The 288,358-nt window shown below is 34.0% G+C and overlaps 1 protein-coding gene across 3 annotated transcripts; it reads left to right on the plus strand.

Annotated features, from left to right (window-relative positions):
- The first annotated feature begins 58,809 nt into the window (after nt 1-58,809).
- LOC129224702 (serine/threonine-protein phosphatase 1 regulatory subunit 10-like) lies at nt 58,810-189,815 on the plus strand. Of its 3 annotated transcripts, none has more exons than XM_054859249.1 (19): nt 58,810-59,074; nt 108,341-108,390; nt 113,649-113,750; nt 123,068-123,165; nt 159,728-159,814; nt 160,518-160,702; nt 164,798-164,878; nt 166,052-166,423; nt 167,969-168,190; nt 168,281-168,423; nt 171,266-171,485; nt 172,875-173,027; nt 175,111-175,229; nt 177,040-177,170; nt 179,450-179,525; nt 179,697-179,834; nt 181,537-181,636; nt 184,938-185,222; nt 189,187-189,815. In XM_054859249.1, the coding sequence occupies exons 2-19, from the start codon at nt 108,388-108,390 to the stop codon at nt 189,294-189,296; spliced, it is 2,625 nt and encodes an 874-aa protein (XP_054715224.1). In that variant the 5' UTR covers nt 58,810-59,074; nt 108,341-108,387; the 3' UTR covers nt 189,297-189,815. The 3 variants fall into 3 exon arrangements, with proteins under 3 accessions (XP_054715224.1, XP_054715225.1, XP_054715226.1); XM_054859250.1 differs by having other exon boundaries at nt 168,284-168,423; XM_054859251.1 differs by lacking the exon at nt 113,649-113,750.
- The last annotated feature ends 98,543 nt before the right edge of the window (nt 189,816-288,358 follow it).

A 288,358-nucleotide genomic window follows, 5' to 3' on the forward strand; every position in this document is an offset into this window, starting at 1 on the left:
AATCCATAGGATGTTGGGACCGGGGATTATTTGGCTTCTGGTCTGGACAAAAAAAAAAAAAAAAAAAAAAAAAAAACAGTTTTCTTCAAGGCCCTATCCAACCTCAAGGGGTCTAAGGACCTTTAACCTTCAAATTTTTCGATTTTCAGGAAAAAATATATGTTATGCATAGTTGAATTCTGAACAATTTGATACCTTATTTATCACCATACGCCAAAAACTTTTCGAGTTGTCGTAAAAATGTGTAACCTTTCCCCATAGAGATTTATGTTAACAGCAGGTGCTTAAGCCTCTTTTTCTCAGGTGCCGGTTTCTTCGGTTTTCTCGTTTTGCGTGCATGATATCTCAGAAATTTTCTTATATATTTCCGTAAAACTTTTAATGTATGTTTATCTGATTTATATTAATGACCTGAACCTAAATTTATTTATTTTTTTAAATTATTTATTTATTTTTTTGAAATTTTATAAGTTAATATTGAAAATGTCCAAAATTTTGGACAAAAATATATATTTTTTTAAATATTAACTTTCATTTTTAGTTGAAATTTATGTTGAGATCATAAAAATATACCAGACAAATATGCCTGAAACGTTTTACGGAAATATATAAGAAACTTTCTGAGATATCATGCGCGCAAAACGAGAAAAACGAAGAAATCAGCACCTAAGAAAAAGAAGCTTAAACAGCTGCAGTTAACATAAATCTCTATGGGGAAAGTTTACGCATTTTTACGATAACTTGAAAAGTTTTTGGCGTATGGTAATAAATAAGGTGTCAAAGTGTTCAAAATTAAATTATGCATAACATATATTTTTTTCAGAAAATCGAAAATTTTGAAGGTTAAGGGTCCTTAGACCCTTAAAGCGGCTGATTCAATTCACCTGCGTCCACTGTATCACCAAATCAAGGTCAAGTTGCGTAATCTATTAGACGAATTTTTTTAAAAAGAAATGTAGACAAAAAACTAACTCGAACTTGATGAAAATTAAGAGATAGAACAACATCGTGATCCGTTTCAATACCAGACAGCCAATCGGGCAGCCATGTGTAACATTAACCAGTTAAAAACTTTCTCCTGTCGTCTTCCGAACGTCTTTTCACCTCATTTATCATCGAAAGTGAGCGGGCTTTTTTGGCCCGGAAAAACAAACAAGAGTTTTTGTTCCGGACGATTTGGCGGATTTCAAAACAACGGTTCAGCGATTAAGCAGGGCGGCCTTCGTACCTCGCCTTCGTCCTTAAGGGTTCTTAGACCCCTTAAACCACAAAGGTAAGTGCGGGGACCCTGGTGAGTGATATGATATGACAACCGTATGAATTCATTTGCATATCAAGTTGTTGAGGGTATTCTTCGTATAGTAGCTTTTTAAGAATTTTTTTAAAAAACGCCTTTTTACGCTTTACGGGTAGATTATCACTTTTAAATATTTTTTTCAGTGAAGAAGATGAGGAAGGTTTCGTAAAACAACTATCTCCTTGTTGCTTTTGTTTTGTGTAAGTGTTCCTAACATTAAGAATCTCTTCTCCTAGGGAAAATTCGAGTAGAACACTTACAGAAAGAATTATTTCAAAATATGTTAAATTTCGCATACGATTTCCGCAATTACATTTCAAAAAACATCCAATTTATCGAAAATTCGTCCATTTCGGCGGATATTTTCAATTTCTGTTTAAGAGCTATCGCATGTGTAATACACTCCATCTCACAAAATAAACAAAGAGCCGTAAAATTAGTTGAACTCGAGAAAAAGAAGGGGAACTAACAAAATTTGCATGTGCAAATACCTTGCAGGGAAGTGCGAAAGCCGTTCCGCAGTAAAACCTATCCAAAACTACACGTGTGGGCCCGATCGGTAGAGTGTCGGATTCGGGGCCGGAGGGTCCTGAGTTCGAACCTCGATGATCGAAGACCCACCGTCGTCATTAAAGGGGACTGGGCGACGTTAAATATGCTCGTGGTCTCAATGTCCTCCAAGTGAAACGATACCTCTGGGGGTGCTAGCACCAGGTAGCTATTAGCTCCTGGCCTAGTTCTAAATTCTCATTAACTGTTCGATCCGGTGATGGTGCTGCCATCTATCGGTATAAAAAAATAATGGAGGCAAGGCCTTTAGTATGCAGTCCTCGACATAAATACAGTTGTAGTCAGTTGTGACTCGGAATCGGAATCGGAATCGGAAATACCTTGCAGGGAAGTGCGAAAGCCGTTCTGCAGTAAAACCTATCCAGAACTACACGTGGCTACGTAATGCAGTAGAGACAAAAACAGGCTCATTTCAGCTCAAACTATTTTTACTTCCTTTTACAAAAAAGGAAGTATTGTATTCGCGAAAAAAATTTTCACTCAAAAATCGGCATTAATTTCCTTTTTGCTCACCCCCGAATGAATGTTGGGTTTTTTTTTTGACTCGACCACACGTGGATATATGCCTAGGAACGTACAGACACCCGAAATATCCATTTTGACGATCCCCGAGTTAATTACAACGAGTTTTTTTTCTCGTGAAGTCTGTATGTACGTATGTATGTGCGTATGTGTGTATGTATCTCGCATAACTCAAAAACGGTATGTCCTAGAAAGTTGAAATTTGGTACGTGGACTCCTAGTTGTGCATCTTCCCTTTTGGTTGCATTCGGATGTTCCTAAGGGGGCCTTTTTCCTTTTTGGAGGGAAATCATTGTTAATTTCGATGTAAACTCAAGTGGTGTTAAAATTTGGCGGACACTTGGCGATATATCGCCAGTCTTTTGGTCGCCAAGTTTTGTTATCAACTTGGCGACAAAGTTGGCTATTTTTTTTTTTTAATCTGGTTTCGATTTGGCCACTGTTGGTGATATTTAGAGAGGGAACTATTGATTCACATTAAAATTGCCAATAATGGGAAAATGGCATTAAATTGGAGTAAAAGGAAGCCATGTGATGCACACATCAGCTCGTGTATTTGCGCTTAGATGTATTACGTTTGTGTGGAACTCATTTCATTTGTTGTTCCTAATTTCTGAATGGGATTGTTTCCTTCAGTATGGGGTTCTAAATGGGGTTGTTTCCTTCAGTCAAAAGTACTACTTTTAGGCACTGAAATTGGTAGTATAAGCAAAATAATAATAATAATAATAATAATAATAATAATAATCTATATACATAACTGGCTACTTCTGTATGTGTGTAAGTATGTCTGGGGTAAGCTTCAAAACTACTGGACGGATTTTAACCATTTTTTCACCATAGATAGCTACATTATCAGGAAGCAACTTAGGCTATAATTTATTCCTAAAAAAACTTTGTTTGATAAAGTTATGATGGAAAACAGTAAATTTCATATAATTTCCCCATTAAATGATTAAGTATAGAACCTATTTTCAGTAAATTACCGCCCATTAGCCAGGGCTAAAGCAAAAATACGTGAAATACACCGCCAGCTCAGTCATTTCCAGTCGAGGACTGCAATTTCGTGCTTATTAGCACTCATCAGCCCGGTATAAGAAAGTGACTGAGCTGGAGATGGAAAAATGATGGACCTGGTCTGTTCTAATTCTATATTAGCTACCAGTTTGTTTGGCTTTCTTGGCTTCCTTAAGAGGTTTTCCTTAGAGGTTCCTGGAAATGATTGAGCTGGCGGTCACATAAAACCTATTGTTAACAAAAATTCGTTGCCTAAAATCAGCAATATTAAAAGTAATCATAATGAAAATTTTGAATCAAGGCTTCTCTGGAGCAAGCATGAAATTTATTGCTTTCTTAGGATTTTTATCCTCATCTATGCCAATAATCGATAACGGTGCTAAGTAAAAAGAGATTTGATTGTTTAAAATTACACAGGCCTGCAAAATTCGGGTCATGAAAAAGTGATTGTACGCTAATGAGTGACTTTTATTCTATTGGATGCGCTGATTTCAAATATGACATCCATTTTTCTCAATCACATAAGAGATTTTGACCGATTGGGCTTTAACATATAGGCAGAAAAGCCTATTTTTTCCTATTCTGAGAGAAAGCGTCTTTTCAAAATATCCGTAAGTTTATTATTTACAAACGAGTTTATGCATCCAACATACAATTGGAAATCACTTACTTCTTTACTAATAACTAGTGGTACCCGCACGGCTTCGCCCGTAATAGAAAAATTAAAAGGTCTTTTGGTTCGCCTGTATTTACAAATAATGTATTGTGAATTTTCTCGTCAATTGGCTTGTACTCATGTTACGGTTACACGTTATGATAATTTCGTATCTCGCCAATTGGCTTGTGCCCATGTTACGGTTACACGTTATGATAATTTCGTAATTTATGATAGTTTTTTTTTCTTAAAATTGGAATAAAAAAAGAACCACATCGAATTTTCGAGAAATCGCTTCGAGGTGCACACCCCCATGCTACATACTAACTTTGTGCCAAATTTCATGAAAATCGGCCGAACGGTTTAGGCGCTATGCGCGTCACAGACATCCTACAGACATCCTACAGATATCCTACAGACATCCTACAGACATCCAGACATCCTCCGGACAGAGAGACATTCAGCTTTATTATTAGTAAAGATAAAGCAGAAAGTCTCTCTGTCCGGAGGATGTCTGGATGTCCTGTGACGCGCATAGCGCCTAAACCGTTCGGCCGATTTTCATGAAATTTGGCACAAAGTTAGTATGTAGCATGGGGGTGTGCACCTTGAAACGATTTTTCAAATATTCGATGTGGTTCTTTTTTTATTCCAATTTTAAGAAAAAAAAACTATCATAAATTACGAAATTATCATAACGTGGAACCGTAACATGGGCACAAGCCAATTGGCGAGATACGAAATTATCATAACGTGGAACTGTAACGTCGGTACAAGCCAATTGGCGAGAAAATTCACCATACATTATTTGTAAATATACAAGCAAATCAAAAGACCTTTAATTTCTCTATTACGGGCGAAGCCGTGCGGATGCCACCACTAGTAATATATAAATTTCATATAAATAGGAATATAGTAATAATGAATCATAACGATTCAATTATAACGTAAGGCAATCTTTTCAACCGGCGCTGTTTTTGCAGCCAAAGACTACGTAATAATGTTTCTCGGCTTTCATTTCACCATATAACCAAAACATCGCAATTGAAGCAATCTTTAAAACTTTTGTTGAAATGTAAAATAATCCGCTAACTTAATTAGACAAATTTATAAACATCACAAAAACTTTCATCAGTTTGTCTTTGTGCGCAATTTCAAACACTGACCAAGTTTTACTACTTATTTCGGAAGCAAATATTTAGCATCATTTTATGGTGACCAAAAATATCTCAGTATTTGGCGACAATATCTCTTTGACGAAAATTAGTAGCAGACAGTTTAAAAAGTAGGGAGGGGGAGCATTATCCGAGGTATCCCAAAACAATAGGGAAGTTGCAACCTATTAAATGTTCATATTTTGGCTATTGGATATTGTTAATTGAACCTCAAAACTAAAAAATTCACCATCGCCGAATTTTAAAACACCGTGGTTGATTTTTAATGAATTTTTAAAAATCCACGCGCAAAAGTGCGCGCTACTGAAACGTCACGATCCTACGTCACAGGGCGCGAATGGGCAGCCTTCCGCCGAAGATCCCTTGTTTTCGCTAGGAACATTTTGAGCGCGCTGATATTTTTATTTTTTAGAAATTCAATAATCCTTTTGAACACACTATGGAGGCCGGATTCGTTAAAGCACAATCTAAATAATCTTCCTCAAGTAACACCAATGAGATATTCGAATATTTTCGAGAGGATGAGAGGTTTAATGTTCCAGAAACGCGAGGAGTTAAATGCGAGGAGAAAGCTTTTTACGTTTCGTCTTCGAAGTCGAATGCGTGACCTTCGCTTCTCCCCTATCGGAAGAGGGGATGACGTCACTTCCTATGCCATTTGACGTCACAAGAGCTTGAACTTTAAAAATTAATTTAAAAAAAAATACTTATCGTATCGCAAAAATTTTTTCACCTATGATGTTCATACATGTTACTCTATCATATAAAAATAAAATTGAAAAATCGAAAACTTCCCTATTACCGTAAATTTGGTAATGCCTAATTTGGCTTCGCCTTCAATCTTTGAGTTGAACTGCACCATTGCTGCGGTCACTCGTCTGGTGTGCTAATTCTACATTAGCTACCAGTTTGTTTGGCTCTCTCGGCTCCTTTAAGAGGTTTTCCGCCTCCAGCTCAGTTACTTCCTATTCCGGGCTGATGAGTGCTAAAACGCACGAAACTACAGTCCTCGGATGGAATGACTGAATATTTTATGTATTTCTGCCTTTTAGCCAGGGCTGTGGAGTCGGAGTCGGAGTCGGAGTCGAAGAGTCGGAGTCGGACTGATTTTTGAATAAAGGAGTCGGAGTCGGAGTCGTTGGAAAACATGCCGACTCCGACTCCGGGCTTCTTTTTTTCTTTCCTTTTCACTGACTCTCCTTGCATTTTTTAAAAATTGATTACCAATTGGTTCGATTACATGTATAAAAAGATACTAATGAGAAAATAACTGCCATTATGACAATCAGCTAGCTTGAATGCTTACCGAACTTTCTGTAGCCGTCCCCTATTTTGCTTGCTTTTTAACTTAACTAATAGCAACTGTCAGCAAACGGTTTTGTTGAATAACATTTTCAAGTAATCACTTTCAAATAAAAATAGAAATATAGTGTTTTGTTCTATCTCAGTTTAAAATAGTAAAAGAAACGTAACAAATTAGTAAGTCGACGCCTGTAGCTAAGGTTGAAACGTTTAAGTGTGATCGGCAAATTCAAAGAAGTTCTGGCTCGAAAGCACGAATCCAAACGATTCGATGAAATAATCTAATGTTTTTTTCTTTATTAAGACTATTTCTGTAAGCTTGGTTCTCACTAAAAAGTATGTAACAAAATAAGTGTAAAAAATTTCTTGATTACAACACTCAAGAATTGCAGTTAATCTTAAAATCTTCATATTTAGGTTAATTTTAAAGCAGCCAATAAAATTTAAATTAAAAATTTAGCGAAGAAGAAATATAGGTATAGTAAAAGCTATTCGTACAAATTTGTATACCGCCGCGTTTTGTGCAAAATTAGCTCCTGACGCATATGTGCCCTATTTTCGTTGAAATTTTATTGATGAAATATAATTTAAAATATGTTCGTGAAAATTTTCAGAATTAAAGTATTTATATTTTTTATAAACTCTGAAATTAACTTTGGGTGTCATCTACTAGATGGATGTCACCAGGGGCAAACCAGCCCCTCTCAAGAACTTGGATTTAGAAAAAAAGTTTTTTTTCTCTCAAGTTACAGCTTTCAAAAATTGAAAGCACACGATTTGATCAATATATATTTGTTAAACATTAAAGGGGGGCAAATTACAGATAATCATTTTCAAAATTTTTAAAAGGGATTTTTAAGTCAATTCACTTTTTAACTCGTAACTATTGGAAAGTTTGATTTTTAAATTGAATTTCTAACGTTGTATGACGTCTTGGGTTTACAATAAAAAACAAAATGCTAAATTTTCATAAAAAGGAATTAATATTTCAATCTCTGTTAAGAGGTTTTTCCCCTTCCCTTGAATGGAGAGAGGGAGCTTAAAAAATACAATTAAAATTTTTTTTAAAAAATCCGGAGTCGGAGTCAGAGTTGGAGTCGGATTCGGGCGTTTCAAAATCCAGGAGTCGGAGTCGGGGTCGGAGTCGGCCATTTTCCTTCCGACTCCGCAGCCCTGCTTTTAGCCCTGGCTTAGGACGGTAACTTACTACAAAATACAAGCAGTTTCCAAAAATTGATGTTCAAATGTTTTTTTGTAATATCATTTTGTTATTATAAAATGATGAAGTTCTTGTTATTAACATTTAAAATATTAATTGAGACCTACTAATATTCGACGCAGTATTTATTTATTCAATATCAAGCTTACTTTTACTTTAAATTTGTGGTACAATTAATTAAGTGCATGCGTAGCAAACAGTAGGAGTTTATTTAGTTTACTTTTTCCATCATTTAATAAATCACTAACGTAATAATTTTTAAATGATTTATTTTCATTACATTATTTACTAACTCACATATTTATTCATTAAGTCACTTATTTTCTTATTCAATAACTATACTCATTTATTTTATCACAAGTATTAATTAATTTATTTATTTATTTAGTCGCTTTCTGTTTCATTAATTATACTTTCTTTCATTTACTCATTCGTTGATCAAAAAAAAAAATTGATAACGAAACACAAAATATTTCATTAGAAAAATATTTTATTTTTCACTTCGCCCCATCAAAAAAAGAGAAAAAGTGAAAAATGCTCACTTTTTAACACGCTCTTATTAGCTTCACCTGTATGTATGTATGTATGTATGTATGTGTGTATGTATCTTGTAACAGAATCTTGCAGCTCAAATTTCGCCCACTTCCTGCTATCGGATTCTTTTGAAATTCGGCACGCGATCTCAGACCCGATGACAATGCAATATTCTATAATCAAATTAATTAATTTACTCTTTTAATTGTTAGTTTCCTCCAATCTTAATCAATATTTTGGCATAAATCCAACAATGTAAAAAAGGAAAAATTTAAAAAAATACATTAAAAAATGCTCGCAAAAATTATTTAAAAAATGTCTACAAAAACCTTTAATTTTTCTGCATCAGACAAAATTTGTTCCAATGTTCCAAGGTAATTAGAACATGAAATATAATTGTTTTTAACTCATTTCATGCCAAAATTTAGGTGAGTCTTCAGTTGGAAGTTCATCGCTGATCAGATCATTGCTGAACAAAACTTTCATTCAAATGCATCTCAAATTTTCAAAGTAATACTAGCTGCGTGGCCCGGCTTTGCACGGTGTACCTCGAAAATAATAATTATGTCTAGTGACGCGTGTTCAACAATCAGGCTTGTGTGTGTGTGTGTGTGAACAAAAAAAAAAATCAGAAATTTTGGGGCAGATTGCGGGAAATTAACCAAAAAGTAAATATTTTAACCCCCCCCCCCCCCCCCGATTGCAGGAAAAGCCTCAAAACAAAAACCAATTTTTTTTTTTTTTTTTTGGTTTATAATTCGAGAAAAAAATGGCAACAGATCTTTCATTTAACGATTTTCTTCACGCTACAACTACAAATTTTAATAAAAGCATTGTTACGGAAAGTTGAAATGAAGCACTGAATAAAATTTTGAATGGAGGAAAGCCTTCGAAAATTAGGGATTTTCTGTCGAAATCCAAGCTTCATAATTAATAGTTTTTAATTGATATCTCCGCTAATTATTATCGGAGGATTATGTTAAATAGCCAAACATGAAGACGGGAAGATTAGGAATCCATCGATACCTGGTTCGATGGCCAGTTCACTGTCGTTCGGGAGAAGAAGCTTGGACATACATACATACGCTCAGTTTTTAATTATATAAGAGATAAATATGATTTCCGCAAACATACATCGATGACTCACAGTAGCTTCCCATCGGAGTGCCCTTGTCTTAACTTTAAGATATTACCTCGCACTCGTTTTATAAATAATTTCGTCAATTCTGGATAAATATTTCATCATATTCTGTATATAAAACTTTGTCAAACTTAATGAAAGTAAAAAATATTGCAGTACTAAGACTTTTACGAAAAGAAGTGATTGCAATTTTGCCGGATAATTCTCCAACATAAGACTAAAAAACAGAAAAATAAAATAATAGTTTAAAAAGCTAAAAAAACACGCTTTCGAAGCAAAATGAACTAAAAAGTGAAAAATAATCTTTGGATGATAGTAATTGACCAATCACTTAATTTTAATGTGATACAAAAAAGCGTGGGGGGCTTCTTATCAGTTGTCTTGAATTTCTTCCATTTGTTGTCCGAGCAAAAATGTAAACAGACAGCATCCCACGCTTTTTTGTATTACATTAAAATTAAGTGATTGGTCAACTACTATCATCTAAAGATTATTTTTCACTTTTTAGTTCATTTTGCTACGAAGCGTGTTTTTTTTTTTTTTTTAGTTTTTTAAACTATTATTTTATTTTAGGTGCAAATTTAATGCCAAAAACAAAAAGTAAAGTTTCAATGTAAGTTTCAGTATAAAATTCATTGTGCTTTCTTCATTTAATGTAAAATCCAGTTTGTTCATTTTGAAAAAGGTAAGTTATCTAAACTATTTCCCTTTGCCCCACATTCCCCTATGTATTTCAATTTGAAGACCCATCATCTCACGATACTTAGGCGTAACTGAAAAGTTACGTATTTATTTTTTCATCTATGAGATGTTAGGTTGTTTAATTCTGTAATGCTTTGTATTATTTTTCTTCCTTGTTGCTAATGCTATTTTTCCCCTAGTAAGCCGAAAGTGCCTAAATCCAGCCAACTGCGTGTGGAAAACTCCAAAGAGAAAAAAGAAGCGAGTTTGGTAAGACAGTTTTCTGAAACTATCAACCTTAATTACATAGAAACAAACAGTAAAAATATTTTATATCTGTCGAAAGAAGAAAATATGAGTTTAAATCCAGCATGGCTCAGTCGAAACAAGCAGTTCTATCGAATTTCAACCCAAATTATTAGAACTTTCTAAAATTGAAATCTTTATCTTTACTAATAATAAAGCTGAAAGTCTCTCTGTCTGTCAGGATCTCTGTGACGCGCATTGCGCCTCGACCGTTCGGCCGATTTTCATGAAATTTGGCACAAAGTTAGCTTGTAGCATGGGGGTGTGCACCTCGAAGCGATTTTTCGAAAATTCGATGTGGTTCTTTTTCTATTCCAATTTTAAGAACAAAATTTTCATAAGATGGACGAGTAAATTGCGAAATTATCATAACGTGGAATCGTAACATGGGCACAAGCCAATTGGCGAGAAAATTCACCATACATTATTTGTAAATATACAGGCGAATCAAAAGACTTTTCAATTTTCTATTACGGGCAAAGCCGTGCGGGTACCACTAGTGTTAAATATTGCAGGAAACATAACAATGGTAAATAATGTAGTCAATCCACTAAACGCAAAACTTATTTTTATAATATTGAAAAAATATGCATATTACAATCAAACTCGTTTATAGCGAGCACGAAGGATCGCGACATTTGCTCGTTTTAACCGAGTGCTCGTAGCAAACGAGTTTGTGGAAAAAAAACATAAAAGTTCATACTTTGTTATTATTATTATTATTATTATTTCTGGTTAATTTGCTTTGAACTGCCTCTGTCTCATCTTATGCTATTTTGTTCGAGGATTTTTCTTCCCCCCACCCTTTTTTTTAATTTTTAACTTGAATTTGAGCTACAACATTCTCGAAAGTAAAAACATTGGCGTCAGTAAATTCAAAATTTTCTAATGCTTCTTTACTTATTAAAAAAAAAATTAATTTGAATTTTGACCACTTGAATTCAAATTGTTTTTCGCAATTACGAGTGTGTGTGTTGTTTATCTAGGCGTGTGTGTTTATGCATGTGTGGGTTTTTTTGTAGGTCGTATGGGTATGTGTGTGTAGGCATGTGTGTTTGTGTCTGTGTGCAGGTATGAGTGTGTGAGTAGTTGTGTGTATGAGTGTTTATTTGTGGGGGGGGGGGGAATGTGTATGTGTGTGTAGGCATATGTGTTTGTGTATGTGTGCAGGCATGAGTGTGTGGGTAGTTGCGTGTAGGTGTCTGTATGTATGCGTGTGTATGTGTTTGAGTGTGTTTATGTGTTTGTGTGTGTGTATGTGTGCGTGTGTGTGTGTAGTTGTGTATGTATGCGCGTGTGTGTAGGACATGGATGCAACCTGGAGACGGCTTTCGCTATAGGAGCAGCATCGTGAGGAGCCGATCGACGGAGGTGCTGCGGAGGGTGCTGGCGGGAAAATAAAATGATAGCACATCAAAACAGTCAAATGAAAGCAATAAGCAATCGTGATTGCTCAAAAAAAATAATAATAATAATCTGACTTTCGCTTGTCTTTAGAGCATTCAAGGAATTTTTCCAAGAAAGATTAAGCTGAGCTAGAAGTCAATAGAAAATTGATGAAGCACAAAAACTTTGTTCGTTTTAAGAGGGTTTGCTCGTAAAAATCGAGTTATGCTCCCACAGACTTAACATTATCCCAACCAAATATTTCTGATTTCTTCGCTAAATCCAGGTTCTCGTAAAATCAGGGCTCGTTACGGGCAAGTTTGACTGTATTCGCTTCTAAAATGTATGAGAAGCTGTAAACGTCAAAAATAAAAAACAGAAAAATTGTTAAAAATTTCTATCAATTAAATTGTTCTATATATTTTTTTAACAATTAGTAATTAAATCGAACGTGAAAGATACGCTTCGATATCCTGATCAGTTCTGCACCTCGAAGACCGACTATAACATAAGTCCAAAAATAGCAATTTTCTGGTTATTACGGCTTTATATGTGGAATCTTATCCCGCATCGAGTCATCATAACATAATTCAGTAGAAGAAATTCCTTTATAATTATTTACCAGCATAGAAGAGAGTGGGCCCATTCCTTGGTATGCACCAGATGAAAGTTTTTTCGCTCTCCTGCAAAATAGCAGTATTGTGACTTGCGCTAGTCTGGCTTTGAGGCACAGAGTTTGAGGGGTCACAGTACCTTTCAAACATTTTTTTTAATTTAAGTAAATTTTACATTTCTTTGAAACCATAACATGCATACTTATTTCTTAATCAATTATTTATTTTCAAAATTTAAAAATAATGCCTACTTTTCTTTAAATTTCAAAAAATTGAAAAAAAAAATTCTTTTTTTTTTTGAAATCCCTAATGCTTTTTTATTTTTGCACTACTTAAAAAATTTTTTTGCTAAACGTTCACTATAATCACCTCTAAAAATCTGTGCATTCATTTGCTTATGAATTTATTAGAAAATTTTCTGTGATTATGTATTATTATGTAAAAAATCAAAGTTTTTTTTAAAATTGGTTTTTAAAGGTTTAACATGCTCTAAACATTTGAGTAATTAATAAAATGCTTATCCAATGCACAGTTTTGTCAAATATGTTATCCGAATTTCAAAAAGTATTACTTTAAAGCTGTATCTTTAATAGAAAAAAAATCCTTAGGGATTCTAATGACATGAAAACACAAAAATACCGTCATCGAGAAAAAGCAATTCAAAGTTTTTCTTTTGCATAAGAATACATAGGGAGCATGGCCTAAAACCACTCATAACTTTTTAAATATTTGAACTAAAGCAATGAAACTTTTTCCTTGTGTTCAGAATAGTGTTTAGTTTTGAAATAAGCAATAAAACTTTTTTTGATCATTTCATCATTTTTGAGGTACTGTAACCCCTTAAAATGCAGCTGTTCAAGAAAGTTGCGAGTTCGATAATAAACCGAGTAATTGAAAATTCAATTTTTCGTGAAAGAGGAATTTTATTGATAGATCTGGATGGGTTACAGGTGAAGCACAAGAAGTCATTGTCGCATTTTCACCCTTTCTTGGCAACAAAACTTGAGATATTCCTACTGCCTAAACCCCCTAAGTCATATTTTTATTTAATTTTTATTTATAAGTTTTTTTTTTTTCAAAAGGTTCAGTAATTATAGTCCTAACCAGAGAACCAGTAATAAATCAAACTAGTATGTTGTGGCCATCACGAAACTTTCTTCTATATTTTTCTTTTCTTTTTTTTTTCTGATCCCTCCCCATGCTTGACGAGGAAGCAATATTCCCAACAAAAACAAAATTACACATGCAAAAACTTGACGACCATCCCAATGTCTGAATTACTGCAAAAGCAAAGCAAAGAGCGAAAATTGAAAGTTACTTTAAAAGCCTTGCTTGAATTAATTACAAATATTTTATTTGTTAACACATAAGATGGCAACAGTTAAAAATTTTAAATCATTGAGATAATATTTCCGATCATTTCCATACAATTAAAATCACGAGAAATACGCAGACGATAATCTTATTACGATTTACCTTTCTAATTGTTGCATTAATAAAGCTATTTTATTCGCAAAAAAAAAAAAAAAAATCAACACCTCTTGGAGCGATTGGCGTCAAATTGAACCAAAGCCTGTTTACATATGGATTCACATATATTCCAAATTTCAACCAGAACGTAGCATTACTTCTTGAGATAGGGCATTCACAATGGAAAAAAAGAACGGGCGATTGCGCTACCCCCCCTTTTTAGCTGTTGACACCAAAATAAAATCAGCTCTTATACCCACTAAGGGCTACTTGCCGATAAATTTTTCTTTCATTCCGTTCGTTATTTCTTGAGATACAGCAGTTACAACTGACGACAAAAAAGTTCTATAGCTCAACCCCCGTTTGAGTTATTGACACCAAAATTGAATCAGCACCTGTTCCTGTTAATGACAACATATGAACCAAATTTTGTTTGATTCCGCCAGTTACTTCCTGAGGAATAGCAAGCACGCGTAACTCAAAAAACGTCCCATTGCTCCACCCCCCTTAGAGGAATGGGCACAAGTTCACATAGGGGCACATATGTTTACCAAATTTCGTTCGATTTCATGCGGTAGTTTTTGCTGTATAGCGGCCACAAAAAACCGGTCACACACAGACGTGACACACACACATACACACATACACACACATACACACATACACACACATACACACATACACACACATACACACATACACACACACAGACAGACAGACATTTTCCAAAAATAGTCGAAATGGACTCAGCACACCTCAAAACGTTCGAATCCGTCAAAATTTGAAATTCGAAAATTTTTCACGAATCCAATACTTTCTTCTATATATTAGATATAGAAGAAAGTAAAAATGTTAATTGTTAGCAATCGAAAGAGCTTATTGAGACATTTTTATCTATTTATTTATTTTTCTATTTTTAACCCTCGACACACAAAGGAAGGGGATTATAAATTTGACGTGTCTGTGTATTTGTGTCTGTCTGTTACACTCTAGCGCCTAAACGGATGGACGATTTGAAATGATTTTGAAAAAAAAAAGTTTGTTCGAAAGGAGAGTGATCGATAGTGTTTTTAGCTAGGTTGCATCTTTGGATGACATTCATTAACGAAGATATTAATTAAAAACCTCTAACAGGTTTTTCGCGTTTTTTGCAGTGAAAACATTGTTAAGAATTTTAAAATTTAATACCAAAATAAAGAGAATTCTTTTCCGCGTCTGATAGAATGGGTTTGGAACTTCCATGTTTTATGGAATTCGAATTATAACAATTTTTTAAAGCAGATTTTAATAATGGCTAAGCCTATATTCACGCAATTGATAACCGAATTCATTGTTGGCCGACAAGAAAATAAAGCGCAATGATTTAAAATATTTATCTGTTGCCAGTTTCTATTTAATAGCACATAAAATACGTGACTTTGATTTTTACTTTCTTCTATATGTAATATATAGAAGAAAGTATTGGATTCGTGCAAATTTTCGAATTTCGAATTTTGACGGGTTCGAACGTTTTGAGGTGTGCTGAGTCCATTTCAACTATTTTTGGAAAATGTCTGTCTGTCTGTGTGTATGTGTGAGTGTGTGTATGTGTGTGTGTGTATGTGTGTGTGTGTGTATGTGTGTGGGTGTGTATGTGTGTGTGTCGCGTCTGTGTGTGACCAGTTTTTTGTGGCCGCTCTACAGCAAAAACTGCCACATGAAATCGAACGAAATATGTGCCCCTATGTGAACTTGTGCCCATTGGTTTTTGGCGCGAATTCCTCCAAGGGGGGTGGAGCAATGGGACGTTTTTTGAGTTACGCGTGCTTGCTATTCCTCAGGAAGTAACTGGCGGAATCAAACTAAATTTGGTCCATATGTTGCCATTAACAGGAACAGGTGCTGATTCAATTTTGGTGTCAATAACTCAAACGGGGGTTGAGCTATAGAACGTTTTTTGTCGTCAATTGTGACTGCTGTATCTCAAGAAATAATGAACGGAATGAAAGAAAAATTTATCGGCAAGTAGCTTTTAGTGGGTATAAAAGCTGATTTTATTTTGGTGTCAACAGCTAAAAAGGGGGGTAGCGCAATCGCCCGTTCTTTTTTTCCATTGTGAGTCCCCTATCTCAAGAAGTAATGCTACGTTCTGGTTGAAATTTGGAATATATGTGAATCCGCATATGTAAACAAGCTTTGGTTCAATTTTGGCGCCAATCGCGCCAAGAGGTGCTGATTTATTTTTATTATCATTATTTTTTAGCGAATAAAAATAGCTTTATTAATGCAACAATAAGAAAGATAAATCGTAATAGATTATCGTCTGCTTATTTCTCGTGATTTTAATTGTATGGAAATGATCGGAAATATTATCTCAATGATTTAAAATTTTGAACTGTTGCCATCTTATGTTTGCTAACAAATAAAATATTTGTAATTAATTCAAGCAAGGCTTTTAAAATAACTTTCAATTTTCGCTCTTTGCTTTGCTTTTGCAATAATTCAGACATTGGGATGGTCGTCAAGTTTTTGCATGTGTCATTTTGTGTTTGTTGTTAATATTGCTTCCCCGTCAAGCATGGGAGGGATCATAAAAAAAAAGAAAAATATAGAAGAAAGTTTCGTGATGGCCACAACATACTATTTAATTTTATCGTTGTTTGTTTAATTATTTTTTTCTTTCATTAATTTATGAATTAATTTATTTTGACGCAAAAAATAATTGACCCCCCCCCCCCCCCCGTTACAGAGATATAAGATCTAAAGACTGCCGACATTTTTTTTTTTTTTAAACGCGAAATTTGAAGACTTGGCGAGAAATTGTAGCGATTTCACCATCTGCATGTGTGAATTTACAATGAAAGTTTATTGTGAATAAATATAAAATGAAGGAACGAGTGTTATAATTGGAAAAAAAAATCTCTTATTTACAATAACAGTAGATGTCTCATATGTCAAATTGAAAACGCTTTAATAAAAAAACTATTTTATCATTTGCAGCAAATACCGGTATTACGAAATTACAAAACAGTTCGAAATACCAGTATTCGGTGTACCGGTATTGCGTTCACTGATGACAAAGTTTTGTCTGAATTACGTGGGTTTTTCTCAAGTTTGCGACTGGCACATCATTTACAATACTAATAGTGTTAATAATGATTTTCGGTAGTTTAAGCTACCAAGTTTTAGCATTCAGTTGAAAAAAATGTCTAAGTTCTACACGATTTTGTAACATTTTGCATTAGATACCTACCTTCGTTCTAACATTTATTTATCATAATTTCAGACTGCAGTTAAAACAGAGAACGTTAAAAATTCAGAATTGCAAAGTTCAAGTATTTCTGAAGCATCCGATGTAAGTAATTATGTTATTATTATTTTATTTTCTTTATCTATTTCTCTGTTATACAGAGTGATTCAGTAAACTGTTCCAGAACTCCTAAAAGGTGTAGTGTGCATCGTGACGACTTGATATCATATCAAGTATCGGAAATGATTTCTTGACCCAAGAAATTTTTGATATGCCGGGAGTATTCCAGACTGTTCGGAGTTTTACGCGCTGAAGGTGTGAGACATGCATCGTAGCCGGCAGAAAAAACTTCGAACGCTTACTTTGACTCATGTACCTTTTGCTTTTTTACATGCAAAATTTTAAAACGATTTTTCACTTACGATCTCTTACTTTATGCTGCTTCTGTGTTCATCACCGCTTCAGGAAAACATTTCTAAACAGTTAATTGAAACACCCTGTATATAACAGTTCGAGTTAGTACAGTAAACTAACCGATTATCCGCGGAATTCAGTGGCACAGGTTCCGCGGATAATGAAAATCGCGGATAAACCGCAAAAAGGGTAAAATGAGGGAGGGACTCATAAGGAAAAACTTGTTATTCCTCAAAAACTTGTCTGTATTTATGCATAATATCTACTTTCTACAAACAGTGAAAATACATGTAGTACAGTAAAAATGTTTTGCATTTTTGCCCAACAGAACTTAACACCATTGAAGAAAAAGTGTATGTATACGATGAAGAAAGGGCAATACATAAATAAATAAATAAGTAAATCTATATATATAAAGGTGACGGTGTTTCTTTGTTTGTACCCGATGGCCAGAAGACCCCATAGCACCTACAGCCCTGAAACTTGGCACAAAAATTCGAACGTACCCCGGGCGCCGTGCACCTCGAAGCCGAAATTCTAAATTTCGGATTAGTTTTTTCTAATTAACTAATTAAGCTAAATTTCGGCTGATTAGGGGGTAAAAAATCCCCCTACCCCCAAACATTATATATCGTTGGAAAGGGTTTTCCTTCCCAAACAAGATGATGTTTGTTCCATTTTTCTCAATTAATTAGAACAGGAAATATAAGCGATTCTAACTGAGCCAATTTTCAAGGCTTTTCTTTCGAGAAATTGCTGTACACTTATAGGTCCATTTTCCAGACAATTTTTCAATTTACTTTCTTTTTAAAACATTTTGGAGGAAGTTGCCTTTGTTGCTTATGAATATTTTACTGTTATTATTTATTTTAAATTCATTCTGCGTATGTTAATTGATTTTCTTTTTAATTAGATGAGTTTAATTAGATGAATTATGGAGTTTTTTACGTTTGAAAACTACTGCAAATGTAATTTTGATGTAGTAATTTGTTTTTCTTTAATTCAACGGATTTTCTTTAAATTTTTAGCACAGGCATCGCTGTGCGGGTACTGCTAGTAAATAAATAAAACAAAAACAACTGAGTTTAAATTACAATTTTTCGACCGAAAAAAAAATACAGAGCCATTGGTGTTTGCTTTTTGCGACGAAAATACATGTTCCTGATTGTTGATTGACTCGCGGATAATCCGCCCCGCGGATAATCGGGAGTTAACTTGTTCCATAAAGAACCCTCCTTTTCATAATACTTCCAGCAGATTCACAGTGAATTTTTGCGGCACAACACACATACACGTTCTTTTTTTCATTCCTTTAAAAGTGCTTTTTACTTTCTTCTATATCTAAGATATAGAAGAAAGTATTGGATTCGTGCAAATTTTCGAATTTCGAATTTTGACGGATTCGAACGTTTTGAGGTGTGCTGAGTCCATTTCGACTATTTTTGGAAAATGTCTGTCTGTCTGTGTGTGTGTGTATGTGTGTGTGTGTGTGTGTGTGTGTGTGTGTGTGTGTGTGTGTGTGTGTGTGTGTGTGTGTGTCACGTCTGTGTGTGACCAGTTTTTTGTGGCCGCTCTACAGCAAAAACCACCGCATGAAATCGAACGAAATTTGGTAAACATATGTGCCCCTATGTAAACTTGTGCCCATTGGTTTTTGGCGCGAATTCCTCTGAAGGGGGTGGAGCAATGGGACGTTTTTTGAGTTACGCGTGCTTGCTATTCCTCAGGAAGTAACTGGCGGAATCAAACAAAATTTGGTTCATATGTTGCCATTTACAGGAACAGGTGCTGATTCAATTTTGGTGACAATAATTCAAACGGGGGTTGAGCTATAGAACGTTTTTTTGTCGTCCATTGTAACTGCTGTATCTCAAGACATAATGAACGGAATAAAAGAAAAATTTATCGGCAAGTAGCCCTTAGTGGGTATAAGAGCTGATTCTATTTTGGTGTCAACAGCTAAAAAGGGGGTAGCGCAATCGCCCGTTCTTTTTTTCCATTGTGAGTGCCCTATCTCAAGAAGTAATGCTACGTTCTGGATGAAATTTGGAATAAATATGAATCCATATGTAAACAGGCGTTGGTTTAATTTTGGCGCCAATCGCTCCATGGGGGGCTGATTTTTTTTTTATTTGTGTGAATAAAAATAGCTTTTTAATTGCAACAATAAGAAAGATAAATCGTAACAGACTGTCGTCTGCGTTCAGCTCGTGCTTTTAATTGCATGGAAATGATCCGAAATATTATCTCAATGATTTAAAATTTTTAACTGTTGCCATCTTGTGTCTGTTAACAGATAAATGTTTGTAATTATTTTAAGCAAGGCTTCTAAAATAATTTTCAATTTTCATTCTTTGCTTTGCTTTTGAGATAAATCAGGAATTGGGATGGTCATCAAGTTTTGGCATGTGTAATTTTGTTTTCGTTGGGAATATTGCTTCCTCGTTAAGCATGGGGAGGGATCAGAATTATAAGAAAGATATAGAAGAAAGTTTCGTGATGGCCACAACATACTAGTAATTGTATGGAAATGATCGGAAATATTATCCATAGACTAATAATAAGAGTAGACCGAGCTTTCTCATTCTTGCTGATGAAGAAAATTGGTTCATAGATGTATCATGTGACTAGTGGTAGGGCTTGGCGAAGACTTTGGCAGCATGGTTGCTAGATGGCTGCATTATCTGTAGTTTGGCACTCGGTATGTATTTTAAGACAATGTGTTTTCATTAAAAAAAACTTCCAGGTGCAGAGATTGAACTGTTTTTCTTTTAGTTATGCATTATTTTGACATTAGTAATAGTTTTTGATCAGTTTTCGGTAACTTTTATTTCATTTGGAGCTGTCAGCGTTGACGTGAACGAAATGGCGTAAACGTTTTGCGTTAACGCAAAAATGTACTAATCGGTATCTTAAATTGAAACTGTAGGTAAAAATCTTACCGTTTGCTGATTCTTCTTGGTCGCTTGCATCTTTTATTGCTTAGAGAGTTATTGAAATGGACTAAAGAAAATGCACAATACTATCTAAACGAAAAACTCACTATATTAACAAAATATTTACAACTTAGAATAACAAATTTACAAATCGGACTCCATAAAAGATCATTCTTCCGTGTTCCATTAATTCTATTTATTTTATTTCGCGCTGGCGTTGATCGTCTGCTACGTTTAACGCCCGCTGTTGCTAGGATATCCTCCAGTCACATGGTTTGGTTTATGAGCAGCAAAAGGGTTGCCATAGCTCGGTCTACTCTTATTATTAGTCTATGATATTATCTCAATGATTTAAAATTTTTAACTGTTGCCATCTTATGTTTGTTAACAAATAAAATATTTGTAATTAATTCAAGCAAGGCTTTTAAAATAACTTTCAATTTCAGCTCTTTGCTTTGCTTTTGCAATAATTCAGACATTGGGATTGTCGTCAAGTTTTTGCATGTGTCATTTTGTTTTTGTTGGGAATATTGCTTCCTCGTCAAGCATGGGGAGGGATCAGAAAAAAATATATATATATATATATAGAAGAAAGTTTCGTGATGGCCACAACATACTAGTTTTTATTTCTTTGTAAAAATACTTTTTACATATTTGCTTGTTTTAATATTGAGAATTTACATAAAAGGGTGACAAAAGTGATTGCCAAGTTTACGGCTTAGTGACAACTTTTTAAATTAATGCCGTAATATACAGGGTGTTCTCGTTTAACCCGCAAGATCTCGCTTTTCGCAACCTTTAGTCCTTGATGCATGCTTCCAATTGCCAAAATGTTCAAATAAAGTTTTAAGTATTAAAACAAAACAAAAAAAGTCAAAAAATACAAAATTTAACTTTTTGATTTTAAAGTTAACTTGCGCCCTTTCCTTGAGGGGGGTCTGAATAAGCTTTATTTCGAAATTGAAGTCCTAAAAATGCAATTGTAGGTCATCTTTGATGATTTTAGGAGAAAGAATAGAGTTCGGGACAGAAAGTTTTTGTTTAGACTACCTTTGGTGACGTAAAAATAGAGAAATAGGATCAGGACCTCCCCCTTTATTGGCAGAACCTCTGTTTTATTTGTGTTTAATAAAAATGCTGTGTAAGCCCTCCTTTCACACATGGTTAAATGAGACAAGTAGTAAGAAGAAAGAAATAAAAACCGATCACCCCTCCTTGAACACTTTCTGAACCCACACCTGTGGTTGAAGGAACTATTACTTTAAGTGGGCTCCGAACCACTAGGACGTGACCGGAGGAAGTACCGTTCATGACACTGAGCTATAGACTAGAAATAACTCCTAGGCTAGAGTTCCAACTCGATTTAAAATTGGAGAAACTACCAAGGGCGTCCATATAGGGGGGCAAGTGGGGCTTAAGCCTCCCCCTTAGAATTTAGAACTCCCTTGCTTTCAGTACGTTTTTCTTTACAAAAATGTAAAAACATTTCTTCTCCAACTATTAATGAATAATTTATTAAAAATGTCAAACTTAAATAACTCTAATCTGTACTGAAATCGGTTTCTGTGGGGGAAAATATACGGCTAAACCTAGGGGAAAATATCTGAGCACCCCTTAAAATTTTGCATATGGGCGCCCATGGAAACAGCGTTGACGTTTTTATGTTCAGTTGCCAACCTTTTTTCTTGAATTTTCATATTGCAGGTTCAGATTGATGCAGCCAGGTACTTGGTCAATTCAGTGTTTCGCAAAGCAAAAGAAACCGTAAAATATGACGTAAGTTCTGTTTGTCATTGTTAGTAGAGCCGCTATATAGACAGGCCGACGCATCAGCTTAAGTTTAGCCATTTTGGATCGGAATTTTCATTGTTGCACTGTTAGAGTTACTACAGCAAAGTTTCGGATTTCGCCAAATTTGCCGAAAATAATATTTTATTTTATAAACAATTCACGTGCCGCTAATAATTGCTCACAGTGAACAACCACCAAACGCGATAACTCGCCAGAAAGGAAGCCACTCAAACACGCGCTCCGATCCAAAATGGCTAATCTTAAAAGCTGATGCGTCGCACAGTGGGGCGAAAACGCCAAAAAGCGCTTAAAAGTGTTTTTAAACCTCTCTCGCTTGTTTGTTTACTCAGGCATGTTATAATGGATTTTTCTCGATTTGTTTGGGCTCAAAGTCCAAAGTTCGCAGGTTTACGCAGCTAATTCCTTTTCAGGGTATTTCTACAGACCATTGATGACTAATTAATATTAATTTCTAAGAGGACATAAGAGGACATTTTTTTTTTGTAGAGCGTTTTGAAAAAAATAACTTTGAATTCCCCAGTTTTCGGTGCCGATCAAAACCAATTATCTGCTTGAATATTCTATTATTCGTTTTTTTTTTTTTTTTTTTTTTTTTTTTTTTTTTTTTGTTCTTTTACTATTGTCGGACAGGAGAGAAATTAAATATACCCGCCATTAATAAGAAAAAATATATAGATTGCTTCAAAGCAATTTGTTTAAATCTCCTTGATTCATGGTTCTTCACCTTCTAAAGGCTATCTTTAGCTTTGTAGTGGACGAAGGGCTCTAAAATTCCAGTTCTGATTGCCTAAGATATAGGCCTGTGCAAATATATTAATCCGCAATTGGTTGAATATAGGGAAAAAAAATACACTTTTAAGCGGTTTTTGTCTTTTCCGCCCCATTGTGCGTCGGCTCGTATATATATAGGGGCCTTAATTGTTAGTAGTTGATATCTCTAGAAATTGAAAAAAAAAAAATGTTTCTTTGTTATTTGTTTCCACTCATCCTCATGTAACACTGTTAAAAATGGGTATTCAAAAATAATGAAAATTTACTTATTTTTGAATACTTTCATTACTCAATATAGCTCCGAATCAATAAGGTTCAATTTTGAGAAACACATGTACTCATTTCATGACTCGTATTTCTCGTATGTTTGTATTTGATGCCACATTTACTCATTTTTGAATCAATTGTATTCAAAAAAAAAAATGAATACATTCAGAGTTTCATTTTTGAATACATTTTTTTTAACAGTGAATGAAAACGTTTTTAAAGATAAGTCGAGCAAAATGAGATTCTGAATAAAAAGTTTGACTAAATTTCTAACTAAGGTAAATAGTGCAGGATGTGAAAGTTAAAGTTATTACTCCTGAATTGAAACATCTTTTCTAGTTATTATTTTGTGAAAAACCTCTCAAAAAGTGTATGTTTAGTTTTGTATAAAAATAGTTTTCAGGTTTAAGAACTTTTTTATGCTCCGATCATTCTGTTAAAAACGCTTTATTTCATGAAAATAAATATAATTTGACTTCTCCTGTCTGAAAATATCTCATCCTTTCTTTTAGAAACAGTATGATTATTCTGAACTAAAAAATTTCCATGTTGCCTTTTGTTTGACAGACGGGTATGAGGTAACTATTTCATTCGCTACATCATTATAGAATAATGTACTGATTTCTGTGTATCTTATTTTTAAAATAAGGTGTAGAGTATCCTTTCTTTTTTAATTTTTCTCTTTATTACTTTCTTCTATATCTAATATTAGAAGAAAGTATTGGATTCGTGCAAATTTTCGAATTTCGAATTTTGACGGATTCGAACGTTTTGAGGTGTGCTGAGTCCATTTCGACTATTTTTGGAAAATGTCTGTCTGTCTCTGTGTGTGTGTGTATGTGTGTGAGTATGTATGTGTGTCACGTCTGTGTGTGACCAGTTTTTTGTGGCCGCTCTACAGCAAAAACTACCGCATGAAATTGAACGAAATTCGGTACACATATGTGCCCCTATGTGAACTTGTGCCCATTGGTTTTTGGCGCGAATTCCTCCAAGGGGGGTGGAGCAATGGGACGTTTTTTGAGTTACGCGTGCTTGCTATTCCTCAGGAAGTAACTGGCGGAATCAAACAAAATTTGGTCCATATGTTGCCCCTAACAGGAGCAGGTGCTGATTCAATTTTGGTGTCAATAGCTCAAACGGGGGTTGAGTTATAGAACGTTTTTTGTCGTCAATTGTGACTGCTGTATCTCAAGAAATAACGAACGGAACCAAACAAAAATTTTTTGACAAGTAGCCCTTAATGGGTATAAGAGCTGATTTTATTTTGGTGTCAACAGCTAAGAAGGGGGTAGCGCAATCGCCCGTTCTTTTTTTCCATTGTGAGTGCCCTATCTCAAGAAGTAATGCTACGTTCTGGTTGAAATTTGGAATAAATGTGAATCCATACGTAAACAGGCTTTGGTTCAATTTTGACTTCAATCGCTCCAAGAGGTGTTGATATTTTTTTTTTTTTTTTTTGCGAATAAAAATAGTTTTATTAATGCAACAATAAGAAAGATAAATCGTAATAGATTGTCGTCTGCGTATTTCTCGTGATTTTAATTGTATGGAAATGATCGGAAATATTATCTCAATGATTTAAAATTTTTAACTGTTGCCATCTTATGTTTGTTAATAAATAAAATATTTGTAATTAATTCAAGTAAGGCTTTTAAAGTAACTTTCAATTTTCGCTCTTTGTTTTGTTTTTACAATAATTCAGACACTGGGATGGTCGTCAAGTTTTTGCATGTGTCATTTTGTTTTTGTTGGGAATATTGCTTCCTCGTCAAGCATGGGGAGGGACCAGAAAAAGGAAAAATATAGAAAAAAGTTTCGTGATGGCCACAACATACTAGTTAGCTAAGTGATTGGTAGATAGTGAGTCACTTGAGTCATTGCTTGATTTATTTCCTTTGCTTGAAATATTTTCCAGTGTGCTTGCTAAACTTTTTTCTTTTCTTTTGTTTTGCGTTTCAGCTTCAAATGACGAGTATTTTTGTTTTTTGTTTCCGTTGATGAAAACTTAAAGGCAATGTTAGTCCTATAATGAAACTCAATTCAGCCGTTTGGTTTTTAAAAACGCAAGTGATTAAGTTAAATTTATTTCTCTTTTTTGCCCCCGACACACAAAGGAAGGGGGTTATAAGTTTGACGTGTCTAAGTATCTGTGTATCTGTCTGTGGCACTTGACGTTAAATCCCGGTTATCACAAATTTGCCATTTCAACTGCGCTTGCGCGCGGACTTAGCTTTTTGGGCTTTCTGTTTTAAGATTTCGTGTTGCTTGTTTATATTTAAGCTGAGCGAGAGTCCCACCAAACTAATGAATGCGATTAGAATATTTTCACAGCGACTTCGTGATATATTATATGAAACTACGGATATGAATAACTGATAATCTTAAGAGAAAAATGACACTTCAGTATTTATTAGTTTGGAAATATTTATTTAACATAAATGTAAAACACGTTGTGTACTTCAAAAATGATTGCAATATTAGTACAGAAATCCGTCTTTTGCGGATATTTTACGTTAGGCGTAAACAGCTTAGTATTATACATTTTTATTTAGGTTGAGGGTTCGGCTTTGTATTAGAAGTGATGCTGAAATTCTAGTACGCTCTTCCGAGATTAAAAATTTGGTCCTGAAAAAGGACAGACGATTCAGACACCGAATCCATTAATAATTAAGACGCAAAATTCAATCTTTACCGAGGCCTAAAAACTAAATCAGAAAAAACTTTGTGATTTCTCATTTTTATCTCTTGCCATCTCATATTTATTACCAAATTTAAAATGTTTGTAATTAATTTAGCAAGAGTTTTGAAATCAGCAAAGTCCGCGCGCAAGCGCAGTTGAAATGGCAAATTTGTGATAACCGGGATTTAACGTCGAGTGTCTGTGGCACTCTAGCGCCTAAACGGATGGACCGATTTTGGAAGAAAAAAAATGTTCGAAAGGAGAGTTGATCGAGAGTGTTCTTATCTAGGTTGCGTCTTCGGATGACATTAATTAACGAAGATATTAATTAAAAACCTCTAAAAGTTTTCGCGATTTTTGCAGTGAAAACATAATTAAAAATTTAAAATTTAGTACCAAAATAAAGAGTATTTTGTTCTGCGTCTGATAGAATGTGTTTGAAACGTCCATGTTAAATAGAATTCGGATTACAACGCTTTTTTAAAGCAGATTTTAAATACGGCTAAGCCTTCATTCAAGCGATTGGTAACCGAATTCATTGTTGGCCGACAAGGAAATGAAAAGCAATGATTTAAAATTTTTATCTGTTGCCAGTTTCTATTTGTTAACAAATAAAATCTACTTGTAATTGATTTTTAATAGTATAAGGCTTTTAAAAGGATTTTCAATTATCCCTCTTGATTCTACATTTGCGACTCAGTCGTTTTTTTTTTTAATTTTGAATTCAAGACGATCATTATTGTAAAGTGTGTAAACTTTCTAATTCATTTCTAGCCAATACTTCCAGTATATAAGCTTACGGAAGGAAGCCATAGCCTGAGCATGGAACCTACTAACTACGGTTTGTTTTCTTTCGAACAAATGGAAGCTCTTTTCAAAGAAAGGGAAAAAAATAAAGTTGTTCCCCAGCAGTGTCAAGACACTTCCTCAAGCGAAATATCTTCAAATGCGAATGAATCCAGTGTGGTCGATTCCATTGAAGCGGCAAAATTGGAAAACCATCTTGGGCTATCATCCGGACATAACCCTTCAAGTGATGATACGGTTTCAAACGAGGTATCCTGTGCTATCTTTATTTTTATTTTTATTAATAGCAAAAGGACTGTTTTATTCCTATTCCTATTCAGAGTCACAACTGACTACAACTGTATTTATGTCGAGGACTGCATACTAAGTGCCTTGCCTCCATTATTTTATATACCGATAGATGGCAGCACCATCACCGGATCGAACAGTTAATGAGAATTTAGAACTAGTCCAGGAGCTAATAGTTACCTGGTCCTAGCACCCCCAGAGGTATTGTTTCACTTGGAGGACATTGAGACCACGAGCATATTTAACGTCGCCCAGTCCCCTTTAATGACGACGGTGGGTCTTCGAGCATCGAGGTTCGAACCCAGGACCCTCCGGCCCCGAATCCGACACTCTACCGATCGGGCTACCACGGCCCAAAACCGGTTTTATGTGCTTACTATCAGGGGTGCCCCAATGGGCGGTCACTGGACATTTTTTTGTCGACTCGTCTAAATTTGGAATTCCATTTGAGAAATCGAGAATTTCCGCGAAACAGCGTGACATGTGACAAAGGGTGAGGTGAGGTTTAACCCTTAGTGACACAGGGGGGGGGGCGGAGGGAGATCAAATTTGTTGAAAAAAAAAGTGTGACATCAATTATATATACATGAACTGCCTGTAAATGAAAAGATTAACGTTCTTGACAATTTTATGTGATAAAAATTTCATCCTCTCTACCACTCTATTATCAGTTGATAAACTATCTAGTATAAATGCCTACTACGTATCAAAACTAATGCAACAAACACATAACGTAATTCCTGTAAAAAAATTTAAAAAATATATTAATAAAGCGGTCAATACGGAAAGATGGTTTGTTGGATATTAGACTATGTACACGAAAGAATAAGTACGACATTCTCCCACTCAGCTTTTTCTTATATTTTTAAAGATTTAAAGGTATATGTATACTTATATATACTACTAGTGTTACCCGCACGGCTTTGCCCGTAATAGAAACATTAAAAGGTCTTTTGGTTCGCCTGTATATTTACAAATAATGTATGGTGAATGTTCTCGCCAATTGGCTTGTACCCATGTTGCGGTTCCGCGTTATGATAATTTCGCATCTCGCCAATTGGCTTGTGCCCATGTTACGGTTCCACGTTATGATAATTTCGCAATTTTCCATCTTATATTTTTGTTCTTAAAATTGGAATAGAAAGAGAACCACATCGAATTTTCGGAAAATAGCTTCGAGGTGTACACCCCCATGCTACATACTAACTTTGTGCTAAATTTCATGAAAATCGGCCGAACGGTTTAGGCGCTATGCGCGTCGCAGACATCCTACAGACATCCTACAGATATCCAGACATCCAGACATCCTCCGGACAGAGAGACTTTCAGCTTTATTATTAGTAAAGATAAAGATAGAAATTTCCCTGTATTCATCTTGATACGACTGAAAAACGCGAATTATAAAACAGTCCTTAGTGATCTTTTGATGTTGGTGCGAAGAAACACTTATTAATATATAACATATTATTTTTTATGCATAGTATGATAATATCAAATATTTGTGTGTATTTTAGGCAAAAGAGAAAAAATCTCGGAAAAGCAAAGGTATGACATTTTATGACATAGTTTTTGAGTTATGTATTGTATTTTTTCCTTCTTTTTAACCAATCAACGAATTGCTTGTTACACTTAACCGCCGTTGATGTTCCTCTGATCATGGTCCCACTAGATGGCGGTGACTCTAAACGGGCCTTGACGATTTATGACTTTTTTGTGTCAAACCGATGCAGCTCATGCATCCACCAATCAATGTCAACGTTTCAAAGTTTATTTATTTTTAATTGGACGTCACCCATTTTGACCGCAAGAAGCGCTGATTGGTGGATGCGGAACCCTTGCATCCACCAATCAATGGCAACGTAATGAAAAGAGGTTCCCTGTAGCGCCCTCTTTGTTGCCATGAGTTTCAGCCATTGTCACGGCCTAAGAATTAAAGTCCAGGGAACAGGAGCCATTTTGTGGAAACTAGAAGCCCAACGAGTAGTGTCCTATCGCAACTCGTGATTGCGAAAAACATAATTTGAATTTCAGATGTCAAAGCTCAAATTATTCATTTTATTGAGCAATCACGATTGCTTATTGCTTTCATTTGACTGTTTTTGGCGTGCTATCATTTCATTTTCCCACCGCCACCCTCCGCACCATCACCGTGGACCGGCTCCTCACGATGCTGCTCCTCTAGCGAAAGCCGTCTCCAGGTTGCATCCATGTCCTACACACACGCGCATACATACACAACTACACACACGCACACATACACATAAACTTACATACAACTACACACACACAAAAACATACACACACACACAAAAACATACACACACACACAAAAACATACACACACACACACAAAAACATACACACACACACAAAAACATACACACACACAAAAACATACACACACACAAAAACATGCACACACACATACACACAACCACCCAAACATTCATGCCTGCACACAGACACAAACACATATGCCTACACACACATACACATACCCCCCCCCCACTCATTCATACACACAACTACCCACACACTTATGCCTGCACACAGACACAAACACACATGCCTACACACACATACACTACCCCTACACACACATACACTACCCCTACACACAAACACACACGCCTACATACACACACTCGTGATTGCTAAAAACATAAATTGAATTCAAGAGGTCAAAATTCAAATTTTTTTTTTTTTTTTTTTATTATTACAAGCTAGAGTAAGGGCACCAGTAACAGACAAGGGTCCAGTAACAGACAGTCGTAAGTTTGAATTTAAATAATAAGAATTTTAGGCGGGTAAAACCGATGTTGCTGCTACCTATGAATACGGTGCAACCATCTAGTGTTACCAGAGTGAATTTCAAGAGCCAGTTGGTATTTACAAGGCAGAGGTGGAAGGTTATGAACAGCTACCACGAGATCTGCCGGTGTTTCACGTTCATTTGAATATATTAAGGTTTTAGATCTAGAAATAGAGAACTTTTACACATTTTGAAGAGAAAAAGGGAGTTCTGTCTGTCCTCAGCCTATCTGTTACTGGATAGCATCAGACTTATTACTGTATGTTACAAAGTCTTAAATACATTAAAAAGCTCAGAAAATTGAGTTAACCTGAAAGCGATGTCTTAAGCATATTTGTTACTGGTACCGTTACTCTATACCCACACGGTCTTGCCCGTTTTAGAAAATTAAAAAGTCATTTGGTTCGCTTGTATATTTACAGGTAGGTAACTTTTGTTATGTGTTCAGTAACTCCCCCCCCCCCCCCGAAGATCTCTACGTATATTCGGCAGGTTTGAAAATTTGGCACCTATGACTACCAGTCAATTAGCCACTATTTCGTCAACGACTATATTTTTTGGCGAGAAAAATGCAAAAAAAAAAAAAAAACATGACTGCATATCGTAGGTTTAGAGGAAAAACTCACTTCGTGCACTTTAATTAATTTCTGGAAATGTGGAACAAATGTAAAAAATAGTTTGTACAAACTTGCAGTTAGTGATTTTTTCCTCTCTTTATTATTGACTACGACTGCAGGCTGCATTTAGTCAGTGGCTTTTAGCAACCAAATTTGCCAATACTTCAAAATCTACTTAAAATGCACTTATTGAGTTTTTCCTCTAAACCGACTATAATATTAATGAACTCTTGTCACTCAATTTGTGGCGTCATTTTCGACTTCAAATATTTCGAAATAACTCTAAGCATGACCTCACTAAATTTCGCTTACGCTAAAAGGTCGTGACAATCGCTGTAACTCATGGCAACAACGAGGGCGCTACAAGGAACCCCTGTTTCCATTACGTTGCCATTGATTGGTGGATGCAGGGGCTCCGTTCAGCGCCTCTTGCGGTCAAAATGGGCGACGTCCAATCAAAAATAAGCAAACTTTGAAACGTTGACATTGATTGGTGGATGCAGGGGTTCCGTTCAGCGCCTCTTGCGGTCAAAATTGGCGACGTCCAATCAAAAATAAGCAAATTTTGAAACGTTGACATTGATTGGTGGATGCATGAGAGATCATAGTTGCATTGGTTTAACACAGAAAAGTCATAAATGGTCAAGGCCCGTTAAGTAAGGCCCAAGGGTGCCCATAAGGGATGCAAGTGGGGGCTCGAGCCCGCCCCCCTCCCCCTTTGAAATTAGAATTTCCTTGCCTTTAGTACTTTTTTCTTTGTAAAAATGTAAAAACGTTTCTTCTCCAACAAGTAATGAATAAATTATTAAAAATGCCAAATTTTAATAACTCTAATCTGTACTGAAATCGGTTTCTATGGGGAAAATATCCTGCTAAACCATGGGGAAAATATCTCAGCCCCCTTCCCCACACCTTAAAATTTTACATATGGGCGCTCTTGGTGGGGGACATGCTCTAAGTTGTTGTCAAATGCTCACCATTGACGATGTCACTTCCGTCCCATCAATTCCGTGTCTTTACTCCCATTGAAAGTAGAAATTTTACCTTTATCGGGCCAAAATTAGTATAACTTTTGGATTTGTGAATTTCAAAAACTTGTTTTTTTTTGCATTTTGAATTTAAATATATTGGAACTGCTCGGGTATAAGGAAATATATTACAGATATTAATACATTCAGTCAATAATAAATCAAGTACTAAACCGTAAACTGTATAAAATTTTAACGAAAGACAAAGTGCCTATTTCTTCCTGAACTTATTTAAATTAAAAATTGTTTTATTATTTGGGGGAAAAGAAATATGAGTATTCTAAATTAGAATCAGCAACAATAAACCGATACCACACTATGGGGACGTTTCCGAAATTGTAAAAGTATTTTTTATCTGAAAGAGCGTGCTTAAAAACATAGGATATGACCATTTTTTCAATAAGTTGACTAAGTTTAATATTTTTTTTTTTTTTTTTTTGAGCAATCACGATTGCTTATTGTTCTCACTTGACGGTCTCACTTTGCAGTTTTTACTTCCGGGTTTCCCTCCCTATTTTGATAAAATCAGAACAGACCTGACGCATGCGCAAATTGGCGGAAAGTCTCGATTAACGAAAACAGACAGTACATACATACATACAACTAAACACACACACTCACCTACACACATACACACGCATACCTACCCACACGCGCATACATACAGACACCTACACATACACACACACACACATCTACACATACACACAATTACACAAACACTCATGCCTGCACACAGACACAAACACACATGCCTACAAACACATACACATACTCCCCCCACACAAACACACATACACACAACTACCCACACACACACAAACACACATGCCTACACACATACACATACCTCTCCCCCACACACAAACAAACATACCCCCTCCCCACACACACAAACACACACGCCTACATACACACACACACTCGTGATTGTGAAAAACATAATTTGAATTCAAGATGTCAAAGTTCATATTAATTTTTTTTTTTAATTTCATTCGGTGCGCTTTCATTGTTTACGTTTTTGCCGATGACATCCCAGATAATGAAATGCCATTTACTGATGCCATTCAAAGAGTACAATATTTAATTTGCTTCTTTTCTCACACGTACTGGCAACGACAGGGTTGATAGCAAGCGTAAAACGCAATATTAAATTCGCTTTTTGATTATCATAACGTGGAAAAATGGTAGACAGATGCACCAAAGTACATCATTTGTGACGTCATAAAAGACCACGCCCTTTTTTTTCAAAATTGGAAATTTAAAAAAAATAATTAAAAGTTAAGCTTTGAGGAAATAAAAATTTTTCTCGCTCCATGTTTTTTTTTTCTTTTTTTGGTTATTCTATCAATTCCAGTGGCTAAAAGTAGTACCTTTGACTGAAGGAAACAACCCCGAATTTCGAAATAAAGGTATAATTCGACTATATTTCATTAAATGTATAAAAATAAGACAAAAGGAAAATTCAAATTTTGTTTGCTTACAGAACTCAGCGGAAGCCTTCCAAAAGTTTTTTTGCTCAAAAAGCAAAATGATGCATTTTTCCGAATTTTAACATTTTTGAAAGACAATTGCAAATGCGTTTATTCGTCATATTATACTTTGATGATTTACTAAACATAATTCGCAACTCCAGAGCTCGAATACGCTACCTTACAGTGATTAGCAATACTAAAGAAAAAGGTAAAACATTCCATTCCACGTGTTTTCTTTGGGGTAAATTACAGGCTTCAGACAGTTTGTAGAATAGAAAAGAAAGCTTTCTACAAACACGATGAAAAATTACTGTCATTCACTAAGCGTTAAAGCAAGTTATAAGTTACGGCATTTTTTTTTACCTTTTTCATCCGCCATTAGACAGTGGCTGCAGCGTCCCCCATTGTTTATTGGAGTTGCGAATTAAACCATGAAAACTGAGAGAAAAAAAGCAGACGACTTTTATTTTGCAGTGAAAATATTTCAATTTATTCATCTTTATCTTCTTTACTAATAATAAAGCTGAAAGTCTCTTTGTCTGGATGTCAGGATCTGTGTGTGAATGTCGGGATTTCTCTGTGTCTGGATCTCTGTGACGCGCATATCTCCTAGATCGTTCGGGCGATTTTCATGAAATTTGGCACAAAATTAGTTTGTAGCATGAGGGTGTGCGCCTCGAAGCGATTTTTCGAAAATTCGATTTTGTTCTTTTTCTATTCAATTTTAAGAACATTTTACCGAGCAATTTATCATAACATGGACGAGTAAATTACCATAACGTGGGCGAGCAAATTAACATAGCAAATTTCCGAGGAACTCATCATCTATTATTTGTAAATATACAGGAAACCCAATGACCTAAGAAAGAACGAAGGAGCAAAAAGACGTAACCATAGCAAGAAAATCAAATTTTAACTTTAGTTGCAAAAATGAATTCCATTCATCTTTAATTTTCAATTTTGTGCTCGAGCTCAATCATTTAGAATCGTTTGGCTTGCTTGAGGTAAGCCTCAGATTCCAGTTTTCTAAAAACAATCCTCATAGCTCTCCCAATGCTTGTAGAAGCTTCGAACAAACTTCATCTTAAGCAGAAGTTTCCAAGCTTTCGAATGTCCTAAAATTTAAATATGTTCATGAAATATTTCTCCACCATATTATCTAATTTATGTGAAAAATGAGCTTAAAACTGGAATAGAAAAAGAACGAATCGAATTTTCGAAAAATCGCTTCGAGGTGCTCCCCTCCATGCTGCAAACTAAATTTGTGCCAAATTTCATGAAAATCGCCCGAACGGTCTTGGCCCTACGCGCGTAACAGTTAAGCATTGGTTTCCCAGGAGCGAATCGCCGACCTTCGGTGTCGCTTACCGCCGAGAGGAAAAGTTGATTCTTCTGCGCATGCGCGCCCGAGCGAAATCGACGTCGTGAGTGGCCACGCCGGAATCGCTTGACTTTGATTTCAGCGTCACGCCGAGTAGCGACGCCAAAGCTCGGTGATTTCGCTTCTAGGAAACCAGGGCTTAAGGCATCCAGACAAAATTTCTGCTTCATTGCTAGTAGAAATTTTATTTGTTATTTTATATTTTGCTTATTTTATTTATTTATTTCCTTATTTTGTGCATTAGGGATTTTTTTCATTTTTCCTTCTAACTCTATTCTTATCTATTTTTCCTTGGGGGGAAAAAACATTAATGTATATTTTACTGAACAATCAATTTTTTTTTCGAAACATTCTTATACAATTTCCTCCCCTCTTGATATTGCGCCCCTAGCGGGAGCCACTTCCGCCAACCCTTAGGTACGCCACTCGCTTCGAGCCTTTTTCTCAAAAACCATTCTTTTTACTCACACATCTAAATTAATGCAATGATAATTGCTAAATCAATGGAAAAAAAGCCATGGAGCCAGAAAACACTTTTTGTTTCGCAACAGTTATTTTTAATTTAATGTTTTTTTTTTTTTTTTTAAATTTCCGATTTTGGAAACAATGTGTGGTTTTTATGACGTCACAAGTGATGGCCTTTGGCCCGCTACTCCATTGGCGCAATAAATGTCAACCGCATTTCCAGGACATGATAATTTGCACTGTGCGCTAACGGCATCAGTGAATGGCATTTCATCACTTATGATGTCATGTGCAGAAGCGTGAAAAATGAGTTTCAATCAGCGCACCGATTAAAATAATTGTTAAAAAATATTAAACGTTGTCAAATTATTTTAAAAATTGTTAAAACCTACGTTTTTAAACATTTTCTTTCAAAATAAATAAATAAATAAATAAAATTTCGGAAACAATCCAATTTGTTGTAACATTTTTTTACCGTATCGCTTCTTTTTTTGAGCAATCACGATTGCTTATTGTTCTCATTTGACTGTTTTTGGCGTTATGCTGATTTTATTTTCCCACCAGCACCCTCTGCAACATCACCGTCGACCGGCCGCCTCATGATGCTGCTCCTCTTGCGAAAACAGTGTCCAGGTTGCATCCATATCCTACACACGCATACATGCACACACACACACACCTACACATACCCACACTCCTACACACACATACACACACTCATGCCTGCACACAGACACAAACACACGCGCCTACATACACACACACACGAACGCCTACACGCACACGCGCGTACTCGCACAGCACTGCATACACAACACTCACACACATGCATACATACACTCTCACACGCACGCACCCACACACATGTGCCTACGCAAACACACACGCGCATACATACATACACACGCTCGTGATTGCGAAAAACATAATTTGAATTCAAGATATATATATATATATATATATATATATATATATATATATATATATATATATTTTATAACAACTTAAAATTATTGTAAAATAGTAGCAAAGAAAGTCAATTGAAAAAGTTAACATAATAAAAGTAAGTTTCTCAGAATCAGATTATGTCATATATTTTTTTTCTGTTCCAGATCGCGAACACAAAAAGAAGAGACCTGCTGATTTATTGAAAAAGGTTTCTCGAAAACTGAAGAAAGGACTGTCAAATTTTAACCCAAACAGCAAATAGATGACATTGATTGACATGAATTTTGAAAGAAATCACTTTAGCGTTAATTGTTAATTGCTGTCACGTAGCTTCCAGCAGAGTCTTTTAACTCCATTATACTTTTACGTCGAGCATGTTTTCATTTCTATTAAGTATACTAATCTGTATAAAAAGGGCTGTATGTTTGTCTGTGTGTTCTTTTTACAAATCCGCAGTTCTGTACCTCAAAGCCAGAAGGACGTAAGTCCAAAAATTGCGATTTTCTGTTTATTAGTGCACTAGTGGTACCCGCACGGCTTTGCCCGTAGTTGAAAAATTAGAAGGTAATTTGGTTCGCCTGTATATTTACAAATAATGGATGACGAATTTCTCGCCAATTTGCTATGTTCATTTGCTCGCCAATGTCACGGTTCCACGTTATGATAACTTGGTAATTTACTCGTTCATCTTATGATAATTTTGCTCGGGAAAATGTTCTTAAAATTGGAATAGAATAGAACAAAATCGAATTTTAAAAAAATCGCTTCGAGGTGCACACCCCCATGCTACAGACTAACTTTGTGCCAAATTTCATGATAATCGGCCGAACGGGTCTAAGCGCTGTGCGCGACACAGAGATCCAGACAGAGAGACTTTCAGCTTTATTATTAGTAAAGATTGTATGTAGAAGCCTATGAGGTGCCCTTCTCAATTAATAATGTTCCCACGCAGTGGCGGCTCGTGGGAGGGGCCAGAGGGGGCCCGGGCCCCCTCACTTTTTTCAGACAATAATTTATAACTTTTTATTTATTTTCCTTTTTTTTTTTCGTGCGTACGTTCTTGAAATTAAAAAAAAAAAAAAGAAATGACTGTACCGTATTTTCCTCGTATAATCTGCAGATTGCTGGTTAAAAAGTTTAAAATTAATGATGTGCACATTATATGCTGCCGCGTATTATCTGTGAGTGTGTGTTTCTTTTTCTGCTTGTATCTTGTTTATTTTACATAGCTTGAATGTTCTTCCAAAAAGATTCAGGCTATGTAAAATAAACAACATACAGTAAAGGAAGAAGTCTTCATTTGCACAAGATTTGACCGTTTGCTCTTGACTCTTTGTCTTCAAGTAATTAGCGTACTATAATAACAATTTAGAGAAGAAATCTTTAATTTCTTTTAGATTATTTTTATATTAGTTTTGAATATACCTTAAAAGTTATCACTTCTTCATGTTTGTAATTTAGTTGCTAAAATTGTATGTTGAATCAAAACTTAATTTTTTGCATCGTATTTTACGCCAAGGGCGGATTTACAGTCTATTCAAGGGAGTGGTGGTTGAAAACCGTAAAAGCCATTCCTCCCCCTCCCCCGCAAAAAACCCGTTATATCGGGGGCAGGGAGTCGATTGCCCCCCCTCTTTATCCTGACTTTTAAATACTAATCGCCCCCTATCGCCCCTCACGGACTTATCGCCCCCTTGAAATGTCAAAATCTCCCCTTTGGTACATACCAGTATAGTGTAGTCCATTGAAGAAAAATTTTGGAAGACACATATAGAAATACAAAAATTATTAAATTTCAAAAAAGGGGGGAGGAGTGAGCTTAGTTCAAACAAAAAAATGGGTGACGCTGTCCACCCTCGACTACACTAACTGTCTGAACTTAATTTAAAGCAAATTTGTGAAATGTACTTGATTGAAATTAGTAGCGATTGCTAGTACATAATACCTTCAATTCTGTATTATTGGTTTTAGAACATGACGGTCACGGAGGGGGCAGTTGCCCCACCGCCCCCCTAGTAAATCCGCCACTGTTATATGCCGCCGCGGATTATACGAAGATTTTTTTTTTCCTTCAAACCGATTTTAGGACTTCAATTTTGAAAAAAATTCCAAAAGCGAGCTCCAGAACTCCATCTCGTAAAAATCTTCAAAGTTTCTCTACAACTGCGTTTTTGGAAATGCAATTTTGAAAAATTGGAGGGAGGATTAAAAATTAATTTATATTTATTTTAAAAAAAAACGATCGGGGAGAGTCCCGGAGCTCCATCCTTTACCCTAACGTCAATAAATATAGCCCATGACCGCGTTTTAAGACTTCAATTTCTACAAATTTATGCGGAGTCCCCTGTACCGTTCTTTCTCCTAACATCATCAAAGACCGTCTAAAATTGCGTTTTAAAAACTACAAGTTTCAAAATTGAGAAATTTGATGAGCAAATCAAATCAACCAAATTGATGAGATTTTTTTCCTATTGTGCTCTCCCCCCCCCCCCCCTCCCTTTAAAAATTATTTTCTAGTTGCCCTACTGTTGCCTGTTGTTGTTGTTGTTTTAATTCGAAAAATGTCTTCCAATTGTTACACAGAAATTATTACTTGTTTTAAATTACTGCTCATGTTGTTTTAAGAAAAATGTGACAAAATGTTATCAATTATTGGAGGAAAACAAAAATAGTTTGATAATTTTTTCTTTGTCTGCATATAAACTCTGAATCTGGCCAATGTGCGCTGGCACATTTATATGCAGAAGGGCACACCCGCATGTAAATTCAGAATTTTTTTCAACTTGGTTTTTAATTTATTTATTTTAAGTTTTTTAAAAATTTCGTTTGTCTATTTATATTTTATTTATTTTAAAGTGAGATGAATTTTCATCTTTGTTTTAAAGTTGATTAATTTATAATTTTTACAGATTTCTTTGTCATAATATTTTTGCACTTTTGTAAATCTGCCTTGCTTAAAATAAAATTAATTTTACTCATTCAAAATAATTTGTTATAAAAAGATTAGATAATATTACTTTAAAAATATTAGATTAATATTGCTTTTTAAAATGTATTTATTTATTTGAAAAGCCAGGGGGTGAAAGTGCCTCTTTTGCAGTCCTTTTCCGGTGCTGCAAGGGAGGCGTACTGCTGCGCCGGAAAGCGTAGGGTAGACCGACCGGTGAATGAACAGTTAAGCACTATTTCATTTTTTAAAAATCCTAGTAATTTTAAATTCTATACTATACAGATTGTGATAGCTAAAACATTTTAATTGATCTATGTAAATATCTTTAAAAAATCGCGGGAACTTAAATGGTACCGCTTCCGACTTTTTTAGGTGTTTAAAGAAAAAATGGCACAAAGACCCAGTGAATGAACACCTCGAACCAGTAAATGAACACAAATTGGTCCAATGAATGAACATGATAAATTTTGATTCAAAAAGAAACTAAGTTTCTTTGAGATCTATCTATCTATATATATATAACTATTATATCTATTTATCTATCTATATATCTATTTAGATAACTATCTATATCTATCTATCTACTTATCTATCTCTATCTATATATCTATCTATTTATATATCTACCTATTTATATATCGTATCTATCTATCTCTATGTCTATTTACCTATTTATCAATGTACTTATCTATTTTTCTATCTATCTATCTACTTATTTATCTACTTATCTATCTATATAACTACTATATCTATTTATCTGTCTATCTATCTATCTATTTATATAACTATCTATATCTATCTATCTATCTCTCTATCTACTTATCTATCTATCTATATATCTATATATCTATTTATATATCGTATCTATCTATCTCTATGTCTATTTACCTATTTAACAATGTACTTATCTGTTTTTCTGTCTATCTATCTACTTATCTGTATCTAGCTATGTATATCTATCTATCTATCTATCTATCTATCTACTTATCTATTTTTCTATCTATCTATCTACTTATTTATCTACTTATCGATATATCTATCTATATACTTATCTTTCGATCTATCTATCTACTTATTCATCTACTTATCTATCTATCTATATACTTATCTGAAGATCTATCTATCTACCTATCTACTTATCTATCTATCTATCTATATACTTATCTATCGATCTATCTATATACTTATCTTTCGATCTATCTATCTATCTATCTATTTAAATAACTATCTATATCTATCTATCTATATACTTATCTATCGATCTATTTATCTACTTATCTATCTATATACTTATCTATCGATCTATCTACTTATCTATTTTTCTATCCATCTATCTACTTATCTATCTATCTATATACTTATCTATCTATCTACTTATTTATCTACTTTATCTATCTATCTATATACTTATCTATCGATCTATCTACTTATTTATCTACTTATCTATCTATCTATTTATCTATCTACATATCTCTATATATATCTACCTATCTTTCCACTTATCTACTTATCTATCTATGTATGTATCTATATATCTAACTCTATCTACTTATCTATCTATCTACTTATCTATCTATATGTCTACTAATCTATATACTTATATACTTATCTATCTACTTATCGATCGATTTATCTACTTATCTCTCTACCTATCTACTTATCTATATACTTATTTATACATCTATCTACTTATCTATCTGTCTATCTACCTATTTATCTGTCTGTGCATCTAAATATCTACCAATCTATTACCGTTCCTCCTAATCAATCTATTTATCTATCTATCTACCTGCTTTTTTACCTGTCTATCTACCTATCTATCTATCTATCTTATCAGCATATCTACCTATCTATATCTATCCACCAATCTATATCTAAAGGTCTATCTACCTGTCTATATATCTACCTACTATCTATCTCTATATCAGTCTCTCTACCTAGCTATCTATCTCTATATTATTCTCTCTATCTACCTATCTATCTGTTAACCACTACCTATCTATTTATCTATCAATAAATCTATCGATCGATCTATCTATCTACCTACCTATTCTATATCTATATTTATCTACCTATATATCTATTTACCTAATATTTTTTATTTATCTATCTCTTTATCTTCCTCTATCTATTTATCTATCTATATACAAACATACATGCACATCTACCTATCTATTCTCTCTCTTTGTATATATATTTCTATTTCTCTATCTCTCTATCCATCTGTCTATCTATCAAGAGAGATAAAGATATAGAAATATAGATGTATGTAGGTAGGTTAATATACAGATAGAGATATAGATAGACAAAAGATAAAACTCAGTAAAAAGTGCATTGTTTACAAAGACAAAAATAAAGAAATTATAAAATATATAATGAAATCTTTACTAATAATAAAGCTGAAAGTCTCTCTGTCAGGATCTCAGTGACGCGCATAGCGCCTAGACCATTCGGCCGATTTTCATGAAATTTGGCACAAAGTTAGTTTGTAGCATGGGGGTTTGCACCTCGAAGCGATTTTTCGAAAATTCGATGCGGTTCCTTTTCTATTCCAATTTTAAGAACAAAAATATCATAAGATGGACGAGTAAATTACGAAATTATCATAACGTGGAACCGTAACATGGGCACAAGCCAATTGGCGAGATACGAAATTATCGTAACGTGAAACCGTAACATGAGCCAATTGGCGATAAAATTTACCACACATTATTTGTAAATATACAGGCGAACCAAAAGACCTTTTAATTTTTCTATTACGGGCAAAGCCGTGCGGGTACCACTAGTACTTAAATAAATAAGCATATAAAACTATCTGCATTACAAATAAGTAAGAAAATTAAAATATCTCAAAGAAACTTCAAATTTCTTTTTAAATCAAAAGAAATTTTGCCATTGTTCATTCACTGGGTTTTCGCAATTTTTCGAACCCAGTGACTGAACACCCCTCTACCTGAAAATCTACGCATTCTGCATTGACTGAAACAATTTAAATCCATAGCCTAAATATGTATACTTAATTTTTCTTTCGTAAAGTTAAAAAATAAAATTTATCAATAAAAATAATATTCATCAAGATAATTGCTTGCGCGAAACCAGCCTTATTATTTTAAAAGAGAAAAACAACGATTCACGGCAGTAAAACTTTCAAATTTTTTTCAGGAAAAAAATACGGATCCAAAGTAACCAATCAGGTGTCAGATAACTTAGAATATCAATAAAGAACACTTTTGTAGTGAATTTATTTAGAAAAAAAATTTTGGAAGCTTATTTTTTTAAAAAAAAATGAAGGCGCTGTTCATTCACTGGGTGGTGTTCACTCACTGGTCGGTCTACCCTACTAGATATAAACGTGAGATTAATAAATTTCGTCATGTATTTAGTACCTTTTCTCTATCTGATTAAATAAATTTGATTTTTGAAAGTCAGGGGGTGAAAGTGAACCACCCTGCCTGCTATCATAGACATAAACATGATATTAATATCTTTCGTGATTTACTTAGTAGTTTAAGTATTTCGTAGCTTGTCCTGTGCTTAAAATGGGTTTATTTTTCTTTTTAAACGCAAATAATTATTTTGAGAAACATTTTAAACATGTTTACAAAAAAAATTTTTTTTTTTTTTTTTTCAAAAACCATGGGGGGGGGGGGGAGTGCACATATCATCTGGTCCCCTCATTTTTTCAAGGCACGAGCCGCCACTGTTCCCACGTAATGATAATTCTATTCTCTAGTAATATATAAGGAAACACCTCATCCATATTCGTAATGGCTTTCAATTGTTAAATTTATTTATATATTTATTTCATTTGAACACAAACTGCCGAATGGCAACACTTCATTGTTGAAATGTAAAAAACGCACGAGATCGTGTTCGATAAATTTTTAATAAAAATTGAGTGACGGCTTCTTGAGCAGCAACAACGTATGTGTGACGTAAATAAAGTTTGATTGATTTTTATAACATAATGGAGTCAAATTTATATACGAAATTAGGGAGTTGGTTTATACCTTCCCGACTCCCTCACCTATTCCGCAGTGAACGTTAAAAAAATGTTTTTTTTTTTTTTTTTTTTTTTTTTTTTTTACCAGGGTTAAAGAGCGCGCGTTACATATTTTTTGCATGCGCCAGAAAATTCCCCCCCCCCTCTCTACTGTAAAATTATCATAATGTAACTTAAGGTCCTCTGGCTCTGAGGTACAGAGTTTAAGTCGGATCCTTGCCGAATTTGGCACCTTTGATGCTCAGGAATTCTCATAGGGAGTTTCTCGTCCCCCGTATGGGGCGAAACCCCCAGATAGGAGGGTTTTCCTTGTACAAAGTTTCAGCTTTACATCAGATCTTTGCCAAATTTGACACAAGGGACCTTTGATGCCCAGGAGTTCATATGGGAGCGAGGGGGGTGAAAACCACCCGTAGGGAGAATTTTCTTATACAAATGCACAGTTTACGCCGAGTCTTATCCGTCAAATTTTGCACAGTGGTCTTTTGATGCACAGAAATTCACATAGAAGGGTTTTCGCCAGAAAGTCCGTGAAACGGAATGTTTACGGCTATTAATAACTGTTGAGAGCTCAGGACTGAGTGGATTGTAACTTTTGAAACCATAACAAACTTCATTAATGTCTAGGGGCATTGAAAGGATAGGGTTCACTACAAAGGCCAAGCGGCCGTTACATAAACGTGCAGGCAGTGTGGGATCCAGTCGAGCATTTTGGGAGGGGCCATTCGAAGTTTTTAAACAATATTTCTTTGGATGTTTGTCCTGATGATCACCTCTCAAACAGTGCCTCATCATTGATTTATCCGAAAAACCACCACCTCTAACCTTCAAGTTTTTGAAGTGATAACTTCTTAGGGGAGGGTAAACCGATTTGTGACAACGCGCGTAACGACGCAACTCTCGTCTGGCATTCCTTTCGTTCGCGCATCCGACGGAAGCGCGCATGGTCGAGGAAATTTTGTTTCTTTACTCTTTGGGTCAGCTTTAAGCGTTAAGTGATAGTAGAAAATGTAATGAAACTAACAGAAGATGGATGATCGTCGCAACATAACGCAATCTCCTAACAAAAGGTGAGAGTTTAATAATACAATATAATACCAATAACATTGTAAACATTATATATTAGAAGCAGTATTTAATCTTTAAATTTATTTTCAAAACAAAAACATATTTGCGATTAGTTATACCAAAAATATCTCGCTTCATTTAGGGTTTTGAACTGTGATAAGGTGTACATATTTTAAATGAACTTCATCCCCACAGACTCCGCAACGCGGGAGTTGGGACGGCCGAGAAAACAAAAAATAATAAATAAACATTTAATTTGTGCATCACAGAATAAAATCTAAACTGACTTTAACTTTAAAACAATCATTCGTTAAAAAGTGAATTATTTGGGGAAGGAGGGGTCCAATAAAGTGTGCGGTTACGGCTCCTGGTGATTTTTGCAGGGGGGGGGGGCAAAATATAGATCCTAGCCTGGTCGTAATAATACGCCAATTTTATCGTTTCAGATTTAAGCTTAACCTTGTGGTTTGTTTATGGTGATAACATTTATTTACAATTAACATTTTAAAACAGTATTTAATCTTTAAATTTATTTTCAAAACAAAAACATTTTTGCGATTAGTTATACTAAAAATATCTCGCTTCATTTAGGGTTTTGAACTGTGAAAAGGTGTACATAATTAGAACAAACTACCGCATTACCCCGCATTTGCCGGCATGCCGCAAAGTATGAGGATCACCAGATTTTCAACATCCCTTTCCTGGTCCTTTCCGGCATGCCGGAAAAAACAAGGTTAAAAAAAATCCTAACGGAGATTTTAATGTTAATTTTGCTTCTGATCGAGCTAAAAATTTAGTATCGTTTCTACAATTCAAATTACAATTATACAAATGATTAATAAGCCAGGAGAAGCCACTACAAGTCACGGAACTGTACTTGATGCAGTCTTTAAAAGATTTTTAGATAACATACAATGCAAAAATTTCGTTGCTCATTATAGCTACCATAACCCAATTGTTACTTTCATAGGATTAAATAATGATAATAATTTAATCCTATGAAAGTTATCACTTCTACCGAGCGTCCTGTGACGCACATTTTTTGAGCAATCACGATTGCTTATTGCTTTCATTTGACTGTTTTGGTGTCCTATCATTTTATTTTCCCACCGCCACCCTCCGCACCATCACCGTCGACCGGCTCCTCACGATGCTGCTCCTATAGCGAAAGCCGTCTCCAGGTTGCATCCTTGTCCTACACACACGCGCATACATACACAACTACATGCACACACACACATGCACACACACACGCATACACACACACACAAAAACATACACACATACACACAACTACCCACACATTCATGCTTGCACACAGACACAAACACATATGCCTACACACACTTACACATACCCCCCACACACACATTCATACACACAACTACCCACACACTTATGCCAGCACACAGACACAAAACACATACCTACACAAACATACACATACCCCCTACACACAAACACACATACCCCCACACGCACAAACACACACGCCTACATACACACACTCGTGATTGCGAAAAACATAATTTAAATTCAAGATGTCAAAATTCAAATTAATTTTTTTTTAATATTAAGTTTGAATTTTAAAATAACGATAGAAATAAGGTAAATTTATAAAATTTAAGATATGGTTAATGCCCCGAAAAATTCTTTATGCGCAATTTATTGCTTTGTAGAAAAATAGATCAATTTTTACTTATATTCCGTGGCATTTGTGGAGAAACATGTAAAGTAAGGAACTCTCCTCCAGTAAAGTTTCAAAATTAAAACTTAAAAACGCAAATTTAGGCTCCTTTGGTCTTGTGAAAAATAGGTGTATTCAGAGGACAGCATCTTTTATAGATCGTCCAAGTGTCTAAAGTTAGCTTCAAGAAATGATGTAAACGATGGAGCAAAGTTTTAGAAATAAAATAATCTTGTTTTCGAGGGGAGGAATGTAATTTTTCTCCCAATCAACGCCTAAATTTATTTCAAAGCTTACGTTCGACGACCTCGACCGGTCGGTTGATCACGTGACAGCAATGACGTCAGCTAATGCTAAAGCATTGGAGGTGACATCATTATTTTAACCGGTGAGCTACCGGTCGCTCATCGAACACAACCAAAGTCATTGGCGTAAACTAGAGGGGGGGCATAGGGGGGCAAGTGCCCCCCTACTTTTTTTGTGCTATGGGCAAAGTATTATTTTGCCCCCCCCCCCCCCCCCAGCTCTTAAGCAAAGGATTTTTTAAAATTGTTTGTCAAATGATCTATATATTATTTTCAAATGATAATAAAATGTAATTCGCATATTATCAATGCAATTGTCATGAATTATGTGCAAAAGATGTATCCTTGTCTTCCACCACCAATTAGTAATTTCAACCTATAATTAATCTGTTTCTAAATTGCACCAAGGCGGCGCAACTGAAGCCCAGAAGAGGCCCGTGTACCTGATCGCCTAATCCCGAAGTGATGATGAACATTCCCCCCCCCCCCACACACAATGCATATAGGCATGTAATCCTAGTTTACTAAATTCAGGTAGTAAACTAGGATTACATGCCCAAAAAAATGAGTGTTTTCGGGAAAGAGCGGAAATATTGCTTCGAAATTCCGAAGTTTTTTTAAAGCGAAATTTACTTTTAATCCTTTAATTGGAGCTCACATGAATGAACAACCAACCATGTAATGGACGGGTCAAAATAGAACAGTGGTACAACCAGAAAGGAAGCTTAAACCCCGAGTTCCATACAATGTTTGAGTTGAATGTTTTTTAAAACTATTCTTTATTATTGATGAGAAGACGTCTTTCGAAAACAAAGTAATTTTTAGACATTAATAGTAATGTTACGGGAAAATCTTAATTTCTTTTAAATAAATCTTTGAATAAAAAATATTCAAAAGTAACAGCTTATTGATCAGCAATCACCCCCGTCCCACCACTCAGTCCTATTTTTTCTCTCTTTTTTTTTTTTTCCTAGTTTGTCTAAAAATAGGAAAGTTATCAAAATGCTGCTCCTCCGAAGAGCCCCCTCCCCCCTCCCCCACACACCGGAAGCATTATGGAGCATTTCACATTTCATTTTCAGGTTTCAATTTCGCGAATTTTTCAGAGGAAAGCCCCCAATTACCGAACAACATCGAAAATCGCTTAAAATTACGTTTTTGGAGTTTTAATTTCGAAAAATTACTGGCCCTAATATTACAAAATATGGTCTTACAACCGCGTTTTAAGACTTAAGGACTAAGGGTCCCTATGCTGCCATCCTCCAATACCATAAGCAGTTTGGTTTTTTAAACTTTTCTTAAAAAATTTTTTTTAAGTGGAATAGCCCCTGATTATAAAACATTGCTTTAGTTTTTAGCATCATAATTTTGGAAATTTTACCAGGGAAGAGCTTCAGAACCTCCTTCCCGTAAAATCTTCAACGTTTATCTAAAATTGCGTTTTTAAACTTCAATGTCGAAAGCAGGGGGAGGAGGAATTGATTTAAACCTATAAAAAAAATCGATCGGGGACAATCCTTGAGCTCCATCCGTTACCCTAACGTCGATAAAATATGGCCTATAATCGCAGACAGTCGTAGACACAGGGGTGCCAAAACAGCAAGCAATCGCTAAATGACTTGCTGGCGCATGCGCTTCCGTCATACATTCACCATTCAACCACTTCAATATGGCGGACGAATGATAGATTGCACAACGCGTGGCTTCTACGTCTTTCACATTGAATGAAGTTCACTATTGGATTAAATCTCAACTTTTTTAGGATAATTCTTTAAAATAACAAGTAAGTACAGCTTTTGATCACTTTGTAGCTTTTAGGGCTTTCAAACATAGTTAAAAGTACGTTTAATGCTTTTCAGTTACCGTTAGTCCGTTACGATACCGTAGTACCGTTAGTTGTTTATTTTCAGGTTACCGTTACTGTCGTGAAAATTCCATCATTCAAAACGCTACTAAATGTATCTATCATTATTTTCTTGAGTACTCGATAAGCAACATTTAATCACCGAAATAGTAACCGCAATGATATTTTCAATAATCAACAAGTGAGAACCTAAATAAAAATGATTCTTGTGCTTCGTGTAGCGAGCGCAAAAAATAAAAAAGAAATCTCTCTCCGTCTATCTTTTTCTTTTTCGTTCAAGTGTTTGAATCATTTCCTGTTAATATCCCAAAATATTTTTGGCTGTTCATGTAAATAATTCCATAAGTACATCTACACTTTACTTTCGGTGCGGTAATTTCTCACAAATGATCATTAACTTAACTATGATTATTCATATAATTACTCGTCTTTAACTTTAAATATATTTGTGACAACTCTTTGATACCAAATAAAGTCTGTAGATATTTATTGTTTTATTCATTTTTAATATTTGTAAAAAAAAAAAACATCAGTACGCAGAATTTTTTCACAAGTTTTTTACCGCCCCGAAAGTTATTATAATTATTATTATTTATTTTATTTATTTTTAAGAAAAGGATAAAAATTTCACTGGTCCGCAATGTTTTTCATTTGTTTTTACCGACCCGTGGGTCAAAAGAAGTTGAGAAACACTGATATAGAGAACGATCAGATGAATTAAAGCAATGAGCACTTCTTAACTATGTTGAAAACTCTGAAATATGGTCAAATGCTGTAATTACAAGTTTTAATCATTTCTAGTACTGAATTCATGCAATGTGAAAAGTGTGCAAAACGTAGACTATCATGAATCAAAACAAAACTATTAAAAAAAGAAAAATACACAACTGTATTCAAAAACGCACACAATACGGGGGAGGGGGGGAGGATCTACAGTAAGGGTGCCATTTCTCTCTCCGAAGGTTCATTCCTTTCACCCCGGCTGCCTATTTTTTAAAAGGTGCCTGTTTTTCACCCTAGTTAGAGGTGCAATTTCGACTCCGTATTAGGTGCCGCTGGTGAACAAGCGTTTCACCCCTGAAAGGTGCCGAATGCAACCTGTAGTTTTAACAGTGTATACACTGTACAGATTCTTCATTCCTGGTATCCTGGAAAACAACTTCGGAAAGAAAGAAAAATCATTTCCAAAGTACAGAATTCCTTGATTTTCCCAATTAGTCCATGGAATTATTCGAGAATTAAAACCAACGCAACTTAGAAAACGATATCCGTACTTTAGGATTACAAAACTGTTTGGCGCCAGTGATCATATAAACTATAAATACAACAACAAAAGAGTATCAGCATATTTTTGGGGAAAGAGTGATACTTCTCCGGATGTATGTGCGCATACTCTCTGTAGCTCTATTCTGTTTAAACTGAATAACGCACATTGCGTTAAAAGTTATTATGATTTCCTAAATTCATTTATTTTTTGAAAAAGTAAATTTTTTTAGAATTTTAGTTGGATGGCAAAATATGAATCAAATAAATTTCCCTTGAAGAAAAAGTTTGCCCCCCTACTTTACGTGGCCAAGTTACGCCTCTGACCAAAGTAAAACTCATATTTTAAATTTTGTTATCGTCTCCTGATATTTTTGAGCAATCACGATTGCTTATTGTTCTCATTTGACTGTTTTGAATTCTTATCATTTTATTTTCCCACCAGCACCCTCTGCCAGCACCACCGTCGCGTCGACCGACCTCACGGTGCTGCTCCTCTAGCGAAAACCTTATCCAGGTTGCGTCCATATCCTACACACACATGCATACACTCACACACCTACACACACACATACACACACTCATGCCTGCACACAGACACAAACACTTATGCCTACACAGACACAAACACTTATGCCTACACACACACACCACCGCCTACACACACATGCGCGTACACTCACAGCACTGCATACGCAACACGCACACATGCGCCTACACAAACACACACACATGCGCCTACACAAACACACACGCGCATTCAAACACACATACGTTCGTGATTGCGAAAAACATAATTTGAATTCAAGATGCCAAAAATTCAAATTAATGTATTTGTCTGTATAATCTGGATTGTTTTACCATTTTCTTTCTTTTTATTTTCTTCTTGAACAAATTCCTGCACTCACAAGGTTTTGGAAGGTGCTATGCCCCCATGGGCCCCCTCTAGATCCGCCCCCTGCGTACAAGGCCCATTTCCGTACGTTGGAGCCAGAAGGACGTAAGTCACGTTATTAGCAAAACGGCAAAATCATCTCAAATTAAACTTTTTCTCAAAAATTCAAATTTGCTGTAAAAACTTGAATGATACCGCATTTTAAAGGTAAAAGCTTGCAGATTTTGAAGATGTGTTGATAATGCTTATACTTGCAATAGATTTTTGGTTATGAGTTTATGTTTAGGCATCTATCAATTGGTTAGAAACAGCAGTATGCAAAGGTAATAAGTTAGACTGTGTATTTAAAAAGGAAAATATCAAATATCTTTTTTTTCCTTTTCACCTGTCTTATTTGCATAATAGTCAAAGGTTCTGAATAATTCAAAAAACTTTTTTAACAATAGATTTAATATGTCTAAAAATGCTTCGGAATTTTTTTCTGAATTTCGGTTAAAAATGATACTATTAATTTAATTTTTAAGAAGAAAACTCCCAAATCATGGGCTTACTTTTTGTTTCAATTGAATAACGTTTTACTAAAAAATAATTATTATTTGATGGAAATAATTGGGTAAATCAATGGTAACGGACGTACCAGTACGTCCGTTACCAAAATTAGGCTTTTAGATCTTCGACTTTTTAAATGGTTTCAGATTATTTTTACATTCTAAATACATAAAGCTTTTATTTTTTACCAAATTACCAATCATTTTATTTAAAAATGTAAAAAATATATTTAAAAAATCATATTAAAAAGTAGATTTAGATTTTTTTTTTATAGTTTTATATGATTCAAAAAAAAAAAAAAAAAAAGAAGAAGAAGAAGAAGAAGAAAAAGCTAAAAAAGTTGCTGTTTCTTTTTATCTTTTTAATGTTTTTAATGTTCATTTACACATTCTTGCTCTTGAAATGATTTTCAGTTCAAATTACTGAAAAAGCAACTAAACGCATCCTTAGTTCATGTGTATGGTAAACACGGTTTTAAAGTACAGAAAATTTGTAAAGCAAAGTGTATTTGAACAAAGTTGTTTCACAGGTGGATTTCTTAAATTTCATTTAAAAGTCAAAAGAAAATTCAAAGTCCTTACTGGGCTAATTCTTGAAATACTTTATACACTAGATATTCATAGCTGAACTTACGAATCTGACGTGAAGGGATGTTGAGTATGAGGTTCAATATTTAAAGAAAACTGAAAACAGTGAGATATTTATAGACAACGGACCTGAATATTATCATTCCATTATACTACTACTTTATTATGATACTGGTTGATACTATAGATCTATTTAATGTTTCAATTATTGACAACCAAGTTCAACATCATTTTTAAAATCCTGTATTGAAATTTTGATTTAATCATACACACCTTTTTATCAATTTTCTTATTTTCATTCTTGTTATTAATCTTTTGGAAAAGGTACGTCCGTTACCACTGTTGGTACGTCCGTTACCAAAACAAAATATTTTTTTTTCATTATAATAAAAAGAAATTTCTTTAAACCTTGTGATTGTTTTTGAATCCTTGTATATTTAAGTCGGTAAGAAAAATATTTTTTCACTTGTGAGATGTAGTAAATCATAGAATTTTGATCAATACTAGCCTTTTATTGAAAGTCTTGTCCAAAAATAGTACGTCCGTTACCATTCGCAAAAATGTATAGTTCTCAGATTTATTTTATGTATGAGAATGAAAACTTGTGCAGGGTGAAAGGAAATGTTAGGATTGATCTAAACATGCCAAAGTTTTAACCAAGAAAATCAGTAAATGAGCTAGAAAATATCATGAATTGTTGTATTTTTCTTGCAAATGGTACATCCATTACTTTGATTTTGCCCTTATGGTAATTTTATAGGAGAGAGGAAAAAAAATATTCTGGAACATGCAAAGGATGGGATGTGCGCTCTTTTGAACCAGGTAAAAAAATTGAAAAGGATTTTTTTTTTTAAAGAATTACATTCACATGGCTCAATGTGGAATAGACTTTTTTAAAAAAGGTGTTACTTCGTAATTTGTTCTGGTATTTATTTATTTACTACTAGCTGCGTTGCCCGGCTTTGCCCGGTCTACCTTGAAAAAAAAAAAAAACCATCGCGTCAAGTGAAGCCAAACAGTTCAATAACCAGGATTAAATTTTAAAAAAAAAGAACCATCATGTAAAATTTTCTCGCCAAACAATGACGACAGATACTAAAATACTTTAAGAAATTAAAATAAAATGAGAAAGATGGATTTAAAAGCCGTAACCATGGAAACACAAAATAAAATAAGTTGAAGAATTGAAAATGAGAAAGATGGAAATAAACAATGGATTCAAAAAGCGTTACCGTGGAAACGCAAAATAAAATAGTGAAAACCTTGAATAGAGAACAGATTTTTGAACTTTATTTAGTTCGCTTGTAACTTTTTTTCTAATGGAAATAGAGGATTAAACTTTCGACCTTTGGTCGAGTTAGATCTGCAGTAAAAAAAGCAGCTCTTTCCAGTGCTGTCAAAAAGAAAACTGCGGGACAATTCCTTCACTTTTTATTGATGGCTTTAATGAAGAAAGTAGTGCCTAAATTTCAGCTAAGCCTGAAAAAGTTCGAGCTAAAAACGCAAAAAACTCTCGCCGCAATTAAGTTAGAGCATTGGAACAAATTGCGTAGAACGCGGGAAATTCTTCCCTTTCCAACAATGTATAATATTACTATTTGCGAGTAATTTTTCACCCCCATATTCGGGAATTTATGTGAAAATTGGGCCTAAATTGGAATAAAAAAAGAACTATTCATCGAATTGTTTTCAAACTAGTCTGGAAACCTTCTCAGGACTTATAGGAACAAACTGTGAAAATTTCAGCGCAATCGGCCGGGTAGTTCTCGAGTTTTGCGAGTTCAAACACACAGACGCTTTTTGGGGACTTCATTTTATACTATGTAGAGATCTGCGTCGCCCGGTTTTTCATGGTCTCCCTCCAAAATAAAAGTTATGTCAAGTGACACGTATTCCACAATCAGGCTTAAACTAAAAAAAAAACAGTAAAAATTTGGGGCAGATTGCAGAAAAATATCCAAAAAGGAAACATTTTAATCCCCCCGATTTCAGAAAAAGATTCAAAAGAAAAACCAGAATTTTATTTTTCATATTCGAGAGAAAAAATGGCAACAGATCTTTCATTTAATAATTTTCTTCACACTACAAATTTTAATAAAAGTACTAGCTGCGTGCCCGGCGTTGCACGGGCTACCTAAAAAATGTAAGAGCAGTCCAGTTGATGCTTTTGTAGTACACTGACACTAGTTTCTAACGCGTTAAGGAATAAATAAATGCGCGTAAAGCAAGGTTTGCAAAACACCAGTAAAACATATTTTTGCCAAAACACCTCATCAACGTTAATGATCGTTATCAATGATACAAGTTATGAGTACATTTTCAGTCAGCACAAAAGGGGAAAATATATGCATTATCAACTATAATCTTTACTCACGTTAAACTGAATTACATCTGATAGACTATATCGGAAATATTTATGCACAATAACAATCCGCTTTTTACATAAAATAGTCTACTACCCGGCGTTGCCCGGGTGTTTATTAATGCAACATACCACTCAGATAAATATTTGGATGGATTCTATCCACATGGTCGTACAAGAATTACATCAATCCGTTTTCCAGGTACAAACCCTCAAAGAACTCAAATAACTTGTAAATCACTCATTTACTTTACGACGTGCACGGTCCTCCTCGAAAATGAAAGTTATGTCATGTGACGCGAGTTCAACACTCAGGCTTGAACCAAAAAAAAAAAAAAAAGTCAGTGAAATTTTGTGGCAGATTGCGGAAAACCCCCATAAAGTAAACATTTTAAATCCCCTGATTACAGGAAAAGCCTCAAAACAAAAACAAGAATTTTACCTGTTCATATTCGAGAAAAAGAAATGGCAACAGATCTTTCATCTCAATGATTTTCTTCACGCTCACATACATTTTAATAAAAGCATTGTTGCGGAAAGTTGAGATGAAGCACTGAATAATAATTTAAATCGAGGAAAGCCTTCGAAAAATAGGGATTTGATTTTGAAATCTAAGAGTCATAATTAATAGTTTTTAATTGATATCTCCGCTAATTATTATCGGAGGATTATGTTAAATAGCTAAACATGAAGACGGGAGGATTACGAATCCATCGATACCTGGTTCGATGGTCAGTTCACTGTCGTTCGGGAGAAGAAGCTTGGACATAGATAGATAGATAGATAGATACTCAGATTTTATATGTATAAGATTGTTACAGAAAGTTGAGATGAAGCATTGAATAATAATTTGAATGGGGAAAAGCCTTCGAAAAATAGGGATTTTATGTCGAAATCTAAGTGTCATAATGAATATATAAAGTTTTTAATTGATATCTCCGCTAATTATTATCGGAGGATTAGGTTAAATAGCCAAACATGACGACGGGAAGATTACGAATCCATCGATACCTGTTTCGATGGTCAGTTCACTGTCGTTCGGGAGAAATAACTTGGACATACATACATAATTGCATACATAGTTGCATACATAGTTACATACATAGATACATACGCTCAGTTTTTAATTATATAAGATTTATTTTTACGCATCTTTTTCTCCAGATGAGCAAGGCATTTTTTTTATTTCTAAAAATCAGGTTAAAATGTTAAAGAGTTATGTTTAAATTAAAAGAATGTTCGATTTTCGCTATTTTTGAGAATATGGATCAGATATTAGAAAGTCGATATTGGTATACGGGAAAGTAGGCTCGTTTAGTTCTAGACGGAACTTCTTGTTATATTAATGCAAATGTTACTGCCCTCCTTTTTAAGCACTTTTTATTATACTTCGCCTGATTGTCCTGGAAAAATCTGAGGCCTGCTTTTGCTTATATCTCAGCAACTAGACCACTAAGTGATTTGCTTAATCTTAAGGTACAACTTAACGCTAAAAAATTCAATTCTAAAATAAAATTATTATTCCGGTTGGGATGGAAAACAGCAAATTTCATTTAATTTCCCCATTAAAGGTTTAAATATAAAACCCATTGTTACAAATTTTGTTGCCTTACAACAGCAATTTTAATAGTAATCACAATAAAAATCTTGAATCAAGGCCTCTCTGGAGCAACCATGAAATTTATTCACTATCATTGCTTTCTTAGGATTTTTATCCTCATTTATGCCAAAAATCGAAAACGGGGCTAAATAAAGATACATATTAGGATCTTTATCACGAGTAACTTCTATGTTGTGAAATTATGAATTAGTTTCGCAAACCTTTAATATTTAAATGGTTCTAATTAACTTATCACATGAACAAATCCTAGAGGGGAACAAGGGTTAATTTTTAGTGCCAAATGCTTAAAGTTTTAGACACGTATATAGTTTTTTCCCCTTTAATATGAAGCATTTACATGAAAAAAAGAGATGAAATTTCGTGACAGAAACATTATTATATTTCTGAAATACATTTACACAAAAAGAATGAATTAACACAATTTTTAGAAAAATATACTAAGCACTTTTCATAATGCATTCAAAAGAACAAAATAACTTCAAAATAACTTTTCAGAGTCAGAAAGGACAATATTTAAGTATTCCAGTAGTTTTCAATTATTTCAAGAAAATGACTCCACAAACGAGAAAAAGTGCAGCCCAAGTCATTTCAAACCAAACTTTCCCAGAAAAATATGCATATTTCAACACTCAAATTTATGACAGAAAGCTAGATAGTAATAAGAAATTCTTTACCTGACTTGAGCCGCACTTTGCTTCGTTGTGGAGTCATTTTCTTGAAATAATTGAAAACTACAGGAATACTTAAATACTGTCCTTTCTGACTCAGAAAAGTTATTTTGTCTTTTTGAGTGCATTTTGAAAAGTGCTTACTATTTTTCTAAAAAATGTGTTATTAAATATTTTGAATTGAACTTGTTCCAAATTCATTTTAAAATTAACATTTCAAGTTTTCCATATTTTGGAAGTTTTTAAAGTTATCTCCCTCATAACCTGATTTAGTATTTTCATGTGATATTAAATATCTTTAGTGAGAAAAGATTACAGCAGAATAAACATTATTTCACCTAATAGGGGACTCTAATTACACCGGGATTTCTTCATTAGGGCCCAAAATTAATCGTAAACGAAGAGTTAATGTTTTATTTTATTTAAAAATTGCAGTACCCGCACAGCGATGCCCGTGCTAAAAATTTAATGAAGTCCGTTGAAAAAAAAATTGACGCCCCCTCCCCCTCTGATGTAAAATGATCATTTTTCTTTCTATAAAATGCGTACACACCTTTTCAAAGAAAAAAAAACCATCAAAGTTTCTTTGGAATCTAAAACTTTTCGTCAAATCATTAAAGTAGATTTACATTTGCTTTAAAACTCTATTTAGCGAGTGAAGCGGTTTTTACTGCAATTTAAAATATTTCGCTAAATAAACAAAAAAAGACATTAAATAATATCTTTCAAATGTAAAAATAGTTCCGCAACTCTATTGTTTATCGCCAAATGGAACTTGTTATCCGTTGAGATCAGAATCTTGTCGGTGACACCGGCAACCCAGAACCTCATTTCGATCGAACTTGGCTACTTTTCACATTGATATTTTGTTTGGATATCATTAATTTTTGAAAGTAAGTAGTCATAGCAATGTTCTTCTTTAGAATTAAATGTAAAAGCGCGTACAAATACGACTTCCATCCCCCCTGCTTTTACGATGCATTGGTTTCTTTTCATTAGTAATTTCGAAGATATTTCGATAACTGGGGGGTTTGGCGCTATCGTCAATAATGGGCTATAATTGTTTGCTTCTGTCAATATCATCAGGGCCATGTCTGAAGTACATTAGCCCTTGGTCTTTGGCGTCCACAAATTTGGCGACAGTTGGGAAAATTGCTAAGACTCCTAGTTTCAAACTCTTCCCGCAATTTCTACAGTGTCTGGGGGAATTATCATAATGTAGATCGTAAAATACGTAGAATTGCCGAAAACATTTCCCCATTGCTTATAATTCCGTGGCGCCAAGTTTGTGGACCTTTAAGAAATTAAAATGAAGCGAAGCTAAAAGACGTAACCATGGCAATGCAAAACAAAATATCAGTAATTTTAATAGAGATTAGATTTATTCGAACTTTATTTTTAACGGCTTGTAACTTTTTTTCCTTTGGAGATAGAAGGTTATTTTTTCGACCAAAAGTCGAGATATTTCTGGAGTAAAAAATGTCACTTTTTCCAACGGTGTCAAAAAAAAAAAAAACTGTGGGACAATTCCTTCATTTTTTATTGATAGATTTAATGAAGAAAGTATTGCCAAAATTTCAGCTAAGCCTAAAAAAGTTCGAGGTAAAAACGCAAATTGCTTCCCTCGTACTGAAGTTAGAGCATTTAAACGAATTGCTTAAAACGCGGAAAAATCTACCCTTTTCAACGATATAAAATATTAATATGTGCAAGTAATTTTTCACCCCTTTAATAGCCAATAATAGGCAATTTACTTGAAATTTGGGCCTAAATTGGAATAAAAAAAGAACTATTTTTCGGATTTTTTTCGAATTATAGCCTATGTTAATCAGTAAGAAGGCACCTTTCATACAGTGAAAGAATTTTTCAAATAGTTGCAATAGTTCCGGAGATTACCTCGAACCATAGACTAATAATAAGAGTAGACCGAGCTTTCTCATTCTTGCTGATGAAGAAAATTGGTTCATAGATGTATCATGTGACTAGTGGAAGGGATTGGCGAAGACTTTGGCAGCATGGTTGCTAGATGGCAGTATTATCTACAGTTTGGCACTCGACATGTATTTTACGACAATGTGTTTTCATTAAAAAAAACTTCCAGGTGCAGAGATTGAACTGTTTTTCTTTTAGTTATGCATTATTTTGACATTAGTAATAGTTTTTGATCAGTTTTCAGTAACTTTTATTTCATTTGGAGCTGTCAGCGTTGGCGTGAACGAAATGGCGTAAACGTTTTGCGTTAACGCAAAAATGTACTAATCGGTATCCTAAATTGAAACTGTAGGTAAAAATCTTACCGTTTGCCGATTCTTTTTAGGCGCTTGCATCTTTAATTGCTTAGAGAGTTATTGAAATTGACTAAAGAAAATGCACAATACTATCTAAACGAAAAACTCACTATATTAACAAAATATTTACAACTTAGAAAATTACAAATTTACAAATCGGACTCCATAAAAGATCATTCTTCCGTGTTCCATAAATTCTATTTATTTTATTTCGCGCTGGCGTTGATCGTCTGCTACGATTAACGCCCGCTGTTGCTAGGATATCCACCAGTCACATGGTTTGGTTTATGAGCAGCAAAAGGGTTGCCATAGCTCGGTCTACTCTTATTATTAGTCTATGCCTCGAACATATAAACACACAAAAATTCGTCCTCTGTCTTTATAATATTAGTATAGATAAGAATTATACTAATTATTTATACAACTAGCCACCAGGGACGCTCCGAAAAAAATTGTATGATGGCACGTTCAGTTTCTTTTTCTCTTCAGTACTATAAAATGCTTTAAGTTGGTTTTAGTAGAGTCTCAATATAAGAGCATGTAGAGTCCCTATATGAGAACGTCGTTTTCTTACAGGGACTCTAGACACATGTTTCAAACTTGGGTATTTATTCCCCCTACATAAAGTCCCTATATAAAAACTTAGAGTGGGACTCCAGGTATAATATAGCTCATTGTTCATTTGCGGAATGAAGAGATATGAAAAGAAGAATGCAATGACGTCATGAATCAGCCTTGACGCTAAACCGGAAGTGCAGTCTGCTGGATTGTGGAATTTGTACCTTTACGCGCGCAGCGACCTCTTTTCTCTTTCTTTCTCCTTCGACGACGCGTCATTACACGGGGTTCACTTTTTAGATTCACGGTTTGTGTAGATTTGTGATTGTCGTTGCTCCAAAAGTGGGTGAAAATCGAAAGATATTTAAAGCGTTACATAAAATACATGTATAATATAATTTTTAATGTATCTCTTAGAAGATTTCCTTCACTGTTATTTCATTGATTATAAACTTATAAACATCCTGTGTTGTTTACAAACATTTAACTGAATTCGTAAGAACGGATCCAGATTTGATTTTCCTGAAATAAAGAACTAGTTTTCCATTTGCAAAAATATTAAAAAGATTTGTGAACTGAAAGAGGTAGGTTGATTTACAAGAATATCTATATTTTGTCAAAATTATATTTTACAGAATCATAATTAAAAATTAAATTATTTCTTCAAACATATGCCCCCCTCCCTCCTTCTTTAAGTTCGAACTTTCCCGTCGATTTTTCAGGAATTGCCTTCTAGATTTTGATATTTTTTCGAATGGATTGATGTTGCTTTTACAAAATTCTTAGGTGACCTTCTAGATTTAGATTTTTTCCGAATGGGTTACCGTGGTTTTTACAGAATTCTCAGGCGATATATTCTTGACGTGGAGCAATGGCGCAATGGAAATGCAAAGATGCCATCTTTGCACGTTTTGAAAGCGTTGTTCTACTACTGCTCTAACGATCGATCCTATTCAAATTTTTTATTGATTCAAGCGAATGAAGTAGGGACTCGATTTGTTGAATTAAATCAACTTACATCGTATATATAATTTTTAAAAGTAATAAAACTTGGGCAACGGAGGTTGCAAGAATGTAACATATGCCTAAAGTAGCATTTTTTGTTGATCGGGAATAGGAGTATCTTATAGTCCTAAAATTTACTCAAAGTTTTTTTCTATCCCCACTCGACCCCCTGTTGTGTTAATTCTCCTTTCATTAAAAAGATGAAATGCATTATTTTGTCGGATACAGAGGTTAGCAATGGATGGGAGGGTGGGAAATATTCCCCACTCCTCAAAAATGCGGTTTATTTGCTTAAGTTTTTTTTTTTCGGACGAAACTTTATTTTCCTTCTTAAAAATAAATTTTTTGGGAGATCGCAATAAATTGCCCCTCATTAGTCAGAATCCTGTATAACGTTTCTGTTGCAGTTTAATACATTTCTGATAAAATGCTATTGATGAATGATGAATTGTAAAAGCTTGTTTCCCCGTTTTTCATTTAAAATGTGATGCATTTAAAATTACGTTTCTATATGTATTATATGCATAATTTCGTATCAAAAAATTCTCAAAGCATTGCTGATTTTTTCGCGTATTGTACGATCTCAGAATATTTTTCAACTAAAATGTGCACGTTTCATTTTTCTTGTATTCTGATTTGTCTTATGAATATATTTTTCAAACTAAAAATTAAGCCTTTTAGCTCTTCCACCTTCTCCAGAGGAGGGGGGTGTTTAACTTAGCCCCCCCCCTTAATGTTGATTTTTTACCATTTTTTTCCTGACATTCATAATGCTGACCCCGAAGTGGAGAGTTTCAGATCTTATGAAAAATAAATTTTATGAGGCCGCAAATGTATTTCGTATTATTAATTTAATTGTTTTAAATTGTTAAATAAGAGCATACCTAGTGAATAATAAAGAAGCGCGGACGGTTTGAAGTAACATAAGAACACAGGTGGCATACTCCATACGCCAGCATTTTTTAGAGCTTAATTATCAATTTTTAAAAATTTTCCTATTTAATACAATGTCTAGTAATGTAATAGAAAGAGCAAAGATGTAATTGAAGGAACAGACAAACACAATTAAAATGAATACAATCACAATGTAGTAAAAAATGAAAACGTTTAATTTGCAAATTTCACGAATATAAAATATTTTTAAAATGTAAATTTTAATGTTTTAAGTCATTGAGACAACTCGTTGGTATTTGTTGAACAATTATTGCAGCTCTCACAATTGTATTTTGTTATTTGTATATGCTTTTTGCATACAAAATTGGAACATCGACGTGTGGTCTCTATTTAAATAATCAAAAAGAACAAGACAAAAAGGCAACTTTCGTCTTAAAACACAAGTACGTCACTTAAAGGACCTTGGAAAAAGGGTAAATAATGGCCAGGTGTTGGTCTGAAATTCCTAGCTGCTTTCTCACCGAGTGGCATACTCAGTACACCATCCCTGTTCTTAAAGGTTAAAGAGCTTCAGATTGAAAAATACCTTAGTGATGCCAATTACAGAAACTTGTTGCACACAACATTTTTTTGGTATTTCTCACCCAAAAATCATCATTACCATGTTTAGGGTAAAACCCATCCTGGTAGTGTCGTGATATTGTGATTAGGATCTGCATAGCCTTCACAATACCGCCAGGTTAGGTTTGCCCCAACTGTAGATATCAGGCATATTTGGTGTTGGAAATTATATTTATTTTGCAAATCATTATTGCCTTTCAAAATTTACACTTAGTTACATAATACCAACTGCTAATAGTTGGAACATTGATGGTAAATTGTTGACGCAACTTATACATTATTATTATATTTATTTTGCAAATTATTATTGCCTTTCAAAATTTACACTTAGTTACATAATACCAACTGCTAATAGTTGAACATTGATGGTAAATTGTTGACGCAACTTATACATTATTATTATATTTATTTTGCAAATTATTATTGCCTTTCAAAATTTACACTTAGTTACATAATACCAACTGCTAATAGTTGAACATTGATGGTAAATTGTTGACGCAACTTATACATTATTATTATATTTATTTTGCAAATCATTATTGCCTTTCAAAATTTACACTTAGTTACATAATACCAACTGCTAATAGTTGGAACATTGATGGTAAATTGTTGACGCAACTTATACATTATTATTATATTTATTTTGCAAATTATTATTGCCTTTCAAAATTTACACTTAGTTACATAATACCAACTGCTAATAGTTGAACATTGATGGTAAATTGTTGACGCAACTTATACATTACAAATACAAATGTGACGACCAGCCACAGGCTGTAGGCCCAGCTAGGCTGGTCCTAGTCGGTTCATAAGTCCCCAATGAAGATCAATGGCCTTCTTAAAGCTATCCACACCCTTGCTCATTACCGCCTCTTCCAGTAAGCTGTTCCAAGTGCCCACAACCCTACTAAAGAAGTAATTTTTCCTTATTTCCAGGTTAGCCTGAGATTTTTGAATAGCTTAAAACAATGACACCTCGTCCTGCTTTCGGTGCAACAATTTAATCTATTAACATCATTCATTTTGATAAATTTAAACAACTGGATCGTGTCCCCTCTGATCCTCCTTTGCTCCAGACTATACATATTAAGCCTATTAAGGCTGGTATCATAATCTAAATCTGAAAGTCCCCTTACTAGTCTAGTTACCCTTTAAACCCTTTCCAATACAGAAATATCTTTCCTCAGATAAGGCGACCAAAACTGCACAGCATACTCCAAATGAGGTCTAACTAAATCTTTATCTTTATAAATTACGAAATTATCATAACATGGAACCGTAACATGGGCACAAGCCAATTGGCGATATACGAAATTATCTTCTTTACTTACTAATAATAAAGCAGAAAGTCTCTGTCCGGAGGATGTCTGGATGTCTGTGACGCGCATAGCGATTAAACCGTTCGGCCGATTTTCATGAAATTTGGCACAAAGTTAGTATGTAGCATGGGGGTGTGCACCTCCAAGCGATTTTTCGAAAATTTGATGTGGTTCTTTTTTTATTCCAATTTTAAGAAAAAAACTATCATAAATTACGAAATTATCATAACGTGGAATCGTAACATGGGCACAAGCCAATTGGCGAGATACGAAATTATCTTCTTTACTAATAATAAAGCAGAAAGTCTCTCTGTCCGGAGGATGTCTGGATGTCTGTGACGCGCATAGCGCCTAAACCGTTCGGCCGATTTTCATGAAATTTGGCACAAAGTTAGTATGTAGCATGGGGGTATGCACCTCGAAACGATTTTTCGAAAATTCGATGTGGTTCTTTTTTTATTCCAATTTTAAGAAAAAAACTATCATAAATTACGAAATTATCATAACGTGGAACCGTAACATGAGCACAAGCCAATTGGCGAGATACAAAATTATCATAACGTGGAACTGTAACGTCGGTACAAGCCAATTGGCGAGAAAATTCACCATACATTATTTGTAAATATACAAGCGAACCAAAAGACCTTTAATTTTTCTATTACGGGCGAAGCCGTGCGGGTGCCACTAGTTCCTATATAAAAGGCAGAAGAACCTTAGATTTGTTTGAAATAGATTTATTAATAAACCCAAGCATTCTGTTTGCTTTGTTATTTGCAATGCTGCACTGTTGACTAAGCTTGAAGCCCTGATTTATCAAGATACCCAGATCAATAACACTTTCTGCCTGACTAATGACTGAACCCTATGAATAATAACTCTCACGCTTATTTTCATGACCGAAGTGTAATGTAAAATTTCCCTACATTAACTAAACTGCCATACCCCACTTACTGCCCACTGAGTAATATGATCTAAATCCTCTTGCAGCTGTTTTACTTGTTCTTCATTCTCTACAATCCCTATAGCTTTTACATCATCAGCGAAACAGTTAATGTTTCTAGAAATATTTTCATCTATGTCCTTCATAAAAATAATAAACGGAAGAGGCCCTAAAACTAATCCCTGAGAAACCCCGCTTAAAACATCACTCCTTTTGGAATGATTTCCCCTCACAACTATTGATTCCTTCCAGTCAGCCAACTCTTAACTCAAAGTAAAATTATTCCTCCTGTTCAGATGTATTAGCTAGTTTGCCGAGAAGAGCAACATACGGTTCCTTATCAAAAGCTTTTTGAAAATCAATGTAAACTACAGCCACACTTTTTTTTTTAATCTAAAGCCAAGGTAACCTTGTCATAGAAATGCTTTTAAATTAGTAGCACACTATTTACTTTTCCTGAAAATATACTGCAAACTAGTCAACAGACTATTTTGTCTCAAAGAAATTCATAATCGTAATTTTGATCAAAGTTTCAAAACTCATACAAACCACTGAAGTCAGACTTACAGGTCTATAATTCCCTGCATTACCTTTAGACCCTTTTGGTGTTATGTTAGCCTAGCCAGCTTCCAGTCCTCTGGCACTTTCCCCGAGTTATAAGAAGCAGTGAAAATATTTAAAATAACATCTACTAATTCCTCTGCAGATTCCACTAAAATTTTTGGATAAATATTATCAGGTACCGGAGCTTTAGTTGCCTTAATTTTTTTCAAATGAAATAGAACCTCCTCCCTGGAAAACAAAATCCTCAAGCTGTATAATAGCTTGTGTCTTGTTAGTGTCAACTGTTGAGATACATTTATCGTTAAACACCGGAAAAAAAGTTAAGACCATTTTGCAATATCCCTATTATTTTGAATTAAGTTTCCATGCTCATTAACCAATGGCCCAATTTGACTATTTCGAGCCTTCCCAGAATTTGTGTAAGCAAAAAACCTTTAAGGATTCCCGTCAATGTTATTTTCCTTCCTTTGCTCCAATTCCCTTTTCTGAATCTGTACCAAATACTTGAAATTATGCCTTGCTTTACAATACTGAAACATATCAGCACTCTGACCAGTTTCTTTAAACTGAAGAAAAGCAGTTTTCTTATACTTTAGAGCTTCTTTTATCTCCCTGGAGAGCCACCACATGGGCCAATTTTTAGTACTAACACCTTTCCTCCTAAATGGAACGTAATCCCTAACCGTTTTTGCTAGTTTTTCCTTAAATTCCGTCCACTGCTGATCTACGTCGCTATTTTCCAACCCTGACGAAAAAACCTCTTTCAACCTCTGCCTAAGTGCAACAAAATCGGTGTTTCTGAAATTGGGCACAAACCTAAAATTATCATCTTTGCACACTTCAAATTTAACCCGGAACCTAATGCTGTTATGATCACTATCTCCAATATGCTCCCCTACACTCAACCCCTGAACAAAACTACCTATGTCACAAAAAACTAGATCCAAAATGGCCTCCTCTCGAGTTCCCTGAGTTACAACTTGATCTAAGAAAGAGTCACCAATTACTTTTAAAAATTCCTCTTCTTTGCCATTACCAGGATAAAAATTATTCCAATCAATACCCAGAAAATTGAAATCCCCCATTATGATAACGGATCCCTTACTGGACAAGACCCAGAAAATACTTTTATTTTTCCAACAGTTATTTTTTAATTTTTTTAAATGTCCGATTTTTCAAACAAGGCATGGTCTTGATGACGTCACAAATGATGTACTTGGGCGCATATTCCACTGGATAGTGCTGAATGCTTGCTCTTGCTGTCTACTGTGTTTCCATGTTATGGTAATTCAGAAGTGAATTAAATATTGGGCTCTGCGCTAATGGCAACAGTGATGATAATAACTGGCAGTTCATAATTTGTAATGTCATGTGCAGAAGGGTAAAAAATAAAATTGAGTCTGCTCACCGTATAATTTTAAAAAAATAGTTAACTTTGTCAAATTATTTTTTAAAAAAAGGTCAAATCCCATGTTTTTAAGCATACTCTTTCGGAAAAAGATACTTTTAAAATTTTGGAAACGACCCAATTTTACATAAGCTCCAAGCATATTCTTTGAAATCATAAAATCCTGATACAAGGATGACAACTGTCCGTTACAACTCCCTCTTCCAAAGAAAAAAGCATCGAATTTAAATACGCTTAAAATCATTCAAAACCATCTTAATTAAGTGTTAAAAGTTAAATAATAAGATAGTAAGTTGTAAGGTTGGAACTATCCAAATCAAAAGAAATGGCCAATAAGCAAGGAAATAGAAAATACAGTGAAACCTACCTGAGTGGCCACCTCTCCGTTCCGTAATATTTCGACTGTTCAGAAGGGTGGGTCGCTTTAAAGGGTTTTCACTACAGTTGCATTATAATTTTTATAATGCTTAATTCAAGCAAGTCGAACACACAAAATGAAGTTTGAGACCTTTTTAAAGGGGAAATAGTATATTATTTGATTAATTGCCCTGATACCATGGTTGAGTAAACAGTTTTTGATCACACCATCTACGACGTTCCGCTTTCCTGAGCATTAAAAATTTTTTTGACCATACTTTTTGGCATTGTATTGGTGCAACAATCTTTTAGCATCTGTTTCTAGTTAATCCTTCTTTTGGTAATTTATTGATTCGTACACCATGCGAGAACTATTGATCCATAGTATAAGGTTATTTTTCAAACCCCTTATTTTATTCACTCCCCCCCCCCCCATTCAAACCTCAGGCTAACCTGAAAATTAGGAAAAATTACTACTTTAGTAGGTTTGTGGGCACTTAGAACTGCTAACCGCAAGAGGCGGTAATGAAAGGGAAGGGGTGGATAGCTTTAAGAGGGCTATTGATCTTCATTGGGGACTAATAAACTGACTGTTAGGACGGACCAGCCTGGCTGGGCACAGAACCTGTTGCTGGTCGTCACATATGTATTTATAAGCCGCATTCCCCCTCCAAAAAAAGGGGGGGGGGGGGATTTGCAATAGTATTTTTTTGTTTTGCTTGAAATTTGCTGCTTAATAGGTCCCAGTACCTAGCATTTGAGTTTTTTATAAAATGCTTATCCAATGCACGGTTTTTGTTTAATATATTATCCTGACTGCAAAAAGTATTACTTTAAAGCTGTAAGTATCTTTAATAGAAAAAAATCCTTAGGGATTCTAATGACATGAAATCACAAAAAAACGGTCATCGAGAAAAAAGCAAGTTAAAAGTTTTTCTTTAGCGTAGGAAAATGTAGCAAACATGACCTAGAACCACTCATAACTTTTTAAATATTTGAACTAAAGCGATGGAAACTTTCCCCCTGTGTTTAAAATAATTTTTAATTTTGAAATAAGCACTAAAAATGTTTTTTAATGTTTGATCATTTTTGAGGTACAGTCGTCCCTCGCTATTTCGCGCTTCAACTTTCGCGGCTTCACTACATCGCGGTTTTTCTAGTTTTTTTTTTTTTTTTTCAAATATAGTAGTTAGCCTTTTTTATGCGCTCGTGTAACTTTTTTTCTACAAAAGAATAACAAAGTATATGTCTTTTAAGTAAGGTCTGAGGGGCCAGTTGTACTAGTTGAGGGGGTGGAGATATAAAATCTCCGAAAAAAAGTGTAGGGAATCGCTATCTCATTTTAACCGTTAAGCACTAACTGGAAAGTATAAATCACTGTATTATTACTAGGGGAAAATACATTTGTAAATGGTGTTCAACAATGTACTAGCTTTTTAAGTTGTATACGTAAATGTAGAGAAAGAACGGGGGTTCCTACGGTCACTAGCGGGCAATTGATTCAAAGTTGATGTTTTTTCATAGACTAGTAGTAGTGTATAAGAACTGCGTGTGTTTGTAGTTTATTTCCCAATAATTAACAATGTGATATCTTTACGTCTAACATATCTAATTTTCTCATATTTTGTGCAACATATTAAGTAATACAAATGTAACGGTGGCTAAGGGTGCTGTTTTATGTCTAAGGGGCTCTAACTATGTTAGAAACCTATTTAAATTGCCGTAAGCAAGTTTTATGCGCTCTAATTAGAAAAATGTATACAGAATCCTACTCCGCGGAAATTCAGTTATCGCAGTAAAGTCTGGAACAAATTAATCGCGATAAACGAGGGCTGACTGTACTGTCTATCTTTCATGAGAAAAGCTAACGCTGTCAAGTCTGAGCCCATCTACTGCCATAGAAACGGACTTCGTTCATTTTATGCAAGGGTTAGCAGGAAGGCGTTTTGGCGCTATTTTACCACTCGTCTGCTCGCCTTTGTGCAGGTTTTTCCAAAATTAAGCTTCCCTCGGAAAAATGAGACGTGCCTTGTTACTATAGCAGTAGACAGGCGCAGCTATTTCGGAGGAGGCTTTTTTCATGATGGGGGGACAGTACTGTAACCCCTTAAGCATACTTGCCAACTCTACTGTTTTTAACGGGCGACTCCCGTTTTTTGCTTCCATCTCCCAATTTCCCGTTTTTTAAGATTTTCTCCCGTTTTTGCAGTTTTTTCAGTCAATCATTAAAAAGTTTAATTTTCTTATCAATAGATGGCGCCCTTTTCTAATCTACCAGTGTCAGGGAATAAGAATTTTTCCAATTAATAGCTCATTTGGTAAAAATTAATTTTTTGGAAGCTTTCAACATTGCATGTTCAACGAAGCACGTACCTTGTCGAAAATTGCAGCAGATTTCAATCCTTTTGCATCTTGAAAATATTTCAATTATTTTAAAAGTTTGAAGTACTTTTAACATGTGCTACCCTATACCTACTTATTTTATATTTTATTTTCATCATATATTGATTCTTTTTTCGGAATTTAGTAATTAAATTTTTGTAGCAACTTTTTTTGGTAGAGACTGGGGAATGTACACAGGGCCCGATAAAGCCAAACTGGTGCCCAGGTCCGGAGTAGAAGTTGGTGCCCCCGCCCCTCCCCCTCCATGAGAAAATCCGCACAATTTTAAATTCAGTGTGTTATACTAGAAACCTTATATGAATAGAAACTACATTGAAAAGGAAACCTGGGATTTGAATACCAAACACTTGATAGTCTAGTCACCTTACTAATCAGAGTTAAAATTGCCTTACTTTAAGGTGAAAATGAGTTTAAAAACAATTTTAAACTGCAAAAGAAAAAAAAATCTTACTAATTCAGACATTAAGTTTTAAAAAGGCTTCTTTCTCGCTTTAACAGGGGCAAATGTCTCGATCGCATCATCGACACCTAATTTTGGTATTATCCTGAGAAACGCAACTTCTCAAACGATTTTTGATTCTTTTCAAAAATGAAAAGGAACTTCCACTGGAACTGTTGCTGACGCGAATTTTTTTTTAATTTTACGAGTTTTTGAGCTGATTAAAAAAAAATTTTGAGCTTCCTCTCCCTTAAAGTTGAGAAAAAGTAAAGGGAGCAAAAAAAAGGAAGTAAGTTAATTTAGGCTAGGCTCTTTTGGTGCCCCTAAATTTGTGGTGCCCAGGTCCACGGACCCGCTGGACCGTGCGTTAATCAGGCCCTGAATGTACAAAACTTGAAGTAAATTCATTCCTTATTATTTGGTTTTTCCTTTGCAGTATGTCTGTCTTGCAACTTGCTTACATCTGCAAAAAGAAAACCCCAATCACTTTAAATTTTATATTCATGTTACTTAAAAGCATAATTTAATAATTCTGTTATGAAGATATGTCGCTGGTGAATCACCTATATACTTCTAGTGGAATCTCCTGTTTTTGTTTATTCCAAAGTTGGCAAATATGCCCTTAAGTGTCGAATAATATCTTTATCCCTTGTTGTTTGGCATTTGTTTTATTTTGCCATATTTTTGATGACAAACAAGTTATTATGGATTTGTAATGAAGTGCTATATGTCGTATGCCCAATTTACTTTATGCCGCATGTAGGGTGTAAAATTATTTAAAATAGCAGTTCAATTTGAAATTGATCAAGTTTATTGAACATTTCAATTCTTGGGGAAGGGATTGGTATTCTATTCTTCATATTTATATGCACTATAGCGATTACTCTGTTATGGTCCTTGTTATCGTATTTGTACTTGTTGTATATCGTGTATATTAACAAGAATGATTAACGTTAAACTTTTTTATTTACCGTTTTTATACTTTTGATGCCTTCATTTTGAAAAATGCAATTTGTTTATATCCGATATGAGAATCATATTTTTATCATTTTTTCAAGCTAACTTAAGCTTTATTAGGATGCAAATAAATGAAAAGTCTCTATTTCTGTTACAATGAAAATTTCGAGTGTTTAAAACATAACGAAATTCCATATTTCTTTTATGAGTCAAAAATTAAAATGCTGAATCAGTGGTTTAATTTTATTTTTGCTTCCACTGTGTCGATAAATATTAATAATATGTTCATCATTGGCCTCTAAAATGCAATTCTAAAATAGTTGTGCAGAAAATATTTCCTTTACAAGCTGTTTTTATACTTTTGATGCCTTCACTTTGAAATTTGAATTAATCTAGCCAATGCATGAAAATTACTCAGATTAACAGTTTTTTATCATTACTCCTTGTATCTTGAAAGTATTCATCACTTGAAAGATTAAATTATCACAATTCAAAGAAATTTCGTTTCATAGTAAGAAGTCTAATAACATGGGTTACAAAGCAATGTTTTATCTCGAAATAAAAAATAGCAGAACATGGGGGAAGGGGGAGGGCATTTAAAAATTCCCTAGTTGCAAAAAAAAAAAATCCTTTTCAAAAAGCTTCTGACATTATTCTGGCTGATTCATTTGAACCGACCCTCTTAAATCAAAGTATGACCATCATTCTCCCCCCGCACGTCCTACCTTTTGGGAATGGTGCCCTCCAATTTTCTGCAGTTTTTGACAGTTTCATAGCCATTATATTTATTTGAGGGGAAGGGAACGTTATGTTATCAGGGCCCAATACAGGTGAATTTTACTACCGTTTTTCGGTACCTTCACAAAAATCATATTTTAAAATCTGTATTTTCACAGCTATAAAGTAATAAAATCAGCAACTTCACAAATGTTTGTATTGCCACCTTCAACAAAAACGACATTAAAAATTGCTATTTTTAACTGAAATTTTCTCATAAAGTAGAATTCCAAACTGATTTATATGAACATCCAATGAGTAACGACTTTTACAACATTTTTAGTCATTTTTTGCCAATGATGAAAAAACAAAATTTTAGTGCAACCTTTTAGCATCTGTTTAAACGAGTTACCTTTTTTTCTGATAATTTTCTGCTTAGTATACAGTGAAGCCTATTCAACTCAAAATAAAATAATATGCTAATCAAACAGTAAATTAAAAAGTTATGGCAAAAAAGGTTATGTTACGGACTCTACATAAATGTCAAAAATACTGTGGAATGCCCCAGGGGGAAAATATTTTTGAATTGAAATATACCTTTTCCAACCTTAAGATTTTTCGAGAGAAATCAAATGCTGCAGTAAATAATTTACTACTGGTAATAAAAATGAATCTGTTATCAGTTGGAGATTTTATTTTAATTGTTTAATGTATACAGAACATTTTAATACCACAAAATTGATTAAATCACCTTACAGGAAAATTTTGAGAGCCCTTTAACTACTAGTATTTCTCATCGTATTTCCAGGAATAATTTAGCTCTCATTGTCCCTGAAGCATCGTTGCATAACACGTAACATTTCAAACAACTTTTGACCTCATCTAGAGTATTTTGCATCTCTTTCGCATAATGCGGATATGATCCTATCTATGCAGTCCAAATGTTAAGAGCCATGTCTACTGCTGCTGAAAATTGTAACACTCAAAGGGAGGTGCAGTCTCACAGACAGCTTCTAAAGATTGCTATGAAATTTAAACCCGATGCACTTGCCAAAAGCAGGGGTCGATCCAGGTTTTATTTTTTGGGTCCCCATTTTGTGAAAAGGCAAAATATTTTTGTGAAATTCCGTTATTTTTGTGAAAAAGCAAAATATTTTTGTGAATTTTCTTTATTTTTGTAAAAAAGACCTTCTCGTGATTTTTTTCTTGGAAAAGATTATATTAAAGCAGTTTTAGCTGTCGTATCGTTATAGAAAAGCCTTAGACAGGTTTCAGGGGTGATTGCAAGTTCTTGAAGAATACCTGAAAGCTGTCAAGAGAAAATGCGCTGGGGGAGGGGGAAAGTAAGACCCTTAACATTTTATTCGTAATTTGACACATACATTACATTTATTGCTTTTTACAAATATACATATGCAAGGCACACTTTCTTAAGGTGAAAGTCTCACAACAGATTTCCTGTTTGCCCCTCTCAAATACTTTAAGAGCAATGAAAATTGCACATGCTGCTGAACGTAATGATAACTCCTAATAAATACAAAATGAACAGACTCAAAGATATCACATATTTCTTAACACAGAAGTGAAATACTCATTAAAGATTCCATGTATGTGTTTGAAAAACTTAAAAGTAATTAAAACCCAAAATAATACTGCACCAGCATTCAGCGTTTAATTTTTTGAATTTTGACGTTCTTACAGAGTAGGTATTTCGTTTAAAACTTTGCAATTTAATGATGTTAATAAATATATAAGAAATTTTATTTGTTTGCCTCTTAACAAGGTACAGTAAACATCAAAAATGTGAAAAATTCGTTTACCATGGCCGATGTAAGGAAATCAAGATCTTCAAAACAAATAAAAATAACAGCATGTAAAATAATTTTATTTTAAGTAAAGTTATTTTAGAATTGGATTTTGAAACTCAACACAAATTAATACTAAATATATATTGTGTAATCAAAGTAAAATTTAAGATTTTCCTGAAAACAAGCTACCAATCACAAGTGTCCCTCTCCCGTCCCCCCTCTGACGCTCTCAAGCAAAAACACCTCACGCAGCAAGCAAAAAGATAAGATGGGGGAAGGTGGAAGAGGCTCCCGCGTAGATGCGTACACATTTGAGGTTAAAAAATATTGTGAAAAGGCTGCCTTTTTATAAATTTTTGTGAAGGGGCTGCTTTTACGACGCGGAATTTTGTGAATGGGGCAGCTTTTGCGATGGGGAACTTTGTGAACGGGGCCGCTTCTGCGACGCGTAATTTTGTGAATGGTGCCGCTTTTGCCATGCGGAATTTTGTGAAGGGGCCGCAAAGCGGCCCCAATTTGGCGCTGGATCGACCCCTGAAAAGATACTGATAAGCAAGGGTGGTGTTCAAGGTCACAAAATAAAAAGCTATTGGGAAAAATTATTGATTATTTAAAATTTGTTGAGATAGATTATGTACCATTAGTGAATATAAATCTTAACGCTGTAATATTTAAATGACAAGAGACAAAAAAAAAAAAAAAAAAAACCTAAAGAAGTCCAAGAACACTTAGAGTAGGCTTAAAATTTCGCTCATACCTGCACATTTTTTGCATCTCCAATAGACGAGTCAGAGCAGGAAAATAAAATACATAAAATAATGAAAACAAAATATTCATGTAACTCAGTGCTCTTATTTAAAAAGTTTAATGCCAAATTTTTACCTTTCACAGAACGTTTTTGATCCCAATATAACAGGGTGGCGACAGATCAGGGAGATCAGGGAAAAGTCAGGGAACTTTATTAATCAGGGAAAAGTCAGGGAAATATCAGGGAACTTTGAAAAAAAAAAAACAAAAAATCAGGGAAAATTGATTTTATGAAGAAAAAAAATTTTTTTACTTTACAAAAATAAGTAGTCTAATTTCCTACGCATTTTCCGCCAATTATCTGTTCAAAAAAAAGTGAAATTAATTAAGTGCGATTATACACTGCCGCATATTTGTGCGACTTTTTTCCTCAACGTCAAAGTATTGAATCTTACTTATTAACCACAGGATGAACTTCCTAAGATTGCTTCTGTGTCTGTTAGGTTGTTCATTTTACCTAGCTTGAAATTTCCTTTTACACTTTCAATGCTACGTAAAATAAACAATCATACAGGCAAAGAGGAAGCCTTCATTAATGCCTTAGCTCCTTTGCCTTTATTCCATTGTCTCGAAGTAATTAGCGTACTGTAATCACGATTTCAGGAAGAAATCTTTGGTTTTTGAATTAATACTATAAAAGCTTAAATGTTATTACTTCTTCGTGTTTTTAATTAAATTGCTATAATTGAACTTTCAATAAAAAAACTTTGTTTTTTGCCGTTATATTATTTGTTGATATAATGCCGCTATACTATTTGTTGCAGATTATAAAGGTTTTCTTTTCTTCAGACTTATGTGATTCTTTAATGTTATAACCAAGTTGTATTCTTTTATATATTTTGAAATTAACTAATTGCTTTTTTTCCCTTGCATTTCAAAGTTGTTTGTTACAAAAGCAATCTAAGATTTTTTTCGTTACATACTGAAATCATTTGAAATAGAGTTAACTTGTGTACTTAAGTAAATATCTTTATTTTGTTATTGCTAAAATGCTGTATTCATTCATTAAAACCTATGTTCTTGATTAGAGAAAAGCTCCCTATGAATGGATATCAAATAATTTCATCTGTTTTGCATAAATATGTCAATTAGTTACATAAGAATAACTACATTACTTCTATTCTTTCACAATTACTTGTTATTCGTGCAGCAATTATTATACTGTTTGAAAACTTATTTCAAAATAATTTCAATTACTTTTTAGTTCTATCATAAATACACATATGTTTTTAAGAGTAATTTTAATAGTTTCTTAAAATTCTTATGCTAAATGGTTTCTGGAAGTAAAGTATTTTTTTTTTAATTTTCTATAATCTTTCCATTGTAGAAAAATTTAATATACTGTTTTGTAGTTCCCCCCCCCCCCCAAAAAAAATTACTTTTATGTATTTTTTTAAAACTATTTTATTAAAAAAGTAGCATCTTTTTAAAATATATCTTTAGTTCAACAGCTTTACACAACTTAAAACATTTAAAATACTACATTTTATACAAACATACATTGGATTTCAAGTAGAGCAAAGAAAGAAAACCATTATCATTGGCAACGTAAATCAGGGAAATTTGATGAACTTAATCAGGAAAATCAGGGAAAAGTCAGGGAACTTTTTTCCACAGTTTCTGTCGCCACCCTGTATAATAAAAGAAGTCTCAGGTATGAATGGTGGAAGAATCAATGAACAGGGATCGCATTAAGCATTCACCATCGCGCCAAATGCGATAAAATCGTAAGTTTGGCAAAAAAAATTCTGATCTGGCAACAGAACAAAATTTCCATTGAATAAAAAAGCTTCATTGACTTATATCCTTAAAAGATCGTCAAAAGTTAAGTTATACTTCATTCTCTGATTACATATTTCTACAGACAAAAATACATTAAAATCAGTTAAAGTTAGTCTTAAGCTAAGACTTGAAATTTGGCTGACACTTTAAAATTTGGCTAATTTACCGGCTAAATATTTGAAATCCTTAGCGCGGCCCTTAAATAAGCATTTTTTTTTTGTAAGTCTTCATTATTAAAATATGTTAAGAATATTTTCATACTGAGGTCTTGAATAAAAATGATTTTTTTTTCTTTGATAAAATAAAATTGTATTCCTAAATGCATTAAACCAGGAGGAATAATGTCTATGATTGAAAACATAATGATTTTCTTAAAACCTAATTGTCCTATTTCTATAATTGTTGTCACTGATACATTAGGTAAATAAATTACGCAATTTTAAATTTTTTAAAATCTTTAAACACAATGAGGGGGGGGGGGGGTGATCTTCTGATTTTTAAAGTTCTGTAATGTACATCAGACTTGTGGTATATTTGTAGATACTGCAAAATACTTTCCATGTTTAAGAATGCATGGTTTTAATTTTACTTATTTTTTTTATTTATAGTAGATAGCTATGATTATGAAGAAATTAATTTTCAAAAAATTATTTGTAATTAATGTCTGGGCAGGGCAAATAAATGATTTTTTTTTTATTCCTATAAAAATCACAAAGTTAAATTTTCAATCCAAATTCCTTTATGACAGTCTAAAAGTTAAAACCTAAAGCTCTGCCTTAATTTGATTTTTGCTTCAACTATGTCGATTTTTATTAATAATACATTTATTGTAGAGCTCTAAAATGCAATTCTAAAATAATTTACTTAAATTCTTTTATGTGCCGTCCCTTATACTTTAATCGTGTTCACTTTGAAAATCGCAATCTCTTTGCATCCGCCACGGGTATAAGAATTTTTGCATTTATAATGCTTACTATGCCCTCTGAAGAGGCAAATAAATTAAGTTCATTTGAATTTTTATTAAAATCATTAAATTGAAAAGTTTTAAACGAAATTCATGCTCTTTAAGATGGTCGAATGTCAGAAAATTAAGTACAAAATCGCTGGCAGAAATTTATTTTTGTTTCACCTTTAAGTGTTTTAATAAATACACTAGCTGTGTCGCCCGGCTTTGCAGGGTCCACCTCGAAAATAAAAGTCATGTCAAGTGACGCGAATTCAACACTCAAGCTTGAACCAAAAAAAAAAAAGTAATTTTGCGGCAGATTGCGGAAAACCCCCCAAAAGTAAACATCTTAAATCCCCTGATCACAGGAAAAGCCTCAAAACAAAAACAAGAATTTTACCTGTTTATATTCTAGAAAAAAAATGGCAACATATCTTTTATCTCAATGATTTTCTTCACGCTATACATTTTAATAAAAGCATTGTTGCGGAAAGTTGAGATGAAGCACTGAATAATAATTTGAATGGAGTAATAAAGTCTTCGAAAAGTAGGGATTTGATTTTGAAATTTAAGAGTCGTAATTAATAGTTTTTAATTGATATCTCCGCTAATTATTATCAGGGGATTGTTAAATAGTCAAACATGAAGACGGGAAGATTACGAATCCATCGATACCTGGTTCGAGAGAAGAAGCTTGAACATACATAGATACGCTCAGTTTTTTATTATATAAGAGATAACATCTGTAGTTGGCAGGGATTGTAATTTTTTTCATGCAAAAAAAAAGTTGTACTTTTTTTTTAAATTTAAAATCTTTTTTTTTTTAAATTTCTAGATATTAATTACTTAACATGAATAAACATAACATATTTTATACACTAGATGAAAGAGCAACTTAATATCTAAGCAGTGGTACCACTATTTCCTAGAATTATAATTTTCATACTTTTTTTTAGAGATGAAGCACATACTTTTTTTTAGAGGAAAAACTCTTAAAATTTGTCAGTTTTCTATTTATCAGTGCAGAGTCAAACAAAAGCTTTGAAATGGTCTATAAAATTTTGATCTACTTTTTGAAGATTAAAATAATTTGTAATTTTTTCCATAATATTTAAACTGAATTTTCTGTATTTCAATCTCATCTGAGTAACCTTATGTTTCTATGCCAAAATCAATTACAAGCTTTGCCGAAAATTGTTTGTTGTGTTTGAAATTAGTCCTTTTGTATCCTTTAAATATTTCAATTATTTTGATAGTTGGACGTTATTTTGGCCTCTGCTACTTTCGTTCTTAAGTTCTTATTTTAGCAATTACTTAATTTTTTAAAATCTTTCCTTTTTTTTTGGTTAGGATATTGTTAGTACCTGTTTTGTTTTTGAGAAAATACTAATTTTCAATCAATATCACTTAATCACTTATTTTTTATTTATTTTCAAGTAAAACGTATTTCAATATTCCCCCCCCCCCTATTTGATTTGGAGACGGCTCACGTCTAAGAAGCAGTAAATGCATATTTTACTATAAATTAAGTATATTTCTGCATTCAATATATTGTATGAAAGCAAAAATAAGCATTAGAGTTGTACATATTTTTTTCTGAAATAAGTTTTAAAAAATGCATCTTTAAGCAAGAAACTAGTCCTTAAAAAGTAGAATGAACTCCTGCAAAACTCCTTAAAAACTCCTTACTTTTAAATTTCGAAGTAGAATATGAACCCTGTTAAATGCATTCGTTACGATCAAAACTTGTGTTTCTTCTGTTATTAATGTAATGTTCAATGCATAATGTATTAAGTGTGCAAAATGTCAATGAATTGAAGGAATTAACATTATATTAGCATTTTTTTAAAATTAAGCTTACAAGACAGAAGATCATTTATAATAATGAATAAATGGACAGAATTATTGGTGTCTAGATTGTAACGCAATATGGACATGACATCTCACATATATGTTTAAGAAAAATGATTTTGCTTCAAAGATACTGCATAAAAACATATGAAAACACTTTAAAATAATTAACAATTGATTTTGACTGTCGAAAAACACCTTTAAAACATATAAATCGTGTATTTAGTTCTCAAGTAATAGCATTGTCCAGATCGTAGCTTTTGGACATACATCTAACTTCCAACTTCTATTTTTTCTAAAATTGTTTACAAAATAATCTGTCTTTAATTTTTTAATTTGTGGAAAATATTATCAAAATATTATTCAGTTTGAGATTCATACCTTTAAATTTTCTTTGAAACGTATGGAAGTAATTAAAAGAAATTTATTTTCTGATGATACATTTGCTTGGGTAACGTTTTGAATGTTCAAAATTGTGCCTTTTGGCAAAGAAAATATTTTTTAATGGTATTTGAAGAGCATTTTTTTCATAATTTATATCAATTCTTGTCTCTATACAGTATTATAATTTAACTCAAAAATTTTTGAGTTAATTAAAATGAAAGTTATTTGGTGTCAACTTCCAAGTTGAGGTCTGTGTTTGCTCCCACCTTTTTAACTGCCCTTTAAATAAAGTGTGGAGGATATTATGTTCAACCAAATTTGTGTGCACAGACAAAATTACTACTACAAATTTAAATAGGTACAAATAATGTTGGATTTTTTTAAATGGGGGGGGGGTGTAAAAAGGGTTTTGAAAACAAAGCATTTTAAAAATGAGAACAATTTAAATATCACATTTTGTACAGGGTTCGTGATTTTTTTTTTTTAATCAAAAAATTGGATTAAATCTGATTTTTTTTTAAAAATCTTTTAAATTTGTAGAAATAAATCACTTAAACATTGTGTATTTCATACATGAATCCATTCAGCTTACTATTAAAATTAAGATAAGTTTCCTATCTATTCAGTGCATTTTTAAAAATTTATAAATATGTTATGCTTAGATAAGATGTGATTTTGTTTTATACTTTGCTTAAAGATAAGGTTTCTTTCATTATGTAAGTTTTTACTGTAAAATAATATGTGGAACAATTACTTTTCTTAACTTTATTAATCATGGTGTATAAGAAAACCTGCAAATTTTTATTTTGTCCTGAACTGTAATTTTGGAGTAAGAGCAATATTGCAAGAGTGAAAATCTGTTACACACGCAGAAAGAGAGACCTATGTATTTTTGCCCGTTGAAGTTGAGATAGTATAATGCAGTGTAGTTAAATTTAGAGCAATACATTCAAAAAATGCAAAAATAATTTATAAAAATAAAATCAACTAATTTTAATTAATGTTCTTCTTTAAAAAATCACTTGATTCAAATCTATTGATTTAAATCAATTTAAAAAAATCACTTGATTTCAATCAACAAACTCTGATTGTGGGTCATGTTTATTTTATTTATAACTAACTGTACCCGACGCGCGTTGCTACGCCAACAAAAAAATACATCATTATACTGATTTTCATGACAATCGGTTGAACGGGGCAGAAGTTGCTACTCTGCAGTGCCACCTGGTGGCGAATGGCTTCAATGAGCATATTATGCACCTTCTCCGTGGGTCCAGGTATCAAGTGAAGCCGTGACTATACTCAAATTTGAAAAAGTTTTAAATCCCCCCGTTGCATGAAAAGCCATAAAACAATAAAGAAAGAATTTATTTGTTCAAACTCAAGAAAAATGGCAACAGCTAACTTCTTATCAATGAGATCTTTCATGCGAATTAATTTCTGCAGCCGATCATTTTATTCATATTTATCCAATGGATTGTGACTTAAATTGGAATTAAAAAGGAACTATCGATCGGATTTTTTTCGAACTGGTCTATAAACATTCCCAGTACCAAAAATAACAAACGGTGAAAGTTTCAGCCAAATCTTGCCGGGTAGTTTTTGAGTTCATGGATGACATACAGACAAACATTCATTTATATATATATAGATAGATTGAGGTAGATTACAACATACAATAAGTAAGGTAAAATATATCTTCATTTGGTGCTTGCTTTTCTTTTGTACCCTGAAGTAGAAGTTTCCTGTACCCATATCAAATCTTCTCGACCATTTTTAATGATTTGTTGCTATTTCAAGCGACAAATCACCCTCCCCCCTATGAAAAGCCCCCCCTTTCTACAGATGTTCATATTTTTCCGGATTGCCACGCCACAGGGAAACCTGTGAAAGGAAATTCAAAAATCAAATTTTTAAGATTTCCTCTAAAACCTGGTAAATACAAGGACTTTTTAAATTTAACTTACAAAATCAATGCCTAAATGTATAAACTACCAAAATAAATAGTAATTTACTTAAAGTTTTTTTTTCCTTTAGTAAATATTAAAATGTATATCATAACAAAAATTATTTGTTTTTTTTATTGACATGCGTCTTCAATTTTATGCTAGTTTAATTTCGAGAGCATGAAATTAGTCTTTAATATTCATTATTCTACTTCACTTTTATTTTTAAAAGTTCAAGTAATGAATGGTTACAAGAAACCTTTTTTTCTGCTTGTGTAAAAAGTTTAATTTATTCAAATTATCCTTATTTTTATATTTTTATTTGGTATTTTTCCCGCTGTGTGTATTAAAATATTAAGATATTAATGTTCTTTTTTAAATATCAGTGTACATTTGTTTGTAATGTTGCATACAGGGAAAAACACAGGGAATTTTTTTTTCCAAAATTGAATGGCAACCCTGTTTTTGCACTTTTCACTTTTTCAGACCCTTAGAGGAAGTTTTAAGCCACAATAATCCATTTCCACTCCAGCAACTCTTAAAATTATCGAAAAGTGATAAAAATGGAGGGAGGATGTTCCTCCGGAAACGGTGGGTGATGGGGAAAAAATGGGGGTCATATTTGAATTTAGGAGGTCAATTGTACATAAGAATCATCTGGAATGGTATCAGGTCTCGAAACTTTTTTATTTTTTAAAGACCAGTGTGATTATAGTAACCAGCCGACTACTGGAATTCGGTGACTGTAATTATTGCCAACTACGCGAAAAGTGCGTTGATCACTGTATTCGCGAATTTTCTCGATAGTCGCAAATTATTGCTCATTTTTAAAAAAATAACATGTTTCTACCAGCATAAAATTTTATTGCGTTTTTTAGCATAAAAATGTTTTATTATTACATTTCATTTTCCTCCTTTTTATAACATTTAAATTCAAAATTAACGGCATAACGCTCATGGTTTTTTCCGAAAGTATGGCCTTGACTTGTATACGGGTTTTCGATTTTTTTTCCCTAAAAGTAGGGTGGTGCACTTATACATGAGTATATACGGTAATCCAAGTCTTTGATAAGTTTAGTCATGGTAAATCACTTTATTTTGCTATTTCACTAGAGCATTCTTTTTTTTCTGTATTATTTTTGGCTCATCTTTAAAATTAAAGTTTTTGTTATTGTATTAAGACTTTTTTTCAACTTTCATTACATGTTTCCTCTTATTTTTAACTATTTTTAGAATATTATTTTATTATGATTATGACCTTGTTATCTCAAACTCGATATCTCGATTTTTTTCCCCCGTCCCTTCGACTTCATGATGTCGAAAGTATGCTGTATTAGTTAAGCTTCTTTAATTTTACAAAAATAGAGGGTAGTTCCATGTCAAACCAACCACAAAAATGGGATTTTGACACCCACCATCTGGGATTTAGACAAAACTTTTGCCTTCCTTTGTGGTTTTAGCAGCACCTTATTTCTTTTTCTTTCAATATCAATACAGTTACATTTTTTAGACTTCTGAAATTTTGAGTTTTTGAATTTTTTGTCATTTTCAAGACACTTAAACAGAGCTGTTGTTCTTTACAGAAAAAAAAATTGTTTCAATGCAACTGATGTTATAATCTTTTTGAAATGTTTACAGAAAATGTAAAGACTTTAAATATTTGTATGAAAAATGTTATAATAATCATAGTTCATCCTGAAAAATTTAGAAGTAAGATTTTTTTTTAATCAAAACAGGCACTGTTGAAATTCAGAAATTTCAACATCAGAATCAGTTTTAAAAATCATGATTTAAATTTGCAAAATGAATATGTACTCTAACTTAATCCAATGAAAGAAATTATGGGTCTTTTAAGGATTTTGCCCCTCCCATTATGGAAAAATAATGCAGCAAAGCATAAAAAAGAGTTCCCAGCAATTACAAAAATTTAGTTCAAAATTCTTAAAACTGTAGACATTCTGAATATAAGATATCTTGAAAGTTAAAAGTAGTACAAGCGTCCCTTGTATAACATGGCACTTGTATTACACTGTTTCGATAATGTATGATAACTTTAATAAGTGTCTACTTTACTTTTATGAAACGGTTGCAAAAAATTGTCTGTCTTCGGCTTGTAAGTTTGGTTCTCGTTGGCACTAACTTGTAGCTTTTAAATATGTACTTCATTTTTCTCATCAGTAGGGTTGCTAACCTTGGAGAAACAGTTTGAGGAGTATCTGTGGTAATTTTGAGGAGCATTTTGAAATTTTGCAGAGCAGCTTGGTATTTTGCATAAAATTCAATGAAACGACTATAACCATTTATTTAAAATTGTTTTTCTGCTTTGATAGCCTTTTTAAGCACTAGCAGAAAAATTAAAAACAGCTTCAAACTCTTTGTCATGCTTGAAAACTCTTGAAAATTATTTTGTTTCCGATGCATTATAAGAAAATTGCAATAATTTTAGAAAAAAAAAAGATAAAAAATGAAAAGCTTATGCACAAAATATTGGATTTTAGAGACTACCTAGTACTCGGTAACTGCTTGTGCTTGGTACTCGGCCAACAATTTGCCGAGTACTTGATACTCGGCCAAATTTTGATCAGGTACTCGGCCAATGCCGAGTAGTTGTAAAAAATTGAATATTGTTCAAAGCAGATTTTACAATTAATAAAAAAGTGCAAGCATATAATATGCTACTATCATTTACAAATCGTTTCTTAATAAATAAAACGTTAAAAGCACAAATGTGCAGGAACACTGCAGACACATGTTTTGGCATTACAAGGAATGCTTTTTTCAACGCACAAAATGTGAGCTTGGGGGATTCATAGACGTTAAAAAAAAAACAGATTTTTTTACATTCATTAACTCACATTTATGCACTGAAAAAGATGTTCCTTGTAATGCAGAAATACGTGTCTGCAGTGCTCCTGCACATTTGTGCTTTTGACCTTGTTCCATTTGCTTTTAAAAATTATTTACGTTTAGCGAACTAGAAGTATAGATTGATATAATTTGTTTTAATTCCAACTTGATTAATCCTGCCTTTTATGTATTTGTTCAATTTTAGTTTAAAAAATAACTTATTTGTAAAATTATTGACACAAACAAAATCTGTTCAATAATGCGTAATTAAATTTCAGCTGGAATTTTGTTTTAATATCTATTATTTGGACATGGGACTATTATGCACTATTGTGCCGTGGTTCTTCTTAAGACATAATTGAAACTCCGAACTCGGTACTCGGCTGAGTAGTGAAAGGCCGCGTACTCGGTACTCAGCTACTCGGTACGTCTCTATTGGCTTTAGATATTTATTAGATCTACTTTGTCTAGACGCCTTTTGATGCAATGCAGTGGCACCAGCTTTTTTCTTTTTTGCTCATACTAGAAGAAAAAAACAGATTTCGACTTATAGAGTTACATAAACATGGAAAATTTGACGAAATCAGGGAATAAAATTCAGCTCATTGAATATTTCGACTGGACGAAATTCAGTGTGTCGAAAATAATTAAAATGCATTCTCCATTCAGTTGGATGGGAATAAATAATCACTTTGGCTTATCGAAGTTTTCGACTGGTCGAAGTTGGACTTACTGAAGTTTCATTGTACTTTGTCCATCTTTTTTCGTTAAGAAATATATATTGAAATCAGTTGATTCGTCTAAGACTTCCACTCGTCTAACGTAGTGCAAAAAGCTGTTTTTTTTTTCATAAACTTGACTAACACGAAATCATAAAGTCTTATGTTATTAGTAGTTTGAATGGGCGAAAAAAATGTGTGAAAATAGTTTCGCTAATTTATCACTTTTCAAAAAAACAAGCTTATTTGGTAAAAGTAAGCTTATATATAAAAAACAAAGCTTAGAAATGTGCAAAAACACAATCCTTTCTAAATGTATCCATTATTTTATGAAGCATTTGTAAAGATTAAAGAGTATAGCCTAAAATCTAATACGATAAATAAAATCATTAATTTGAAAAAAAAACTCATCACTTTGCAAAAATTTATCTTATTTCGTAAATGAAACCTAAAATATGAGAAAAACCTGACCTAAAATCCTTTGTCATTGAAGGCATACTTTTCAAAATGAATCTAATTGGGTAAATAACATAAAATATGTTATAACTCGTTATTTTTTTTACTCAAAGCTGCAAGGGATTATCGTGGTCATGTGTCCAGTTAGCCCCACCACAAGGTGGCCACTCACTCTGGAAAACTTGGGGAAGTTTGCAATTGAGTCTGGAAATTACGACAGGCAATGTCATTGTCTTTTACCGCTAACCTTGTGTAATTTTCCACCAATTAGGCTTTTGTGGGCTGCACTGGAAAAATTTGTTTTATACTTTAATATACAGTACAATAGACCAGAGGTCTCGGTGCTCGCTCTCGTCTCAAGCGCCCCGTTTTTCACTTTACTTCATACTTTAATATCAGTGTACTCGGGTCAAAGAGAAAAAAAAAATAGATTTGCGGAAGTCCACCCCATGCCTTCAAAAATAAAATTGGAAAATTTTTGTATGTTTTGTACATATATCAGCAGTTGAAATTTATTTAAATTGAAGTAAATTAACGGTTACTTTATTTTTATATCTTTTGATTTAGTGGGAAGGTTATGCCAAACAATGAAAATTAATACCTAAGTTGTATGTTTTAAGTTTTAATTTTCCTGATTCTGTTTCTGCCCCCATTTGGCCCTCCCATTTGCAGGGGTCGAAGTGGTCCTATATATCCTATATTTCCTATATTTTCAAAAAAAGTATGAAAATCTTCCTATATTTCCTATATTTTTGGAAAATGTCCTATATTTCCTATATTCCTGTTTTTTATCCAATTTATTTCTTTAAAACAACAGTAAACAAACTATCTGACTTCGGATTTTTCGTCAGAAGTACGATTCAAACGAATTTCAAATTAAAAAACACAACTCACTAAATCCTGAAACAGACATCTTCTCTCATTGGCCACAGCAATATGACCTCACTGTAGTAGGTGGAGTTTCGAAAACGAATTCTGAAGTTGGTTTTAGAATTTTGCGTTTGGCAACAGCAGTTTCTTTTGTTTTCCAGCGTGTTTTTTTTTTTTTTGGTTTTGTTTTCGTGGGGTTTTTTTTTTTTGGTTTTTGTTTTCGCGGGTATATTTTTACGTTCAGTGCATTTTCTGATCGGAATGTTATAGCCTTTTTGCAATCTTTTCTTTTTGTGGAATTTTATAGAACAAAATATCTGTATGTTTGTGCTACAAGGCATTGGTTATTTCCTGTTAGTTCTCAATACAAAGAAGGTTTTTATTTATTTATATAAGCTATGTTTGTGATACTTCTATCCCTGCAAAAATTGTGAGTTGCTGTGTTAATTATCAATAAATTTCTTTTTTTTTTTTTTTTTTTGTCTACAAAGTACACTTTTTTCAAAAATTATTCTTTCAACTACAGGAAAGTCATTTCCGGTGTAAGTTATAATTTTGTTTGAAGGTTTTTTTCTTAAAACAAAATCATTGATAAGAATAAATAAATAATATGTATGTATTATTTCTTTTTTTATAGCAAAACTATTCATATAATGTGTCCTATATTTGTCCTATATTTTTTGTGGAAAATGTCCTATATGTGACAAGTCGATCACTTCTACCCCTGTATTTGTTTCTTTCAGTCTCTTATTTGTTTAATCTTGAGGTTAGCAGCTATGAATTCATGAATAAAGTAAAATAGAATCTGAGGAAATTTTTATATTAACTTGGCCATATGGCTGTAATGCCATTTGAATAAATCTGAAGAGCAAATTCTAAATGATATTTCAAATTTTACCTTACTAGTGTACAGTGGCGGATCTAGAACTCGTACAAGGGGGAGCTAAGTGGGAAGTCACTGTTTCAGAGTGTCTTTTTTCTCCGTTTTTGCTGGTACTCTCAATTTGCGGGGGGGGGGGGGGGCATCACTCTTAGAGGGACAGACACCCCTGTGTAAACATTATGAAACTTTCTCTAAAAGCGATTTCTCGTCCTCTCGCGAAAAATTTAGGACTTTAAATATAGTTTTTTACTTCAGATAAACTCATATAGAATGTAATCTGAAGAATATAAATACTTACCAAACGTTTTAGCGGTCTGAAAACACTATATACATCTTAATTGGATATATAGCTACCAATTACCACTCCATCCCAGAGCTAAGGCGGAAGTGCAAGCAAACACTGAAAAGGTCAGTTACAGCATCCAGAGATTTCAGCTGCTCTCTAGCTTTATGCTCATGAGTTTGGAGTAGCTAAAACCATGCTCAGGCAAAAACCTCATGTTAAGCTGAGTAGTTTATCACATTGGTAGATAAAAATACATTCGCATAACACAAAGAGGTATGCTAACATGATGGTATGGCTCCGGATCGAAAAAGTGAAGATAAAAGCTTGGGAGAAATATTTTACCGCAGCTATTGCTAGAGAGAGGTAGTAAAAAGAAGCAGATGTATTTGCATAGAAATTTACAAAATTGATGTCAAAAACGCACTTTTTGGGACTTTTGGTGGTAAGGGTTAAGTGAGACGGGGTTGAGGTTCCTTCCCGAATATTTTTCCTAGCTATAGTCAGTTTCAAGCTATCTTTACCGATATTAGGCATTAGGGAATCGAATGCTCTTTCAGAAATTTACATAAATAAAAGTTTAAAAAATGCAGTTTATGCTATGATAACATGAAGGTGATGGAGAAGGTCCAGGGGCTCTCTGAAAGTTTTTCTCGGGGAAAAACACAATTATAGGCTATCATTGGGAACGTTTAGGAGAGGAATTTTTTGGTCATTTACTTTGGAAAATTTTCAGAATATTAGTCTTTAAGGAGTTTTATGCGATTTCTGGAGACATTGAACACGTAAATTAAGGTTATAACTGGTGATGTTTCGGAAATTCGTTCGGAAACCCTCTGGAAAGGTTCCGTCAGTTAAGTCTGAATAAAGCAATTTTAGTCAATGTTTAGTTAGGTTTAGGAAACGGAAAATTTTGAGGCTCTCTATGAAAATATTTTAAGAACTAGGTCTTCCAAAGGCTGTCTTTAGTGGCATTTCATTTGGATAATGGGAAAAGTTCGTGGGCTGTCTCTAGAAGTTTTTTGACCCTAAAGTTCGAAAAAACTCAACTGTATGTCTTCTTCGTCAATGTTAGGGGGTGTCCTTACGTCACAAAAGTGAAGACAGGTCTTTATTCCAGAATTTTTTCAAAATTGAGGTCCTAAAGATGTGACTTAAGGTTTACGTTTTTGAAAGATAGAGGAAAAAGGACCCCGGCCTCCTCTTTATCTTTACCTCCTTCCCTCCCGAAATCTCTTTCAAACAGTCATTTTTAGGTTTTATGTGAAGAAGAAAGGTTCGGGTATTCTCCAACGCAACTTTCTGAAACGAAGTTTAAAGCTATCTGTGCTGATACTAGGGGGGAGGTGCGCGGGGGGACCCTCCGGAAATTTATCAAAGTTGAAAGTCTTAGAGGCGCAATTTTTTGCTGCGTTTAAAGACATTACGCGTGTAGGGAAGAATTTAGGCATCTTCTTCTGCTGAATTCTGAAACTGAAATTTTAAAGACCCAATTTATTCTATTTTTTATTGTAATATTAGAAAGTGTTCGGAGATCTTCTCTGGAACTTTAAAACGCAGTTCTGAAAATACAATTTTATGTTATATTTTAATTAGAGACGTACCGAGTAGCACTTTGGCCGAGTAGCCGAGTACCGAGTACTCGGCCTTTTACTACTCGGCCGAGTACCGAGTTACCGAGTAACTCGGCCTTTCACTACTCGGCCGAGTTTCCCAGTACCAATTATGTTGAAAGAAGGACCACCGACACATATGTGATGAATTTTGAACTTATTGAAATAGTAATATAAACCTCCTTGTCCATTTAATAGTTTTTAAACTAAATTCCTGCTGAAACTTAACTACAAAATTTTGCAAAAATAATATTTTTTAAATTAAAAATTAATAAATAAAAGGTATGACTTATCAAGTTGGAATTAAAACAAATTATACAAATTTATTCATTAAAGGTCTAGTTCTCTAAACATAAATAATTTTTAAAAGCAAAGAAACAAATGTGCAGGAGCACTGGCAGACACGTTTTTCTGTGTTACAAGGATCGTCTTTTCAGTGCATAACATGTGAACTAAAGAATGTAAAGGCATACGACAAAAAATTCGTCTTTTGCCGGATGCCTTTAAATCAACAAGCTCACATTTTGTGCATTGAAAAAGAAATTCCTCGTAACGCCAAAACACGTGTCTGCAGTGATCCTGCACTGTGCTTCTAACGTTGTTTTATTTCCTTTTATTTTTAAAGCTAAGGTATTTTTATATATCTTATAACTAATTTTAGTTTGTAGCAAAAATTCCATACTTGCACAATTTTTAACAAAAAAGTTTTATTAACTTTCGAGACATTTGAACCAAGATTTATTCCATTGAAATATTTCAAACTTCATTATTCTCAAAATTTAAATTTGAATTGTAAATGGTTGCAGAAAATTATATATGCTTGAGCTCTTTTGTAAATTTTAATATATTCAATTTTTTGTCACTACTCGGTATTGGCCGAGTATCTGATTAAAATTTGGCCGAGTACCGAATACTCGGCATATTGGCCGAGTAGGCCGAGTACCGAGTAGTTACCGAGTACTCGGTACGTCTCTAATTTTAATGGAATGGGTTGTCTCTCAAGGAAATTTTTCAAGCTGGAAGGCCTGAAAATGAATCTTTTTTTAGACATGTTAACAGGAAACGGAGAGTGTTTAAGGACTTTCCCTACAAATTTTCGACATTAAAGCTAGTGAAGCAATATTAAGCTTTTTTAATGGTAACGTTTGGGGAAGAAGATAAGCTCTTCTCCGTCTTAAACTCATATTTTAAATCTTACTTAGGAGACGATAAAAATAGATAGGGAAGAGGAGTTTCACACGCTAGAAATAGTTAGGAAGTGAAAAGCCAAATAAAATTTTATTCTATATTTGTGTGTGCGTCCAATGTAGGAGTGAAGATTCGAGTAAATTGGGGAAAAAAAGTTAGAAAATATCCTCTAGAAATAATCGAAAATAGTGCGTTAAAAATGCAATTTTAGATAATCTTTTGATTACATTAGGGAGAAGAAGGGGTTCACCCGTGAAAATGTTCCGAAGTTAGAGGCTTAACAACAGTTTTAGGCTCTCTTTGTAAAAGTATTCCAGTACAGTGACCGCCGCTTATTAAAATCACATTCGTTCTCAGGACATTTGATTTCATAAAACGGCTGATTTTATTAACCGGCATACCTACATTTAAAAAAATGAAAGGTTTTGAAGTTTAAATACTTTAAAAAACGATATGCATTACGTCATTTATTTTTGTTTTAAGTATTTCAAAATACAGTTGTCATATTTATTGAACATAAGGTTTTTTTTTTTCTTTTCTTTCTTTAACACAAGGGTCTTAAATTATTGACGTATTGTAGTTTGATTAACAGAACTGGAGAGTAAAGGTTCAATATCGTTTATGAGTTAACTAATTATTTTGTAACTTTCAACATTATATTTTCTTCTTTGCTCTAAAGTGCATTGTATGTCATCAAGCGCTTTTCTGACATCCATTGAAGAGGCAAATTTGGCACTGAGATTTTCTCATCTTCTGAGACGAATTCCTTCACTTTATGGTTCTTCTTTATCACTTTTTGAGGTACGATGTCCAAAATTTTGATTTTATAAAAAACGGCGATAGTGATTTTATTAAAGGATGGTTTTAACATGTTTTGGTATTGCAATGATTCTCTTCTTCTAGATTTGATTTTAAAAAGCGGCTGATTTTATAATCCATTGGTTTTATTAGTAGCGGGTACTGTATTTAAAATCTTCGAAAATTCAGTTTAATCCAGCGTAAGTTCTGACCTGGGGGGGGGGGGGGGCTTCAGACAAAAAGCAAAATTGGAATAAATTATTACTGTTTAGTATTTATAACTCCAGAGGTCAAATACGCTACCTTGCGGTGATTAATAATACTAAAGAAAAAGGTAAAACAGTCCATTCCACGTGTTTTCTTTGGGGCAAATTACGGGCTTCAGACAGTTTGTGGTGTAATGTATTATCAGAAGAATAGAAAAGAAAGCTTCCCACAAACAATAAAAAATTACTGTCCTTCACAAAGCGTCAAAGCAAGTTATAAGTTACAGCATTTGTTTGTTTTACCTTTTTCATCCACCATTAGATAGTGGCTGCAGCGCCCCCTGTAGTTTATTGGCATTGCAAATTCTGCGTACATATAAAAACTATGTTTCCAGATATGCAGTAAACATGAGTAAGAGTATGGTAAGAGTAATATGGTCGAATTTCGACACACTGGGCGAACACTAATAAATATATAAACTATGATACTGCAACACGTACTATTTAAAAGTTATGACAAATTTAATGGAACTGATGTGATATACCCCACCCTTGGCGACTTTTTCCTCTTGGCGCCAAGAAAGCGTCGCCAAGAAAACGATGTATTACGACATATGTCATACATCGTTCTTAGCGATGCTTTTTTAGCGCCAACAGGGAAAAATCAGATAAAAAAACATGATCAAAGCACTTCAGAACACAATATATATAAAAACAACATAAAAGCACAACAAAAAACATCACGAATATATGCTTCAAAAATGTACAGGGCCGGGGTTTTTTTGTAAACATATTAAAATACAATGGAATAAATTATTGTATTAATTACAAGTCGAAATGAATGCATTAATTTTTTTTTCATCATTTCTCCTGAATACGAGCCCTCGGTCTCATAGTACTTTCGTAATGAGACCTCGGCTCGCCGGCCCTGCCTCGGTCTCATTACGAAAGTACTATGAGACCTCTGGCTCGCCAGTTATCCCTCCCGACTGTTAATATGCATTACAGTCGGAGTATGGTCACAGTTATGTATATTTTCATGGAGACACCCAGGGGTGGCTCCTTCCGTTCAGTGTACAATAATGACACAGTTTTAAGTGTGAAATATGCACCATTATTGTGCAGATTTATTAATAAAATTCAGCATTTTTAAGAGTAGGACTGAGCAACAAATACATTAAGAAGACAATCATTAAAAGAACATAAAACAACAATAAACATCGCGATATATGTAACAAAGATATCAAAAACTAACTATCTAAGAACACAATACTTAAAAGTAAGTGCACTTACCTCTTTTTTAAATTCTTTTCCATCCAACCCCGCATCAGGTCGTGCACATATGTCCCGCTCAACTTAAAAATACTTCAAATTAAAATCCCCCTAAGAGCGGAACATATGTGCACCTACCTCCACGGACACACGTGCGAAAAGAATTAGTTCACATCTGTACTTCCCAGGTATATTCTGCAGGGTTACTAGGGCTACCGGAAAAAGTTTTATCGCCAACGTTGGCGATTTTCGAAATGAGCTAAAATTTCTATCCTCGCCAAGGGAGGGGGGGGGGGGGGGTATATCACATCTGTACCAATTTAATTTCCAAAAATGTTTAGAAACTGAATTTTTTAAATCTAATCTAAACATGTTTATCTATTTAAATTTTGGATCTTAATGCAAATATAGTAATAATATGCACTTATACATACATTGTGAGGAGAAATAGCACCGGTTTTTTATCATTGAGTAGAAAAATAAGCCACATGTTATAAAAGAAAATGATGAAAAATTAACTTTTCCTCTTGAATTAGATGTGAACAATAAGTTCCCAGCATTTTTATATTCCATTTTCCTTGGTAAGGTCCTTCTATGCATTTAATAAAAATGTGTATTTATAAAGTGTACACCTTGCTCATCATTGACTTAGAAATCCTCGAGCTACCTCCTTTAGAGACAACCAAGCCGCTAATTGTTTTTTAGGTGAGATTTTCATAAAGGTCATCATTCTTTATAAGAGTTCTTATTTGTTGGCCGACAAAAATGTCTTTAAATTTAGCATCATTCAATTCGGAAAAAATACTTTTCAAAAACAAGAATCCTTTGCCATTTTTATCCATTGACAAAATTTTCGTCAAACCGAGTTTTATATGTAAAGGTGGAAGAATAATTTTCTTGCAGAATAAGAGGTAAATTAAAAAATTAGGTGTTACTCTTTTCAAAAACTTAACAGCAATTCAAATTGAAATAAAATATTGTATTAAAGAATAACTTGCAAATGATATTTTTCACAATATATACTTGTAGGATGTTTTATAATTATAGTTATTGAAATGTATGTGGAATCAAATTATTTTTATGACATTATAAGCAAGGGTGCATGAAAATGTTAGGAAAGGCTATAACAAAGAAACGTGACGCGTTAGACACCCATATCATTTGGAGTATTCATGTTAGAAAAATCATGTCACACTGTGTTATTGATAATATTTTAAGCATTATTTGGTTCATAAAATAGGTTTACTTACATTAAAAATCTGTTGTATTGGTATTTAATAATGTAAGTTGGCATTCATTAACCTGGAATTTTTTCTAAAAGCATCTGGGAATTTGATTCCCAGTTGCTTTTAGAAAAAGTCAGGGAATTTCATTCTTGAACTTTTGTGGCAACCCTGTAAGAAGTTACTAACAACTGTGAAAAGGTATGCAAAGTTTCACTTGAATCTGAGATGGTGGGTGTTGGAGTGTGGTTGAACTGATCCAAGTAACAATTTATTTAATTTTGTACTTTGGTAGGTACTATTAATAAGATATAATGTTCGTTCGTTCCTTGTATAAAAAAAATGTTTGTTTATCAATTATTATATCAAACATTTCATTCGTTTACTGTTTGGTTGCCAATGCTAATGTATTCTGATGAGCCGGATATTTGATTTGTTTGCCGAATAATGCAATATACCAAATACCACAAGTGCAGAATATGTCCAATCTGGATTGGGGGAAATTTGGATTCGGTTTTTACCATATCTGTACTTGGTGATTAAAAATTTTTCCCGACAATAAAATGATGCACTTACACGAACATACTTGCCAACTTTAAGGATTGCATGCAGAATTAATGCATTTGGCTGTTTTCTAGGCTGCCATCAAGATTTTACACAAAAAATTTGAAATCTAATTGCACCCACTTGCATAAAACTTTCCGACTTCTGTTTTCAATGTATTTCTGTCTTTTGGACATCATTAATTTTGTAGTTACCATTATTTTAAATGTTTATTATATTTTATATCATAACAGCCCACTTGAGCAATCCTCATTTTTCCAGAACCACTTAAAACTTTGAATCTAGTTGCATCCAAGCCTCTCATCGAAATTAATATTTATTTTTAACAATGTTCATCTTAATTTTATGAAGATTTTAGTAATTAAAATTGGTTAAGGAGGATGCTTATAATTTAGCAATCAAATACATACCACAGAAAATTCTAATGCTCTAAAATTGCACAAATATCGAGAATTGGTATGAGTTACTCAGAGTTAAAAATTTCTTTCATTAAATAATTTTAGGCTTTCTAAACATTTTGGAAATCATGTTAGTTAATTTAATTTTGTAGCCTAATCTATACTAATAATATAAAGCTGAAGAGTTTGTTTGTTTGGACACGGTAATCTCTTTTTGTTGAAGCGAAACTTGTGGTTTCTTGTTTTAAATGATTTGATTCACTTTCCTTTTATTTTTTGTATTATTTCACTTTAAGCCACTCCCTATTGTAGTCAGTTGTATGTTTGCTTTGGCTGGAGAGAACATCGTCTGTTCGTTGAGGTGTGTGCCTAACCCTTTTTGTTTTGATATTTTTCGATCTTAATTAACTCTAGACTTCATTAATAAATTTATTTTAATTTTAATGGCTTGACTTCATTGACCATTTGAATCACATTCGTTTTCAATGAGTTGAATGGTCCATTTATTGAGGAAGGCAATAGGCTATTTTTTGTTTTAAATCAAAATGACCGAAATAATTGCAAATTAGATGTTTAATTAATTGTTTAGTTCTATGAATTCCTAGTAGGTGGCGGGGTAAGGCTCAGTCGCTGCTGAGGCTCAGACGCGTGGCACTATTGTGGGATGTTGTGGTCAGCGAACTGATTTTTGAATGCCAGTACAAATTTGATTTTGTGGTATTTTTCTATTGGGTTTTGTTTTCCTTATTTCTTCAACATTTGTTTTTGTTCTTATAGTTACCTAAGTCTAAGTAAATGAATTGATTTGTCATATTATTCAATTGTGATTGTTCTTTATAACGTTTTAATTATAATTGTTCATTTGGCGAAACATTTTAAATTGCAGAAAGAACCACTTAACTCGCTAAAGGGCAGGGTTGCGGTAGCGTGATTGCTTGGCATGTTGAGTGATGAACTATGTAGTTGAAGGATTATTTTGAGCTTTAAAGCTACTGTTAATCGTTTTATGTGTTTTGGCGAATAGTTGAATGAAATTTTTTTATTCAGCAGACTTTAAATTCTTAAAAATCCTTTAAATTCTTAGTACGAGCACTGCCGTGCGAGTACTGTTAGTCAATAATACAATACTAAAATATTTTTGCCAACAACATTTAAGAAAAAATCTTTTGTTTTGTGTGTATGTGTTTTTTGATCGCACTTTTTTTTGCGTGCTTTCCCAGTAAAAGTCGGAGAAAGAAGAAAAAAACATGAAAGAAGGCTGAATGTATCTAACCAGGGGTCGATCCAGCGCCAAATTGGGGCCGCTCTGCGGCCCCTTCACAAAATTCCGCATGGCAAAAGCGGCCCCATTCACAAATTCCACGTCGCAGAAGCGGCCCCATTCACAAAATTAACCATCGCAAAAGCGGCCCATTCACAAAATTCCGCGTCGTAAAAGCAGCCCCTTCACAAAAATTTATAAAAAGGCAGCCTTTTCACAATATTTTTTAACCGCAAATGTACGCATCTACGCGGGAGCCTCTTCCACCATCCCCCATCTTATCTTTTTGCTTGCTGCGTGAGGTGTTTTTGCTTGAGAGCGTCAGAGGGGGGACGGGAGAGGGACACTTGTGATTGGTAGCTTGTTTTCAGGAAAATCTTAAATTTTCTTTGATTACGCAATATATATTTAGTATTAATTTGTGTTGAGTTTCAAAATCCAATTCTGAAATAACTTTACTTAAAATAAAATTATTTTACATGCTGTTTTTATATTTTTATTTGTTTTGAAGATCTTGATTTCCTTACATCGGCCATGGTAAACGAATTTTTCGCATTTTTGATTTTTACTGTACCTTGTTAAGAGGCAAACAAATAAAATTTCTTATATATTTATTAACATCATTAAATTGCAAAGTTTTAAACGAAATACCTACTCTGTAAGAACGTCAAAAGTCAAAAAATTAAACGCTGAATGCTGTTGCAGTATTATTTTGGGTTTTAATTACTTTTAAGTTTTTCAAACACATACATGGAATCTTTAATGAGTATTTCACTTCTGTGTTAAGAAATATGTGATATCTTTGAGTCTGTTCATATTGTATTTATTAGGAGTTATCATTACGTTCAGCAGCATGTGCAATTTTCATTGCTCTTAAAGTATTTGAGAGGGGCAAACAGGAAATCTGTTGTGAGACTTTCACCTTAAGAAAGTGTGCCTTGCATATTTATATTTGTAAAAAGCAATAAATGTAATGTATGTGTCAAATTACGAATAAAATGTTAGGGGTCTTACTTCCCCCCTCCCCCAGCGCATTTTCTCTTGACAGCTTTCAGGTATTCTTCAAGAACTTGCAATCACCCCTGAAACCTGTCTAAGGCTTTTCTATAACGATACGACAGCTAAAAATGCTTTAATATAATCTTTTCCAAGAAAAAAATCACGAGATGGTCTTTTTTTACAAAAATAAAGAAAATTCACAAAAATATTTTGCTTTTTCACAAAAATAACGAAATTTCACAAAAATATTTTGCCTTTTCACAAAATGGGGACCCAAAAAATAAAACCTGGATCGACCCCTGCTAACAAATATCCCTAAAAACAAAAACAAAAAGTCAAATATAAATTAAATATTTGAATTAAAAATTGGAAAGTAGGGTATTGAAATTAGGGAAATGTGTTTGTCTGCTCTGCCTGCCCCCCTCCTCCCATAACTTTTGAATGAATAATCCGATTTGAACAAACTTTTTTTTGTTGGAAAGATCTTGGCAGGGACACCTCATTCCTATGTTTCATTTTTTGATTTGAGCAGTTTTTCATTCAATTTTGAACAGTTAAAAAAACAGCGCATATGGGGAAATTCAAGGCAAACAAAAAACCCAAACTAAGAGGTGAATTTTCTTCAAACAAACTTTGTAGGAAAAAGCTTTTGATAAAGAACATGTATAAAAAATACCTCTTTGATTTGGGCAATTTTCTGTTCAATTTTGAACAGTTCAAATTCCTTAACATTAGCTCTTACAGGGAAAATTAAAGTCAATATAGATCACGAACTTAAAGGCGGATTTACTGCAAACAATTTTGTTGGAAATAGCTCTTGATGTCCACCTTCCGATTACTAGAAATTTAAGACGGTCGATTCGTACTCCGGGCACTCCGAAGGGGAGAGCGAATGAGGCAATTGCCACGAAATTAAGGGGCCGCGGTGCTCCCTCATTTCATGTATCGTAGATGCAGTCATAAAATCACAAACCAGAGAATCGTTTCAATACTATTTTTTTTCTAGGGCACAAAAATATTCCTCTCCCTAAGTCTCCAAAACATTATTTTCCTTTGTATCGTTGCAGAAGCAAATTCTGAGAATATAACTTTTAAAATCAAACAAAAGGTACTTCGCCTTTGTCTGGTTCCCACCAAATTTCTTGGAATTCTGCCCCTGCTTGCATTGACGTAACCAGAAAAAAGTTTTAGAGAGTCACATTGAAAAAAAAAAGAGAGAACAATTTTGATCTGATAGGGAGGGGTGAGGATCCGGTCAAAATTTTGAAACTTTTAGTTTTAAAAATGCAATTTTAAGACATTCTTTGCAGATGCTATGGGGAAAGAAGGTATAGGGGTCTCATCAGAAATTTCTAGAAATTGAAGCCTTAAAAATGCGATTGTAGGCCATGTTTATTGACGTTAAGGTAAGGGATAGAGTTCAGGGACCGTCCCGATCGATTAAAAAAGAAAATTAGATTGAAATCAATTTCTCTTCCCCCCCCCCCTCCCCTGCAAATTTTTGAAATTGAAGTTTCAAATATGCAATGTTGGACAAACTTTTAAGATTTGTGGGATGGAGGATCTGAAGCCCTCCCTGGAAAATTTTAGAAAACTATGGTCCAAAAAACTTAAGCAATGTTTTATATTCAGGGGCTACTCCACCCATTGCTTGTGGTATTAAAGAAATGCGGTATGGGGGACCTTTTGCCCGAATATTTTCTAAAACTCAAGTCTTGAAAATGCAATTGTAAGGCCATGTTTTGTAATATTAGGGCCAGTAATTTTTCAATATTATTGAGTATTTGGGGGGGGGGGGGGGGGGGGGGCTTAACCTGAAATTAACAAAAATTTGTTTCAAAGAATGACATCTTTGTTTATAACTAGGGATGGCAATACCAGAACAAAAATTCAATACAAGTATTAGGTATTTTTAAAACGTGATACCGGTATTAATACCGGTTTTTGAAATTTCTCAAAAAATGCTTTAAAACATTGTTTTGCTTGCCACATTTCATAATTTTGTTCAAAAAGTGTATTATTTTTTGAAAAGGTATGGTGAACAAATATAAAATTCAAGAACAAGTGTAATAATAAAAAATCATCATAAAAAATATTATATCATAATTAAGAATAGGAGAAAAACATAATGGAAAATGGATAAGTGATGCCATCTGATTCGTTCCGAAATCAAGCCGCACACCAGACTTAGATAAAATGAAAAGTTTTCTACAAACACAAATCCTAACTTAAAAATTTTCTGCAAATAATTATTTTGCCTAACTCACCCTTGAATAGAGAATTAAATTTACATTCAAAAATAAAAGAGGCCCAAAAAAAAAGTGCTTTGATTTTTTTTTTATAATAACATGTAGTTTGCTTATTTTTCACCAACTGAAGAAAACTGCCAAAACCATTATTTTTTTCACACATATGCTTTAAAAGACCTCAACAGAAATAAACTGGGATTTGATTTTAAATTCCCTTAAAAAAATAATAACGTTAGCTGTTTGAAAAAAATTTCTGCAGAGCCAAAAGCCAAACATTTTCTGCAAACGCTGTTCGTTCGTTCGTCCAATATTATGCAAGACTGCCGCACACGAGCATCAAGTAGCCAGAAGACACATAAGCATCATTCGGACAGGACGAGCAGCCGCTTCTGACGCAAACGTACGTCATTCGTCCCGAACTGGTTAACACAAAGCCCGGGGTTGGCACTGTTTTGGGCACTATAGTAATAAACCCTGGTTTTTACCATCATGTCCGAAAGTGTCCAAAACTATACTCTTAGAGAAATTCTATTTTGTGAGAAAACATCAAGAACATAATAAAATATATTTTAAAGTAGTGTTTTACATTGAACATTTATTCAGTGTGAACATTCAACTAATGTATGCAGCTGATTTTAATCTAGTTACGTAGAAGTTGAATTCTTGATTAAAATTTCAATTTTTATGCATAAGTTTATTTATTTATTTATTTTTTTAATAATAGAAACTAAATTTCTCTGTGTTTATGCATGTGCAAATGAAAGCAGGGTTGGCATGTTTTTTACCGTCCTGTTCAAAACCCTTGTGTCCAAAATTATTTTTAAGAAACAATATTTTGTGAGAAAATACCAAAAACAGAAAAAAATGCCTCAATTTTTTTATTTTTTTTTTGTCTTATTTAATCTATTTATTCAATGTGAACATTCAGGTATAAATATTATGTAACTTATTTATGCAGCTGATATTAATCTAGTTACGTAGAAATTCTTCCTTAAAAACTTCAATTTGTATCCATGAGTTTTTTTTTTTCCATAAACCAAATTTTTTGAAATTTATGCTTGTGTGCAAAATAATGTGTTCAAAATATAGTGCAATAATTGACTTGCAAATACAATAAATTACTATTTTTGTAGTTACAGAATGTCTTATAATAAAAATATGAACTAAAAAAATAATTTTTGTAAAAACATCACGTAAAACTAATTTGCAAAAACAATTAAAAAATTGAAGCTTTTTTTTCCACCTAAACAATCCAATGGTGCTTATACCTGTACACTTTTTGCAACCTCGATAGAGGATGCAGTCAGAGCAAGAAAAGAAAATGTATAAAATAATACGAAATGGCTTATTGTTTTTCTAGCGTTTTATGCTTATGTTTGATATTGAATGGTCTGTTAGAAAAAAAATCTTTTTCTCCAGTTTTTTTTATGTTACTGGATGTATTAGGTTGTACGCTTTGGTATTTCATAGTGAATTCATGGTATTTTATTTAGAGACGTACCGAGTAGCACTTTGGCCGAGTACCGAGTACTCGGCCTTTCATTACTCGGCCGAGTACCGAGTTACCGAGTACTCGGCCTTTCACTACTCGGCCGAGTTACCAAGTACCAATTATGTTTTAAGAAGAACCACTGATACACATGTGATGAATTTTGAACTTATTGGAATAGTAGTATAGACCTCCTTGTCCATATAATAGTTTTTAAAACTAAATTCCTGCTGAAATGTAACTACGCATTATTTAATCTACGCATTATACATATTACTGTGCTTTTATACAATACAGTTTTGGCCAGCTCTATGGCGGTTATACCCAGTTTTGGTCGGTTTTTGCTAGTGGCATTGCCAAAATAGGTTTTGTCTGGCCAAAACTACAACCCTGCTGCAGACTCGTGTTTCTGCGTTACAAGGAACATCTTTTTCAGTGCATAAAATGTGAGCTAAGGAATGTAAAAACGTTTGGCAAAAAAATCCGACTTTTGTCGGATGCCTTTAAATCCACGAGCTCACATTTTGTGCATTGAAAAAGGAATTCCTTGTAATGCCAAAACACGTGTCTGCACTGTGCTTTTAACGGTGTTTTATTTCCTTTTATTTTTTAAGCAAAGGTATTTTTATATTTCTTATAACTAATTTTTGTATGTAGCAAAAATCCATTTTTAATATAAAAATTCCATATTTTTATATTCCTATACTTCCCTTTTTTGCACAATTTTTAATAAATAAGTTTTATTAACTTAGGGGACATAAAAATAAAGATTTATTCCATTGAAACATTACAAACTTCATTATTCTGACTTGTAAATTTGAATTGTAAATGATTGCAGAACATTATGAACATTATACATGCTTGAGCTTTTTTTATAAATTTTAATATCTGTCTTGGACAAAATTCAATTTTTTGCAACTACTCGGTATTGGCCGAGTATCTGATCAAAGTTTGACCGAGTGCCGAGTAGTTACCGAGTACTCAGTATGTCTCTAAGTTTATTTATTTGCGTCAGTGATGTTTAACTTATGGCCTGCAGACCACATGGGGTTCTCCGTGTAACCCCTTGCATTGAAAAATGATATCTGAAATTTTTATCTCCACTATTATTTGCTCAACCTTTGATGTCATAGCGTCTGTCACATTAGTAGGTATAGGTATACCCGAAATCTATATATAGGGTGCTCGAAAAGTCCTTGACATATCTTAAAAATTTAAAGAAAAGCAACATATTGTTGTATGAATATGAGGTTTGCGCCATAATACTTCACAGTTTCAAGACTTTTTTTATGACATCGTAAAAAAAGAAGAAAAAGAAAAAAAGTAATTGTAAGTAATTAACATTGACGACTGTATCGTCACAGTAGGAAAAAGAAACGTCATGTGGGATTTTAATCATGTTATTAAACATACAGTCGTCCCTCGCTACTTCGCGCTTCGACTTTCGCGGCTTCACTACATCGCGGTTTTTTTTTTTTTTTCAGTTTTTTTTTTTAATATAGTAATTAACCCATTTTAAGCACTTGTGTAAACTTTTTACTACAAAAAAATAACAAAGTATGTCTTTTTAAGGTGAGCTCTTTTGAGGGGTTGTAGTTTGTACTAGTTGAGGGAGTGGAGGTGTAAAATCTTCAAAGAAAGTGAAGGGAATCACTATCTCATTTTAACCGTTAAGCACTAAATGAAAAGTATAAATCACTGCATTATTGCTGGGGGATAAATACATCTGTAATGTAGATGGTGTTCAACAATGTACTAGCTTTTTAAATTGTATACGTAATACCTTTGATGAGGATGGATTGAGTAAACGGGGGTACATACGGTCACTAACTGGGCAATTAATTCATTATCAAACAAGTTGAGCTTTTTTCATGGATTAGTAATAGTGTATAAGAACTACAAGTGTGTGTGTAGTTTATTTCCCAATAATTAAAAAGTGATATATTTTTAGTTTAGTGTATTTTGTGCAATATATTGAATACTACAAATTTAATAGTGGTTAAGGGTGCTGTTAGGTCTAGGGTGCTCTATCTTAAAAACCTATTTAAATAGTCGTAAGTAAGTTTTATGTGCTCTAATAAGAAAAATATTCGGTTTATAAATAAAGAATCCTACTTCGCGGAAATTCAGTTATCGCGGTAAAGTCTGGAGCGAATTAACCGCGATAAATGAGGGTTGACTGTAATGTAATTCCCTTCATTTCCAGAGTCCAATGTGTGTTGCGTATCTTGATCGATCTAACGATTCTCAAGTTCATCTTATGTCACAAACGGTGCACACAATGAGTTCTGTGAAAGGTATTGCTTTACGAATAAAATGGTTAATTATCTCGCATTACATTTCTTTTTCTCGCTGTGGCGATACAGCCCTCAATATAAATTCAATTCTTGACCTATGGAGCATTTTGGAGCGAACTGCATATTCATACTACAATTTGTAACTTTTTTATGAATTTTTAAAATGTGTCAAGGACTTTTTGGTCACTCTGTTTATGAAACAGACGGTGTCTCTTTGTATGTACCCGATGGGCGGAAGACCCGATAGCACTTATAGCCCTGAAACTTGGCACAAAATTTGAACTTACTCAGGGGGGGGGGGGGGGTGTCCTCGAAGGCTAAAATCTAAATTTTTTTTTAGTTTTCTCATAATTGAATGTTTTATGTGATTTTTAGTACTTTTTAGCTCACAGACCCCCCCCCCCCCAACCAATTGTGCCAGACAAACCTTTTTTGTACTGCAGTGTAGGGAATTTAATTTCAAATGCAATGACCAAAAAAATTTTGAAGATACACAAATTTTCTTATTTTTTATAAATTTTTGAAAAAACCTTTAATTTATATTTTTTTCTTGGTTGAATTTTTTTCTAAACTCATCCCACAAAAAAAAAATTATAAAAAGATTACTTTCTGAAAATTAAGTATGTAATAGTTAAAACATTTCACCCTCTTCAGAAGAAAGAAAATTTTGAAAAATACGCTATAGCTTTTTTTTTACAATTTTTTGAATGCAGAGCAACACATCAATCTTCAAGCAACGGTCGATCGATCGATAAAAAACCAACGTCACAACCTAGATTTCTATTCAATATTGAGGAATTGAATCTTAATCGCTACAATGCTTATCATTTTACTTCCTTTTACAAAAAAGGAAGTATTGTATTCGCAAAAAAAAATTCGTCCGAAAATCGGCTTTAATTTCCATTTTGCTCACCCCCGAATGAATGTTGAGCTTTTTTCGACCCTATCACACGTGGAATATATGCCTAGGCACGTACAGACACGCGAAATATCCATTTTGACATTAAGCAAGGAAACATTAGCAAGGAGTAATTACAACAAGTTTTCTCGCCCCTAGAAAGTTGAAATTTGGTACCTAGTCTCCTAGTGGGGTCTAGTTGTGCACCTTCCCTTTTGGTTGCATTCAGATGTTCCTAAGGGGGTCTTTTATGCCGTTTTGGTGGGAAATCATTGTTAATTTCAGTGCTAACTCAAGTGATGTTATAATTTGTCAAACATTTGACGATATATCACCAAGCTTTTTGTCGCCAAATTGGTGAAAAATTCGTCGGTTTTTTATTTTTAAGTCTGGTTTTAATTTGGCCAATGTTGGTGATATTTAAAGAGTTAACCACTGAATCATATTAAAATTGCCAATAATGGGGAAATTAATCTGTGTAAAACGTTTTTTTTTGCTTCGGTTGGTTCGCAAGAAACGAGGGGTCTCCAGCTGGTCTCCGCAGGCGGCTAAAATGTGTGTAAGCATTTTAGTTCAATAAAAATGATAATTTAACAGCAAGGAGGGAAGGGAATTTTTTTGGACAACTGACTTTCTTTAAATTCTTAACACGGGCGCGGGTACTGCTAGTAAATAAATTAAATAAATAAATAAAGGAAAGTAAGGCTGTATATTCCAACTGATATACTCTAGATCAAGAGAGATACACAGTTCCCAATTCAGAATACCCCCAATCAACATACAGAAAAGAAGTGTTAATATTACTTTCTACTTCACATCACAACAAATGCAATTCTGGAGCAAACAAAAGCCACAATTAGTTTTATCAGTAAAAAATTTGGTGTTGACACAATTGATCAACCGCTTCGAAGTCGAATAATGGGTGCGATCTCTCTAAAATATAAATATACATTAATGCATATTATGAGTATACTTAATTTCATTAAAAATCTTAATTATATTTAAATGTAATTTTAATAAATATCAATTGTACGGAAAGTTTCTCTGCGTCAAAAAAACTGGTGTGAATCATATATAATATGCAATGTTTTCAAGTGTTTATTTATTTTAATTTTTTTACAACATAAAATTTTTTACGGGAATGGGGAATGATACTTATATTTTGGTAAGAAGTGAAAAAAATGTAAAATGAACCTTTAACAGAAATAAAGTTTAATGATTTTGAAGACATTTTAGGGGGAATAGCCGTTTGAGAGTCCCAACTTGCTACACATGTTGAAGCTTGTGAACTCTATACTTCTCTAACCCTTCAGAGGAACATTAATGGTGAATTCAGCGCTCTCTTCCCTCATCAGATTTAAATAACGGCTATTTGTCTGTCAAAAACTGAATAAAATTGGTGGGGGGGGGGGGGGAAGGTGGTCTATTTTGATTTAGGGGGTCATTTTACATGAGAATCATCAATAATGGTGTCAAAAGTGTTTTTAAGGTATATTTTTTGAGGCACTGTGTAATGGATACCTGGGTGCCTGGTTATTGAATGTAGGTTTATAAATTTTAATGCTAAAAAACCTCATCCCAAAAATGTTTCTGAAAACATGGTTAAAATCAATTTTGGCAAGACTTTATTAGAAATGATAAAAATTGTGATAAAAAAACGCAAAAGGTATCTGGATCTGGTCATTGACGCTGAAGTTATGACTTCAATTTTGAAAAATTTTCTGAAAAGAGTATTGCTCAACCATTTTCTTCTGACGTCATTTAAAATGGCTTACAATTGCACAGACACGTACATATAGGAAGTAGAGAGGGAGGTCATATGTCTGACAGCCCAATCATATCAAAATAGCATACATAAATAGGTATATAAACATTTGATAGTGAAATATTTTAAAGTGAAAACGAGAAAAATAAAATATGTTTAAGTTTATGTAAGTATGTATGTAAAGCAGGCTTGGAGTAATCACTGATTGCGTAATCTGAGTAATTGATTATGTTTTGTGTAATCATAATCGTAATATGTTGATGGGATGCTCCCGTTATTGTAATCAAAATCATAATCAGGATTTTCATGCGTAATCATAACTGTAATCTAATTAAAATAATCCGTGATTTCCCCTTGTAATCATGTAATCTTGACTTTCTAAAAGTGAAAAAATTTAGGCCGCCCTTTTACTAATGTATGGAACGATAACATTGTTTAGTAATACAGGGATCGCGCTAAGGATTTCGAATCGTTCGCCAGTAAATTCGCCAAATTTTTAAAGTGTTAGCCAAATTTCAAAAGTTTTAGTCAAAGACTAACTTTTACTCATTTTAAATGTATTTTTGTCTGCAGAAATATTTAATCAGAATGTGAAGTATAACTTAATTTTTGACAATTTTTTGAAGATAAGGGCAGGGGTATATCCAGGAATTTTTGTCCGTTTTTAGGAATTTGGTGAGAAAAAAATGCAAATTAAGTAGTTTTTTAAAATCATATGTAATTTTTCAAAGGAAAAAATGGCTAAAAACAACTTCAAGTGATATTTATCATTCTTCAATAAATTTAAGAGTAGAAATAAAAGCTTTTAACGAAGTAAAGACTGCATTCCTATCTTACTCCGATGTTTCAGACATCGAACACAATGAAACAAACGCGCCATTCAACAAGGCATCCGCCCACACTTTCGGTACTCGGTAGCTACTGCGCACTCCATATCCAATCAGCGAGAGGCGCAAGTACAGTGACGCTATGAGACGAGAGGCAAACGTCATCCTTCCTCCGATCCGATGCTAACGCGCGTGCGCGCACCTCAATCTGCTCGGAGTGTTCCGAGGATAAAACAACTTTCAGTGATTGCTAGTCTGGGAGTTTTGTGAAAGGTTCGTTTAGGGGTCGGAATTTTGTGACGGGTCCGTTTTTAGGGGTCCAAATTTTGTGAACGGACTTAATTTTTATCTAGATTGACTGCTGAAGGGAGATTTTTTTTCCTCTGTGTATATTTTAGAGAATTTTTTGTTCGCCAATAAATTCGCCAAATTCGAATTTTGTTTACCGATTTTACGATTTTATCGTATTTGGCGCATTGGCGAATGCTTAACGCGATCCCTGGTAATAACATAGAACACGACTTCTTTCTTTAAATGACAATTCAGTGCTCGTCCCCACTGTCCCTGTTTGTAAACGAGAGTCATAAATCGAGCCCTATCTTAAGTGCTTAGTACAATTAGTACCCTATGGACTTGACAGGAACGTTCCAGGGCTTCTTGGGAACGTTTTCCCAAATCCTTAAATTGGTCATTCATCAGTTTCCCTTTCATCTGTCAATGTTAGGCAATCAAGCAAAACACATTGCCACCTCAAAATCGTATTTTAGCAGAAAAAGTACAATGATATGGGAAGTTCAACTAAGTTTCGCGCAACAAAAAGCTTTTAATACTTTCATGAGAAAGTCGTGAATGACTGAAAAAAGATTTTGTCAAAAGTAAACCGAATTCACATTTGTGTTTCAGTGATTTTTTAAATACTCTTGCCTTTACACGTTTTGCATTTATTTTTTGCTACATGACATCTAATCTAAACCCTGGTGAATAAGATTTTTTTTTGTATGTTTTCAAAATAATTTCTCACATAGTTTCATGTTAAATGTATGTTTATATGTTTACAACTGATATTATCTCTAATTAATGAGTATGTATGAAAGTAAAAAAATTGCATTGGAGAATTTTATAAAATTTGTTTATGTTTTGTATCAGGGAATTAACACAAATTTTGAAATTTAATTACCTTTTTATGCCACATTTTTAAAGTAAGAAAAATTGCACTTCACTGCTGCATTAAAACTGTAATGTATAAATATTATTATGAAATACTCATTTATGCAAAAAAAAAAATGTGTAACTAAAAGGGGGAAATCATAGCAAAACATGTTGTGCCCAATCTTATTTTTTATGAGTGTTAAGTTGAAACCTTTTAGCACTTATAAAAGTGCAATATCTTTAGTAAGTGATTGATTCAAGAATGAAATCAAAGCATATGCAAAGAACTTATCAAATGATCATAAAATTGATCCTGTAGAGTTGTAGGGGCTAACCCTAATATGTGTATCCTTTTGCTAAAAATAATACTACCCAAGTTTTTTTTTATTTTTTTATTTCTGCGTCATCTGCTCCAGTTACACGCTTGTTTAGCATTGCTGGAAATTTTTTCACTTCTCAAAGAATGAGGAAAAAAAAACTAGATATCTTTAAAGTATTAATTACACTTAAATGCATTTAATTCCTTTTTTTTTTTTAAAAATTTTCAATTGTTTAGTTCCGTATATTTTATTTACACTTTCTGCGTATTTTATTACATTGCAGTTTTTCTGCATAAAGAACCATATTTTTTTTTAATAGCTGCATTTTAAATTAACTGATAATGTATTAAATAATTGAGAATAGAATGCTGAAATATACCACACGATTTTCAGAAATTATAAGCTCTAAAATGTTGAGCAGTGCAGCAGTAAGTTATTGCCCTTAAGCCAGGCCAAAGCAGAACTACTGCAATGGCAAAATAATGAGCAGCTGAGTCAAAAACAATATGCACTTATGTATACATTTGAATAAGAGTGTGCCTGTTCCTGTACAGTCGTAGCATTGTGTAATGTACGCAATTCGAATTTCCTAAGTGTTTTTTTATCTTTCATATATTGCTCTTTTCCTGCAACAGGGCAATAATACAAAATAAATAATCTTTAAGGTAATACTACACGGTAGTTGCAATTAGCTCTTTAATATTAAATCAAAAATCATAATTTTCAACTATCACGCCGTTGATGCAAATGAGTGAGATATATATACTTGATAATATAAGTCTGTAATCAAAATCATAATAGGTATATTATAATCGTAATCGATTACATTTTCTACATAATTGGATAGTTGCTGTAATTGTCATTACGTTTTGCCAGAAGATTATAATCGTAATTGTAACCTCCCTTTTTTGTACCCGTAATCATAATCGTAATAGATTACATTCCCTCGTTATTGACTCCAAGCCTGATGTAAAGCAAATGAATATATTACAGTAAAACCCCTCCTAACGGACACCCCTCTTATGCGGACAATTTTTAATTCCCCAGTTCCAATGCACGTATTAGAGGGAGCTTACTGTAATAAGTTATAATTCATTTCGCATTTATAAAAACAAACACATCAAGCAGTTAATTTTAAGATGTTTATTTGTGACATGGGAGTCTCATTGCCCATAATCAATTCATTTATAAAATTAAAAAAGAAATAAAGAGTTTTTGTTTTTGCGTTTAGATTGATTAATTTTTAATTGATAATTAATTACTCTTTAATGTTGATAAATTTACAATGTTAAATGGAAATGCATGATGAACATTGATTAACATTTTCTATTTAATATTGGCATAAAATTCAAATATTACAGTTTTAAATTTTTAAACATGTTTGGCTGAATATTTGGTTTCAATTTTAAATGAATATTTGGTATTCAGCAAAATATGGTATTCAGTGCATCTCTAGTAATGATCCTACCTATGGCTAGATTGCTCATATACAAACTCTTGTAGAATTTAGTTCATTCATGAACAAAATAAACACTTATTATTGAATCCTGAAAAGTTTTATTAGTGGGAATTTTAGTTTCTAAAATAATCAATTCAATTTAAACTTATCTTTCTGAACATATTTGTTTTTATTAAATTGAGGAAATTGTTAATTCTGCATCATTAAATTGAAGTTATACTGTATATTTAAATGTTGGGGTTTTTTATTTTAAAATAGCCACCAAGCAGTTTTTTTTTTAAATTTGGTATTTTTTTCATGAACTCGGCAATCACCTCTGCAATAGTTACATATTTCTGATTTTAAAAATTTTAAAAAAAGTGTAGTATCTGAATTTTTTTTTTTTTTTTTTTTGCATGTATGTCATCTGTTGAACTTAATTTTATTGTAAGCTTGCTGTTGCTCATTTGGTTTCCGTCAAAAATAGAGAAAGCATGAAAAATCCTCAAATTCCATCATTTTGCTATTGTTAGTCGAATCCAAAATGCATTTCTTCAAATATCTCAAAACTTATTTCTGCGGATACTGCACTTAACCTTTCCATGGCAGCTTAGTTTAATTTTCATTAAATTAGTACTTTTTTGAATATGATGTTTCTGTTAAACTTATTATTTTTTCTTTATATTTCAGCTTTTCTTCAAGCTGCGTTATTGTTATTAGATGAACAGTCAACAGTAATGGTAATTACATTTTAAAGTTTTGGCATGGTTCAATACAGTATGAATTAACATGTGCGAATTACCAAATATGCTTCTTCTTTTTTTTAGTTAATAGCATTTAACAATGTTTCACATAAGTAATTTAAGCTTTTTATCGAACACTGCAAATTGTAAATGATGATGATGCAAAGCATGTGTGTGCAGAACATTTCAAAATGTGTTAATTTTTCATTTTGGATCTTGAAGGGATTTTGATAATTATATATTTATTATACTTAGGTTTGGTGAAAGTGTGTGTGTTTGAAAGTGATGGGTTGATCGTTAAAATTATTACCTGATATTAAAATAGCAGCAAGTCATTTGTGATTTTTTTTAATTATTTTTTTTTTTTTTCAACATTGTTAAATATTTTTGAATAGTCATAAAGCTGAATTATAAATGATCTATGTGCTTCTACTTTGGTTTTAATGTAATAGTTTTAAGGTTCATAAAAATATAAATAAGTTTAATCCTAAAATGATATTTTTAAGAGCATGTATAACTTTCGTAATTCGCACATTGTTTATGTTTTTGAAGAGGGTTTTGTAGAAACTAGCTAATATTAGTAGCATCTGTTCTGTTATGAAGTTATCAGCAATTTCCTGTCATTTACCCCTTAAATAATAATTTTTAAAAATATTGTTCAGTTGAAATACATAACGTTACTACAGATTATTTTTCAGTCCAAACCATCCAACACTTTTACTACAATTTTCATGATGATGCCACTATGTTACAAGGTTAATATTCTTTGCACCAGCAGTTTTGCACAGCTTTTCTACTTGTGCTGCACAAATTGTGGCTCAGTTTCACATGCATTTTGTGCTCTTAATTGCTGATTTGTAAGATCACCCTCTCAATAATCGGAAATAAACTTAGTGTTGTATTTCTCAAACAGTTAATCCTGATGAAACTTCTTTGTTAATGCTTATGAAAGTATTCTTAATCTATAATGATATAAATTTTGCAGTTTAACAATATTTATTCATTTATCCTTAAGGAATGAAATTTTAATTATTGAAGTGATACTGGAAATTTTCCTTTTCAGGATTATACTGATGCATAATAATTACAACTTAGATTTGATGGTATGCATTCCAGCCACAATTTTGTAACTGCTGGTCAATGCCGTTGTTTCTAAAAAAAATTCTATGCACTTTCATGGCTCTACTCTTTTGTGCTATATGTTTTGCATTACCATGAGTCGTGTAGAGTTTAGGGTATTATCTGAAAAACAATAAAAAAAAATGGTTCCCTGTTTTTTTTTTTTTTTTTTACATGTTAATGTATTTCAATCATTAGTTGATTGTTACTTTACCCTATTTCTGATACTTTTGCCACAGTAAGTGTTATATATATTTTTTCTGAATAGCACATATCTTGAATATAAAAATATAAACGCTTTTACTTCTGTTTAAACGATGCAGCATACACCTAAGGTAAATAAAACTTGTTTCACAGGATTTATTTTTTAAGGAATTTTTTTAACTTTTTTGACATAATTTTTAAGATTGAGGCATCTTTTTTTATTCTGTGGAAGTTTTGGTGAGATTCGAGTTGTTTCGCTGAATTTACTATTTTATTGCATTTGATGAATACTTTGTGCAAGCCATGTATTTTGAAAGAAAAGGAATATTTCTGAAGTTTGGTGCTACTGAGTATTTGAATTCCATTGTTAGCTGTTTCCCCTTCAAAGCAATTAAGAATGATTTCAAAGACCAAAAGGTGTTGAGAGGTAAACCTAAACAAGTTTAAAAAATAAATAATGCAAATATACATTTTTTCCCCTATGCAATGCTGAAATTTATCAGCATATTTCATAAATTCAGAGTAATAGATATTTTCTAGAATGGTTGCTCAACTCACAATTTGCGAGCCATACTGGGCTGGCAAAACTGAGTCATGTGGCTTTGTTGCTGTTATGTTCAATGTTCTGAATTGAAAACTATGCTTCAGAAGTTTCCGAAACAACCGATCATCTTCATTTGATATTCAAAATGAATGATGCTAGATAGATCCTAATTGTCAGAAATTGGATTCTAAAGAAACCAAATGGAAACTTCATATGAGAAAATAAGCATGTTGTTGTGATGGCAACAATTCTTTAAAATTTCCTTTCCTTTTCTGTGTTTTTCCATCCGGGAAAAAAATATAAATAAACCTTGCTTTTGTTGATGCTTTTAAATGTAGTTGTTTTTAGAAAAGGCTTGAAAACCCTTCTCTACTGCAGTGATATCAAATGGGAGTAGAGAAGCAAATTTTATTTTTGATTTTTGCGTTTTCCCAAGTTTTACTTTTTGTGCTTCAGATAATTCCTGCAATTACTGGAACTGAAACATGACAGTTTCATGATAATTGCAAAACGGTAGTTTCTTCTTCAGTGGTACAACAACCCAGTGTGTGGCTTGACCTTCTGAAGATTTTCTTGACCAAGGTCTTCCACTGTCATTGTGGTAAAATTTTACTGGCATTCGACCCATCTGAGGTTATGCTGAGCCCAAGTTCCATCTCCCGTGGTTTTGTCTAAATTATTTTTTGGTGTTGAAAGTTCAGTTTAATCTCATAACATGGCCAGCCCATTCAAATATTTGAATTTTTATTAATTTGTTCACATCTGGTTCCTTAAAGGCACAATAAAGTTCTAAATTAGAGTTGAGCGTGCCAAAAACTGTCAACTTGATTTCCTCCAAAGATGGCTCTTAGCATTTTTATTGTTTTGTGTCATTGTTTAGGTTACTGAAGAATATGTGAGTATAGATCTAATAAGAGATTTATGAATTAATAGTTTAGTTTATCAGATGAAAGAAATTTCAATTATGAAAGGTTAAAAAAAATGGTTATCAATCTTATACCTATGTCCCGGTAGCATATAAGCAACCTTTACTCTGCTAGAGACCATGTAAAAATTTGGAGACTGCTGATTGGCTACCGTGTGAAAACATCATCCGTCTTCTGTATACCTCGTTTTGCGCGCTCTAATTGTTTCATTTCGAAACAAAACTTATCTTTTAGACATTATGAAAAAAGAGGGTGGGAATTTAAATTGATTGAGTTTTTTGGTGCAAGAGCCTTATTAGGCTATACTAGCGAGAATTTAAAGCATTCAAACGTGAGTTTATAATTTCCAAGGAACGAAATTTGTTTATGGGTGGGGAAAAAACATGGCCAGCACATTTGCGTTGACTGGCCAATCAGGAGTCCCTAATACTTATTATAAGGTCTCTAACTGAGTAAAGGTTGTTTATATGCGTCCCGGTAGCAGAAATGGTGCACCTCTGCTTCTTGAGAAAGTCTGCAGACTATTTCTTAGTTGGGTAAAGCTAAAAGTTTTAAAGGAAGGAAGTCTTGAATTTCAGCAAATAAAAGCTGTTCCATATTTTCTGTCATTAATCCACAGGTACAATGCAGTTATATCAGCATCTTATTTTAAGCACTTCTAGGAGGCTATTTAGATTTAACGAGTAATATAATATTGCTTTATCTTGCAGACTATTTTTTATTTTTCATCTGCTTTGCAGATTGTTCAAAAAAATTCAGCTACTGGTATATATACACATTAGCAGTTTTCAAGGAAAAATCTATTATAAAAAATCTTTTATTCAATGTCCTTGATCATGTCTAACTTGACGTTCTGTTTGTGAATTCTTTCCCTCCATCGTCATGGGTATAAAATTGCTTTGGTTTTTTGTATTATTTCTTAAATTGAATTGCTAGAAAGAAAAGTTAGTCTTGTTTTCATACATTGACTAACATATTTTAACACTTCTTTAAGTCTCCCATTTTTCTTGCTTTCATTCTGCTCTTGTTCATATATTCATGCAAATTACAGTGATAAGCATGCATAAAAATAATAATTTAAGCAGTGTTATTTTCAGGAGAACAGTAGACTCTATTATCTGCAGCCTTTGACACTTAAAAAAAGAAATCAGTGAATGAAAAAAATTTAACTAAAGTGGAAAATATTTCTTAGACATATTTCTTTCTCACCCTCTTGAGCAATGATATCGCATCTGCCAAGATCACCAAAACCTCCTAGTTGAAACCTACTTTTTTTGTTTTGGTTAATTTTTCTAGCTTAAAATACAGAACACATTTTATTTCACTTTCTCCTAATTTTGTCTAAAAATTGTTCATACACTTAATGAAGGAAAATCTTCAAAAAAAAAAAAAAAAAAAATCCAAACTTAATTTCTGTACCTCAGAGCCAGAAGGACGTAAATCACATTATGGTAATTTTACTGTAGAGAGGAAAAACTTTTTTTTATGTTTCGTACAAAGGATGGGATTCATGCTCTTTTAACCCTGGTAAAAAAGCTGAAAAGGATTTAAAAAAAAATAAATAAATAAAAAAGAACCATGTTCACATGGCTTGATGTGGAATAGGTGGAAAATCACAATTGTTGGACTTACGTCAGTATAGTTTTGAGGTACATATTTAAGAAGATGGTTCTAAAAGAAGGTTAATTAAGATTTTTTTGTTAGTTTCCTTTAATTAATTAGTTAATAGAGCTATATATTAAAGTAAACATTATTAAATTCTGCTTTAAGTAACATGCGTGCATTGCTATGCTGAATAATAATAAAAATAAATTTCAACTTTGTGGTGCTATCTTACTGTTTTATTATTACTGGATTTTCCACATTTGTTCAATAAATTTTTTGCAACATTGTCTAAACCATGATCCTTATCTTTAAGTCATACCTTAAATTAGCAAACCTAGCACTAAGTAAGAAGTGGTGGGAAAAAATCATAATAATCCTGTATTGAGTGTGGTTGTACTTTCATTATAATTGAATCGGTAGTTTGAAGAAGAGAACAAGCGCCAAAATATGAAAATTTGAATTTTAGAAGTGAAAAATTGTTTGAAGGTTCAAACAATTTTTTGCCGCTAAAATTCAAATTTTCATATTTTGGCACTTGTTCTCTCCAAACTACCGTTTCAATTGTCAGGCTGTATCGGTTTAAGTGCCAAAAAATAAATAAAAACTTTAACAATATTGAATGGTTATTCACTCAAACTTTTATGTAAGTGCAGATTAATATTTGATTGTTTCATTATTCTGAACCAAATTTTTTTTCCTTCTTAACTTTCTGCTCACTGGCACAACACCAAAAACATCATTTTTGTTTGAGTGCAATGTTCCAAATTAGTTTTTTTGATCATTAAAATGCAACAACATAAATCAACTGATCAGGATTGTCTGTCCATTTTGGATGAATTATCTTTTTTTGATGACAGACTCGATTTTTGAAGCTGGTGCGCCATCAAGATGGCAAATGGAAAGCTTTACCAACAGACACGGATGATTTATCCCAAGTATCTCTAAAAGAAAGAACATATGTAAGTATTTTAAAACAGTGATGGAAAAAAACTTCTGGGGTTTTTGGCAATCTTTAATGCAGTATATAAGAAAGCCTATTTAGCTGCCGCTCTTTGGTTAAGGCCAGCTTGGTTGCAGTTCTCTATGCTAAATGTTTTCCTCCTGCAAATAAAACTTTCTTACTAATATTTCAAGAACATGTCCATGTGCTACATTTATGTAGGTAATACCAGTAATCTTGATGTTTTTGGTGTGGTCTCTTTTTGTCTTAACCAAAGCATGAAAAAAAAGCACCATTTCCAGTTAAACCTTTCTCATTAGATGAAGCGCTTCGTTAAGAATGCATGTAATAAAAATCCATTTTCGGTATACATATGTGGCATCATCCAAATCAAATATATGAGTATAATAATCGTTCCATTACATTCTTGTAAATTCATTCTGTGTATTGGGTAGTATTGAGTGCATTATGATACCTTGCTTTTTCTTCTTTCGGGCAAGAATGTTTTTGACTACACATTTCTGTTTTTGCTTGGAGGGAACAATTCTGTTGCAAATTAAGTTCAAGATGCAAAAAATACATTTTTATTCTGCTCTAGATAAAAAGGTATTTTTGTCTTTTGTACATGCAATACTTTTTTTTTTCCATATTATCAATTTGCATCAAGGCTTAAGAACTTTAAATTAAGTCCTTAGTTTTGGAATTGGTCCCCATTCATTAACAGAAATATTGATTCATTCACAGATTCATTTTCAGATTTTTGAACCTTCTCCAATACTGGCACTAATACTTTATATTTTCAGAAGCAACTTTTTGATTAAATAGTTTCTTTATACAAACTAAGTGTCCAAAATTAAGTTCCTATTTTGTTACTTATGAATTTCAAAAATATTTGTAAATTTTGCATTTGAAATTCTTTTTTTTTATTAACTTACCTTGGACCTCATTGCTACTCTTTTTTCTTCAAAAAAAAAGAAAAAAAGAAAGATACTAAAATAATTAAATAAAATATACAACCAGAAGTGTTGCTTATTCCTGCATATAAAACTTTCTCGAAACTTATTTTGAAATGATTCCCTAAGTATGTTGAGTTTACCAAGCTGTCTAAATAAATTTTTGACATTGCAGACAGATGCCTAAACTGCAGAACAATTCTTTTCAAATGTGAGGGAAATTTTCTGCAGAAATTAAATCTTTCTAACATCACCAAAGTGAGCTTTAAAATCTGTTATTAGGATTTGCTTTTTGAGCTTGAGTCTACAACTCCTTCCTTTACAATCCTCTAAGATAACTTAAGAATTGTCTTTTCAAGAGCCTCAATTCCAAAAAATTCGGTGGAGAGCCCCCTTGAAATCTCTTGCTTTCCCTATCTCCTATAATCACCAAACATGACCTGAAAGTCAGGGGCTCCCACCTTGGGGGGGGGGGGGGGTCATGGTGCAGACTGCACCATTGTAAATTTTAGGGGGTTGTATGAGGGGTATTTCTTACTTTTTTGGGGGTGTCACGATTTTTAGGGGGGTGTGCACCCTCGTAAAAGTGCATTTTTAGGCTTTCCATTTAAAAAAATTTCCAAAAGAACTCATCCAATTCCCTAGCGTCTCAATATAGCCTGAAATTGCGTTTTGAAACTTCAATAACAAAATGAATTCCGAGATCTGCTCTGAACACGCCTGCCTAATTTAAAAAAAAAAATCTGAAGTCTGTGAACCAGTTTTACCATATTTTAGGGCTAAAGGTAGGCTGTCTCTTTAAAATTTCAATTTGGAACCAATTAAAAAATTTTTTTTGTAAGTGCACCCCATTCCCCTTTCCCCAAACATTACCAAAAGTTGCCTAAAATTGCTATTTCTAATGTCTTTTTAAATTTTCCTGAATCCCTTTCACGTATAACTTTTCTTTTCCTAACGACAGGCCCATAATTTGATCATAGACATAATTTGATCATTGGCAATCATGGATTTTAAATGTAATTATGCATTTTGCATGTATTTTGATGGATTTTTTTTTTCAATAACATGCATTGAATATATATTTCCCCCCCTCTTGGAAAATTTTGAAATGACCTACCTGCCTAGCACCACCAAAGATTAACTTCAACTGGGTTTTAAACCTTCAATTTTGAAAAATTTCCAGGGAGCATTGATCGATCTAAAACCCCTTTCTTCCTTCCTCTGATGCCACTAAAGATATCCTTCCTTCAAAGCAATAAATTGCATGTAAAAAAACTTTTCATCTTACCTTTAAAAGTTATTTCCCCCTATTTCTTTTTTTCAGTAATAAATTTCATAAAGCTTGAAGAAAGATGGGCAACGGTGGCAGTTTCAATTTTTAACGATTTTAATCTTTCTACCGAATTTGCCACATACAACACCCCATCATTCTCTTCATCTTTTAATTTTAGTGCTACATATTTGCCTAGGGTTTAGCAGGCCTGTCATTTTAAAGTTTTTTTAGGGGAGTTGGGATGGGAGGGGGGGGGGAGTTACATACTCAATCATATAAAAGAAAGCAACAACATAAAGAGGCAAATGTCTAATGACGGCCTTGGGGCTTAGCGGGACCCCCCCCCCCCCAACTCAGAGGCAACTCTGAGCACAGGGATTTGCATTTTCTGTCAAGAAATGTGTGCCTGAAATTTTAATTTAATTTTCTTTTCTGCAATAAGACTGAGAACTGAATAAATGAATAAAATATCCCTTTTATATTATTCCCCCCCCCCTCCTGCATGAAACGGTTTGATTTTTGGATCATAATTTTTGAAAAAGGTCATGTTTCTATGTGTGCAATTACATTTTTCTGTAAATTAATTTAATCAAAAAGATTCTGAAGATAAATGATTTGTCTGGTAGAACAATTTTTGTTAAATGATTTTACGTTGCAAAACGTTACTGCTTTGGGGACTCTTGCATTCAATCAGTCGAGACACAGTTGTAATTATAAATTTTTTGGCGTTGCTGTAGCTTTAGATCCTGGTTAGAAACCCAAGGCACATAATTAAATCAACATTTGATTTCAAAATGTGGTAAAAATTAAAGGTCAATTATTCTATTAGCCATGAATCTGTAACTTTGAGCAACACCCATAATTATACTTCACATGATCACAGGAACCAATAAGATTCAGGATAGAAAACCAATGAGATCAGAGCAAAGTTGCACAGATTTCTTGAGGTTAAGTGGTCGCTCAACATGAATGGTCTCAAATTGGTAATTTTAAGAGAGTTAGGGGGGGGGGGGCTAAGTCGACTGCTCCGTAAACTTCAAATCAATAACTTGAAAACACTTTTTGCTGTATTTTTGCTCCAAGTGGTTGTCCCAGTTTGTATGCTCATGGGACTAATGATTTGTTTTTCTTAAACAGGGGTTATTTGGATCACACAATTTGCGCTTACGTACCTTTATATAATGTCGTATTATTACACTTACTTTGGTATTTTTGACTTTATAATGAACATAAATCAATGCTATATTTTAATAAGACGGTAATTGGGTGAAGAATCCAAAAAAAATAAAGTAGATTTTTGAATAAAAATTTGAAAATAAATACCTTTATGCTCAAAAGTAAAAAATTAAAACATAAGGTGAAGTAAAGCACAAATTTGTTCTTGCAAACATGTGAGCTTGTGTGTGTGAAGATATTCTTGTGTTTTTTTCTATGGTTCTATTGCACCCATTTCTTGTCTCACTTCATTTTTATCCTCTTTTTGGGGAATACAAGTTTAAAATTATAAATCAACATTAAATGGAAATAGTTTGCCATTCTAAAGTGAACTATTATCAACTATTAAATTTTATTTATTCATTTTTTTTAACTAATATTTTTGAGACTGTTTAATTAAGCAAGTTCAGTTGATTAGACCCCAGAGGTTTCTGACTTGTGTCGAAAACTACACCATATGAAGTATAATTACAGCTGTTGTTCAAAGTTCTGTACCTCAGAGCCAGAACAACGCAGAGTTTTACTGGTTTTTAAAATGAGGACATTGGTTCGAATGTTACTTGACTTGGGGATTACCTACGTCTTCACTAAAACAGGCTTGACTGTATTCCTTCATTGTTTAAACCTGTTATATTGTTGGTTCCTTTTGTGAAATTTAAATTAACATCAAAATTTGCAACCCTTCAGTAATAATAGTTCATGTTTGAGACTTACCGAGTACCAATTATTTTTTAAGAACAACAACCGACTCACACGTAATGAATTTTGAACTCATTGGAATTGTGGTATTGACCTCCCTAACAGTTTTTAAAACAAAATTCCAGCTGAAATTTAATTACACATTATTTAAAAGATTTTGTTGGTGTCAAAATTTTTACAAAACAGTTATTTTTTAAATTAAGTCAACAACCTTTTTCTTACTCTTAAAAAAAAAATGACTTAATTTTACTTCTCTGTATTGTTATCATTTTGCCAAAAGTTTGAATCTGCAAAACCAGTTTTTCACATTTTCCAATCTAAGTTTTCAAATGATTAGGAATACATTGGGATATGATTGAAAGCGTTTTTTTGTTATGAGTCTATGAATATTTATCTTAAGGATCACTTAGACTGTTCCTGACCAAAGGTAAGTTATTCTACTCTAATCTGTGATATAAAAAGTAATTGCACCCAAATAATTGTGAAATCTGTCTTTAATAATATCCAATTTTTTACAACTACTCGGTACTGGCCGAGTATCCGATCAAAATTGGCTGAGTACCGAGTACTCGGTACGTCTCTAAATCATGTTGATAATTATTAATGTCAAACTCTAAGCACTAAGATAATTTTGGATTATTTCCTGTGGTGCTTTTCTAAGTTTTAAGTTTTTTATCTCTTCACAAATAAGGTTTTTTCTTTTGAAAATTTAAAACCAATTAAATTTTTGTGACTTAAGTTTATGCTTCATCTTCTTCTAGTAAAAAAACAAGATTTTAAATAGTGTAAAAATGTATTCTAACTATCTGGGTGAGCATTTATGTAAATGAAAGTTGAATTGCATTTGAGGCATTTCATGGTATTTGCGACATAGGGATGTCCGTAACCAAACTTTAATTAAAAATTTTTATTAATGTATTTAACAAGCACATTCCAAAGGACGGGAATTTTTTTCTTTATTTACTTCATCTTATGTTTGTAATTTTACTCAAAACATGAAAAAAAATACCATTTTTATTGTTTTCAGACTCGACATTGAATTTTTCTTTAATAGCGACTTGATCTGATTTTAAATCCAAAATTGCTACTTGGAGCAAATAAAATGTAGGCGCATCTCTAATACAGCTAATAGTTTTAATAAAAACTGCATTCCTTAAAAAATTGTAGGCGTAGAAAGTGATGACTGTAGAGACCGTAACAATAATTAGCTTATATAATACAGACGCTGTGTGCAGGATGCATTTGCTGCTGTGCAGATACAGGGTGTCCAGCAAAGGACTCCCTGGTTTAAAAATTAAATATCTGGAAAACAAAGGATGATATTGGAATAAAACAAACGGTATGTTTATTGAGAAACCCATAAAAATCATATAGAGGAACTTGGAAATTAGTTTAAAAAATGGCCAACAGGTGGCGCTGCACGCTGTTATTGCAATATAAGTCTCCATAAATAGTGCTTTGAAGAGGTTGGAGGATAAATTCTCGTGTATATGTAAGCATATCCGAGAGGCTAAACTGCTGCTGAAACAACTAACCTTTTCGCAGCACTATTTATGGAGACTTATATTGCAATAACAGCATGCAGTGCCACCTGTTGGCAATTTTTTAAACTAATTTCCAAGTTCCTCTATATGATTTTTATGGGTTTCACAATTAACATACCGTTTGTTTTATTCCACTATCGTCCTTTGTTTTCGAGATATTTAATTTTAAAACCAGGGAGTCCTTTGCTGGATACCCTGTACATTTGCTGTAGATATGTGCATCGCCTGATTTTTTTCTATTAATATCAATATTAAACATCTATTATCTTCAGAATACGTTTTAAAATTAATGAAAAAAGTTCCCTTTTTGCTTTTATGGATACATGATTGAAAGCAAATGACATTCTCTTAACTAAAAATTTTCCCTCCCTGATCTTCATACATGCAGAAACCTTTGAGTTGTGTGGACAGATGCTTCATATCTTTACTTACGCTAAAGATTGAAATGTTAAAAATTTTTGACAGCGAGATCAGGGTCACATTTTCCTTTCTGTGTTGCAATGATAATATCTATCAAGTACTTTTGCTCACTTTTTTAGTCCAGTTTTTAAAACTTCGATTTCTTCTGATGGAGTTCGTTCAAAATTAATAATAGTTGATTTTTCAAAAGCTTTTTCTATAATTAAATAAATGTTCCCCTTTCACATTCTGACTGCTGAAAAGGTTATGAAGCTGGTTAGTGAGTCCGTAGATTAATATTTGGAAGAAGAAAGTTATGGATTTATTATATGAAAAATTTTATACTCGCAATCATCAGTGCTAAAACTGAGTCATTAGTCCAACTTCAAATCTGTAAAAGTCATAAAGTAACTGTACATACGTAAAAAATGTGGCAGATTGGATGAGAAGCGCAGCATGGAACACGAAATGCATCCACCTTCTTGTGGTGGGTTCTGAGTTGATAATGTAATAAAATATAGTTGCACTTCCTACAAAGAGCTGCATGATTCATTTTTTATTTTGGAAAAAAAATGTCTGGGGGAGGCCTGTTAATCCTATAGAGCCTTTTATTTTAGCACATTTTGTGAGTCATATTACAAAGGTGTTCGGGGGGGGGGGGGGGGTCACAGAGTAGACTGGCATTAAAAGTTTTAGAGGGTCCATTTTAGTAGTTTTTTAATGTCATTTTGGAGGAATCTGTCTAATTTGAGGTGAGGGAATGGGGAGTACTATCACCAGTGGGAGGGCATCCCTGCCTAATATGGTATTTTATATACATGTAAGGACTGTTATGCCCCCCCTCCACAACGTGATTCTGATTTAAATTATTATTAAACTTGATAAAATTATGTGCATAATTCTTGTACAGAAATAATTTATTTAGAAAATTTCATTAGTATTTGAAACAGTGGCTGAAAATGATCAAATAAGATTATCATTCATTTGTTTCAGAATTTCTTTCTTTTTTTTTTACTCTTTTTGTGTGTGTATGCGTGTGTGTGTGTAACACTGTTATTTTTTTAACATTCAGTTTTGCAGGCAAGTAATGTTGTGTAATTGCAACAAACCTGCATTAAAATTGATTTTATGCTGGTAGAGACTTAATTTTCATAATTTTGTCAAAGTAATATTGGAAAAATAATGTTAATATCTTTAGTTACTTGCAGGATAAAACATAATTATTTCAGTCGGTAACTGCAGTGCAACCTCATTTATCCGGATAATTCATTTAAAAAAAAACTTGACTTGAATCTCTTAACGCCTAGTGGCGCGTGAGGCCGCCTAACGTGGCATTCCATCTTGACTGGTTTAATGTCACCTCCCATGGCCATCTGATGCCAGGTTAGTTTTGAACGCCCGCACTTCCTCTTGTTATCAGGGGTCCGAGTGAGAGCAGTTCTTGTTGGGTCTATTGCAACGTGTGCTATCCATGATCATGACCAGTTGTGCTTTTTTACCAGTGTGGTTATGGGCTTGCAATTTGTGCGTTCATTTAGGTCTGTATTCGATATTTTATTTGGCCAGTATGTGTTTAATATTTTTCTCAGGTTTTTAGTTTGAACGGCATCAAGCTCTTTTTCTTGCTGCTATGCCTTTGATACGATAACATGCCTTTCATTACGATATCAACATGCCTTTTATTACGATAAAAACGATTTTCTGTAACAAAATTATAACTGAGATATAAAAATGTTTCACAATAATTTCTTAACCGAGAATGGACCCCCGTCTTCTGTTTCGAACATGCGTCGCATTTGAATGAAGCATGGTCATGCAACACTTTCATTCAGGGACTGATGGCCCAAGTACGCCACAATATGTGTAAGATTATCATAATTTACTGTACAACTTATGTAGGAGCTGTGCGTTTAATCAAAATGAAAAGCAAATGTTTGTCATACCTTTACATTCTTGCTACCATAATTTTAAATTATATATGTAAATGGAAAAATTTTTAACTAGTCAATAAATTAGATCCGGATTATTCAGCTAAACGAGGTTCTACTGTAACTCTTTTTTAGTTCCTTATCACTCTTTTATATTTGCAGGTTATTGGTGGTTTGGACTGAAATAATTAAAAGGTTTTTCATTTTTATTTGATATTAATCTTTAATGTAGAGGGTTAAAGGGCAGTGAAACTTGTTGATAATCTCCTTTTGAAGTTATATAATTTAGATTTTAGATTACATAAATGGTAAAAATTGTGTGCTTTTATTTCAAAAATAAAAAGCTTTCTATTTTGGATGATGTCACAGCTTTTCTGGCCATGGCTTTTGCTTGAAATTTTATTTGCATGTCTGTAAATGCATGTCACATTTTGTGTTGCTTTATTATTGTACCATGCTCTTACCTTCTGTACTACTCATTTCAATAGTTTAAAATATTATATGCTGCATTAAATTTATCAAATAACTGGAGATAGATTTTTCTTATCAATCTATGTACTTAAATTGTCATAATTCTGATGCAGTTTTTTGTATTTAATATTTCTGTGTGAGTTATGCAGGGGTGAAAGTTTTCCGTCTTGACATATTTTTGCCTTTTTTAAAAAATTGAAACAAAGTGAGATGGAACCAAGTAGGGGTTGAAAGTAAAAATTACCCAGTGAATGAGTTAATTTTGGAAAGTTAAGGGTTTTTTTTTAAATTTAATTCGTATTTTGTAATCATTTTTAATAGATATTACTATTTATTACCTACTGAAGAAAAATGAACTATTTAATAAAATGAAATAATTTCTCATTTATTTCTTAAACATTATAATTCTTTATTGTGTTGAATATTTTCTGCTTTTGAACTCTTTGTTGGAAATAAGTTTTTATTTTTTAAGTATTTAGTGCTGTATTCAATCCCTTTACTTACTTAAAATCTAAATTTGGGACGTATTTCTATTTTAAAAAATTCCTTTTTGAGAATTTTTGCAGCTTTCACCCTGGTGGTATGGTTAAAAGTATTTTTTTTTAATAGTACTACTTGATTATAGTGTGGATCTAAAATGAAAATATTTAAATGTAAACATGGATTATCAGTTACTAAATTAACGAGCTTTGATATGTTTGTTTACTGCTTGGAATACTGTTAGTTTTTGCAGCTTGAATATAAGCTGTATCTTCCTTTAGTATCTCTAAAGCTTAGCTTTTTTTTCTTTCCATCTTTTTTGTGCATGACAGTATGTTTCATTGTTTTTCACTGGGATTAATGAATATTTCTAGGCTCCTATAGACCCATCGCAGCTTCTGAAAGCTCTAGACTCTCTGCTTTCTCCAGATGGTGGAATTAAGAGTACTGAAGATGTTAAAAAGATAGCTAGGTAATGTATATTTTTAGTTTTAATTGCAATTATATTGTGTCTGATTTCATTTGTAATCTATTTTGCAGCAGGATGTTGTCTGCGTCAGAAGTTTCCCGTAGATTGGTGTTACATATTTATTACCAAATGACTACCTTAATGTTTCAGCTTGTGAATTAATTTCAGAATGGATATCATCGCTTAGTGAAGTGGCCCAAGATGATTCATCATTTTTCATTTAATTTAATATATGTTTTGGAAATACAGTAAAACCTGTTAAGTTGACCGCTTTGTTATATGTATTGACCTCTCTAAGTTGAGCACTAAAGCACTGCCCTGCAAGTGGTCAACTTACACAGGTTTCACTATATTCATAAAAAATGTTTTTATGTGTTTTAACATTTTGTCTTTTCTTGAGATTATGAAGGATCTAATAGTCATCAATCTTGGTCCAACTTTTAAAGCATCTTTTAAGCACTTCAAGATATTAGTTTAATGCAGTAGACATATTTTCAATGTGCAAAATTTCTTAATAAATTGTAAACAATATGAAAGTTGATAAAGGAAAAATTGTCGTATATGTAGGTTTTGTTCATTAAATGTTTTGATAGTATTTCCATCCAATTAGTATTAATGCAGTTAGCTGTAATCCTGTCAAGAAATATCAGAGCTCTACTCATCAGCAGATTTTCCAGGATGGTAATTTATTTTTTTAATTGTTATTAAATTTTAAATTAACTTAAAATTTCTTATGAATTACAGGTTCTAACGGGATATTTAAAATTGCTAATTTTGAATCAATCAGTTAAAACATCAATTTCATGCTGTTCCAAATTTTTATTTCTTTTTTCCTTTTACACCCTCTTTCAAATGTCGTTTTAAGTTCATTGAAAAGGTTTGATTTGTGTGAATCTTTTAAAATTTGTAATTTTTTGATATTTAATAAAGAATATCAGCTGCTGAAGTGTGACTACTTTGTTGTTCACAAGTATACATTTCATGACACACCAAACACTTATAAGAAATTGAAAAAAGTAATTCATTAAAGTAGAACATACATCCTACCTGTATAATAAAAATCCGAACAATTTCCTTGAACAGAAGAATGCTTAGCTATGCAAAAGCATACTTAATTTTTTAAGAAAAATATTCCTTTATGTCAGCATTACAATGCAAAGCTTGCTTTAAAATTATTTTGTTCCCGGGCTTCTAACAGTGACCACTAATACAATTTTTAAGAAAACGTGCACACACACACACATATATATATATATATATTATACACACTATGTAACCAAAGGAAAAGCTGAAGTTTAAGTTATAGAAAGCTTCTTTATTTACTGTAATTAGTCTTATTTCTCAGCTTATTTTTTTACTACTGAGTCGTTCCATAATTATAGAGCCGAAGTAGAAACATGAGTCAAAGATAAAGTAATGGATTTTATTCAGTGATATGTCATCCATCGGTGAAAATGTATTTTATCCAACGAGTTGTGAGCGATAAGAAATAGGCCATGACAGAGCTTAGAATGATATTGGTTGAAGAAATCAAAAATCCCTTTCCGATTCAGACGCTCATTGTCCCTCGCAAACATGTTCACCTTGCAAAAAATGTGGTAATAAACCATAGGCAAGTCTGGAAAACAAGGGTGCTGCAGAAACTAATCCCACAGCGCCTGGATCTTTCATTGGCTACCAGCTGAGACATGGTGACTAATTTTATCTGAAAGGGGAATTTATTTTTCGGGTAAAGCAGTACCAAAGCGCCTTTCTGGCAGAAATTCACTTCTGGTACTAATGATCAGGCTTCTCGAGAGAATAGAGGTTAGGTTTTGGCATTGATGCCCCAGGGATCAGTCACTGTGTACTCGTATAATTATTGTACTACACCCATTTTTCATCACAGTGAGGGTACAATACAAGAATGGTCGCAAACTTCGTATTCCTGTAGAATTACAAGTCTCTAGGCATTGCGCCTCCATAATTGATGCAGTAACCGTGTTATATGCTTTTTAATGTCTATTGCCACCAAATGTTGGGGATATTGTGTTGCTTCAGAGTTTGCTTTGTTTTTTTCCTTCGACTTTAGGCCATAAATGGTCCACACCGCGCAGAACGATTGGCTCCAGGTTTATGCTCTTATCCCCAAACCGCTGTTACGAAACTTGGCAAAAAAAAAATCAAAGAACCATCGTTTATTGTGTTGCCGCACTTCATGCTTTGTTTACGTTAGCACTACCATATGTCGAAATCGTAATTCGTGCAAGATTCTCAACTCTCGTTTTTAAGTGTTTCTAGTGACCCAACGGATGATTTTAAGTGCATGGACTATTCCACTTTGCATCGGAGTATTTGGTTTACTGTTACTGCTCCTGTTGGAACGATCTGTAGAATTTACCTATTATTGCTTCCTATAAATATGGAACGACCCAATAATATTCATTTGCATCGAATAATACGAATTTAATTTTTTTTTTTTAACATAACGGTAAAGGGCTACTTCATTCTAAGCAAAGTGTCAATTCAAGAGGACCACGACTCGGAATAGGCTCTGCAGGATTCCCCCCCCCCCCCCCCATTCACGCTTATTTAAGGTTTAAGAACATTTTGGATCATATAATGTGTGGGTGGTGTTTTTTTTTTTTTTTTTTAATGAATTATTATTATTATTGTATTTCACAATTTAGTTCCAGATACAAATATAGATTTGTCAATTAGAACACGAAAAACATGCTAAATTGGGAATAAACGTTAGCTTTTACTTCCTCTTGCATCTGGAAGTTGATGTGGTATGCTGCATACGGTAGAATAAAAACACACGCAATTTTAAATGCTCATTTAGCTACGAAATTTGATGCTCTAATAACCCAGTCCCAGTTGAAGTCGAAAGCATAAAACGTAATTCGAAGAGCTTGATTTCTGAGATTTTAGGTACACTGAACATTCGTACCATATTTATCACACACACAATTTTGAGGCTTTTATAAGCACATTTCACTCATTGAAAAGTCGGAGAATAACGCCTCGATATTTTTTTTACACTTTGTATTTTAATCGACAGTTTAGCTTGAAAACTAAAATAAGGGGAAAATAACCGTTTGAATGTTTTCTAATGGAAAGTTTTTTTTTTACTTAATTGTTTTGAATACAAAAATTTCAAACATTCCAGATAAAAATAGGACGCATCCCTTCATTCCATGCCATCTATTTTTTTTTTTTTTTTTTATAATATGGAACCCGAGTCTTCACTTACTCTGAAGCAGTGGTTTTCAACATTTTCTCTATGGATGACCACTTGGTACCCTAACGAATCTTACATGCACCATGTGCGATCGAAATATTTTCACAACAATTATATTAGGTGAAATGAGATGAATCCAAAAGTTTTCATTAATAAATTTCATGACGACGTAAAAAATGATATAAAGAATAAGTTTTCACTAGCTGTTCGCGGACCACTGCATAATTCGCCCCCCACCCCCACCCTTCGCGACTCGATACAATCTAATCTCTTTTTAATGAAAACGTCGAGTAACTGATATTGCTACTTTAATCCGAACCGAAAATAAATTACGGCGTATAACCATGCAGTATACCGCTTTATTAACTTGATGCTTAATACGTCGTCGGAGGATTCATTCCTAGTTTTTTTTTTTTTTTTTTAAGGAAAAGATTCCACATTAGATGCCTTCTTGAAACTATTAACGATCCTCTTTTCAAAAATTAGCAGCTCGGAACCCCCCCCCCCCCCCATCCCAAAGGCTCGATTAAGATATCAAGAGGCCCTAGGTCAAATACTTATATTGGGCGTTTTGTATACAAATTGTACAACTTTAGACGTTGGCTTTAACAGCTTTAGCCACAGAAAGTAATATTTCAGCCATTTGGGGACCCTAGGCCATAGCCTAGTTGTTCTATTCAGTAAACAGGCCCTCTCCCTCAAAGGAGAAAACGACTCTCCAATATTTTTTTCCTTGCTACGCCGCTGGCCCGAGGGTAATGCCCTTCAGAAACAAAAGGTTGCTTTGCTCGCTGCTGTGAGAAATTCAATCGTTGGGCGTTTTCGTTGTTTTCTAATGGGGAGGAGGGGGCTCGCATTCAACTTCGCCCGGCGTTTCCTCCTAAGCCGTTACTCAAAATGAAATTCGTAACAAATGCATGGTGTAGCACTTGTGTATAATTTCGATCCTTTTTATTTACTTAATTAAAAAACCCATAAATCTTGATACTTCTGCAAGTGTTTTCGTTAGCGAGAAATACACCGAATCCTTGATGTCTTGTCTTAAAAAACTAAATTCCCCGTATCCTTAATTCAAAGAATACTGTAAGCAGTATTAAAATACATATTGATATAAACTTAATTTGCTTGAGGCAGATATTTTTATAAAAGTGGGTGTCGAGTTTTTACATCTCGTGTAGCGGGGGTCATCTGAGAATTTTAATTTCTCAAAGTACACAAGTGCGTGAGAAATGTTCATTTGATCAGCGCGTGCGTGCCGGGGACGTCTTGTTAATGGAAATTATGAATTGTAAAAAATGAGAGGGGGGGAGTCGTACATGTTCTTAATTACTTTGCAGTTGTAATGTTAAAACAATTTATGAATTTTAAAATTTGCTTAGGCGACGAATGCGCAACTTCACAAACAGCTAGCGAAGTCTTACTTTGGGTTCCTTTGTCTCAAGATCCCCCCCCCCACTCACACAGTTAATTTAATTCAACAAAAGCGCTTTTTTTTGCTAATTGTATGGTTAGTCGCAGAGTCGCTATATATAAAGGCCGGCGCACCAGCTAGCCGTTTTGGATCGTATTTTTCATTGTTGCAGAGCTGAGGTTACCAGAGCAACGTTTCGGTTTTTTCCAAATTGGCCAAAAATGATATTTTATTTAATAAACAATTCACGTGCCGCAAGCAACTGCTCGCAGTGAAAAAATCAGCAAACACGATAACTTGCCAGAAAAGACAACCACTCAAATACATTTGAAAATTAAATTTTTTAATCTTTAATTTTGTTGTATCATTTGAGTGATATGCATTTCTTAGTGTATTGCATTTTTCCAATATGTGAGAAATAACCTTTTTTTGCATCTTGCAGATGAATGAGCTGAAACAGCTGAGGAATCTTGAGTAGCTGTTGCTTCCCTCATGTGATTTTACTTTTAAGATTACTTTTTAGAGCTTAAAAGTAAAGCATGCTCTCCATCTGGATGGTGAAATGGTTTTATTTTCAGTTTACTTTTTAAAAACGTAACGGCCTTTATTAAATATATGAAGCAAGTATTTAATGATTCAAAGCAGACACATTTTTTTTTCTTGAGTTACGTACTGATTAAATAACGAGATGTTCTTCGTTTATTTTTTCGCGATTTTAGACATACTTCTAGATGACCTCCAGTTGTGTCTGCTTTATCTTTAAAATAGTGCCTTGTTTTATTATTGGTTTTCCAGAATACGATCAAAGGCAGGGGTGCCCCCCCCCGCGCCCATTTTTTTTTCCCAAGCCTCTTGTTTATTTTTTATTTTCTTGTTTTATTTAAATATTTTAAAAATACTTTTTATTTATTTTTTTATTATTGTTATCATTATTATTATTTTATTAGAAAAGTTCTGTGCTACGCCAATGACACACACACACACACATATATTTCACACACATTTTCATATAAACTAAATTCATTAATTAAATTAAAAAAAAAATAAAAATAATCCCCTCTTCTCCAATTTGGATGGCGCCAACTTGCGCCATACCCCCCCCCCCCCCCCCCCCCACCTTGTGGGCACCTCTGATCAAAGGCTTAAAACTTCTCTAAAAATACATGCTAAAATAATCCAGTGTTTACAGCTTCTTGTCCCATATCAAGTTTTGCAAGATTCAACCTCTATTTTTGATGATATTGATCTTCAATCTGTGCCAGTAATGTCTCCCAAGTGATCTTCGTCTGGTTTCTTTTTTCGCTTGGAACTCGTCCATGGAATTCAGGCCTGCATATGAAGGAATAATGAGTTTCAACATTGCTCTTCCATTATAAATTTCAAGTATTAATACTCTGAAATTGGATTAAGATTCATCAATACAGAGAGGGAGTCTGGAAGAGTAAACGGAACTTTACAGAAATGGAAGACGGTGCTAAATAGTGGAATGGATCTTGCTGGAAATATTGCCGAATTAATAGGTTATTACAGTTCTCTTCTTGATTTAAGTAAGGCTAATAAAGTCAAAAAAAGTTTTTTTTCTTTCTTGGCCTTCTTAAAAGTTTGGATACCAAAGGTTTGAAAAAATTTTATTTACTTCCATTTATATATACATATATATTAAATACTTCTATTTGCATAGTATTAGGATGTTTAATAAAGAGTTCGAGTTATAAGATACATAAGTTTTTTAATGCTTAGCTGCACGGGGTAAATTCATTTTTCATTTAAAAAAAAATTGCTTAATTTTTTTTTTTTATTATAGTTTTTTTTTTTTCCACTTAAAAGATTATTGTTTATTCACGATATCCACTCAGCTATTTTACTTCAGGGTGCTCATAATAATATCTTTGCATAATAGTATTAAAAGTATGATTAAATTAAAATGATATTTTAATAATTACCCTACTTCCAATTTGAACTTCTTTGTTCAGAACACTATTGATTTATTATTCTCTAACGGTTATCAGCCAGCTGAAACTTTTTAATGCTCATTTTGAAAACTATAATACTTTTATTTTTAGTTATTTTGCATCGTGAAATGATTGGGTTGTCCGAGGCCGTAGGGTTTAAATGGAATTGTTCTTAGAAATGTAGGAAGACAGAAAATGATCTGCACAACTAAACATTTTTATTTAAATAGCATGTGTGACAACTAAAATATTATAGTACAACTAGATACATTCTATAGAGAGAAAATAACATAAGTCAAGAATTATTACATTATGTTCCTAACATCTAGAGGCAAAAGGAGCATTTGACCGCACCTGATCGCCCAAATGATGGACCTGTGCAAAGCCTTATGTGTGTTTTGGTTTAACCTTATGTATATGTTATGTAATAATACCCATGTGGTAATTTATATATACTTGTCTAAAGACTGCTATGTCCCCGCCCCCTTCAGAAGCCCGATTTCCTGCTACACTAGGCTCCGACTGCAGAATATTTTGTTGTATAATTTTTTAAAAAATATGTTTGAGTTGTGCGGCCTCGGACCTAAATCGCCAAGTAATGTGAGTAAGACCTTAAAAATTTTTGGAACATTTTAAAAGATTTAGTTTTTGCAAAATGGTTCGTATGTTTTCTTCTTTCATTAGATGCTGCTTTTTCTTATGGCTTTATTTTTTTTAAAATAAAATTTGCAGTACTCGCAAAATGTTGCCCTTGATATAGATAATAAGGTAAGATAAATTAATGAAATATTAACTACAAAAATAAAGTATATATTGCCAAATTGAAATTAACCCAAACTAATATGATATAGAAAGTACTCTTACTTCATTCCAATAATTATGTTGAATAAATGAAAAGAGTGAATACTTTAAGAAAACTAAATTAGTAATAATTGCAAGAAAATAAACTTAATATTGAAGTTAAGTAAAGCCTCGAATAATAATTAAGAAAGTACTATTCCTATATTCAATGCTAAATTGTATCCCACAATACCATTTACAAACAGGCAGAAAGTTTTAAAAAATCTTGTCCGCCTTTGGTTTTCTACTATCGATGTCATGAGAGAAGTTTATATTCTATCACCTACTCTTCTGTGCTAATGGCATTTACGTCTAATGAGCTTTTAAATGTCTCAGGGGTTCCCAAAATGCGTGTCGCGGCACCCCGGGTACTGCAGGGAGAAGCATGGGGCTCCAGGAAGTACCAATTATAACGTTATATGCATATATAATAGAGATAAGTTTGGGTGTCGTGTGGAAAATTCTTCAAAGGGTGCCGCGAATCGGGAAAGTTGGGGAACCCCTGCTATATTTATAAAAAAAATGCAGGTGGGCATAACCAGTAATGAGCAGGTTTGTCTTAAATTTTAATATCAAGTTTGTAAACGATATTCCAGGAACATCATCAGTAGATTCTCAAAATGGCATCTTTCAAGAACACCCCACCACATTCTTTCCAAGCATAAGTATTTGTCTACTAGTGTGATTTATTCTGTTAATGCTTCTCAGTTATCAACAGTAAACTTTATAAGGACTTGACGTTTCTATTTTTTATCAGATCACCTCCCCATTGCCATCGTGCATAAGGTGATATCTTGACGCCCACCTGCCAAACGTTTGTATCGAAGACCCTGCACTCACCTAATTCGGTCTCGATTATTTTTCTTTTCCTGTAAAACAAATACACTAAAACAGCCACAATGAGTTCTTATACCAACTGCAATTCTCAATTCAAATAAACTATAGGAGGCGCTGTACCCTTTGGCTAATTGCTTTTGAAAGAGGTAAAACCGAGACCGACCCACTTACGTAATGTGTGCTCTGTCCAATGAGACCTGCCTTGTCCGCTCAAAACTGAGATGTTTTACCTTTTTAGCTAATTTCTTAAATCGCCTCAAGGTGGCGTATTCAAGCTCTAAAACTGCAAATGGTTTAGGTTGCTATCGTTTTGGATTCCTTTGGGTTGCTTAATCAGCTGTGCTTGGACCACAATTGTCAACAATTGCAACACTTTCGTTCAATTACTTTCCTAGCTTTGTTCACATTTTGAGTTTTGAAACTGTTCTATTTCATAATAATTATTGTGATTCAAGGAGTGAATACATTTAAATGGGATATTAATAGAACTTTTCTCCAACAAATTTCTGCTTTTTGCTTGAAATTATAGGATTGCTATATAGCGCAGGAGATGAATATTTTTATCCTGCAGAAATTGTGCCTCGGTCGCCTGCGTGAGAGGCAGCGGACTTAACCACTAGACTCTATGCCATTTAGTATTTCATTGCAACTCAACAGCCATGATCCAATAGCTTTTTCTTTAAATGAAATCTCACTATCTACTCTGTGGTGGAAACATTTTTTTTAAATGAAACACGCATCATAATCGCTAATAAAAAATTTTACGCAAATAAATAGATCGTTCATATACAGTAAAACCTGTAAAGTTCATCTGTCTATCTTGAGCACGAATATGCATCAAATTTAGCTGAGAATCATATAACAAACCCGTTGTAAGTTGACCACTGAAGTACTTCACCGCAAGTGGTCAACTTACACAGGTTTCACTGTATAAAACGTTCAGAGCTAAAGTGGATCAAGTGCATGTGAACGTCTTGCTTCACTTATGCTCTGTAGGGTTCGTTCAACATAAGCACTTTGGTCTCATATGAGGCGTTTAGAGCAGAGGGAATCAAATCCTTCGTGCACTTGATCCACTTTAACTCTGAACGCCTCATAGTAATCAAAATAAAACCTTATTTACAATTATCAATTTAAAATGTATTCTTTACTCTTAAAATAAGTGCGTTAAAGACACGTTATTGCACTTAAGGATCTCGTTCATCAATCAGAAAATTGAAATATGTTATCATTAACAACATAATCATTACAATCCATTGTCATTACTATCATTAACAACATAAATCTCGCACTTACAATCCATAGACTTTTCGTAGTTTTGATTTCGTAGTATTTTTCCCAGTGTGGAATAAGTGAGTTCTAAGCAAGCCCTGATCATAATAATATGGGACTTATTTTGTCAGGAGGGGCCAGTTGCCTTTCCTGAATTCGGGAAATTAATGTATTTAAATATTTATGGGCCTGATTTTTGTTTCTCAATGAAATGTGCATTGAGTATATACCCGTTGCCCCTCCCCCTGTAAAAAGTTGTAATAACGGGTTTAATACTGCTCAGGGCATACGACTTCGATCAACCACCATCATGTGGCATCAGTGCGCAGTTGCATCAAAAATAAACTTGTTTATAGATTCCATACAAATTAAGTTCTTAAATTTCGACTATGAATGTTATGTTCTGAAAAACATTGGACGCACAACCAAATACATATACTCTGTGACGATACATTTAGAACATCAAAAATGTACTGAACTCAGTGGTGTAGTCCATGAAAAAAAAGGGGGGGGGGAGACCCCACAGGTACAAGCGTAAGGTGATGAAATCAAGAACAAAGTAGGACATCGTCACGATACCACTGACTTCATACTCGTATTAGTTCATTCATTTTCAATGAGCAGTCAATTTTCAGTCAAATAAAAAGACGTTTTGGGGAGTTGAAAAGAACCACTCCTTTTCAATGCAAATAAAATGAGCTTATGGTGGAAAATGACAAATGAATTAAGATTGTTAGAAGCTATTGGAAAAAAGCGAAAGGCTTCTGTTTCTGGATGAGAACTCAAGCTCTGTCAAGTAATCGTTTTCTGAAGAAGGGAATCTAGTTACAGTGCATGTGATCTCAAGCTACACAACCGGAATAGTATTAACAAAATCCAACTGACAGACGTCATTAACGTTGGGAAGGATTGATGGCAACGGTGTAGTCTGTTAAAAGTAGATTATGTCAGAATGAACTTAAGCATACTTAAACTAGCAGACAACGAAGCACGTTATCGTCGATACATTTTTTAAAAGTTAGACTGTAAGAATATACAAAAGGAGGCAACTGTTTTGTTGCAGTTTGAAACGATGTGTCAATAAATAATGGAATTCAGTGCCATTTATCGCTTTTTTTATTAGAAGAATGTCTTGAAATAATTAACCAATGATAGCCAGTAAGTGAGTTATCGCTCTAAACTAGAGGAACGTGACCAGGAGCGTGCACAGAAATTTTGGGGCTCATCACAAATGACTTTTACGGCCCTCCCTCCACATTGTTTACCCTTACGTCCTACATAGATTTCACTCCTCTTTTTTGAAAATCTATGGCCCCCTTCAGGCTCGGGCCAACAGGTGATAGAGGAAAATTGGCTTATCTTAGCGGAGCTTTTTCTCGGTTCCGAAAATAATTTTTTTTACTGATATAATACTCTCTCTGACATTCACGCGTCAATTGGAATAAAAAGCTATAGAAGCACTTGAAGCCTAAGTCATGTCACAGTTTTGTCATCGAAGTATCCAGCCTTACATAAAGTAATTTACATCGTGTAGCTGAAATATTAAGCCGGGTCAAAATGTGTGAACTATAAATATTTAAGTTAAAATAAAATTTAATCTTCTGTTATTTAATGTTTTCATGTCATATCGGCGATACTGTGTCTCGTTCTAAAAGGCTTCAATCACAAAAAAGAGCTGATAAAACCTCATTCCATTTCGATATTTGATTGGTTGCGGCCAACAGAATTAGTTTAATGCTTCACACTGCTCAACGGGTTACTAAGATTTGTATCGCAGAGGTACACGACACCATTGTATGTAATGTCGAGAAATCTAAAGGTAATTGCCAAAGGACCATCATGTAGCTCGAAGAAATACTTGTACATGGACCAATCGGAGGCTTTTTTTCCCGTTTCGAGTATCCCCCCCCCCCTTATCTTTGTTCTCGAACCGTACTAGCCATTCCGTCGCGCTTCCTCTAGTGGACTGGCATATACGTCTCCTCACGTGACGTTCAACAACGACATAAGAGAGCGTCTGCAATCAAGATGGCCGAACGGACTAAAAAAATTTCCTGTTATTGGAAAACGAGATGCAGCAGATCAGAGTACTTGGAAAAGGCTGAAGAAGACTCCAACGCAGCTGTTGATTTAAGTTTGAATGTGACATTTGTGTATAATGGGCTTGCTTTTTATTGCTACTCCTAAACTTGATAGGTAATTTTGAAGGGAGCTTAAACAATTCTTATTAAGCTCCCTATAATTTAAAAACACAAAAAAATATATATATTATACATCAAAAATAAATATATATATATATATATATTTAAACACATTCATCTGTTTGAAACTTTCGATTCTTTTACTTTAGGGTTTGTTCCATAGCACACTTAACCATGAATTTATTAAGTTTCGAAGGTCGTCTATTTTTTAATTATTTAAAAGAAAGCGTACTATTGTCCTCCCCCTCCTTTACTTACCCCCTTTAAATATAAATGCATACCTTGAACCGCTTGATGTTGAAAAATAAGTTATTAATGTTGCTCCGGCAAATATCTACTTCGTTTGCTGCCGTATTGTGTCAAAAATATAATCAAAACCTACAGTTAAAATTATTTCCTAAATGTTATGATTTCTTGTCAAAGAAAAGGAATTATTTTTTCTTCTGAAATTTGAAATTAAAATCATCCAAAAAAATTATAATTGAAAGTTTAGAATATGCTTGAGTCAGTGAGATCACGCTAAGAGTTACGTACAAATTAAAATCCTCCAAAGATAATTATAATTGAAACTGTAGAATATACTTAAGTCAGTAGGATCAGGCTAATAGTTCCGTACATTACTTAAATGCAATCGCAACAGTTGCGTTTCGAAAACACGTTTCATAGGGTGAAAGAACTGTGCAAGATTCCAAAACTCCCCCCCCCCCCCAACATATCGCTATCACGCGTCCAGTAACGTAATTAGCTTTTCTCTGCTTAATTGTTTTTAAAATACCTAAAATCCAAAGCCATTCTGCAAATTCTTAGTTTCAAGGTTATATTTTTCCTGATGTCATTTTGAAAACCGGTATCTGGACGCCTTATCGCCCGGTTTACCTTTTCTTCATTGAAGGTAGGAGGAAAAATAAAGGAAAATTTCTTTTTAATAAGGAATAACGTAGCGTGAATTGTGTAACTAAAAGAGAAGTGGAAAACAGCTGCTTCTCACTTCCATTAAAAATGATGGGAAATAATTTTAATTTGTTATGTGTAAAGAATTTGCTTTTTCGCCAAATCCTTGAAAACGCCAAATAGAATACGAAATTCATAAAATGTCTCGAATTCATGTTTTTCGTCGTTTTAGCAGCCCTGCTCAAAAGTCTCAAGGTACCTACTAAAACCATCAAGTTATGGTAATTCATTGCCATCTTGTTAGGGACCCAATGAGAACTTCGAGATAAAGGAACAATCGAGGGTTGTCTGTAATTATGTAATTCTGCATAATTAAAAATATATAATATAATATCACCCTCCCCCCCCCTCTCCATACAAAAAGTTAGCGACTACCATGGGTTCTTCCCGTCGCCTTGGTCCGGCAGCAGAATTGCACTATTCTGCGACTCAGATTAAAAGCCCCAAAAATAGTCTGCGATGTATACCGACATTGGATTAATCTGAAACTAGAAATCAGTCCAAAGAAATTGCGATGCTAAATTTGAAAACTACAAGCTCGTGAAACTTGTGGATTATATTCCAGATTATACGGAATAAACTCTTCGTTAATTTACATCAAACATTTTTTTAAAAAAAAAATCGAGTACTTTTTTCACTTCCAGCTAAGAAATAATCTGCGTCGTATGTTGCAGTTTCTCTAACCTAAACATTGCAGCGTCGTCCTAAGGTACTTTTTTCTCACCTCCCCCCCCCACCCCTCTAACAAGGGAGTTAGTTGGTTATAACCATAGGCGGCTGCTGCACTAAAAAAGTAAGGGATCAAAGGAGACACGCACGGGGGGGAGGGCGAAGTTAAGGGTTGCGATGTCCTTACAGTTACCTTTTTATTTTTTAAAATTAAGCAACATCAACGCGTCGTCCGTACGGCTCGTGAGCTCCGCTTTTTTCTCCCTAAAACCAGTTTTTGGTCGGCGTTGCCATGACAGCAAGCCGTATTGCACGGGACCCGTCAACGTGACGAGAAGCTAGATATCTGACGTCCGTAAAGTTGGGAACCGCATTTCATTGGTCTCCACGAGATGAGCGCGCTCTCTCTATTTGGTGAGAAGTGACATGTTCTTTACTCGCGTTCGCATTGCATAGGCGGCTCGTACGAGGGTGCAAGGGGGGCAATTGCCCACTCACTTTCTGCAATAAAGGGTCTTTGCCCCTCCACTTGTTTAAGTTCAAAAGTAAGGGTCGAATGAGAAATGATAGTGATGATCTATTCACATGTTTAAAGAAAGAACTGACTTAATAAGTGCAAGCTTTTTGCTTTTTTTTATGTTATTATTTCGTAAAAATTAAAATGGAACTTTGATTTTGTAGGAGGATTTTCTGTGGCTATCTGGCTATATACTTTGATTAAATTTGAAATTAATTTCGTGCGCATAAAACTATGAAACTATATATTGTGCTATTTACACTTGTTCGAAACGTATTTTAAAAACATTATCATACATGCTTCTCCTATGATGTGACTAACTTTTTGGAACATTCCGTCATTTATTACTTGCATATAGTGTAAAATTAATTGTCTACTTAAATAATGAATAGTGACTGATTATGGGATAGATGTTTCATATTACTTTTAATTATGCACTCATTTATTTTGATTTTAAACTTTATTATTTCTTATATCCACGTCCAATGGCCAAAACTGATTCTATCCAAGCCGGCTTCAACCGGTTCTATCCATGGCTAAAACCACCACTGGCCGAAAATCTTACAACCCTGAAGGGCAGTCGCCCTCCTTACCCCTTTGTACGAGCCGCCAATGGTTATAACATTAGATGAAAATTTACAGGAAGTTCAAATCCCCTAAAATCCGCGAACAATTGCTGTGGGTGTATTATTGAAAAGTACCGATTTTTTTTTGCATTTCAATAATTATTTTTAAGGATACTACTTAAAACCTATGGGTGTCATAAACTGAAACACTAGAAATCAATTTATAAATTACCTACTGTGTGTTATTTTAAAAAAGGAATAATGTTAAAAAAAATTGCAGTAAAAGATCCCTTGATGACCCTAAGGCCTTGCGTAAGGGGAATAAAATGCGGAGAAACGTAATCACTCGTATTTCAAACAGGGTAAAGGCTAATACGAAGCCGGGTTGATTACTTCATGATCCGCGCTCCCCTATGGCTATTCCAGAGCCTAGCCCCCCCCCCTCCTCCCACAAATGTTGACGTATACCAGCCGGACCCTTTTAAAGTGGAATGTGACCTAATCAAGCCTATGATCTGTATTTAGTCGCTATAAGTCCCCCCTCCCAATTATATGTATTTTTAAGATCACGGTAATGTCGTTCATAAATGATGTCACATCTCGCACTATGCAGTCGAATCCTGATTGAATAAAACTGAAATCCCACTCCCCTCCCAAAAAAAAAAACGAGCTGATGTGTGCATCACATGACTTCCTTTTACTCCAATTTAATGTTATTTCCCCATTATTGGCAATTTTAATGTGATTCAATTGTTTACTCTCTAAATATCACCAACAATGGCCAAATTAAAACCAGATTTAGAAAAAAAAAAATCTCCAAGTTGGCGACCAAAAGACTAATGATATATCGCCAAGTGTCCGCCAAATTATAACACCATTTAAGCTTGCATCGAAATTAACAATGATTTTCCCCCAAAAAAGGTGCAAAGGACCCCTTTAGAAACGCCAGAATGCAACCAAAAGGAGAGGTGCACAACTACCCCCCACTAGGAGTCTACGTACCAAATTTCAACTTTCTAGGACATACCACTCTTGAGTTATGCGACGTACATACAGACGTCACGAGAAAACTCGGGAATCGTCAAAATGGATATTTCGGGCGTCTATATGTTCTTTGGTATACATGCACGTGTGGTGGGATCAAAAAAAAAAAAAAAACTCAACATTCTTTCGGGGGGTGAGCAAAATGGAAATTAAAGTCAATTTTTAAAAAAAAAATTTTTCGCGAATACAATACTTTTTTTTTTGTAAAAGGAAGTTTCAAGCAAATTTTCGTTTTTATCGAAATTAAAGTTGCCCAATAGCCGCGTTTGCATGGGCCATTCAACCCCGGAAAAGGCCTACTTTTAACCACATTCTGGTTATTTCCCGGGTAGACGCTGCCTTTGAACGTATTAACACCCGAAATATCCATTTTGACGATCCTCGAATTAATTACCAGGAATTTTCTCGTGACGTATGTGTGTGCGTATGTATCTCGCATAACTCGCAAACAGTATGTCCTAGAAAGTCGAAATATGGTACGTAGACTTCTAATGGGGTTTAGTTGTGCACCTTCCCTTTTGGTTGTATTCGGATGTTCCAAAAGGGGTCTTTTACACCTTTTTGGAGGGAAATCATTGTTAATTTCAATGAAAACTGAAGTGGTGTTCATGATTTGGCAAGCACTTAGCGATGTATCGCCAAGTTTTTTTCGCCAACAAATTTGGCGTTTTTTGTTTGTTTTTTAATCTGGTTTTATTTTAACCAGATTTTTTTTTTTTTCTTTGCTTCAGTTCGCAACAAACTTGGGGTAAAAGTATTTAAAGTTTCTTTGCTTACTCCAAGGCACTATTATCATTAAATTGGCGTAAAAGGAAGTCATTTGATGCATACATCAGGTTGTTTGACTTCTAAATGCCAAAAGATCGCCAACTCGTGCTCTTTAACAAGCGCGGTAATGAATATTTCCTCGCATGCACCGTGCGCGACAATAGAAAGTGGCAGTCTGCAGCGCCACCTCTCATCAGAAATTGTACAACCAAATTCTAACATATTCATTATCCGCAAGAATGAATTCGATATCTGTCTCCGATCTCCTGGAATTCCGTTTTGAAAACCGTCAATACATTTTGCAACAATCTGTAGCTCTGATAAACCCGTCGCGTCGCTGCGGTAGATGAAACAGTCTGAATAGCTCATCAGTGCGCAGAGCCCAACTGAAAGTGAGACCTAAGGCTCATAATGTTTTGGAGCCTCCCCCCCCCCCACCCTCCTTGTATTCCATCACTTTAAGTCAATGCAAAATAATGTTAAAATGTAAAAGAGGCATGTCTTCAATTAATAAATCATTAATTTTAGTTATTTTCACAAAAATACATGATTTTTCAATGCTATATGCATAAGTTTTTGAAAAAATTGGGGCCCCTTAGGAAGATTTGGCCCCAGGCCCAAGCCTGGTTGGCCTATGCGGTAATCAGGCCCTGTCAGTGCGTTGTTATAGTGATGAATGTCTTACAGCTGCAGGTCGCAACTATCTACATCCGCTTAAGACCCTCCGTAAAAAATACAATGCTTGAAATCTCTCTATAATAGTGCACCATTCAGTAACGAATCCCCCCTCCCCCGAAATAAAAATGTTTTCCTATTTCTACCACAGGAAATGACTTTTAACAATCATCTCCTCTCCCCCGAAATATTTTCTGGTCGCCACTGATATCATTATTTGTTACTTGTTTCGTATCTTGCGGTGTTGCTTTGTGTGCATGTGAAAGTCCGCTTTGCGTGTACAATAACGGTTCTTGCTTGTTTGTTAACGTGTTCTCTGTCTCCCCTCCAAGTTTGAAAACAAAGTTCCAAGACACCCTGTGAAAAAAAAGTATAATTTTAAATTAATATAAAAATTACTGAAAATAAGAGTACTTAGGAATGCGAAATAGAAAAGTGAAAAAAGTACAAACAGAACAGTAGAAATGTTTTATTTTATCAAATGCTTTAAAACGGCGCACTTTTTGTCTCCCCTCCCCCCTCCATCTCGACAAAATTTCTCAAGCCTTCTCCTTCCTCCAAAACGTGACATCATTTGTACACGACTCCAGTGCTTGAAAACTCAAGTGATAAAACGTGGGACAGTTTTGAATTATCAAATATATAATACAGCCTGTACAGTCACGGTTTTTGTCATATAACATTAGGAAGGAGATAAAAGTAAAATCTATCTTACAAACGCTTCAACGCAATGCTTGCGGAGAAAGAGTGTTTCATTCAACAAAATTTATTTTAGTACCCGCGAGCATTTAGTTCGCATTCAGGAAACGCCAATAAGCGTGATAGGAATTAAATCGATCCACAAACAACGAGATTTTTGTTCAACTTGATACAATAAGATGAGGTATGATTTATGCCCCTGAAAATTCATAACTTTTAAAGAAACATTAAGAACATGCAATGAAGTATCAAATATAATAAAGGTATTTATTTCTCTCTCCTTTTTTTTTTTTTTTTTTTTTTATATAAGGGCCATTCATTAATTACATAAGGGTCTTTTCTCTACATGCCCTTACTTGGGGGGGGGGGGGGTTCGACCGATTCTTACGTAACATTTTCCAAGCCAATATTTAAAATTAGAAATTACGCGGTCAAATGGCTTGGCAGAGATCGTATTTCATTTGCTTCTGGGAGGTAAAAAACGCATTAGGATGAGTTGTTTTTTACTTTTTTTCAAGAATGAATAGTGTAAAATTTAATAAAAGAATCACGCTGTGTATCTACATGGTATGTCTTATTTTTAATTAGTATCGCATTACATACAAATAATTTTGTCAAAAAACATTGGCTAGATTCTTTTTAGTAAATATTTCTTCACACAAAAAGGTTTTTAAAGAAAATTCAATAATAGTGAATTGAAGAACGGTTCCACTGATGTAAGATTCGTAATTTTAATATATATTTTGAAAAAACGAAATGGACTCTTTTACCTAAGTTAGGGGGGGGGGTCAAAAATCATCCTTACGTTATTAATGAATGGCCCCTAACAGTCGGCATGTTCTGAGGTGCTCATCAGTTAAAATCTCTTCGTTATTGCAGATAGGGCGAAATCTGAGTAATTCATCCGAATTCGGAGTAGGACTCGAGGCAAGGAGGTTTCAATTATCTTGCGATTCAAATTTTATGATTCTGTTGGGTAGGCAAAAATTCTTACACCGATACAAGTTCGTTTTGTCCGTTTTTTATTTTACCCTTTCGTACTGGGACGCGTGTTTGGTACAATAAATAAACTCCCGATTATCCGCGGAATATGGTGGTACGCTAACCGCAGATAATCCGAATAATTGGTAAAAACGGTACTAGTGCATACAGTAGCTAAAAAATATGAATAACACTCAACACATGCATTTAAAATATAGCTAACGACGATAACATAGAATGTAAAAAATATATGTAAAAGCAAAAAACTAGCAATAACACTAAGTTTAAAAAACATTTAATGACTAATAATAGTACATACCGTAAAAAAATAAATAAATGTTAAAAGACACGCTGATAATCTGGTGTTTACTGATCGTCAGTAGCATTAGCAAAAATAATTACCTGCAAAACATGCAATTATTCTGAAGAGAAAAACAATTGTTTCAAGTAAAAACCGAACATATGATTCAATATCTTATTTTAAAAAATGATTAAACCTAATAATAAAAATTTAATTTCAACGACTTGTATATCTTTGCTGTAAAGGCAAAGTAAGTATAAACTATAATAGAAACCTAGTAGGTAATTGATATTTTTAGGATTGAGTACAGACCAAGGGCGCCCATATAAGGGGACAAGAGGGGGCTCAAGCCCCCCCCCCCCCAGAAGTTGGAACCTCCACGCTTTTAGTACTTTTTTTCTCTGAAAAAATGTAAAAACATTTCTTCTCTAGCCATCAATTAAAAATGTCAAACTTTTAAGTCTAATCTGCACTGCAATCGGTTTCTATGAGGAAAATATCTGAGCCCCCCCCCCCCTCCTTAAAATTATGCCTGTGGGCGCCGCTTATTAAAATCACATTCGTTCTGAGGACACTTGATTTTATAAAACTGCTGATTTTATAAACCGCCATACCTACTCTCATTAAAAAAGTGAAAGGTTTTGAAATTTAAAAACGAAATAAATTATTTCATTTATTTTTGTTTGAAGTGTTCCAAAATACAGTTGACATTTTAAATAAACATGAGGTACATATTTTTTTTTTTATTTGCACAAGGGTTTTAATTAAATAACAATACAGCAATACTTTACCATAATGGAAAAGTTAAGATTCAATCTAGTTTGAAAGTATGTTCAAAACGTTTTGTAACTTTCTACGTTATATTTTCCTCTTTGCTTCTATAGTGCATCGGTTAACATCAAACACTTTTTAGACGTCTATTAGAAAGGGCTAGTTCGGCACTGAGATTCCTTCACTTCTTGGTGCTTCTTTATCAATATTTTACGTATGACGTCTAAAAGTTTGATTTTATAAAACGGCGATAGTGATTTTAATTAAAGATGGTTTTAGCATGTTTTGATATTACAATGATTCTGTTCTTCCAGTTTTGATTTTAAAAAGTGGCTGATTTTATAATCCAGTGATTTCATAAGTGGCGTTAACTGTACAAAGTTGTCCCATCTTTGGTGAACGTACAGAACTTCATACCAATTTCAAATCTTTCTTCATTAAACGAACGTCTTAATTATCATAATGGTCATAACCTGTGGGATCGCGGAACTGTTGAAGAACTTGAAGATGACTGTTTTAAAAATCTCGCCTTTTCATCACAATTACGATTCCTATCGTCTTAAAGCAAAATTAGTGATCATAAGCACCCGTCCGAATATATCTCCACAATTCTGTTTCTAATTAGAGATGGGCAATGTCATTCTTTTTAATGATACGTTCATCAGAGGATCGTTTATTCCTTTTGTCCGTTGACTAAACTCGTTCGTTTAAAAATGTTGCAGGTGATCTCTGCAAGACATACTCACGAATATTCGAAGTGTTTCATAAAATCAGTAATATTCTTTTGAGGAAAAACAAGTAAAATTACCCAAAAGTAAGAAAATTTGCCCTTAAAAAAATGAACCAAAAATATTTTGTTTCGTTTCAGATGTATATATTTACTAATAGATCATAGGTAACGAAAAAAGTAACAACAAAAATATCAGTAACTCAGCCGGGTACCGGCAGGGGTGTTTGTGACCGGGAATTTTGTGTTGTCTTTTCCGAAAATTTTGGACTGGCAACACATTCAAAAACTACAAAAACATTTGAAAAAAAAAAGAAAAATTAATTTGAATTTTGACATCTTGCATTCAGATTATGTTTTTCGCAATCATGAGTGTGTGTATGTAGGCGTGTGTGTTTGTGTGTGGGGGGTTGTGTGTTTATGTGTAGAGGTATGTGTATGGGTGTGTAGGCATGTGTGTTTGTGTCTGTGTGCTGGCATAAGTGTGTGGGTAGTTGTGTATATGAATGTGTGTGTGGGGGGGGGGCGGTATGTGAATGTGTGTGTAGGCATATGTGTCTGTGTGCAGGCATGAATGTGTGGGTAGTTGTGTGTGTGTGTGCGTGCGTGTGTGTGTAGGACATGGATGCAACCTGGAGACGACTTTCGCTGTAGGAGCAGCATCGTGAGGACTCGGTCGACGGTGATGCTGCGGAGGGTGGCTGTGGGAAAATAAAAAGATAGGACATCAAAACAGTCAAATGAGAACAATAAACAATCGTGATTGCTCAAAAAAAAACCTTTTGAAATTTTTTTAAAATGAGTTTTGTATGCATGGTTGAAGTGTTTTACGGTGGGGGGGGGGGGGGGGGGGTAGAAAGTCGAGCTGCCTCATAGTTTCCGAAAATTTCACTCTGTCCTCAGAAACTTATACTTGAGTCTATTATCACTCCTGGTTGCCGGATAATTTAATTTATAAATCCGGACTCAACTCAATGTTAGGGAGCTTCGAAATTATCCGATGGGTTAACAAAAAAAAAAAAAAAAAACCTCAGCAAGTATTAAAAGGGGGGGGGGGAATAGACAGTAATAATCCCTATTAAAATTCTCTGAAAACCGAGTGTAAAACTGAGACTTAGAAATCACCTAACTAGTTTAAAAGGACGTTATGTATAAATAGATAGTAGACGAATAGTTTTGGTTGGTGATAGAAAGCGTGGGAAGGATTTTAACAGGTGCGTGGGATAAGAAGTGGTTAAGTCTTAACATTTTGCTAATAGCCTAAACAAGATGTAGAAAATATTGTTGGACTAGTTGAAAAAATGCAAATGAACTACAACGGTTAAAGAAAATTAACAAATAAATCAGTCAGAAGGGGAAAATCATAAAAATAATAATAAATGCAATTTTATCACAAGTGCGTCAATACAATGTTTTCGCTTTTCTAAACGAGCTGATGTGTCCATCACATGACTTCCTTTTACTCCAATTTAATGTCATTTTCTCATTATTGGTAGTTTTAATATGATTCAATAGTTTACTCTCTAAATATCACCAACAGTGGCCAAATTAAAACCAGATTTAATTTTTTTTTTAATCGCCAAGCTGGCGACCAAACGACTGGCGATACATCGCCAAGTGTCCGCCAAATTATAACACCACTTGAGTTCACATCGAAATTAACAATGATTCCCCCCAAAAAAGGGGGCAAAAGGCCCCTTTAGAAACACCGGAATGCAACCAAAAGGGGAGGTGCACAACTAGACCCCACTAGGAGTCTACGTACCAAATTTCAACTTTATAGTACATTCCGTTCTTGAGTTATGCGACATACATACGTACATACAGACGTCACGAGAAAACTCGTTGTAATTAACTCGGGGATCGTCAAAATGGATATTTCGGGTGTCTGTACGTTCCTAGCCATGTATCCACGTGTGGTTGGGTCGAAAAAAAATCTCAACATTCATTCGGGGGTGAGCAGAATGGAAACTAAGGCCGATTTTTGAGTGAAAATTTTTTTGCGAATACAATACTTCCTTTTTTGTAAAAGGAAGTAAAAACGGTAGTTCATTTTTTAAGAGATCGTTTTGACACGTTCCTTTTTAAAAATTCGTTCTTTTAGATCCGCTCGTTCATAATCGACACATCCCTCGTTCAGGGGTACCCATCCCCCCCCCCATTTTCTCAACCCTCTTTCCCTTTTTATATTTTTCAACTATCTTCTCATTTTTTTTAAAACTATTTTTTATTTATTTGTAATAATTATTATTTTATTACAAAAGTTATGTGCTACTCCAATGACATACACACACACAAACAAAATAAATAAATGAAATAAAATATAAACATAATAAAATAAATACTTTAAATTAAAAACAGATCGATAAATAAATAAATTTTATAAATAATTTTTAAAAACTTAAAAAATCTCCGTCTCCCTGTGGGCACCTCTGCCCTCGTTCCTACAGTTCAACTTTTAGGGGGCACTTATATTTATACAGTCGGATCTTCATATATCGAAGTAGCAAATTGCCGGGAAAAATTCGATTTATAGAAACAATCTTATTTTACCATAAAAAATCTCCTAAAACATTAAAATTAAAAAGCTAATTTTCGTGCATGAAGCCTAATTTATACAAGCATCGGATGAAATGAAAGTTAATTATTGAAAAATTAACAGAAATTACATTTTTTGCGCCTTCAATACATCTTCATTCTTCGGAAATTCTACTTGATCCGCAACTTTTGCGGATTTTCGTTTTGACAATGTAATCGAGAGAAAAGTAAAAGATCAATCTACTGAACTTGAATGAATTTCACTCACGCTGAAAAGACTAGGAATGATAATCAACAGACAAAAGAGATAACTTCAATTTGATTTTACAGTGTTACTGGTTACAACTAAGATTTGAATTAAACTTGGGGGGGGGGGAGATGATAATTAAAACAACGACCCATATACACACCCTCAACCCCAGATTCCTTATGAGTTTCGTAGCAAACTTTAAGTGAACATAATTTTCTCCCCTAACCCTCATTTTTCATGAGACAAACAGTCTAAAGTGGAAAAAAAATCTACGAATGTCTTAAATTTTTTTCCAATATATAGGTAGAAGCAATTTTTCTATGTAATGATATGGAAATTTGCTGGGATTTCAATATATAGAAAATTTTGATGTGTGGAAGTTCAATATATGGAGGTTCAACTGTATATGCTGTTGAATGGATATATGAACATCTGACGTTCTTCTGAAGGGCTACAAAGGTCCTTGACATTTGAAATACATAAAAATTTAAGAGTAAACGATTTTTTTTCCTTGTGATATTTATTCAATTATGTGTTATTTTTCGGAGTAAAACCGGAGTATCGATCTCACTCGTACCACACCTAAATATATATTCACATTATAAATTAAAAAAAATAAAATCTTTCAAGCCCTTCACGTTGCGTACGAATCGCATCGCAGATCGTCAGTGACTAAAGTTGCTATATAAAAATTATACTTATTCAGAAGGTATTCAAATTACAGAAGCAAATAAATTTTCATTTAAAAAGCACATTTCTTGTGCAGCAATTCTGCAGGGTATAAAATGCGGCATTTCCAAGATAACTTTTTTTTTTAAACATTTTATTTACGTGAGCATTGTTTCGAATATGGCTCTTGCACCTGTGATGCCGATACTCGGGTTTTTACGGTGAAAAATGGGAGGGAGGAGGAAAGATCGGTACAATTTTATTTATTTATCTATTTTTTTGCCCCCCCCCCCACGCACACCCAGCTTCTCTCCTTGCTACAATTTTTTTTTTGAACGTATTGTCTCAGAATCGTCTATAAGTGGAGAAAAAAAAAAGGAGACGGTGTCTGTAAAAACGGGGCCATATTCGGATTCAGGAGGTCAATTTACACAATGATGAGCTCCAATAGTCTCGGAAACAATTTTCATGCCATTCGGTGTAATTAGCAGGGTAGGGGGGAGGATTTTCAAACGAATATCTAAAATTTCAGTTTAAAATATTTAATGGTTTGTTTCGAAAGGGGATACTTTCAACGAAATTAATAAATATGGGTCCCTCTCTTTTTTCCCCCCGAAAACTTCGATCTGTAAACTACCGTTTTAAAGCAATGATGGTCCCGTTGTGATTGTCTTCCGCTTTAATGATCCGGGGCGATCAAATTTTGGCACTCGATTTCACTTTTCTCAATTCATTTTTGTTTCCAAAATAAAGCACTTCAATCAGAAGTTTAGAAGAAGTGGTCATTTTAATACGAGCACGGTCCCTTATCGAAATTTTATTTTTATAATTTGAAAGAAGACTTCACTCATAGTCAATTTATATCTTACTACTTCTCCTAGTACGGCGCATGATGGCTAAGTAATATAGTAGGCGCGATTTTTCATCTCCCCAGTTTTACACCAGTTTGCTTTCTCTCATTCACGCAGTAGAGCAAATATATATATATATATATATATATATATATATATATATCGTAATTCAATGCATGAAGTTGTTGTCGTCGTTTCCGTAGTTAACACTATGGAAATATTGGGTGCCATTGCCTCCGAGAAGTTGGATTTCTTTATTAATTCACAGATAAGACAGCAGAAGAAAGATTTACAGCACATAGAGGAAATAACACGCATCAGGGTACCAATGGGAATCGAACCCACGACCTCTGGTATGCGGAAGGATGCTTGTGCCACGGAGGCCCCCAATACATGCAGTTAACCTAAGTTAACTTCTTTAATTTAACAGTAGAAGCTAAATTTCAGTCCACACAAATAGTGAAAAGGGGATGCAAATCGAAAGCCAGGCAAAAGGGTAAGAATTCATTTAACTAAAATCATTCTTAATGGTATTTCATTTTTAATATTTATTGGCTAGTATCAATGAGATTGATGTAAAACGGACCTTCTTTAATTATATGCGCTTGCCTGTTCCTGTATCATTTCGGCACGGTTTGAACACTTATTAAGGAAAGGCTTGAATATGTCTGGCAGAGTCATAACATAAAGGTCCAGCCTTGCAGGACACAAATTTGTTGAATTCAAAATAATCTATACAAATTAACCCCCCTCAAATATAAGTAAAAATGAAATACAGTAACCATTTCTCAGACCCATCATTTCGATTTTTTCCCGAGCCCACTTGTACAAAAAAAAAACATTTAATTTTTCGAAGCCAGGCGGGTTTTCCTAAATGACGGGTCTGCCCTTCGTTAGATTGCGCGTTTCCCCCATAATCTTGCCGAAGAGCTAAGACTCGTGTAGGAAATATATTGAATTTATGTCTTGTCTTTTTCTTTTTTTGAATTGGGGAACAAAACTGGAATACTTTACATTCATCTAAATTCGCTGCTTTTAAGCTACACCCTACAAGTTGCATTTCATACAAAAACTACCTGGAATTTTTATTTCTGTAACTTGTAATTTCATGTTGCTATTTTTATCAAGGACATTGTCTTGACATGGAGACATGATGACAAACTGTTTTTTTTTTCAAACGGCTAGTACTTTTTGTTTATCGGATATATTTGTGTGTCTCCCCCCCCCCTTTCAACAAAAACGATGGAAGGAAAGGTTACGTGAATAATATTAAAAGAACGCAGTAGCGTATACAGACTTGGTCAGTCACCCCAGCCCACAATTTTATGAATAATTTTAACAAAGCGATTTTTCCAAAGCGTGCGTCCTCACACCTTGAACGGAATTTCAAGTTTAAGAGAAAAAAATTTAATGCTTCAATTCATAAAATTTCCCCCACTATTTCAAATTATATTTATCAAACGTAGTTACATCAATACGGGGGGGGGGGGGTGCTGCGAAACACCCTCTGGAGGGGACTGATACCAAATTGGATGTAACAGTTTATGAATAATATAGTTATTTCAATTCTTAATTTTCCGTCAACACTTTAAATTCTAATTAATCTAACACGCACTACGAGGGGGAGGGGGTGACGCCCAAAATGTATTTAAAAAATTTTGGAAAAAAAAAAGATGAAATCTTGATATATTTGAAATTATATTTTATCTATGAAACGCAGTCGCATCACTACGGGGGGAAAGGGGGCGGGGACGCCTGTGTAGTGTGACACAACAATCCTTTGGAGGTTTACACCCAAAATTTGGACTGTACTGGAGAAGTCAACTACATTTATAAAGTTGGCGATGCTACTTGTGGGAAAATACTGAAGTTGCGTAACCTAAATTTCTGAAGTTGTACTAAGTAACTTAGTTATGGAGCAATTGCTCTTAGACTAAATAGAGATTGACAGATAATCGTTGTTCGTTAATTTTTTTTTTTTTTTTTTTTTTTTTTGTCACGGCTCTCTCAAGAGTTGTTCTAATTGCGATTTTAGAGCTATTTCGAAAAATTGTCGGTCCTCTAAACATTTTTCTTACAAATGGATTGTTAAGAACTCATTTTTAAAAATTCACGGGGGTGGGCCCTCAAACCTCTGAAATAATTAAGTGGCCATCAATTTCCTACACACCCTTACTTGACACCACTAATTATCTCCCCGGGCCATCCCATGCTAGATACGCCATTGGTTAGGAACAGGGGATGTTCCATGGCCTTCCCCTGGAAATTTTTCGAAATTGAAATCTTAAAAACACGATTGTGTTGGCCATCTTTGTAATGATAGGAAAGGTATGGGTTTCAGGGAAACACTCCGGACTATTTCTCGAAATAGTAGTTCAAAGGAATACAATTTTAGACGTTTTGTGGAGTTAGGCGAAAGTAAGGTTCGGGACTCCATAAGTAATACGAAATTATAGTTAGATAAACCCTAGCTTAGACAATCTTTGGTGTTGTTAGTAGGAAGACATGTTTGAGTGCCGACTCACATTAATTTTTTGAGAATGAGATTTTAAATCCTCTTTTTCAGGCGGTCTTTAGTAATTCATGTCTTGATTTTTAATATCAATAAAATTGAAAATTTTTGAACATCTTAGTCTTTTTGCCGCCCCCTAGAGGTGTTGTCATGCGCGGCAAATGTCCCTCGTGCCCCCCCCCCCGCCCCCCCCAATCTAGCCTCTGAACTATTTTTTTAATGGAGTAAATACCAAAAAATATGATAAATGATTATTTACTTTGGATAATGTTCGAATTTTTCATATGAACTCCCACCCTAAGGGGGAGGTGACCCACCCACCCTTTTTTGCTTACGCCACTGGGGTGACCCACCCCCTTCTTTTGCTTACGCCACTGATTCCGAGCAATATAAAATCTGTTGATCAGTCGGATTTTAGATGAAAGATAGAACGACAGTAAAAGTGACGTCACATAATAGAGTATCTAACCTTGAGGCGATGTCTGTTATCTGCGAAAGCCAGCGTTTCTTTTTCTTTTACTTCGAAATTTCATTTCATGCGATAACACTACGATTAGATTGCATCGAATTCGGTATGCTCGTTTGGCAGGAAATGATGACGGGCTTTTGCTGGAACAATTTCTTATCTGGTAGATTTTATTGAGAAACGTATATTTTATTTCGCATAGAATTATAATTCGCTTTTATGTACATAAGAAAATGTTATCAAAAGCTATTTATCAATGAAGTACTATAGCAAAAAAATGATCTTTATCTTTACTAATAATAAAACTGAAAGTCTGTCTCTGTCTGTCAGGATCTCTATGACACGCATAGCGTCTAGACCGTTCGGCCGATTTTCATGAAATTTGGCACAGAATTAGTTTGTAGCATGGATCTGTGCACCTCGAAGCGATTTTTCAAAAATTCGATTTTGTTCTTTTTCCAATTTTAAGAACATTTTCCAGAGCAAAATTATAAGATGGACGAGTAAATTACCAAGTTATCATAACGTGGAACCGTAACATGGGCAAGCCAATTGGCGAGAAATTCACCATACATTATTTGTACATATACAGGCGAACCAAAAGACCTTTTAATTTTCTACTACGGGCAAAGCCGTGCGGGTGCCACTAGTAATAAAATAAAAACGTCCCACTCTTGAATGTTTGATCATAATTAAAAGTGTGCAGTAAGATTTTGAAGAAAGGAGGTGATTTTTTTTTTTTTTTTTCATTATTTTATTGCTTTACGACTACTGGAAATATCGAATTGGGGGAAAAAAATGACTCTTGGGACATTCGTAAGAACTGAACCGTAAAATGTTTATTTTTAACTGTGAATCATTACTCTCCAAATGTTACTTCGTTTCGGTTCGAGGAGTTCATGAGAACAATATTGTTTTTACGGAATTTTAGGGATTCGCTATCGAAAATTAGGGATGGACTAATCTGCCTCGGGATTTTTACCTCTTGTCCTGCGCATTTTTTTTTCCCTGTGTTTTTTTTTACTTCATAATATTGGTCGCCTAAAATGTTATTACTTCAAATCAATCTTCAAACGAATTAGTTATCGAATAAGGAATAAATAATTAAGAATAATTCTCTTTATATTCCATTCAGTTTTGATTATTTTGTACGCTTAACTTTTTTTTTTTTTTTGAAATAGTACTACCAAACTTTTGAAATAGTACTTACAATAGAACTTCCAAAAGAGAAGAAAAGCCCACAGGGGGTTTAACTTCCGTCTAAAATTCCAAACATTGATTTTCATGATAAAACTTTCAGAAAAGTAATTCCAATCATTTTTTATGTAATTATGCTCTAACGTATTTAGATTAGGAATTGCGGCATCAGTATAATGAAATCTGTAATATTGATGTAATACTGATATTTTATTTTTGAATAAAAACATCAAAGGACTTCATTGTTGTGTATAAATGTCTCGACTTGACGGTTGATTTACGTAAGCACCATTGATAATGATTACCTAAGCAAACCACCAAGGGCGCCTTGTTGGCTTTAACGGCGCTAGTCGACCCGGATATAAGGGTGTTCGATTTAATGACTTGTAAACCTCTGAATTTAGAAAACATATGAAACTTATACTGCAGTGAGCAGGTAAACGGCAGTATCTGCAGAAAAGAGATATTTGAGAGAACGCGTTTTAAATTTAATATAGTAACAATGTAACAATAGGGAAATGTTGGAGACTTTTTTTTGAGCAATCACGATTGCTAATTGTTTTCATTTGACCGTCCTTGATGTCCGGTTTCTTTTTCAACCCCACCGTCCTGAGCAATCTGCTTCACTTGGTCGGTGGCGTCCATGTCCCACACACACACACATACACACACGCCAGCGTACATACACACAGGTCTACGCACAAGCCTACACACACACAACTATCCCAAGAGCAGGGATAGGAACCTTTTCTAGAAACAAGCGAATGGGGTAGTAACCAATGAGTAGGGTCCTGTCGCAACTCGTGATTGCGAAAAACATAATTTGAATTCAAAATTTCAGAATTCAAATTAATTCTGAAAATTCGATTTTTTTTTTTCATCGGAAACCAAGTAAGCAAGCTTGTATAAAATAATTGACACAAAATTGAAAGCAAATTTGAATTTTGACATCTTGAATTCAAATAATGTTTCCCGCAATCACGAATGTGTGTAAAGGGCGTAGACGCCACCGCCCAGGAATGGTCCTGTTCCCGGAGGCCGGTGGACAGTGTAATTCGCTAAGTCCCAGTTCCGTTAAATCTTAAGCGTTGAATAAACGCAAATGATTTGTAACCATGATGACGAAAATTTATCCTTTTTAGCAAATATTAAAACAACGAGATAGGTTTATTCTCGTCGTTGTGGTAATCTGAAAAATCAGAGCAACTTCAACCTCGGTCAACTAAGCTTTAAGCAATTCGTGAATGCAAAAAAGGAAAATGTGCAGTTACTGCCTTTTGCCTGCTCACGACAGTTATATCACACTAACTTTTTCATAACAAACCGAAGTAAATAACTTTAACAATAATTACAATGGTTATCTTCAATTGTATCACATATGTAACAGTAAGGGCCGAAATTGGAAAATGTCGACTTTCGCCGATATCTTAGCTATGTAAATATTAATATTTACCGGATTTTGGATTTTTACAGCAACATGATGCATATATAAATACACATACTAAGGGCGTATTCAGCTTCTAGAGGGGGTCAAAATGCAATATTCGGTACAAATAACTGAGACAAATTTGCTATATTTGTGCACTTAGGGGAGGGGTCTGAACCCCCCCCCCCAGTTCCGAGCTTGACATACTCATTTATACATTAATCACTGAAAGGTAAAGGGCATTATGTTACAAAAGCAAAATTTTATGGATATCTGTTTAAAAAAATATTTCTCGTCATTTTCACTTTTTAAATGAAAAGTTGTTTATTTTAACACTTTGTGGTAACAATTTAAGTTCTTTCAAAATGAACGTAATTCCCTTTATCTCCCAGGTACAAATATATTTACGTACATATCGCTGTTCCAGTGGAACATAGATGCAACTGCAAAAGGTTATTTTACAGAACCAAATATGCAAAATTATTTTATTCATTACCTCATTCAGTGAAACATAGTTGAATTACTGCCCTGGTGGCGCGAAGTTGAAAAACAAAACGTCTAACTGAACTAATGGGGGGGGGGGGGGGAGGATTGCTTCATACACATGACACATCGTTTGTTGTTATATGCTTAGTAATTGTTTAAAAGCCTTAAAAAATAATTCAAAAGAAAAAACAAAAACAAACTTTGAAATAAATGGGTAATAGCGGTGGATTTAAGATCTGCCCGGAAGAAGCGGAAATCGGGGACTGGGTCATGACTCACCTCAGAACAACTGAAGACTTCCTAAAACTGTGTTCTGTGGACTTCAATCTCGAAAAAATTACCGAGAGAATTCCCAAACCTTTTATTTGTGTCCGAATAAACCTCTGAGAAACATTGTGGCATCATTTGATTCCACCTAGGATCTGTCCATAAATGATGTCTCGTTTTGAAGGAGGTTCATGAAATTGACAAGAGGGAGGGAAAGGAATTATGAAGTGTGACATCAAGCATTTTTTTTTAAATAAGAATATGTCTATTAAAAGTAGCGTGACATGCGGCAAAGGGGGAGGGGTCAAAAATGCTGAAAAGAGTTTGAGGTCAGGTATGGACAGCCCCCTAGCCGTTTCTTGTGTGTGTGTGTGTGTGTTTTTTTTTTTTTTTTTTTTTTTTTTTTTTCGCCCAGCTGAAACAGCGGGTCTAACTTTAAAAAAATTATATTCCATGCCTCAAAGGGTTAATGACCTCCTCCAAAACCACAAGTTTGATCCGTCCTTGTATGGTTAAATTCTATACATTTATTGTGCCTTGCATACAACTGAAATATGAAAACATTCAACAGATGACTCATCTTCAATCCCCCCCCCCTTCAATATTACATTGTTCGTAATTTTGGGAGGTCAAATTTTTGTTATCGTATGAATCAGAAGTTCTCAATCTTGAGCAGCGATGCATTCAATATTTCCAGGAGGTACTTAGTCAATTTTAAACATTTCGTTTAAACAAAACATTTTGCTCAGACATTTTTAAATTTGCTCAATGAAAATATTTTAGAAAGTTCATTCTACGGACATTTATTTAAATCATGTTTTTCAAAAATGGTACATAAATAAAACTTTAAGAGGAATAAAGTGAAGAAAAGTTGAAATTTCGAAGCACAATTGCTGATCGCAAAATTGACAGAAACTTCGTGTAGTTGAAAAAGAATTTCAAACTTCCTTTTTTCTTCCTAAATTTAATTTGAGTATAACAAGTAAAAAAATATATTCAACATTATAAATCACTAGATTATGTTGACTCACAATGTAGGAAACATTAGAGATGCTGCATCTTCTCGATTTAATGTTGTTTTTTGAGTTTAAATTGTCATTTTAGAACTTAGTTTCAGCTGCGTATTGTGGAACATCGGAACTATCGCGAGTTTCCGAAACCGAAAAAAAGCATAGCAGTTGAAAAATAGATTTTTAATATATTCCATGTTCAGGGCTTGCCTATTCACCCTCAAAAAAAGAAAGAAATTCCCTTAACCATCACTCCTTTAAAATTTTCAATGCCGCAGTCTGCGCCATGGTCCCCCCCCCCTCGTGGGCTCCCCTGGCCTAGTTCCTATTTATGACATCTATCATACTGTGTATACAGTAAAATTCCGTTACACCGAATACCAATACAGCGATGTATTCGTTGCATCGAAATATATTTTCAGTGCGTTGCTCGAATTCCGTTACAACGAACAAAATTTGTTGCCCCTTGAAGTTCGTTGTAGCGGGATTTCACTAGTTTATATTAGAAGTTAAACCAGAGATTTACCCTGCTTATTTTTAGTGAGAGCAGAACGGTAAACTCTTGATTATCCGTGAAATTGACCAGTTATAGCGGGATTACCTGTTTTTACGACAGTCCATAAAATTAAGAAAATATGGAACAAATATACACAGATAAGCATATGAAAAATTTACACACAATAAGAAAAAAAAAACATACTACTTGAGGATTAATAAAATTATTCACTGCTTTCAAATTTGTACATAAATACTTCAGAAAATCTAACGTTTTTGCATTGAAGCCTTAGGGGCCATTCATTAATTACGTAAGGGTCCCGAGGGGAAGGGAGGGTGGGTTGGAAAAATCTCTACATACCCTTACTTGGAGGGGGGGGGGGGGTCAAACCCATTCTTACGTAATATTTTCCAAGTCGATATTTTATATTGGAAATCACGCGGTCAAGTGGTTCGGCAGGAATTATATTTCATTTGCGTCTGTGGAAGCTAAAAAACGTATTGGGAGGAGCCGTTTTTTATTTGTTTTACAAAGAAAAAATAGTATAAAATACAATAAAAGAATTGCACTATGTTTGGCATCTTTTATTTTAAATTAGTATCGCATATCATATACCAAAAAAAAAAAGCGAAAAAAAAAAAGAATTCAGTCTACATTCCAACTTTTTAGTAAATATTTCTTTGCACAAAAATGTTAGTTTAATAATAGTGAATTCAGTGATGGAAGATTCGTTATTTTATTAGTTTGAAAAACGAAATGGAATCTTGCGTAATAATGGGGGGGGGGGCGGTGATTTGAAAACTCTTACGCACCCTTACATGACACATAGGGTGGGAGGATCAAAAATTACCAAAATCATCCTTACGTATTTAATGAATGGCCCCTCATCTCCTTTTTTGGGATTGACGCTTTTATAGCACTACATACGACCTCGTTTTTCTGTTTAAATATTTTTTGTAATAGTTCTTTACACCAAGTGAAGTTTTATCAATTTATTTATTATTATTGTAGTTTGTAAAAAAAAAAAAAAGCTTAGTCATCTGCAAAAGTTTTTCACGAGTATTTAATGGTCCTGAAATGCAAATATTTTTAAACATTTATTTATTTATTTATATTTTGTGGGAAAAAAAATATATATATAAGAAAGAAAAGAAGGGGGGAAAAAACATCACGGGTCAAAAGAGATTGAGAAACGCTGATTTATAGACAGTTCGCTCCAAGCACGCCATGAATTTTTTAGTTTAGTTTATTGCACATTGCAGAGAATATTTGGCAAGGGTGCCCACTTAGGTTGGGGTGGGGGGAGGGGTCATGCCGCAGATTGCGCCATTGAAATTTTTAGGAAGCAGGTGTTTTGAGGGGTATTTTTCTGATTTGGGGGGGGGGCTTTTCTTTAGAGGAGGTCTTCGCGATATTTAGGCGGGTGCGCCCTTGCTCTTAGGGGGGGGGCACCCCTGTGTTTGGCGTACTTTATAGTTCAGCTCTTGCTTTTATAGCTCAAAATTATCACTTAAATATATTAATTTTCTTGAAAAATCTACAAGTTAAATCCGGATAAACGAGATTCTTCTGTATTTTATCAGTCAATCTGCTCAATAAGAATCTTCATCAACATTTTCTCCACCATTTTCCCTAAATGTGCTAATCGGGAAAGGAAACTTCAATCTTTCTTTTCAGAATCCACCAAAAAAATTTCTGTGTTAACATATTTAAAAAAAAAAAAGCTCGGAAAACATCTTAACATTGCAAAAATGAGTTCCTTCTGGTGGATGCGAATTGAGGGGTGGGGGAAGGGACTTGTGGACAGGAGCGTGCGCAGAAATTTAGGACCCATCACAAATGACTTTTACGGGTCCCCCTCCATAATCCTTACTCTTACGTCTCAACTTATATTTCAGACTTCATTTTAAAAATCGCGGGTCCGGGCCACCAAGTGCCCCCCCCCCCCGGCCCCTTTGTGCACACCCCTGCTTGTGGATCATCAACAGTTAACTGCAGATGCAACCTCCTACTTTTTTTTATCACGGGGTAGCTGAATATGGGAAAATGTACATTGAAACTCATTTCTTTATTCTGGTTTTGATTAATCAAATCAGGCAAAAAACTGGTGCAATCATGTTTCTATCGCCTTCTAGTTACTGTTAAGCTTGAAACTGGAGAATTAATTCAACTCAGTAGCAGGGGCGCCCGGATGGAAGATCACTGGGACCTCCCAAAAATTTCCTTTTTCAACAAATTTTGTCTGACGATTCAGCAAAATTGCAAGTTCCATTCGGCTAACTGGGAGTTTCCTCCCTCCCTTCAGGGCGCCCCTGCTCAGTAGATTCAATCCCAGCAGCAGAACTGCTTACGGCAGTCTGCGACGTACATCAAAATCTTCAAAAATAGCCTGCAAAATAAACAGACATCAGAGTGATGGTAAAATCTAAATCAACACCGAGAATGGGTACATTTAAGCTAAAATTCTCAGCTTTTCGAATTTATTTCTTTACTAATTTTTCTAAGGACGAATTCCTCGAACAATATACGATTAATGTTATTCAGTAGCTGACATGTCTCATGTCTGACTCAAACTGGAAAATTTGTCAAAAAAAAAATTTTTTTTTAAAGGAACTAGAATTACGTCAAATCGGAAATTTAATGGAAGAAGGCTTTGTACGTTTTTACTTTCCGGGAAGGCAGTTCTCCGAACAGGTGTCATACAACACTCGATGTTTAAATGCCTGTCTTTTTATCATGCTTCAGTTGCATAAATAATCACTTCTTTCGTTTTTTGCAATGAAAACTAACTAATATCATAATATATTACATCTTTTGCGCGATTTTCGGTTGGGGGGGGGGGGGCTAATTACGTTTCCAGTTGCGTGTTTTCTAATATTCTTCTACCCTCTCTATATTCAGTGTTGTAGTTGGGGAGAAAATGTTTAGGAACTCACCGAAAGAAAAAATTGTCTGAAACCAATTCACATTTCACTTAAATTACTTTTGCAATGAAAAACCAAATCTTTCCCCCTGCGGCACTGCTCGCCTTCGTTGCGTTGTTTAGAAATGTTCGCTTTACGGACTAGTCTTTTTTTTTGTGGGGGGGGGGGGGCTATCAATTACGGGTCTGTAGCCACACTTCCTTCTGTACAATGTATATCGCTTTCGCATTGTTGCAAAACTTTCTTCGTGAAATTGATTAATTTATTCATTTCGTCTCAACACACAAAATCTTTTCGCGAAGCTCTCTTTTTATGACTTTTCGAAAGATTAATTGATTAACGTATTCTTTTCAGAATTTTTATTAGCCTATTTTCGTGCAAGGGTTGGGGAATGTAATCTTCGCTTCCCCTGAAATTTTTTAAGTTGATATGAACAAATTGTGAACAACTTTTTTCATGTGGCAGGAAATGGAATCGCATAAAAACATGTCAGAGTACTCATCTTTAAGCGAGAAATTTCTGTTGTCAACTTGATTTTCTTTTCTGTTGGACCGACTCCTAATCGTTCTATTGAAGACATTGTTATAGTAATTGCATTCAGTCGGCTTGGTTAAAAAAATTTGCTACGATGATTATTCCTAGAAATGATAAATGTTTTGATGAATTGATTGTTTTTGTTTTAAATTTTATTTTCTATTTGAAAGCAATTAAACACAATTTAAAAAAACAAGCTTGTGTATTTTGCTAATATATTTTTTTTTTCTCTCTCTAGGGTTTAATCATCTTTAGAAATCTTACGGTATTGCTATTATTTATACTTCAATCTTGTACCCTCATATCATATTAATAATTATTTTTCTCCTTTCAGATACACAACTTTTCGTCATGTTTTCTAATACTGTTTTTTGTTTCTCTTAGGTAAAAGCTGCTATTAATTTTTTAAATACATCTTATGTAACATATTTTTACTGCATTTTCAAAACATAGTACCATTTAATAAATTGTTGCATCCACATTGGATTTTTTAAGACTTGATATGTTACTGAAAGACTTCTTTTTTCTTTGCAGTTTGATGAAAAAGTTCTCCAAGAAACTGGTGAGCCGATGCGTGTACTGCAATGTTTTACAAGCAACAAAGCCAGAAATCCTCTCTGAGTAAGTTACTATTTTATTTTTGGATGATTTTCATCTCAAACATTATCGAGGGAAGGGAGTGTGTAAGACGTAAGTTGAATTCTACCTGCCCAACTGGGGGGGAGGGGGGGCTGCTCTTTGGATATTTTTGAAGACTTCTATGATATTCAGAAGTCATAAAAGGAATCTTTTTCTAGTTCCTATTATAAGAAACCAACACCTTAAATAAATAATTTTAATTTGGGAAGGGGGAGATCAGTAATGTTAATATTTTTGGGGGAGGGGTTATTATCGGTAATGGCCCCTCCCCCCGGATTTTAGAAACATAAAGTAAATATGTATTTGGGCAATTTTTTTTTCTAAAATGTGTATTATAAATTTCTTTTTGCACCCCCCCCCCCCTCTGGTTAAATTTTTAAACGATGAACCTACATCATCTCTACAATTACAACAGATCTCTTGCATACATCCCACAAATTATTTTTTCTATCTATTATCATGTGCATTACATGTGCATAAATTAGTTAAATTGATTTTAAATGATGCTTTTCTTGTTGAAATTTAAAAACCTCTTATTAATATAAGATGAAACTGAAATCAAAAAATGTAGTTAGTTTCTAAACGTACAACTTTAATTTTTTGAATTCACGCAATCAATTTATTTGCTAAAATGTTTGCTGCTGGTAACTAACTAAGTCTTCTTTTGCTTCTTTAACAATTACAGTTACTTAGAGGAAGGTGGTTGGGACACCATTAACATTTGGTTGCAGTATGCCAAGTCTTCAGCATCTCACAGTTTTCTATTAGAAATGCTCAAGTTATGTAGACAACTGCCCATGACTGTGACAAGGTTAAAGGAAAACAACACTGCTAAACTTATCAAGTCATTAACAAAGCATGAAAATGCTGGTAAGTTATTATTATTATTATTGTTTGAATTTTGAATTAATTGCTAATGCACTTGATCCTTGTCTTTCTGGATGTACTCAAAATCTCTATTTTTTTTTTCTACTCTATGAAAACAACAACATTAGCAATAATAACTGTGCCAGATCTAGGGGAGCAAGCTGGGGCTCTTGCCCTGGGAGGCAACTTATGCGGGGTGGCAAATTCATCCTGTTTTCTGTGGGTTTTTTTTTTTTGTTGTTGAAACTTGATAAGAAGAAAGATGGGTAAGGACGGCAATTTTTACTTTCTTCTATATCTAATATATAGAAGAAAGTATTGGATTCGTGCAAATTTTCGAATTTCGAATTTTGACGGATTCGAACGTTTTGAGGTGTGCTGAGTCCATTTCGACTATTTTTGGAAAATGTCTGTCTGTCTGTGTGTGTGTATGTGTGTGTGTGTGTCACGTCTGTGTGTGACCAGTTTTTTGTGGCCGCTCTACAGCAAAAACTACCGCATGAAATCGAACGAAATTTGGTACACATATGTGCCCCTATGTGAACTTGTGCCCATTGGTTTTTGGCGCGAATTCCTCTAAGGGGGGTGGAGCAATGGGACGTTTTTTGAGTTACGCGTGATTGCTATTCCTCAGGAAGTAACTGGCGGAATCAAACAAAATTTGGTCCATATGTTGCCAGTAACAGGAACAGGTGCTGATTCAATTTTGGTGTCAATAACTCAAACGGGGGTTGAGCTATAGAACGTTTTTCGTCGTCAATTGTGACTGCTGTATCTCAAGAAATAATGAAAGGAATGAAAGAAAAATTTATCGACAAGTAGCCCTTAGTGGGTATAAGAGCTGATTTTATTTTGGTGTCAACAGCTAAAAAGGGAGTAGCGCAATCGCCCGTTCTTTTTTTCCATTGTGAGTGCCCTATCTCAAGAAGTAATGCTGCGTTCTGGATGAAATTTGGAATATATGTGAATCCATATGTAAACAGGCTTTGGTTCAATTTTGACGCCAATCGCTCCAAGAGATGTTGATTTTTTTTTAAAATAAAAATAGCTTTATTAATGCAACAATAAGAAAGATAAATCGTAATAGATTGTCGTCTGCGTATTTCCCGTGATTTTAATTGTATGGAAATGATCGGAAATATTATCTCAATGATTTAAAATTTTTAACTGTTGCCAACTTATGTTTGTTAACAAATAAAATATTTAATTAATTCAAGCAAGGCTTTTAAAATAACTTTCAATTTTCGCTCTTTGCTGTGCTTTTGCAATAATTCAGACATTGGGGTGGTCGTCAAGTTTTTTCATGTGTAATTTTTTTTTCATTGGGAATATTGCATCCTCGTCAACCATGGGGAGGGATCAGAAAAAAAAAGAAAAATATAGAAGAAAGTTTCGTGATGGCCACAACATACTATTTTAAGTTTAGCCCCGGCTCAGAAAAATCGTACATCCAGCACTGGATAAATAATTAAAAGTCTTCAAAAGTTTTAATTCAACCTTAGCCCTAATTTCAACTTTAACACTAATAATTCCTTTGTTTTCAGTCTTTTCCCCAACAGTTCATACACCAGACACGTTATTTTTCAGTATTTTTACTGAATTCAGTATATTTTGAGAGAGCAAAAAAGAAAGGGGGAAGAAAAAAAGAAGGGGCATTGGAAGTTCAACTCAGCATGTCCCAGTTATTTCGCGCATCCAATTAAAATAATCTGCTATATTGATACAAAAATACAGGGGAGAGCTTTCAGCTGGAGTAACATATACTAACAGTGATGTGTTAGTTCACACAGCCATGCAACAGCAGTAATTTTCATCCTGTTTGGGTCACATGTCTGATAGAATTATTCAGTAAATACAGTAGACTCGAACATTATTCTCTTGTTAATAAAACGTTCAGTGTGCAATCCCAGAGTCTGTTTTTCTCCATGAATCAGAATTCAAGTACAGTCGGACCTCCATATATCGAAGTAGCAAATTGCCGGAAAAAAATTCGATATATAGAAATTTCGATGTGTGGAAACGATTTTCTTTTATCATAAAAGTATCCTAAAACATTAAAATAAAAGCTAATTTTTGTGTATGAAACCCAATTTATAATTTGTGCGAGTATCGGATTAAATGAAAGTTGATGATTGAAAAATTAACAGAAATTACATTTTTACGCCAACCATACATCTTCAAATTCTTCGGCAATTCAACTTGATCGCCACATTAGGGGATTTGCGTTTCACCGATATGATCGAGAAAAAAGTAAAAAATCAATCTACTTAACTAGAATGATTTTTACTGAAGCTAAGAAGACTAGAAATGAAAATCAACAAGCATAAGGGATTGAAACTGATTTTACAGTGTTACTGGTTACAGCTAAGATTTGAAAAAAAACTTGAGGGAATTTTAGAACTTCAAAACGGAACAACGACTTAACTACACACCCTTCAGCCCCAGAGTTGTTCCGTAGCAACCTTTAGTGTGAACGTAATTTTCTCCTCTAAACTTCATTTTTCATGAGACAAACTGCCTAAAGTGGAAAAAAAATCTACGAATATCTCGAAAAAAATTTCGATATATAGAGATTTTTTCGATATATAGAAACAATTTTTCTATATAATGAACCTAGAAATTTGCTGGGATTTCGTTATATAGAAAATTTCGATATGTGGAAGTTCGATATATGGAGGTTCGACTGTATTTCATTACAGTCCTGATGTTAGAAAATTTACAAGGAAGCCTCCTAATTTTTCATAGAATAATTAAAGTAAATCATTGTTCATTGACTCGATATTTTGCATGAAAAAGTGGTAATTGTGTAACAATCTAATAAACTATCATCCACTAGCGCATTCAGAAATACCTTCTGGAGGGGGTTTTTGATGAAAAATAAATTCTCGAGGGGGGGGGGGGGTGATGAAAAATATCTCTTGGAGGGGTTTTCTGATCAAAAATTTCTTCTAAAGGGAATTTTTTGATCAAAAATACATTCTGAATGGGATTTTTTTTGATCAAAACAGCCCTTTCATATGCATAAACTACTGTATTAGAATTTGCATTTATATTAAGACCAATGGCTCTGGGGAGTGATTTCACCCCCCCCCCTCCTTCGCTGCACCACTGCTATCATCTCTTTCAGAGGAGTAGTTAATGTTGCTCTCAAGTTTGAGTCATAATACACTACTTATGATGTAACCTAGACTTCACTAACGAAAAATAAAATTTCAGCATTTTCCCATGATTAACAAAAGAAAATGTTCTCATAGTTAACACATAGTAATTATGTTAGTTTTGCAATTTTGAGTGCTTATTAAGTATCAATCATACTTAAATATTCAATGGTTTCATTGATCCAGTCATACATTTGCTAGTCCAGGGGCGTAGCTAAGGGGGGGGTTTTGGGGACAAACCCCCCCCCCCTCCCGAAAAGTTAGTCTCAAAAAAAAAGAGAAAAAGAAGAGAAAGAAAAAAAAGGAAGAAAAGGAAAAAATTCCAAGCGATTATACATACATACATATATATATATATATATATATATATATATATATATATATATATATATTTATATATATATATATATATATATATATATATATATATTATATATATATATTTATATATTATATATATATATATATATATATATATTTATATATATATATATATTATATATATATATTTATATATTATATATATATATATATATATTTATATATATATATATATTATATATATATATTTATATATTATATATATATATATATATATATATATATATTATATATATATATATATATATATATATATATATATATATATATATTATATATATAAGAAGAAACCCCCCCCCCCCCCCCCGAATGTCGGGTCTAGCTACGCCACTGTGCTAGTCATTTGATACTGTTCACCTATGTTATTTTTAAAAGAATAAATTTTTGCATACATACTGTGGCATAAATTATCATGTAAATTTTTTTTATCAGTGAGTAGACCTAGATCCTAAAAAACTTGATGAATGAATGCACATTCAAAAGATTTATTTGACTTTTGACTGTATTTTATTTTCTTTATTTTTTAAGTATTCTTAACAATTATTTTACTTTGATACAGAAGTCAAGACAATCTCATCAGAACTTGTAAACAAATGGATGATGATCATTAAAGGCAAGAAATCTGCTGAACTTTCTTCTGGTATTTATTTTAACAGTAAACTCTTTTTATACATTCACTAACCTCAAAAATATGTATTAGACATCTCTCATTCAAAGTTATTTACAAACAAGTCTCGTTTTAATGTTTGCTATTTTATGAAATATAAGTATACCTGATTGATTAATTTTAACGATATTAGTATAATAGCCATGTTGGTTTGTTCATAAAATTATCCTTTAAAGAATAAATTGTTTTTGCAGAGATTGAAATTTTTTTCTCTGCTTAAGAAAACTTAAAGTTATTTTGTGATCCATATTTGTTTGAACTGTAACTGAATCTTGTTATATTTTATTGCAAGGGCGCCCATATAGGGGGTTAGAGGGGAGGGGCTCAAGCCCCCCTCCCCCCTTTGAAATGAGAACTTCCTTGTTTTAGTGCTTTTTTCTTTGCAAAAATGTATAACAATTTCTTTTCCAACCATTAATGAATCAGCTATTAAAAATGTCAAATTTTAATATCTCTCATCTGTACTGAAATCGGTTTCCATGGGCAAAATATTCAGCTAAACCATGGGAAATTTTTTTTAGCCCCCCTCTTAAAATTTTGTGTATGAGCGCCCTTGTTTTATTGTCTTCAAGAAAGCTAGCTGTGCATTGCATTGTTTTTCTTTAGGAGAATTTCTTAAATAAATGTTCAAATATGTGTTTTATGAGGCATGAATCTGAATTTAATACTAATATTAGGAGTGCCATGAAAATTTTTCCTTAGTCAGCAAATTTTTTCTCATGATTCAGCAAATTTGAGAACAGCACTGCAAACTTGCCCTTTTTAAAATTGTTAATGTGTTTCGTATGCAGGTGTGTGTGTTTGCTAGTATTTCATTATTCGGTAAACTTCAGGGTTTAATTCGGCAAAATAAGAATTTTGCCCCTCCAAAAAAATTAAGGTTGGAGCAGCCTTGACATGAACTCAAGTTGTCATCTCAACTCCAACAAGATCTTGTATATTTTGTTTTCAATCACTTATTATTCACACAGTTATTTAAAAAAAAAAAAAAAGTTAGTAATTTTTATTAACTACTTAATGAAATCTTAGTATAGAAAGTAAGATTTTAAATTTTTAGTGATCCACCAAACTTCAAAATTTGTGTACTTTTTTTTTTTTTTGCTAGCCAGAAAAAGCATTTAATAGTGATATTCTTTTTCTTTTTAGGTGAGAAAAAGAAAAAGAAAGTAAAACCTTCAAAAGAGGATGACTCAAAAATGGAAGCAAAAGCTTCCCCCAAACGTGCCAATCATAAACTTGTGAAGGAAAAAGTCTCAAATGAAAAACCTGTCAGTGATAAACCTGTAAATGACAAAGACATTAGTGAAAAACCAACAGGAAAGTCTGAAAGTGAATTAATTAGGACTATTTCAAGGTTAAAAGGAACAAAACGTACATCTACTGATAAAGAGCAGAAAAAAACAGAGTATTATGAAGATGTTAAAATTGACATTGATCAATTGTATCCAATTCCTAAAAAACCTCGACCAGACAGACCAAAGACTGCTAAAGTTTATCAAAAGAATTTTCGTTCCACAGGTGAGATATATATATTTTTTCTTTTTTGTGATATTTTTAACTGAAAACCACCATCTTACCCCGCAAAATTCGGGGGTCACCAGATTTTCAATAACACTTGCCTGGTCCTTTCCAGCATGCCGAAAAAGCGAGGTTAGGAAAAAAAATTACTAAATCTTTACTAATAATAAAGCTGAAAGTCTCTCTGTCCGGAGGATGTCTGGATGTCTGTAGGATATCTGTAGGATGTCTGTGACGCGCATAGCGACTAGACCGTTCGGCCCGATTTTCATGAAATTTGGCACAAAGTTAGTATGTGGCATGGGGGTGTACACCTCGAAGCGATTTTTCGAAAATGCGATTTTGTTCTTTTTCTATTCCAATTTTAAGAAAAAAATATCATAAGATGGACGAATAAATGACGAAATTATCATAACGTGGAACCGTAACGTGGGCACAAGCCAATTGGCGAGAAAATTCACTACACATCATTTGTAAATATACAGGCGAACCAAAAGACCTTTTAATTTGCTATTACAGGCGAAGCCGTGCGGCAGACTTAGATAAAATGAAAAGCTTTCTGCAGATACAAATCCTAACTGGAAAATTTTCTGCAAATTATTTTGCATAACTCACCCTTGAATAAAAAATTAAATTTATACTCAAATATGAAAGAGACAAAAAAAAAAAAAGTGACATACAGTTTGCTTATATTTTCACCAACTGAAGAAAACTTCCAAAACCATTATTTTTTTTACACATGTGCTTTAAAAGGCTTCTGGAGAAAGGCTTTAACAGAAATAAACTCTGGGATTTTCTTAAAAATTCCCTTAAAAAAAAAAAAAAAAAAAAAAAAAAAAAACTAAAAATTTTCTGCGAACACCGTTCGTGCGTTCATCTATATTATGCAAGACTGCCGTGCAGGTACAACTAGTTAAAAATATATGTTCAGCTTAAAAATGAATTTAAGTTCTATACGTATCGTATTAGTATTAATAAACAGTTTAATTTTGTAAAAACATTTACTAACAATGTCATTTGTTATTTTGACAAGAAAAATATTGTTTAATAACGTATAATTTTATAAAAATTAAATTAAAATTAAGTATGGAAACATTTAAGCAGTAAGTTACCACTTCTAAACCAGTGCTAAAGAATTAAACATAGCTGTACAATAACTAAAAATTAAACTTACCTCTCTGAAAGGAACCTAAAATATTTTATTTGAAAAAAATTATGATCAAATCGCAGTAACCGATGAATGCTTCTGAATTGATTACTTTATTGGCATATAATTAAATCCATTAATAATGACCTACCATATATAACAAGCACATATTATATGCAATACACTTTTTTTTTTTTGAAAGAAGGTTACTTATGGGATTTATGTATTTTTTTTTTTCCTTACAGTGGTTTGCGGCATGCCGGAAAATTCGAATTTTCCGGAATGCTGGTCTACCTAGTTTTTTTCCGGCATGCCGGATAATGCGGGGTAATACGGTATATTCAATTCATTTCTTGAGTATCCAATTAATAAATTTTCTTTTGGTTACTGTTTTTTAGGTTTGGAAGAAGAAACCCCACTACCAAAAAACATTTCAAAGAAAACTGCAACCGTGGATAAGACTGCAGTTGCAGCTGCAAAAAGTGCCCTCACTAAAATGACTGCTCCTATTGTTCCAGATAGGATACTCGATAAGAAAATAAAGCCAGAAAGTCTGTTAGCTGTCAATGAGAGTGCAAATAGTAACAAGGGCATCAAATTGATTCCAGCTAAGCCTCGTCGTAAGTTCTATGGATTTTTATGCAAAAATTAGTGTGAATAGATTTTTTTTTTTTAAATAAATCATCTAAATACATGCATTTTGTTTTTAGCAGCTGTACTTCAAGAAAGTGCAAGTTTTATGGATGCATTGTGTCCGCAGCCAGGTCCTCCACTAAAAAGAAAAAAGAAAGCTCAACCAAATAAGCCAAATGCTTCGCCAACATCGCCAACCTCAACACCACCAAAACTCCAAGTGAGTTGAATTTCAAATAATTTTTAAGTTGTTTGATTTGGATGGTTATGCTTTTCATTCCAAAAAACTATATAATAAAATTTCAACACTTTTTAACCCCAAACCAACCAAAAAAGTTCAGAAAAATATTTTGAAAGATAGAAATCTTGGGTCAGGAAAGGATTTGTCGACTGCGGTGAACGGAATTTTTTTGAAAATCATTTTGATGTATATTTTAATTATTTGACATTGCTCTCAGTCACTTAATTGAATACATTTAGAAATCAATACCAGACTTGAAATATTTGATAAAATATAATTCATTGATCTCTTTTTAACATTTTAATTGGCTCTTATTTTCTAGCTATAATTTTTTCTCGCCTTTTGTTAATGGTGTGTGCTAGTGCTAAATTTTAAAAATGTATACAGTGAAATCCCGTTACAACGAATATCACTACAAAGAAAAATTCCGACTCAACAAAATGAATTTTAAGTCCCAATATAGGGTAGGTAGTGGCACCAGTAACAGACATGCTTAAGGAATCGCTCTCAGGTTAATTCATTTTTCTGAGCCATTTAATGCATTTATACTTTTAAAACTATTTTTCTATCATGCAATTACATCTCATCTAACGTTTCGCTTCTTCTGGATCCTCTGAATGAGTTATATTTTCTTTTATTTGCTCAATTTCAAAAAAAGGTCCGACCCCCAGTAACAGACACCGAATAATAGATGACACGCAGTAACAGAAAGGATGAGTAACGGACAAAATTCCCTTTTTCTCTTCAAATTGTGCAGAAGTTCTTTATTTTTAGATCTAAAACCTTATTTAATTCAAATAAACATGGTTCATAACCTTCCACCACTGCCTTGTAAATACCAACTGACTCATAAAATTCACTCGATAACATTAGATGGTTGCACCGTATTTATGGGCCGTGTGAACATTAGTTTTACCCACCTAAAATTCTTATTATTTCAATCCAAACTTACCACTGTCTGTTACTGGCAGGGTTGCCAGAATTAGGAACAGTAAATACGGGACAGGCTTTCTATGAGTCAAAAGGGGGGGGGGTATTTTTGAGACGTCTATTCATGATAAATCTGGAAAATTCATTCGCAACAAAGCATTAAACCTCACAAAATGCCGCCTTTTAAAGTATAAAAATCGTTTTCATTGCGATTGACGACGCATACGCAGAGATTTATTTCCAACATTGGTCAATGAGCTAAGAAGAAGCAACCAGTAGCGGATTTTAGGGGGGAGGGGGCAGGCCCCTTCCAAAGTGATCAATTAATTTCACTATTTCAAGCATTATTCTTAGTTGACTTCTCTATAACATAAAGAATTTTTTTACAGTGTTTTAAAAAGAACACAAAGCTCATTTGAATAAAACATTTCTGGTTGCTAAAGGAGTAATATTGGAGTCAGAGGCCAGAGCAAAGCAGAATGCATTTAACTCATTGGTTTCGAACTTAAGGGAATGTAATATCGCAATTCGTTCATTAATTCTTCTTTGATATAATCAATAATTATTAACATTTCAAAAAAAAAAAAGTGTAGACTTACCTAGAAAGTCACTTCAATTCAGGAAGCAATTTGTGAAATAATAGATTTCTTTTTCAGCTTATAAAAAATACAAAATAAAGGAAACCATATGGTAGTTTCTTGGCAAAACCATATTATTAATGGAAGTGTCATGTAGTATCAAAATGTTACCTCAATTTCTTAATTACTTAGTATTTTATAGTTAAAAAATAAATTAAACATATTTTACGTCCGCATTCAAAGTATATTAGTGCATAATGTTTATGTACTTAAAGAGATTACTTAGCCTCAAGGGATCCTAAAAAACATTTAAAAATAAAGTCATGAAAACTTTATTTTGAAACGTTTTATTGGGGGGGGGGGGACTTTGCAATTACCGGGCTCCCTCCAAATATTATTTCTGTACCCTCCCCTGGAAGCAACCATTCGGTTTCTCATAGTCTGCCGCAGGGTTTAAGCTGAGTTTAAAATTTCTTTAGCAAAAAAGCTCAAGCCAGAAAAAAAAGTTTAGCAAAATGCTAAAACATCGACATTTAATGAAACCCAAAAATTCATTTATTAGGAGGTCAGATTGCAAATAAAGACTCAGTACTGGGTGTTGAACTTAATAGTAATTGAAACATTTTCTGAACTAAGAATGATTAAGTTGAGTATCGCTGTTCTTGTTTAATAGTCTCTCGGATCATGCTTCATGCATAGTTTTTTTTTTTTTTTAATTCTTTATTTCTGTATTTTTTATTTGAGCCAAAAAGCGAAAACGCCTTGTTTTATTTTCGCAATTTAAATAGGTTTTTCGCATTTTGCGAAAAATGCGACCGTAGCGGAAACCCTGGTCTGCCGCCAAAACAAAAACATACAAAGGAAAAAAAAAATTTCCTTTGCTGCTACATGATTTTCTTATAACTCATTATTTCACATGTTTTGTTTTAATTTTCCCCCTTAAAATAATGTCACTTTTTGTAAAATACTGTTATTAGCCAGAATAAGGGACTTTAGCCGTCCCATCTGGATGTTCCCCGGGACGCAGGACAAATTTTCAAAATACGGGATTGTCCCTTGAAATCCGGGACGTCTGGCAACCCTGGTTACTGGTGCCAATACCCTAACTGTTGTTACATTGCTTAAATTCCATTACAACACAATGCTCATTACAGCTAACGAAATTTTTGGTCCCTTGAAGTGTGTTGTTACAGGATTTCACTTGTATTGGGGAAATTAATGAAGGACCCTTAAAAAACGTGAAATGTTCTTTTTTGTAATCAATATATTTTAAGCAATTTTATGTTAATGCTCTTCAATTTATGTCTTTGTAGTTCTATAAAGATACATTAGAGCTCAATGAGGAAAAGAAAGAAGAATCGCCCGAAAAGGAAGACTCAGTCACAAGTGAAGAAAAATCGGATGATCAACCTATTGCCGAGAATGTTGATCAGGCTGATGTGGACGAAATGAAGGAAGATGGAAGCAACACACCTCCTAACACTGAAAATATTATTTCTTCGAGTCCTAAAGGTTATTCAGATGAAACAGAAGGTATTTCCTCTTCTTTTTTTTTTCTGTTTCTCTCTCTCTCTGTTTTTTTTATTTTTAGTTTGCTTGTTTACCGACGTTTTTGATGCAATAATTAACATTAAATTTATTTTTAAAACATAAAAAATATCAATCAAAACTAAATTTCTGTATACAGAAATTACTGTCTGCTTTATTTTGCATTTTGTACTTACAAGAGTTTTGACTAAAATTTTGCTAATAAAAAAAAAAACATAAGCTTTTGGGCTTTGGATAGAAACAGTTTGCTGCAGGGTTTTACGTAAAAAAAAAACCTTAGTTTCTATTATTTTTTTAATATTTTACTATTTTAGTGTATATGCTGGTATTTTGTTGAATATAGTAATATATTGACAAAAATTTAAACTCCAAGTTATGTACCTTTTGTGCATGTGTTAAATTGCAGTAAAATTTTCTTCGGTATTGAGATGCTAGGATTTTCTGTATAATTGTGATTTAAAATTTATTCAAAAACATGTTAAATGATATTTTTCAAAATTTCAGATCGTTTTAGTTTAGATACATTAATTCATTTAAAAACAAGTTTCTTTAGCGTTGGTTAAACAAAATAGAATTTGCTAATATTTTGCTACCACCACCAATTCTACAAAAGAAAGTTGTTCCCAGTATGAGATAAAATTGAATTTTAAGTTATGTGTAGTTTTTTGTAAACAATATTTGTTGAAGTTATTTTGTTTTCCCTTTCTAAGTTTGATTATTCTACTATGATGTTTTACAACGTATTATAGACTATTTTATGAAAAGTTCTAAATTGCAAATGTTTCATTCTGTTTTCAGGGGTGCTCGTCTATGGGTGGGGGGGGGGGGGGGGGGGGGTCTTAGCGCAGACCGCGCCATCAAAATTTTTAGGGGGCGTTTTGAGGGGCATTTTTCTCATTGGGTGGGGGGAGGTTCTGCAATATTTAGGGGGTGCACCCTTTTCCTTGGGAGGGGGCACCTCTACTTTTTGTGAAGGTTTGGTTCTATAAACATGTCAACAAGTAACGAAAAAGACAAAAACACACTTTCTATTTCTGTTAATCTTAATGACACTTCAAATATAATCTAAAACTTCCAGTCCACATTTTTGGTACTTGTTAAAAGATTACATGTTATATCATGTTTCAAAATATTCAAATGATTTGAATTTATGATACAGTATAAGAGAAATTAAAAATTCTCAGTTTTACTCTCAGTCAATGTTACTTGGGGAAACAGGAACTAGTTTTAAAAATGTATCTATCCCCCCCCCCCTTTTTTCTTGTTTCATATTTTGAGGTATTTCATATAAAAATGAAGTGTCTATACAATAGTAAAACGCACAGCTTTTAACATTTTTAAGCTATTTATTTATGTAATTATTTTTTATTACAGAAGAAAGTACAGAAAAGCCTCCTTTCGATCCCGACCAACTGCGATCAATATTGTCTCATGGCCGAAGAAGAGGAAAGAAAAAAAGCGTGCAATGGGTGGAAGATAATAATTTGAAAGAGATTTTCTATTTTGAACTGGATGAAACAGAAAGAGGTATTTTATATTTTCATAAAAATATCCTTCTTTACTATTTTTTTTTTTTTTTTTTTTGTCCACTTTTCTTCTCCTACTAGACGCTGACAAATATTTTCACCAGTTATTCATTAAAAGGCTTTGCCCATATAAAAAAATCTTGCCATATTTGGGACTAGACAATATGATTAAAACCACTAAATAATTTTTTATGTGTCATTTTATTGGATGAACTGTGAGTAGAAATAATTTACTTTCTCTTGTGATGTACTGATAAGTTTTAAATTTATTAAAAGAGGAAGAGGAGCATTTATTTGCACAGTATAACCCAACTCCTGAACGCTCAGGACTAAGATCCTTTCAGATTTTAGATCCTGACTGAAGACATAGTTGAAATTATCTTTTTTTCGCTAAAAAGACGAATGGGCGTATCTCAAAAAAAATCGAAAACTGAGTTACGACCACCGCAGAAATGTCCAAAGTCGATTTTATAACATGACCAATGGGCGTATCTCTACAATAAATAGTAAAAAAGTTACAGGAGCTCACTCAGGTGTCAGTTCTCAAGCGATACTGTAAACTGGAAACTTTAAATCGGTTTTCTGCAAAATGCTCAAAAGTGAGATATGCCCATTCGTCTTTTTAGCGGCGATATCGTGCAATGTTAGGCATATTTTTGTCCAACTTTTGCTCATATTTGTGTCAATTTTTTTTTTCTTTATCAATCTCAATGACAGCATACTTTAGTTTGATAAGGAAAAAACAAGTTTGACATTATTTGCATCAGTGTATGATCCAAGGATGATCCTTTGTATTATTTTGCATTATACGGTATGGTATGTTGATCAAAACAATTAGTAAATGATATTCATGCAAAAATTAACTTAGCAATTTTGCTCAATATGCATTGCATCGTATACTAATGAGAAAATAAAGAGATATTGTTCACTGGAAGTGGATGCAAAGAGATTGCTGCACAAGGTGGGAAAAATGCTAACATTACGCCTAACAGTTGACATTGATGAGATGTGAAAAACAGCTGTATTCCATGTTTTCAACATGTAATTGCGGATTGTTAATAATTTTTTTTTTTTTTTGAAGTTTTTATTAAAGGTTTTTTTTGTTTTTTTTCTTCAAATTTTTATTTAAGGAAAAATGTTTTTGGTTTCAGGGCTTAGGTATGTTTAAATCTGCTGCTAATCTTAATTAACTAGGTTATTGTGTAACAAAGTTTTTTGCATATAAATTGTTTTTGGAAAAATAAAATATTAAGTCCAAACAGTAATGAATCTAGTTTTTCATAATTGAAAGGTAATAATCAATATCACCTAATTCCAGAGAATGAGATGCGTATATAATCAAATTCCATCTATTTCTTATGTTTTTACATTTTTACGTCTATGAGACGTTCTCTTTAATGTAGTTATTTTAAAATTAAAGAAAGAGAAAAATTATCAAATCACCAAAAAACTTAACTGGTTATTATGTGTTGTTAGCACATAAAAGGTAAAAATACTACTGTAATTGCTTTTTCCAGATGAGTACAGGTGTCCCTCGTATAACTCGGTTGATTCGTTTCGTGTAGTATCGAAACCGTGTTATACGAGACTTTTTTTAAAATAACATTTTTACTTATTTTTAATACTAATTAAGTATGTGCATGAGAAAAATCAGGTTATATAAGATGTATCGTGTTATATCGAAACCGTGTTATGTGAGATTTAGGAATAACGTGAATCAAGGGATGTGTACTGTGTTATATTGGAACCAAGTTTCATAAAAAATGAAGCAAAAACTTATTAGAGTCAACAAACATAGACAGAATGTATTAAACAAAAATGAAATTCCATCTTTTTTAAAATATAACATTTGAGTTATATCAAAACCATGAAATATTTAATTCATGTTTTGTACCGTGTAATATCAGAACCGTGTTATAATAATCACAAATTTGGTAGCTTGTAATATCAAAACCATACTGTAGAAGTATCGTGTTTGTTATGCGAGGGACACCTGTACACATTTTCCAAAATTTGTTTAAGTTGCTACTGTATTTAGCACTGATTGCAATTGTCTCATACTCTTTGGATTTTCCTCTTTGCAGTGAATGTACTCAGAGCTCAAACTTTCTGTGATTTGAAGTCCATAGAAGCCAAACGTGAACGAGAAGCTATGGAGTTAGTCAAGAGACAAGCTGGTGATAGAATGGAAGAAGCAATCAGGGTAAGTTTAAAATGTGTTTGTACTTTTTAAGCAAGAGGTTTTAGGGGGACATTCGTTAATTATGTAATGGTCCCTAGGGGGAGGGGGTTGAAAAAATCTCTACATACCCTTACTTTGAGGGGGGGGGGCAAACCCATTCTGCAGTCAAGTAGTTTGGCAGGGAGGATATTTCATTTGCGACTGGAAGGGGAAAACGTATTAGGATGAGCTGTTTTTTTATTTTTTTTGCAAAGAATGAATACTGAAAGTGTAATAAAAGAATTGCACTATTTATGACATGTTTTACTTTTGATTAGTATCGCATCATATACAAAAAAAATATCAATAAAACATTCAGTCTAGATTCCAACTTTTTAGTACATTTTTCTTTACACAAAAAGATTAAGTTAAATAATAGGGAATTTAATAATTATTCCGGTGATATAAATCCATTTTTTTATTATTTTGAAAGATGGAATGGAATCATACGTAAGAATAGGCGGGAGGGGGTTGACAAATCTTAGGTATCCTTACTTGAGGGGAAGGAGAGTCAAAAATTGCCAAAATCATCCTTACGTAATTAATGAATGGCCCCTTTAGAGAAGTTTACAGTTTGAACTACAGTAAAACCCTAATTTAATGAATGTCAAGGGGCTGGAAAAAGTTATCATTAAATCGAGGAGCATAGACATTCAATGCCTTCAAATTCAGACTAGTGAAATGTATCCTTAAATTGAAGAAATTGTTAAACCGAAGTCTTGTACTGAGAAAGGATAAAAGGATAAAAGGGGAAGAAAGTGAACCCCTCTGTTCTTGAAGGAAGGATCCCAAGTCACACAATAAATTTTAAAGTAAAATTTAGGAAGAAATCAGGTTCCTTTTACTGGTTTCACTCAAAACATGTCAGCCATAATTGAACCAAGTGACTTCGGATCTTTGCCTCAGTTTTTCCCAAGCCAATGATTCTGCTTGTTCCCTCCAATTTCTAATCCCTGCTCTAAAGTTTGAACCAGTTTTCAGAAAGCAACCAAGAAAAAAAAATACTTTTCATTGTCAGAAATGAGATTTCTCTGTGGAATTCTGCCTTACTTTTTTTTTTGTGGGGGGGGGGGGGGTTCTCTTTTTATGCAAAGGGAATGTCCAACTTTTTCTGAGCTTCAATATGAAGAATAAGACATTACAGAAGAGACTGTAATGAACAAGGGGCTAGATACCTTCAAGAGGGCCATTGATCTTCATTGGGGACTAATTCATTGACTAGGACCAGCCTAGATGGGCCAAGTGTCTGTTGCGGGTATTCATTTTTTCATTTGTTTCAGTTTGAAAAAATATGTACCCTTAAAGTAAAATAAGAGGATTTTCATTTTAAATTTTTGTATGAATTGATTGAAATTATTTCTCTTTTTAGTTACTTATAAAGGTTCAATATAAATTAACACTCGAGTCTACTGGGAAGGGTTATTTATTGTGATGACTTCAAGTGTTCTTAGAGACCACTTCTTTTTGCGTGAATTTTAGGCGAACTAGGTTTAGTTCAGTTGGGCTTTGAATTAACTGCTGTTCCCCGACTTTTTTTTTTTTTACCATTGGTAAAAAAAAAGTTACCTTAGTCTACATAATAAGACGTGGCGTATTCGTAATGATTGTGTTACGAGTTGCCAAGTAACAACACAGTTTTCAAAATCATTTCGAATATGCCACAAAGAACATAAGTGATACACGATTTTAGTTTTTCATAGTTCTATAAAATTGGAATTTAGCTGATACATTAAAGTTATTCTTTAACATAACTATTTATTAATTATTTTTATTGTTATTTATTATTTCATAGTGGTGGCAGTTTCCTATTTTGATTGACTGTCCTCCAGCGCTCATGGAACCGGGGTGCCAAAGTAAAGAAAAAGAAATCGAAAGGTTAAGACAGCAATCTTCTTTGCAAGAAATCTACTTTACACGAGAAATGTAAGCATGACTTCATTTTTATGCTAAAAGTATCAGTAAGTTCTCATTATACATTAAATAAGAGTTACTGTATTGAAAGCGCAGTTTACTCGTTGTGCACTCCGACAGTTATTAAAGCATTCAGTTAAGTATCACGCAAAGTATTCTAGAAATGTAGAATTGTAAAACAGGGTTCGTCGATATATATCGGTCAATATATATCCTGATATATGTCACAATATTTATCCGATATTTACAGTAAACTCCCGATTATCCGCGGAATAGGATGGCGCGGTAGCCGCAGATAAGCGAAAACCGCGGATAATCCGAATAATAGGCAAAAAGCCATACTAGTGTATATAATAGCTATAAAAATATGAATAACACTCACATATACATGCAAATTATAGCTAAAAACGATAACATTGAATGTAAAAAATATATGCAAAAGCTAAAAACGAACAGTAACACACATTTCTCAGTTTAAAAAACATTTAATAACTATAGGTATACATTTACCTTAAATTCTTACAAAATAGTCGGTTAGTTGTTTCTGTTTTTTCATTTTAAAACTATTCTTTTTAATTTGTGATTGAAGTTTTTTCAGTAGCATCTTATCACAAAGTGATGTGTCATCCTGCTCCTCTAAATATTTAATCAGTCCGTCGACGTGAGTGAGAGCTGCTTCGTGGCTGACTGGATTAGGGCTGGAATTCTGGGGGGAGTTTCTTGGAATGAGTGAGGTCGGAACAAAAAAAAATCATGAAGGGGAGAGAAGGGGTTTTTATTGAACAATGAGTGTAAACTGCTTAAGGACTGCAGGTGTATAAATCAGGTTCCAACTAGTCTGGTTTCGCTAACTTTGGAATTTGGATATGATGGAAAGGAGAAAAAAGAAATAAGAATCTCGAAAAGTAAATTATGCACTTGCAAAGTAAAAATAGGTGCATTTTGCAACATTCAGTAAATCATCACCGTTAAGAAAAAAAATTGAAGAGACCCGCGGATAATCCGAGCAGCGGATAATCCGACCGCCGATAATCGGGAGTTTACTGTATTTTGAAATATCATGATATTTTGATATTTATTTTTTCAACTACCATATTTTCAATATAAAAATTATATTAATTATACTAATATTGTTCATTTATTATTAAAAATAATCAAAAAGTTATGTACTGTATTCTTATGATGTATTAATACATTATTAATATAAGAAAGTAATATAATATTCCTTTTTTATTTTATGTTCATAAAATGATTAGTAATGTAACAATTTTAGTTCATATTTAAAAAAATTTCCTCAGAAAAAAAGAGAATCTTATGACTGTGCGTCGACTAATGCATGTTTTTTATTTCTGAATCATGTTATTGTAAACGTAGCTAATAGAAGAAAAATGAATAAAACAGCTAATGTGAAATTAACTCCATCAAAATTGATTAAAAATGAATTATTAGATATAAATAATGAAAGACCTTAATTTTAAATCTACAAATTGTAATAATAATATTAGAAAATAAAGAGTGATTTGAGGATGTGCATTTACTGTTTTGAAGACTTTAGTTTGTGCTGTTTGAAAATATCGGATGAATATCAAAATCTCCAATATATATGAAAATATTGGATATTTTCAAAAATATCATGTTATTTTTGTTGCAAACCGATAAGAATGGTTATACAGTCGAATTCCTTTATAACGCCAACCTATATGACGCAATTCTCTATAAACTGCACATTTCTTTATATGTAAACAATAAGTTTTGAAGTTTATAAAAGCTCTCTGTTCTGACTTGCAAACATAAAAATTCTTAGGAAAATTACATTTTGAAACGGTTTTTCATCTTTCCATTTTAATTCAAAGCTTTCAAATGAAAATTAGTAGAGAAAAAAAAGTGCCAGATTGCTGTAGAAATTCAGCTGTTGTGCTAACTATGAAACTAGCAGAAGTGCAGCATGTTTCACTTTCTTTTGATTGTGAAACATACTTATTTGTGAATGATAACATGTATATTATATTGCACAAATAGTGCTTTTAATACTCATTGCAGTTAAAACTTATTCTGAATGGCAAATATATTGATGTATTCTGAATATTCGTTTCAAAATTTATTAAACGATCTATATAACGGCAAAACCAGTACTACGCAAAAGCTCTGGTCCCGAGGTGTGTGTTATAACGGTCTTCTACTGTATTTTAATCAGCTAAAAATACTTGAATGATCAGCTTTTCAGTGTAAAAGTGTTTGAATTTTTATTTTATTTCATAGCATAACGTATATATTTCTCAAAACTATTTCAGGATTCCAGATTCTCCTCGTGAACCTGATTTGGAAATAGTTCCTACTATTGAGCCAAAAGTCATTCCATTAGATGAGGTACATAATTTTCAAGTATTTAAATCTCAAATGTTTGATGTATTCATGTTCTATAGTTTTTTAATTTATAAGCTGGATAGAATATGAAAAAGATATCAATATATATATATATATATATATATATATATATATTCATAATAATTTCTTCAATTACATGTTTTCATTTTTCAGGAAAATCAAATAGGCACTGTGATGGATTACTCGAAATTTGAAACTCCTAAAGCTTCCTTACCTGACGTTTTGACGTCTCTTATAATGAACACTAGTAAACCTTTGCCATCTGCGCCCTCAAGCTTTTCACCCGAACAGGTATTTTAAAAAAAAAATCAATTCCTTTTGATGTATATCCCCTAACTAATTTTATTCTTTTTTTTTAATGAAATGCTCTCATTCTGGCAGCAAAGGACTTACGCAAAAATGCATTGTATTTTTACATGAACAACAAAAATGCTTTATTTTAGTTTGTTTAAACATATATAAGTAGAGCCTGGATTATGTGCACTAAAAATCATTGAAATATACGCTCTAAAAAGGAAAAAATATGCACTAATAGTCTTCACTGATGTATAGAAAAATTATCGCATCTGAGTAAAAAATTGGAATTTTTATTTTCGCAATTTGTTATTAAGGCGATGAGTATTTAATAAAGCATTTATTCACATAGAAAATGGTATACATATTGACTTCTTTTATTGCAATAACTCACTTTATGTCCTTAAAAGTTTTCTGTATTTAGACACTGCCTCTTCTCAATTAGTATCATTTTTAAGATGAAAATATCCTTCCAGCTTCTGCAGATTTTAATGAGCAATGTTTGAAGTAGATAACTTTGTTTCTGTCAAATTTTTCTCTTCCTTCACCGTGAAATTACATTTCCATTTGTGGCCAAATCATTTTCCCCTCAGAAATTGAACTTTTCTCATGTACCCTTTTACTGGTGTATACACATTTATATGGAAAATTTTAATTACTATTACATGAGATGCACACATATTGGACCTTTCACAAAATCATTCATTTAAAAAGCAGTATGCATTGGTTTACATATTTCCCAAAAATATTTGATTTTTCGCTTTTTCTTTTAAATTCACAAAAATAGAGTCATGTGAAAAATCCTGGACAGAACCTTGCTAATGATTAACAGTGCAGACTTAGAGTGAGATTATTGCCTGAAGCAAATTGAATAACTAAACATCATAGCTTAGACATTAAACAGGATGTTCAGTTTTTTTTTCAAATACATTGAAATTCTATTATAAAGAAATAAATTTTCAGTCCCAATTCAATTTTCATTACAACAAACAAAATCATCAGTCCCTTGAAGCTCACTAACAGATTTCACTATATCAGCAATTTATATTGTAATAATAGTCAGATTGTAGTTAAGAGAGAGAGAAAACACACATTAGAATCAGCGGTATGTCTCTTATTTTGAAATAATTAAGAAACTAAAAAAAAAAAAAATTAATAATAAATGAATTAAATTGCTTTCAGGCAAGCATTATAATTTGTCATTTAAAATTTTTTGTTTACATTTTGAAAGGTTATGTTCACTTATGATTGATTCTTATGTAGTTAATAACTTTTTAGCTGTAAGAGCTTTATTATTTAAGTTTTAAATGTTCATATTGATTTTAATATTCAAGTTTTTGAATTACTGCTTTTAAGAATTATTTTGGAAAAGGATGATAATATTTTTAAATGCTTGAGGAAGTTTAATGATTAGCTTCCAGACATTTAAATAATTGTTTAACAAATACAATTGGCTCTCTGTTTAACGACTTTCAAGGGACCACAAAAAATCATCCTTAAGTAGAAAACGTCCTTAAATAGAATGCTTTTAATACTACACTGGACCATCTGGGACCATGAAAAGCCATCGTTAAATAGAGCGTCCTTAAACAGAGAGCCAACTGTCCAAATACTTAGCTCATATCCTTTGAACACCCTCTTTAATTTTAGTTATAACTTTTAATATTTTTCATGTATTTGATCGACTCCTTTCTTGCAGATGCCTTTTGATGCAAGCAATTTGAAACTACCTCTTTTAGATGCAAACAAAGTGTTAAATCAAATGCCTATAGCACCTATGTCTGCTTCTTATGATCCAGGTAAATTTTTCATTTACTGTGTCGATTTAACATATATTTCCTGTCGTAGACTGGAAGTTTTTTTTTTTCAAATTTTTACAAAAAAGAGTAGAAAAACACGTCCTAAAAAGGCAAAGAAATGCAGGTAATACAAGTACAGACTTGCCAACTCTCCTGTCTCGTGGTTAATTTTTAACCTCTGCCACTAGAGAAATGTTTTTCCTGTTTTTAAAGAGAATTTCGTAAGCTGCCAAACTCAGTGTCTGTCAAGAGTAGCCATCTTAGTTTTACTTCCATTCTAGAAGTGAAAATTTAGAAACCCTAATGACTACAAAGGAATCAAATGTTTATTGTCATTACACCAAAAATTTGGACAGTATATTTTTGGAAAATGCTGAGGCAGATATTCTAACCTTTTTAACTTAGGCTTTAGCAGGCTGCTTTTTATTTCATTACAAATTTTTCTTTTTTATTGATTTGTTTCTTGTGACCATGTATGAATTTTAATTATTACTATTTTTTTTTTTTTTGTTACTTTTAAATTTTGTTTCTTTTATCAATAGTTAAACTGAAGAAGGTTGTTTCAAATAATGTAGTGAATAATATTTAAAAATAAAAATTAGTATTATTCAGAGTTTTATTTTTAATTTTTAAATTACATGTCTTTAAAAAAAAAATTAACTTAAAAATAGGAAAGATTATACTTTGTGATTTAATGTTTTTTGTGAGTTATGTCTAATAACACGAAAATTATCAATTTTATACTGGCAATCATCTGGTTTAAAGTACAAAAATTTCTCCTGCTTCCCCATTTTGTAAAGTTGGCAAGTCTGCAAGTAGAATATTTTTGAAACAACACCGAGAAGTAACACTTGAGATGCCAACAGTAATAGTTTCAACTCTGGTAACTCTATCTGAAACAAGCATATGTCTCCTGTAATCATTGCTGTCCAATAGTATTCTGTGCCCTTTTTTTATTGATAGAAATATCTGAGTAAAAAGTGCTATGTTTGACTATTTTAAGCCTTGTGTTTCCAAAAAAAAATACGGAAGTTTTTCCCAAGATTGGTGGCCGTATATGCAAGACAATCCTGATAACTTAGGTTGAAAATTTCTAGAACGTTTTTTAAAACTATGTGTGGAAATATACATTACTCAGAAAACATGCATCTGCATTTGAATTGTTATTTCACGAAACGTAAGATTATAAATAGCTAACATAATAAAAGAGTAGATCCAGTTGCTGCTTTTAGAGGCAGGGCCAGATTAAAGCATGGGCACTGGCCCAGGGCACCAACATTTGGGGGCACCAAATCTATAACTAAAGCTTTTAAAAAATGGAGCAAATTCAAATTGCACCATAGCAAGAGCAAATATTTCACAAATCCCAAAGCTACTCCAGGCTTAATGTTATATTTTATCGCATTTTAGAGATATCTTTGAGGATCTCTCTTGGACATAAATATCAAAGATATCTCTTATGAATCGCATATAGAGATTCATAAGAGATATCTTTGATATTTATGTCCCATTGCTACCAGGCAAAAGTTTGACGGCTTCCCATATTTTTTGTTTTCGTAATTTATAATGCAATGTAAGACATTACCACATTAGGCATGAAGTATCAGAACATTTTATTAATATTTAGTATAAGTAGAGGAAGAGTAGGGGGGCACCAAAGGAAGTTCGTGTCCAGTATCAGCAAAAGTCTTAGTCGGGCCCTGTTTAGAGGGGATCATAAGTGCAATTTTCAGGTAAAATACAGGGCTGGGACATTTATAAGTCTCTAAAAAGCAGCTTTGAGTTCATTTTGGTCACTCGAGAAAAAGTACCCTAGGCATACCTGCCAACCCTTCCGGATTTCCCGGAAGTTTTACGGATTTTTATGTCCTTTTCCGTTTTTCCGGTTATGAGCAAAATCTTCTGGATTTTTCACGTTTTGCAGGGAAAATAATTATCTCGCCAATTTTGGCGCTAACGACACTTTTGCGGAACGCGGCACCGCGTTTTAGGCCAAGTAGTCAAGGAAAAGTTGCCGTAAGAGAATGGTACGAGAAGAAGCGAGGCAAGATTATGACGTCACTGAGTGATACAGCACATGACTTCATCGGGATCCAATCAAAGCAAGCGTCGCGGCGGGCAACTAAGGGCACAATTTCGGCGCCAATTATCTTCTCATTCTCTCAATTCGAGCTGTTTTTGCTTCGTTCTTTTTTTCAGATGAGTAACAAATGTTATTTCCAAACTTTTAAAGAAAGCAATAAAATATTTAGTAAACGAAAGTAATTTCAATTGATATGAAATTCATAACTAATATATTGTTAAATGTAAAGAGGGTAGGTGTCCCGTTTGATTTTATTTTGCGTTAAAATCTTGTGGATAAAAATAAAAAAAATCTTCCGGATTTTTTTTCTCGGAGGTTGGCAGGTATGCCTAGGCAACAAAGAAAGAAAGAAAAAAAATTCTTGCCCTGTGTTATTGATTTTGGAAATAAATAATAAATATCCTTTATCCATAGACTAATAATAAGAGTAGACCGAGCTATGGCAACCCTTTTGCTGCTCATAAACCAAACCATGTGACTGGTGGATATCCTAGCAACAGCGGGCGTTGATCGTAGCAGACGATCAACGCCAGCGCGAAATAAAATAAATAGAATTGATGGAACACGGAAGAATGATATTTTATGGAGTCCGATTTGTAAATTTGTTATTCTAAGTTGTAAATATTTTGTTAATATAGTGAGTTTTTCGTTTAGATAGTATTGTGCATTTTCTTTAGTCAATTTCTATAACTCTCTAAGCAATAAAAGATGCGAGCGACCAAGAGGAATCAGCAAACGGTAAGATTTTTACGTACAGTTTCAATTTAAGATACCGATTAGTACATTTTTGCGTTAACGCAAAACGTTTACGCCATTTCGTTCACGCCAGCGCTGACAGCTCCAAATGAAATAAAAGTTGCCGAAAACTGATCAAAAACTATTACTAATGTCAAAATAATGCATAAGTAAAAGAAAAACAGTTCAACCTCTGCACCTGGAAGTTTTTTTTAATGAAAACACATTGTCTTAAAATACATGTCGAGTGCCAAACTATAGATAATGCTGCCATCTAGCAACCATGCTGCCAAAGTCTTCGCCAAGCCCTTCCACTAGTCACATGATACATCTATGAACCAATTTCCTTTATCAGCAAGAATGAGAAAGCTCGGTCTACTCTTATTATTAGTCTATGCCTTTATCTGATTGCACATTTCCTCTTCTTGATGCTTATTCCATACAATGTTTTCTCTGTTGACAAGATTTTTGTTTCGGTTTCAGCTGAACCAATCACTTCAAATTGTTTGCTCCCCCATCCACCGATGCCGAACATGATGGTCATGCCTCCAGGGAACGAAAACCAAAACATGGGGAACATCCGGCCTCCCCCCGAGTGGCGCCCGAACGAGGACATGGACATGAACCCGATGAAGCCGCCCGATGGCTTCTTCAGGAACTTCAACATGAACGCCGGTCTTCCCATGGATCCGATGTCCGGCATGAACATGAGGCCTCGAATGATGCCAGACATGTTTAGGCCACCTGTGATGCCAAAAGGCCCAAGAGGTATTTACATACGAATCTATATGCTTATGCTGCCGTGCTGAGCACACAGATGTGGTATCCGCAGTAGAACTCAAAATGAGAAATTGACGATTAAGGTTTTACAACTCGCTTCTTTGATTTATGACTTAATTAAATGCTCAACTTGCGGTAGTTGTTTCGTAAATAACTTATCTAAAAACGGTAAGAGAGTATTTTTGTAAAAATCTTAATTTAAAATTAATAAATGTAGTTACGACACATTTTCTTTTCAAAACCTTTTCATATACTGAGCTATTTTCACCGTAAGGGACAATGACTAGGCATTTTTAGGGGTATCTGCACAGATACGACAAAAATAGCTTAGTGAAACGTGCTCAAAGTATCATTAAATAATACTAAAAACATCTGCTTTCTTTGGAGTTGGCTGTTTCGCTTTATTTCGTTAATACAAATCTAACAGAATCTGCCTTCTGAAAGATACCATTTTCAAAACTCTGGACACTGTAATCCATAACAATTTTCTGTTTTTTATATTCAAAGAATGTGTTTTTTTTTATAATGTTTTATTTTCTAGATTCATTTTTACCGAGCATGAAGATAATTTTGACAGCAGACGATACTTAAATAAAAACATTACTGGCCGTTGAATGAAATGCGTTTTTTGCATGAAACAATTAGATATGAATATTTTACATGCATTTCATTTTTAGAATTTGCATTTTAAATAAACATTTAAATAGAAAAAGCTGAATATTTACTTTAACAATTATGCAAAGTTGTATTAGTTTTTATTATCAACCTGTATCAACTATTCAACGGTAAACTAATTTTAATATTCTGTGTTACAATAAACTGCTACATTATTAAATATGCTGCTTTACTAAGGTATAAAAGTCGTATCTACAAAAAATACTAAGGAATAAAGTGGTAACTGCGCAGATACCACTTTAAAGGCTTAGTATTTGTCACTTACGTTCAAATTGCTTTAGCAAACTACACAAACTGTGCAGTTACGACTTTTTTCTTAAAGCTTTTTTTAATATTTCGCGTTCACAAATCGCCAGAAAATTTGACATTTAGGTAAATTAAATGACGAACGATCACCTGGTGACAATAACTCAATTTTGATGAAATGTGCAGATACCACATCTGTGCTTAGCACGGCAGTATACTGCCGTGCTGAGCACAGATGTGGTATCTGCAGTCAGTGGCGGATCCAGCCGATTGTTTTGGGAGGGGCCATCCGAAATTTTTGAATAAACTCCCCAGGGCCAAATTTAGCTCTATGCCGACCCTAGGCAAATTCGAAATCTGCCACCCCCTTCCCCCGAAAAGAAGCAAAATATCCTTGACTCAAAAAAAAACGTAAAAAAGTGTTTCCCAGATTCAAACTGTCCAACTTATGAAGAAATGATGGCGTTTCACATTCTGAGGTGCCCCGATGAAATGATCACAGCGATCTCCCAAAAAAATTTTTATTCGGCAAATTTTGCTGACGATTCGGCAAATGCAGTATTGAAAAACATTTGACTTTCATAAGATGTGTGAAAGTAATCATTATTAAATTACAAGAAAAAATTGTCTCTGTGGGAAATGAAAGAATGCTAATATTTTACTTTTAAGAATAACTATTTAATTCAAAAAATGTGTATTATACTAGCAAATTTGCCGCCCCTGAAAAGCTTGCCGCCCTCGGCAGCTGCCTAATCTGCTTATATGGAAATTGGGCCCTGATAACTCCCCAGAAATGTTATTAAAATGAAGTTTTAAAATCTCAATTTTCCGGGCATTGAGACATTAGGTGAGGGGGTGGATTTAGGAATCTCCCTCGAAAATGTTTCAAAATTTAAATTTCGGAGTAATTTTTGAAAATTAGGAAACTAAAAACGCATTTTGTCTATTTTTGATGATGTACGGAGAAAGGTCAGGTTTCGGGCGCTGGCCCCAAAATACTTTTTGAAAATAAAGCTTAAAAAACAAAATATTCAGTCATTATACATTGTGAAATTAAAGAGGAGGGGTGCTCTTCTAGCTCTTCAGCTGTTCAGCCTAAAAATGCACCTTTAGGTAATGTTTGCTTACATTTAAGGAAGTGTGAAGGTGCTTAGAATCCTTCCTTCCTGGAAATATTTTGCCTTTGAGGCTCTAAAAATTCGATTTTTTAACTATATTTTTACATATTTTAGAAAGGGATGGAAGATTCATGAGCTCCTTCAAAAAAAAACCTCCTTTTCATCACGATATAAACTAGGGAGGGAGGGGGTCTTATCAAAACTCGTTTGTAATTGAAGTCCCAAAAAAATTCATTTAAGTTGCTTTTTAGCAAGTTAAGTGATAAGGGCTGGATAAGCTAGTTTCCGTTGACATTTTTTCCAAATAAAAGACTTAAAATGCAATTTTTTTGCTACATTTCAAGGCATTTGTGAAAGGGCATGGGAAAAGGGGGTTCTCCCCCTAGTTTCGAAATTAAAGCCATAAAAACGAAAATTTAGGCTCTCTTTGGTCTTGTAAACAATAGGTATACGCTGAGAACAGCAGCATTTAGAGATCGTTCAAGTGTCTGTAGTTGGAATCAAGAAATGATGTAAAAGATGGAGAAAAATTTCGGAAATAAAAGTTTTGTTTTGAGGATAGGGATATCTCCCAGTTAAGGCCTATACTTCTTTTTCAGTAAAATACATGTGTTAAATTTTGCTATCTTCTCATAATATTTTTTTCTTTTTTTTTCCTTAAAAAAATTCCTACAATCACAAGGCTTTGGGAGGGGCCATGGCCCCCATGGCCCCCCTCTAGATCCGCCCCTGTCTGCAGTAGAGCTCAAAATGAGAAATTGATGATTATGGTTTTGCAACTCGTTTCTTTGATTTGTGACTTAATTAAATGTTCAACTCGCGGTAGTCGTTTCGTAAATAACTTATCTAACCTACGTAAGAGAGTATTTTTGTAAAAGGCTTTGTTTAAAATTAATAAATGTAGTTACGACACATTTTCTCTTCAAAACTTTTTCATATACTAGGTTAATTTCACCGTAAGCGACTATGACTAGTCATTTTTAGGGGTGTCTGCACAGATACGACAAAAATAGCTTAGTAAAACGCGCTTAGTGTATCGTTAAATAATACTGAAAACATCTGTTTTATTTGGATTTTGCTGTCGCTTGCTTCATTTTGTTAAAAGAATTTGCGTTTTAAATTACACTTTAAGTAGAAAGAACTGAATATTTACTTGAACATTTATGCAAAGTTGTATTAGTTTTTATTTTCAACCTACATCAACTACTCAAAGGTAAACTAATTTTAGTACTCTGTTGCAATAAACTGCTACATTATTAAATATGCTGCTTTACTAAGGTATAAAAGTCGTATCTACTCAATTACTGAGGAAAAAAGGGGTAACTGCTCAGATACCACATTTAAAGGTTTAGTATTTATCACTTACTACTTTCAAATTTTCTTTAGCAAAATATGCAGGTACCATTTTTTTTTGCTATACCTTATTTTAATATTTTGCGTTCACAAATTGCCGCAAAACTTGAGATTTAAGTGTACTAAATTACCAATGAAATGACCACCTGGGGACAATAACTCAATTATGACAAAATGTGCAGGTGCCACATCTGTGCTTAGCACGGCAGTACACACTTGTCTTCAATTTTGAAGAATATTTCTGTGATCAAATGGCAAAATGTAGTAAAACACTTTTTTCAAATTTTTCATTACATCTGTTTAAAAGTTCAATAAATCCGGAAAAATCATAAATTTTTCTTTCGCCAGCAAATTTTCCAACAATGAGTCAGAAATTATTATTATTATTATTATTATTTTGGTTGTAGATTATTTGCAGACAAACACATGAAAACAATTCATAACGTAAAAAACTGAATAAAAAAAAAAGGTCTTAGAACATTTTGCCATCTGACCACAAATTTCATTCTGAATACTTTTCATTGTTGTGCAATCATTTACGATTGTAACTTCTGTTATAGGTCCACGTCCTCGGCCGAGGGTCTTATGTCGCCATTTTGCCGCAGGAAGCTGTCGCTTTGGCAACAACTGTACATTTCTACATCCAGGGGTGAATGGCCCGCTCATGTAGCCAAACATTTCCATCAGAGATTGCATCTCGGCCTTACCATGTGAAAGCATACTGTGATATGATTGTTTTGTTTTGTGATGTTTTATTCATGTTTGTTTCATCGAGAGACGCTGTGACGGTTTTAACTCAGTGCCACAAGTCACTAAAGTGCATCTTTGTACTGTTTCATTGATCTATCTGTTACCTACATTTCATACCAAGATGTGCTGCCGTGCTAAGCACAGATGTGGTATCTGCAATAGAGCTCAAAATGAGAAATCAACGATTAAAGTTTTACAACTCGTTTCTTTGATTTATGACTTAATTAAATGCTCAACTTGCGGTAGTTGTTCCGTAAATAACTTATCTAAAAACCGTAAAAGAGTATTTTTGTAAAAATCTTAATTTAAAATTGATAAATGTAGTTACGACTAATTTTCTTTTCAAAGCCTTTTCATATACTAAGCTATTTTCACCGTAAGTGACAACTACTAGGCATTTTTAGGGGTATCTGCAAAGATACGACAAAAATAGCTTAGTAAAACGTGCTCAAGGTATCATTAAATAATACTGAAAACATCTGCTTTCTTTGGAGTTGGCTGTTTCGCTTTATTTTGTTAATAAAAATCTAACAGAATCTACCTTCTGAAAGATACCATTTCCAAAACTCCGGACAGTTAACACTGTAATCCATAAGAATTTTCTGTTTTTTATATTCGAAGAATGTGTTTTTTATAATGTTTTATTTTCTAGATTCATTTTTACCGAGCATGAAGATAATTTTGGCAGCAGACGATAATTACATAAAAATATTACTGGCCGTAGAATGAAATGCGGTTTGTTTGCCTGAAAGAATTAGATATGAATATTTTACATGCATTTCATTTTAAGAATTTACATTTTAAATAAGCATTTGAATAGAAAAAGCTGAATATTTACTTAAACAATTATGCAAAGTTGTATTAATTTTTATTATTAACCTGTATTAACTACTCAAAGGTAAACTAATTTTAGTACTCTGTTGCAATAAACTGCTACATTATTAAATATGCTGCTTTACTAAGGTATAAAAGTGGTATCTACAAAAAATACTAAGGAATAAAGTGGTAACTGCGCAGATACCACTTTAAAGGCTTAGTATTTGTCACTTACGTTCAAATTGCCTTAGCAAACTCCGCAAACTGTGCAGTTACGACTTTTTTCCTAAAGCTTTTTTTAATATTTCGCGTTCACAAATCGCCAAGAAACTTGAGATTTAGGTAAATTAAATGACTAACGACCACCTGGTGACAATAACTCAATTTTGATAAAATGTGCAGATACCACATCTGTGCTTAGCACGGCAGTGTGTGTCCGTAAATTGCTCAAGTGGGTTGTAGTCAGAGCTTAAAATTGAATACTGTTTTAAGTATTATTTTCTTACTTTCATGTTCCCCCTTTGTTGTGTACAGGGGCGTAGCTAAGGGGGGGGTTTTGGGGACAAAACCCCCTCCGAAAAGTTAGTCTCAAAAAAAAAAGAGAAAAAGAAAAGAGAAGAGAAAGAAAAAAAAAAGAAAAGGAAAAAATTCCAAGCGATTATATATATATATATATATATATATATATATATATATATATATATATATATATATATATATTTATATATTATATATATATATATATATATATATATATATATATATATATATATATATTATATATATATATATATATATATATATATATATATATATATTTATATATTATATATATATATATATATATATATATATATATATATATATATATATTATATATATATATATTATATATATAAAAGAAGTAACCCCCCCCCGAAAGTCGGGTCTAGCTACGCCACTGGTTGTGTAGGGTAAAAAGTTGTCCAATGCAAACTTTTTGTTTGAATGTGTTTTTATTTGTGCATCATTGTAAAAGTATCAAAAAAAGATTTTCACCGTTCATTTCCAACCAAACTATAAAATCAATGTCAAATGTAGATAGCACAGAACAAGTTGTTATTCTATTTGATTCTCTATTTGAGAATCTACATCCCCTTGGATGTGTTGGCTAATCTAGGCTGAGCTCAAGTAATAATCTTAAGTCCTGAAAATGATAAGAAACTTTTCTTTGACAAGATTTTTTTTTTTTTTTTTTTTTTTAAAGCAGCTGTGCAATGATCTCTTTGGTTTTGTTACTTAATTACTTAAAGGAGGGATCACGATGGGGTCTAATCACGCACAGCATGTTTTGTGCTCGTTAATTCCTGAACTAAAATCGGCGTGAATATTGAAAATGTGTATATTTTTACTGTAAACATAGTTTCATGCCTATTTTTTGTTGTATATATTTCTGTAAATATGTTTGTACATAAGAGTGGGAATATATTTCTCAGTTTATTATAAAATAAAAAAAAAAAGAGAAAATAGTATCTAGGCTCTATTTTTTTTGTGTCACTTATTTTATACTATATTCAATTCCAGATTTTTTTTTTTTTTTTTTTGAGTGGAGTTTTTATGTGTGTGCAATACAGAAAACGGAACAATGAGAAGAAAACACAGTTCTAAAGAGAATTTGTAGTTCTAGGAATCTAGGAATTAATGAGTTAAAATAGTGTGAGGATAGGACTGTTCTTGTAGAGAAAAGATTAAGGCATGAGCATGCCTGCCCATACCCCATGGCACCAAACTTTCGGGGGAGGAAGGGGCATCAAATCTGTAGCTATAGCTTTTAAATATTTGAGCAATTTCATATTGCATTTTAGAAAGATGTAAATAATCAATCTAGAAAAAAAATCTCTTTCAATTTTAATCCTTTTTGCAGATTGCAAAACTATGCCAGGTTTAACATTATCATTACATTTAACAGTAATGTAATTTCTACTGATAGTCATTTCTTGTAACAGTCAGAAAAGATTTGACAGCATATTATACAGTGAAATCCCATCACAACGAATTTCAAGGGACCGCAAATTTTGTTCATTGTAACGAAAATTTCGCTGTAATGGTATTCAATTAATATAATGGCAATCAAATCGGGACTTAAGATGTATTTCGTTGAAACGGAAATTTCATTGTATTGGTATTCTTGTAATGAGATTTCACTGTATTATCTTAATATATAAAAATCAATGTCCTGAGATAATATATATACATATATATATATATATATATCAACGCACAGCCGAAACCGCTGAAGCTTCAGACTTGAAATTTGGCAGGCATGTCCGCATGATTACGAAAGTAACCACTAAGAAAGGATTTTTCGAAATCTCAATTTGTTCGGGAGAAATTAATTAAAACCTCTTAATTTCTGCGAAATTAAAACCTGTCATTGAATTCAAATCCCTTATTTTCGAAGGCTTTCCTCCATTCAAATCATTATTCAGTACTTCATCTCAACTTTTGGTCGATAGCGAACTATAAATTTGATATTGTTTTTGTTTCTCACGTGGTTCTTCGAGGCTTTTCTCAAGTCAAATCATAATGTTTCTGTCTATTGCTTTCATTTCTTCAAAACTAGAAACGAAGTTTTTAAGAACATCATCACAGGCGAACTATCCTTTTGAATTTAGAAGAGTGCAGTTTCCTGTTAAAGTTTGCTTTGCAATAACCATTAAGTGTCACAAGGACAGACATTAAAAGTAGCAGGGACCGATTTAAGAGAAGACCTTTTTTTTTACATGGCCAATTTTATGTAGCTTGCTACAAAGTCAGTTCATCAAGCAGCTTAATAATTTTAGCACCAGAAAAAAAAAAACTAAAAATGTTGTATACAAAGAAGTTCTTGCTTAAACATAGGTATATCAATAAAATGTGGATGGCCTGTGTTTGCAAAGATAATCAATACTTTAAAAGGATCGTTAATAACAGTTAAAGATCGGTTAAGGACAAAGGCATATATGTAAGGAGTCCAGGGACCCCGGGATCCTCCCCAAATTAGAAAAAGTTATAGGTAATAAGTAATTATTATAGGGGATTTTCGAAACTAGGTGCACCAAGCACTGTTAACCCCTGCTAATTCCATTACCCGAGCAATGCGGGTACGGGAATGCTAGTAGTGTATAAAGTAGGGTGAGGTAAAATGGGTCATTTTTGACCTATTTTTACTTTTGAAATTTTATAGCATTAAAATCGTAAAATGAGGCAATGAGAAGCTAAGGGATATACAGTGGCTCCCAAAAGTGTTCGTACACCTACGACTTTCAATGAAATAGGCCCTTATCCATTGGTTAGAATTAATATTTCGGAATAGGTATTTTATGATAAGATCTATGATCTATTTTTAACAAAACTACATGGAAATTTTTAATAAAACAGAACAACTTAATTTTTTAAAAATCAAAAACCAAAAAGTGCCGGAAATTTTATCTCAAAGTCTTCATCACTTTGAAAAAATGTCAAAATATTTGTAAATAATTAAACTTTTTACTAAGTTATTATTTAGTAGAATATCATGCAGTATCAACAACAGCTTTTAAACGTCTGGGAATAGATTTCATTGTTTTTTCTTTCTGTTTTTGTGCAATTTCTCAGTAAGTGTTCAGCCGCACTTCGAGTCTTACTGTTTCTAGTTCGCTTTTCCTTTCAATTGTGTATTTTCGTAATCTAGCTACCAGATATCTTCAAATATGTTCCATTAAAGTTAAAATCTAGCGATTGAGGAGATATTTCTAAGCTTAAGGACAATTTTTGAGGCACCAAACGCAAACGTGTGCTTCTTATCGTTATCTTGATAAAAGACAAAGTTGTTTCCGATTACCAAGTTTTGGGCTATTAGTTTAAAATTGTTTTTTAAAATATTTAAATGAACAGCATAATTCATTATTTCATCAAAACATTCCAAACTTCAAAGTCCTGATGCTGAGATGCACCCTCACACAAGAACACCTTCACCGTCCTGATTAACTGATCCAACTAAGTTCTTAAGATTAAATTCCTCACTTTTCTCCCATTTACAATTATGCAATAATTTAACCCAAAATGTTGAACTAATTTTCATCTATAAGTAAGACGTTGTTCCAAAACGTTTTGAGCTTATTTATCATCGCTTTTACGACGGAAAGCTTAAGCTTACTGTTTTTCGCACAAACAAGAAAATTTCTGCGGGAAGAGGTCCCATTTAATCCAGCTAATCAGAAACCTTGGCGAACAATTTTAGGTAAAAATTAAACTTAAAATGTTTCATTCAATTCTGCAGAAACTTTTTCAGTTCTGAAACTTGTATTTTTCATGTTTTTTTTTAACTGCAAACCTCCTATCACGCTTTGTTAACTTTGCCAGTTGACCTTTTCTTACCTTATTTCGATCCGATTCTTGTCTTTAAAGCATTTTATCAAGCACTTCACTATAGAATGGTATAAATTAACCAATTTATAGACATTTCAAACCAGGGGGGAGGGGGGGATTATGGCGCAAGTTGTGCCATCAAAATTTTTGGGGGGGATTTTTTTCCCAGATGGTTTTTTATTTAGAAAATAAAAGTTTTGAATTTTGGAAAGAAAAAATATTTAAACTCATTCAACAAGAAATAGAAGCATTAATTATCCTTTTTCCGCGTACTTTTCAGGGCCGTCGCCTTACCAAGCCCCCCCTCCTCCCCGTTTTTCAGAAGTGTGGCCACCAATTTCATTTTAGCGATGCAACTAACGAAGAAAAAGGAAAACTCTTCGTTGTTTTAAAAAATTAAAATAGTAATTATAAATGAACAAGTGAAATAATAGTGACAAAAAGGATTTTTTCTGTCAAATTTGAATAGAAAATGTAATCTTAAAATACAATTTAGGTGCAACCATGATTCTCTTTTATCAAGAGTAAGTAAGGGTCGCGGAAATATACACTTCAAACATTTTTATTAACACACAAAAAAAGTATTCAGTACAGTACACTCTTCACTTCTCCGCAGAGTGCGTATATCTGCCAAGTCGGAAACTATGGGTTCGGCTCGAATTAAAAACATTGTGCATAGAGTAAAATGTGAATAATGGGAGGAAGGACAGACGACCAAACTAACATGTTCCACGCCTTGTCTCTCGGCGGCCCTGGTTGTACAAAACCATGCTTCATGATTCTGCAATTAAAAAAATATAAATAAAAATACATAAATAAATAGGACAGCCCATAGGATAGGGGTCGCCGAAACATTCCCATATGTATATACTTTTTTTTTTTTTTGATGAAAAATGTTGTCCTGAAAATCATTGCTAAGTGGAGAAAAATGTATTTGTCGCCGAAATAAATTTGAAATAGAGAGATAGAGAGGAAAAAAAAACAGTTAAATGCAAAAAGAGATTTAAAGTATCATAATGAATACTCACACCAAAAGTTCTAAATGTTTGAATGTAAAAATCCTAAGTAAATCAAAGTTTGACCAAGAGATGCAGGTGGCACATTTAAAATAAAATGAAGTGGAATAGAGACCTAAGGTATCGCAGAAAATTATTACATCCGTTCAAAATGTTAAAAGTCCTTTTTCTAAGGCCGCAAATGCTTGTATTGCAAGGAAACAAAAATATTGTGCGGGAAATTGAAAACTTTATGATGGAAAATCCAAGCAAATAATTGTGTTTGGTAAATGAAAATTGGGAAAAAAATATTACCACAATATGTTTATCAATTATTGAAATTTACAATGGAGATAGGAGGGACGTAGCCAAACTGAAAGGAAGAGTGGGGAACTCCAAACCCTTCTTTTTACGTCCCCAAAGCTGGCCTGGAAATGAGTTTTTAAAACTTAGGTTTTGAAAAATCCCGGGAAAACGTTCTCAAACCCCATCCCTTACCATAACGTCATTAAAGATGGCCTACACCTAAGTATTTAGGACTGAAATTTCGAAAAGCTGCGAGAGTGCTCCCAACATAACTTCCGAGAAACGCCCTCTCAATTAATCATTCATCATCATTCAAGGTCGAATAAATTTCGTCTTTTGGACTTAAATTTAAAAAAAACTCCCTGGGGTGTCCCGAAACTGTCGTTCTCCAAATATTACCGACGATCCTCAAAAATTTCATTGTTAAGGCTTCAATTCAGAAATTTTTTCGGGGGAGATCTCTAAAACCTTCTACTCCTCTAACAGTATTTAAAATCGTCTACGATTGCGTTAATTGAATTTAATTTTGAAAATTAGCCAGGGGAGGACTTCGAATCTCTCTACCCATTAACAATACCGAAAATCTTCTAAAACTGAGGTTTCAACAGACCGAAATTTTTTCGAGAGGATTCCCCCCCCCCCCCCCCTCTCTTTCTCTCTCTCGCCAGGATCATCGAAAAATGTCTTAAATCTCGCTTTTAGTGCTTCAATTACGAAACATTTCTGGTCTCGTGCCCTTCAAAACTCCCCCTTTCATCGAAGGTTGGCTTAAATTGCGTTTTCGGAGCTTTAATTTCAAGAAACTGGCGGTGCACTAAATTTTAACAAAAAAAAAAAGAAAGAAAAGCCTACAATCGCGTTTTAAAGGCTTCAAAATTTCAAAAAAATTTCGCGGGGGGGGGGCACATTTCTCTCCTCCTTAATATCACCATAGATCATCTAAAACTGCATTTTTCAAACTACAATTTTCAGATTTTTCCCGGGGGAGAGCCCCCAGTATAACAATCACAATTAATTCACAATTAGGAATGCGTGCTTGAAGTTTGCATTTTGAAAAATTATAGAACGATGACCTCGAGTCTCTTCCTCCCTAACATCACCATAGGTCGTCTAAAACTGTGTTTTTCAAACAACAATCTTGAAAAATCCCGGGGTTGAGCCCCAAACTCCTTCTTCTGAACATAATTAAATATAACGTACGGTTGTGTTGAGAATTTAAATTTGGAAAAATTATCGGGAGAGGCTATCCTGAACCTCCTCTCCCCCTTCCTCCCAAACTTAAAATATAGTCTAAAACTGCGTTTTTCTATCTTATATTTCGAAAAAATGCAAGAAGGTAGCCCTCCGACACCTCCTAATTCTGACTGAATATTATCCTTACGATTAAATTTATATTGCTAGTACTAAAGTCAAGTAATATGACTATCCCTGCTAAACCAGAAGCCAAATCTTCTCTCTCTCTCTCTCTCTGCATATTGGAACATGCGTTTGAAACAATTAACGGGTTGCCAAAAGCGTACTCCCCTCCCCTCCCCAGTTTTTTTTTGACCTAGCGACGGCCCTGGTACTCTTTCCAAAATTTAATGACCGTGTCTCTTTTTCAATGAAGGGAACATCACAGACGGCATGGAGTTAGTATCCGTTTCAAAGCTGGATCAGACGATTTGATTTCTTTTCAATTTTTAAAATAAATTTTCTGGAAGTAGCACAATTCTGCATGATGAATGCGTGTGTAAAAATGATGAGAGGTAGAGAGGTCGAAAATGTTTTATTGTTTAATAATTCTGACCAGTATGCTCTAGTCTTCCGTTGATTCATTTGCACCTCGACAATCGTTAAGAACTAGTTTTGAAGTTTGCAAATAACATATTTTTTATCCCTCCAATTGACAATTAATATATTTTCTTCATTAACGAGCTTAAGCTTGAGAAGAATTTTTCTCCTTTCACTTTACTCCCATCTTCTCTACCATTTTTAAAATAATTGTTTCAATTTATCATTAGATGATTTTTATTACAACTTTCAGTGATGTTTGTTACAACAGTCTGTTCTTAAGGTGCTTAAACTATGTTTCGTAAATCATACTTACTTTCTTCTACATCTGATATGTATAGGAGGATATTTGATTCATTAAAATTCTCGAGTTCTGATTTTCGATGTGTGCTGAATAGCCGAATCCATTTTTCAGGATTTCCGAAACATATCTGTCACTGTGTCTGATCCATCTTTTTTGGATATGCAACTTCAATTTTGGAAAACTTCCAGGAGAGCGCCCCCCCCCCCCACTGTAGCGCCAGAATAACACCCTCTTTGTCATCAAGAGTCATCTAAAACTGTGTTTGTCGAACTGCAATTTTGAAAAATTTATAGGAGAGAGTCCCTGATTCCCCCCTCTTTCCTTAACATGATCAAACACAAGCCTAGAATTGCGTTTTTGGAGTATCAATTTCAAACAATTGCCGGGGGAATGGAACCGAAATTCACCTTCCACTAACATTATCCAAATCTATCAAAACTGCGTTTTTAAAGCTACAAATTCGAAAAATTAAGTGGAACGCCCCTCCCCCCCCCCCCCCCCCTATTTTTATCAACATTATTCAAAAATCGTGTTAAATTTGATATTCTGGGCTTCAATTTCGAGAAAATTCCGGGAGAGCTTCCAAAAACTCGTTTTCTTAACGTCACAAAGGTCGGCTACAATTGCGGTTTTAGAGCTTCAATTTCAGAAAACTGCTTTTCCCCCAACCATAAATAGCCTTTTTAAGACTTTAATTTTGAAAATTTTCCTGGGGCAAGCCCTAGGATCTCTTCTTTCCCTAACATTACAACAGATAGTCTAAAACTGCGTTTTTAGAACTACAATTTTGAAAACAAAGGAAAAGCTCTCTTTCACGCAACGTTAAACTATCTACAATTGTGCTTTTAAAGTTTCAATATTGAAAAATTAGCGGGAAGGGCACACTAAACATCTTATCCCCCAAACATCACCGAAGATCGTCTAAAACTGGTTTTAAAACTACAATTTCGAAAATTTTCCGGAGAAGAAACCCCCGAACTCCCTATCTAAGTGACAATAAAATAAGATTCATATTTCAAAGATTCATATTGCAAACATCTAGTAATGACTCCATCCCAAGCCAGAAAGTTGAATCCACTCTTCCTGTCATTGTTCATACGTTTGAGAAAAAAATAAGGTGTAGCAAAATTCAGGGGTACCCAAAACTTGTTTACTCAAGGTGCACGTTGTAAAATTTGGGAAGGCAAGGCAGATAAACAATCCAACAATATTTCAGTTCAGATGCTATTTGTTAGCGCTACCCCCCCCCCCCCCCATGAATTTGATTAGAAATTAAACACTCTTAAAAACTTTTATATTTAACTCGATTCGAAAGCTAGAAATTTTTTTTGGGGGGGGGGGATTTGCGCCATTGAGCTTGGGGGGATGGGCACCCCTGTTTCAAACCAATTTACGGCTACTGCGAGGGAAAAAAAATCAAATTTTGAATCGTGTTTGTTGTTTTCTACGCATACCTGCCATTTAAAAATAATAAGCAGAATATTAGGGAATAAATGCACAAAAAATTAGTGGCAAATGACTTTATAGTATCATTACAATGCAAAAATAATAATAAAAAAAAAACCACATATGATAATGTTAATTATTAATTTATTCGAAAATATTTCAGTGTACGATGACTTTTGTGGCGTATCTTTTCTCTGTCTCTTCGCTTTTTGACAAATTTCAAAAATAAAATGTGGCAATATTTTGAAAAAAAAAACTACTGGGTTTTATTCACAATGGTATAGGAATGGTGTGAAAAAAAAATTGACTTCATACTCGAATTCAGTTTTGCGTTATTTTGGTTTTACTACAAAATTTCAAGGTGTACGAACACTTTTGGGAGCCACTGTAAGTGGGCATGTTCAAATTTTGAGTAAAGCACATTTAAAGATCAGACCCTAGGTAAGTTTTCATTGAAAAGTGTTTCTAAATCATGCTGTATAGCAGCAACTACCAGGGCTACTAGTACCAATTCTTGCCCCAAGACAGAGGGGAGGTTCACCTACCATTGGTACTGGTCATCTCCAAATTTTTAATCTTGGTACTTACATCCCTTTGCTTCTCACTGCCTCATATATTCTACACTCGATTCGTCCAAAACACTTTCAAATTTTTAACTAACAAAACATAGCAGCAAAAGTATTGACCCTCATGGAGGGGGTGAAATGGGTCCTTTTGCAAAAATGGTCATAATTTAGAATATTGGCGGAACTGATTGTTAAGGAAGTAACTACAATAAACAGACACAAATCTTAACCTAAGCAATTTCATTTTTAATTTTTAACATGTTGTTGGCTCTGATTGAAAATCTAATCTTCCAATAATTTTATGCTTTTACCATAATATTCTTCTTCTTTTTTTTTTTTTGGAAATACCCAGCAATTCATCATTCTTGATTTTGAATGCTCTTATTGTATTTCCTTACCACCAGCAAGTGTGATTTGACATATCAATAATTGAAGGGCCACGGGAAAGAATGATCGTGTTGTTGCAAATCTCCGGTGTTTAGCAGCGCTAAACCAGGCCTATGAAATTCGTCACTCTCAAAAAATCCAACACCAACATTGGATCCGCCAAAAAATCCAATCTTGAAAGTCCCAGACAATTCAGTATATGTTCGGGAGTGGCCTGATGGTCGGCACACTTCACACAGGTTGGAAAAGTCTTTTTTCCATTGCAATAAGTCAATGATTTAAGGTGTCCACTAATGAGCCTAGTGATGGTCGTCTGATCTCGCCTACCACACTTGAGAGATAATGCACCTCCCGGGCACTTCTCCTGGTACCAATGATGGGTAGGAGGGACAGTCCAGGAGGACTTTGCATCTCTTTTAGCCTTAGAAAATAGCTCCAAGTAAGTCAAGGAATCAGGTGTATATAATGGCTCACCAGTCCCTTTTTTAGCCAAGATATCGGCCATCTCGTTACCGTGTACATCAACGTGAGATGGAATCCACTGAAAATGCACCTCTCGAAAAGAAGAAATATGCTCCAGTTTGTTATTAATAGAAACACCAGTACCATCACCCACTTTATGCCAAAGAATAATCGTAGGCCACCATACACAAATGTTCAGCAGTGCGTCTCTGAATAATATTTCTCTTAAATACTGTCTAATAATCTACGTGTTCCCATTGGTTAACCAGAGGTTTTTAGAAAAATGGACTTTGATCGTTCTTCCCCGTAGCCCTTCAGTTATCGACTAAATATTAAGGGAAAACCAGTTTCACCTAATTATAACCAAGGTTTACCCTACACAAAATAAAACACAACAAAAAAAATTAAAATCATATTTTTTTTTTATCTGACTGCTGTCAGCAGATGTAATTATTAAGAAATATCTTTAATTTGCCCGGTTATTTAATAAAACATTAAGGAATCTTCAGAAGTTTGTCAACTATAAGTTTTACAAAGTAACATCTGCTGCTGATAAAATGTTTTCTTTCTGTTGTCAAATTCACAGGAGAAACTTTTTTGAGATTCAAATTTCTAGCCAACAAACTAAAAAGCATTATTAAAAATTTTTTGTTTTAAAAAAATCCATTTTAATTGTGTTGTCATTGAGTTAATTACACACTGACCCATTTTACCTTACCACACCTTATTTATCACATATACCAGCAGTAACTATTGTCACTAGAAGCGGCGATTGGGACTGAAAAGTGGGGGGGGGCAGAAAAAAATAAATAAATTGACAACTAAAAGCCGTAGGATTTTTAGCGGCAGCAAAAGAATGAAGAAAGAGAGAGAAAAAAAATTACAAGATTTTGCTGTGGCTTCGGGTTTTAGAGAGCAGATGAGTGGTAATTGATGCAAATCTAACAACTTAACTCACGTTTTTTTAAAGATTTTGATGAATTCAGCACACAGTAACTTTCCCTGAAGAAACCCTTAGATATGAATTAGACTTACATTATTTACCCCGAAGTATTTGGAGAGGTCGGAAACACTTGGTAATCATTTCATTGAACATGTATGGCTTGTTTTTTAAGTAAAACAATTGATTTACTAATATCTAAACAATGAATACATAAACCAAAAGTTGCTGCTTGTGCTAAATAATGTTTCGTAAGCATGTATACAAAGCAAAGCAAGTAATTATGTTCTGAAAATTTTGACATTTCTGCCTTTTTTAGAATCTCTAGTTTTGGTTCCTAGATTGGAAAACAAAATAAATTATCCAAAAAGTGGGAGGGGGCGGTCCCCCCCCCCCCGAAACCGAATTGCCGCCTTGATTACCCAAGCTAATTGAGACTGCTAGGGACTCGGATGTCGGAAATCTCGGTTGATAGAAACTTAGTGTAAAAACTTGTCAGAAAAGGAGATTTTTAAAATACAATGGAATATTTTTTAAAGATTAAAAAAAAAAAAATCGTCTAATGGGGGGCTGCGTTTTAGGCTATTTAGCCTTAGCAGACCTAATGCGATCCTTTAAAATTGAGCTTTTTCATAGTGTCAGATAGCCTATTTTTTTACCATTTCAATTCGCACTCTTCTCACTTCCAGATACCTTTTTCCTTTTCTTTTAGGGGCTGCTACTTTTTTTAACAGTGCCAAATATTTTAGTCCAAAATCAAAACATAACCAGAGGCGTAGCTAATGCGATCAGGGGGACATCTGTCCGTATGCGCAACAATCTCGGGAGCGCGAAACTGAAGGTATAAAATTTAAAAGTACGGTTTTCCTAACCTGAAATGACAAGGAAAAAAAATTGTGTAGACGAAAATCAGTGCCAGCGACAGTTCAGATACGAGAAAATGTTACGCATCCCCTCCATTTTAAAAGATAGCCAAAATTTTCCGTGGGATAGCAACTAGAGACTGGGGGGGGGGGGGGGGTCTTTTGTTGCTATCGCTCGGGGAGGCTTTGAAGGGAGCATCATTAAAGATCGTCTAAAATTTAGCCTGAGGATTTTGAAAAAAATAAGAGAGAGCCCCTCCCTCCTTATTAAAAGTCCTCAAAAGAGTTAAAAAAATTTATTTTGTGGACTTCAATTTTGAAAAATGATTGCAGAATAATGTCCGAAACCCATCCCTTACCCCTACATTATCAAAGATAGCTTACAATTACGTTTTTAGGATGTCGATTTCGAAAAATTTATGGGAGAAAACTTTTGATTGCCTTGCTCCCATATGATTGAAGAAACGTTTAAAACTTTTGTATTTTAATTTCAAAAACTTTCCGGAGGAGCCACTCCAACGAAACTCGCCTCCAAAATTATAAAAAAAATATATCTGAAAGTTCGTTTTTAGAACTTCAATTTCAAAAAAATTTCTGGTGGAGAGTCCCCCAACCCTTCCTCTACGTTATAAAAAAAAATGGTATAGAATTATGCTATTTAGGATTTCAATTGCGAAAAAGTTCCGTAAAAGCGTTCCGAACCAAATCCCTTCCAATGGAGTCATCAAAAATGACCTAACAAATTCGATTCGCCCCCTTTTACTACTTCGGTTTCCAATCCCGAATCCCGCAGGATTGATCCTGCGGGATTTCGCTCTCAATCCCGCGGGATTCCCAATCCCATAAAATTCTTGTTTATTCAAGTGTTTTCCAGCTTTTTCCGTTCATAAAACGATTATTTTCACAAGTATCATCTGAAATTTGAATCTTCTTCCTTGTATATCTACAATAAGATCAAGTAAAACTGTTTGTCTCATATGACCAACAATGGATTTACCATTTCAGAACACAATAAAAATAGAGTATTTTTTCTGAGAATGAATTGGTATTCTCATTTGGAGGTTTCAATATAAGCATTTTCAAAAACCATCACTAAAATTTAAAATCCAGTAAATTAAGCTCAAAAAAAAGGTGTATTCCCCCCAACCCCACCCCCTTTGCTTATTCTAAAACTGAGTAGCCTGAATGCAATATTGGAGCACTTCTGTAAGCTTTAGTAATGCACTCAAAACCTAAAGGTTACAAAATAAAAGTGCGCTCCAAAGAAGAAAGCAATGAAAAAATATGACATTATTTATATGTTCGGCACGACTTTAAAAGGTGTGACAGAAACTTGTATGAAACACAGGATGTGATTGTACAGTAAGTTAAGCTGCTCATGTTTTTGATTTCTTCTTTAAAGTGAGAGGTAAAATAAGCGAAGTTATCTAAACACTTTTACTGAAACTGCGGCTTGGTGAAACCAAGCAGTATTCATCCCTCGCTGTAATGAGTCAAATGCACTGATACAGTGAACAACGTTATTGAAGCAACAATGGTATTATCAATGCAAGTTAAATTGGATACAGCAAAACACATATCCAACAAACATCGTTTTTGTCCGCAATTTTGCAGTTCTTGACCAAAAACCCAGCAAAAGAAAATAAAAATCTATTTCAGAAGGAGATGAAGTTAATGCAGATATTTTTCTTACTGTCCACAATTTCTTAATTTTAGTAAAACCAATTGCAGTGGAGCCACAGCACGTGTTTTCATCAAGCGCATTACCTCTAGAGTAAAAATCCTTTACCATCCCATGAGAGCGGCACACTTTTGCTTACCAAACGATAATTGCTAATTAGGATCTAGCTCTGCAGTATTTTACAATTTCTATGCACAATTCAAGAAGACTACTAATGCAAGTAATAAAAGCAGTCCATCCTAAAAAGCACAACTTTTTCTCTTTGTCATAATAATTTAATTTTTTGAAGAATAAGGTCAATCCCGCGGGATTGACACTTTACAATCCCGAAATCCCGCGGAACTGAATTCGGCACGGGATTGGAAACCCTATTTACTACCCCTATCACTTTAAGTTAACGCAAAATAACGTTTAACTTTTCCGCAGTATTGGTACAAGCCCTTGTATGTAACACTGAGAGGCTCTGTGCAGTTGCACCTTTTCCCATTGCTTAGAACCACCACTGTTTTTTTTTTTTTAATATTCATTTCATAACTTTATGTTTTTATAGCGCAAATAAATAATGAAAAGGATATTATCCCCCCCCCCCTTCCACGCAAATATTCAAAGGAAAAATTTGGTCATTTACCCCAATCATTTTTCTTTTTCTTTTTCTTTCTTTTTTTTTTTTTCCAGTCTTAGCTTTGTTAGTCAGTTTATTCATGGGGGAAAAAAAAAAAAAAAACTAGTAACTATAATTAACTTGGCAAGAAATTCAGGAAATAAAGCTTTCTTACTAGCATAAAACCATCTAAATTAAAGAAATACTGTCGGCTCCGCTTAATCGAATATCGTCGGTTCTAAGAAATAATATTCGATTTAGCGGGGAAGTTTTCTAGTACCTTTCCTAAATAAATACCGTTTCTCTTAAAACATAATAATAAATCAATAACTATATAAAGGAAATAATTAATGATTTTGGTAAAAAGTTTTTGAAATAAGCTAAATAAACGACAAAATAGTTTAATACTTAAGTGTATGAAAATTATAAAATGTAACTTACAACTTATCTTTGTTTTTCCATCTGTTTTCACTAAATTATTTTTTGAATGAGGTCCATTATAGTGGATAGCTTGTTCAAGGTCTTTTGGGTATACATTTTCTAAACTCCTTTCTCCCCTCTTCGTCTACTGTGTTTTATTTTAATCTTTATCAATTTATTATCGTCTAAAATGTGTATATTTCTTTGTGTTATTTAATTTAATTACCAACTGTGCTATCTATTGTTTTTTTTCCCAGTAAGCTCAAAGACAAAAGAAATTCGATAGAACAGTAGAAATGTATTGATAGAATATATATATATATAGATGTTGTTTTTCTCGCAAGTTGTCGGCGAAAACTATTAGTACTTTATGATTTTACGTGAATAATACTGCCGTGGGCAGGTAAACGGCAGTAACTGCAAATTTTTCAATTTTCATTTTTTTTTTTTGCATTTTTGATATGTGTATTGCTGTAGTTTTATGGTACAAACCTGTTTATTTGGTTGTCGCAGGAAAAAAAAAAGCATTTTTTTTATCAGTGGTAATTAGCAGTAACTGCTTTTATCGCTACATTTAGCAGGTAATCGGCAGAATGCACTTACTGCTTCTTACCTGCCCACGGCAGAACGGAAATTTTCTCCCGTGGGTAGGCAAACGGCAGTAACTGCAAATTTCTTGATTTTCATTTATTTGCATCTTTGAAATTTTTTACCCATAACCATTCTGCCGTGGGAAGGTAAAAGGCAATAACTGCGAAAATTTCCGTTTTCATCTTTTTTTGCATTTCTGAAATCTATATTACTCCACTTTTATGGTGCAAACATGTTTATTTGTTTGCCGCTAAATAAAAGCATTTTTTTTATCAGTGGTGATAAGCAGTAACTGATAAATCGCTACATTTCGCAGGTAATCAGTAGCATGTATTTACTGATCTATACTTGCCAATAACCATTGCCCGAAGAATGGAACAGAAATGAATCGCTGCCAAAATTTGCACCAAGACGCAAAAGCCGTTTTCACGATTTTTTTAAAACTCAACTAAGCGCAAGCAATAGCGCCCCGATTGGTAGGGCCGATCCTAGCAGGTGTGCAGGGTGTGCACCGCACAAGGGCGGCCAAAGCAAGGGGCGGCCGCGGGCCGCATCATATAGTTGTTATAATCAAACAAAATTCCTCAAGAATTTCTCACAAGATAACTTATAATAAGTCGAATAAATATGCTGAATTTCAAATGTTCAATTATCAAAGTAAGTGTCGATTTCCCGACAGCATAGCATTGTTTAAGAAAAATAGAATTGTTAGGGAACATTTTGTTGGTTGATTGTCCATTAATATCTACTCTTTTTTACACACATGCTTTATTTAGTTGCAAAATTTGTGACAGAACCGGTAATCAGGCATGGATGCAGGGAAGGAGAAATGAGAGAAATGGCCCCCCTCCTGAAGCATGAAAGGGTGCTCGCTAAAAGGAGCACCGAGGGCGGCCACTAATATTCACCCCTCAAACTTTTATAGACCTAAACAATGAAGGCATATTTTATTTATATAAAAAACGAAGCTATACTGATTAGATACTCTCGCAAGCATTTCAAGCAACAAATTCTGTGTTCAACAATCGTGGATACGTGGAGAGAAAGTGGAAAATTGCGACTCCCCTGAGAGTCAAACATATTTGAATGACGAACTAAAATTTTGTAATTTTTCCCCTTTACGGCCATTTTTTCTAATTGAGATCCCGAATGAACTGCCCGGTTTCTGATCAGGTAGGAGGAGAGGGCTCTTGCACCGGGAAGCAAATTTAAATGTGGCTCCAAAAGGATGACATGACCTCCTTGACGAGACTAAAGAAGGCTTAAAATTGCGTTTCTAGGACTTAAATTTTGGAAAATTTCGCTGGTTGAACCACCGATCTTAAGGACCCAATTAAGTATCTGATTCACCCCTTCCACCTTAACCTAATCAGCCTTAGCCTAAAAATGTTGGCTCTAAAATCCAAAATGTGTTTTCAGAGGACAGCTTTTCCTAGTGCCATCAAAAATTGCTTAATGACATTTTTCGGATTTCTTTTTCGAAATTTTTGCGATGGAGGGCCCCGAAATCGATTCCCAAACATTACTACCAAAGACAGTCTCAATTAGCGTCTTTAGAGAGGCCTCTAATCCCACCCCTCTCACTTAACGTATTGAAAAACAAACTAAAATTGCGTTTTTCAAACATCAGTTTCAAGAACTTTCGGAGAAGGACCCCGGATCCCCCTTCTCTCCAACCCAATCACCATACACCTCAAAATTTGGTTTTTAGACGGTTCAGTGGAGCCACAGAACCCTTCCTGCCTAAACTAGCCTAAAATTGACTTCGGTTTCAAAAAACAGTTCGTGAGGGCACACTGAACCCCCACCCGCTCTTAGTCTCATCGTTCTCGAACAAGGCCTAAAATACGATTTTGGAACTCTACATGGCTTATGTAACTTTTCACTGCACTAGAGCCTACCCATCAATGGTCGAGGTGAGGTGAACTAAAGTCAATAGTTGTATTTTTTAAATATTAATATCGAAAAATATCCGAAAGATCCGCCGAAGCTTCCCAGTTTCGTTAACGTCACCAAAGATAGTATATATATAATTGCGCTTTTAGAAATATCCGCTTGGGAGCCCCAAAACCCTCCCCCCCCAAAAAAAAAATAACCCATAATGGATTTTAGTTTCGAAAAATATTTCGGTTCAGAACATTTTCACGTTACCCCTATCGTTTTCAAATGTAGCCAAAATGGGTTTTTTAAACAATAGCGCCGAGAAACTCCCGGAGGAAGGCCGCCAGATCCCCTACCGTAAGCAAAGACAGCTTAAATTTGCATTTTAAACTTTTTTCGAAAACTTTCGATGGGAGACGATTGAATCTCCCTCCCTATGGCAACTCAACAAAGGTAACCCAAAATTGCGTGTTTAAAACTTCAGTTTCGGAAAATTTTCGGGAAGAGCGCCGATCCTTCATAAGCTACTCTCACCAAAAATAGCTTCTAATTGATTTCAATTTTGAAAGAATTTCAGGAAAGAACTTCAACATTACTTTCCCCTGAAGTCTCGAAAAATTTCCTGAAATTGCGATATTTGACGTCAAGTTTGAAAATTTCTCCATGCACCCTGAATATACCCGACTCTTGTCCTTGCAAGCGAACACAGCCAAAGATTAACTAAAACTATTTTTCATACGCCAATTTCGATAATCTTCTCGGAGCAATTGGCAGACGACAAATAAACGTGTAGCAACAGAACAATTTTATTCCATTTGTTTTGTTTTGTCGCAGACGATATTTTTCACAATTTTCAATACTAAGCAGCTGCACTTTTAGTTGTTCGATGAGAGCCATTGTTAACATACGAAGATTTTCTTTTGCCTAAATTTTCATAGAGATTTATTGCTTTATTGCAATGTGCGGAACATTATGCGATTTTTCATAATTTTTAAAAATGCCTAAAGAATCGTCCAGTTGCCAAGTTTCAACACAGGAACATAAAAGAGTTTTTGATCATGCCGTTAAGCAATCAAAACATATGCCTTGTCGACTATTCGTTGCCAGAGAAATCGGAGCAAGAGCACGTATCTAACGCATCCTCTACTCGAAATTCCATGTAGAATGCTGAAGTTCTTCTTCCAGCGGAGACACCAAATTATGCTCCCCCTTTTCCAAGGCAACCTACAAAAATACGACGTAGAACTCAGACTCAACTCATTGCTTGAGATGCGTAAAAAAAAGAAAGATAGAAGAAAGAAAAGAAAATCTACTGATGTGTTTTTTAACATTCAATGTGTTATTAAAGTCAAAAAATATAAACTTCAAATCTGAGCAATTAGCAAGGACTGTTTAAATCAGCAAGTATATCTGGTATCTGGGTAGGTAAGTAAATGTTATTGCATTAAATTTCTATCAAATGTATGTATTTATTTATGTTTTAAAACAAAATATATTATTCACTTTGCAAAAAATATACTTCGTAATAACGTATCTACTCCGTATTATGTCGAATCTGTAATTATTGGTTATTCAATAGTATATTGTGCAGTTACTGCTAACTAGCAGTCAAAAGTGGATGAAAATTACTAGTGCGAAGAGCTAGTAAACGGCAGTATCTGCTTTGATCAAAATTTTGATTGCAAAATCAAAATGAAACTGACTACCTGAAAAATAGTTCGATATAAATATACGGAATCTCCTAAAATCAAAGTTCAATATTTTATTGATGTTTGTGGGAAATCAAAAACGCGTTTCATCAAATATCTCAAAAACTCATTTTTGCAGATACTGCCGTTTATCTGCATACAGCAGAATATTTCTTGCTTAATTTATTTCTAATTTATTCGAAAATTTTCTCAGCAAAAATAGTTGCGAAAGATGATCAATAGTATTCGATTATCCGGGGAAAATATCCGATTAAGCGGGGATCTTTAACATTGTGTCTATGGGGAAATATTCGGGTCCGGGAGTTTTTATTCGTATAAGTGGGGTATCCGTTTATCCGTTGCCCGATTAAGCGGGGCTGGCAGTACTAATAAAGTATCAAAAGAGTTTTCTCCGATTTATTAATCATTCATTTTTTTTTATTATTTTCGAAAAACACGTGATTCTTGAATGCTATGCATAAATGTGCTTCAAAAATTTGGGGCCCCTTAGGAAGATGGGGCCCCAATCCTACTTGGCCTGTGCGGTAATCAGGCCCTGGGAAGGGCCACCGAACACCCCATGTTCCGATTCCGAGTCACAACTGACTACAACTGTATTTATGTCGAGGACTGCATATTAAGTACCTTGCCTCCATTATTTTATATACCGATAGATGGCAGCACCATCACCGGATCGAACAGTTAATGAGAATTTAGAACTAGTCCAGGAGCTAATAGCTACCTGGTGCTAGCACCCCCAGAGGTATCGTTTCACTTGGAGGACATTGAGACCACGAACATATTTAACGTCGCCCAGTCCCCTTTAATGACGACGGTGGGTCTTCGACCATCGAGGTTCGAACTCAGGACCCTCCGGTCCCGAATCCGACACTCTACCGATCGGGCTGCCACGGCTCCAACACCCCATGTTGAAACTTCACTGCAGCAGCAGCGGTGCTGCCATATCGCCATAGAAGTTCTTGCTGCTACGATGAAATAGGTTTTTACTTAATTTTACAAAAAAGGAATATTGTATTCGCGAAAAATTTTTCACTCAAAAATCGGCCTTAATTTCCATTTTGCTAGCCCCCGAATGAATATTGATTTTTTTTTTCATCCCTACCACACGTGGATACATGCCTAAGAACGTATAGACACCGGAAGAATCCATTTTGACGATATCCGAGTTAATTACAACGAGTTTTCTCGTGACGTCCGTATGTACGTATGTATGTGCGTATATGTGTATGTATCTCGCATAACTCAAGAACGGTATGTCCTAGAAAGTTGAAATTTGGCACATAGACTCCAAGTGGGGTCTAGTTGTGCACCTTTTCTTTTGGTTGCATTCGGATGTTCCAAAGGGGGTCTTTTACACCTTTTGGGGGTAAAATCATTGTTAATTTCAATGTAAACTCAAACGGTGCTATAATTTGGCAAACACTTGGCAATATATCGCCAAGTTTTGTTGCCAACTTGGCGACGAATTTGGTGGGTTTTTTTTTGAGCAATCACGATTGCTTATTGCTTTCATTTGACTGTTTTTGCGTGCTATCATTTTATTTTCCCACCAGCACCCTCCGCACCATCACCGTCGACCGGCTCCTCACGATGCTGCTCCTCTAGCGAAAGCCGTCTCCAGGTTGCATCCATGTCCTACACACACGCGCATACATACACAACTACACAAACACATACACACACATACACACACACAAACACATACACACACGCATACAAATAGATACCTACACATACACAAACACATACACACACACAAACACATACACACAACTTCCCACACATTCATGCCTGCACACAGACACAAACACATATGCCTACACACACATGCACATACCCCGCCCCCACGCACACAAGCATTCATACACACAACTACCCACACACTCATGCCTGCACACCGACACAAACACACATGACTACACACACATACACATACCCCCTACACACAAACACACATACCCTCCACACACAAACACATACGCCTGCGTACACACACGCACTCGTGATTGCGAAAAACATAATTTGAATTCAAAATAACAAAATTCAAATTTTTTTTTTAAAATCTGGTTTCAATTTGGCCATATTTAGAGAGTTAACCATTGAATCACATTAAAACTGCCAATATTGGGAAAATTTATCTGTGTAAAACGTTTTCTTTGCTTCGGTTCGCAACAGACTTGGAATGAAAGTACAGTAAACTCCCGATTATCCGCGGAATTGGTCGGTACAAGTGCCGCGGATAATAAAAATCGCGGATAACCGCAAAAAGACTAAAATGGGGGACAAATCAGGTAAAAATTGTCCTATCTCAAATTCTTAACTGTGTATTGATGCCTAACACTTTCTGCAAACACTGAAAATATATATAGAGTACAGTACAAATGTTTTGTATTTTTGCACAACCGAACTTAACATCAATAACAAACAAGTGTATGTACGATGAAGAACGCACAAAAATAATGATAATAATAATAATAAAATTAAATTAAATCAATCAATCAATCAAGCAAAAACAACCGAGTGTAAATTTACAATTTTTCAAAAAAAAAAAAAAAAAAAAACAGCCACTGGTATTCGCTTTTTATTGCGAAAATACATGTTCGTGATTGTTGATTGATTCGCGGATAATCCGCCCCGCGGATAAACCGCTCGCGGATAATCGGGAGTCTACTGTATTTAAAGTGTTTTTTGCTCGCTCTGAGGCACTATTATCTTTAAATTGGAGTAAAAAGAAGTCATGTGATGGACACATCAACTCGTTTTCAGTGTTTTCATGTGTATGTGATGTATCTTCAATAAAGTGTTCGTAAGGCCGTGGTAGCCTGATCGGTAAGGCATTGGACTCGGGACCGAAGGGTCTCGGGTTCGATCCTCACTGGTCGAAGACACACCGTCGTCATTAATGGTGGCTGGGCGACGTTAAATATGCTCGTGGTCACAATGTCCTCCAAGTGAAACGATACCTCTGGGGGTGCCAGACTAGGAAGTTATTCGGCTCCTGGCCTGGTTCTAAATTGTCTCTCGAACTGTTCATAGATGGCACCACCATCTATTCTGTTGTCTGTGTGCTGTCCTGGAAAACGAAATTCTGGAAAATTTGTGTGGATTAATAGAGGTAAAAGCTTCCCTAGTGGAATAGCAGAAACCTCAATATGTGTGTGTGAAAGAAAGAAAGAAAAGTGTTCGTCTAAAAAACGTTGCCGTTTGGACTATTGACCCTCATTCGTCAGGTTAGAACTATTTTGTTATATATTTTTACTTATTTGGATTAACTTGAATTTCAAATCGAACAATTTTTGCGGGAACTAGGCCTTTAGATTAGAAATACAACTCGAAATATAGTTAGAGTCTTCATACGAAATAGATTTCGAAACACTGAAGGAAATACGAACTCATATCGCGTGTCAGAAGGGCAGCAACATAAGCAACGCATAATGCAATTAAAACTGGACATGCAAAAGGCGAAAATCTGTGTAATGATTTAATTGACGAACTTTATGCGAAATTGAAAGAACAGCAACTTCAAGATTTTGATCAAGAAATAGGGAAGTTATGCAACGTAGATGACCTAGAAAAGGAAAGAAAAACTACTGGAAAACCGCGATTTTTCATTATAACATGTCAAGTACGCGTGAATAAAATTCCAGAGAAAAAAGGAACATGAAGCGAGAAATATATAGAATGCGACTATTAGAAATCAACAATAAAGCAGTCTTAAAATTCCTCAGTTTTAAACGCCTCAGTTTAGTGGCGTACGTAGCACCCCCGTGGCGCGCGGGGGGGGGGGGGGGGGGGCAAGAGGTATGAGGGCGCACGATGTAAAAAAGTTACATTGTTAAATTTGAAGAAAAAAAATTCTCATAAGAGGGGGGATTTTTTTAATTTCTAAATTAATTTATTTAAATTTAATTTTTGATTCATTTTTAGTTTAAACTATTTATTTTATTCTATCTTTATTTTTTATTTTATTTTCATTTTATTTATTTAATTATTTTGTGTGTATGTGTGTGTGCGTGTATGTTATTAGTGTAGCACGGAACTTTTCTAACAAAACAAAAACACTAATAATAATTTGAAATAAATAAATAAATTATTAATTTAAAAATATTTTTTTAAAAAAATGAATAAAATAAAAAAGGGATGAGAAAAGGAGGGATGCGGGGTGTTGGAATTTGCGCCATCGAAAATTGGGGGGATAAGCACCCCTGGGGGCATTGAAATCTACTTACGCTACTGCCGCAGTTTGATGAAAATATTTTGAATTTTAACGATTTCTTTTCTCAATTTGAAACCGCGATTCATTATAACGCAAATTTGAGTGAAGTAGAAAAATTCAATTATTCAAAATCGTACTTGGCAGATGAAGCTGGAGTAGCTATAAGATGTTTTAAACTTTTAACGAGGATAATTACGCAATAGCTATAGGGTAGGTGGGGGTAAAGCCCCGCGTGGGGTAAAAACCCGCACCGACATTTTAACTTGATCACCTTAGAGTAAGAAATTTACCTCTAGGTGGTGGGTTTGTCCTATGGAAACCTATTGATCAATGAAATTTTGTCCTGACTAGGCACTCCAGAGACGAGAAAGGGGGATAAGTCTGTTTTTTACTACTTTGATCTAACTTTTCTAATATATTATTCACTCTCAGAAATGGACTTTCAAATTTGACGAAATTTTCTTCGTTTTTGACGAAACCACTTCCAGGGATATGCTCCGAGCGAACATTTCGTCAAATTGAAGAAACTGCTTTTGTTAGTGGTTTGAGGATGCGAATTTCGTCAAATTTAACGAAATATTTCTTCATTCTAGTTTCGTCGAATTAACACTCATTTTCGTAGTTTTGAGAGCATTAGTTTCGTCAAATTAATTTCGTCATACATGAGGACGTTAATTTCGTAAATTTTTAAGAAAATTTCTTTCTTTCTTTCTTTTTTTTTTTTTTTTCTTTTTGAGCACATTAGATTTTTTTTTTTTTTTTTTCTGAGAATACAGTCGAACCTCGTTAATTCGAACACGCTTCAAACAAATAACTGCTGAAATGAACTTTTTTGCAATCCTTGTCTTATTGTTTATTGTTTTTCGAATAAAGATCAAATTACGTTTTAGAATAATCGATTTTAATGGTCCCTTTAAGTTCGTTTTAACAATGTTCGACTGTATTTTATGAGATTTGATCAAATCCAAACTTCAGAATTTTACCATAGTAATTTCTCAATTTAATGCGTATATTCACTCACAGAATCGTCATTTACGACGATCTTTACGGTTTTTGAAAGTCATGTTTTTACACATAAGTGGCCGTCGTTTCAGTTGGTTTTTTGTAAAAATTTTATTAGGTTCAGACCCTTTGTCATATTTGGAAAAGAAAATTGAAATAGCAGGCCTGCAGTTCCCCCCCCCCCCCCTCTAAAAACAGACAAGTTATTGTTGAAAAAAGAGGCACACAAAAGACGTGAAATAAATTTTTATTACTGTAAAAATACAAACAAACAATTTCTTAAAAACAGTAAAACTATTGCAGATTAAACTCCCCATGGTATCTAATTAAACCCCGTAAGGGGAGATTTTCTTCAAAAAATCCAGTTTTTGTCGGATCTTTTCGAAATTTGTACAGAGGTCCGTTGATGCTCGGGAATTCACACAGCTTAGGTTTCGTCCTTCTGTGTGTGGGGGGGGGGGAGGCGCCCCATGGGAGTTTTCCTTCAAAAAATCCGGTTTTTGTCGGATCGTTTCCAACTTTGGCACAGAAGTTCGTTCTCTGATGCTCAGGAATTCTATTGGGGTAGTTTTCGTCTCGCTTAGGGGGAAAACCCCCATACGGGGGGGGGGTCCTGTAAAAAACTAATTTTTAACAGATCTTTTCCAAATTTGGCACAGCTGTCCTTTGATGTTCGGGAATTCACACAGGGTATTTTTCGACAATCTATGGGGGGAGGGGGGCGACACTCATGAGGGTTTTCCTTCAAAAAATCCAGTTTCTGTCGGATTTTTTTCAAACTTGGCACAGAAGTTTGTTTTCTGATGCTCAGGAATTCTCATATGGTAGTTTTCGTTCGGCTATGGCGGGGGGGGGGGGGGGCAACCCCCATACAGAGGAATTTCTTAGACAGTTTTTATCAACTCTGTTCCAAAATTACCATCGACGCTCGGGAATTCCCCTGTTTTCGTCCCGCTATGGAGAGGAAATCCCCCGTGTGGGGGGGGGGGGAGGCGTCTTATAAGATTCCAGTTTTCATCGGATCTATTCCAAATTTGGTACATTTGTATTTTGATGCTTGGGAATTCTCATGGGGCAGTTTTCGTCCCGGTATGTGAGGCAAACCCCATAGGAGTTTTCCTTATAAAAATCCAGTTTTCGTTGGATCTTTTCCAGATTCGGCCTAGAAGTCCTTTGCTGCTTAAGATAGTTTCCCATAGGGTAGTATTTATTACCCCATGTGAACACCTGAGCATTAAAGGACCTATGTGCGAAATTAGGAAAAGATTTGACAAAAGTCTGGATTTTTGTAAAGGAAAAGGGGGGGGGGGGGGGTAGTTCCCTAAAGCGGGACGAATATTCCAATCTGCTTGAACTACATCGTGATATTGCGATGCATCGCGATGTAGAAATTCCTACTTCGGCCAGCACTGCAGGTAATTTTTTCATCCTACTTCCTCAGTAGATATTGGGTTCTGGAAGAATAAGTGATATGCCACTTTCATGCACAATTAAATTAATATATGCTCGGGGGAAAATTGCTGAGGAATTTCTTCTTCATTGCACTGCATGAAAAAATTCCAAAGAAAAAAAATATTTTTATCCAACTAATACCATGAATTTCAAAGAAAAAGTACAATAAAACGGACAGCTTAAAGTTTGTATACCTTTCTTCTAAAATTAGATATAGAAAATGAAATTAGATAATTTTAAGAAAAAGCTTACCTTTTTATTTTTCCAATCAGTTATTTGTTTTATTAATTTTGCTTCTATGTAGAATGCTTGTTTGTCAAAATTTATGTTTGATACAGGAACTTTATTATTGCATGCATTACATACTTCATACTTTGATAAGAATTGTCTGCCAAAATGTAGAAGAATATTTAAAAATATTAATTGTAAAAAAATGCAGTTATGAAATAAATCTGTTGGTAAAGTTACTTTAGTATAATTATTTTTAAATATTTATAAAATATTCCTTTGCTTTCAACTGCTAAATTTTTATTATTTTTTCCAAACATGTGTAACATGACATCAATGCATATGCATAATGTACGAACACTTAGAATATTGTTATAACTATTGAAAAAGTCTTCGTCTGTCCTGGTGTTGATCATCTCCGCGATGTTGGATCCTTCCTAAAAGAGTTCTAACAAGAAAAAATATGTATAATAAGTAAATGTGTAAGTCTATATGGGTGTATGCCCTCATGCACATTGATCTTTTTTCTATTTCGAGGAACGTTTTACGATTAAATGCAGCAGCTTATTTCTGAAATAAAACATTTTCCACGATTTCTTTATAAAATCTCAGTTTTTTTTCTTTAGTAAAAAGCTTAGATTCTCTTGTGTCTTTAAAGAGCTGCTGATTTTATTTTCACATTTTTCAAAATGCATGATTATTTTGATGCTGATAGCTATTTTCCCAAGCAGATTGCAAGAATGAGTTATTTTTACAGCGGATGGGCAAAATTATTTAGACAGCCAGACAATAATTTCTCTCAGTTGGTTTCTGAAATTAATTTCTGAATAGTGTTCTGCTTTTTAGTCTGGTTTAATGTAGACCGGGATTTTTCATTTTTTGTTGACAATAGCTTGAGGTGGCAAATATGGCTATAATATTAATGCTGCATTTGTTTTTGCTACAGAAACTATATATAATGGAAAAATTCATAATTATCACAAATCACGTAGCGCAAATTGACACAGAAAAACTTATAAATTAAGCGCATTAAGTGTGAAAATAAACAAAAAATACCTATCATCATTATTATTACTTTCAAACATCCTGCTTTCTTTTCTTTTTTTTTAAAATCGAGGTTAAACATTAAAACTCTACCTTCAGTAACTTATTTTAATTTGCGGAAAAACTGAAAATCTTCAGTTGAAATATGAAGCAAAAAGATAGAGCTCTTTATGGAAATTAATATTTTCTCTAATTTAAAATGATTTGTATTAAATTGATAGCTACTTTACTTCATGTTTTATGCAAGTAAAAACATTCAAAAAAAAAAAAAAAAAAACAGTCTCAGCAAATAATGACTTGTCGATATACAACATAAATACTCAGAAACATCTGCAGAGGGGAAAGAGATTAAATAAACAACATGAGGTACGCCTTTTTATAAGTCCTGTCAACAAGCATGACAAAAAAAAAAGGGGGGGGGGGCGTCATTTCCGAACTAAAAGTTGATATAAGCTGTTTGCATTTATTTTTTATTGCATTAGGCGCTTTTTCCTCGAGTTTCATGGGTTTGTTTTAAAGGTTACTAAACAATTGTTTAAAACTTTTTGTAAGAACACTTTTGTGTTATAAGTTCTTGATACTTTTTTATTTTTAATTTCTTAAAAATCATATTTTATTTTGCTATCAAAATATTTTATGTAGTTTTGTAAAGAATGAATTATAGATCTTATTATTTACCTATTCAAAAATATTAATTTTAACTAATGGGTAGTGCAATGTTTCATTGAAAATGATAAATGTACGAACAATTTTGGGAGCTACTGTATGAATTATTATATTGAATAAAACATTACATGCACAGTGGAAGAAGAAAAAATAGAAATACTTATTGGGGGAAGGGTACATATTTGTTTAAGAAAATAAAAATGCAGAGTAAAAGAAATTTGATGCATTAAACTAAAAAATACACTTAGTTTCACAGAATTTTTTTTTGTAAAATTCATGGAGACTAAAGAAAACTCATAACCATGTACCACATACCTATTCAGCGTTGAAATTAAAAGTTTTAAAGTTCTATTCCCCTCCATTTATAAAGGCGGTGTTTTCATCATCTGCGTTAGTTTATTTACGGTGGAACTTTTTATGTAAGTTTAAATTCGTATAAATTCTTTGGTCATGTTTGTCATTTATTTATCATTAAGGGATGTACGTTTTTGGAAACAAATGTCAACAAACCAACGTTTTCTTTAGCAAATAAATATAACGCTAGCTAAGCCTAACGTGGAGGTGACTCAAAGTTGGTTTAAAAAATACACATAGTTCTAAACCTAATCGAATCATTCGTTTTGAATTTAAATGTGCTTTAAATACAACAATAAACACAACACTAAACAAAAATGCAATAATAAACAAAATAAGGCACATTGCATATACAAATTTCAATAAATATCAACCTTTTTAATGAATCCTGTAGGATAATTACCGTAGAATAATTGGATAATTTAACGAGCGAGTACAAGAGTGAAACAAAAACTCCCAGAATGCACTGCAACGTGACGAAATCAAGAGGAAAATATTTCGTCAACAATTTGAGATTTCTGGTTTCGTCAAACATCACGTGATTTGGTGACGAAAGGATCGTCAAAAATAACGAAATAGTGCTCGAGGATTGCAGAATCGTCAAAATTGAGCGTTTCATTTTTGACAGTGTTCAAACATTGTAAAATGTAGAATTTGAAAAGAAGAATCAATGAATTACATGTTAATACTGGTACATTAAAGCTTCACTTTCGCGTGAAAACAGTTATTCAAGTGGCTGCTTAAAAGCAACATGGGGCATTTTTCAGAAAGTGACAAAATGGGGAAAATCCCCGCAGTTGTCTTGGGGTAAAACCCCGTATCTCTAAAAGGTCAAGGATTCTCTCCACTCGGCTTAAAATTCTCCTTTTTGAAATATTATTAATATCTTTGTTTAGCATGGTGTTTTGTGCAGCTTATTCATCTTAAAAAATTAATTGTTGGTGGACATTTACTCATAAAATTTTAATTTGGATAAGATTTGTTAGGTAAAATCTTACATTCATTTCAATTCAAATGTGCTTTCATTAATGTAATACGAGGCGTGTTTTTAAAGTAAGTTCCGTTTTTATATAAAAAAGGAACGAGTACAGATAGAGCTAAGTAATTTAGTGCACAAAAATCTACCACTTACGCTATTTTTCGACATTGCTCCCGTGATTTTCCAAGCATTTGTCACAGCGTGGTACAGGTTTTTGTATACCTATTCGTACAAAGTTACCGCCCGTTTAGTCAACCATGAGGACTCTTACAGGGCTTTGGCTGGGGCGTTTTTGAACATCCTCTGGTCTGCCCTCACCTCGCTCGCAGCATCTTTCATTTGTTTCGGCATCTAAAGTCTTTCCAAGGTGGTCTGTGGCACAACAGCAATAATGAGCTCAGAGAACATGTTATCCCATGGCTGACTACACAGGCGGCAATTTTCTATGAATAGGTATACAAAAACCTGTACCACGCTATGACAAATGTTTGGAAAATCACGGGAGCAATGTCAAAAAAATAGCGTAAGGATGGTAGATTTTTGTGCAATAAATTTCTTTGCTCTATCTGTACTCGTTCTTTTTTTATATCAAAACGGAACTTACTTTAAAAATACGCCTCGTACTTTCTTCTTCTTCTTTTTTTTTTTGAACATTTACGTACGTTTAATTGTTTTTTGTAGTACCTTCAGAAGAAAAACAATTCAGAACCATGATAAATGTCGAGCTTAATGAAGAACGTACCTTAATTGCAGGCATCTCTTCGTTCTGTATGGTAGGCATTAAAGTTAGGTTCAAAAATATCGATTGAAGACAGCTCTGAAAAATGGAACAAAAGCTTGAAACTTCGAAGAAGAAACAAATTTCCCTATAATTTCGAGTGAAACTGTAGAGAATAACTCGAAGCTTATCCCTGCACAATATGCCAAGATAACTTCAATATGACAAGAAGAAGGAGGTTATGTAGAGGTTTTTTTTTTTTACATCAAACACCTATAAGCCTGCAAATGTACTGAGACACAGGAAAAGTCATTTTTAATGAAGACGTTATAAATAAATTGTCGTAACCTCAGCAGGACACGGTTCCATCCGCGACACAATAACATTTTTAGAAAACTCAACCTAGTGTACTGTTAACTCAAAGCACAGGGTACTAGATATTCAATTAAATTATAGCTTCAGGCATTTAAATTATTTTTTACTAGTGGTACCCGCACGGCTTTGCCCGTAATAGAAAATTAAAAAGGTTTTTTGGTCCGCCTGTATATTTATCTTCTTTATTACTAATAATAAAGCTGAAAGTCTCTCTGTCCGGAGGATGTCTGGATGTCTGGATGTCTGTAGGATGTCTGTAGGATATCTGTGACGAGCATAGCGCCTAAACCGTTCGGCCGATTTTCATGAAATTTGGCACAATGTTAGTATGTAGCATGGGGGTGTGCACCTCGAAGCGATTTTTCGAAAATTCGATGTGGTTCTTTTTTTATTCCAATTTTAAGAAAAAAACTATCATAAATTACGAAATTATCATAACGTGGAACCGTAACATGGGCACAAGCCAATTGGCGAGATACGAAATTATCATAACGTGGAACCGTAACGTGGGCACAAGCCAATTGGCGAGAAAATTCACTACACATCATTTGTAAATATACAGGCGAACCAAAAGACCTTTTAATTTGCTATTACGGGCGAAGCCGTGCGGGCACCACTAGTATATAATGTATGGTGAATTTTCTCGCCAATTGGCTTGGTTACGGTTTCACGTAATGATAATTTCGTTTTTTTCTCGTCTATCTAATGAGAATTTTGATCTTCAAATTGGAATAGAAAAAGAACCACATCGAATTTTCGAAAAATCGCTTCGAGGTGCACACCCCATGCTACATACTAACTTTGTGCCAAATTTCATGAAAATCGGCCGAACGGTCTAGGCGCTATGCGCGTCACAGACATCCTCCGGACAGACAGACTTTCAGCTTTATTATTAGTAATATATAATAACTAGTGATACCCGCACAGCTTTGCCCGTAATAGAAAAATCAAAAGGTCTTTTGGTTCGCCCGTATATTTTCAAATAATGTATATTGAATTTTTTCGCCAGTTGGCTTGTACCCATCTTACGGTTCCACGTATGATAATTTCGTATCTCGCCAATTGGCTTGTGCCCACGTTACGGTTCCACGTTATGATAATTTCGTAATTTACTCGTCCATCTTATGATATTTTTTTTTCTTAAAATTGGAATAGAAAAAGAACCACATCGAATTTTCGAAAAATCGATTCGAGGTGCACACCCCATGCTACAAACTAACTTTGTGCCAAATTTCATGAAAATCGGCCGAACGGTTTAGGCGCTATGCGCGTCACAGACATCCTACAGACATCCAGACATCCTCCGGACAGAGAGACTTTCAGCTTTATTATTAGTAAAGATAATGCGGCTGTCATTTTTTCCCGGGTAATTAATCCTCCTTTTGTGGAGAAGAAAATATTTTCGTGACAAAGTTTAAAAAAAAAAAAAAAGATTAAATGTGTGAGATATTTAAATTCGGTACTGCTGAATAACAATAACCAATGGTTCAAGGAGGTTTTGCAAGTGTTTTTATCAAGCAGTCACCCTTTTTATTCTCATTCATCTTGAATGGGGTAAAGATCCGCATTGCGGGGTTTTACCTCATTTTGAGGGGCAAAACCCCGCAATTTTGTTTTCCCGCTAAATTGTAATTTTCTCAATTATTACTAATCAGACGTAGCTAAAATTTGGAAAGATTATAGGTAACAACCCACGCAATGACTCTAATTTGAAAAAATGGGAAAAAATGCCTTTTATTGACCATGGTGGCATAAAAACTGAAAATCGCGGGGCTTTACCCTCACCTACCCTATACATATTTTAAGAGCGATTTGGCAGAACTGATATAATAATTGACGCAAACACCCAGGGGCGGCTACAGACTACGATTTTACGGGAGGGGGGGGGGGGTCATGCAAAAGAATGAATCCCCTCTGAAAGAACCAACGGTTAAGGGCAAGAAAAATTTCTTTAAAATGTTTGAGTTTCAATAAAAAGCGCGAAATCGGTCAGGAATAGGGTTAATAAGCGTAAACGATGCAAATTAATTTCATTAGCAATGAAAGAAGAAATTTCAAAAATATACTTTCAAAAATAATTAATGAATTGAAAAGACAGCTGAAATCGTTTACTTTTTATTCATACAGTGCTTGAACACCATGTTGATGGATACTATTGTCGACTGTTTGGGGGAAGGGGGGGGGGGGTTCATGACCCCCCACGGCACTCCTCTTGTATCCACCACTGCATCTACACCCACATGTCTAAATTACTTCATTCAAATCCTGTGCGAAAATCTTACGATATCATAAATTTGCGAAAATTATATTCTGAATGAAGTTTATATACTGGGGTTGGAAAATAATAGAGTAAATCCTAATACCACCTACAGTTCTTTACTATATCCGATATTGTTAAAATTAATTTCTCGGGACTTACCATTACTCGTAAATCATACCGGATGACATAAAATGTGATTTCAGATTTGTAGAACTTTTTAACCCGGGAGAGCTCGCGGTACTTTTCGTCACACGAACACTCGCGGCGGGCTCCGTAGGCCCGGAGTGACTGTTTCAGTAAATTAAGTTTGCAAAATAGAAAAAAAAATGTGTTTTCAACACTGAATCATAAATAGATAAACAGCCTCTAAAATATGTTTTAAAAAGTTAGGTTTAAAAAAGTTTTATGATACATGAATCTAAATCTTCTTCTAAGCATTACTGATGATCGCTTTACTGTTCTGTGTCAACTTCTTCTTCATCATCTTCATCAAGGGCGTTCTCATCAGTTGAAACCTCAACCAACAAGGTCTGCAACCTCTTCATTTCATCTTTGTAGCTTAAATAGCGATGCATTTCACAACCTCTTCCTTTACATTCACAATCTGAAATGAAAAGCGTGAGTGCTCGCTCCGGGCCTCCGAGGCCCGAATCAGAATTTTCTGGGGAAAAGGGGGAATGTACATTCCTGAAAAGCATGTGGTCCGTATGTAGGTCACCTCGAACGCAGCTACTGTGGACCTCATTCATTTCCGTTGAAGGGGTGATTTTTGGCAGCGTAGTTTTGTAATGACCGGGCCTGAGAGGCCCGATGCGAGTTCTCCCGGGTTAAAAGTTGATATTCAGTGCCGTGAAAGAAATGAACTCTTAACAAATTCTTATGATTCGGATTTACGTAAAGAAAATCAAGATTACTATTTCGATAAAGCTAATTTTTTTAAAAATATCTCCAATGCAGCAGGCGGTACAGATATTACTCTTACGCCATACAGTGACAAAAACAAGGGGGAAAATACAAACAAACAATGAAAGAAAAGAAACAATGAACACAATACAAAACAAGCAAACACAAGAACGAAATAAAAATCAAAGTGTTCAAAATGTTCAACAAGTCTCTGGCCTCCCAATAACGGGAGAAAATGTTAGAGATAGTACAAAATAAATCTTTTCTGGATAATTATCTACGAGATGTACCGAGATATAGATATCGATTGAAATAGTATATTAATAACTTTCAGGTCCAGATTAAGGCATGGGGCACGGGTCCAGGCACCAACATTTGGGGAGCATCAAATCTGTAGATAAAGTTTTAATTCAGCTCATTTCATATCGCACTGCAGCAAGATGCAAATATTAAATAGCTTTCCCAAATCCCAAAACCACTCCGAGTTCAGTCTTCAGTTCCACTACTAAAAGTTATATCATAGATAATTTTGATATTTATGGCTTAATGCAACGGGCAAAGTTTGACGACATCTTATATTATAATGTTTGACTATCGTATACTATACCACCGTGGGCAGGTAAACGGCAGGATCTACAGAAATGAGTTATCGAGATATTTGAAGAAAAGCTTGTTGGATTCAATACTAACAATAGGGAAATGTTGAAATCGACGTTTTTTCGATCTTTTTTTTTTCAGCGGAAACGTACAAAGAATGACAAAAAAAAAAAAAAATTAATTTGAATTTTGACCTTTTGAATTTAAATTATGTTTTTCGCAATCACGAGTGTGTGTGTGTGTGTATGTAGGCGTGTGTGTTTATGTGTGTAGGGGGGGATGTGTGTTTATGCGTGTAGGGGGGAGGGTATGTGTGTAGGGAGTATGTGTATGTGTGTGTAGACATGTGTGTTTATGTCTGTGCGCAGGTATGAGTGTGTGGGTAGTTGTGTGTAGGTGTGTGTGTATGTGTAGGTGTCTATATGTATGCGTGTGTATGTATGTGGTTGAGTGTGTGTATGTGTTTGTGTATGTGTGTAGGCGTATGTGTTTGTGTGTGTGTACGTGCGTGTATGTATGCGTGTAAGTGTAGGATATTGACGCAACCTGGAGAAAGTTTTCGCTAGAGGAGCAGCATCGTGAGGCGGCCGGTCGACGATGATGCTGCAGAGAGTGCTGGCGGGAAAATAAAATGATAGGACCTCAAAACAGTCAAATGAAAGCAATAAGCAATCGTGATTGCTTAAAAAAGAAAAGTAAATATGAAAAATTTGCAGTTACTGCCCTTTACCTGCCCACAGTCGTCTCTACTTTTTATAATGTATCTATATTGTAATACTAGTGGTACCCGTAACGACTTTGCCCGTAGTAGAAAATTAGAAGGTCATTTGGTTCGCCTGTATATTGTGACCTTTCAAAAATTTCCTTATTCGGAAAATTTTCTCTGACGATTCTGCAAAAATTGCCATCAATCGGCAAAATTTGGAATTTTTTCGGTAAATTTATCATCATTCGGAGAAATTAGAAGTTCCATTCGGCTTAATTATCATCATTCGGCAAAATTTGGAGTTCTGTTCGACAAATTGAGAATTTCCGCCCCCCCCCCCCCCAAAGTTTGAGGCGCCTCCGATGGCATAAGAATTGAAGTGCACGAAAAGGCGAAGTATTAAAATATGCAAGCATTTCATTATATAAGATAATATTATATTTTATTGTATGGCGCTACCTAAATTTGGAGTGGTAGCGGTAACACGTATTAAGTCGTAAAATAGTTTACTGCTTTTCGAGGTAGTTTTTCGGGGGAGGTGCACCAAATAAAAGTTCGTGCCCAGTGTCCTCCATACAGCGGCAGATCCAGCCGATTGTTTTGGGAGGGGCTATACGAAATTTTTGAACTAATTCCGAACTCCCCAGAAATGTTATTAAAATGAAGTTTTAAAAACTCAATTTTCGGGGATCGGGACATTAGGTGAGGGGGTGGATTTAGGAATCTCCCTTGAAAATGTTTCAAAATTTAAATTGCCGAGTAATTTTTGAAAATTAGGAAACTAAAAACGCATTTTGTCTATTTTTGATTATGTACCGAGAAAGGTCAGGTTTCAGGTGCTAGCCCCAAAATACTTTTTGAAAATAAAGCTTAGAAACCAAAATATTCTGTCATTATACATTGAGAAGTTAGAAGAGGAGGGATGCTCTTCTAGCTCTTCAGCTGTCCATCCTAAAAATGCACCTTTAGGTAATGTTTGCTTGCATTTAAGGAAGAGTGAAGGTTCTTAGAATTCTTCCTTCCTGGAAATAATTTGCATTTGAGGCTCTAAAAATTCGATTTTTAACTATTTTTATACATATTTTAGAAAAAGATGGAAAATTCCTAAGCTCCTCCTAAAACCTCCTTTTAAAGCTATCATCACGATATAAACTAGGGAGGGAGGGGGTCCTATCAAAGATCGTTTGTAATTGAAGTCCGAAAAAATTTCATTTAAGTTGCTTTTAAGCAAGTTAACTGATAAGGGCTGGATAAGCTAGTTTCCGTTGACATTTTTGCCAAATAAAAGACTTAAAATGCAATTTTTTGCTACATATCAAGGCATTTGTGAAAGGGCATGGGAAAAGGGGGATCTCCCCCTAGTTTTGAAATTAAAGCCATAAAAACGAAAATTTAGGCTCTCATTGGTCTTGTGAACAATAGGTATACTCTGAGAACAGCAGCATTTAGAGATCGTCCAAGTGTCTGTAGTTTGAATCAAGAAATGATGTAAAAGATGGAGAAAAATTTTGGAAATAAAAGTTTTGTTTTGAGGGTAGGGACATAATTTATCTCCCATTTAAGGCCTATGCTTCTTTTTCAGTATAACACATGTGTTAAATTTTGTTATCTTCTCATAATATTTTTTTTCTTAAAAAATATCCTACAATCACAAGGCTTTGGGAGGGGCCATGGCCCCCCTCTAGATCCGCCCCTGCTCACAGTCAGGTTCTGAATTCACGCACCCATTCGTTTGAGTTACTGAAAAACATCAATTATTAAGTGGGCGCACATAGATGCCAACTCTCCTGAATTTTGATGCCTTCTCCCGAATTCCTGAACGAAGTAGATGTCTCCCGAATTTCCATTAAAATAACGAAATTCCCTAGAAATAGGGATTTTTCAGTGATTAGAATTAGGCGAGAAAATCCCGCTGTGAAACGATCGCGATCGCAAAAACGAAGCATTTTCATAAAAGAGTATGAAAATTGTATATGTCCAAAAATTTTTGAAACATTTTAAATTTCCTTTTCTTTTCAAAACTCTTGTCTCTCCAAAATACGCGGTTCAACGTTCCCTGTTTTCTTCTGAACTTTTTTAATTTGTTCCCAGTAACGGCGATTCAGGGGGGGGGGGGGGGGGTTAGGGGGGAAACGGCCCCCCAGTGACATCTCAAAATACTTTGGGGGTAAATAACGTAAGTCTAATTCATGTCTTGATGTTTCTTCGGGGAAAGTTATTGTGTACATAATTCATCAAAATCTTGGAAAACGTGAGTTAAGTTGTTAGATTTGCACCAATTACCTCTCATATGCTCTCCAACCAGCCTTAGCAAAAATTTGTACTGTATTTTTCTCTTTTTTCTTCATTTTTTTTTTGCTAATGCTAAAAATTCAATGGCCTTTTCTTTGCCCCCCCCCCCCTTTCCCCCCACTTTTCAGTCCCAATCGCCGCCTCTGTTTGTTCCAGTCGCAAGATTTGTGCAGTTGAGGATTTTGATCCTTTCTCTTGATTGTGAATAAGATGTAAGAAACATTTGGTTGTACTAAGAAAGATAATAATAAGTTCATTTCTATCCTAACTAACAATGAAAAATCCGTCGTAAGCATCTACTGAATTTTTCAATTATCTACTGGATATTTTCTCAGTAGAAGTTGGCAGGTATGTGTATTAGGGTTGGTCGGTTTTGACTTTTTTTTGAAATCGAAAACGCCTGTGGTATGAAAAGTTGTGTATTGGCATCAAATGCTCGCATAACAATTTTTTTGGAAATCAAAATATATTTAGATCCCCCGCCAGCCCCTTAAAGTTTGGCCAAATATGTAAAAATTGACATTTTTTAATTTTTTTTAAAAAAATCTTACGTATAATATTTTTAATCGCTTGTGGTGGGAAAAGTTGTGTATTGACATCTAATGTTCATTAAAAAAATTTTTTTGGTAATTAAAATATATTTATACCTTCTGCCAGGTCCCTGAAGTTTCGCTAAATATGTAAAAATTGACATTTTTTTTTTTCAATTTTTTTTTCATTTCTTATGTATTTTTTTTAATCACCTGTGGTGTAAATAGTAAATAGTAAGACCTTTTGTTCGTGAACAAAAACTGCGACGACGGACTTCTGGTACTTTAATCTTTTATACCTACGTTTTAATCCTAAAGAATTCTATAGTGTTATTATAGACAAATAAAGTATAAAAAATGCTTAAATTTTTTCAAAAAAAGTGTTGGATAACATTTTTGTTTTAAAACGTCAAGATTTTAAAAATTATGAAAATATTCCGAATTTCACCGGTTGAGTGGAGCTTGAATATCATTATTATTATTACTTATGAGTGAAGAATATTTTCAAGGCAATCATTTTCACTACGGGTGATTAAAAAAATCAAACATGAGAAATTAAAAAAATAACAAATAAATGTCAATTTTTCCATATTTGGTGATTTTTCAAGGGACTGGTGAGGGTAAATATAATTTGATTACCAAAAAAAAAATTATATGAGCATTAGATGTCAATACACAACTTTTCCCACCACAGGCGATTAAAAATATTATACATAAGATTTTTTTTTAAAAAAATTAAAAAATGTCAGTTTTTACATATTTGGCCAAACTTTAAGGGGCTGGCGGGGGATCTAAATATATTTTGATTTCCAAAAAATTTTTTATGCGAGCATTTGATGCCAATACACAACTTTTCCCACCACATGCGTTTTCGATTTCAAAAAAAAAAAAAAAAAAAAAAGTCAAAATCGACCCACCCTAATGTCTATCAATCTCTATGATTTTCATCTTTCAATGTACGCAGCTGTGAGCGTACAAGAGTAGTGTGGAGGCCGCATCAGATTTTTCTCAGATGCAGCACAGAATATTTCTGCGACCAGGGGAGCACCCCCCTAAGAGCAGGGGCGCACCCCCTCAATATCGCAAAGACCCCCTAAAGCAAATTCAAAAAAAAAATAAAAATTACCCCAGAAACACCCCTCCCTAAAAATTTCAATGGCGCAGTCTGCGCCATGACCCCCCCCCCCTCCCCCTAGGTGGGCACCCCTGCCTGTGAATACTCAACTGACTAAACATTTATAGGGGCATACAGATTGAGATTTTCTTTATAACTAATTTTTCATACTTTAGATGGCAGCACTATTTTCTTGCTTTCGCTTAGAAAGGTGATTTTCAGTTGGTTATGTCACGATAGATATGTCATGTCCTTTGAGATGTTATAACTTAAATTCCCAAATTCCCGTCAGTTTAAAAAAAAAAAAAAAAAAAAAAAAAACGCTGACAGCCAAGCAGCTTTTTACCTCTCTTTAATCGTTCAATTTACGCGAAAAAAGTAAATGCAAAAACTAAAGTAATTTTCAGAAAAATATTAACTTGAATTCATTTTCGACGCCACTGAAATAAAAGTCATTAAATACAATTAAAAATTCTATTGAAATGTAATGTAAATCCGAAAATTGATTTATTTATCAGCAATCCTGCCAGGCGGTCAAATTACCATAATGCAGTCTCATTTATTATTTCCGTATCTAAACGCTTAAAGTTAAATAATGAAATAGCGTACTTCTGAAAAATCCGAATTCTCTTTAAATATCTGTAAAACAAACTGAAATACTTTTTTAAAACTTGGACGTAGTGATGAATCAAATTTTTACATCTTTGTTGAGCTATTGTATGATTTTGGATGGTTAAACGATGAAAAGATATTGGTGAAAGTTTATCTTCATTAGAATGACCAGGCATGGAGTAATTTCCTGAGCTATTGTTCCTGAGATGATTATTTTTTCAAAACAGTTTACGTTCTTGACAGAACTTTGAGTTTTCTTTTTCTTTTTTTTCTTTTTACTTCCTTTTACAAAAAAAAAGGAAGTATTGTATTCTCGAAAAAAATTTCACTCAAAAATCGACCTTAATTTCCATTATTCTCACCCCCGAATGAAAATTGAGTTTTTTTTTCGACTCGACCACACGTGGATAAGTGCCTAAGAACGTATAGACACGCGAAATATCCGTAATGACGATTCCTTAGTTAATTACAACGAATTTTCTCGTGACGTCTGTATATACGTATGTATGTATGTATGTATGTGCGTATGTACGTCGCATAACTCAAGAACGGTAGGTCCTAGAAAGTTGAAGTTTGGCATGTAGACTCCTAGTGGGGTCTAGTTGTGCACCTCCCCTTTTGGTTGCATTCGGGTGTTTCTAAAGGGGTGTTTTGCCCCTTTTTGGGGGGAAATCATTGTTAATTTCAATGTAAACTCAAGTAGTGTTGTAGTTTGACGGACACTTGGCGATATATTGCCAGTCTTTTAGTCGCCAAGTTGACGACAAATTTGGCGATTTTTTTTTTTTTTCAAAAATCTGTTTCAATTTGGCCACTGTTGGTGATATTCAGAGAGTAAACCATTGAATCACATTAAAATTGCCAGTAATGGGGAAATTACATTAAATTGGAGTAAAAGGAAGTCATGTGACATCAGCTCGTTTGTGTCAAAAATAGGTGCAAATTTTTAGATGAGTTTTAACATGAAAATCACAAGATTATGTGGTTATTTTTCTCGAAGTTAAATAAAAAATGATCACGTGCGTCGTATCTACCAATCATGAACAGGCCCGGACTGCTCAGGTCAGCGATCGCCTCAGGGGTCCCCAAACGAGCATGACAAAAATATGTAATGTGGCGAAAAAAGAGTTTACAGTCGAGTCCCGACTTACGCGAGGGATGCGTTCCAAGACTCCTCGCGTAAGTTGAAATTTCGCGTTGTGGAAAAATATATGCATACAAATTTTTTAAAGCATAAAAAATACTTTTAGGCACTTATGAACACCAGGGCCCGAGCAAGCCAAAATGGTGCCCATGTCCAGGTAAAATTTGGTGCCCCTCTTGCAAGATAATCGGTACATTTCCGAAGTTATAGTTCCAGAAAAAGTGCAGAAAGAACAAAATTTACCCTATTTTTGTGCCCCTAAAATTGTGGTGCCCAGGTCCATGGACCCGCTGGATCATGCATTAATCAGGCCCTGAAAACACCCCTCAAACTGCTCTAAAGCATTCCTAAACCATTACAGTTTCTTCCATCGCATAAAGAACTGAACTTTTACTGTATTTAAAAAATAAAAAAACTGTTATTCAACATGAAATACTTAAGATGCACAAAATGAATGACCAATAGGAATAAAAGATTTAAAATAAAACAACACGGTACGCACTGCATGCAATAAAATTAAAATGATGCACAAAATAGTACTGTTCAGTAGATACAGTAGCAATACTTACGAGTTAAAAAATGAGGATACTAGTGATGATTTATGCTCAAAGATCTTATCGTTATTCTTATCTAATACATTTTTAAATACCACTTCACTTTTTATTTAAAACGTTTCAATTTGTGGCTACATCTCTTCTATATTATCTTTTTATTAATCCACAACGCAAGAGCGCGTAGCTACCATTTTCATAATTTTTACTTTGCTAGACTGCTCTGCAAGCTTCAATATTGAAACTCAGTTCTAAACTTTTACGAACATCTTTTTGTTTTGACTTTTAATTGTACATATGGAAGATTCATTCATACTTATTGTCGCGCTACCTTCGACGTTTTGTAATTGTTCACGCATATAGAGAATCTTAGGCTTTTTAAATTTTTTTATCAGAAACTTTCTTTTTCTTCACATTTTCAAACTTTAGATGAAGGTGACATTAAGGTGCCATTATGGTTATTTGATGCACTAGACTAGTTTGGCGTGGGATCTTTGGCTGTCAGTGATGCTCACGTAATAACATTCACGAAATCAATATTTAGTAGCCAATAACGAAGCTGATACTTCCTTCTAAAAAAATTCCCGTTGTGGGCGAAAAATTCGCGTTAGCTCTAAAATTCGTTATTCGTGAAAAATTCGCGTTATAGCCATTTCGCGTAAGTCGGATCGCGTTGTAGCGGGAGTCGACTGTACAGATCTTTGATTCCTTTGTAGCTAGTTTGCTCTGCTGATGCCATTAGCACAATATCTGATTCGCTTCTTTACTCACATGTCCTGGCAACGATACGGTTGATGGCAAGCGTAGAGCGCAATACTTAATTCGCTTCTGAATTATCATAATCTGGAAATGCGGTAGACAGTAGGCGTAAGCATTCAGCGTGCCAGTGGAGTAGCGCGCCAAAGTGCATCACATGTGACGTCATAAAGACCACGCCTTGTTTGAAAAATCGGACATTTAAAAAAATTAATTACAAATCAAACGTTTGGAAAATAAAAGTTTTTCCTCGCTCCATGTTATTTTTATTTTTTTGTTTATTCTATCAACTTCAGTGACTAAAATTATTTTGACTAATGGAAACAATCCCATTACGTGGTACTTGGTTCATTTTAATTCTTGGCGATCATTTTTCATTTTGTTCATAGCCGTCATGTTTTGACAAAGCTGCATAGAAACTACTTGTTTGGCGATGTCATACGTTTCTTACATATAAGTTTCTTATTCGAATATGTACAGGGTCCATTATGAAAGTAATGAGCATAATGTTATTGTGACGCGACGATAGATGGCAGCACGGTAAAACCGGCTGGGAAATGTGGTGCGGGATATGCCCTTTCAATGCATCCAGTCGTCAGTTGCTTTCGAGCAGTGTGAGCGGAGATAAGTGCCTCCGCTTGAAGTATGTTTTCAACTTTTGTAACATAACGCAATGGAGCGTTCGCTTGAACAATGATACTCCATAAAGTTTTGCGTGAGGTTTGGAAAAAATGCAACCGAAACATTCCGGATGCTGCAAGAAGCCTTCAAGGGCGATTGCATTTCAAGATCACAGTCTGGGAAGTGGCACAAGGCATTCAAAGAGAGCCAGGAGGAGGTCGCCGACGAACCCCGTTATGGATGTCCCCCCCCCCGGTGATCCCTCACCACCTTACAGTCCCTACTTAGCTTCATGTGACTTCTTTTTGTTTCCGCGACTCAAGAGAGAGAGAGAGATGAAAGGAAAACATTGGGGAACCTTGGGAAACATCCAACACCATGTTACAACGTTTCTGAGAGGCATTCCCTTGGAAGAGTTTCAGGGTGCCTTTCAGGCGTAGCAAACACGTCTCCGCAAGTGTATTGATGCAGGAGGAATGTATTTTGAAGAATATTGAACATTTGTACAAATTACGATCAATAAATATATTTTACCAGTAAATGCTCATTACTTTCATAATGGACCCTGTATCTCAATTAAAAGCCAAAGTTTAAAATTCTGGAAATGGAGTGCAAATATATGCTTCAAAATATTTCATTTGAGCAAATGAATTGAGTTAGATTAAACAGATTATGTTAAAATTTCCTATTATTATTATTATTGGAAAAGATGGCTTGGGGTGGTCTTGAGCAGGAACAGACTTCTATCCGGGTTTGTACAAATTGTTTGCGTCTTAAAGAACTGAATTTGAAAAAATCTTTACTAACAATAAAGCTGAAAGTCTGTGTCTATGGATATCTGGATGTCTGATACGCGTATAGCGCTCAGACCGTTTGGCCGATTTTCATGAAATTTGGCACAAAATTAGTTCGTTCAGTGGCGTAGCGAGAAAAAATCCTTGGGGGGGAGGGGGTTAATTTTTTTTGAAGTTTAAAGTAAAGATATGCCCTCAAGTTTATATATATATATATATATATATATATATATATATATATATATATATATATATATATATATATATATATATATATATATATATATATATATATATATATATAACAGGAAGACATAAGCTTTTTACCGTCATAAAAGCTATTATATTAAATAAAAATCTTTTAGCTCATAAACAGAACTCTTCAGGTTCGACTGAAAAATGATTTTTTGGGGCTCAGGGGGGGGGGGGTTCTGACCCCCCTATCCCCCCCATGGCTACGCCACTGCGTAGCATTAGGGGTGAGCACCTAGAAGCGATTTTTCGAAAATTCGATTCCAATTTTAATTTTCTTTCAAATTACTATTCCAATTTTAAGAACATTTTACCGAGGAAATTACCATAACATGGGAGAGCAAATTACCATAACGTGGACGAGCAAATTACCATCACAAGGACGAGCAAACTAACATAGCAAATTGGCGAGAAATTCATCATCCATTATTTGTAAATATACAGGCGAACCAAATGACCTTTTAATTTTCTACTACGGGCAATAAAGCCGTGCGGGTACCGCTAGTAAATAAATAAATAAATAAAAAATAATTTGTCTTATCTAAGAAGTAATGTAAAGGTTTAAATTTAAGGGCAGGATATTTAAATCGAAGTCAAAGTGTAAAATGAAAAATTGGGAATGAAAAACAGGATTAATGCGAACTTTAGTCGCAGCAGGGAAACAACAAAACTCATCTCAGAATCGAAAGTTAGATGACTTCAAGCCACCCGCTGCCAAACCATGATTGGAAAAGCAGGAAAAAAAAAATTCTTCCTATTTGAAAGGGAAATGTTCCAGCGACAAAATTTGTCTCCTTCACTTCGGCAAAGGAGGTCACAGAATTTTATTTTGGCCTCCCCTGTTCAGACAGTGAAAAATTACTGCTGGAAGCAAAGCGGACTGCATAAATAATTTGGAAAGTTACTTTTTCCCTTTTTTCAATATCCGCCCCCCCCCTTTTTTTATTTGAATGTAATCCGTCTGAGCTCATTTGCAGTTCTAGAGGATCGAAGGATTCGATCTGTTTTTTAAGAAGGATTTCAATTATGAACAGCAGTTTAATTGCTGGCAGCAGGGCTGCGGAGTCGGATTGGTTTTGGGATAAAGGAGTCAGAGTCGGGTGTTGAAGGTTTAAAATTTCAGGAGTCGGAGTCGGAGTCGATCATTTACCATCAAAGTCGGCCCCTCGGAGACTGAAACGAACTGATTTTGGGGAAAAGGAGTCTGAGTCGAAGACGTCGGAGTCGGTTATTTTTCCTCCAACTTCGCAGCCCTGGCTGGCAGAATACTGTCTGACCACGGATTGTATGTAATTTGGCAATCTGCCAAGTGAAGACTATTCCATCAGAATGAACCCAGCAGGGGGAGAGGGGAAAATAACGATGGGATTTTGATGCGCACGTTTTATAATGTCACTAGTGCCTTATTCATTTATTGCATTCTCAAAAATAAAATAAGGGGAAACAAAAATAGTTACCATGGAAACAACAAAAAGAAAAGAAAATATTTTCATTCCGTTCAGGAGCGTAAAAGCAAAATGGTAAGCTCAAAACTTTGTTGTGAAGAAAGAAATCATATAATTTTTGCCGTGAGAATATAAATCGAATGTACTTGAGATTTAAAAAATGTTGCTGTGAGTCATTTTCATTTTTACAAAACTTAGGCTAAATAGTAGAGACGAAAGTGCGCGTCTGAAACAAACCAACACCCCTATAAACTAATAGATACGTCCATTTCCGCCTATAAACCGGATATTAGCCTTTCCATGTAATCGATGGTCAAAAAGTAATCATTTGCGTTGCAGGAGCTGTGCAAAAAACTTTCAACTTTTTTTTTATGTTAAGTGACAGAACTCAGGGCCGTACTTAAGGGGTGGGTTTTTAGGGTTCAAACTCCGTCCGAAATTTTTCAAAGCTCTTCCAAAAAATGATCTTTATTCTACTTTTTATTTCTGAAAAAAATTTTATTACTATTTTATCATTTATTTATTTATTTTTCAATCCCACTTGAAAAAATAGAACTTATTATTGAAGATTGTTTTTTACTTTCTTCTATATCTAATATATAGAAAAAAGTATTGGATTCGTGCAAATTTTCGAATTTCGAATTTTGACGGATTCGAACGTTTTGAGGTGTGCTGAGTCCATTCCGACTATTTTTGGAAAATGTCTGTCTGTCTGTGTGTGTGTATGTGTGTGTGTGTGTCACGTCTGTGTGTGACCAGTTTTTTGTGGCCGCTCTACAGCAAAAACTACCGCATGAAATCGAACGAAATTTGGTACACATATGTGCCGCTATGTGAACTTGTGCCCATTGGTTTTTGGCGCGAATTCCTCCAAGGGGGGTGGAGCAATGGGACGTTTTTTGAGTTACGCGTGCTTGCTATTCCTCAGGAAGTAACTGGCGGAATCGAACAAAATTTGGTCCATATGTTGCCATTAACAGGAACAGGTGCTGATTCAATTTTGGTGTCAATAACTCAAGCGGGGGTTGAGCTATAGAACGTTTTTTGTCCTCAATTGTGACTGCTGTATCTCAAGAAATAATAAACAGAATGAAAGAAAAATTTATCGGCAAGTAGCCCTTAGTGGGTATAAGAGCTGATTTTATTTTGGTGTCAACAGCTAAAAAGGGGATAGCGCAATCAAACCCGTTCTTTTTTTCCATTGTGAGTGCCCTATCTCAAGAAGTAATGCTACGTTCTGGTTGAAATTTGGAATATATGTGAATCCATACGTAAACAGGCTTTGGTTCAATTTTGACGCCAATCGCTCCAAGAGGTGTTGATTTTTTTTTTATTTTTTTTTTTTGCGAATAAAAATATTTTTATTAATGCAACAATAAGAAAGATAAATCGTAATAGATTGTCGTCTGCGTATTTCTCGTGATTTTAATTGCATGGAAATGATCGGAAATATTATCTCAATGATTTAAAATTTTTTACTGTTGCCATCTTATGTTTGTTAACAAATAAAATATTTGTAATTAATTCAAGCAAGGCTTTTAAAATAACTTTCGATTTTCGCTCTTTGCTTTGCTTTTGCAATAGTTTTTGCATGTGTAATTGTGTTTTTGTTGGGAATATTGCTTCCTTATCAAGCATGGGGAGGGATCAGAAAAATATATATATATATATAGAAGAAAGTTTCGCGATGGCCACAACATACTAGTTACTCTGCTCTTTATCTGCTGCATTTATTTTTATTATAGCTATTGCGAATATCCTTTCTTGCCAAGTAATGCAGTGTTTCCTTTGAACCCTTGACACTAACAAAACCGTCAAAACTCTTTACAGTTGAAAGTGACATACTCCTATTCATGGGCGGCCATATGCAAAATTGTAAGGGGGGGGGGGGGGGTTCAGATATTTTAGCCTTAGTTAAGCAGGATATTTTCCGAATGGAAGCAGATTTCAGAACAGATTAGAGTCGTTAAAATTTGACATTTTTAATAACTTATTCATTAATGGCTTGAGAACAAATATTTTTACATTTTTGCAAAGAAAAAAAGTACTAAAAGCAAGGAAGTTGTATTTCAAAGGGAGGGGAGGGGGGCTCAAGCCCCCCCCCCTTGCCCCTCTATATGAGCGCCCTTGCTCCTATTCAGTAAGTTACCGCCCTGTAGCCAGGGCTAAGGCAGAAATACATGAAATACACCGCCAGCTCAGTCAATTCCAACCGAGGATGCAGTTTCGTGCTTATTAGCACTCATCAGCCCGGCATAGGAGTGACTGAGCTGGAGGTGGAAAACCTCTTAAGGAAGCCTAGAGAGCTGATAGAGGAAGTAAACAAAGAGGGTTACTACTTTCATGACTTACTCGCCCGATTGGCGATGCTGTTCGCATTGAAAGCGCGGACATTTCGCTTATCTGATTGGCGCTGTTTTCAATCATCCCAGCGCCAAGCAGACAGCGGTAACGCCAATTGTCACGTTGCTTTGTTTACGTCCACTATCAGCTCTCGTTAAATGGACTATAGCACTGACCAGCTCAGTCACTCCTATGCCGGGCTGATGAGTGCTAATAAGCACGAAACTGCAGTCCTCGGCTGGAATTGACTGAGCTGGCGGTGTATGACATACTCCTATTTTCAAACATTTATTTTCAAGGTAGACCGTGCAGCGCAGGTAGTGTTCGATAAAACCGGGTACCATCTCGGGAGAAAAAGCCCAATTATTGCATCCATCTCGCAGGCTGTTATCTGAGGCATTGTTGGCTTGACTACGCTCATAACAAGGCTCTATGAAATATGACGGCCTGCCCCGTCATCCATTACCTCTCTTACAGAACTTTGCTCTCTCTTACTTTGCGGCGCGGACCATTCTTCCGCAATTCATTCTCATTTTCCCGCGCCTCCTGAGTGGTATGTCTCACTTCAGCCCCGCAAAGGAAGACGCATGGCTGGCAAAAATTGAGGGAGAGTGTTTTCGCTGCCGGGGCTGATTTTTTCTTATATTTATATAGAACTATCCTCCACTTGAATTACTTCTCCAGCTGAAAGAGTTCATCTCTCTCTCTGTGTAGCAATGATTTAAGGTTCCTGCCTCCGAAGGATTGAAATGGGTTTTGAAACAAGTGAAATGAAATTTACCCTGGCTTTTTGCGACATGGCTGTTCGTGTGAGACGAAATCTTTTATGTGTGAAGTGGTGAATGAGAAGAATGGATGGTTAATATTACCACGCATTTAAGTAACAGATTCTAACTCAAACTAGCTGCGTCGGCCGGCTTTGCACGGTCTACCTCGAAAATAAAAGTTATGTCAAGTGACGCGAGTTCAACACTCTTGCTTGAACAAAAAAAAAAAAAAAAAGTCAGTGAAATTTTGCGGCAGATTGCGGAAAAGCCCCCAAAAAGTAAGCATTTTAAATCCCCCGATTACAGGAAAAGCCTCAAAACAAAAACAAGAATTTTACCTGTTCATATTCGAGAAAAAAATGGCAACAGATCTTTTATCTCAGTGATTTTCTTCACGCTATTCATTTTAATAAAAGCATTGTTGCGGAAAGTTGAGATGAAGCACTGAATAATAATTTGAATGGAGGAAAGCCTTCGAAAAATAGGGATTTTATGTCGAAATCTAAGTGTCATAATTAATAGTTTTTAATTGATATCTCCGCTAATTATTATTGGAGGATTATGTTAAACAGCCAAACATAAAGACGGGAAGATTACGAATCCATCGATACCTGGTTCGATGGTCAGTTCACTGTCGTTCGGGAGAAGAAGCTTGGATATACATAGGTACATACCCTCAGCTTTTAATTATATAAGATATTGTACAGAAAGTTGGCTGTTATTTAGATTAACTACAAAATTGCCCGTTAATGTATGACGGGTGAACCGAAATCTGCCTCTACATTTGAACGAACACTGAGAAAAATGAAGTTTTCAAAAATGAGGGCATTCATGCTTTCAAATTTTCTTGAAACCTTTTGTTTCAAATATGAGTAACCATGTTTTCAAATAGTGTGCATAATTATTTCAAACTCAAAAATGAGTACATAATACTCAGTTTTGAAATTATTACATATTCAAAAATGAGCACAAGTACCTCAAAAGTGAGCGCACATGTTGATTTGAGTATTTGATAAGTATTTGAATGTCTCAACTTTGAACACCACGTAGTCGGAGCCATTTTGACTCATGATATGCTTAAATTTGAGTACTTTTCCGTCATTTTTGAAATTGTTGTTTTTAGAGTAAAGCAATTGACTGTTTGGTGATACTTTGATCGTTGAAATTTTAACCCAACTCCAGTGAATGAACCCTAACTCCAGTAGATAGCGTTCATTGTTGACCACTTTTTCGTTTCTTCATTCCCCTGAAATGACTTACCAGTAAAACAGTTAAGTGACCGGATCCAGTTAAGCTTTGTCAAAATAAAGTCCCATTTCCCTGCATGGGGTCAAACTTAGCCAAAAAATATTATCAAATTATCATGCTATGGCGCGAGTTTCATTCTTGATGACGTCAGAGCGTTATTCGATCAGTGAATTCACTGTTATATACATATACAGGGTGTTCCGTTTTAACTTGCAAGACCTTTATTTTCGCAACCGTTAGTCCTTGACGTATACTTCCAATTCTAAAAATGTTCAAAATCAGATGCAGAGCTAAGATATTGAAAGTTTGAAGCGAAAATAAAAATGAGTCAAAAAATACAAAAATTAACTTTTTATACGGGCCCTTAGGTCTCCTAGCTAAGATTTAGGGAAATAATCTCCATTGAAAATTATTGCTAATACAAAAAACTTGATATTTGTGCGACCAAAACTCAAGGAGCTGTTCCAATTTAAAGTTTTAAGGGGCCATACAGAAGATGAGATTAGAACTTATCGCTCTTTCAGGAGAATAACAGGCCGTCAAAGTAAGAAAAATAAGGTATTTATATTTTTTATTGCTAATCAAAAATAAATGCAAATGTTATGCCGTGACACGCAAAAACACACTACAAAACCTCAAATAATTTGAAAAATCACACATGTAATTTTAAAAACACTTGTTAACCACAATATTTTCCCCCAAAAGGTGTTGTTGACGGCGAGTGAAAAGTGGTGTAAGTCACAAAACGCTGCGCTTCATATCTCGGTGAATATTGGTCGTACTAATTTCAAACTTTTTGCGTTTGAATTATTTTTCAATAGAAATTATTTCCTTAAACATAAGTTAGGGGATCTGGGGCCCGTACAAAAAGGTAAATTTTGTATTTTTTCACTCATTTTAATTTTTACTTCGAACTTTCAATATCTTAATTATGCACCTGATTTTGAACATTTTTGCAATTGGAAGTGTACATCTAGGACTAACGGCTCCGAAAATAAAGGTCTTGCAGGTTAAAGCGGAACACCCGGTATATGAGAATTCTAAAGCAGGCAATAACATTCATTCTAAAAACTTGAGGAAAGAAGTAGTTCGTATACAGATTTGTACAAATAGATTTTGATTGTTTGCGATGTACACTTTTTAGAAAACATTTTTCAGTTGAATAATGTTTGAATTTTTGCCCAGTAATGCTCACGAACCATTTCATTAAAAAAAAAAAAAATAGTTTTTGCTCTGATGTGTGTGTGAGTATTTGTCCAAATGAGGCAGTGAGAAGCAAAGGAATGCAAGTGGGCATTTTTAAGTTTTGAGCAAAACGCGATTTAGGTTCCTCCGGCCTTAGGTAGACTTTCATTGAAATGCTTTTCTAAATCTTGTTGTATAGCAGCACCTATGAGAGTTACTAGTACTATCTCTCGCCCAGGGCCGCAGAGAGCCAAGGCGGGCCCCTTGTCAATTATGTCACCGGGCCCCTCTTCCCCCCCCCCCAAAAAAAAAAGAAAAGAAAAGGGGGAAACGAAGGGAAAAAGGGGGTAGAAAAAAAGAGGGAAAAGAAGGAAAATGGGGGGAGGGGAGAAAAAAGAGGGAAAAGAAATGGGAAAAGGAGAAAAGGGGTGGGATCAATACTGCTTACTAAAAAACAATTAACTTTATTTTAAAGGCCACAACAGTAAACCCTAAAAGAGTAAATTTTACTTAATCTTTACGTTTTCTCTTGTTCGGAGTATTTTTCCCTCTTTTTCTTTCTTTCTTTTTTTCTTTCCTTCTTTTCTTTCTTTTTTGAGCAATCACGATTGCTTATTGTTCTCACTTGACTGTTTTTGGCGTTCCTATCATTTTATTTTCCCACCAGCACCCTCCGCAGCATCACCGTCGACCGGCTCCTCACGATGCTGCTCTTATAGCGAAAGACGTCTCCCGGTTTCGTCAATATCCTACACTTACACGCATACATACACGCACCTACACACATATACATATATACACCTACACACACATACATGCACCTACACATATACACAAACACATACACACACAAATACACACACACACACACCTACACACTCACTTACACACAACTACCCACACACTCATGCCTGCACACAGATACAAACACACATGCCTACACACACATACACATACCCCCTACACACAAACACACATACCCCCTACACACAAACACACATACCCCACACACACAAACACACACGCCTACATATACACACACACACTCGTGATTGCGAAAAACATAATTTGAATTCAAAATGACAAAATTCAAATTAATTCTTTTTTCTTATTTTTTGCGTCAGTGTTGCCGGACCCTTTCAAGGCCCGGGCCCATAGTTTCCAACTAGGCTGACATGTTCTCTCGTCGGGCCTGCTCTTGCCCCAAAACAGAGAAGAGGTTCACCTACCATTTGTACTGGTTATTTCCAAATTCTTAATTTTACCACTTACATCCCTTTGCTTCTCACTGCCTCAAGTGAGGAATAGACGATCAACAACACACTAAATGTAGCTTAAAAGAATAATCTCATTTTTCATGTCATTCATTTGGATACTGCTTTATACTAAAAGTTAAGCATTTATGTAATTATTTTTGGAAATAATCAATTGCGATAAAAATATATGATTATCATTATCCCTAACTAAATTTTAATTTCCCGAATTTCATATAACTTGACGCTAAATGGATTTGAAATAGAGCATCATTTTTATTACCACTGAAACACATACCCGAAGCAAGGACATTTTTAGACAGAAAACGCGCATTTTAAGCTCTTAATGTCATTAATGTTTTTCGAAAATTGCAGCTAAAACGAAATCATTGCAGTTATAAAAAGCGTTGAAACTCATTAGGGCTCCAAGGTAATATTTTCATTACATAGGTAAACTGAACATACATATTACATAAGACACGAATCCATTTTTATGATTTGAACCATGAAAACAGAAAAACATTTAGAAATATTCATCTGCTATCCACTCGTCAAAATGAATTAAAAGGCTTCATAAAAACAAAGACTGGGTCCAATAACTCGGGTTACGAGTTGAGAAGTTTTTCACGAGATAGCGTTAACAGGATTAAATCTCAACGACAGGAAGCTTAATTATCCACAGACGATTCTAAAAGTGCTCCGAAAATGGACGAAAAAATGTCGTTGCCAATCCGTTTTCACTAATAAAAGGAAGCATAAATAAAATCTTTTATGTATGTAGGTTTAGGGGTAAAAACCGCCAGCAACTTATCATGAGATGCAGACGATAATTTACAAGTGTTGAGAGACTGCTGTCGTGGCTTTTCACTCAACTTTTTTTTGATGAGCCATTTTTCTCTACATAGAGCTATAAACGAGATTGCATTCGTAAATGAATAAATTGCACTTAATATGATAAATTTGATTCTATTTAATAGGGTTTTGCTTGTCAAATTTATCAGCAATTAGTAAAACTATCATTCCCAAAAAGAACAGCTCTTTATTTTAACATTACCTTTTGGAAGTTTTATTTGAGGTTCAGTTTCTCTACTGTAGTGATAAGTTATAAATTTTTTGATAGTAAACTGTTATTAACGAGCTGATGTGTGCATCACATGACTTCCTTTTACTCCAAATTTAATGTCATTTTCTCATTATTGGCAATTTTAATGTGATTCAATAGTTTACTTTCTAAATATCACCAAAAGTGACCAAATTGGAACAAAATTTAAAAAAAAAAGCCAAATTTTTCGCCAAGTTGGCGACAAAACTTGGCGAGCAAAAGATTGGCGATATATCGCCAAGTGTCCGCCAAATTATAACGCCAATTGAGTTCACATCGAAATTAACAATGACTTCCCCCCAAAAAGGGGCAAAAGACCCCTTTAGAAGCACCCGAATGCAACAAAAAGGGGAGGTGCACAACTAGACCCCACTAGGAGTCTACGTACCAAATTTCAACTTTCTAGGACATACCGTTCTTGAGTTATGCAACATACATACGTACATACGCACATACATAAATAGACGTCCCGAGAAAAGTCGTTGTAATTTACTCGGGGAATGTCAAAATGGATATTTCGGGTGTTTATACGTTCTTAGGCACTTATCCGCGTATGGTCGGGTTGAAAAAAAACTCAACATTCATTCGGGGGTGAGCAAAATGGAAATTAAGGCCGAATTTTGAGTGAATTTTTTTTCGCGAATACAATACTTCCTTTTTTGTAAAAGGAAGTAAAAATGTACTAACTATTTAGAGAGCAAATTATTTCGCGTGTAAATGAGAAGTAAGTAGGAGCAGTTGGGGCTCGTTGGGCATTAAGGTGCGTTGGACCGGTTTCCGTAATTTTAGTACCATTATTGTTCTTTATTTTAATTTATGGCTCACATAAAGCAGCTATAGTCCTACAAATCCTATAACGAAATCACATATATCACAGATTTATGAACAAATTTTATTTAAGAAACAAATTTTATTGCTATTTTTTCAGTGCTTAATAATTATCATAAGTCTGCAACTTTATTTTTTACTAGTGGTACCCGCACGGCTTTACCCGTATTAGAAAAATTAAAAGGTCTTTTGGTTCGCCTGTATATTTACAACTAATGTATGGTGAATTTTCTCGCCCATTGGCTTGTAACCATGTTACGGTTCCACGTTATGATAATTTCGTAATTTACTCGTCCTTCATATGATAATTGTGTTCTTAAAATTGAAATAGAAAAAGAACAACATCGAATTTTCGAAAAATCGCTTCGAGGTGCACACCCCCATGCTACAAACTAACTTTGTGCCAAATTTCATGAAAATTGGCCGAACGGTCTAGGCGTTATGCGCGTCACAGAGATCCAGACATCCTACAGACATCCACACATCCTACACACATCCAGACTTCCTCCGGACATCCAGACAGAGAGACTTTCAGCTTTATTATTAGTAAAGATTTTTTAAAATGGTTTTAGTGAAGGATGGAGTAATAAATTCTCCTTCTATCCTATAGTATGTTTTTTTGGTGCATAATTATTTGTAGTTTCTTTATTTTTTGCTTTAAAGAAAAAACAAATATGACAGCATTTCTTCAGACTAAGATCCCAGGGTACGTTGGTCCACTTTTAGAAGACCCACACAAAAAGAAAACTTTTAAAAGAATTAGAAAAGCAAAATTTCAGCAATAGCAACGGTGAAGTTGATGAAGACCTATAGAAGAGAAAATAAATAGCGCCAAAGTAAGAAATTGGTCAAATTAATATTTAATTATGTTATATTGATCCTTCCATCTGTATATATAAGCTTGTCTTATATATAATTCGGATTATAACGTTTTTTTAAAGCAGATTTTAAATACGGCTACGCATTTATTCACGCGATTGGTAACCGAATTCATTGTTGGCCGACAATTAAATTAAACGCAATGATTTAAAATTTTTATCTGTTGCCAGTTTCTATTTGTTAACAAATAAAATACTTGTAATTGATTTTTAATAGTATAACGCTTTTAAAAGGATTTTCAATTTTCCCTCTTAATTCTACATTTGCGACTCAGTCGGTTTTTTTTTTAAATTTTAATTTTAGTTACTTGTTTATCTTTTTGGCATTCTTCTGCAATTGCCCCAAGGTTATATTTTAAAGAAATATTATGAAATGCGAAGAAATTCCAACGTTTTTCTTCCAATTGGAAAAGTTTCGTTTGCGTATAAACTGAGAGCAATTACTTGAAAATCACGGACATTGCTGAATGTTGTTACTCACATTAAAAACAGTACTGAGCTAAAGACGGAACATTGTGGCAATTTTACCCACGCTTTTCTGTCTCTAGCATAGTATTCCTCTTCTTCAAGTTAGCAATATATGAAAGTGAATTGCTTTAAACTAGGGATTCTTAAACTTTTCGAAACAGCGGGCCACGAATACTAGAATTGATTATGTAGGAAGAGGGGGGGGGGGGGAGAGGTCAAAATTATTAAATTGTATATTTAGCACTACATCTGGAGATAATAAGTACAATTTTATGATACATGGACTAAATTCTCCACTCATGCAGAGGTAATGGCAAAAAATCAATAAATGAGAAAATGTTCACATGAAAATTAATAACTTTGAAATTAGAAAGTATTATAACTTAATTTACCCTTTGTTGTATTTTTTTTAAAAAGCACAGCTAACTAAAATTGAAGAAAGTATTTAATTAAAATTTAGATATCGCAGAATGCACCTTAACTCATTGATATCATATATGAAATTATGCCAAATTTTCATTAAAATTTGTAGGGCATCAAAAATGTATTGAAGCAAAATGCAAAGCAATAAAGGCTTTAATTTTAAATCTATTAATAGACGTGTTCAAATTTAGGACACAAATTAGTTTGCTACTATACACGCTGCCAAACAGTAGCGTAAGCTCCTGCATTCAAAGGGACAAGTTCTTCTGGCAAAGAACAAATAAAGGCCCAATCCATTTTTTTTTTTTTTAATTTTCTTGGCAATTTTTAAGCAAAGTTAAAACAGAATTTTATTTTTGTGAAGTTTTTTTAACAATCAATGTTCTGGTATTAAAAGAAAAAAAAAGTTCATGTCTAAGTGTGTGTATGTTTTTAATTTTATACAAACTGTATTTATGATAAAAAATACTGAGCAAAACGGAATAAATAATTATTTTACGGAAGAAATTTTCACTGGTAAATTTGAAACAGAAAAATATGTTTCCGTTTCAAACGCGTTTTTTATTTATTTATTTATTTATTTATTTTTTTTTTTTTTTTGGGGGGGGGGTGCATTATTTAGGAAATTATTAAAAAAAAAAGAAAGAAAGAAAGAAAATGATGCAGTATAGCCCGTTTAGGTTGTTGCGCCATTAAAACCAATAGAACCAACCAAATCTGTAAAAATAACTAACCAGAGACAGATGCCAAAAGGTTGCTACACAATGACTAGCAATGCGCTAAGCCTATTTTACATTTGCAACTAGAAAACGGACGAAAATGGGCTAATATTTGTTTATGTAATTAATAGTTTAGTTTGGTAAAGGTGTCAGTTTTCATTACATTAATTTTTTTCAATGTTCCGATTTTGCTAGTCCGATTTTTGGAAAAACGGTTGCTATAAATGGGAGTATAATCGATACGTATTGGACCTTGAAATTTGAAACTAGAGCAAAAAATAAGCAAACATTTTGTAAATTAGTTTTGAAGTATGTTTATTTTTTTCACTCCCCCCACCCCCCTTTTTTTTGAGAATTTGCAGCGGGCCAATTCAACAGGCTTCGCAGGCTACTTTTGCCCAGCGGGCTATTTGTTGTGCAACCTTGCTGCAAACGGTAGAAAGCAATATAACTGAAAGATAAAGAAAAACATTATACGCAATGTAGTGCTATGGTCTATTCCACGCTAGCAATATCAAGAACCTTAATGCTCATTTAATAGAAATTAACAATTTGGGAGAAACTACTTTCTTCCATGTAATAAACTGCCAACCCATTTATGCCATCCAGAGATTGCAGTTTCATCCTTGTTATGGACTCATCAGTCTTGAATAGTCAACAACCGAGCTAGAGGCAGATGCCATCTCATTGAAACTGAGATATATTGCTGTCGGTATCAGGGCCCAATTTCTCAATAGGCAGTGTAGGCAGCTGCCTAGGGCGGCAAATTTTCAAGAAGCGGCAAATCTTGCTTACATCACTCATTTTTTTTAAAATTAATATTCTTGAGAGTGAACTACTAGCATTCTTCCATTTTCCTGATCAACATTTTTTTTTTGTAGTTTAATAATATTTACTTTCACACATCATTTGAAAATAAAATATTTTCAAGAATGTTAATAAATGTGTGCAGAGCCTGATTACCGCAGGGCATGCGGGGCACAGGCCCCTCCTGTTAGATTTCGGGGGGGGGGGGCTAAAATCCCCTAAATTTATCATGCTAGTTAAAAATAAATAATGATTTCACTCAGAATCTAGAGTACAATGATATCATTGATATTTTTGCAAATGCCAAGACAAAAAAAAAAAACTCTTATTTGTTGATAAAAATTTCCCTTTAAAATTAAAAATCTTTGCAAATCTCAAAAATATTTCAAGTTTAGTCCGTATTTACTATTAAAAGTTATATCATAGATGACATTGATATTATATCAGCAGTTTGCTGCAACGGGCAAAGTTTAACCACATCTTATGTAATTATCGTATACTATATCTCTTCTACTTTTTACATGTATATACTATATTGTGACATGAGGTTCCGCCAAATTTAGCATGGATGTATTAATACGCAAGTATCAAAATATTCTATAGCTTCATTTTATAGAATAAGCCGGAATGGAGGAGGGGGGGGGGGGACACAAAATGAATTTTATGCCCAGTGTCTTCAAAAATCTTGGAGGGCCCTGAAATAGAAATGTGCCCCGTGTCAAATATCAGAACGATCGGGCTCTGAATGCGTGTAAAACAATAAGTGTGAAGACGAAAAGCGGCGTCGGCAGAAAAAAAAAAGCAAGTGTCATTGTGTTTGAACAGAAGTCTCAACAAGATTGGAGTTAGACTAAGATTTTTAGTACCATCATCTGGCGGTGTATTTCACGTATTTTTGCTTTAGCCCTGGCTAATGGGCGGTAATTTACTGAATATACCTTGCCTCGCGTTCAATCTTCGAGTTGAACCGAACCATTGCTTCGGTCACTCGTCTGGTCTGCTAATTCTATATTAGCTACCAGTTTGTTTCGCACTCTTGGCTTCCTTAAGAGGTTTTCCATCTCCAGCTCAGTCACTTTCCTATGCCGGGCTGATGAGTGCTAATAAGCGCGAAACTGCAGTCCTCGGCTGGAAATGACTGAGCTGACGGTGTATTTCACGTATTTTTGCTTTAGCCCTGGCTAATGGGCGGTAATTTACTGAATACATCATACTTAAGTTTATTCAAGTGTGGCTTCTTCAGTGATTGAAGTGTATATTCTCTTCTACATTATTAATATTTGGAAAAAAAAAATTAATTTTCAGTATGGGCGGCAAATGAAAATGAGTGACGAGCGAAAAAGACTGAATGATTAAATAAAGGAAGCATGCTTAGTTAAAAACCGAAGAACAAAAAAGAGTCTTCAAAAATTTTTTCAAATGTGATGCCTGTTTTTAAAAAGCGCAGTTTTCAAAAGCAGAATCTTTGGAATGTTATCCAGTAACAATTAACGTGTGAAATGCCCTAAAGCAGCGAGGAGTGGTAATAAACTCAATGGCCGCGTTCATAACGCACTTTTCGACCCGGTAAATCCCCGCTCTGGCTCACAAAAAAAAAAAAAAAAAAAAACTCTAATTTGAATTTCGAAACTTTGAATTCAAATTATGTTTTTCGCAATCACGAGTTGCGACAAGACCCTACTGATTAGAGTTATTGTTTCTAGAAATGGCTCCCCCCCCCCAAGCACCCAAGCATGTCCCTCCTCCTAAAGCCCCTATAGTGGAGGAGCCGACGCATCCGCCATTTTGGAGCAGACTTGATCCAGTGCTTCGTAGCGTTAGCATTGCTGCCGATGTTTACATTTCTTTAGCATATGTTAAATTGAGTCAAATGGGTGGTTGTTCGGCTGTTAATTGTGTAAACAGCTCCAAAAAAGGATTTCAGCTCTTCAGATTTCCAGTAGATGCAGAAAGAAAAAAGAAATGGATAAATAATTGCACGCGAAGTGACTGGCAGCTTGGAAACGACGCCAACTGTTTCCAAAATTTCGCCAATGTTCACCTTCGCTCTCCGACTCTCTCGTTCCCTGTTTGGCGAAGAATTGCCAATAAAGGTAGCTTTCCCTGTTGTACGCTTGCTCCAAAATAGCGGATGCGTCGGCCTCTCCAGTTATAGGGGCTCTACCTCCTCCTGGGTGGTTACGTGTGTATAGTTGTATGTGTAGGCTTACGTGTGTGCACGTTTCCGTGTGTATGTGTGTAAAGGCGTGCGCACGTAGGGGAGTGTATATGAGCATGCGTGTGTAGGACATGGACGCCACCGCCCAGCAAAAGTGTTCAGGACCAGCCGCGCCGCCGCCGGTAGACGGTGGTGCTGCAGCCCTGGTCCAAGCTGAAAACGAACCGTAACGTCAAGGACTGTCAAATGAGAGCAATAAGCAATCGTGATTGCTCAAAAAAACAATTGAAAAATTCCCCGTTTCCATGTAAAAAGAGGTTCTCCCATTATACCAGAGAAAGCGGTTTTTACCCAACATCCTTAGCGGCTAGCAGACGAACTTGTTTCGCGTAATGCATTCTGGGTAAAAACACCGCTTTCACTCCAGAAGCTAGCAGGAGTAGAAAGATTCCACATAAATCCCGCAAATAACCGGAATGTGGTGAAAAGCAGGTTTTTTCCGGGGTCGAAAGTGTCCATGGAAACGGTCCTAACTGAGTGAACGTTATAACACAGAGGAAATTTTTTAAATCGTTGACTCATAGAATAATTCTCAATTTGCCGATTGAAATTTCCTTTTTCCCGAATGATAAAATACAAGAATGCACCAATATCATATATTCACAACACCTATCACCTAATCGGAAGGAACGTTAGGAATTTTGAAAAAACAATTTAATTTTAAAAAAGGAAGAATCTCAATGTTGCTATATTGTCTCCAAATTTTCCAAGTAAGAAATTTTTTGTGAGGTCACAGTGACCTCCCTCTTCCATCGGCGCACTCCTGAATGTAAAATGCCATCATTGCTTCATAAGCTTTATTTCGGGAACACTATTTTTTTTTTTTTTTTTTGCGTTTTTTTTTAATCACGGAAATTTTGCTTCTTTTTTTTTTTGAAAGGGGGGGGGGGGTGGCAGACAGGGTCGTATTTAGAGGAGGGCAGCCGGGGATACTGCCCCGGGGCCTCCACAACAAAGGACCCCCAAAATAAAATTTTTACAAAATATCCTAACTTGCACGGGTCGAAAATATCGGATATATACAAATAAAGGGTGTCCCAAAATTAACGCAAGATTTGAATTTGCCGCTGTTTTTACAGTAATTTGTTGGCAACCCTGAAATGTGAACAATTTGACAGCTGTAAGATTAGGGTTATTAAAAATGGAGCGTTATACGATACAATAACGCGTTTTCATTATTGAAATAGCATTTCAAAAATTCTGAAAATTAAGGCTGGTCAAGCAGTTACTGTTATTGGCGCTCGAAATCGCAACACGGTAATGCACGGGTGGTTGTGGGCTTGTTGACATAGACCTTTGAATTCAAATAACCCCATAAGAAGAAATTTAAAAATGTTAAATCACACGATCTAGGGTGCCAATTCTGATCACCGAAATGAGAGAGTACGCGACTAGGAAATGCCTTATGCAGTCATTGAAATGTTTCACTCTCTCTAGCTGTATGGTGCAAAAACACCCCATTTTTACTAACCCTAAACTCTCAACTGTCAAATTGTTCTTTTTTCACGGCTGCCAACAATTTATGGAAAAAAGTGGCAAATTCAAATCTTGCGTTAATTTTGGGACACCCTTTATATCAAACTATTCGGATATATATATCAAAGTATCGGATATTTTCGAAAATATGATGATCTTTTCGAACCCTGATTAGGGGCCTCCACACTTTTAAATCCGGCCCTGGCGGCAGATTTCAAATTTGCCTAGGGGCGGCGTGGAGCTAAATTCGACTCTGGTCGGTATATTGCATATAATTCTGCCTTAGCGCTGGTTTAAGGATCGTAAATTACTTTTTAATATTGCCTTCTTTGTTTGGACGGCTTTATATCAAAAGATATTTCAGCATGATCATCAAATTTTTAGCAATTATTTTTGCATTTTGACAGAAGCAGCAAGGCTGAAATATGTTAGTATCTAGCTTTGGAGTCAGAACATTCGGCGATAATTGAAAAAAAATTCCCAAAAAATCGCAGTAACTGAAATTTTTCGAAATACATGCCTTACTTAGCATTGATTATTCATTTTGTTTAAAAGTGTTTATGGTTGAAGTAAATTCAAATAAAACTTGAAAAATTAGTTGCCGAAGATTTTCTAAAATAAAATTAAAGATCTTAGAGGATATCACTGTAACCATACATGTGTCATTAACTCTTTTTTCCCCCGTTTTTGTGATTCACGATAAGAAATTTTTAATGCGAAAGATAAAAGGCACGAAAAATAATCTTTGAGAAGTAAAAAAAAAAGCCCCCAAACTTATTTGAAGCCTGGAATGGCATATGGTCTGCTCGGATATCCAGTGTTATCTGGGGTGGCTTCAAGAAGTGGGAATGCCAGGCCGTCAACTCGAAAGATAGGAAAAAATTGGAACAATAACTTAAGATAAAAAGAAAATTTCAAGAAAAAATAAAAAAATAAATCTCTAAGCAAGACGGAGCAAAGTCTCTGCAATAGAATATCAGAAGAGGAGAGAGAGAGGGAAGGAAAAAAAAATGAGATAAGAATAAAAGTATAAAAAAATACGTCAAAAATCTCAAACGTGTTGAATAGGGAAAAAAATGCGGAAAAAAATTGTCGTTTTTGCGCTTTTTATTCGCTCTTCAAGTCTCAGTTTGACAGATATTTAAAATGCAAATGTTGTCTTCTTTTCGGAGACCTGTCTTTCGTCTTCTAGCGGTGTATTTATTCGGTGGCAAGCGGTGGCAACAAAGGCGCTTGTCATAGGCAGAAAGAAAATGGCGACTGCCAGGGGAAAGCAAAAAAAAAAAAAAGCAAAGGGGAAGCGTAAATAGGCAGTTTGCTCGAAGATTTGGCTCCTTGTGATTTGAGAATTGCTTGGGGGTTGAACAATGACAACTGAGGGCGGACGATTTTATTTTTCTCTCCCTTTTTCCTTAAAGCGTCATATTCGGTCGAATTTCGCGACAAGTGTCATTGGAATAAGAATTCATTTTTTTTCTTTCTAAAGTGTTTAATGTCTTCAGGTGTCAGTTATAGTTCCGTTATTTACTCCTATTGAGAAGGAGAATCCTTCTAAGAAGTAAAGAATTACAAAAACAGCTTACAGGTTTTCATGTCGTTTGTTCCCGAAATTTCTTTCTTAGAATTCAGGTGCATTGGATAAATTATGTATTTTTTTTTGTGGTGGCAACGATGTTGGTTTGGGGGGAAAAAGTAGTTGACTTTTTTTTTTTTTTAAAAGCCACCAAGTGGGAGAAGAATTGGCTTGAAGAGTACTCTATTACCAATTTTATTACAGATTGATTGGTTTTGCTGTTTCTACGATTTCTCAAAGCGAGTTTAATCATCTTCGATATAAAAGCATTTAAAACTTTTATTCAACAGTAATAGCGTTTTAATGTCCTGTGGCAAAACTTTGTTTATTTAAGAAGTACTTATTATTTCCGAGTTGATTCAATTTTAGAAGTTTTTTATCGAACAACAATGTGATAGATTGAATCTTGTTGAAAACATTTCGGAGCAAAGAGGCGATGAGAGAACTACAGAAGCCAAAACGTTTCACAAATGGAAAAGTTTTGATCAAGAACTGTAATAAAAGAAAACGTTAAGAAGTTTAAGAGCCTTTTATCTCAAGTAAAAAATAAAAGTTATTTTTCATGTCACATACTGTTTCTTCTATTCCATTGATGACTCGTGCAGGGGCAGGTGAGCATCCCCCCCCCCTCTCAGTTAGTAGAATAAAGGGGCTTTTCCCGTCCACTTTTCTAAGTTCAAAATTAACGGTCGATCGAAAAATGAGAGTGTTGATCGATTCACGTGCGTAAAGAAGTAACTAAAAAATTGTGGGTTTAATTTTTTTTCCATGTTATCATCTTAATATATAAAAATCAATGTCCTGAGATAATATATATACATATATACATATATATATATATATATATCAACGCACAGCCAATACTGCTGAAACCTCAGACTTGAAATTTGGCAAGTATGTCCACATGATTACGAAAGTATCCACTAAGAAAGGATTTTTCGAAATATCAATTTAGTTCGGGAGAAATTAATTAAAACCCCTTAATTTCTGTGAAACTAAAACCTGTAGTTGAAATTTAAATCCCTTATTTTCGACGGCTTTCCTCCATTCAAATCATTATTCAGTACTTCATCTCAACTTTTTGTAGATAGCGAATTTTAAATTTGATGTTGTTTTTATTTCTCGCGTGAATCTTCGAGGCTTCTCTCAAGTCAAATAATAATGTTGCTGTCTTTTGCTTTCATTTTTTTAACACTGGAAACGAAGTTTTTAAGAACATCATCTCGGACCGACTATCCTTTTGAATTTAGAAGGGTACAGTTTCCTGTAAAAATTTGTTTTGCAATAACCTACACAAGGTCATACATTAAAAGTAGCAGTGATCGATTTAGGAGAAGACTGTTTTTCACACGGCAAATTTTATGTAACTTGCTCCAGGGTGAGTTCATCAAGTAGCTTAATAATTTTAGCACCAGAAAAAAAATGTTGTATACAAAGAAGTTTTTGCTTAAACATAGGTATAATAATAAAATTTAAAAGCTATCGTTAATGGCAGTTCAGGATCGGTTAAGGACAAGGGCATGTATATATATATATATATATATATATATATATATATTAGGGTGTGTCTTATAATGCACTTTTTAAAAAAGTTTTGAATTTCTTATGGGGCACCCCTTTAATTGCTTCCTTTTGATGAAAAAATACACACATACAAGTTTCATAGAATTTGAACATAATTTAGGGGGTGCTACCAGTGATTAAATATTACATTCATTGTGAAAAAAATGGTGTAAAAATCAACTCCCCAATACATCTTGTCATATTTTTAATCAACATGAAATTAGGTTGGTTGGGTTTAACATAACACAAATATCTATTCTTATATATACAAGAAAATAATAAGCATTTCATGGTTGTCATTTTTTTGCAATAATGTCAAAAAAGCATCCAAAGGTTCGGTCATTCATATCACAGGTTTACACTTTCGGTCTTATACATTCAGCAATATTGTAATTTTTCTCTTTGTTACTTCCATGTGACAATACAAGCTTTTTACTGATTGCTACTAATTATCCAGACTAAATAAATAAATTTAATAAAAAATAAAAAAAGAGAGAGTTGACAAATTTTGCAGCTGTGGTAGCACCCTCTAAATATTATTCAATTTTTAGTTTTCGGATATGAGAATGTTTTTTTCATCCAAAGGAACACAATGAGAGGGTGCCTCATGAAAAAACAACACCTTTAAAAATAAGACGCACCCTAATATATATATATATATATATATATATATATATATATATATATATATATATATATATATAAGGAGTCCAGGGGCCCGGGACCCTCCCACAATTCGAAAAAATTATAGGTAATAAGTAATTATTATAGGGGATTTTCGTAAAGATTCACCAAGCACTGTTATCCCCTGCTGATTCCAATACCCGAGCAATGCCGTGCACGGGAATGCTAGTTATAGATAAAAATTAAATTGGAACTTTGGTAACAGTTTTGGTAATAGTTCTGGTAATAGTTTATACTATATTTCTTCTGCTATAATAACAACTATTTGCATTTTTCTTTTTACTAAGCACTTTTATTATACTTGGCCTGATTGTCACGGAGAAATCTGAGGCCTGCTTTTGCTTATATCTCAGCAACTAAACCGCTTAGAGACTTTAGGATTTCACTAAATGATTTGCTTAATCTTAAGGTACAACTTAACGCTGGAAAATTAAAATTCTAAAATGAAACTATTATTTCGGTTGGGCTGGAAAACAGCTAATTTCATGTAATTTCCCCATTAAATGTTTAAATATAAAACCCATTGTTACAAATTTCGTTGCCTTGCAACAGTAATGTTAATAGTAATCAAAATGAAAATTTTGAACCAAGGCTTCTCTGGAGCAAGCATGTAATTTATCCACTATCATTGCTTTCTTAGGATTTTTATCCTTATCTAGGTCAATAATTGATAATGAAGCAAAGTAAAGAGATAGGGTAGACCGACCAGTGAGTGAACACCACCCAGTGAATGAACAGCGCGTCATTTTTTTAAAAAACATAAGCTTCCAAAAATTTTTTTCTGAATAAATTCACTACAAAAGCGTTCTTTATTGATATTCTAAGCTATTTGATACTTGATTGGTTACTTTGGATACGTATTTTTTTCCTGGAAAAAATTTGAAATTTTTACTGCCGCTAATCGTTCTTTCTCTCTTTCAAAATAATAAGGGTGGTTTCGGGCTAGCAATTATTTTGATACAAATTATTTTTATCGATAAATTTTATTTTTTAACTCTACGAAAGAAAAATTAAGTATACATATTTAGGCTATGGATTTAAATTGTTTCAGTCAATGCAGAATGCGTAGATTTTCAGGTAGAGGGGTGTTCAGTCACTGGGTACGAAAAATTGCGAAAACCCAGTGAATGAACAATGGCAAAATTTCTTTTGATTTAAAAAGAAATTTGAAGTTTCTTTGAGATTTTCATTTTCGTACTTTTTTGTAATGCAGATAGTTTAATATGCTTATTTATTTATGTATTTCATTATATATTTTATAATTTCTTTATTTTTGTCTTTGTAAACAATGCACTTTTTACTGAGTTTTATCTTTTCTCTATCTATATCTCTATCTGTATATTAACCTACCTACCTACATCTATCTTTCTATATCTTTATCTCTCTTGATAGATAGACAGGTAGATAGAGAGATAGAGAAATAGAAATATATATACAATGAGAGAGAATAGATAGGTAGATATGTATGTATGTATGTTTGTATATAGATAGATAGATAAATAGATAGAGGAAGATATAGAGATAGATATATAAAAAATAAGAGGGAAATAGATATATAGGTAGATAAATATAGAGATAGAATAGGTAGGTAGGTAGATAGATTGATAGATTTATTGATAGAAAAATAGATAGGTAGTGGTTAATAGATAGATAGGTAGATAGATAGACAGGTAAAAAAGCAGTTAGATAGATAGATAAATGGATTGATTAGGATAATAGATTGGTAGATATTTAGATGTACAGATAGATAAATAGGTAGTTAGTTAAGTAGATAGACAGATAGATAGATAGATAAGTAGATAGATAGATAGATAGATATATAGATCGATAGATAAGTAGATACATACATAGATAAGTACATAGATAGATAAGTAGATAGATAGGTAGATATATAGATAGATAGATATATATACAGAGATAGCTAGATACAGATAAGTAGAGAGATAGAAAAATAGATAAGTACATTGATAAATAGGTAAATAGACTTAGAGATAGACCGATAGATGTGTAGATAGAAAAATAGACAGATATAGATAGTTATAGAAATAGATAGATAAATAGATATAGATAGTTATATAGATTGATAGATAGATCTCAAAGAAACTTAGTTCCTTTTTGAATCAAAATTTATCATGTTCATTCACTGGACCAATTTGTGTTCATTTACTGGTTCGAGGTGTTCATTCACTGGGTCGTTGTGCCATTTTTTCTTTAAATACCTAAAAAAGACGGAAGCGGTACCATTTAAGTTCCCGCGATTTTTTAGAGATATTTACATAGATCAATTAAAATGTTTTAGCTATCACGATCTGTATAATATAGAATTTAAAATTACTAGGATTTTTTAAAAATGAAATTGTGCTTAACTGTTCATTCACTGGTCGGTCTACCCTATATAAGGATCTTTATCGCAAGTAACTTGTACGTTGTGAACCATTCTTTTGCTTATATTTCAGCAAATAGACCACTTAGAGACTTCGGAATGTCACTAAATGATTTTAATGTTAAGGTACACAACTTAAAGCTAAAAAATTAAATTCTGAAATAAAATTTTGTTAGAAAACTAAAAACTTTAAAATAACAGAATTTTTCAAAAAATAGTAAGCACTTTTCATAATGCACTCAAAAGGACAAAAGTGTCGGAAAGAACAATTTAAGTATACCTGTAGTTTTCCAATTATTCCAAGAAAAAGACTTCACAAACGAAGAAAAGTGCACTCTAGTCATTTTAAACCAAACTTTCCTATTAAGAAAAGTATGCATGTTTCAACACTCAAATTTATGATTGAAAGCTAGATAATGGAAAAAAATTCTCTGTTTGACTTGAGCCGCACTTTTCTTCGTTTGTGAAGTCTTTTTCTTGAAATAATTGAAAACTACAAGTATACTTAAATTGTTCTTTCCGACCCAGAAAAAGTATTTTGTCCTTTTGAGTGCATTATAAAAAGTGCTTACTATTTTTTAAAATCATCTGTTATTTCAATAGATTAGCCATTTTATTAAACAGAGGGATTTGATCTACTCATTCCGTTTATATCTTTAAGCATTTTCCGTGCTGCTTGCATCAACTTCATCTTCAATGTTGCTTTCTTTTGCAAATTTTTCGATTTGTTTTTGTACATTTTTTTTCCGTGTTGTATTTTCATACGTTGAGGCTTCTTTTTAACTTTCATTGAATTTTACTTTTAATGAGTCGTTTTATTGCTTTTATAACTTTTACCTTGAAAATTTTGAAACTCCATGTTTCTCTGATTCAATCAATCAATCAGTTTCAAACGTTCGTCTATCTCTACGGGAAAAAGAGAACTTTACAGGGAAAGTAGTCTATTAGGAGCCATTACGTAAGGATGATTTTGGCAATTTTCGACCCCCTCCCCCCATGTAAGGGTACGTAAGATTTTTCAGACCCCCCCCTTATCTTACGTAAGATTCCATTTCGTTTTTCAAAATAATAAAATAACGAATATTACATAACTGAAATTGTTATTAAATTCACTATTCTTAAAATTTTTTTAAAAACTTTTTTGTGCAAAGAAATATTTACTAAAAGGAATCAAGACTGAATGTTTTTTTTTTTTTTTTTTTTGACAAATATTTTTGTATAAGATGCGATACTAGTTAAAAATAAAACATTTCATACAACAGTGCGATTCTTTTTTTTATATTTTACACTACTTATATCTTACATTACCAAACCACTTGACCGCGCGATTTCTAATATAAAATATCGTCTTGGAAAATATTATGTAAGAATGGGTCTGACCTCTCCCCCCCCCCCAAGTAAGGGTATGTAGAGATTATTCCAACTCCCCTCCCCCTCGGGACCCTTACGTAATTAATGAATGGCCCCTTACTAGCCTACTTTCCTGTAAACGTGAAAAAAAAGAGAGAAAGTGAAATGCACTAAAAACTGAATGTAACTAAAAATATTGTAAAAAAAGTCATGAAAAAATTGAACAATAAAATAAAGGAAAAATGAGAAAGCAGGGGTTTGAGATGGTGAAGTGTGACTCTGTCGGTCTGTCTTACGGTTTGTCTGTCTCCAAATAACTTTGAGGGAATACCCACATTTGTAAAACTTTTTTTCCTCAAAAGATCACTGGTATGACATCTCATTCCCATATTTCATTCTTTGATTTGAGCAATTTTTCCGTCCAATTTGAGCAGTTAAAAAATATTTAACGTTAACGCCTTCGAAAAAGTTTAAGACACACAATAAACTCTTAACTTAGTCCGTATAGATAAAACAGAGAATATATATATATATATATATATATATATATATATATATATATATATATATATATATATATATATATATATATATATATATATATATATATATATATATATATACATGTGTGTGTATGTTCCCTATACAAATCCACAGTTTTCGTCGAATCTGGACCAAATTTGGCAGGGAGGTACTTGGGCACCCGAGCAGGAACGTAGGGGGGGGGGGAGTTGAACGTCAAAAAAGAACTGAACGGTTCGAATTTTAATTTTAGGACCCGAAAATGGCTCTTTCTACCCGAAATAATGGGGTCGTTTTCAAAATTTCAAAAGTATTTTTTTCTGAAAGAGCACGCTTAAAAACATAGGATATGACCTTTTTTTTAAAAAAAAAATAATTTGTTTAAGTTTAATATTTTAAAAAAATTACTTTAAACGATGCGCTTTCATTGTTTACGCTTCTGCCGATGACATCACAAATGATGAAATGCCATTCCCTGTTGCCATTCACAGAGCAAAATATTTAATTCGCATCTTTACTCACGTGTATTGGCAACGATAGGGCTGATACTAAGCGTAGAGCGCAATGTTTAATTCGCTTCTTGATTATCATAACGTGGAAACGAGGTAGAAAGATGTGCAAAAGTGCATCATTTGTGACGTCATCAAGATCACGCCTTGTTTGAAAAATCGGACATTTAAAAAAATTAATTAAAAAATAACTGTTGGGAAAATGAAAGTATCTTCTGGGTCCATGTTATTTTTTTTTTTTTTTTTGCTTATTCTATCAATTTCAGTGACTAAAAGTTGTTCTTTTGACTGAAGGAAAGAACCCCATTATCCGATTTCTTTGATTCAGGTTCTATTCGAAAGCCCGCGAAAAAATCCCATAGGGTTCATCCACATCCTTCAAATTTCAAAACAAAGAGGTTGTAAAATCACCGGGGAAAAAAAAATTTAAAGCACTTTTAAGCCTAATGAAACTCCATTTTCATATCGGAAAATTATCGTTTGCGCGATCTTATTTTAAATTAGCGTGAATAAAACCATTCAGAAGGTTGCCTTTTTTTTTCTTTCCTCGACAATGACTAAATAAAATTTTGTTAGAGGTTTCGAGGTAAAAATTTCCCATTTGGGTTATTATTTGGTGGTTTATGTTTTTTTAGTCGTATTTATGGAGGGTTGCGTTTAATTTATACGGGAATTTTTGATTTGCCCTTTTCTTTCTTTAAGAATGATTATTTTGACGGGATATTGTACAGATTTTTCCCCTCTAATTGAAGCCTGATTGTTGAGCATTCGTCACTTGACATAACTTTTTTTTAGAGGTAGACCGTGCAAAGCCGGGCAATGCAGCTAGTCTTTACTAATAATAAAGCAGTAAGTCTCTCTGTCCGGAGGATGTCTGTAGGATGTCTGTAGGATGTCTGTAGGATGTCCGTAGGATGTCTGTGACGCGCATAGCGCTTAAACCGTTCGGCCGATTTTCATGAAATTTGGCACAAAGTTAGTATGTAGCATGGGGGTGTGCACCTCGAAGCGATTTTTCGAAAATTCGATGTGGTTCTTTTTTTATTCCAATTTTAAGAAAAAAAACTATCATAAATTACGAAATTATCATAACGTGGAATCGTAACATGGGCACAAGCCAATTGGCGAGATACGAAATTATCATAACGTGGAACTGTAACGTCGGTACAAGCCAATTGGCGAGAAAATTCACCATACATCATTTGTAAATATACAAGCGAACCAAAAGACCTTTAATTTTTCTATTACGGGCGAAGCCGTGCGGGTGCCACTAGTTAATAATAAAAGACGGATTTGCTTCAAACAAATTCGGTTAAAAAAAGTTAGACGCGAAGAGCAGGTACAAAGATTTCTTTTGCCTGAATAATTTAAGATTAATCTTGATATCATAATCGGGCGATCGGCATATTGCTTGTAAACAGGAGGAAGTTGACTGAGGATGAAATACCAGATTCATCATCCGCAGTTTGATATTGCGTGTACTATTATCAGAACTTTTCGAGGTCTCTTGACACTGTTTTTTCAAAATATCACTTCAGTCGGTACAGAGAGGACACTCGTAAATCGTTGCAAAATTTCAAAGATGATTTAGATAATATTAGATGGGGGGATGAAGGTATATCCCCTATAAATATTTCGAAATTGAAGTCCAAAAAAGGCAATTGTAGGACACTCTTGATGACGCGGGGGTAAGGGATGGGGCTCAATCCACTTCTCTGGAATTTTTTGTAAATTAGTGTTCTAAAAGAAAAAGACTCCGAGTTTCGGACGATCTTCAATGATGTTAGGGAGCAGAGGTTTTGGAATTTATAGAAATCAATCGCCTCCTCCTTGAACATTTTTCTGGATCCGCCCGTGGTTGTTAAACATACCTTTTCTTCGTTTTTCTTTTTATTAATATCCAATAGGAAAGGTTTAAACCTTAAAGCCCTCCCTTGGGCACGGCCTTGATGCGGCTGTCATATTGTGAATGTTAGGAGAAAAAAAATCCATAATAAAGTTCCTTATCCATGATGAAGTTAGTGCGGAATTCTGTACATCAGAATTCCAAACTAAAAACAATGACTCTCAAATCTATAAGAAAAATTCTTAAACTCCTTTTGTCCTAGAAATTTCCCTAAAAGTCTCTAATTTCACTTTAAAGCTTAAAGGTCCGGTTTTTGCCCCACTTTCTCATATTAAATCGGGAGTTGAGTCTCACCTTCCTTACTAGTTTTCCTAAATGATAATAGATGGCAGCACTATTTCTATAATCTGATTATTTTCCCTGATATAAACGTACCCCCAAAAACGAAAATATTGCACTGGCTGGTTGTATCGACTCTTAATAAATTGTACGATATCCGGCTGAAAAACTCTGGATGAATATGATTTTTTATGACACAAATGTAACTTAAATAAAAGAGTGATGGAAAATATTTCATTAGAAGTATATTTAATGAAGGTACAAGTTTACTGCCAAAAATGAACAATAATGTTACAACGCAAGTGTTATTATAAAATTCATTGTTTTTTCTTTATAGGGTAGACTGGGTTACGTTTACGCGGATTTTTTTCAATGAACTTTTTAATTTTTATGTTTTTACTTAGGAAATTTTAAACATTGCTGTTTTATGAAGCAGTTAATGGGGTCAAAATTGGTATGTTTAGTTGTTGCTCAGTTTGTGTTTTAATCATAGACTAATAATAAGAGTAGACCGAGCTTTTTCATTCTTGCTGATGAAGAAAATTGGTTCATAGATGTATCACGTGACTAGTGGAAGGGCTTGGCGAAGACTTTGGCAGCATGGTTGCTAGATGGCAGTATTATCTATAGTTTGGCACTCGACATGTATTTTAAGACAATGTGTTTTCATTAAAAAAAATTTCCAAGTGCAGAGATTGAACAGTTTTTTTTTTTAGTTATGCATATTTTGACACTAGTAATAGTTTTTGGTCACAGTTTTCAGTAACTTTTATTTCATTCGGAACTACTACGTCAGCGTTGGCGTAAACGTAATGGCGTAAACGTTTTGCGTTAACGCAAAAATGTACTAATCGGTATCTTAAATTGAAATTGTAGGTAAAAATCTTACCGTTTGCCGATTCTTTTTGGGCGCTTGAATATTTAATTGCTTAGAGAGTTATTGAAATTGACTAAAGAAAATGCACAATACTTTCTAAACGAAAAACTCACTATATTAACAAAATATTTACAACTTAGAATAACAAATTTACAAATCGGACTCCATAAAAGATCATTCTTCCGTGTTCCATCAATTTTATTTATTTTATTTCGATCGTCTGCCACGATCAACGCCCGCTGTTGCTAGGATATCCACCAGTCACATGGTTTGGTTTATGAGCAGCAAAAGGGTTGCCATAGCTCGGTCTATTCTTATTATTAGTCTATGGTTTTAATCGTTAAAAAAATTATTTTTAAGTCGAAGTCGGTTGCGTAAACATGCCCCGGACACGGGGCACGTTTACGCATATTCATTTCGACACCTATCGTGGTTCTCTTAGCCGAATATATGTCAGGGTTTTCATTGTTTTCGTCTTTGGAGTGCACTTTTTGTAACTTAAGGGGGTCCGGGACACATTTTGAAATTTTTTTTATTATGTACTTTAGAGTTTTGAAATTTTTTGAACTGATTCATCATTTATTTAATAAGCAAAATCATAACATAAATATGAAAAAAAATTATTTTTTATTTAAATTTAATTAGTTTTTTTCAAAGAAATGGGGTTGCTTTAAATTGCTATAACTCAAAATATTGTTGGTCAATTTTCAATTTTTTTTCAAAAAAGTATGTACAAATATCTATGCTTTAATTTTTATTCGGCGATTTTAAAAATATTGATTCAATAAAAAATAAAAAATATTTGAAGAAAAATTTCGAAAAATTCGAAGATACTTTTTTTTAAAAAAATCATAATTTTTGAAGTAAACGTTTTTTTTAAATTCGCCGAATAAAAATTAAAGTAAATTACTTGAAAAAGATATGCTCCAAGTTTCATTACTTTATCTCTATCGGTTCCTGACTTATAAGAGTTTGAATGCAAGAAATCGGGAAAAATTGCATCATGGAGAAAAACGCGTTTAAAGTTTTAAAGTTATGTACACATTCGTTAGATGCATGCAACAAAAATAACTATAACTTTCGTTCTATTTAAGGTAGAAACAAGATTCAAACGTCCTCTTAAGCAGAAAAAAACGGAGCAATTTTTCAAATTATAAAAAAAAATTGCAAAATTTGAGGATTTTTGTGTCCCGGACCCCCTTAAAGTTTTGAGTGCATATTCCTTAAGCTTACAGAAGGGCTCCAATATTGCATTCAGGCTACTTCAGCCGAAACCTCGAAGGAGAATACCATTACCAATTCATTCTCCGGAAAATGCACTCTATTTTTTATTGTAATCTTAAATCCACCGTTGATCATAAGAGACAAAAAGTTGTTCTTGCTCTTCTTGCACACATACGAGGAAGGTTATTCAAACATCAGATGACGCTTGGGAATAAATTTGTGGGATTAGAAATCCCGCGGGATTGAGAGCAAAATCCTGCGGGATCAATCGCGCTAAACACCCTGCGGGATTCGGAATCGGGATTGGAAACCCTAAACACAACACATTAAATCACTGTTGGCAAAACCCCGGTTTTTTTAAAAAAAAAGCCCATGGACATAGGGTTTTTGGGTTTTTTTTAAATAAAACCCAAAAAAAACCCATCTAAAGCTGGGTTTTTAAAAGTTTTTTTAAAATAAAACCCAAAAAACCCATCTAAAGCTGGGTTTTTAAAAAGAAATGTGTTTTTTTTTTTGTCTTTTTTAGGGAAAATGTGGGTACTTGTAGCATATTGTAGCATAAGTATATGGACAAAGCACAAAAATTGTCTTAGGGTAAAAAAAGCTGAAAAATTTCAGCGTTTTCTGAAGAAAAGTATAAAAGACGACGAAACCCAAGAATGGTGAAGTTTCAGATTTTTTAGTTTCCATGATCATCAACAGTTAAGGCAAAGTTACTTCTCGAGTGATAAAATCTATTGTTCGTTTGTTCGTTTTTAATTACTATATATTTTTTTTAATTTTACTTTATTGTATTTCATTTTGTTATGCAAAACTACTGTAGAACCTCAAGTAGTTTAAATCCCTTTTTACTGAATTCCAGCTTAATCAAGACATTTCTTTGAATTTTATGTCGCCTCTTTTTCTATTTCTGTGTACAGAGTAAGAGATATTAAACTTCTTCGTAAGATAATGAAAATACTGTACATCCTATTCTGTTTTCTGTCCGACCGTTTGTAACACCTGTTAATTTCTAAAAAATATACCTTGTTTATTCGAGATTTGTGACGTGTTGGTTTGCAGAAAGAAATTCAAATGAAAACCTTTTAGCTAGAGTAGTTTCCTCTATACAATCTACAAATATTGAGGAAATCAGAAGTGACAGGACTTAGCCAAGATAATTTGAGTTATTTATTGAGACCAGTTAAAGAAAAAAGTTAAATATATTTATTTGAAATCTTTGAAGTATTTTTTTTAATGCCGTTAAGAGTTAAGAAATACTGTTAAAGTAATACTGTGTAAAATTCATTTTTTATGTCTATTGTCTGTGGTGAAGAACAAATAAAAAGTTTAAATTGTGAAAGTATTTGAATTAATTTTTTTAAAAACCTTTCTCAGAAAATTTAAAAACCCCAAAAGTGGGTTAAATAATGGGTTTTTTTAAATGGGTTTTTTCAAAAAAAACCCATTGGGTCCAACCCAATTGGGTCCAATCTGGCCAACCCTGCATTAAATCGAGAAATATATGTATGTTAACAACAACTTTACAATCCAAATGATGTCATTTGAATTGACTATTACCGCAGGTAATAATTTACGCTATACACAAGTTGTTACATTCAGGTTTTTATTTGTAACAAAAAGAAGTGCGAGTGCATTATATAGTTTTCAGAATTTATTTTAATTCATAAATAGCCTGAATTCAACAGATTGCGAGTAAATTCACACAGAATTGAAAAGAAACGCGGGAACTGAGCTCCAATGCAAGTTAAGCAATCCTTTTATTTCATTTTAGAAAAAGCCACTTGCCACGAAAACCGAAAGTAATTTAAAAAGAATATAATTTTTGTTTTCTTGCTAATTTGTGCTTTTATACGTTGTTTTATATTTTTTCTATGCAGTTTTCTTTCTAATTTGTGCCTTAATACGTTGTTTCATATTCTTTTTATTGCAGTTTTTCTGCTAATTTTTGCCATTATAGGTTGTTTTATATTTCTTTTATTGCAGTTTTCTGGCTAATTTGTGCTTTTATACGTTGTTTTACGTTCTTTTTACTGCATTTTCCTTGCTATTTTGTGCCTTTATACGTTGTTTTATATTCTCTTTATGCAGCTTTTCTACTAATTTGTGCCTTTATGTGTTGTTTTATATTTCTTTTATTGCAGTTTTCTTGCTAATCTGTGCCTTTATACGTTGTTTTATTCTTTTTATTGTAGTTTTCCTGTTAATTTGTGCGTTAATACGTTGTTTTATGTTCTTTTTATTGCAGTTTTCCTGCTAATTTGTGCTTTTATGCTTTGTTTTAAGTTCTTTTTACTGCAGTTTTCCCGGTAATGTGTGCTTTTATACGTTGTTTTATGTTCTTTTTATTGCAGTTTTCCGCTAATTTCTGCCTTTATACGTTGTTTTATATCTTTTTTATGCAGTTTTCCTATGCTAATTTGTGCCTTTATATGTTGTTTCATATTCTTTTTAGTGCAGTTTTCCTGCTGATTTGTGTTTTGTTCGCTGTTTTATGTTCTTTTTAATGCAGTTTTCTTCTGATTTCTGCCTTTATACGTTGTTTTACATCCTATTTATGCAGTTTTCCTACTAATTTGTGTCTTAATACGTTGTTTTTATATTTCTTTTATTGCACTTTTCTTGCTAATTTGTGCTTTTATACAAATTAGCAATTTTTCTTTATATGCAGTTTTCCTGCTAATTTTGGGCTTTTTATGCGTTGTTTTATATTCCTTTTATTGCAGTTTTCCTGCTATTTTGTGCTTTTATACGTTTTTTATATTCATTTTAGTGCAGTTTTCCTGCTAATTTGTGCTTTTATTCGTTGTTTTATGTTCTTTTTATTGCAGTTTTCCTGCTAATTTCTGCCTTAATATGTTGCTTTATATTTTTTTATTACAGTTTCCCCAAAATTTGTGCCATAATACGTTGTTTTACATTTTTCGTGCAGTTTTTCTGTTAATTTGCCTTATTACGCTCCTTTATACTCTTTTTATGCAGTTTTCCTGCTAATTCGGGCTATATACGCTGTTTTACACATTCTTTTACTTTTCAAGCACAAATGTATTTATTAAATTTAAAAGATATTCAGCTAGTACAGAAAAATATCATGCTGTTCTACTAACATTGAATAAAAAAATTTAATCTCGTCATAGTTACGTTCTGTTTGAGCAGCATAATAATGTCATATCTCAGTTCAAGTTACCTATCACATATACACGAAAGAAGGGGGAAAAAAGTTCGAACTCTTCGGTCAGGGTAAGCAGTCAATAAAAGCCATGTTATTGATTCCTCGAAATCTAATGCAAGAGCTCTGAATCTCGCGACGACAAAAATCTGGAGTCAAGATACGAGAGAGCATAACTTTAACCGCACCGATAAGAGGATGGAGTGGGGGTGCTCCCGATTCATCCGCGGGGGAGGAGGGAGGGGGACTCGATCAGTACCCGAAAAACCGCACCAAATAACCAATCTCACTACTCATGGCAAAAATCGGTTCGCATTTTTGAACGACAAAGGAGCAGGGAGGGGGGGGGGGGTCGACAGTTTGAGCCGGTGGTTCCTTTGTCACGAGACACCAGCTATAAAAGAGTGGGAGACGCGGTCCCCATGGCAACCGATTGAGGGACCGACCTATTTAGTCGCCTGTCAACCGTTGCGCCTTTTGATGCCCTCCTCCGACCGATGCCCACTTCCCGTCACTCGCTCCTTCTCGTCGTGTTTAGGGTTGCCCCGAGCAGCTCGCTCGCCAACTTGGCGCCGTTCCGATGACACCAATTACCTTACCTTCCTCACATGAATTCCTATTCTCTTTCTCTCTCTATACAGGGCGTCCCTCGTATAACACGGTACTTCTATAACACGGTTTCGATATTACACGGTACCAAATTTGAGATTATTATAACACGGTTTCGATATTACACGGTACGAAACTTGAATTTAATACTTCATGGTTTTGATATAACTCGAATCTCATATTTTAAAAAATCATTTTTGTTTAATACATTCTCTTAGTAATTGATATCTCTAATAAGTTTTTACTTTGTTTTCATGAAGCTTGGTTTCGATATAACACGGTAGACATCCCTTGATTTACATTCTTTCTAAGTCTCGTATAACACGGTTTCGATACAACACGGTTTCGGTGTAACACGATACATCTTATATATAACCTGATTTTTCTCATGCACATACATAATTAGTATTGAAAATAAGTAAAAATGTTATTTTTAAAAAAGTCTCGTATAACACGGTTTCGATACTACACGGAACACGGTTTCGGTGTAACACGATACATCTTAACCTGATTTTTCTGATGCAGATACATAATTAGTATTAAAAATAAGTAAAAATGTTATTTTTAAAAAAGGTCTCGTATAACACGGTTTCGATATAACACGGAATACGGTTTCGATGTAACACGATACATCTTAACCTGATTTTTCTGATACACATACATAATTAGTATTAAAAATAAGTAAAAATGTTATTTTTTGAAAAGTCTCGTATAACACGGTTTCGATACTACACGGAACACGGTTTCGATACTACACGGAACACGGTTTCGATGTAACACGATACATCTTAACCTGATTTTTCTGATGCACATACATAATTAGTATTAAAAATAAGTAAAAATGTTATTTTTAAAAAAGTCTCGTATAACACGGTTTCGATATAACACGGAACACGGTTCCGATGTAACACGATACATCTTAACCTGATTTTTCTGATGCACATACATAATTAGTATTAAAAATAAGTAAAAATGTTATTTTTAAAAAAGTCTCGTATAACACGGTTTCGATACTACACGGAACACGGTTCCGATGTAACACGATACATCTTAACCTGATTTTTCTGATGCACATACATAATTAGTATTAAAAATAAGTAAAAATGTTATTTTAAAAAAAGTCTCGTATAACACGGTTTCGATACTACACGGAACACGGTTTCGATGTAACACGATACATCTTAACCTGATTTTTCTGATGCACATACATAATTAGTATTAAAAATAAGTGAAAATGTTATTTTTAAAAAAGGTCTCGTATTACACGGTTTCGATATAACACGGAATACGGTTTCGATGTAACACGATACATCATAACCTGATTTTTCTGATGCACATACATAATTAGTATTAAAAATAAGTAAAAATGTTATTTTTAAAAAAGTCTCGTATAACACGGTTTCGATATAACACGGAACACGGTTTCGATGTAACACGATACATCTTAACCTGATTTTTCTGATGCGCATACATAATTAGTATTAAAAATAAGTAAAAATGTTATTTTTAAAAAGGTCTCGTATAACACGGTTTCGATATCACACGGAACACGGTTTCGATGTAACACAATACATCTTAACCTGATTTTTCTGATACACATACATAATTAGTATTAAAAATAAGTAAAAATGTTATTTTTTGAAAAGTCTCGTATAACACGGTTTCGATACTACACGGAACACGGTTTCGATGTAACACGATACATCTTAACCTGATTTTTCTGATGCACATACATAATTAGTAATAAAAATAAGTGAAAATGTTATTTTTAAAAAAGGTCTCGTATTACACGGTTTCGATATAACACGGAATACGGTTTCGATGTAACACGATACATCATAACCTGATTTTTCTGATGCACATACATAATTAGTATTAAAAATAAGTAAAAATGTTATTTTTTAAAAAGGTCTCGTATAACACGGTTTCGATATCACACGGAACACGGTTTCGATGTAACACAATACATCTTAACCTGATTTTTCTGATACACATACATAATTAGTATTAAAAATAAGTAAAAATGTTATTTTTTGAAAAGTCTCGTATAACACGGTTTCGATACTACACGGAACACGGTTTCGATGTAACACGATACATCTTAACCTGATTTTTCTGATGCACATACATAATTAGTAATAAAAATAAGTGAAAATGTTATTTTTAAAAAAGGTCTCGTATTACACGGTTTCGATATAACACGGAATACGGTTTCGATGTAACACGATACATCATAACCTGATTTTTCTGATGCACATACATAATTAGTATTAAAAATAAGTAAAAATGTTATTTTTAAAAAAGTCTCGTATAACACGGTTTCGATATAACACGGAATACGGTTTCGATATAACACGATACATCTTAACCTGATTTTTCTGATACACATACATAATTAGTATTAAAAATAAGTAAAAATGTTATTTTTTGAAAAGTCTCGTATAACACGGTTTCGATACTACACGGAACACGGTTTCGATACTACACGGAACACGGTTTCGATGTAACACGATACATCTTAACCTGATTTTTCTGATGCACATACATAATTAGTATTAAAAATAAGTAAAAATGTTATTTTTAAAAAAGTCTCGTATAACACGGTTTCGATACTACACGGAACACGGTTCCGATGTAACACGATACATCTTAACCTGATTTTTCTGATGCACATACATAATTAGTATTAAAAATAAGTAAAAATGTTATTTTAAAAAAAGTCTCGTATAACACGGTTTCGATACTACACGGAACACGGTTTCGATGTAACACGATACATCTTAACCTGATTTTTCTGATGCACATACATAATTAGTATTAAAAATAAGTGAAAATGTTATTTTTAAAAAAGGTCTCGTATTACACGGTTTCGATATAACACGGAATACGGTTTCGATGTAACACGATACATCTTAACCTGATTTTTCTGATGCACATACATAATTAGTATTAAAAATAAGTAAAAATGTTATTTTTAAAAAAGTCTCGTATAACACGGTTTCGATATAACACGGAACACGGTTTCGATGTAACACGATACATCTTAACCTGATTTTTCTGATGCGCATACATAATTAGTATTAAAAATAAGTAAAAATGTTATTTTTAAAAAGGTCTCGTATAACACGGTTTCGATATCACACGGAACACGGTTTCGATGTAACACAATACATCTTAACCTGATTTTTCTGATACACATACATAATTAGTATTAAAAATAAGTAAAAATGTTATTTTTTGAAAAGTCTCGTATAACACGGTTTCGATACTACACGGAACACGGTTTCGATGTAACACGATACATCTTAACCTGATTTTTCTGATGCACATACATAATTAGTAATAAAAATAAGTGAAAATGTTATTTTTAAAAAAGGTCTCGTATTACACGGTTTCGATATAACACGGAATACGGTTTCGATGTAACACGATACATCATAACCTGATTTTTCTGATGCACATACATAATTAGTATTAAAAATAAGTAAAAATGTTATTTTTAAAAAAGTCTCGTATAACACGGTTTCGATACTACACGGAACACGGTTCCGATGTAACACGATACATCTTAACCTGATTTTTCTGATGCACATACATAATTAGTATTAAAAATAAGTAAAAATGTTATTTTAAAAAAAGTCTCGTATAACACGGTTTCGATACTACACGGAACACGGTTTCGATGTAACACGATACATCTTAACCTGATTTTTCTGATGCACATACATAATTAGTATTAAAAATAAGTGAAAATGTTATTTTTAAAAAAGGTCTCGTATTACACGGTTTCGATATAACACGGAATACGGTTTCGATGTAACACGATACATCATAACCTGATTTTTCTGATGCACATACATAATTAGTATTAAAAATAAGTAAAAATGTTATTTTTAAAAAAGTCTCGTATAACACGGTTTCGATATAACACGGAACACGGTTTCGATGTAACACGATACATCTTAACCTGATTTTTCTGATGCGCATACATAATTAGTATTAAAAATAAGTAAAAATGTTATTTTTAAAAAGGTCTCGTATAACACGGTTTCGATATCACACGGAACACGGTTTCGATGTAACACAATACATCTTAACCTGATTTTTCTGATACACATACATAATTAGTATTAAAAATAAGTAAAAATGTTATTTTTTGAAAAGTCTCGTATAACACGGTTTCGATACTACACGGAACACGGTTTCGATGTAACACGATACATCTTAACCTGATTTTTCTGATGCACATACATAATTAGTAATAAAAATAAGTGAAAATGTTATTTTTAAAAAAGGTCTCGTATTACACGGTTTCGATATAACACGGAATACGGTTTCGATGTAACACGATACATCATAACCTGATTTTTCTGATGCACATACATAATTAGTATTAAAAATAAGTAAAAATGTTATTTTTTAAAAAGGTCTCGTATAACACGGTTTCGATATCACACGGAACACGGTTTCGATGTAACACAATACATCTTAACCTGATTTTTCTGATACACATACATAATTAGTATTAAAAATAAGTAAAAATGTTATTTTTTGAAAAGTCTCGTATAACACGGTTTCGATATAACACGGAACACGGTTTCGATGTAACACGATACATCTTAAACTGATTTTTCTGATGCGCATACATAATTAGTATTAAAAATAAGTAAGCATGTTATTTTTAAAAAAGACTCGTATAACACGGTTTCGATATAACACGGAATACGGTTTCGATGTAACACGATACATCTTAAATGAAAAATTATCATATAAGCTTTGTGCTACAATATGATTAAGGTGAAAAAACAACGTAAATAAAGCACAAATATTGGAGAAAATACAGCATATAGCTATTTCAAGGCTACACTGGAGCCTCTTCATCAGTGCAAAAACCTCACCAATCCAACTAGGAGTTGCGAGAGAACTCTGTCCCGAGAAAATTCGTTGTAATTAACTTGGATGGATATTTCGGGAGTCTATGCGTTCTTAGGCACTTATCCGCGTGTGGTCGGGTCGGAAAAAAAAAAAAAAAAAAAAAAAAAAACTCAACATTCATTCAGGGGTGAGCAAAATGGAAATTAAGGCCGATTTCCATCTCTCCCGTCTAGACGTAGTCCTTTTGTGCCAATTGTGTAGGTGAAAAGTACAATCCCCTAACCTTTTACTGTGGATTTCACGTTGCTATTTTAGGTTATTAGGAAGTCGACATGTACCCAGACATTATAGCCTCAAAAGCAATTAGATTACCTTTCATACAATAGCTGTAACAGATTTCTTAAACTTGAGGCAAAATCGCTCATTTTTAAGAATATCACTTACTCAAAATGGCTCCGAGACAATTTGGGGAGAACCCCTAAACACCTCGTGCATTAACAACATTGAAGATAGTCTAAAATTCCGTTTTTGGAGCTTCAATTTCGAAAAATTTGTGGGCCCCTAACGTTACCAAACAATGGCCTTCAATTGCGTCTTTAAAACTTCAATTTCGAAAATTTTTCGGGAGAGGCCCCCGAACCCTCTTTCATTACCATGGAATGACGAAATAGAGTTTTTAAAAGTAAAATTTCCAAAACATTAATGGGGAGAACCTCTGATCCTTTCTTCCTGATACCTTTATGAAAGTTGAAAAGCTTCATTTGTAGGACTTAAATTTCAAAACATTGAGACGGGGAGAAAAATCGATCCGAAACAGTCTCTGAGCACTATTACTTTCCCTCGGCAAGAAATATGGTCTATAATCGTGTTTTTAAGACATCGACTTCGAAAAATATTGGAGAGGTTCTCGGAACTGAAATTTAAAAGCATGAGTTCTTACTTTTGAAATATACCCACTTCTCAAAAACGATTCACCATGTTCTCATTTTTGAAATACCGTTCTACTCAGAAATAAGCACAGACGGCATCATTTCTGAGAATATGACTGTTTCAAAAATGAGAACATGTTGTGCCATTCGTGAGTTGGTATTTTGTTAGCCTGTAATTCTTGCAAAGCTAAGTAGCCCATGGATTTATTCGCTCCCTTTGGTAGCTTAAGCAGTCTGGACGAGCCGCAACCGAACTGAAGCCGATACACTTTATAAATACGCTCAGTTAATCTTTAAGCTGGGAGCTAAAAATATTTTTCACAACAGTGAGAACTCTGCAGTGAGAAACAGTGAGAAATTCAACTCCGGCTTTCCTTTCCGCGCATGCGTTATTTTTGAGATGGTCCGCTTACTTAAAGAATTTAAATTTGACATTTACTTATTTCTAAGTCAAAACTGCTTAGAAAAAACGAGAAGATAATTGTTTTCATTTCTAATCAGATGATTTTTAACTGTGTATGGTTATAACCATGTAAAAAAGTTCTTCGTCTTGCCAAAAGAAACAATCATTTTTAGCTAAGAAATATTTTTGTTTTTTGAGAACAGCAGCATATTATACAAAATGTCTTTTCGTACCTGACTGAGATAGTTGTTTCATCTATCGAGAGGCACATTAACGAAATTTCTGACTGGTTCATCTCATACGATGGTCCATCCCTCCCGGAATTACCCTACGTATATATTCCAATTATATTGAAGGACTTGCATACGTGCCCCCCTTTCCCATACATAAAAAACAAAATCAAACAAAACATGAAAGAAAAAAAAAAAGTTCGAACTTTAAGATCTTGAAGTCAAATTATGTTTTTCGCAACCACGAACTGCCAACTCGTTGGGTTTCTTGTTTCTACTAATGGCTTTTCTCGCAACCATCATTTGAATTCAAGACGTCAGAATTCAAATGAATGCCAGTGGCTGGATACTGGATGTTGTGTGCTGGATACTGCTTTCGCGTGAAAGCAGTATCCAGCACCCCGGCAGTGTGTAAAGCCGAGAAGGTCGTTTATAAATAATTCAATTTCGAGACCCATGAACACCTGCATTCTAAGCATAGAAAAATAAAATCAGAGGTCGCGGACGTCATTCAACGGTCAAGTGAAAACAATAAGCAGTTCGCGATTGCTCAGTAAAATAACACATTCATAATTTTAGTGCAGAAAATTAAAATTAGAGAAAATTAAAAAATCCTAATGAACGTTACAGCACTGGTTGAAAGCTTTCTGCTCCCTTTGTGTAGCTATTCCACACGGATAAAGCCAAATGGTCCTGCGTTCAGGAGCTAAGATCGGTTTTGTCACAGTACGCTAATCTTATATAACTAGAAAATCGCCCGTCAGCTTATGACGGGTGAAAACTGCTTCTTCATTTGAACGAAGCCATTGCCTGTTTGATATCTTCATAGTTGAAATTGTAACCCTAACTCCAAGGATGAATCCTAAACTCCAGTAGATTGCATTAATTGCTAACCATTTTTTTTTCGTTTCTTCATTCCTCTGAAATGACACAGTCTTACCAGTAAAACAGTTGAGTGACCGGATCCAGTTCAGCCTTATCACGATAAAGCCTTTCCCTGCATGTTAAACATTACCAAAACATATTATCAAATTATCATGCCGTGGCGCGAGTTTCATTGTTGAAACACGCGGGTTACTCGATCATCGGCTATTATTTATATGAGGATTAAAAACTGAGCTTATCTATATGTATCTATGTCTAAGTTATTTCTTCCGAACACCAATGAACTGACCATCGAATCAGGTATCGATAGATTCGTTGTTTTCCCGGCTTTATGTTTGACTATCTTACTACTATTATATATGCGAAAGTTTGTCTGTATGGATGTATGGATGTATGGATGTTTGTTACTCTTTCACGCAAAAACTACTGAACGGATTTTTATGAAACTTTACAATAATATAGCTTATGCATCAGAATAACACATAGGATAGTTTTCGTCCCGTTATGGGGGGCAAAACCCCCTTAGGGGGGCAATGAAATACTATTTTCGTATAAATTCTCTAATATAGGGATGAAAAAATACTTGCACATATTTACATTATATGTCCATCGAAAGCTCTGATTTTTCTGCTGAAGATGGCACCTATACGAAATTTCTAAGTAGAATAAAAAGCGAGTTATGAGCTTTTTAGTTCCATGTCCGAAGGCTTTCCTCAACTCAATACAGTACATTAGTGTATCATCTCAACTCCCTGTCGATAGCAGCAATTGTTGTATTGTTGGCTATCTTTGCTTTTCGTGACTGTTCAAGGCTTTTCTCAAGTCAAATCTTGAAGTAAGATTTTTGCACAAGATTGGCAAATAATACATAATTTGGCTGATGATTTTCCATTTAAACGGAACTTTAATGTAATTAATGGTTTTTAATATTATTTATGCTGATTGAACACTTACTCATTATCTAATCAATCAGCAGATCTCCAAAATTTTTGCAGAAAGATTTCCGTAGCTGATGCATTTGGCAGTTTTTTTCAACGTCGCTGTTTTTGAAGCCAAAGACTACGTCATAATGATTCTGTGCTTTCACCATGTAAACAAAATATCGCCAATCAAAGAATCTTTAAAAAACTTTTTTTACTGTGTTAAATAATCCAGCAACTAAATTAGGCACATCCATAAACAGCACAAAAACTTATATTAATTTTCCTTTTTGCACAATGTCAAACAATCGCCAAATTTTACTACTTACTTTGGAAACATTTCGGAATAAAATTCTTTAGCGCCATTTTATGGCGACCAAAAGTATATCAGCACCTGGCGATAATATCTCAACGAAAATTAATATCATACCGTTTTACAAAGTAAGGAAAGAAGGGGGGAGCGTCATCGAAGGTATCCCAAAACGATTCAAGCAAATTCGGTAAAATCGCACCAAGAGCCCACAATGATTGAAATTTCCCAAAATAACTAAAGCAAGTATAAGGGAATTACGAGCGCGGCTATATTTTTTTTAAAACTTCGTACTTCAATAGCCATACAGAGAAGGTTTTAGACTCCATGTTAAAAAAAAGTATCAAGAGATTTATCTTTTTAAACACGAGAAGATTAATTTCATGTTTTGGAAATTTGTATATGCTTAAATATAGTACTTTCGTTTCTAAATCAATACTACTTTGTTTTTTATACTTATTGCTATTTTAGTTTTAAGGGTAAGGAAGAAACTTGATTTTTAATCACGTCAAAAAGATGTGTTTTAAATTCTTTCACTTAAAACAGAAAACAAAATCAAGGAACGATTTTTCCTCATAATTATTACTGACCCAGGCAACGCCGGGTATTTTTGCTAGTTTAACATAATCCTCCGATAATAATTAGCGGTGATATCAATTAAAAACTATCAATTATGATACTTGGATTTCGACGTAAAATCCCTATTTTTCGAAGGCTTTCCTCCATTTAAATTATTATTCAGTGCTTCATCTCAACTTTTCGCAACAATGCTTTTATTAAAATTTGTAGCTTGAAGAAAATCACTTAGAGGAAAGATTTGTTGCCATTTTTTTTTCTCAAATATGAACAAATAAAACTCTGCGTTTTGTTTTGAGACTTTTAATGTAATCGGGGGATTTAAAATGTTTCCTTTTTGGTTATATTTTTCCACAATCTGCCACAAATTTTACTGTTTTTTTTTTTTGTTAAAGCCTGATTGTTGAACATGCGCCACTTGACATAACGTTTATTTTCGAGATAGATCGTGCAAAACCGAGCGACGCAGCTAGTTTACTGTAAATGTTGTTTTCTAGCAATAGTACTGTCTTTGCTGTGCGGCAAGGCTCCAGAATACGGTTTGGCAGGGATCCCCAACCCGCCCGCGGTGTTTTACATATCCTGGAGCTTCGCTACAGCGCGAAGAGTGTATACCTGTTAAAAAAACACATTTACAGTAAATCATCGCAGTCGGAGCCAATTTTTACTTTCTTCTATATCTAATATATAGAAGAAAGTATTGGATTCGTGCAAATTTTCGAATTTCGAATTTTGACGGATTCGAACGTTTTGAGGTGTGCTGAGTCCATTTCGACTATTTTTGGAAAATGTCTGTCTGTCTGTGTGTGTGTATGTGTGTATGTATGTGTGTGTGTATGTGTGTGTGTGTGTGTCACGTCTGTGTGTGACCAGTTTTTTGTGGCCGCTCTACAGCAAAAACTACAGCATGAAATCGAACGAAATTTGGTACACATATGTGCCCCTATGTGAACTTGTGCCCATTGGTTTTTGGCGCGAATTCCTCCAAGGGGGGTGGAGCAATGGGACGTTTTTTGAGTTACGCGTGCTTGCAATTCCTCAGGAAGTAACTGGCGGAATCAAACAAAATTTGGTCCATATGTTGCCATTAACAGGAGCAGGTGCTGATTTAATTTTGGTGTCAATAACTCAAAGGGGGGTTGAGCTATAGAACGTTTTTTTGTCGTCAATTGTGACTGCTGTATCTCAAGAAATAATGAACGGAATGAAAGAAAAATTTATCGACAAGTAGCCCTTAGTGGGTATAAGAGCTGATTTTATTTTGGTGTCAACAGCTAAAAAGGGGGCAGCGCAATCACCCGTTCTTTTTTTCCATTTTGAGTGCCCTATGTCAAGAAGCAATGCTACGTTCTGGTTGAAATTTGGAATATATGTTAATCCATATGTAAACAGGCTTTGGTTCAATTTTGACGCCAATCGCTCCAAGAGGTGTTGATTTTTTTTTTTTTTTTTTTTGCGAATAAAAATAGCTTTATTAATGCAACAATAAGAAAGATAAATCGTAATAGATTGTCGTCTGCGTATTTCTCGTGATTTTAATTGTATGGAAATGATCGGAAATATTATCTCAATGATTTAAAATTTTTAACTGTTGCCATCTTATGTTTGTTAACAAATAAAATATTTGTAATTAATTCAAGCAAGGCTTTTAAAATAACTTTCAATTTTCGCTCTTTGCTTTGCTTTTGCGATAATTCAGACATCGGGATGGTCGTCAAGTTTTTGCATGTGTAATTTTGCTTTTCTTGGGAATATTGCTTCCTCGTCAAGCATGGGGAGGGATCAGAAAAAGGAAAAATATAGAAGAAAGTTTCGTGATGGCCACAACATACTAGTTTCTTCTCGGGAAATTTTAATATTTTAACAATAGTGGAATGTGGGACAAAGTGAAATAGCGGATCAAAGTGAAATGGCGAAATATCTACTCTAATTTTTGCGCCACCTCAATGGTAATAGAATAGTTTTCTGTAGCAACATATGTATGTTTTCCTGTTAGTAAAAAGTTATCCTTGAAGATAATACAAGCAGTTTACAAAAATTGATGCTCATATTGTATTATTTTGTTGTAAGTCAAAAATTATTTTTGTTATTTTAAAATCCTAAGTTCTTGTTAGTAAAATTTAAAATGGAAATTGAAGTCAACTAATATTTGGTGCAGTATTTATTTATTTAATATTCACCATATTTCTACTTTTAATGTTTTGTACCATTTGCATGCGGTGCAAAGTGGATGGGGCGAGTAGTTCATTTCGTTTACGTATTCAATTATTTATTCAATAATTTTTGTGTTCATTTACTAATTAATTTACATAAATTCCTTCATTTAAAAATTCACTTATTTATTCAGTCATTCACTTATTTTCTTACTCATTCACTATTTTATTCATTAATTTATTTTTCTCGCATATTGATTACTTTATTAACTCGTTTATTGCTTTATTATCTACTAGTGATACCCGCACGGCTTTGCCCGTAATAGAAAAATCAAAAGGTCTTTTGGTTTGCCTGTATATTTACAAATAATGTATGGTGATTTTTCTCGCCAATTGGCTTGTGCCCATGTTACGGTTTCACGTTACGATAATTTCGTAATTTACTCGTCCATCTTATGATATTTTTTTTCTTAAAATTGGAATAGAAAAAGAACCACATCGAATTTTCGAAAAATCGCTTCGAGGTGCACACCCCCATGCTACATACTAACTTTGTGCCAAATTTCATGAAAATCGGTAAAACGGTTTAGGCGCTATGCGCGTCACAGACATCCTACAGACATCCTACAGATATCCTACAGACATCCAGACATCCTCCGGACAGAGAGACTTTCCGTTTTATTATTAGTAAAGATTCATTTATTCTATCATCCTTTTACTTACTCATTCGTTTGATCAAAAATATTTTTAATAATCAAATAAAAAATATTTCATTAGAAAAATAATTACATTTTTTACTTTGCCCAATGGGAAAGTGAAAAATTTCCGCTTTTTGCTGCAAGGTACAAATTTGCTGCAAAAAATAAAAAATAACTTTTCCGTGCAAGTTTTGTAAGAAAAAACATTGTTCTTTCTTTAATACACTGTAATTTTCAAAACAAGTGTAAAGTTTGTTCAGTTTGAAAAATGTAAGTAATCTTACAGGTAACTATTTCACTTTGCCCCCTCATTCCCTTGCATAGTCAAAATCGCTTATTAGGTACCGCTTTCAACATCGGTAATAGCGTCGAGAACAAATATGATATGTTTTAATATGTGTTTAAGGACATTTTTAGGACATTAAGAACAAAATATTTTTTTTTGGTGCAAAATTGGTTTAAGTATATGACTATTTCCTGAATCATGGAGTTTCCCACGGTACAACAGGATATGTCGCAAGGTACAATAGGGTGTTGTACTTTGGGACAGTTTGGAAGTCTTACTTTAAATGACTGGCAATATTTTATTTTGAAACTGCCTGATTTTTAAAAAAATATATTGCAGAGAAATATGTTGGGGTATTTTAATGTGACTTTCAGATTTTAAATTTGATTTAAATAATCGACATTAAAAATTAAAATATGAAAAGTGTCCCAAGGTACAACATTCTCCCCTACGTGAAGGATCTGTTTTGACACGTAAATAAAGTACGCAATGTTTTTTTTTTTTTGGACAAAATCCCATGATTTAACCTAAAGGGCAGAAAAATATACTGTTCCCTTTCATCTCGATGAATTGAGAGATAAAATTTTGTGCATTGTGTCCCAAGACTACACTTTTTGGGAGTAACTAGGTACGAAAAATTTGATTTTATTATTGTTTGCGAATGAAATCGTGTTTCATTTTGCCCAAGCAACTATGAAGTAACTGAAAACACTTCATTTATTTCTCCATCAGGTTGATTAAGGTAGACAACTGCACTATACGCATTCAGCTTAGAGAAAAAGTTGAGCACCAACGATAACCAAACTGTGGTCCGCAGGTTGGATGAGACTAGCTGAATCGTCCAAATATAATCTGAGTAATCTGACATCACTTAAAAAGAAAAAGTCACACGAAACTCTTAATGGGGTTATTTCTTTCAGTCAAAAGTAGTACTTTTTGTCACTGAAACTGATAGAATAAGCAAAAGAAAAAACATGGACCCAGAAAATACTTTTATTTTCCCAACAGTTATTTTTTAATTAATTTTTTAAAATGTCCGATTTTTCAAACAAGGCGTGGTCTTTATGACGTCACAAAAGATGCACTTTCGCGCATCTGTCTGCCGCGATTCCACGTTATGATAATCAAGAAGTGAATTAAATATTGTGCTCAACGCTTGCTGTCAACCTTATCGTTGCCAATCAACGTGAGTAAAGATGAGAGTTAAATATTGTGCTCTTCTGAATGGCAACACTGAATGGCATTTCATCATTTGTGATGTCACACGACAGAAAAGTAAACAATGAAAGCGCACGATTTTTTTTAAAAATATTAAACGTAAACAAATTATTTTAAAAAAATGGTCAGATACTATGTTTTTAAGCATGCTCTTTCAGAAAAAAAATACTTTTAAAATTTTGGAAACGACCCTATTATGCACTAAATTCATGTAAAATATACACAAAAGGGTCGTTGACATCAAAATTTAATTTTCCAGATTTTCCAAAATTGAATTGGAAGAACTTAAAGCTTTGCTGTTTCCATTTAGCTCAGAGTGCAGAATTTATGTGTTAAATGGGAACACTTATCAGAAATAGTTGGGAAGGTGAAATTCACAAGTAACTGTTTTTAGTAACCATCCACAAAATGTGTAAAACGGGTCAAAACCAGTTACTTCGCATCTGTAAGCCTGCTGGGAGAGGAATATATAAGATCATTAAACTTTACGAAGAACAACTTTTTTTACAGTGTCATCTTCAAACAATGAATTATTTGCAAGCAAGCGGAACTTCCAGAATGTCTTCTATATGTTACCTAGACTTCGCTCAATAAGAGTTTCGTTTCAAAAATTACCACAAGTGGTGCAATAGATTTTGTTTCTATTTACCCACATTTCAATTTACCCCAACTATTTATTTACATATTCACCATCTTTACTAATAATAAAGCTGAATGTCTCTCTGTCCGGAGGATGTCTGGATGTCTGGATGTCTATAGGATATTTGTAGGATGTCTGTAGGATGTCTGTGACGCGCATAGCGCCTAAACCGTTCGGCCGATTTTCATGAAATTTGGCACGAAGTTAGTATGTAGCATGGGGGTGTGCATCTCGAAGCGATTTTTCGAAAATTCGATGTGGTTCTTTTTCTTATCCAATTTTAAGAAAAAAAACTATCATAAATTACGAAATTATCATAACGTGGAACCGTAACATGGGCACAAGCCAATGGGCGAGATACGAAATTATCATAACGTGGAACCGTAACATGAGTACAAGCCAATTGACGAGAAAATTCACAATACATTATTTGTAAATACAGGCGAACCAAAAGACCTTTTAATTTTTCTATTACGGGCGAAGCCGTAAGGGTACCACTAGTATTTAATATGTTAGCCACCAATAAATACCATTCTGATTGATTAAAGGAAAAGATCTACTAATACTTCGTGTTTTATTTCAAATATAAAAATTCTCCTTAATCGCCTAATGCAAATTTCGTGCCTCAATTTGATCTTCTCCCCCTCGTAACTACGTTTTGTCCGATTAAAGCCTGGGCGGGGGAGAAAACAGACTGAGGGGGAGGGGGGTGACTGGAATAGAGGCGATTGCAGACTCTCATAACAGAATCAGGAAGAATCGTCTGCCTCAGCAGAAAAAAAAAGCGTCTGTGAGGGTGGGTGATCGTATCGACACCCCTTTCTTAATGAAATCACTGGGATGCGGTTTCGCGCCTCTCTGGCTCCTAACGCGCCCCCATAATAAAATGCTGCGGTCAACCCTTCTTTGCCTTTTATATTCGTCTGCGGGGAGGGCTACTGATTGGAAAGGGAGGGAGGGGGCTCGGAATTGTTCGGCCGGGGATGATCGTCTGCGGGAATTGTTCCCAAACCGGAGTATAAAGTTCGGTGGAGATGCTGTGCTATTTACGGGGCGGGATGATATAAAATGCAATGGAACTGCAGGATGCTTATCTATTATTTTTTTTAGTTTTAGTCCGAAAAAGTTGTAATTCATCATGCTTCAGGCCTAAAATCTGTAAATTTTGAGTCCATGAGTGCCCACAGGGGAGGGGGTTGGGATTATGGCACAAGTTGCGCCATCAAAATAGGGGGAGGGACTTTTTAATTTTATTTATTTAAGCTTACTTATTAATTTATTTTTAATTTAAATTATTTTTTATTTTATTCTGTTTATATTTTATTTCGTATATTTATTTAGCATGTGTGTGTGTGTATGTCATTGGCGTAGCACAGAATTTTTCTAATAAAGTAATAATAATAATTAAAAATAAATAAATAAATAAATAACTAAGAAATATTTAAAAACATAAATAAATGAAATAAAAAAAGTGAGCTAAAAAAATTAAAAAAGAGGGTCGAGGATTTTTTTTTTGGGGGGGGGGGGAGTTTGCGCCATTGAACTTGGGGGGGGGGGGATGGGCACCCCTGATTGAGTCAAAGTAAGTTTTTTTCTTGGGTGAGTCATAAATTTTGCAATGCATTATTTACTTAATTTCAAGCAATGCACTGTTAAGTTTGAAGACTTCGCAATGGAAGCACAGGCCATCCTTCCTACCATATAAAGCCATCTGTCAGCAGCAGCAACAACAACAATAGCAAAAATTTAAAAATTTGTTTGGGACAAATTAAAAGTTTTGCAGTCAAGAATTGTAGCCAGGTGTTCACTCTATGGGAATAATAAGAAACAACAACGTCAAAAAGCATAAGTTGCACATCGATGTCTTTTCATTCATAAGCTCATTTCTTTTGCGTTGAGAAAGACGTTCAGGGCCCTCAGTGGCCGAGTGGTCTAAGCGATTGCTTCACACATTTGAGGCGGTGGGTTCGACTCCCACTCTCGCTCCGGATGTACTTTCCTCTCTTTGTGATGTATCTTCTTTAATGTGTTGTTTATGTGTATTCTGTACTGTATAGAATAAAAAATATATCATGCGTAAGGGAGGCAAGACACTCAGATCGTAGTCCACATCAAAATAAACCTGTGCAATAAGCACCAGAAAGAAAAGGCGCTGCAATTTGTTCTATTTGACGTAGTTATTTCTTATTTTACTTTTTTGCTGAAAGGTGCTTCCTATTCCTATTCAGAGTCACAACTGACTACAACTGTATTTATGTCAAGGACTGCATACTAAGTGCCTTGCCTCCATTATTTTATATACCGATAGATGGCAGCACCATCACCGGATTGAACAGTTAATGAGAATTTAGAACTAGTTCAGGGGCTAATAGCTACCTAGTACTAGCACCCCCAGAGGTATCGTTTCACTTGGAGGACATTGAGACCACGAGCATATTTAACGTCGCCCAGTCTCCTTTAATGACGACGGTGGGTCTTCGACCATCGAGGTTCGAACCCAGGACCCTCCGGCCCCGAATCCGACACTCTACCGATCGGGCTACCACGGCCCAGAAAGGTGTTTATTTAACTTACTCTATAGATATGTTCACACAGAGTAACCGGTGACTAACCAGGCGCGTTATAATAAAGTTACCGGTTGATAAAAACTAGTGAAAATATCCTATGGACACTCACCGCGACGTCATCAAATTAACCAACTGGTGCAACAGGTTGATCTATGCGAACATATCTTATGGGCCTATGGCTATGTTCGAATAGAGTAACCGGTTAACCGTCTTTAACCGGTGACTAACCAGGCGCGTTTTAATAGAACTACCGGTTAATGAAAGCCAGTGAAATCATCCTATGGACGACGTCATCAAATTGACCAGGGGCATCATCAAATCAACTGACCAGTTACTCTATTCGAACACACCCCATGTTTCTAAAAGTTGTAATGTTCCACAAATTTCAGTCCACATTTTCATATTTTTTAATGCGTTTTAAGTATCAAAATTAACATTAGTTTTCATTTTTAAGACTTCGAAGGAACCAACTATAATATTTATCGTCTGCGGCAATGATTCTTTAAAATGAATTTATATTTTTATTTCAGCTGTCATTTTCTTAGTGGCAACATTAGGTTTTGTTTATTATCGTTTGTTGTTGAAATGTATTATTCTATTTTATTCTAAGAAAGATTAATGTATGCAAAAATGAGCGATAAAAATATCCTCAATACAAGCTGAATAAATGTATTCTTCTGATTGAATTTCTTCTTGACCACCTAATGTACCTTTTGGTGGAATTTTTGCAGTTTAAAGCAACTTTTGGTGGAAGTATCGTAGCTTGGAATCTGCCAAATAAATTTCTTATCCAGCATTCATTAAAATTTTTTTACAGTGTGCTTGAATTGAACTTCTGGGTTTCGTTTGTCACCAAATTTCTTTCAACCAAAGCGAGAGAAATGTATTAAAACAATAAGAGGACAGGACAAAATCAACTACGGTCAAGTGAGAACAATAAGCAATTCGTGATTTCTTAATAATGATAATGAAGACGACGACAACAATAACAATAAACCAAGGTAAGAAAAGTTTTGAAACATTTTTCAAAAAACACTTTTATTTTATCCCTTTCTTTTAAATTCACATGGCTGCTTTGAAATGAAATTCAATATGGTGTTTTGGTCAAGTTTTTATATAGTGGAAATGCTTCATACATTTTTTTTTTTTTGAATTTTTCTGAAGAGTTACATTCAAAATCATGTACGTGGTGGAGCCATGATCACATCGAAGGGGAAATTGTAGTATAATTAGCAGTAGGATTGCATCGATTAATCGGCAGTAATCTGTAACCTTCCACTTTACCGATTATTTATGATCGGACAACTTTCAACGATTAATCGGCAGAAAAAATATTTTAATTTAAGTTACTTTAAGTATGCCTAGAGCAATAATGTTGAATGAGTTCATAATCATAAAATAAATGTAATTTTGTGTTACATAGGTAAGACGTAATTATAAATTTATAGTAATAATGATCAAGATATACAACTAAAGAATATTAAATCATTCATTTTTAACAATAATTATTGAACTAATGCAGAATTTTTTTAACTAGCGGGAAATTATGAGATGGGAGTTACATATGTGTATCGGTCAGTTCCCCCTTTCCCCCAAAGACTCATAATTAAAATTTTTTGTTTATTATTTTGCTACTGTATTCACTGTTTATGCATATAGTTGCAAAATACTTTTCATAATATTCTTTTAATATCACTAGTTCTATTTATAAAAAAACTTTTGTCTTTTTAAGTATGTTTTTTAATTTTAAGAATTTTTTTTTGAAACAGAATTTTTCTTAAAATATTAATTTTTTTCTTTTATTGATCTCTGCAGTCTGCACATCTAAGATATATACAGTGTTACACTCACGTATCAATACCTTTTCCCTCGCTCTACCTTATGAATCGTGCTTTAAGATTGTTTTATTTTCGTAAAGAAAAGGAGTGAATTAAATGGCTACTAATAATACAAAAGTTGACTCTAAAGTTCGTGTCTATGACAGTCTACTGACTAAATAATTGAATCAAGCATGTCCTCGTTTTTGGAGGGAAAATTCTCAGTTTACCGAACAATAAAATACGAAGGTATACGCATACCTACAAGATGAGAAATAAGACATCAATTTAAAAAACAAATATAAATTGCAATTTTATGTCGTTGAAAACTGAGCGTATGTTTGTCATTTCACGGTAATTTAGACATTTATGTAGAGTCCGTAACGTGACCTTTTTTTGCCATAGCTTTTTAATTTACGGTTCCAGTGGCGTAGCTAGACCCGACTTTCGGGGGGGGGGGGGGTTACTTTTATATATATATATATATATATATATATATATATATATATATATATATATATATTTATATATATATATATATATATATATATATATATATATATATATATATATATATATATATTTATATATATATATACATATATATATACATATATATATATATAATCGCTTGGAATTTTTTCCTTTTCTTCTTTTTTTTTTCTTTATCTTCTCTCTTCTTTTTCTCTTTTTTTTTGAGACTAACTTTTCGAGGGGGGGGGTTGTCCCCAAAACCCCCCCCTTAGCTACGCCCCTGGTTTGATTAGCATATTGTTTATTTTGAGCTATTCCTACCAACACACCAGCTCAAATTAAAATAGTTTGCTAATCAAACGGTAAATTAAAAAGTTATGGCAAAAAAAAAAGTCACGTTACGGACTCTACATAAATGTCAAAAATACCGTGAAATGCCCCATGTATCTATGTATGTATCTATGTCCAAGCTTCTTCTCCCGAACGACAGTGATCTGACCATCGAACCAGGTATCGATGGATTCGTAATTTTCCTGTCTTTATGTTTGGCTAGTTAACATAATCCTCCGATAATATTTAGCGGAGATATCAATTTAAAACTATTAATTACAACACTTAGATTTCGACATAATATCCCTATTTTTCGAAGGCCTTCCTACATTAAAATTATTATTCAGTGCTTCATCTCAACTTTCCGTAACAATGCTTTTATTAAAATTTGTAACGTGAAGATAATCATTGTTGTCATTTTTTTTCTAGAATATGAACAAATAAAATTCAGGCTTTTGTTTTGAGGCTTTTCCTGTAATCGGAGAATTTCAAATGTTACCTTTTTGGTTATTTTTCTGCGATCTACCGCAAAATTTAACTTTTTTTTTTGTTCAAGCCTGATTGTTGAACACGCGTAACTTGATATAACTTGTATTTTCGAGGTAGACCGTGCAAAGCCGGGCGACGCAGCTACTACTGTTTGGAAATTTGCCGAATAAGGAAGCGCTTTAGTAGGTTATAGTGACCTCCTATTGGGCGTTCCTAATTTGCATTATAATGTCTTGTCATGAGCACAACATATATATATATATATATATATATATATATATATATATATATATATATGTAATATGAAAAATCCTTTGCTAGGCCTTTTCCATATTAAGTTCTGTTCACTTATATGTCAGCGCGTATGAGTCACAGACATTATTTATTACACACTTAAATGCTTCTCATACCATATATGGCTATGTTCCAGGCTCAGATGAGATTCCCCTTAAAGTACCTACCAGACACTTTTTTCCCCTCCAGACTTAAGCCAGCCTCTGTCTGCGGTGCAAAGCCCAATAATATTTCGTTATTGCAATTTGCTCCTCCTATACAGATCACGTGAGATCACATGATCAAGGGATAATTATCTGTAATCTTTTAATGATATTCCCTATATAAAAATCGTGGCACAACTAAACAAGTTGGTTAGTTAAGAGAAGTTCCTGCTGTTATATTCCATGTAAAAATAAAGATGTGATTTGTGAATGTAGCTTTGTCCTCTTCTTACGTGGTGGATTATCACGGCACAACACTGCAACAAGATTCGTAATAAGAACCGAGCGGAGGTTCTTACATATATATATATTTAAAATAATAAGAAGAATAAAATTTGAATTAAAATTTAAATCATTACTTTTAAAATAAAGTATGAAGATGGAGAAAAATAGATCATCTCCATTTAGAAATAAACTATTAAATGATTCAGAAAAGTTGAAATTGTAATTAAAGCTGTTTTTTTCTTTCTAATGGGGCTGCGTTGAACACTATAGCTTTTTGATGACCTAGTGCGATCCTCCGATATGGCATCCAGTCTTTAATGTGCCGCAATTAAGGCGCTGATGTCAATGGTAGAGGGCCATTTTACAGTATTTTGTCC

Source organism: Uloborus diversus, chromosome 6 (assembly GCF_026930045.1).
Source record: "Uloborus diversus isolate 005 chromosome 6, Udiv.v.3.1, whole genome shotgun sequence".
Taxonomy (NCBI): Eukaryota; Metazoa; Arthropoda; class Arachnida; order Araneae; family Uloboridae; genus Uloborus; species Uloborus diversus.

What these genes read in the sequence shown, in the direction of transcription:
- LOC129224702 (XM_054859249.1), top strand. An exon ending in ATCTGCTGAACTTTCTTCTG is followed by an intron (nt 164,879 to 166,051) that starts GTATTTATTTTA and finishes TTTTCTTTTTAG; the next exon opens with GTGAGAAAAAGAAAAAGAAA. An exon ending in GTCTGCTTCTTATGATCCAG is followed by an intron (nt 181,637 to 184,937) that starts GTAAATTTTTCA and finishes TTTCGGTTTCAG; the next exon opens with CTGAACCAATCACTTCAAAT.